This window comes from Talpa europaea (assembly GCF_964194135.1).
Source record: "Talpa europaea genome assembly, chromosome: 12".
Lineage (NCBI taxonomy): Eukaryota > Metazoa > Chordata > Mammalia > Eulipotyphla > Talpidae > Talpa > Talpa europaea.
In genome coordinates, this window is record NC_140079.1 from 101,013,466 (window position 1) to 101,286,557 (window position 273,092).

Below are 273,092 nucleotides of genomic sequence, written 5' to 3' on the forward strand. Positions count from 1 at the left end.
GCGCCCCCGCGCCCCCGCGCCCCCGCCGGGGCCCGCCCGCCCGCTCCGCGCCGTCCACCGGAAGCGGCGCGTGCGGGGCTGTAAACACGGCCCGCGACGCCCCGCCCCCGCCCGCCCGCCACGTGACGCGCCCCCGTCCACCCCGACCCAGCACCCGCCCCCGCCGCCGCCTCATTGGGCAGCCAGCTTTGTTTACCTTATATGGCCAGGTCCTAACACTCCGCGGCCACCCATTGGCCGAGGTGCGGCCTCACTCAGTTGACGTCACTCGGAACGGAACGATGCAAATAAACCGGGGCATTCTGGGACTGGGAGTTCGGGACCGCCCCGGAACTGGCTCCGCGCGGTCCTGGCGCCCGCACGTTGAGGCCGAGGCTTCCGGCAAGGCCCACGAGGTCTTGCGGGGAAAGTGGGGGCGCCGAGGCCGGCGGACCCCGGGCCGCGTGCGGGGCCGCCCTGGCCGCTCTGCCCGGGCGCCTGCCCTGTCCTTGACTCCCCCCCCCCGGGCCACCGTGTGCCTGCCCGAGCGCCAGGCCGCGGGGGAGCCGCTTCGCCGCGGGCGGCACGAGCCTGTGCTGAGGCGCTGGGGAGGCCGGGCGGCCCCGGGGCCGGGGCTGGCGGGCGCCCCGGGGCGGTCACCCATTCACGCGGGGGCGGGCCCGCGGCCGAGCGTGGCCGGCGTGCGCCACAGCCCCCAGGCCCTGTCCCCGGGCGCGCGCTCAGCGAGAAGGATGCCGGCCCGGCCGGGCCCGGGGGCGCGCGGGGTCCTCGGGCCGGGCCCGCGCCTCGCACCCCGGGAGGCCGCCGCCCGCCCCGCCGGCGCCGCCTCGCAGCCCCCTCCGCGCGCGGCGGAAGCGGCGGGACTACAAGTCCCAGACGCCCCCGCGGCAGCCAGGCGCGGCTGGTGAGTCAGAGCCGCACAGTAAATATTTGTATTAGCCGAGCCGGCTCGCTAATGGTGGACGCGTGAGGCGGAGGAGCGCGGCGGCGGGCGGCCGGGCGGCGGGCGGCGGCGCCATGTCCGTGAACATGGACGAGCTCAAGCACCAGGTCATGATCAACCAGTTCGTGCTGACGGCGGGCTGCGCGGCCGACCAGGCGAAGCAGCTGCTGCAGGCCGCCCACTGGCAGTTCGAGGTGCGCGGCCGGGCCGGGGGCGGGGGTCCGGCCCGCGTGGCGGCGCGGCCGGCGCGGACACGTGCGGTGCGCGCGCCCCCCGGGGCGGCCGGCCGGCCCGCGCGCTCGGCCCGGGGTCCGGCGCGTCGCGGCCCGGCTGCCCGGGCTCGGCGCGCGCACGCGGCGGCGGAAACGCGCGGGGCCCCGGGATCCCGCCCCAGCCCGCGGGCGGGGGGACGGGGGACCCCCCTCTTTTGTTCGGGTAACGGCCGGGGTGGGGCGGCGGCGCGGCCCGAACGGACCGGCGGCCGGAAGGAGCACGCCCAGGCCTGGGCCGAGCCGGGCCCGCGCCGCCCCCGCCTCCCGAGCCGCGGGCCGTGGGGGCCGGAGGGTCCGCGTGCCCGGTGGGCCGCGGGCGGCGCGCGTGCCCACGGACATGTGCGCTTGTGTTTACGCACGCGCCACGCTACGTGTGGGCATGTTGGCGTGTGTGTAAACACGCAGTCCACGCGGGGGTGGGGCGTGCGCCGTGTCCACGCTCGCCGCGCGTTCGCCGGGGGTGCCTGCGCGCACGCGAGGAGGCGTGCAGGACCCCGCGCCGCGCGCCCGCGTGCCGGCCGCGGGCCACAGGTGTATCTGGTGCGCTTCCGTGCGCGCGGGCCGTCTACCTGCGCGGGTCGCCGCGCGTCCGGGGCTCCGGGGCTTTCAGCCGGCGGGGCCCGAGGTGGGGCTGCCCGTTCTGGCCCCCACCCCTGCCTCCTCGACCCATACGTGCCAGGGCCGGTGGTCTGTGCTGCCAGGAGGCCGCTAGGCCTCCCTAACGCCAAAACCCGGAAACACCCCAGGGTGGGGATCGGGCCAGAGACCCTTGAGCTCCACCCCTTACGAATGTGAGGTCGCTCTTCTCACTGTGCGCACGCGCGCCCCCGGTATCTGGGCCCAGTTGGGACCCAAGAACCTTGTTTGTTGATGGGGAGCCTTCCCAGGAAGGGTGTTTGGGTCTGCAGGGCGTCCAGAAGTTCGGGGGCTCTGGGGCTCAGCTTCTTGGAGGTGGGATGGAGTTGGGGAGGCAGTGGCCTGTCCGCCCAGAGGGGCTTCCTACTCAAGTCTTATGGAGCACCCCTGACCCTGTGTGCTGCCCACTCCTGGAGAAGGGAGGCTGCTGTGACTCTGGGCAGGTCTTTCCCTCCCCCTTCAATCCTGGGGTATGTGAGGTGACCTCTAAACAGTGACACCCCCCCTTTCCCCAGGCCTGGCAGCCCCGCCCTGCAGGAAGCTCCCTAATCAGCCCGTTGGTCTCAAGGACTGGATGTGGCAAAACTTGCAAAACCACATTCATGGCCGCTTGCTTGAGCCTCCATCCCCATGCATGGCTCCCCCCTGCTGGGGCTGGGCAGACAGGTGTCTGGTGGGGAGCTGCCCTGCCTGCCCGCTGGGCCTGGCGTTGGCTGAGCGGTCACTCTGGCAGCAACGGTTGGCTGACTTGATCACAGGAATTGAATATGTAGCTATGAGGGTTGAAATACCTGGGGAGAAACTGTCCCTGGAGGGGCAGGAGCAAACTGCACACTGGGGGTTTTGGTGGCCCCAAAGATAGGAGCTCTATGCTCCCTGAGTCTGTTTTGTCATCCACAAAAAGAGGGATCCTAGAGAGGTTCTCTTAAGGTGAAAATGAATTGTGAACCCCCAAATCTTAGGTCTCTGCATGGGGGTGAGCGAGGGGTTCCTCTCAGCCAACTTGCCCCCATGTGCCCTCCACCGCGATGGGCAGCCTACATTGGCCGAGGGCTCACCCAGACAGAGGCCGTGTTTTTTGGTCAGATTCTCTGATCCGGGTGTTAATAGAGACAGAAGGCTGCAGGGGGAGGGGACCTGTGTGTTTTAGGGGGTGGGACTTCACCGTGATGGAGAATGACAGACAGAAGCACAATCACCTGTGTGGATCCCCCACAGGTAGCCTTTGGAATTGCAGTAGGCAGGAGAGGGATGGTTTGGGTATGTTCCTGGGGATCCAGAAGTGGAATTGGGTCATCAAGAGACCTTAAGAGACCAGCACCCCCAAGCCCCCCCCTTGTGTCCCCATCAGGAAATACCCAGAATGATTCATTTGAATTTCCTTTAAAAAAATAATAAACCCACCCCCCTGGGAGCCTGGCTGGGTTTTGGGGTGTGTTGAGGCAGGACATTGGTTTAAGCAGGCTGCAGTGTAGGAGATGAGCCTGAGGCTGGCGCTGGCTGAAGGACAAGGCCCTTCACACACTTGCCCCTCCCTCACCTAGCGCTGTGGCGAGAGCCTTGGGTGCCCTGACTTTCCTCAGAGTCCCTCCTGCAATGACCTGAGCCAGCATCTCCTTCAGGGGCTCCTGGTGACCCCTTTAGAGTTCCTCCCTTGAGGTCCCTCTCTCTCCTCGAATCCCCAAGACCCCCGCCTGCTCTGCCGCCGTGGGAACTTTCAGGGGGAAGTTTAGGCGAACAGAGTGTGAAACCCAGACCAACCTCCTCCACTCAGGGCTCTCCCCAGTAGGTGCCCGAGGACCCTGCTGTGCTGCCTGGAGTGGTCTCCTTGTGGAGACTGAGCCCCGGCTGGCAGGGCTCTTGATTAGCCGAGGAGAGGGGCAGGTGGTCACAGACAGGGACACTGAGGCTCCGAGGGGAGCGGGGACGCTTGCTCCCCAGCCAGTTGGTCAGCGCGGGGCTGGCATCTCCCAAAGTGGAGGCTGAGGTCTGTTGAAAGCCCTTCCCCGCCATGGTGACGGCTGGGGAGTGCTCGCAGAGCCTCGGGGCCGTCACTGCCTACCAGGCCCCCTCAACTCCCCCACCCCCACCGCCGAGTTTCCTCAAGGGTCCTGGTGACAGGCACGCCACCTTGACTCCCGTCCACGCCATTGGTCATCAGGCTCCAGGCCTCCCCAAGTCCCGAGGGGCCAGGCTGGGTCCTGAGGCTAAGCAGTGCCTTTTCCCCAGCAGACGGCCCTCAGCGCCTTTTTCCAAGAGACCAACATCCCCTACAGCCACCACCACCACCAGATGGTAAGTGCCCCCCGGAGTTCCTGCGGCAGAGGGTGGGGGTGGGTGCTGAGCCTGTGCCCCGCAGGTTTGGTGGGCTCCCCTGCTGCCTGGGGTCATCCGGGGGACCTGGGGAGCATGGACACTGGCTGCAGACAGTGCTCCCCACCCGGGGGCTGACGGAGGTGTGGGGGCTGTGGGGAGGCCGTGCACCTGCACCAGTGTGAGGACCCCACCTTTTTGGCACCAGACTTTTTCTCTGAGCCCAGTGGCTCTGCCCAGAGCACTGTGGAAGGGGGCACAGCCGCCCACCGCACCTGTCTCCTCTTAGGGGGCCCGACCCTCCCAGAAAGGGGTGCTCACCCTCCCTCTCTGTTCTTCCCCCAACAGATGTGCACTCCCGCCAACACCCCCGCCACACCCCCCAACTTCCCCGACGCCCTCACCATGTTCTCCCGTCTCAAGGCCTCTGAGAGCTTCCACAGCGGCAGCCCGATGGCGGCCACGGCCACGTCGCCCCCGCCGCACTTCCCTCACGCGGCCTCCGGCAGCTTCGCGGCGCCCGGCTGGCCCGCTGCGGCCTCGCCCCCAGGGGGCCCACAGCATCACCAGCCGCCGCAGCCGCCCCTGTGGACTCCGGCACCCCCTTCCCCGGCGTCAGACTGGCCGCCTCTGGCCCCCCAACAGGCCGCCTCAGAACCGAGGGCCCACCCGGCCATGGAGGCTGAGAGATAAGGGAGGCCCCTCCCCCTCCCGGAGGCCAGGACCCCTGGGGCGGGGGAGAGGACGTCTCTGCGGGCCCCTGCACCCCCCTCTGTCGCAGCCTCTTCCCCAGCCCTGGAGGAGAGCCCGGGCCCGAGCTCCCGCGCGACGCCGGGCTGCAGTCTGGGCGCCCAGCTTGCGTGGCCGCGGCCCGGTGGTCTGGGTGCTGGTGGACGAACTCCAGAGACCAGACGACCTTCCCCAGAGGACTCGCGCTCGGGCCACGGGGCGGCTGGGCCGGTCCTGTCTGGAGCGCCCGGGGCCTGGGCCGCGCCCTCAGGAGTGCAGAGCCTTGTCGCATGTGCGCGTCGCTGTGTCTGTGTATTTATACGTACGTCGCTCTTCGAGAAGCAACCTAGTTCATGGGCAGCTGGACTTTGCATGCTAGAGTGAACCCCCGCGCCCCTTGCCAGCCGCCCGGCTCCCCAGGGCCCTGCCCCTCTCCCTAGCGCCCCCTGTCGGCCGGCCTTGCTGTTCCCTGCAGAGAAAAAGATGGTGGGAGACTCCAGGACTCTCCCCTCCCCCGGCTCCTGCCTGCTGGGGCCGCCTGCATGCCTTCCCCGGTGCCCGGGGTGCCCCATGCCCATTTCTCCCCCCAACAAAGGAGAAGAAAGAGTCCCAAACCACCACCAGGCTCTGTGGTCTTGCCTCTGGTCCTGAGCTTTGCTGCTAGTTCTTCCCTGTGGAGGGCGAGGCCGCGCCTCTCCGCTCAGTCCTTGCAGCCACATCGGCTCTGGTCTCCCTGCCCGCTGGCGGCTTTTCCTGTGGAGTTAGTTTCTGGCCAGTGTCCCAGGGTCCCGGCCTCCACCTGCCCCCCTTCCCCCTTGCCAGGCTGGTCAGATTTTGGCCTCCTAGTGGGCCTTCCCACCATCGAGGCCTGAGGTGAGGCCAGTCTCCTCTGGAGGTCAAGGTAGTGTCAGGCTGGAAGGACTGAAGTGTCAACCTTCCCGTTTCAGGCCCTTGGGTGGGGCCGCTGGGGGGCAGGCACTCCCCTGGGGGGCTGGGTGCCAGCAGGTGTGGCTGCAGAGTCGGTGGGGCTAGCGGCCAGTCAGGACCAGGCCTGGGCAAAGGAGACAGGCCACAGGGACGGGATGGACTGGAGGTCCCAGGCTGCTTCCCAGCTGGCCAGGGCAGACATCTGCTGTAGCCCCAAGGGAGGAGTCCACCCGCCCACCTTGGGGGAGTGGTCCCTGGAGCAGCCTGCACCCCCAGCAGGGCAGGAGGGTGGTCAGGGCCTGTGCTGCCGCTTGGCTCAACCTCACTCCATGTAGGACAGCCTGACTGCTCATGGCCCAGAGAGCCGCTCCCTCTGGGAGGTGCGCTCAACACTGCACAGAATCCCTGGTGAGCCTGGGCTTTCTGAGCAGATGCCCGAGTCAGGCGGAGCTCCACCTCACCCCTACCGCGGAGCCTGGCAGAGTGCTCCCAGCCTGCCTGGGACAGCTGTTGATGCTGGTCACTGAGCTGCCATCTCTGGTCCTCACCTTGAAAACTAGCAGGGCCCAGAGAGGGTGGAGGACAAGATGAGAAAGGTGGGGTTTGGGCCTCCTGAATTGTCACGGAGCTTCGTTCTTCTGGAGGGGAAGGCATTCTCGGGAGTGCCACGCCCACTTGGGTGGTGGGAGGCTTTGCCGGGGGCCTGGGTTACCTGCTGTGGGGTGATGCACCTGAGCAGTGCCAGCGGGCAGGTGATGGGATTGGGGTCCAGCACCGCAGGGGATGGTGTGTGCTAATTTGCACTCCTAGAAGCCCCCAAATGAGCTATACCCAAGATAGTGTGGTCCCCAGGCCGGCAGCATCACCCCAACTGGCTAGAGAGGCAGTCCCGGGGACCCAGTGGAGAAATGCCCTGCACTGAGCACTGAGGTGAGGTTGGTTTCTCTTCTGGAGCTCGAGGTAATCTCAGGCTGGAAGGACTGAGGTTCCTGTAGAGCCTGGTTATCCAACAAAGGTGCTGCTGACCAGGTGGGGTGTCCCGCCATGGCCCTAACCTGTGAGGTGCGATAGCACCCTCAAGTTGTGATGAAATGTCTGGAAACCTGGCTAAATGTCCCTGGGCCCTTTCCAGGGGCCCTGGGCTCTGCACCCCAGGTTTCTCACAGTGGGCTCACCCCAGAGTTTCCTTTGAGATCTGTAAAGACTGGCCCTCAAGGCCCCAGAGCCCTGGGGGAGAAGCGCTGTGGTAGAATCCTAGACGCGTCCCAGGGTGTTGGTGACCCACCAGGTGAACTGAACACCCCTCAACTGCACGTGAAAGGGCAAGCTCACGGGCACGACAGGTCAGCTTCCGGGCAACCCCAGCACACGGCCTTCACTTTGGGGACACTAGACTTGGGGCCCCCAAAATTAGGGAGCAAAGGGTCCCCTGCGTACTTGAGGCACCTCTTCTAGAACGGGACCCAGGTATCGGTTTTTATTCACTCCCCAGGTAAGACGAGCCAGGAGCAGCCTAGAGGGAGGGTGCGCGAGCTGGGCCCAGGTTCCCAGTGCTTCCCCGGACCCCAGGCCCTTGAGCCTCAAGGGTGGGAGGAGCCCAGACAGCCTAGAGGGGAGCCTAAGCTTGCGTGAGACCAGGAAACAAGCAAACTGGGGGGGGGGGACGCAGCCAGTCACCTGCGGCCCCTGGGGCAGCCAGCCTCATGCTGCAGTCTGGCCTGACCACGGGACTTGGGCCCCGCTCCAGCATCCACGAGGTTGTGCCAGGCGGGTCTTGGGCCACACAAGTCTCACTTCTGAAGAGAGGGGTCATGCTGAGTCAGGTGGGGTGAAAGGCGGGCTCCCCAAGAAGAGGGTGTGTGCCCCTTGCAGTCTGCTGTTGAAAGGCCCGCTGGTCTCGGTTTGCCGCCGCTGGTGTGCTTGGGTGGCATTTGTGGCTCCGATTTGTCTGCAACATTTATGATCCAGGGGCTAAGAAAAGCTGCCCTTCTGGCTTATGTAGGGAGCATGTGATAGGAGGCCCAGGTTCCCCCAAGGCCACAACAAGCTGAAGGGGACATCAGGGTGGGGACACCCCCACCCCTGGCCACCACAGGTGCGTGGTCTACCTCCCCAGGAAACACAGGGCAGCACCGGAACACTGGGCCTGTTTGCCCACCAGGTGCTCCCTGGAAGAGGAGGGGCTGCTGCGGGCTGCCAAGCATCCCCAAGGCCTTCCCCGGGGTTCTCAGGAACGTGCTGTTCCTCAAGCCTGAGCAGGCGGGTGGGGCTTTTCACAGTCGCTGGCACCTGGAACAGATGAGCTTTGACTCAGGCTGCTCCTGGGAGTTGGGGAGACCTGGGTCGGCCAGGGAGATCGTTGAGGCCAGGCCATCTTTCATTCCGCATGAGGGAAGGTCATTGGTTGCTTGGCCACAGCTTACATCCGGGAATGTGTGTGTTTCAGGTGAGCCTGAAGAGAACTTAGCTCTTCTCAGGGAGGGTCTCCAGGGCGAGGGCCCACTGCCAGGGCAGCCAGGGCCTTGCCAGAGGCTTCTTCTTCTGGGGACAGCTCCCCCTTGGGGACACTGGCCGGTCCTCCTCTCCAGGCAGCGAGACCACCAGGGACAGGAGGGGGAGCAGAAAGAACCCACTGCTGGCTGTGTGCACCGAGATGGTCTCTGCTTAGAGCCCCCAGATTCGTGGGGAGTCACCAGGGGTCAGGCCAGCCATGGTGGTGGTGACGGGCCTGGCGTGCTGACCAGTGTCCTGAGGAGGGCCGCAGCAGTGCCTGAACGTCCCCTTTCCAGCTGGCGGCGCCTTCTGGAGCAGGTCTTACTGGCGCGATGTCTGCAGTCCTCGGTGGCCCTACCTACCGTTAATGAGCCAGTATCTTTGAAAGGGAAAAACGCTAAGTGACTCCTTGACAGGGGTTTAGGGGTGAAGGTGGTTACCACGTAGCATGTCCGCTCTAGCACCGCCTTGGCAAGAGGCAGCCCCATCCTGTCTGCCCAACTCGTACATGTGCTCACATAGCAGCCCAGGCCTCCTGCCTCCCTCCCTGCACGACACATGCATCTCGGCCTTAAACCTGCACGTTGCAGAGACCCCCTCACTCCCAGTGGGGGAGCCCCTCCCCCTCAAGGAGGCTGGACCTAGGCCCTTCTCAAGTTTGCACTCTGCCTGCTCCCCAAGGCCTTCCTGCTGGGGTCATGAGGCCACCCTTCTGGGGCAGCTCCGGGCCGGAGCAGGTATGCCTCCTGCCAGCCCACCTGCCACCATCCTGAGCCAGGATGCTGGCTACAGCCTGGCACCTTGGGGCCAGGCCAAAGGCGGGCTCCCCCCGGCCACCCCTCCCCCACAGAGACAGGATGACCCTCCCCAGTGTGAGCAGCACCATGGGGACCCACCTGCTCGAGCAGGGTCATTTCTAACCTGAGGAGTGGCCAGGGCAGCAGCTTTGGGCCCAGCGGGGACTGGTGTGGGGTGAAGGGTGGCCCAGGTGCCCGCGTATCTACGGGCAGGGGCAAGTCCAAGCACAGCCTGGCTCGGGTCCATCCCCCCTTCCCCAGAATGCCCAGTCTGGCCGCACCGCCCACCTGCAGGGAGAGGTACGGAGAAGCCCGCTACATGGGCAGCACCCGAGACCGGCCTGCCCACCAAGCCGGACCTGTCCCGCAGCCCGGGCAGCTCCAGCGAGCCTGGCCACGAGGCCAACGTGATGGAGGAGGGGAGTTTGCTGCTCCTCGGCCACAGTGGCTCTGGGAGGCTGATCCCGCGGGGCAGGCAAGGCCACCCTCTGCGGAGACACGGGGCCCAGCACCCGCATCCACAGAAAAGCAAAAGATTTTATTGTGGAGAAGTTGCCAAAAATATTCCTGAGGCTGCAGTCCGAGCGCTCGGCCCATGGTTGCGTGGACAGGTAAGTCCCCCCGATTACCTTGGAGAAAGGAGAGAAGCAGGGCTGCGGGCGTGGCGGGGAGGAGCTGGGGAGGGTGCTCCTCCAGGGCGGCGCCCCGGCTCCCTCCCAACAAACCCCTTATTCTGTCTTCCCAGGGGTCTCTGGCTGTTGGGGGTCACGCCTGAAAGCTGCACAGAGTGAAATGTTCTTTCAGTCTTTGTGAACTTTGATAGCTGTGCCAGGACGGCAGGCACCCCTGGACAGGCCGGGGGTGGGGCGGGAGGGGTGACTGGTCCAGGGGGAGAAGGAAGCTGGCATGCTGGGCTGGCAGCTCTGCCCAGAGCCTCACTGAATGGCCAGGTGGGAACCCTTCAAGCTTAGGTCTGTTTTGGGCCCCGCCAAGGCCTGGCAAGTGGCATGGCCGCCAGAAAGACTTCACGCGGGCGTGCGGGGCCCATCCTGGGCGACAGCGGTCCCCGCTCCCCGAGGACCAGCCTGGAAATAAACAATCAGACTTTTAAATAGCCGGTTCCTCACAGCCGTCCCTTGTGGAAACCGCTGGCCCGGAGAGCTGAGCGGGTGCACGCGGGCGGGCCCGCGAGCTCCCGTGAGGAAACTGGTCTTGGTGGAAATAATGGCCCCAAGGAAAATGGGCACCGGCCGCAGCCGGGGGGCGCGGGTCCTCGTGAAATCATTTCGGCAAAATAAAAAGGCAAGTGATTGCTTCCAAAACCACCCTAGCGGTGCTGTGCTGGGAGTCGGTCAAGGCATTAAATTGGCTCAGCAGAAAATTCAACCTGGGAAGCTGCCGTCTCGACGAGCTGGCGGGCGCGCTTGTGCTGTGCGTGTTTGGGGGCGGAGAGTTAAAAGGGCCACGGGTTCAAATGAGTCCCTGTGGAGACCCCCCATGTCCGGTGTCCAGGGCCCCACGTGTGCCCCAGGTTCAGGCCCAGCCTGGGGGTGGGGAGGGGAGGGGGCGCAGAGCTCACAGTTTAGTGGGTTCCTCGGTGGGCTGGATGTTGGTCCGGGTCTCAGAGCGCAGAGGCCTGGGGTGCCTGGCAGGGCCTGGGGCCAGGAGGGGGTCCCGCAGGTCCCGCAGGGAGGGCGGCAGCCGCGGCAGCAGTGTCAGGGGCGGCAGAGACGGAGGCCGAGCCGGCACGGTCTGGTGTAGGCCCGAGGTGGCTGAGCGGACACCGGTGTAGGGGTGCAGGGCTGGAGGGGCAGGAGAGACCAAGGAGGTGTCCCAAGAACATTCTGGGCAGAGGCTGGCCCGACAGCTCATCCTCCTAAGGAGAAGCCCAAGATCAGCAGTGCTTTGCTGCGGCTCCCCCGTCTCAGCCCCCTTGACCTTCCTGGGATGACCAAGTTGAAGGGCCCCAGAAGTGGATGCTCCGAGGGGACACAGGACTTGGAGCCTGGGACTCGGCTCTGGACCAGCTCTGGCTCCCCTCAAGGCCGTTTATCTGGGAGAAAGTGCGTGGGCCCGGAGATAGGGGGGTGCGCATCAGCTCAGTGCCGCCAGCCTGGCTCCCGGGGCCCCCTGGCAGACGGCCAGGAGGATGAATGGGCTCCCTTACCCCGCTGCAGCCAGCTCCTGGGCCAGGAAGCCCCCCTGCAGGGCCACACAGGCGCCTGGGACGGCTGGAGGTCCCGGCCAGGGAGCTGGGTGCCTGCCTGGGGCAGCGCAGGTGGGAGATAGACGAGGAGGCAAGGGAGCCTCGGGTGGGACAGGCAGGCCTGCCGGGAGCCAGCGGAGCCCGTGGCTGGAGGGATGGGCACTCACAGGAGGAGACGCCGAGGCGCGAGTGGTCGTCCAGGTTCCTCAGCGGAGGGCGCGGGAACTTCACGGCTTCGCGGCACAGGAGGGGGGAGTCAGGCAGGGACAGGCCCTTCCAGAGGGCCCCCCAGCCGCCGCCTACTTGACTCTGGGGAATCCTCGGGCTCAGGGCCCAGCCCTCCCAGCCTTCCTGAGTCTGGACCTTCCTGAAAGCTTGAGGCCAAGGGGGAGGCGGTCGCCCGGCGTCCCCGCAGGATGCAGGTGGGGGGCTGGGGACCGGTGACCGGTCAGCCGCGCGGCCACTCTCAGGGCACCACCATGCCCGCCCGCCGCCGTGCTTGGCGTGTGCGCAGGCGCATTGCTGAAGGTGGCATTCACTGCACCCGAAGCAGCCGAGCAGCGGGAACCATCCCGGCGTTCAGCTCACGCGCAGCAGGTGCGGGTCGCCGTCCAGCCCCCGCCCCTCGCGCGGCCCGCTCGGTCCCGCCAGCTGCCTGCTCGACGGTTCACAGAAATGGGACCCGACACGATGTGGCCATTTGCAGCTGACTCTGTCTTCGCTGCTGAACCTCTTTCCACGTCCAGCCAAGCGCCACCCCCCGCACCCGCCACACAGGCCACGGGCCGCTGCGGGCCAGAAGACGACGAGAGGAGGCGTAGGGGAGGGGGGCTTGCTGGCACCCCCGCAGGGCACCCAGGTCTGGAGTGGGGGGCCAGTTTCAGGGCCATGGAGCTCCCCTCACAGGCAGCACCTGAGCCCTTCCTTGGCTGTGCCCTCAGGCAGGCCCCTGCCTCTCAGGGGACCCTCCCGGGTCGCTGTCTGTCCCCGCGCGTGTCTGTTACTCACGGAGGTCACTCGTCATTACATTGCAGCTGACTGTCCCCCGGGGGCTGAGAGCGCTCCAGGGGCGGTGACAGTTGTGTTGGCCACGCAGGTCTCCCGTGGCGTCCCTCTGGCGCCAGTGGGGCTCAGGGGTTACTAGCGGAGTGACTCCTCCCCAGGAGGGGCAGTTGGGGGGTCTGCTTTAAGGGAAGAGCTCAGGAGCTCACGCTTCAGCTCGACCTCTTGCAGCTCAGGGCCCGTGAGCCCGTCCAGCCATGGACGACCAGGAGCCCGGTCCTGGTCCTGCCGCGGCCATGTGTGTTCAGAAGCTCCCCGCTGGGCTCGCTGGACCGGCCAGGTCTGCTGGCCGTGGCCCCAACTCCGCCTCAGGCTCTGCTTCCCAAAGGACCCAGGTGCCCGGCACCACCCTGGCGCCCATCAGCCCGACATGCCCCCTGAGCCTGAGCCGAGAACATCCCCTTTGTGTCCCGTGGGTTCTGGGGTTGGCAGGCGTGCTGTGCCCAGCCGGGAGCGCTCCCGGGCCCCCCGGATCCCTCCCCACGTCAGCAAGACTGTCCACTGCTTCCCCCAAGGTGAGGACAAGGCGCTCGGCGAGGCGGGGGGCCGGGGTGCAGCGGGGACCCAGCACTCCCTGCTGCAGAAGCCCCTGTTGGAGCTGCTCTAGGAACACAGGTGGCTCCTGCCCCGCCCACCCCGTCCTCCCTCCTCCTCCTCTTCCTCGGCCTCCTCCTGGTCCTTTGTTGCGGCAGCCCCAGGGGAGGGGAGCCCCGTGTCCAGCACCCCAGTGCAAGAGCCCTTCCCTTCCGGCGTCAGTTCCGCAGGGACACGGCAGGGTCGGGACGAACCAGCTGGCTCAACCCAGCCCTCTCTCCCGTGGCTCCCGGATTCCCGGCGTGCGGCTCCCGCCTGGGACAAAGCCGGCCGGAGCCCTCGCCAGCCTCCCTTCCTGCCAACAGCCTCATCCTTCGGGGCTCCGAACTTTGGCTGCCACTTACCCCAGGGCCTTGGCACCAGCTTGTCCCACCTGCCCCCACCCAGTTCACCGCTCCCGTCCGTCCCTCCTCCCGAGCAGCACTCACCCTTCCTCTCCCCAGCGCACCCAGCCTGCCTGCTTTAGGGAGGCCCCGCGGCACCCCTCCTTCAGCCAGCGTCCTCCCCAGCTGTCCTGGCCCCAGGGCGCTCCCCACAGGCCAGGTTTTCATCTCCATAATGCCAGGTCCTCGCCTCCCAGTGAGTGGCTTATGGTCTGCTTCTCCCACTAGAGTGGAGACCCGGGGGACAGACGTTTTGGCTCCCTGTCACCTCCCCAGCATACAGCAGGACCCCATTTTTGCAAGCAGCTGCGTGAGGACCCCCAGTCAGAGAGGTGGCGGCTCTGGGCCCTCCCGCAGCCTCCCACGCTGCCCAGTTATGCCAGGACACCAGGGCAGGGGTGCGGGAAGGCCTGGGCCCTCACCTGCCAGCTCCTTCTCTGTGCCAGCTGTGCCCTCCTGGTCACTCATTCGGCCCTTGTACAGGATCCCATCCACGCCCAGGAGGTCCACCTCGGCCTGTTGGACGGCCCAGCTGGGCTCAGGGAGCTCCGGCACACACGGAGCCCACCCAGTCGGCCCCCAATCGCCCACCACCAGGGCTGCAGCCAGACTCACGGTGTCATAATCCAACACTTCAGGGTCCCCATAGGGGTAAAGTGTGGTCAAGTCACGTGACCTGGTCTTGAGGTGGTTGTTGGCAGCAGGGCCGTCGCCCCAGTCCTGCAGGGGACCAGCAATTTGCAGATCCCCCTGCTGCATTCCTAGGTCCTGGAGCTGCTGCAGCTGCTGCTCCCTGGGAGGGAGGGGGGTCATCAGCCACCAGAGACCCTCCCTCCACCCCAGGGGAGCCTCAGGACAGGCGGAGGGCCGGGCCAGTGTGGAGGGAAGGCTGGAATTGCTTCCAGTGCCACTGAGCAGCCCTGGGCTGGAGCCGGAGGGGGACAGTTGGGGCTTCTGTCCCCCGGGGCCCCCGCCATGCCGGACCCTGGTCCCGCCGCCCACACACACTACTAACCCCCTCTTCTCCAGGGGTCCAGCAAGGGCAGGCGGGGCCTTGGGCACAGGCCGAGTCCCACCCCTCAATTGCTGTGGCTCCTGTTCGGCCCACCTGCCAGTGGTACCCCCAGACCTGGGCGCCGAAGCATCCGCGAGGTTGGGTTGTTGGGATGCTGGGAAGTCAGCTGGGGCCCAGTGAGCCAGCGTGGCTGCCAGGCCCGCCACATACTAGTGTAGCCTGGGACAGTGGGGAGCCTCGTTTCTCCAACCGTGAGAGGGGTGGTACCAGCACACCCCTCCGAGGGACGCACAAGGATCTGGCGTCCCTGACCGTCGGGGCCGTGCCTGCTCGGCCAAAGGCTCATGGAGGCCCCACGGCCATGGCCTCCTTCCTCGCAGAAACGAACCTAGCTCGTGGGGGTGTGAGTGTCCACGAGACTGTCCCCCACAGCACTGGCCCATGACCACCCCCACAGTGCTGGCCGGTACCAGAAGTCCAACAGATCCGTCGGTTCCTTTCGCCCCTCCCCCTTCCCCGCCACCCCCTCAAGGCCTCCCTTGCAGCTGGCCAGCAAGGCCTCAGGATAGGCTTTGGCTCTGCAGCTCCCAGGCACCCCGGAGACCGCCCTGGGGAGGCCCAGCCCGTGCACCTCATCTGCTGTCGCTGCAGGTACTCATAGCTGTCGGCGCTGGCCGGTCGCAGCCTGGACAGCAGCTGGGCTTTGCGGACGGTGATGAGTTGCCTGGTGGAGACACAAGCCAGGTGGGAGGCGCACGTGACCGCAACTGCCTCCTCCTCCAGGAAGCCCAGGCTCAAGCTTGTTCTCCCGGGAAAGTTCACATCAGGGCCCAACATGCACAGCTCAGGAGCCTGGGGAAGGGCCATGAGTCATAAAAGACAGTTGCGCTGACGGCAGTGGTGAAAGCCAAAATAGGGAAATTCTAGAAACAGGATGAAGACAGACTGGGGGCTCCCAGGGCCTGGGGGGAGGAGCTGGGGAGTGACGGCTGATGGGGCCTCCTCCTGGGGTGACAGACGCTCCAGTGCTGGAGGCGGGGATGGTTGTGCCGCGTGAATGCTCTAAGCCCGCCGAGCTGCTGGGTTTAAAATGGCTCACGTGTGTTACATGGACTTGACCTCAGTGACAAGCTACACAGCCTTCCGAGGGGCTGCTGCTCTCTGCACCTCGATGTGTGCAGAGGGGGCAGGGGTGGACACAGGGGAAGAGTCACATACTGCGAAGGACATACCTCCTCGGCTGCATGTGTTTAAGCCAGGACAAAAGCTTGAAGTAATAACACGCTGACAGGCAGCACTTTAGAAGGCACAGAAAACCACCCAGAAACCCAAATGCAGCTTTCTCCGTGTGACCAATGATCTCGCCTGTCCTCCCAGGGTTTCCCCGCATTTATGCATATTTCAACAGAAGCAGGGCCGGAGCTGACACCCTGCTTGCTCGCCTCACTCAAGTCGCTGCAGACTCCCCCTGGTCATCACGTTCCCCACGTGCCCCACGGGCACTGGCCCTGCGTGGCATTTAACAGGGCAATTTACATTTAAATGAACTGAATTAAAACAAAATTTAATCTGCATTGGCCAGAGTGCAGGTGCTGGGACCACAGTGAAGGCGGCTGCGGGACCAGACACGGCGTCACAGACCATCCCCACGGGAGGCTCCGTTCCCAGGAGTGACCTGTCCAGAGGAATGTACAACAACGTGTTTGCCACTTTGGGGTTGTTTCCTTTTATTTCTCCCCTAAACTATTTTTTTAAGATTTATTTTATTTATGCATACAAGAACTGGGGTGTAGGCCAGAGATGGGGTCTGTGTGAAAGGACTCACCAGAGACAGAGTGGGGAGCAGAACAGGCTCATCGACTGAAATCCACTGCTGAGGGGAGCAGCAGGCGAATCAGGAGAGGTCTGCTGCGCCCTGGGGGTCACCTCCCTAACCGGGGATTGAACTCGTGCCCGTGCCATGCTGCAGTGGCTGCAGATAGCTTCATAATGCGAGACTTAACCCCTGCGCTACCAGGGAGGCCCTCCCCTCAACTATTATAAATAACACTGCAACTAGATATCTGTGAGTTGAAGGAAAACTCTAGCTGTTGCTCCAAAGCCTCTGCTTGAAGGTGACCCTGCCTGGGGGGTGGGGGTGCAGGGGGGTGTCCCTTGGCTGGGCCGGGCTAGCACCGCAGAGGCCTGGTCACTGCAAGATCCCAGTTCTTAACCACAGCAGAGAACAGTCTGGGCAGCGCCTCACAAAGTTAGGCAGCATCACCCTACAATCCAGCACTCCACTGCTCGGTTGACACCCCCAAAGTCTGGACGCCGGTGGGTGACAACACAGACGTACACGCTCCCAGCTCCCAGCAGCTCCAAGACGGGAAGCAGATGCTAGTAAGGGGGGAGGCTGTCCCTGCCACGGGGTGTCCCGCAGCGGCCCCCTCACCCCGCCCCTGCAAGCCGCGTGCCGCACCCCCGAGGCCACACTCCCCTGGTGTGGAGCGCCCAGAACAGGCAGATGCGTGGAGAGGAGAGGCGCGGGGGTGGGGCGTGGGGACGCGCCGGTGGGCCGCGCGTGGACGGCGGCTTCAGATTGAGTCTCCCCCCGCAGCAGATGGAAGCTCGGGCTGTGACCTGCACGCACGTGCGCCCCCAGCTAGCCCCGGGGCCTCCTCTAGGAGGCGATTGCGACCCTGGACACACAGAGGGCAGCAGACAGCGCGGGGGGGAGGAGGGGAGGAGGAGGGGAGAGGAGGGGAGGGGGAGGGGCCCCCACGCAGGACAGGACCCGCGGGAGGGGCGGCGCAGGCAGCAGTGGGGCGCGCGCGCCCCCTGGCGGGCACTCACGGGCTGCTCATCATGTCCACCTGCCGGTCGCACGAGATGCATTTCACGCGCTCGAAGAGTTTCCTGCGGGACAGCGGCGCTCAGGGGAGGCTCCGCCTGCCTCAGGCCCGGCCTCCCCACACCGGCACCCGCAGGCCGGCCTAGCTCATGGGGCCGCAGGGCAGAGGGGGAGGATAAAAGTGTGTGTAGCTTATCTCCCGGCCCCAAACACAATGGAGGTCCCTAAGGCCAGGAGCTTTCTGGAAAGGTGGATATTCAGGGCCAGGAGGGTGATCTGAGGACCAGAGCCTCCCTGGTGCACCAGGCCCTCTCCCCGGGGTGCCTGTCCTGACCCGCCCAGGCTCCCCGTGTAGCCTTGCAGGGCCCCTTCCCACTCTGAGCTTCAGTTTCCTCATTTGTGGCCAAGGGGCTTTGGAGCAGATGTGTCTTCTCTCGCCAAGGCCAGAGCTGCCCCCCAAGCCCAAGAGTACACTCAGCCACACACCCCCACCCCTACACTCAGGCTGGGGTACCCTGTCGTCTCCCTGGAGGGAGGGTGTCCCCAGCCTCCAGGAGCAGTTCCCCTGCCCGGAAGGTGCTCACTTCCTAAAGCCGGCAGCGCTGTCGGGGTCAAATCGGATGCCGTCCATCAGCAGCTTCCGCATCACCATCCAGACCTCGTCCATCTCCACCCGCAGACTGTCCAAGTCGTGCTGGGGCAGCTGTGAGCAGCCAGGGGAGAGCGGTGAGTGCACGCACACCTGCCTCCTCCACAAAGGTTCTGCCCGGGGAGTCACAGAAGCACCACGAGGTAAACACAAAAGTGAGGTGGTCAGGGAGAGGGAACACGGCTGAGATGGAGGAAGGTTTGTGCCCCGCTGCTGGAAGGGGCCGGCACAGCTGCCAAGGTCAAGATCCCCCCAGTTACTGCCTCCCAGACATGAGGCAAAGCCCACTGCTCAACTGCAACCTGGAAAAGACATTTCTCCCGGGGGCGGGGCAGAGACCTGATAGTCACACCTTCAACACAGAGCTACTGAGCCGAACGTAAACAGTCGGTGGCTCTTGCAGATTCACAGAGCTGCGCAACAACTTAAAAACATTCCCATCACTCTCAAAGAAACCCCTTTCCCATAACCAGTCACCCCTCATTTCCCCCTAAACTCCTAGTCTTGGAAGCCACTCATCTATTTTCTGTCTAGAGAGTTGCCCATTCTGGACATTTCTAGAAAAGGGCTCCTATGTGATGTGGACTTCATGTCTGGCTTCTTTCCCTCAGAATCATGTTCTCCAGGTTTATCCAGGTTGTAGCAGGTGCCAGTGCTTCACTCCTTTTCATGGCTGAGTAATATTCCACGACGTGCCCAGACCACATTCTGTTTATCTGTTCATGTGTTGGTGGACAGTTGGATGGCCTCCACTTGGGGAGGTGGGTATTAATAATGTCGCTGTGGACATTCGTGTACAGGTTCTGTGAGGTCATCAAGTTTTCATTTCATTTCTCCTGAGCTGGGAGTGGGAGAGTTGGGTCAAAAGGTAATTCCATGTCTTGTTGTGAGAAAATGGCAGACTGAGTCCTCCCAGGTGGAACTTCCCAGTTGCAGGAGGGCTCCCTCCAGGACCCAGGTTTTCACCTCTAGCCACCATTTGCATTCACAGGAACCAAGCTGCTAAGGAGAAACGCCGGGCTCGGGTCTGAAGAAGGCAGTGGTGAAGAGGAGCCTGGACACCTTGTCATTTTCAAAAGCAAGCAAGTGATCCCAGACGGATGGACGAGCCAAAGGTCGCAGAAACCAGCTTGCAGACCAAAGATGACACCATGTGGGACAAAAGAAAGAGTAGCCGGGGCCTCCCCGGTGGCGCAGCGGTTGAGCGCTGGGTTGCGAATCTGCCCGCAGCCTCTGAAGCGCCGGTTCGATCCCCGGCTGCTCCCCGGCCACCAGAGGAGGGTCCCACATGGCGCGCAGACCTCTCCTGCCGCCCGCTGCTCCCCTCAGCAGTGTACGGTCCTTCTGCCTGCTCTGCTCCCTGCTCTGGCTCTGGTGAATTCTCTCGCCCTCCTGCGCTTCTGACTGTACCCGGTGCTTGTATAAGTAAATAAATAAATCTTAAAAAAAAAAAAAAAAAAAAAAGAAAGAGTAACCGAACCAACAGGATGAGTGAACATACAAAACTCCGGCGCTAACACTGACCCTGGGCAAAAGGAAAACAAAGAATAAAAACAGAAACAAGGAGTCACGGAAGGTGGGGCGTGCACCAGCATCTTGCCCCGAAGCTTGGTAGCTAAAGCTGCAATTCGCCATTGTTCCTGTCTTTCCTGAAAGAACCGCACTGCAGGCGGGGGCTCGGGCGTGAGGGAGAGAGCCTCTTCACAGCTCTCCGGCTGACACACATGGTTGGATGAGGACAGTCGCCCCTTTGCAAGCCTTAGTGAAATGGCTGACTCGGGCGCCAAGCCTCAGCACGGGAAGAAGCTGCCGGCCGGCCGGCGGGCCATGGGCATTGCTGGGGCGGAGAGTCCCCAGAGGCCCTGCTGCTCTTGGGGGGAGAGCCTCCCGTCTAGGTGTCATCGCTGGGGCCTGGATGCGTTTTCTTTACAAAGGTGCAGACATCAGGACATGCCACTCATAACTTCCTTAACACAGGAGGATGTTTTCCCGGGAGGCACAGTCTCGCGGCCGCACCATGAACAAGGACTCCTGGCGCAGGTGGAACCCGGGGCTGACGCGTTTGCGGCCAGGTCTCTGGATGCGGCCGGGTCTCTCGATGCTGCCAGGTCTCTGGCTGCTTCTGGCCATTCCCTCACAGGACCCTTAATCTAGAGGACCTCTCTGTGCTGCTTTTTGTCACCCTGCTGTTGCGTCAAGAAGTCTGACATCACCCCACAGTCACTGTGATGATGTGGGCGGCTTGGTGGCCACTTAATAAACGTGAGGCTTGGGCCTCCCCGGTGGCGCAGCAGTTGAGGGCTGGGTTGCGAAGCTGCCCGCAGCCTCCGCAGCACCGGTTCGATCCCCAGCTGCTCCCCGGCCACCGGAGGAGGGTCCCGCATGGCGCGCAGACCTCTCCTGCCGCCCGCTGCTCCCCTCAGCAGTGTCTTGGGTCCTTCTGCCTGCTCTGCTCCCCGCTCTGGCTCTGGTGAATTCTCTCACCCTCCCGCGCTGCTGACTGTACCCAGTGCTTATATAAATAAACAAACAAACAAACAAATAAATAAATAAATCTTTTTAAAAATAAAAAATAAAATAAACGTGAGGCTCGTTCTCCTGAGATGCGCCCCGGGCCTGCTCTGTGGGGCTGCTGTGGGGATGCAGATGAGCCGGCGGGACTGGGAGAGGCAACGGGGCAGGGCAGATCTGTTGAATGCTGTGACGTTGCCAGCTGCTCCCCTGGCCACGATCACGGGGTGCTGGGCTTCTCCCCCGGGTCTACCCATCGATCCTTCACAGTTCAAAGCAGGGCAGCTGTGACTGCATTCACTCAACACTGCCCCGGCGTCTGGCTTGTCCGGGGTCAGCAACACCCCCCCTCAGCCCCATGTCCCACTGCCAGGAGAGGTGGGTGGACTCCTCTAGGTCACCCCCTCACACTGGACAGGGTTGACCATGTCACCGCCAGGAGATTTCAGACCTGATGGAGGGTGACACCTGTTGCCACATCTGGTGGTTTTCTGGTGCCCCCAGGGCTCCCTCGCTCTGGGGGAGTCAGCTGCCCTGAGTGGTGGCCCCTGGCAGCAAGAGGGGTCCGCCTGGGGTAGAAGTGCGCCTCCGCCCCAGCCAGGCCTTCCAACAACGGCATCTGGACAGAGACCTCCTGAGCCGCTCCCCGGTGCATGACTCTCGGAAACTGTGAAACTTTGCTGCTTAGAGCTGCCGGGCCTGGGGCGAGGCTGGAGCAGGGTCCTCACCTTGGCCTGCAGGTCCTTCCTCAGCCGCTCCACAGCCTTCTTCCAGCCGTCCTCGTGGCCCATGACCTTGAGCAGCACGCTCTGGATCAGTTCGTTCAGCTCCACCGCCGCGGTCTCCAGGTCCACCCGGTTCGCCTTGCCTGCCAGGACGCCCCGGTCGGCTTTCTAGGGAAGAGGGGACACAGAAGACAGCTGGGGGTGGGGGGGAGGGGAGCGGGGGGGAGGAGTCAGGTCCCTGGGTCTGTATTTTGCAGCCTGGTCGGGACAGCCAGCCTGCCTTACATTCAGCCGCGGGGGCGCGGCGGCTCAAATGCAACATCAGGTCTAAGCCGAGGTGTTTTGTTTTTTTTAAAAGAGTTATTTATTTATACAGGAATTGAGGTACAGGCCAGATGTGCAGGAGGGTGAGAGGATTCACCAGAGACAGAGCGGGGAGCAGAACAGGCAGACTGACGAAATAGACTGCTGAGAGGAGCAGCGGGCGCGACAGGAGGTCGGCCACGCTATGTGGGATTCTCGCCCAGCCGGCCGGGATGGAACCGCGCTGCAGAGGCTGCGGACAGCTTCACAGTGTGGCGCTCAACCGCCTGCGCCACCAGGGAGGCCCTAAGCCGAGGTTTTCCTTGACAGAAGCTGGGTGGTGCATGGTTTTAAGTCCCCACAACAACTGTCACTCGCCCTGCGTCACAGAGAATGGGAGCGGTGGGGCAGCCTTGAGATGCTTTGTTGGGGGGCAACCTGGCCACGGATGCAGAGGCGGAAGGAAACCCTGGAAACCACCTGCTTCCCCGGTGGGACAGGGGCCCGGGGCGGGGTGGGCCGGGGCTCCTCACCTCACTTAGCTCCTTCTCCACCAGCTTCTTGTCCGCCTTGTTTATTTCTAATTTTCTTATTTGAGCCTTGATACTCTAAGAGCAGAAGCAGAGGGCAGTCAGTCCCCCTGGGAAGCCTCGAGGATGCTCTCTGCCCTGCCGGGGACCGGGCCTGGGGTGGGGTCTAGGGTGGGGGGCCAGGGGACGGGGGCCAGGTGAGTAGGGGAGTGGGGACACATTGCTCCCACCCCATGTCCCAATTCATCCTCCCGACGGCCACCTACTGAGGGGAGGAAACCATCTTCTGATGGTGGAAATGACCCCAGGGGTTCTGTTTGGGATTTTGTGTCTTTACACCCCAGGGAGGGAGATCTGCCCCTAGTGGGAGTGACCCCATGACCCCACTTCAAAGGTCTGGGACACCTCCGGGCCAGGCCCAGCCAGCATGGTCTCCAGGCTGTCCATCCTCACGTCCCCACGGCAGGGACTCTGCTGCCCAGCCAGGCCCGTGAACAGAGCGCTCAGAACAGGCTGTTTCGGGGCAATGCGGGGACGTAGGAAGCCCTCCCATTCACTCACTCACTCACTCAGCACCTTCTGCGCCTTCATCTGGGCCGGGTATCTTCCAGGGGCCAGCGACCTGGTGGTCAGCAAGACGCTGGCCAGGCCCTTCTGCTTTGGATTGTGGGGAGTGGGGCTCGCCTGTCTTCCATGGACGAGGAGCCACCCGGTTCCACATGAGAAACCACCGAGGGCCGCCAGGGCGAGCACGGGTGTCCAGATGGAGCGCACCCCCCCCCCCGCCTGCCCTGGCCCGCCCGGGCACCGGACCTTCAACTCATCCAGGCGGATCTGGACATTCTCCACTGCTTTGTTCAGCACGATGTAGTGATCCTTCATGACCTCGACCTGGTGGCCCCAAACCCTCTCCAGTTCTTCCTCCTAAAGGAGAGACACAGACACTTCCAAGGCCTCTGCTCCTGGGGTGCCCCAGCCCGAGGGAGCTCGGGGGACAGAGAAGACCACGTGCCTGCAGCCTGCCATCTTACAGCTGCCGTGGACACTGCCGGGGCCCCCGGCCACCTCGCCCCGCCCCGCCCCCTGCCCCAGCTGGGTCCACCTCTGCAGGTACAGCTGCCCCCAGGCCGCTCGCAAGCTGGCCGGGTCCCCCTTCACTACAGGGTCTGGGGGGGGCCCAGCTCGGGGCCGTGGACTCTGCATCTGCTCGCCTCAAGCTCTTGTACCAAGGACACTGACCTTCATCCTGGACTTGAAGAGGTTGTCAATCTTGTCCTGCAACATGTCCACTGTCTTCCCGAGCTTGGAGGAGGCGCTGATGTCAGCTGAAAGCAAAGGCAGACGAGGTGGGGGGCTGCTTCATCTCCGCCCCACCGAGGCACCCAGGGGGTGCTGACCCACAGAAAGGCCCGAGAGCCTGGGGCCTCCGCGTCAGGGACACTTCCACTAGTGACACTTTACACAAACATCGACGCAGAAGCAGGTGAGACTGACTCTGACAGAGTGTGTTAGCTGACCTGCTTCGCCCGCAGTAGCATCATTTTAATCTGTCACTGAGAAAACCACGGCCCTGCTTTGGTGCTGATTCAAAGCGCGATGTGTGTGCGGGGTCCACCTGGGCTTCCGCTCACCCCCTCCCGAACGCCCAAAGCACAGGGGACTCGGGCCACCAGCACGAGCCTTGGGGAGCCATCTGGAGCGCAATACCCCCGAGGAGTGGCCCTGAGCGAAGCCGTGGCGTGCCCTGCGCGTGAGCGTGCGTGCAGCCTGCCCAGGACAGGAAGGGGGCTCTGGAAAAAAGAAAAGGAGCTAAAAACAGGTGCCCCATATCCAGCTCGAAGGAGACACACAGGCACAGCCAGGAACCTCAGCGGGGACCCACCGCAAGCGCCTTTCGTTTTCTTAGTAAATGTGGCGGCTGGTCAGAGGGGAGCCGGTTATTAAAGCTTTAGGTTTCACATTGGGATGCATGACTGACTAGCTGCGCCCGGTATTCACAGCAGACGTGGGTCCCTGAGCTACGTGAAATTCCACTTCTCGAGGCCCTCAAGGCACTGCCAGTCCCGGCCGCGGCACATGTGGGTCTCACTGGGGTCGCGCATGGAGGGAGCGCACAGAGAGCAGGAGGGCGGCCCGTGGTGTCCCCGGGGGCAGGGGCAGCGGCAGCATCACCTGGGAGTGGCTGGGGGTCACCGGGAGAGGGTTAGGAGTTAGGGGTGAGGGTGAAGGTGAGGGTGACAGCCAGGGGTTAGGAGTGGGGGGTGAGGTTAGGGCTATAAGGGTTAGGACTAGGGCTCCATCCAGATCACCCGAGTACAAGACTCTGGGGTGCGCCCTGCAGCCTGCCCCATCAGGGGTGCTGAGGTGTGGCCAGGGCTGAGAGCTCTGTACCAGGCAGTCTCTGTCCCCGTGATTTAGTGCCTGTCATGGTGTGAAAAGGGAGCAAAAGTGTCCTGGTCCCAGTGACCCCCCAGACCATGCCTGGAGCCTGCAAGAGCCAGGTTTGCCCAGCGGTAGTTCCTAACCCCACATCAGCCCACAGCGGGGCTGGCTACGCGTCTCTCAGGGTGAGTCCCCACACGTGACTCCTCAAACTCCACTTTAGACTCAGCTTCCCCCTTCTCTTAGACATCATGACACTCATGATAAAAGAACAGGTCAGCAAGAGGCTAATATTTAAGTTAAACGAATGCATGGCTAGTGAGCGAATGCAGGTTTTGCTGGGGGGACAAGAGGAAGGGAAAGAGGCCTCCTGGGCGGCTGGGGGGCCCGGCCGGCCCCGGCCCGCCCCAGCTGGTGGCACCTACACAGGTGGTCCAGGCGCTGCTGCAGCTTGGACAACAGCTGCACCATCTCTTCCTTCAGGGAGTCGTGTCTGATGGGCATCTGGGCCATGTGGCTCAAGGACATCTTGATGGCATCCTTCTTCTCTTCCAGGGTCATGGCCTCGCTGGCAGACAGCATGGCCTGGGCCAGGACTGGGTCGGAAGGGGCGTGCATAGACATGTAGAGCAGGGATAAGTCCTCGTACCCCACATCTGACACGTCTTCCACCTGGACGGCCTTGTGGAGGTCCTTAGTGGCTCCGCGGGAGGACCCGGCACCCAGCTCATCTGCAAAGACCCCCAGGGGCCCGGACGCGGCCTTGGTGGTGGCCTTGGTGGCCAGCTTGGTGGCAGGGACATCCTCAACAAATTTGACAGCAGCCCTGACTGTCTGGGCTGCTGAGGCAGCGGCGGCAGCATAGGCGGCAGCAGCGGCTGCGGCCACAGAAGCAGAGGTTTTTATCCGCTTAAGGGTAGATGGAGAACGCTTAGGGGGTACATCGAGGGCCCCGTCCCTGGAGGCTCGAGACTGAGTGACTCTCGCAACCTCTGGGGGGAGACCTTGCTCATTTTCTGAGAGCGGGGGGAGGCCCTCTGCCTGGTAGGGGGGCGGCCACAGCTTAGGAGGCCCACGAAGCTCCCTGGAGCTCTGGGGCTGGCCAGGTAGGCCAGATGAATAGTCCATGCCCCAGGAAGGCAAACGGCTAGGGGCAGTGAAGCCTCTGGGAGGAGGCCAGCCTCCTGGTGGCATAGGCCAGAAGCCTGGTGGTGTGGGCTGAGTGTCCGGCGCAGACACAAGTCCAGGCACAGGCCCGGGACCAGGCACAGGCCCAGGTCCAGGCACAGGCCCGGGACCAGGCACAGGCCTGGGTCCTAAGGCCTGCCCTTGTCCAAAGGCTGGTCCCAGTTCTAAGGCCGGTCCTGGTCCTGAAGCTGGTCCCGGTCCAAAGGCTGATCCTGGTCTGAAGGCTGGTCCCTGTCCTGAAGCAGGTCCCGGTGCTAAGGCCGGCCCTGGTCCGAAAGCCTGCCCAGGTCCGAAGGCTGGTCCTGGTCCGAAGGCCTGCCCAGATCCGGTGGCCTGTCCCGGTCCAAAGGCTGAACCAGGCCCGGGGACAGGCCCAGGTCTGAAAGCAGGCCAAGGTCCTGCCATGAACCTAGGCGTCATGCCAGGCCCCAGCCCAGGCCCCGGTCCAGCTGTGGTGGCGGGCCCAGGTTTAGGTTCCGGCCCCTGGGGCTTGCCCGGCTCCTGGGGCTGGCCCGGCTCCTGGGGCTGACCCGGCTCCTGGGGCTCGCCTGGCACTTGGGCCTCGGGGAGGGGGACGGCCTGCGTGGACTCCTCTTCCTGCAGTTCCATCAAGGCCTCAGGACCGTACCAGACAGTGTGCAGGGGTTTGGGACCCTGGATGGCCTCTCGGATCTGGCTGTGACCAGCAGCTTCGGCTCCAACTGTCAGGCGTTCGGTGATCTGCTGAGGGCTTTCCTTCTGGATATCCTCAGCAACCGTCCACAGCTCCGAGTCCTGCAGGTTTTGTGACTTTCTCTGTAGAAAAGTCCCGAAGGGAAAAGGCGACTGGGTAAGCCAGGGTCACTCTGGGCTGCCTGGCCCTGCCTACCCCACCTTAGGCGCACTTACTCGGGGGAACATGGCTTCGTGCAGGCCACTCCAGAGCACCGTGTCCTCGGCTTTGGGGACGGAGACTACTTTATTCTGAAGCGTCAGCTGGGGGGTGTGGAGGGGGTCGGGAATGAAGGGGCGGACCCCAAGGGTGCCTGGGCCTTCCCAAGTTCTGTCCTCTGTACCCCTCCCTTCTCCCAGCACCCCTGAGCCTGGAGGGGGAGGGGAAGAGGGGCTGGGAGAGGGGACAGCAGGGCTCTCACCATCTCCCGCTGCAGGGCATTCATCTTCTGCTGCTGCGATTTCAAATCTTTGGAGATACTGTCCACTTTTTCCGGGGGCATCTGTGAAATGAGCCGAGCCCGTGAGCCAGGGTGGTGCCAGCCCTGCGTCTTCTCACAGCCACATACCAGGGCCTGGCCCAGAGGAACAAGCCGGACGACAGATTCCAAAGCTAGTATTTCCCAGTAAGTGGGAAAGGGCTGGAAAAAGGTTCCCTGGGCAAATAAGTTTGGGAAATGCTGGGCTAAGAAGCACTCAGCGACTCTGCTGCAGGGCCTCTTAACAGCCTGTCATGGGGCCTCCCCTGGTAGCGCAGGCGGTTGAGCGCAGCGCTGTGAAGCTGTCCGCAGCCTCTGCAATGTGGGTTCGATCCCAGCTGGCCGGCAAGAATCCCACATGGCGCGGCAGACCTCTCCTGTCATCGCCCGCTGCTCCCCTCAGCAGTGTATTTCGTCCGTCTGCCTGTTCTGTTCCCCGCTCTGGCTCTGGTGAATCCTCTCACCCTCCCGTGCCTCTGGCCTGTACCCCAGTTCTTGTATAAATAAATAGATGAATCTTTAAAAAAAGATGGTGGTGGCTGTGCCACCGGGGAGGCCCTGGGTTGAAGTCTTTGTAGGCCCAGAAGGAACTAGCATGCATGCCTGCCCAGGGTTCACAGTAGTATTCAGTAGGTACAGAGCTTTCCAAAAGAGGAAGAATTGTTTTCTTTCTGCTAAATTGGTGAACAAGAAGCCTGAAATCACCAAGACTTGGGGAGCACCTGATTATCCCCCAAAGGAGGCAGAGAGAAAGACAGGCTGGGTGTAGCACCCAGATCCCGCTGTGCCTGCAGGCATCTCTTGACATTTTAGTAATTGAGACGATAAATTCTCTCTTTTGCCAAAACCAGGTCTAAGTTTCTGCCACTCACAGATGACTCAGGCTCCTGCCCTGCCGCGTGGCTGTGATTTTTGACTAAGAACAGGTTTCCTAGATTTGCCTTGTCACTCCAGCCACCCGAGGTCCAAGCAGCAAGGCCAGCACGGAGGGTGCCAGGAGGCCTACCTTCTGGAATATGTCCTTCAGCATGTCCACGTCCTTCCTGAGGGCCCCAGCGGTGACCTTGAGTACATGAATGTCGGTGAGCAAGTCCTGCAGGGTCGTCATGGACTGAAGCGGGGAGAGGAAAGGAAAGCAGGAAGTTGGGCCTGGCTAGGGAAGGGACAAGTAAATACAGACCCGCTCCCAAGGCCTGGACTGAAACATACTCAGAGCAAAGGACACGGAGAGGTAACAGTCTGCTGGGCTCTCGGCTCTGGGTAGGAAGGGGCGACTCTACTGGTACGTGTCTGACAAACAGGGATCTCTCCACATAAAGCAACTCGGTGGAACCCACTGCCTGCCCAGTTCAGTCTCCAGAGGATGCTAACAGTGACTGCTGGCTGGGCGCTCCCCAGCTCCTGCGCCTTCATTCTCTCAACTGTCCTGGGAGGAGAAAGCTGGGATGCCTCCTGCCTTGGCTTGCAGGGGGTGCACTGGCCACCCCTCCCCGGGCGCACGGCTACCCGCTCCTATGCGGAGACCTCGGTGGGCCACTTCCCTCTCTGGGGAAATCGATGAGAACAGCACCCTAAGGAGCGAACAGGTGTAAGCCCCTGACCTACCTGGCAGGTGGGGAGAGTTGAGGGATGGCAGCTGGGGGTGGGGAGCTCCATGGAGAAGGGAGGGTTCAGGGGAGGGGCGGAGTGGGGTGGGGGAATGGCAGGAGAGGGAAGACCCTGGCCCTTTCCTCAGGGCCACCGTCTCCAGTTTCCACACCATCTGTGTTTGCCCATCACTTCTACAAACACCTGCACCTAGGTTTCCGCCCTCCTCTGCCCTCGTCAGACTTGAAACCTGTGTAACTGAGATCTTTCAGGGCACCTGTCTAGTCCCGGCCCCCTTCCGAGACTTGCTGGAGGGGGTAACTACAGTTCTTAGGCTGAGCCTGCCTGCCTGGCCATGTCCAAAGGGCCAGGAGTGGACATGTGCCCCAGGCGTGACGTCCTGTTCTCTTATCCCAAAATTACATTTGAGGGGCCTCCCTGGGGGTGCAGGGGTTAAAGACAGCGCTGTCAAACTGCTGCCAGCCACTGCAGCACAAGTTCCATCCCCGGCCAGGGAGCTGCCCACAGGGCGCAGCAGACCTCTCCTGTCTCCCCGCCGCTCCCCTCAGCAGTGGATTTCAGTAATCTGCCTGTTCTGCTCCCCAACCTGTCTCTGGTCAATCCTCTCACCCCTGGACCTCTGGACTGCACCCTGGTTCTTGTGTGCATAAATGAATAAAAAGAAATCTAAAAAAAAAAAAAAAGACAGCTGAAAGACATGGAGCCGGGCAGGGGGGAGCTAAGACGGGAAAGGGCCGTCTCTCCGAGAAGGCCTGGGGCTCTGGCGTGGCCTGGGGCTGTGGTGTGGCCTGGCTCCAAAGCCAAATTCCTCACCTGTCCCAAGGGGGCCAGGTAACAGGGCCTGGGGGCTTGGACTGACAGCTAGGGAGGCGTGTGGCTTACCTTGGCGAGGGCTTCTTCGTTGCCTTCCACCATCTTCCGGATCTTGATCAGGTGCCATAGCGCCTCGGCGGGCCTGCCGGCACCCTGGCTGCCCTCCAGCAGCTGGATGGTGGAGGGCAGGTCCTGCAGGGCAGCCAGCTGGCTCTCCATCCTGTCCATGCGGTCCACCACGTGGTCGAAGACATTGCTGAGCCTCTTCATGGGGTTGATGATGGGCTGGGCGTCCCCCTCCCGGGGCGTGAACACCGCCGAGGTCTGCAGGAAGTCCTCGTCGCCCGTGAGCACCTTCTTGAGCTCGGCTATGTGGATGTGGTCCAGGATGCCCTGCAGCAGGAGGTGCAGGGCCTTGAAGTTGATCACGCCACCCCGCGGGATGGCGATGTCGATCAGCTCGCTGTAGGTGACTGAGAAGCTCATTCTGTTGGTGGGGGCGCTGTGGTTCTGCGCATCCGGGGGAGAGGGGACAAGGGGTGGCTTGCAGTGGACCCTCAAGCCACACAGACAGGCCTGGGGTCAGGGGGAAATGGCCCTGTCTGGGCCAGAACTCAAACAAGGTTCTGGTTGCTAGGACACCAGAGAACGTGGACAAGCTGCTTCCAGAGCCGGCGCAGGCAGGTGCTCGCGGGAGCCGGTGGGTGTCTGGACAGCACGGCCAGCCATTCCGTTCAAGTCCTTTGTCTGTGTCAGAACCATGGTCCTTTCCAACCCATGTGTGGGGAAGCTGGTGGACAGGCAGCTTGCTCCTGGAAGCCTCCAGAGTCAGGGCAGAAAACAGAGTTCTTGGGGTTAAAAAAGCCCAGGTTTGAGAAACGAGAAGGTAGAGAAGAGCCCAAAGATTCCAGTTGAGTCTGGGCACCGGCCAAAAGACGCCAGGGCTCCCACTTCTGGGGGCAGGGGCATAGAGAGGGCCAAGGCCTCCAGCTCCCCCCTGGCTTCTGCCTGTCACGGGCATGGGCCAGGATGGCCTCCCCAAGTCTTGCTCTTCTCCTCTCCTGAGCTGGCTCGCCCAGCCCCCAAGCTCTACAGGCCCAGGCATGACCACTCCCACCCCCAGCCCTGCTCAGTGTGTCGGCTGGCCAGAGGCCAGACTCCCCCAGGCTCCCAGAGAAGGGCTGAGGAAGCTGACAAGGAGACACCGGCAGCTGAAAGACCTGCACACTTCGGGGCTATGGGTTTCTGCTTTTTCAGCCGCTGTGTGACCTTGTGCAAATGACTTAACCTCTCTGAGTTTTACCTTCCCTGCATGCTGGGTGGGAAATAGAACTTCCAAGTGGGGTTGCCGTGTGTGTGTGTGTGTATGTGTGTGTGTGTGTGTGTGTGTGTAGAAATGCTACAAGGACAGTGCCAGGACAGTCCTTCCCAGCTCTGGTCTGCTCTCCCACTTCCCCAGGGATAGGCATCAGGGGAAGAAAGAGCCCAGGGGCCTCCCTGGTGGCAAGGGGTTAAGTCTCAGCACTACGAAGCTATCATCCTGCTGGCTGGGGCACTGACCCTCAGGGCACAGCAGACCTCTGCTGTCTCCCCGCTGCTCCCCTCAGCAGTGCATCTGGGTGGATCCACCTGTTCTGCTCCCCACTCCGTCTCTGGTGAGTCCTCTCACACCTGCACCTCTGGCCTGCACCCCAGTTCTTGTATGCATACATAAATAAAATAAATCTTTAAAAAAAATAGTGCATGTCAGCAGCTGTTAGCAACTTTGTGTGAGCATGAACACAAGCTCCTTTAAAAAAAAAAAGATTTATTTATTTATACAAGCACTGGGTACAGTCAGAAGCGCGGGAGGGTGAGAGAATTCACCAGAGCGGGGAGCAGAGCAGGCAGAAGGACTGAAGTACACTGCTGAGGGGAGCAGCGGGCGGCAGGAGAGGTCTGCGCGCCATGCAGGACCCTCCTTCGGTGGCCGGGGAGCAGCTGGGGATCGAACCGGCGCCGCAGAGGCTGCGGGCAGCTTTGCAACCCAGCGCTCAACCGCTGCGCCACCGGGGAGGCCCTGAACACAAGCTCCTTTATACATCTCATCATCAGAGGGGAGCCCCCACTTCTGTGGCATGCAATGCCCCCCAACCCCCGTGCCCGCTAATCTGCCTCTCTGGACCTGCCTGTTGGGACATGGCACAGCTGTGACGTCATGCAGTAGGTGGCCTGCTGAGCTGGCTCCTTTCAAGATCATCGTGTCTTTAAGGTTTATCCAGAACCCCTCACCCCACACCCCAACGTGGACCTACTGGTGCAAGACCTTCCAACTGACCCTCTTGGAGCTGCCCAAGTGCCCATTGTGTAGGAAGCCGACAACTTCCAGTACTGGGTCCTTGTCGTCCATGCATGCTATGGGGCACCCCGCTCTTGCCAGATGCACTCCACCCAGCAGGAAAGCCCCTCACCTGCTAGCTCCCCCACCAGCCAGATCCGCCGCCCTCCACCCGCCCTCCACCCGAGGGGCTTCCAACTTCTGCCAGCCTGGAGACTATTCAAACGTTCTTCCATGAGAACTGCACCCCCCACCTCGTTATCAGAAGCCTGGTCCCCACAGCCCTGGGTTCATCTGCTCCCCAGTGGTCCCACCTGGCGGGCTGTGTCCTCCTCTAGTGGTCTCACCCGCCTTTGTCGGGCAGAGGGGGAGGACAGTGCAGGGTCGAGGCTGGAGAGAGCCAGAGCAGGGGCCTCCCACGCCTCACAAAGAAATGTGAATGGCAGGGCCTCCCCGGTGGCGCAGCGGTTGAGCGCTGGGTTGCAAAGCTGCCCGCGGCCTCTGCGGCGCCGGTTCAATCCCCGGCTACTCCCCGGCCACCGGAGGAGGGTCCCACGTGGCACACAGACCTCTCCTGCCACCCGCTGCTCCCCTCAGCAGTGTACTTCGGTCCTTCTGCCTGCTCTGCTCCCCGCTCTGGCTCTGGTGAATTCTCTCACCCTCCCGCGCTTCTGACTGTGCCCAGTGCTTGTATAAATAAATAAATAAATCTTAAAAAATAATAATAAAATTAAAAAAAAATGTGAATGGCAAAACTGGAATGAGTCTGGTCACCAGGGCCAGGCGCGCGTCCTGCGGGGGTGGTGGGGGCAGGGGCACCAGGGTGAGACCCCGGAGCCAGGACGCTGTTGTGGAGCCCCAAAGCCCAAATCTCCAGCCAAACTGCAGCTGTGCGGGGGCCCCAGGGCTGCCCCAAATCCTTTTGGTCGATTTCTTTTTTTTTTTTTTTTAAAGATTTATTTATTTGTGCATACAAGAGCTGGAGGACAGGCCAGAGGTGCGAGGAGTAAGGGGATTCACCAGAGACAGAGCAGGGAACAGGACAGGCAGAAGGACAGAAGGACCGAAGTACTCTGCTGAGGGGAGCAGCGGGGAGACAGGAGAGTCTGCTGCGCCATGTGGTTGCTCCCTGGTCGGGGATCGAACTCGTGCTGCAAAGGCTGCGGATTGCCTCATAGTGCGGTGTTTAACCCCTCGCACCACCAGGGAGGCCCACTTTTGGTCGATTTCTTTCCAGCAGTTTATGCCAATGGACTCCGGCGGGGACAAGGGCTGGCCACTGGGGACTCGGGTCATTGCAAATGGGGTGGCTGGGGCTCAGCACCCTGTCCGTACTGCAGTGGGCACAGGTGTTGGCAGGAACGGCTTCCTTCGTGCCTGCTTGGGCTGGCTCTGCCTTCTCGGGAGAGCAGCTGGGTGGTGGGGCCTCAGCCTAGATTCTCGGGACCGGTGTTTGCCGCCTCTGGCCCTGCTGCGTCACACTCCCGTTCAGCGTGGGTAAGTGTGCCAGGCTCCCGGGAGGGCGGCTGCATGCTCAGCCCGGGACCCCATACGAAATAGGGGGAGTTCGTTGTATCTGCCAAACAATCATAGAGTTTTTGCTTGAGGCTTTCAAGCCAGTGATGCCGCAGACCCACGGGGGTGGGGGTGCCCCGGTGGAGCTACATCCTGAGCGCCCTGGGGTCACCTGCGGAGTGCACGCCACAGGCCACACTTGTAGCTGGGTCCACTCGGAACCGAACTGTCGCGCGCAGTAAGCGAATCTCAGTCGGAGGTTGGTTCTCAAGAAGAGATTTGATTTATGCTGTCACTTGAACACTCAAATCAAACAGGGAAAACCAACCCTAAGCGCCCAAAGTACCTTCCGACTATAGTCGCTGCACAGCGTGTCTTAGCCGAGTCACCCCCGAAGCTGGGTGAAGAGCCGGGGGATGCGGCGAGGACTCGCGGAGCGACAGTCACAGAGTGCCAGCCTGGGGAGCGATGGTCACGCAGTGTGCCAGGCCAGTGCCGTTGTGACAAACCGGGAGCAAGAGGAAGTTGGGGAGCAGCGAAGCCCAATCCGGCAAGGTTCCTCCCACCCTCCCCAGGGCCAGTCTCTTGGAATTGCTCTCTCGGGCCAAAATACTGGTCCTTACACACCTTTGCGGGTCCCTATCGCTGGGGTGCAGGACAAGCTAGTGGCGCGCGCTCAGCCCCACCGGTCTTTATCGGGAGCTGCAGGCTCTCAAGGGCGCCTTGTCACGGTTACGCACATGAGCATGTCTGAGCGTTTTTTACTTTCGTTACAAGAACTTACAGGAAAGGGCAAAACGAACGTCGGGTTAGTGACTTCCTTATGGGGGACAGAGAGTGGAGGGGGGCAGAAGAGGCTGCTGGGACAGCTCTGGGGATCGTTACAGCCACCCAGCGGCTGAGAGGCTGGTGGAAAAGCATGGAGCTTGGCACGGAAGGCAGCACTTTCCTTACGGGGCTCAGAATGGACCTGGGCTCTGGCCTAAGACAGTGACACTTAAGAGGGAGGGATCTCTCTCTCTCTCTCTCTCTCTCTCACACACACACACACACACACACACACCCTCGGGAACCTGCCGTGTCCCCTGCCCATTTCGCCAGCAGATGGCACTGGCTGCGGGGACCGTGGAACTCCACTTTTTCCGCGCTGTTTTCTGCCAACTGGGAGGCGAAAGGTGGGACGCAAGTCTCAGGACCCCCTGGGAGGGCCCACTGACGGCCAGCAGGTGTTCGTCCAGGGCACAAGGCAAGGGGGCTGCCACCGACCGTGACAGGCCAAAGTGCTCCAACCACCCCGTTACAGTCAGAGCCCGGCCAGAAAGAGGGGGCGCTGCCTCACAGTACGGGGTGAGCTGGGAGCCACGAAGGCGGCGGTGGTGTGGAACGGGCCGTGTGCGCGTGGCCGTGTGGCGCGGAGGGGTCTGGATACACTGGTGGCTCCCCAGGGGAGCGAGACGGGCAGTGAGGCTGCAAGACCACCGGCAGCTCCTGGCACCTCCCACCCGAGACAGTGGGGGCTCCTGGTCTCAGACACACCCAGCAGGGGCCCCAGAGAAACAACACAGGCCACCACCCCGTGGCTGCACAGAGGCGCCTTCGCTTTTATTTCCACACGTGTCTGGATTCTTCCCAGCTGCTTTGCGTGTGGTCTCTGCCCCTACCTTGGTGACTGCTTTATGGAGCTCTAGCTCGCGGGCCACAAGCTCACTCACAGAAGCGACAAGTCAGTGGCTTCCAGCAGATTCACAGGTGCGAGGTCAGGTGACAAGCTGAGCACTCGTTCATCACCCCCTAAAGGAACTTTTGCCACTAACGGGCACCCCCCGTCCCCCTGAGCTCCCCAGCCTCTGATGACCACTCGTTTCTGTCTCCACGCCGAGGTTCTGAACACGTCATACAAACAGACCGCACACTCCGGCCCGCTTTCCGTCTCAAGGGTCTTTCCGCTGGATTCATTCTCAAGCCACCTCCCTTCCTAATGGGTCTTCCTGCCAGCTGGATCGATAGAGGCTTCTGCCCCCGTGCCCACCGCCAGGGTGTGCTCATTACCCTGGTCTCACCGCCCAGCAGGGGACGCTCAGCATTCCCCCACAACGCTCTGCAGTTGCAGAGCGCCAACTGCACTTTCCACTGGCTGGTCCACAAGACCCTCATCTCTCCCCACCCTCTGCCCTTCCTACCATCCAGCCTCAGCCCTGCTGGCCTTTCCCGAGAGGCTCTGGCTGTCCTCTCTCTGGGACTACGCACACGCAGTTCTCAGTGCTTGGGGTGGCCTCCGCCCTCTACCTGGGGAGTTCCTCCACATCCTTTTAAATGTCTCTCTCCTCTCGGAAGCTTTCTCATCAAGTGCTCGCTCATGGACTCTCAGAACACTTTTGCTAAAATATCTTTCTCGCAAGCTATAATACTCTCTCCCTAGCTGGACTGTGTCAGAAATTGGGCTTTCTTCCATTCTGTATATTTCCAGGCCTAAAACAAGAACTTGCTTGGATGCTAGCAACTGAACGAATGTCCTGTAGCTGTGCTGTCTGTCCAGTGCGGAACCACAAGCCACGTGTAGTTACTGAGTCCTTGAGCTGTAGCTGATCTGCTACGAGATGTGCTATATGTATAAAACACACACACTGCATCCCAAATACTGTGTGGGGAAAAAAATGAATGTAAAATATCTCATTGATAATATATTTTACTGACTAGACATTAAAACACTAATATTTTGCACGTGTTGGGTTGAATTATATTATTAAAATTAACTTCACCCTTTTTTGTATTTATTTATTTTTAAAGATTTATTTATACATACAAGAGCTGGGGTGCAGGGCAGAGGTGTGGGTGGTGAGAGGACCCACCAGAGACAGAGTGGGGGCCAGAACAGGCAGACTGAGTGAAATACACTGCTGAGGGGAACAGCGGGGAGACAGGAGAGGTCTGCTGTGCCATGTGGGTCAGCTCCCTGGCAGGGGATCGAACTCGTGCTGCAGTGGCTGGCAGCAGTTTGACAGTGCTGTGTCTTCAACCCCTGCACCAAGGGGGAGGCCCGTTGTATTTATTTTATTTTTAACATGGTGAATTAGGAAGTTAGGCTGAGCAGACAGGCAGTTAGGGTCAGGGTGCCCCAAGCCCATTTATCAAACTGAATGGAGGACAGCTGCTTGGAGTCAGGGTGCCCTAACATAGTAAAAACAATGTTCAGAAAAGCCACACAGTGCCAAAGCAACAGACCAGAGCTCCTTCCAGGGAAACAGACCAAGTAACCTGGGAGACCCAGCGGGTCTCAGCCAATCAGCAAGAGACAACACAGAGACACCCGCTGTCAGAACCCCCACCCTGTGCTCTCCATATTCATATAAATTCCTGCTTCTTGTCCCTCAGTGGCTGCACACACGGAACCTCTCTCTGTTCAGAGTTTTCCTTTCCATCTTCTTACATGGCAATAAATTTCTTGCTTTTCTGTCTAACTCCTTTCCTGACACTGAATTCGTCCCTCACCTAGACAAGAACTGAGAACCCTTGGGGTCTGGCTCCCGGACTCCAGGCTTGAGTCAATGGTTAGCAGGAAAAATTTTTTGATTACGTATGTGTTGGTTTTCCAACTTCTTAATTGCCTTTCCTTGGCTAAGCCATTCTCCACCGCACACTGGTTGTTTCTTTGAAGTGTCAATTGCACCCCATACAGCTGGCAGCTATGCTTTCTAAGTCCCCTCTGCAAACGCTGACTTAGCAAACAGAGACCCACTACTTCTGGGGGAAATTCAGGGTAAGGTCCCCGCGAGGCTCCAGGCACAACATTACATCCACTGGCCAGCACATGACCACGCCGTCCGCGTCTACTTGAAGACGAGGCGCCTCGTTCCACGCGCCCTGGAGCTTGGGCCACGAGTTCAAGGCCCACAGCACTGACTCGGCCTCGGCAGGTCGTCAGGGCGCGCGCTTTCTCTGGTAAGCCCGTCACAGCCTTCTTGGCCTCAGGGGCACACAGCGCCTCAGCGCCCTGCTGGGGCCCGGACAACCAGCAAAATCAACAAAAAGCACAAAAAATGCAAAAAGCACAAAAAATGCGAAAGCAGCAAAGGCCCCAGGCACTTGCACGAAGGACACGCGAGCGCTGGAGCAGGGCCCGGGCGCTCACAGCCGCCACGCCGTCTTCCCGCCCCGGCGAGCCCGCGGAGGGGCAGCAGCCGGGGGGCGGGACTCGGCCGGGGGGCCCCGACACCGCCCGCGCCCCGCCCCGCCGCGCCCCTCCGCGCCCCGCCGCCGCTCGCGCCCGGCGCCCGGCCTGACGTCACCGGGCGGCCCACGTGACCCGGCCCCGCCCCCGCCGTGACGCCACAGTCCTCGGCCGCGCTCCAGCGCCTACCCTCCTCCTTCTGACAGACGCGCCACGGCGAGCTGCGGAGGAGGCCCTCCTGCTGCTGCGGGCGCCGCGGGCGCCGCGGGCACGGTGAGTCGCCTCGGCCCGGCGGAGAGGGCGGCCCGCGGGACGCCCCGGGGCCGGGCCGGGCGCTGGCGGCCCTCGGGCAGGGCTGACCCGGGCTGCCTGGCCGCGGGGCCCGCCGAGCCCCTCCCCGCCCCCGCCCGCGGCGTCGCGCGGGGCACGCCGGGTGCTGTAGTCCTCCCGGCGCGCGCTGCGGGCCTCGGGCGCGCGGGCGGACTCCATCTCCCAGAGGCCCCTGGGCGGGCGGGGGGCGGTGTGTGCGCAGAGCCCCGCGGGGCTGAGGGGCTCGTCGCCGCGCTCGGGCCTCGGCGCTGGAGGTGAAGGGGCCGGGGGCGGCGCGGCGGTTCCCGCGCGCGGGCGAGCGCAGCGCGGCCCTGGGGGTTTTGACGTCCGGCCGCGGGGCGCGGAGACAGCCCGGGGGGCGGCCGGCCCGCGCTCGGCGCCCCGCGCTCGCACCTCAGGGCTCGCGGGGCGGCGGCTCGGGGCCCCCCTCTGCTCCCAGCGGGGCTGCGCGGGGACAGGCGGCGGCGGCGGGCCCCGGGGAGGGACTCGGGAGGGGCCCCGGCGACGAGGGCGCCCCCGCTGAGCGCCGTGGCGACCTTGGCCGGCCCGCCGCGGCCCGCGCGCGGCCGGTCCACACCGGCGAACCCCGCACCGCTCGCGCGCCCGGGGAAGGCAGTGCGGGCCTGGCGTCGGGCCAGCCTCTGCCACCGAGCCCGGTGTCGCCGAGCTCCTGCGAGGCGGCCTGGGCACTTGTTTGTGGGGGGGCGGGGTGTTCTGTTCTCCCCTGCATCTCCTCAGAGGCCTCTCAACAGGTGTCAGGTAAGGAGTGCGCGGCGCTGAGTGTCTCCAGGCTGGGCCCACGATCCTCTGCTTCGGAACCCCGCTGCCTGGGGCCCACCCGGAGCTGCTGATTCTGCAGTTGTAGATGTGGGCCCAGACGCCCCCCTGGCGCCCTTAGGGTTGAGAACCTTTGTCCTGGAGCGAGAAAATGGAGGGTCTGGGGCAAGGGTTGCTCCCAGAGGCGTATGCCGGGCCTGCTGCTGGACAGGGCAGTGTCTCTGCCAGCGTGACCTCGCTCCCTGGCACTTTGTTCTTTCCTCGGGGATGGCCTAGACTCGGGTGGTGTGCCAGCTCACCTCGCCCTCTGCCCTGCTCTGGAGAAGTTATTCTCAGTCACTTGCTATCTCAAAAGACTTCTTCCTCCAGCATCTCATTAGGAAACATTTCGAACGCACAGAAAAGTCCAAGAAATTTCTCAGTGGACGCCCCTAGACCACCAGCACTTTATTGTGCTTTATCACACATCTAACCAACAGGTCCCTTTTTTCTGTTCGTGTGTATCGAGCACGTTGCATGCGTGTCATTAAGTAGAGTATTTGAATTTCTCTTCCTTGTTTGTTTTTAATTAACAGAGGTCCTGGGTTAAACACTTTTCTCCTATCTCGAGAACCTGAAGCTAAGCCTCTGGAACCAGGAGAGAGCTTTACATGCGCCCTTACAAAGACTTGAAAACCCTAAGAGCAGCCCATGATTCTAGAACCACCCTAAGAGCAGAAACAGGGACTGTGTGCAGAGAATACTAACTCAGGGTCCATAATTGTTTTGTGTGGGAGCCAGTGCAGTGACCCGCCTCGCGCTGCACGGGCATCTCACTGGCAGGAACCGCGAGGAGTTGTGTGCTTTGCTTTCTGTGCACCCGGGCTGGCACTTCCACCTGCTTCTGGGGCGTTGCTCCGACTCTAGGGAGCTGGGCTGTGTGGCACAGCTGATGAGCTTTGAGGCCCTTAGGGGCAGGTGCTTTGTTATGTAGCCACAAACACTAAACTCCTAACCCTGTTTGGTTGCCTGAGCGGGAGAGAAGGGAGGATCCTGTGAAACTATGTCTCCACCTTCAGAAACACTGTTCAGAGGGTGCAGATGTGATGTGACCCTTCCCCCGGAGGAGGGCATGTTCTCTGTCCCGTTGTGAGCTAGGCCTTTTGCTGGCGAGGGCAGCCTGCAGTGGGCGCACTGCCGAGAGCGTCGCCCTTAGTGGAGGAGGGAGCGAGGGAGAGCCAGGCTGGCAGCTGTGCCGCCTGTGGAGGACTTGGAAACAGACTGCACAGAGAGGAGGTGTGTGTAAACGGACCAGCTCTGAACAGTCAGGCTTCTCCCTGACATGCCACCCTGAGGTGGCAGAGCTGCTTCGCAGCTAAGTGCCGCAGAGGTCAGGGGTCAGGACCACCCACCCAGGGAGACACAGGTCAGGTGGACTCCTGGTCTGCAGACACACCTCTGAGTCTTCAGGCTCGGGGCCCTGGGGTCAGTGCTGCCTGGACAGCGGACCACACCAGAGGTGCCGCTGTCCCTTGCACGATGCGTAACCAGGCATTGGCCCTCCCAGAGCCTCGCTTCATCTGGGGCAGGTGAAAAGCCTCTAATCACTGAAAGGGTCCCTGTGCTAGAGTAGACGCAGTAGTACCCACGCAGTGTGGGGAAGGGACGCCCGGTCACGTTCTGATTCTCTGCTTACGAGCAGTTGAGATGCACTTTTGGTGACATTGGATCATTTTTCAGAAAACATCTCTCATTGCCTTCTTGGGGCTGCTGCGCGGTTGCACTGTCTGCTGGCCGAGCCTGCACCAGCGGTTCTTACCACAAGGAGGTGTCACGAGGGTCCAGGAAAAGCTGTGAACGTGCCAGGCACGTCGTGTGTTCAATAGTGTTGATTCATTCTGAATTCAGATCTGTTCCAGGGATTGCGCTTTGCCTTCCAGGAGAAACAGACCGGGGAAGGTGAAAGGATTTCCTTGGTGAGGCCTGAGGCGAATTCTAACCCTTTAGTATTTGAAAGAAGTGGCTCAGCTGCCAACGATAAGACCAGTGGCTGGCAGGCGACAGGGGTGACCCCCAGTCTGCAGTATGTGCCCCTGTTTTGCTGTGCCCAGCCTGGCAGCCTCTCGCCTGTGTCTAGGTGGCAGCGGCCCTGGCTCAGGAGAGAGCGTGGGCAGCGGCTTGCCCAGGGAGGCCAGGTCTTGCAGAGCAGGGCGGCACAGCTCTGAACAGCAGCTATTAAATGAGGGAGCGAGGGGGACCCTCCTGGCCTTGAGCTGACCGTGACACCTGACACCATCAGCGGTTTCTTCCTGTCTGGCTTTTTGCCCACTCAGGCATTTTGGCCAGGTCGCCTGGCCTGTCCCAGCACTGCTGCCCGTGCCTCTGAAGTGCGTCCTCTGAAGTGCGTCCGCAGCCGGGGCCGCCGTGGTCTCGTGCAGGGTGCTCACTCACCGCACCCCGCGGGTGGCGGGGGTCTGCGTTGGACTGGAGCCCCCATGCTGGCGCGAGCAAGGTCACTGCAGCCGTGCTCTTCCCCAGAGGGGGTCTGGCAGCTTGAGAGACACCGCCCCACCCCGTTTCTGGGGACTCGGGGCTCTAGTATAGATCAGCCACGTGTGGGAGCTCCGCGCATGTGAAGGCAGGAGGCCGACCATCCTCCTGGCTGCTGGGCTTCCCCCGCGGCTGGGTGTGGGGGGCGCAGGGGAGCAGGGGGCAGGCATTGGTGTTGGGAAGACCAGCAGCCGGGGCCGGGCCTTGGTCGCACTTAACCAGGACTCGTGCTTTGTGCTGGGTCAGGCGGCGTCTCGGTCCCAGGCCCTGGCTCTTTCAGCCCGCCGGCCAGGAGACTGGCCACCTCGCGCCAGCTGCGTGAGGCAGAGGCGAGGGTTTTCTTTTCGGGGCTTCTTGTGGATTGTGCAAAGGGGTGGTTCTCACAGACTCGTCGACCTTCCATGCCAACGTCTGCCTGCCCAGCAGGTGCACGCGGCTTGTTTCTTCACTGGTGGTTGCAGCTGTAGCTGTTTCTCATGCTTTGCTCCTCTTTCCCCGGCGGTACGTCCTCTGCCTGCGCCGGCAGGAAAGCTCCTCTCCTGGGGCTGTCCTGCCTGGGCGCCACGCTTGGGCTCCAGGAGAGCCTGGCCGAGGGGGACGGCCTGGGCTGTGCTCCCGGTGCTGGCGCCGCCCGTGCTCTCCGCCTTATCACGCCGGGTGACCACCCGCCGGCTCTCCCGGGTCTCTGGGCCAGAAGTTCAGGCCCTCAAGCTCCTGCTTTGCAGGCCTGGACCCCCCGCTTGGCAGATCTCTGGGAGGCGAGCTGTCTAGAGCGCCGAGGACCACAGCCCAGGGTGCGAGGCTGGTCGGGAAGAACATCCTTCGGGCCAGCGCAGCGACGGTGCCGTCGGGAAGGGCCAGTCCCAGGAGCTGCCTGTCCCGGCAAAGCCGACGCGTCGTCTCTGGCTTGTCTCCACACAAGCAGGCCGTCCCGGGAGAACCATTCCGTCGCTGGGTGTGTGGCCCGCGTGTGGGCATGTGCTGTCAACACAGGGCACACGCTGCTTTCCCGGTCTCTGCGCGGGCCGCGTCGGGGCCGCCTTTCCGCGTTGGCACAAACAGCTCCGTGGCATCGGCTGGCAGGCGCGGGCGGCGCGACAGGGCCGTGGCTGCCGCCTCTCGCGACAAAGGCCTTGGAGCGGAGTGAGGCAGAAGAATGCCCAGGTAGCGGAGGTGCGCCCGAGCCCCAGCGCCACCCGCTCTGTCCCGTGCTGCCACGCGTCGCCCGGCGCCTGGGAACTGGGTGTGGCGGCAGCTGCACGACGTCCCGTCTCAGCCCCGAGCCTCGCTGCTTTCCAGCTCCAAACTGTTCTCCGGGTCCTCGCGCCTCGTGACCCTTGACGGAGCCAGCGCAGAACCCGCCTTCCGGGGCGCGCCCTCCTTGCACCCGGGCGCAGCGCAGCCACCTCCCGGTCCGCCAGCACGGCCGGCCAGGCCCCAAGCTGTGCGCGTGGGGACTCGGCCTCGTGCATGCCACCTCACAGCTCTGGCGCGGGGGCTGCTGCTATTTCACACAGGAGAAGACGGCCCTGGGTGGGGGCGGCCAGACTGCCGGCTGGGGCCTCGCGCCCAGGCCGGGGTAAGGGCCTGCCCTTCCGTGTGTGTCCCCCGTGAGCCAGGGCGCCGGTCAGGGGCAGCACGCAGGGCTGGCAGGAAGCGAGCCGGCAGGTGGGAAGCCAGATCTTCCCGGCCCCTGTCGTGTCCCGACGCAGCTCGTGAGTGTGAGCGCGCCCGGGGCATCCCCAGGTCGCCCTGCGAGCGGGTGAAATGAACGGCCGGCGGCCCCCACTGCTGCTCTCGTCTCTCCGGCCTCCCTTGGGAAGGCCACGGGACACGGCTGTGCCCCACGCGGGGTCACGCGGGATCCCGGCCCCACCGGCCAGGACTTGGCAGGCGCAGGGCCTGCTCGGGGGGCCCCCGCCTCCACGCTGGAGAGGCCCCGTGGGCCAGAGAGCGCCGGGTCACTGGGGGCCCCTGGGAGGCTTTCCCATCCCGGACCACCTGTTTCTGTGCCTTCGGCCCTGAGTAACTCCGCATATTTCTCATGATGCTGGTTTTCCTTCCTTGGCAATAATTCACTGGAAGTTCATTGTAAGTAACTTCCGGCCTCCGGTAGACTCGAGCGTTCGGATCGGGTCTGGCTGCACGTGCCGGGCAGCCCACGGAAGGCCGGCAGGAGGTCATCGGGGGACGGTCCGTGCCGGTCCCCAGGGCTGGGTGCCTTGGGCTGTCCTTAGCCCGGCTCCCATTCCCAAGGGCCCTGCACGCCAGCGTCTGTCACGTCCAGGCCGCGGCAGCAGCAGTCGGGAGGGCAGGTCCGTCTTCGGTGCCCTCCCGGAGCCCAGGCGCCTCTCTCTCGTCGGCCAGTGCGGTCACATGGCCGCAGGCGACTGCCGGGCCGGGGCATTCCGGCCCAGTGAAGACAGGCGCCCGGACTGGGGTGGAGCCGGCGCGGGGCCTTGCCGGGCCATTCTGCATGCTCTTTTCAGAGATGAGGTTTGTCTGCAGTAGCTGTTATTTTATTTTTTAAAATATTTATGTATACAAGAGCTGGGGTACAGGCCAGAGGCACGGGAGGGTGAGAGGATTCACCAGAGACAGAGCGGGGAGCAGAGCAGGCAGAAGGACCGAAGCACACTGCTGAGGGGAGCAGCGGGCGGCAGGAGAGGTCTGCGCGCCGTGTGGGTAGCTCCGAGGGTGGCCGGGATCGAACCGGGACTGCAGAGGCTGCGGACAGCTCCACAGCGCGGCGCTCAACCGCCTGCGCCACCAGGGAGGCCCCGCAGTAGCCGTTAAAGGCCTGTCCCGCAGAGCCTCCTGCTCAGTGCCGCCCCGGCTGGACGCTCACGTGTGAGGTCCTGTTAGCCGGTGCCACAACCTTCTTGCCGGCCCGGAAGCCGAAGCTCGGAGACCAAGGAACTTGTCCAGGCCCACGCAGTCCGCAGTGGGTGGGGTGCGGGGAGCCCTGTGCTCGCAGATCTGCTGCTGGCCTGCGGGGCAGTGAGGCCTCTGTCCCCCGGCTGATGTTGCTGGGGGGGGGGGGGTGGCCCAGGGAGACCCCGAAGCCCCCTGGGAGGGAGGAGAGGGGCCAGGGTGCTGTGTGGCTGCCGGGTCCTCGGGGCACCAGGCTCTGGGGGTTCTGCTAGCGCGCCTCAGGGCGGGGTCCCCCCCCCAGTGGCCTGCTGCTCACATGTGGGCTCCAGGCCGTTACCCGGCCTCCCTCCTGAAGCCCCAGACTCACCTACCGGTCACTACCGCGTCCCCCCTCCTTTGCCTGTGGTCGCACGAGCTCTGCCACCTCCTCCTCACCTGTCCGGGGCGGGGAGGTCCCCTGTCCCCGAGACAGGCCGTCCTCCCTTCAGCGGCCCTGGCCCGGCGCGCTGCCGACGCTCCGCGTTGGGGTTGGGTGTGCCCTTGAACGCTGTCCCTGCCGCTTGACTGCAAACTTCTGGAAGGCAGGGACTGCGCCTCTCGCTCCCTGCCGCTGCCTCCCAGCCCGCCCCAGGCACCGAGTAGCTGCCGCACAGCCATCCGCGCCAGCAGATGGCCGGTTATTCCTGGAGGACGCGCCGTCCCCCTTCCCTTCCGAGGGCCTGTTCCTGAGAACGGGCTGTCCCTGAGCCCACCCCCGGGGCGGGGGAGAGCAGGACAGCACGTGACGCCGTCCCAGGGATCCACGGCCGGCCCTGGCAGCTTGGTCCATGGCCAGGGACACCCCAGGCCGCCAGGACCTTCCGTGGCTTTTCCCACCCCGGCCTCCGTTCTCACACTCCCTCCTGGGGGCCGTCGGGGAGGCCGGAGGTCCCTGGCGGCCAGTCCTTCCTGCTGCACCAGGGGCCTGTCCTCTGCCGGGCCCTGGCCCCTGGGAGTGGGGGCGCTGTCCGCAGCAGAGCGTTTGGCCTGCCCCTCTGGAGCGGGGGGGCGCCTCTTTGTTCACGGAGGGGACGCTGCGGGCCCTGCTCAAGGCGACCTTTCAGTCTCCCGGCAGGGCGGGAAGCCCTCGCTGGCCAGAAGCCTGGCGCCGGCCTCCTGGGAACGGGCCCTCAGAAGCCAGCTGGCGTCCCGGCGCCGTGGTTCCTGGGGCGGAAAGTGCCTCGGGGAGGGCTCTGGGGAGCAGGGAACGTGACCCCGCAGCTGTCACCAGGGTCTGTGGGCGGCGCCTCCCCGGGGCCTCCCAGACTGGGGAACTCCAGGCAGGCCCTGGAAGGGAGGGGGCCCCGAGGAGGGCTGGCGGCCTGTCTTCCTTCCAGAAAGTCACCTGAGGAGGCCCAGAGCAAGCGGCTTCACCTTGGCTGCGCGTGACCGAGCTCTGCTGGGGCTGGGGGGGGGGAGCATACACAGGACCCCGCTGCTGCGGGGCCAGACCCTGCCAGAGGCTGTGGCGGCTGTTGTGTTCTCCCGCTGGGAGCTGGGTGAGCCCCGCAGGCCCGATCACTCGGGGTCCCCACGCGCCTCCGTCCCGTAGTGGCAGCGACATGTGCCCGCGAGTGCCTGAGCTGGAGCTTTACCGCCTCTGCTTGACTGACTGGGCGGCTGCTCACACGTCCGTCTGCGCGCGCGGGCGGCGGTAAACGCAGTCACGGGCCCAGGCAGCGCCCCCCCTGCAGCTCCCCGCGCCGCCACCATGGAGAACAAAAACCAAACATCTCGGGCTTCTAGAAAGAGGCCTGACCTTGGCGCCCGCCCCGGGGGCTGTGCTGGAGGAAAGCATGGACTGGCAGCCCCCAGACCCTCTCGGGGGGTGCCCCCCTGCTGTGCGGGGACAGCCTGCCGGGGCGCCTGCTGCAGCCCAGCGTGTGGTGGCGCCAGCCTCGGCTCCTCGCTGTCATGGGGGTCTCGCGTCCCCCCCACCCCCGGGGCCTGGCGCAGGGGAGCACCGAGCGGGCTTCTCCTGTCAGTCACCGCGTTACTCAGGCTTCGGGCCTTGGCCGTTTCTTGCGAAGGAACAGAGTCACCCACCTGCTGGCAGAGACGGAGCCGCTGCCTCGCCCACGGCTGGCAGCAACCCGGCCCTGCGCTGGTTGCTGGTGATAAAATTAAGCTTCAAGGGCCTCCCCGGGGGCGCAGCTGTTGAGCGCTGGGTTGCGAAGCTGCCCTCAGTCTCTGCGGCGCCGGTTCGATCCCCGGCTGCTCCCCGGCCACCGGAGGAGGATCCCACATGGCGCGCAGACCTCTCCTGCCGCCCGCTGCTCCCCTCAGCAGTGTCCTTCGGTCCTTCCGCCTGCTCTGCTCCCCGCTCTGGCTCTGGTGAATTCTCTCACCCTCCCGCGCTTCTGACTGTACCCAGTGCTTGTATAAATAAATAAATCTTTAAAAAAAAATTAAGCGTCAAAAGAAAATTAGCCCTTTGCACTCCGCTCTGCCCTCTCAGAGGGGACATTGCACTTTATTAGTGATTACGGGGAATTGAGGTTATTTCAACGCAACGTGCTGAGACATGCATGTTTCCCTGAAGCTTTATCTTGAAATGGCACAAGAAATTAAAATACCGTAAAATGGTTCGGAGTGCAAAGGGTTAACAATTTTGAAAACTCTTGGATCGGCCACTGCGCTGCACCTGCTCCTGCTCCTCGATGATGCGGGACCTCCCAAGGACGGCGGCGCGGGCTGCACACGGGGTGTCGGGGTGTCGGCGCTGCCGGTCTCCAGCGCCCCGCCGGCCTCCCCGCGCGGGCCGGTCGGGCTCAGGCCGGGGCGGCGCCGCGGCAGCTGTTGGGGCGCGCGGTGTGAGCAGGGGCGCTCGCGTGGCGGGAGGGCGGCGTCGCGTGAATAAATACTTGCAAAGTTCCTCCTTGCCTGAGTTCTCACGGGGTTCCGCGCGGCTGGGACCCACAGGGGCGGGCGCTGTCTGCACCCCCGCGGCTTTGCTTTTCTTTTTTGAGTTTACATCATTTTACTTTGTTTTTGAAAAGCAAACTGAGCCCCGCTTCAGAGCGTAACGGCTTTTCAGCCCCGCTCACGGCACCCCCTTCCCAAGCGCCACGGAGAGGGGGGCCGGCGGGGGCCTGGGGGGAGCAGACAGTCGGGGCGCGCCGGGACTCGCGGAGCAGGCGTGGGGTGGTTCTGAGTGGGCGCCTGGACGGGAGAGGGTGGGGTGGGGACGGGCGCCCAGGTTCCGCCCGCCCAGCTGAGGGCGCGGCCCGTCCACCCCCTCAGCTCCCGGGCGCTGGTGTCCCCCGGCAGTGCCAGGACCCTCCCCTGCCGCCTCCGGAGCACCTGGGGTTTGAGGTAAAGTTTCCCCCGGTCCCCGCACAAGTGGGTCACGCTGGCCCAGCTCCCACCGGGAGGGGAAGACAGGACCCGCACCCAGACTGGCCTGCGGGGTGTCCTTCCTCCCTCCCAGGGCTGCCCTCTGACAGGAAGTGGGGGCGCAGCTGCGGGGGTAGCTTTGCATGAGCTGCCCGCAGCCGGGGTGGGGCATCCCCGGACCACTCTGCCAGGACGCTGGCCACCGGCTTGGGGGCGGCACGGAGGGGACCGAGGCAGGGGGCCCTGTGTACACGGCGCCTGCAGTGCTGAGGCTGTCACCTGCCTTGTGCAGCCCCTCGGTGAGGGGGGGCTGGGGGCCGAGCTGACGTCTGGGCTTTCCTTCAGGTCCACGGAGACAGGGACCATGTCGTCGAATGAGCCTCCCCCTCCCTATCCTGGGGGCCCCACAGCCCCCCTTCTGGAGGAAAAAAGCGGAGCCCCATCCACCCCAGGTAGGCCTCGGTGTGAAGCGCCCTCCCTCCAGCCCTCCCGCTGCAGCTGGGCCCTGAGCCGCCTCTTCCTGCCTCTCTGTCCAGGCCGCTCCTCCCCAGCCGTGATGCAGCCCCCCCCGGGCATGTCTCTGCCTCCCGCAGACATCGGCCCCCCGCCCTACGAGCCGCCGGGTCACCCAGTGCCCCAGCCTGGCTTCATCCCCCCACATGTGAATGCAGATGGCACCTACGTGCCTCCAGGTGAGTGGGGCAGGGCCCCGGGGTGCGGGCTGATGGGGACGGGGCGGGAGGCCTGGGCAGATGTCTCCCTGCCAGGGGCCCATCCCTGGGGAGCCTGGGCTCCTGCTCACCCGGCAGCTCCCCGAGGGACAGCTCTGCCCAGAGAAGGGCTCACGCACAGCGCAGGTGGCGGCCCTGTGCGTCAGCGACCGACACAGCCCAGCCCTGGCATGTCCTCGACAGAGGGAGGGATGGCGCCCGGCTCTCGCCGCGCCCTGCTCTCGCCACACCCTCCAGGAGGGCAGGCGGGATGTGGACGGTCATCTAGGCCCAAGGCCCGGCTCCCACACCTCACCTGCAGCTTGGGGGTGGGGGCCATGGGGCTTCGTGCGGGGCGTTGGCCAGCCAGCGTGACCTGTCTGCTCTGTCTTTTGTGCTCCAGGTTTCTACCCTCCCCCAGGCCCCCACCCGCCCATGGGCTACTACCCGCCGGGGCCCTACCCGCCGGGGCCCTACCCAGGCCCTGGGGGCCACACGGCCACAGTCCTGGTCCCTTCAGGGGCTGCCACCACAGTGACAGTGCTGCAGGGAGAGATCTTCGAGGGTGCCCCCGTGCAGACCGTGTGCCCCCACTGCCAGCAGGCCATCACCACCAAAATCTCCTATGAGATCGGCCTGATGAACTTCGTGCTGGGCTTTTTCTGCTGCTTCATGGGGTAGGTGGCGGGCGCCCCTGGGGCAGGGAGTGGGGGACCGGGCCTCCCACACCAAGCTGGAGTGGGCCTGGGTGCCCGGCCCCTTCAGGCCTGCCCACCTCTCTCCGTCTGCTTCAGGTGTGACCTGGGCTGCTGCTTGATCCCCTGCCTCATCAACGACTTCAAGGACGTGACGCACACGTGCCCCAGCTGCAAAGCCTACATCTACACGTACAAGCGCCTGTGCTGACGGAGCTGGGACGGACTCCCGCTGTCCACCCGCCCCCCGTGCTTTGCTCCCCGCACTCAGTGGCGCCTCCCCACTCCCACTTGGGGGCGGAAGCTGTCCCACCAGCCCCCTGGACGTCTTGTCCTCTTCAACTCGCCCTACCCTGAGCATCTGACTCTTTCGGCAAAAGATTCTGTTGGATGGAAGGCCAGGGGCGCGCAGGTGGCGGGACGGCGCCAAGCACGTGTGGCTGCTGCGGGTGGCGTGGCCAGGAGGACAAGCTGGGAAGGGGCGCCTCGCACGGTGGCCTTCGTTTCCATACCAGGGGCAGGTTCGGTCCTGACTCCCTGGACCAAAAGCAGATGGAGCAGTAGTGGGTTCCCTAGGCCTGGGGCCTGTAGCCAGTCGTTTCTGATCTGCTGGACCGAGGGCAGGGAATGGACCCAAGCAGGACAGGGCCACGCGGCCTAGGTGTGTTTGCAGGGCACTAGTGGTGGGTCAGAAGGCATGGCTTTGGCCCTCAGAACTCTCAGGAACTCCACACCTTATGCCCAGGAGCCACCTGAGATAAGGTAGAGAGGGCAGCATACCCACAGGTCACTGGGTAAGGGATCGGGCCGCGCTTGCCACAAAGGAACTTGCCTCTCCCCCCGCCAGCGCCTGTTCCGGCCCACACCTCTGTGCACCCGTCCTCGTTGGGGCTGGAACTAATGCCCAGGAGCCTCGCCCTCTGCCACACTAGGTTCCTGCTGCCCGGTGGGGAAGGCCGGCTCCCGGTGCCGTGGGCTCGCCTTGGTCCCCTCCCGCTCAGCAGCAGGAGCAGCTGTGGCCAGGGGACCGGAAGATGTAGCCCCGAGCCATGGCAGCCCCCTAGGGGACACCAGCCCTGCCCGGGCCTGAGCCCACTGTCTCCTGAGGGTCTGTCTTGTGAACCTGCCCACGCGGCCCGCTGAACCCTGCTGCTGCCCCCTCCTGGTCTCGCACTGCCACTGCATGGCCTCCCTACACTGTGAATCGTGGCTGGTCTCCGTTTGTAGTTTCTCATTAAATTGGCCCTTTCACCCCCCTGCCTGGGCCTCCACTCACTTGCCTGGCTTCCTTCTTTGGGGGAGGGGGGTCTGCAGGTAGTCCAAGAGCAGTGGGGTACATCTTTAGGGTCTCGGTGCTCACGCAGTCCAGACTGCCCAGGGCCATGCTGACCTTTGAGAACCCAGTGAGAGCAAGTCAGCCCAGTGTGGACAGCCCCAGCCGTGACGTGGGCACGGGCAGTCGGCTCCACAGTGCTGGGGAGTGTCCTCGAGCGACACCCCCCACGCCAGAGCGGCCGCCCGCGGGATCTTCAAGCTGAAGCGCCCAGCGGGAGCCCAGGATCAGCCAGCCTGCAGGTGGGCACCCTTGCTCCCCTGAGAGAGGCAGAGCCACCCTCGCTCCCAAGGCTTCCGGTCTGAAGGTGACAGGGAAGGGGAACAGCAGCCTGGGCTCGCAGGTTCTGGGCTGGCTCGGCCCCCACCCCGGCAGCTGCTCCACCGGGCAGATCCCAGGATCCGGGACAGCTAACAGAGCCCTATTAATAAAAACAACTTGGGTTCACATTTCTCTCTCAGACTTTGCAGTGTTACGCGAGCATGTGCTTTTTATCCACACTGGGTGCAAAGCCCTTCCGAGAGTCAGGAAGCCACAGGGCGGATGAGCTGGGAGGGCAGGGCTGCGGCAAGGAGACCGCGGCCCGTGGGGCACGAGGACGGGCGAGGCTGCCAGGGCGGCGTGAAGGGGACACCACGCCGGGAAGGCGGTGGGCGGCCGCCAGAGTCCTCTTTATTGAACGCCGTAGCGTTTACACGGGTCAGAACAGATCCTTGGGGGCTTCTGGCTGCCAGGCCGGCGTTCCCAGGGCCTCTGAAGCAAGGCGCCCCGCCCCGCCCTCCCGCAGAGCCACCACAACCTGAGCTCGCAGGCTGCTCCGTGCCCGGGGAGGGGACAGACACGACACCACACGATTGCAGCAAGTGGGCCTGGGGGTGGAGGCGTGGGTGCTCCAGGAGCAGAGCCGGTGCCAGGGGTTCAGGCCAGCAGGCTGTCCCCAGTGCCACGGCTGGAGGCGGGGGGGGCTGCAGAGAGGCCGGGCTTGCGCCCAGCTCAGCATCTGCCCGCAGAGAGGACAGTGACAGGCAGAGACGTTAGCGTCTGGCTTTATTGGTTGCTGCTTGTGTCAGACCCCGCGTCTGAAAGTCCCCCGCGGTGGCCCTCGGTCCAGCGGAGGTGGGGCGGGCCCGTGTGGGGCGGCGAGTCCATCACATGTAGTACCAGGCCAGAAAGCCGGCGGCCAGGGCCACACTGGTGGCCAGAACAAACTGGAGACTGGACTTGCTCAGCATAGCCAGGGCCATTCCAAAGGGGCATCCGCTGCCCTCCAGGGCACCTGCACGGCAGCACCAACAGGACGCGGCCTCAGCGGGAGAGGCTGACGAGCCGGCCCCAGGCGGGAGCGTGGGACAGGCAAGACCTACCTTTGTCTTGTTTAGCGGTGTAGTAGGGGCATTTGCGCACATCTCCTTTCCCATCATGCACGGGGAGTCCATCCTCCACGGCCTCCTTGGCCAGCAAGGAGCCAGCCTGGTCCAGTTCATTGAAGATCTACAGAGAGCACCAGCAGCCATCACTGGGCGGCCCGTCAGAGAAACACTCCCCCCACGCAGAGGGGCCGAAGCCACTGGCCCGGGAGCACGAGCCGCACGGTGGCAGCCCGGGCCCGGGAGCCGTGGCAATGCCTGCGCTGAGCCTTCCGTGCAGACCAGACAGAGCCCACAACACACCAGCAGGGCACTGACAGGAGATGGCAAAACGCTGCCCCCAGCCCCCTGAGGCACTTCCAGCCGGAGGGGAAGGGCTGCGAGGGAGGTGGGGCCGGCCCACTGAGGGCCCTCGGCTCTGCTGCCACGAGCCAGGCCCGCGGGGAGCCAGGGCTTCACTCCCTGCGGCCACGGGTGCCGGGGGCAGGCGGGTCCTCCAGGCTCGGTCCCTCCAGAGGCGGCTTGTAAAGGACTCACTCCCGTCCTCATCCCTGAACCGAGCGAGCAGGACGTCACGGGGCAACCCTTGCTAGCGACCCGATCCCGAGGACCAGAAGCCCGCGGCGAGCACAGGGTCCATTCTCCCCGCCCCCGTCCCATGCCGGAGGCGCTGCCCTTCCCCAAGCCCTCAGACGAGCTGTCGGGCAGGGCAGAGCCCTCCTGGCGCCCATCTGAGGCGCCCGCGCTCTCCTAACCGCTCCCGGCCGCAGCCCCGCCTGTACCTGCATGTTGTGCTCAAAGGCCTTGTTGGCCTCCTCCACGATCTTCTCTCTGGTCTTCGGGCTCAGGTCCAGCGCGTTCATCCTGGCCCGGTAGAGCTGCTTGAACTGCTGGGCATTGTCTATGTTCTCAAACAGGTAGAACTGGGTCCCCTCCCCCGTGCTGGGGAGTTTCAGGGCCCGCTGGGCCACCTTCTTCAGCACCTGGCCCCCGGACAGGTCCCCCATGTAGCGGGTGTAGGCGTGGGCCACCAGCAGCTCCGGCGCGTTCTGCCCCACGTAGTGGATCCGCTCCACGTACTTGCGGGCAGCCTCGGAGCACTGCACGCGCGTCTCCCAGCCCTCGCCAAAGAAATACTCCATGTCCTTGACCAGCGCCTCCTTGCGGTGCAGCTCCAGGGGGAAGTACAAGGGGGCGAAGGCGGGGTGGTCTTTGTTGCGGCTCATTTCCTCCTCCAGGGCCGAGTAGGTGAAGTAAAGCGCGGCGGTGGCCAGCTGTCGGGGGGCGGGGGCGGGGAGACGGCGACAGCTGTGGGCCTGCAGCGCCCGGCTCGGGCCGCGCCGCCCTCCTACCCGCCGGCCCGTTTCTGCACAGGACGCGCGCGGCGAGACGAGGCGGGACGCGGGCGGCCGCTTCCCCACGTCACTGCTCTCCAGCCGGGAGACCCACGGCGTGACGTCGAGAAGGGGTTGCGGGGAGGCCCGACTTCTCCCCGGTGCAGCTCAAGAGAGACTTCCCCGTGGGACTCGGCCCCGACCCGACCCTGCTCACGACCACGGGCACAAACCTTAAACAGCTCCCTCCTGATGTTGCCTTTCAAGAAGTCCTTCACAAACTGGGTGTTTTCTGCCCGGTCGTGTGCTTCCTTGGTCCCCTCCTTCAGGAGCTCCGAGAGGTCAGCCATCCTGCGGGGACACGGACGTGTGAGAGAGAGAATCAGCCTTCCTGGCTCCGGGTGACGCTGGCTGAGCTGGAGGCAGAGGCTGCCAGAAGCCAGGCCCTCGTGGGCACAGGTCATCCGGGGGCGTGGGGAGGGCGGCCGAGTCTGCCTCAGGACGTGGGACACAGGCTGACCGGCCGACTCGCCACCCTGGCCGCGCGTCTCAACCACCCGAACGCCCGCCGCTTCACGCCCCTGGCCGCCCGGCGTCTGAGGAGACGGACACCTCTAACCCCCACAGCACCCACCGGCTGCCCCAAGGAAAGCCGGCCTAGGGACTCCGAGCAGTTGTTGAGGGACTGTGGGTCCCCAGGAGGGCCGCGCTGTCCCCTCCCACCTGGCCCCACAGCCCCTGGACCTGTGGGAGGCCCAGCAGGGGAGGGTGAGAATGAGACAGGGCCGGCCTGGTGGAGCCAGGGCCCGGGTCTGCGTGACGTGACGGCGTCCACGGGCCAGAGCGGGCCCAGGCCGAGACACCACCTGCAGGCAGACCCCGGGCTTTGGTGCTGTGTCCAGACCCACCCCTAGAGCCCCCCAGGCTTGCGGGCTTCTTCAGAAGGCCGGCTCCTGTCACCCTGGTGCTTAGGTTTACAATTAGCAATTATTTCAAGATATTACCAAAAAAAAAGCTCTGCAATGGCAGGACTTCCACAAGAGACGGAGCGTGGCAATGCAGAGGCCCTGGGAGCCTGAGAAGCCGGCCCCTCCCCGCAAAGAAAAGCCCCTTGGGTCAACATCCCAGGGGCAGGGACACGAGAAAAGGTGTCAGCTTTGGGGCCTCCCCGGTGGCGCAGCGGTTGAGCGCTGGGTTGCGAAGCTGCCCGCAGCCTCTGCGGCGCCGGTTCGATCCCCGGCTGCTCCCCGGCCCCCGGAGGAGGGTCCCACATGGCGCGCAGACCTCTCCTGCCGCCCGCTGCTCCCCTCAGCAGTGTCCTTCGGTCCTTCTGCCTGCTCTGCTCCCCGCTCTGGCTCTGGTGAATTCTCTCACCCTCCCGCGCTTCTGACTGTACCCAGTGCATGTATAAATAAATAAATAAATCTTTAAAAAAAAAAAGGTCTCAGCTTTGCCTCCTGCTGTCACTCACACCCACGCGCCCAAATCCTGAGGGTTTTAAGACGACAAAGATCAAGTCCTGGTGCTCAGCAGCCCCGCGCCTGCCTGCCCAGCTCCTGGGGCAAGACCTTGGGGGCAGCCCTGAGCAGGAGGGTGCGGGTGCTGTCCCTGCCACTGCAGCCGCTGCCCGGGGTCCTCCGGGACACGCTGACCGCACCCCGCGTCCTGGTCACGGCCCGGCCCCGGCGGACAGCGCGTCCCGATGGCTCACCTGGCGTGGTTTTCCTTTCCGGGGGTCCCAGGGCTCTTTCTCTCCGACTCGTCCACCCCATCCGGGGCCTCCAGTTCTGCCGACATGGCCGCCGGGTGCGACTCCTACAGCTCTCGCCTCTGGTCTGCGGAGACAGAGGACCCGGTGACGCGGTGGCCACGGCGGCCGCCTCATCAGTCACCAAGGGGACGTCGCCCACGTGCCTCGGGAGCGCTTTCCCTAGCGAAGCTCTGCCGCTGCGGCGACCGCGTCTGCTAGGACAAACGTTGGCAGGAGGACGGTGGAGGCACCCGCCAAGGCTGGTGGCGAGGGAGGGGAGAAGGCCGCTGCCCCCGGACACCCCTGAGGCACGGGAGGGGCGCGCGACCGGCTGCTGTGCGCGTGCAGAGCGTGCCGCGTGTGGAGAGACCCGGAGCAAAGGCACACGGGCGTCTCCTGTTCTGTAACTTTCCCACCTGAAATTCTCCTAAGACAGTGATCGGAAGCAAACGGCAACAGAACCATCATGAGTAAAGCTTAACGACGAACAGCGGCGCCGCAGGCCAGGCCCACTGTCTCGGGGGCACCTCACCCACGGCCCGCCGGGTGCTCCCCGAGTCCGCAGAGCCGGGCCTGGCCGCGCCAGCACACTGCCCCCCCCCACACTCCCGCAGGCCAGGGAGACGGCGCGTCGCCTCGTCAGTTCCTGCTGCCTGGGCTGAGCCGCCGCTGGGCGCTCCACAACTCCTGCAGGAACTCGCAGTGGCAGAGTGACGACGCGGGGCCCAAGCCAGCCCGGGTAGAGCCCCCCTCGACCTCCACCAGGGCCGCCCGGCTGCGTCTCCTACACGCAGCAGAAACGGGGGTGGAGCGGGACAGGAAGTCGAGGCGCGGTCTCCGAGCGCGATCAAGAAGAAAATAACCCCAACGGCCACTTTTCACGCCCCGTGGGGATAAACACGGCCCGTGTGTCGGGCCGGTGGTGGGTGCCTCTGGTCGGGCTGAGGACACGCGCCCAGCCGGCTCCCGGGACAGCTGCGGTGACGTGCTGCTGCCAACAGTGACTGGGCGCGAGGACACCCCAGCCCTGCCCTCTTGGGGTGCAGCGTTGCTCCAGCACGAGGCCTTCTGCTTCTCTCAGCAACGGGAGTGGACAGGGAGGCGCCTGCACAGGGCCACCGCGGCCTGGGCCTGGCTTGTCCCCACAGCACTCTGTGCCCGTCTCTCCTCGGGCGCGCCCCCACCCCCACCCGCCCTTCCTCCCTGTCCCGCGAGACCCCCCCGGGGGCTCCGAGCGCGCAGGGCCACAGTTGCTGGCCTCACTGCTGCCGCCCGGCACTTGGAATAAACAGGTTCTTAACACCTGTTGGGCAGAAAACTCTCGGAAGGAAAAAAGGCAGGAGGCCGGCCACGGTCTAGCGCGTAATGTCAACAACACGGTTAAAAAAAGCGCAGCGACAAGTACTTTCTGTCCTGCTGCTCCAACAGTTTCCTAAACTCGAAACAGAATTTACTGACGACGCACCGAAGGCCAGACACGCTGGCTTGTCGGCCTGGATCAGCAGGCCAGGGCGCGCCACGCGGAGGGCGGCCAGGTGGCGGGTGGGGACGGGTGGGGACGGGACGGGCAGTCCCGGGAGCACGTGCAGCCCTCGCAGCCCGGGCCGGGAAGCAGAGTCCACTCTTGCGGCCTGGTCACTGCCCCTCTAGATGCCGAGCCATGAGCAGCGGCGCTCACGAGGACAGGAAGAGTGCCCCTCGCCCTCTGAAAAGCTGCTCCTCCAGCGTGGGTCCCGGGGCACGATCTCAGGATCGAGACCCGGTGGGGGCGGGCTGAGCCCTGACTGGATTCTGTGTGATCGGACCAGGGTCCCCTGAGCACAGAGCCTACGCGTCACACGTCCCGCAAGGCCAGTTCAAAGAAAACATGCTGAGAAAGGCCCTGGATGCCACCCCAGGGGAGCATCAAGCAAAAGCCTTCCGAGTGCAGAGCCGCCTGCCCGCGAGCGCCACTCTCACCCCCGCTCGGGCACAGCCTCTCCCACGGCCACTGCTGCCGGGGGCCGAGAGCGGGTGACGGAGACGCTTCTGCTGAATCTTCGTTTGGGAAAACCCAGCCGTGCACTTGGCTGCCAGGGGCTTTCTTCCCTACAAACAGGCGCTCTGCGGGGCAGAGGCCCGCGGGTCCACCCACCTCAGCAGAACGAAGCACCCAGGCGGACGCCTGACAGGCCCGGCCCAGCAGGCTGATCGCCGTCTCGCCGACGGGGGAAAAGCCCGGGACGGAGGGCATTCAGGGCTAACAATCAACCTGGAACACCTGGGGACCCCTCCCGCAGCCCCCGCGGCACCGCGTCCCCGGCTTCGCCAGAGACCCGCACAGGCCGCGGCGCTCGGGGCGCAGGGGAGGGTGTCCAGACGGCGGACTCGCGCGTGAAGGCCGAGCAGGAAAGGCTCAGGCTCAGGATGCCGCTGCCCCCACACCGCTCACCTGCGTGCTCAGGCTGCCCAGCAACAGGGGGCGGCTCCCTGGGAGCACAGCTCTGCTGCCAGGCGAGGCAGGCCGAGGTCTGAGACAGATGGGCCGAGGAGAGGCCGCATCCCGCCCCGCCCCCACGAGGTGCGCGCAGGAAGGCTGCGCCCTGCGCCCGCCAGCCCCCACAGTGAGACAGGGGTCCAGGACTCTGCACCCAGGGCAGGTCACAATGGGACTCACACATCTCCACAGCCCCCTCTCCATAGCAACCACTAGAAACAGACCGCCCGGCGGGGCTCGCGCTGCTCGGCGGGTGGCAGGGCGGAGGGCAGCTCACTTCTGGTCCCGCGTCTACTCCCCTCACCCGGGGCTGCACTTGCTCCTGCACTGTCTTCTGGGGTGGCTTGCTCCCGTGCAACCTCGTCTTCTGGCACAGCCTCCCTCTGCTCCTGCTCAGTGGGGACCGCCGCGGCGGGCAGGAGAGTGCACCGCACGCTGAGATGCCTGGGAGGGGGGCGCTCTCTGCTCCCCTGGAGCTCAAGGGCCAAGGTCTGCAGCCCCGAGGTTCCGGATTTCTCTGCCCTTTAAGCGCATGCAGTAAAACTTCAGCTCTCTCCGGGCCACCGACACTGCATCAGGCCCCACTGTGGGCCTGGACGCCCCTACCAGCACCCCCACTGTGACGAGCGGACAAACTGCGGGCAGAGACTGCCTGCGGGGCCAGCGGCGCGCACGCCCGTGACGGCAGCTTCAGGAGTGTTCTCAAAATGCACACGAGGGCCTCCCCGGTGGCGCAGCGGTTGAGCGCTGGGTTGCGAAACTGCGCGCGGCCTCTGCGGCGCCGGTTCGATCCCCGGCTGCTCCCCGGCCACCAGAGGAGGGTCCCACATGGCGTGCAGACCTCTCCTGCCGCCCGCTGCTCCCCTCAGCAGTGTACTTCGGTCCTTCTGCCTGCTCTGCTCCCCGCTCTGGCTCTGGTGAATTCTCTCACCCTCCCGCGCTTCTGACTGTACCCAGTGCATGTATAAACAAAACAAACAAACAAACCAGCAAACAAATAAATAAAAGCATGCCTCTATAAAAAAAAAAAAAAAAAAAATTAAAAAAAAAAAATGCACATGAGACCTCTTGATTTGTGCGGACCTCCTGATTTGCACGATTCTACAGGGTTTTCCGGGTCAAAGTGCAAACCATTTTCAGAGATCACCAAAGGCTGCTGATGGCAAGAGGAAGAGAAAGGGCGCAACATAAATTTCTTGGGAGGTTAGCACCTCCACAGGCAGAGGCTTAGGTCTATCTACAGGGGTCTCCTATTTCTCATTTTGAAAATTCATTTATTTTTGCACAGAGGAACTGGGGTGCAGGCCAGAGGTGGGGGGTGGTGAGAGGATCCACCAGAGACAGGGTGGGGAGCAGAACAGGGAGATCTACTGAAATACATGGCTGAGGGGAGCAGCGGGGAGACAGGAGAGGTCTGCTGTGTCCTATGAGAGTCACTCCCTGGCTGGGGCTCAAACTCAAGCTGCAGGGGTGACAGCGCTGAGACTCAACCCCCAGACCCCAAGGAGGCCCCCAAATTGTATCCTATTTCTCACTTTGAATGTGTAAGAGTACACATGCTGTCTTTCCACAGACCCAGTCAAGCTAACAAAAGCTCGCCAGCACTCCTCCAAGGACACCAGCCACACCACTTCCTGACGGGAGGCGCTCTGAGGCCCTTTACTTAGAGAAGGTTTTGGAGCAGCTCGAACATTCTCTTCATGTTTGTTGCTCTAAGGAGAGGGTTGACCCCACGAGGGCAAGAGCCGGACAGTACTGTAACAAGCCACATCCGGCCTCCAAACACAATTCGGAGCAAATACACCAAAGCATTAGGTTATCATTATGCGGGGGGGGGGGGGGGGGCCTGGGCACAAAATGCTCCAGCGATCACAATTCACTGAAAAGAGAAAAACAGCTTGCCACTATAAACACTCCATGAGGCAGTCCCCACACACTACATGAATTAAAGATCCGAGAAGTGGGGACTCTACTTCCCAGGAGGGCAAACTGTTCAAACATCATGGTCTCTATTAATCACCATCAAAACCGAAATAGCCCAGAACATCGTGGCTAATGTGGCCTACCATGGCCAGGCAATAATGAATGAGTAACTTCAAGAAAAAAGGCAGGGGCCTCCCTGGTGGCACAAGGGGTTAAGACGCAACCTATGAAGCTATCTGTAGCCGCTGCAGCACGAGTTTGATCCCTGGCCAGGGAGCTACCCATATGGCGAGGCAGGCCCACTCCTGTTTCCCCGCGGCTCCCCTCAGCAGTGTATTTCAGTAGATCTGCCTGTTCTGCTTCCCACTCCGTCTCTGGTCAATCCTCTCATGTCCTGCATCTCTGGCCTGTACCCCAGCTCTTGTGTGCATAAATAAATCAATCTTTTAAAAAATAAATAAATAAAAGAGGGCCTCCCTGGTGGCACAGGCGGCTGGGCGCAGCGCTGTGAAGCTGTCTGCAGCCTCTGCAGCGCCGGTTCGATCCCCGCCAACCTTGGAGCAACCCACATGGCGCGCAGACCTCTCCTGTCTCACCCTCTGCTCCCCTCAGCAGAGTATTTCGTCAGTCTGCCTGTTCTGTTCCCTGCTCCGGCTCTGGTGAATCCTCTCACCCTCCCGCACATCTGGCCTATACCCCAGCTCTTGTATAAATAAAATAAATCTTTTAAAAAAAAAAAAAAAAAGGGCAGGAAAGGAAGACAAGATGGGGAGGGCGGCTGTCACCGTCCCCACGGGCTGAGGGAGGCATGGCACCCGTGCTCCAGGCGCCATGGGCAGGCGCAGTGCTTCTTCCAAAGCAACCCACATGGAAGCCACACACGAGGCAACACAGGGGCGTGGGGGCGGCAGGAGACGGGCTCAGCTCCTCCGGGCCCTCAGGAGCTCTGAGCTCAGCCTAGCTCGCTCAGCCGTGGTCAAGGGGAACTAGGACATGCACTTCCTGGCCTCCATTTCCCGCCGCGCGTGCTGTGCGCAGGGGCACAGCTCTGGAACAGTCAGACTCTTGGGCCTGGATGTCCAAAACAGCAGAGAGGAACTGGCCTTGGATTTGCCACTCGACCCGGACTGGCTGGAGGCCTGCTGGCGACTGGGTCAGAGCACCCTCTCCTCTTTGACACCTTGTCATGACCTTCCACACTGCCCGTGGTTTCTGTGTCTTCCCGCCTAGCTAGCTAACTCTGTATCAGCCACACTGGACTGAAAGGTCCCTGAGAGGGACCCTGAGAGCCTCACCCACTCGTCATAGAAGGTGTCGCGGCTGTCGGGTTCCTGGGAACCACATCAGGCCCTGGCACTGGGCCGGTGGCCCGCACAGCACTCACGCACGGACAGCGAGCGTGCGTGCTGACAAAGCAACCCTCCCTTCTGTCTCCAGTCTTCCGCCCAAACACCTCTTCAACTGAAATTAAAAATCAGAGACCTGCACTTCTGAAGATGGTAGAAAGAGCATCTGTCGGAACAATCCTTGGCCTTTGGGGGGTTAAAAATTCCTCTGAGAAACGGATGAATTCTTTGGACACACTGTCCAGGACAATCACATTAAAAAAAAAAAAAAGTTGCCTGGGCCTCCCCTGGTGGCGCAGCGGTTGAGCGCTGGGCGGCGAGGCTGCAGCGCCGGTTCGTTCCCGGTTGCTGGCGAGCGTCCCACCAAAAAAAAAAAAAAAAAAAAAGTTGCCTAAGCCCTTCCTGAGCCACCACAGGTCTGTCCCCAGCTCACCAGGGACACAGAATTCAGGCTAAGAACTCCCTCTCTCTGCGGGCACATGCTTCGGTGAGCCCCTGCGCTAGGGAAGGGGGCTTCCTCTTTGCTTGGCCTCCTTCCTGCCTCTCTTCCTACACCTGTCTTTTACCTCGCCAGGCGGTGCAGTGCCCATTCTCCTGCCTTCTGTTTCTCAGCTCTTCACTTCCCTGACCTCCCAGAATACTCCCTTCCAGAAAGACAATCACAGGAAGACAGCTGCTGAGGGATGTGACTGGCGTGCACCTTCCCCGTGACGACGAATGCCGAGTGAGCAGGGCAAGGCTGGGCCGGTTGTCCAGGCACCCTCAGCACCAATGCTCTGCCCACCAGAAGGGCAGCTCATATTTGCCCAATGGACAGACACCCCTGCGTCTCTGTCCTCCCTCAGGCACCTGCACTTGAACGTTGACTTTAAAATCATCGGGGGTGGGGGGTCTCCCGGGTGGCGCAAAGGGTTAAGCACCACACTATGAAGCAATCCGCATCCCCGGCCAGCCAGGGAGCTACCCACAGGGCACAGCAGACCTCTCCTGTGTCGCCCGCTGCTCCCCTCAGCAGTGTGTTTCAGTCGGTCTGCCTGTTGTGTTCCCCACTCTGTCTCTGGTGAGTCCTCTCACCCCCCACATCTCTGGCCTGTACCCCAGCTCTTGTATGCACAGATGGATGGATCTTAAAAAAAATAACAATAAAATCATCAGGGCACATGCCTGGAAAGGTCAACGCAAAAGCAAGAAGGCACAACCTACAGCAGCTAGTCACCCTACTTTTCCCCTTTTGGGTCTACTAGTATGACCTTCTGCAAAGATAACAAGTTGCAAAGCAGGACATTCATGACATTGACAAAGCGAGCTGGACATTTTGCTGAGGCTGACAAAAGCCAAGTGTGTGGTAAAGGAACCACTGTGTTGAAAGCTGTTTCCTAACCAATGGGATTCCTGCTATTACTAAGCAAGGAGAGGCCCGGCCCCTTGTCTTCCCGCAGAAAACCAAGGCAGCGAAGAAGTCTGAACCTATCTCCAAACACCACATCTAGACCCTGTTCGCAGCCCACACTCAGTCTGGCTCACCAATTCTCTCCCTTCGACGGCCTGCCCTCCTCCAGACTACCCTGGAGAAGTTCCATGTGACAAGTTTCTCTGCTGCAAGGCATCATGGTCTCACCATGATGGAGATCTGGAACCTAGGGAGAGCGATGGCTCCACGTGGGCCACAGACATGCCACATCGTCACCAGCAAACATTTGTGACGCATATGGGATGGGCTGTGACCACAAAGAGGCCCACCAAGCTCTGGACTTGGAATAACAGAGAGCACCAGCACAAGGCGGAGCCCCGCATAAACCCTAATTGTGCAGTAAAGACAACGGTCTAGCTAAAGAGTCTTTATAGCCTCTGCTGACAGCAGTTGCTGCCAGACAACAACCCCTACTTTCTTCCTCTGCCGCCCTGGCCGCATGTCGCCTGCTCGCTCACTGCTCTGCCTCCTTGCCCATCCAATCCCTCCCTCTGTGAGCCTGTGCTTCAGCAAGGGCGGCCCCCAACAAGCATCACCATGAAAACTTTTTTTTTCTTTAAAGATTTATTTATTTATACAAGCACTGGGTACAGTCAGAAGCGCGGGAGGGTGAGAGAATTCACCAGAGCCAAAGGGGAGAGCAGAGCAGGCAGACTGTCGAGGTACACTGCTGAGGGGAGCAGCAGGCGGCAGGAAAGGTCTGCGTGCCATGTGGGACCCTCGCCCAGCGGCCAGGGATCGAACCGGTGCTGCAGGGGCTGCAGGCAGCTTCTCAGCCCAGCACTCAACCGCTGTGCCACCAGGGGAGGCCCACCATGAAAACTTTAAAAACACAGATCTCGGCCTCCCTGGTGGTGCAAAGGATTAAGCACCACACTATAAAGCATCCCCGGCCAGCCAGAGAGAAACCCACATGGCGCAGCAGACCTCTCCTGACTCGCCCGCTGCTCCCCTCAGCAGCGGATTTCAGTCAGTCTGCCTGTTCTGCTCCCAGCTCTGTCTCTGGTGATCCTCTCACCACCACCACCCCCACCGCTTCTCTAGCCTGTACCCCAGCTCTTATATGCATAAATAAATAAATCTTAAAAAACAAAACAAAACACAGATCTCATGGCACAAAGCCAAACTTAGCAAAGCAGAAAGGTTTGGAAATCTGCCTTAGATCAATAAGCAGCATCCAAGGTACCAAAGATTCTAAAGTCCTCACATTTCAGATACAGAAACCGCAGCTCAAAGGGTTTAAATGTTTTTCTTAAAACATTTAAGAAACACATTAGTACACATCAGTACAGATTCCTTTTGGGGGAAACAAATCATTTTTCACTCTATTATAAATTAATCTGTATGTATTTGGATGATACATGTACAACAAAACTGTCTAGTGTTGAATAGCTATGGAGAAAAAAAATTATGATTAGCTTAATTCAATCCTCTTGAATTCAAACAGAGTCAGTGTCGCTGCAGACCTGAGAGTGAGATACTGAGGCGCACATCTGGAGAGCTCTCCTCCACATCTGTCACTAGCACAGGAGCATGGCGCCAGTGTAATTCCTACTCCAGTGTGGAACAGAGAGCCCTTAGGCCACTATTAAAATATCTGCTTAAGGGGTATAAAGCTACACCTCTAAATCATGTAGAATACTGTAAACCGTTATGCAACACAGTATTACACAACTTTAAAAACATTTGCTTAAAAGAAATTCACACTGAGAAATATGTTTGCTAAAAGCCTAATAAAATTCTATCAAAGCAACATTAAAACCTGTTCACTGAAAAGAGCTTCATGAACGCCCAGGTGGGGTTCAGAACACTGCCCTGTGAGGTCTGAGCACAGATGCAGGGCATCAGACACCCAAGAGAGTCGCGTCTCCATCTCAGGTGGCTCACAAGCGGGGTGCAGCCCCGACGGGCTGCTCGTGACTGGGCTCCCTTCACAAGAGCTGTACACCTTCCAGCTCTCTCCAGTGACGCTGTCATTTGGAAATGCAAAGACAATGTCATTATGAAAGGATTTCTTGCAAAATACTAAATAAACGAAACTGCGTATTTTGTAAATACAGATAAAGTGTTAGACCAGACCATCGGTTAGGGGCTGCTGTATTTCAGCACGGTGTGTCTAACTTATTTGGAATTTTAAAGAAAACCTCTGGTGAAATCAGCTATGTTCCTTAGCTCGAAAACATGTCATATAACGGGAGACTACCTTAGAGTCAATAAATGGCGTCAATGTGGAAAAGGAAGCCACACAGTGATCATTATCAGGGAACACCTGAGTGGCGACCACAGTGAAGTATCTTCCAGCTTTAAAAAGAGGCATCAGTGTCAGCAGCTAACTGCTCTGGTTCTCTCTCAGTGCTGGCAAGAATTAATCAGTAATGGCTCGGCTGCTCAGTAATGAAAAAATATTGTGAGAAATTTTTCAGATGACAGTAAAAGACAGTTTTCATTCTGTTTCCTCACAAACCTAACAGATAACAAGCTAAAAAGCAGAAAACTTTACTGTGTTGAATATGGACGACATGACCCAGACCTTCTAATGCTCTACCACCAGGAAGAAAGATTGCATTCAAAGTCCATCTGTAGGGCCTCCCAGGTGGCGCAGCGGTTGAGCCCTGGGTTGCGAAGCTGACCGCGGCCTCTGCTGCGCCGGATCGATCCCCGGCTGCTCCCCGGCCAGGAGAGTCCCACATGGCGCGCAGGCCTCTCCTGCCGCCCGCTGCTCCCCTCAGCAGTGTCCTTCGGTCCTTCTGCCTGCTCTGCTCCCCGCTCTGGCTCTGGTGAATTCTCTCACCCTCCCGCGCTTCTGACTGTACCCAGTGCATGTATAAACAAACAAACAAATAAATAAAACATGCCTCTAGAAAAATTAAAAAAAAAAATAACAAAGTCCGTCTGTAATGTCAACAACGATGCTGCCACATATACAACCTCTCATCTCTCTCCTCTCCAGGGAACTGCGACCTGAATTCTAACTTTTACCCAGACATGCACAACGATAATGCTCACGAGTCCTCCCTCCTGGGGGAATGATATTCTGGCTTTCGGTGCAATCCTGGCGGCCAGCCCAGCGCCCCATGTACAAGAGAGTCAGCTTTTATTTATTTATTTTATATAGAGGCATGTTTTGTTTGTTTGTTTTGTTTATATATGCACTGGGTACAGTCAGAAGCGCGGGAGGGTGAGAGAATTCACCAGAGCCAGAGCAGGGAGCAGAGCAGGCAGAAGGACCGAAGGACACTGCTGAGGGGAGCAGCGGGCGGCAGGAGAGGTCTGCGCGCCATGTGGGACCCTCCTCCGGTGGCCGGGGAGCAGCCGGGGATCGAACTGGCGCCGCAGACGCCGCGGACAGCTTCGCAACCCAGCGCTCAACCGCTGCACCACTGGGGAGGCCCGAGAGTCAGCTTTTAAAAGGAAATTAAAAAAAACAACAAGACAGCCGGGAGGCCCCTGTCCTGTTTCGCGTCTCCGCGCACAGGCCTGAGCCGAGGGAGTCGCGAGAGGCCGGGCACCTTGGGTCATTCACCTCCCGGGCGCTGGCATCCCCGGAGAGCAGAGCAGCTCACGCCGGCGCTCCCGGCATCTCACCGCACTGGCCAGACGAAGGCAGATCACGTCGGGCAGTGGAGACCCGCGGAACTCCCTCTTCACACGCTCCGCCGGCCGAGGGCACGCAATGGCCGCGCGCCCAGGGCCCCGGGGTCCCGCTCCCGCCGAGCCCCGCTCAGGGGCTGCCCTGCCAGCATCTCCCGGCTGCACCGAGGGACCCGCAGACGCCGGGCCGGGAGCGCCGGAGCTGGGGGCGGGGGGGGCTGATGACTAAACACGGACTCACCCGCCTTTCCCCTCCCTGCAAAACACCAAGTTGTGTGGGTCACATTTCTAGTCCACGCTCAGGTCCGAGCCGGCAGGAGGCCGCCCCGCAGGCGCCCCTCTGCGGCCGGGGAGCGGGGCGGGAGGCGCGGGAGCCGCGGGCTCCGGCTCCAATCTCCGCAGCGGCCCCGCGTCGGCGGCCGGATCTGACCTCGCGCCTTCCCCCGGCGGCGGCTGCGGGTCCGGCCGCCTCGCAGGGCCGCCTCCCGGGCCGGCGCGGGGCGAGCCCGGCACGGCCGGGGGTGGGGGCCGAGGCCCAGGCCGGACGCGCGGACGCCGGCGGGCGGCGACCCCGCCGGGCCCACGGCCGCCCCAAGGGCACGTCCGGGCGACGCGGGTCAGCGGGCCGGGCCGGCCCCGCCCGGCGGCCGCCCCCGCCCCGCCCCGCCCCGCCGCCCCCCGCCCGGCCCGCCGCCGCCGGCGCCGCCGCCCGGCCGCCCGCTCCCACAGGCCGGCGCCCCCCGCCGCGGAGGCCCCCGAGCACTCACCGGCCGCGGCGCGCTCGGCCCGCCCGTCAGCGCGCGTCAGCGCGCGTCAGCGCCCGTCAGCGCGCGCGTCCGTCCGCCAGCGGCTCCCCCGGCAACTCGGCCGCCGCAGCCGAGCGGGCTCCGGGGAGGCCCGACGTGCGCACGCAGCGCGGGGCGGGGCCTCTAGACCACGCCCCGGACACGCCCCTCGGAGGCCACGCCCCGCGCTGCACGGGGCCGCGCTCGTGTTCCGGGGCGGGCGGGGGGCGGGGGCCGGGGGGCCTGGGGTGGGGGCCGGCGCGGGGGCGCGGGGCTCGGAGGCAGGGTCGGCTCCCTCGCTCGAGCGAGAAAGCAGCGTGTTGTGGAAAAGCCGCGTACGCGCGGTGTGGGGCAGCCTAGCTGGAAAGCGACGCGGCCTCCGGCGCCGGTGCGGGGGGGGGGGGGGGGGGGAGGGCTGGGCGCACCTGTCCCGGCCCGCGTCGCGGCACCCGCAGGTGAGGGCGGCGGGCGGGCCGCGGGCCGCGGGGCCCGGGTGGCGCCGATGGCGCAAATGCTGGGAACCGTGGCGGCGGGGCTGAGGGTTCCCCGCGCAGCTCTTCGGCTTGGCCGCGTGTGGACACGTGTTCGCAGCGACCCCGGGAGGGACGCGTCTTCGCGGCGATGGTTTCCCTTTCACCGACCCGCTGTCCTCCTTTGCTCCCACCAGCCGGGGAGGTGTACAGGGCTGGGGTTTCTTCTGATTTCTCTGTGTCATTTAAAATTTTCATGAGAACGTCATAAAAAGCAAGTCATGACTTGGCAGGACTTTAAAGAGTGGATTTTCAGCACGGGGTGTTCACGGAATTGAAAGCCTCGGTGGTTATTCCGTGATGCTTATTCCGGGATGACAGTGACGATTCTAGTCCTGGTAGGTTTTCCTCTGGGAGTGTGATAGGGCAGCCCCGATATAAAATAAAACGGGTGGCTGGCTGTGGGTCCTCACCCGCGCGCTTACAAGGGACCCATTAATACTCCACTGCAGGCAACACAAAAGGTTCATAAAAGGTTTATTTCCAAGGGAAAAGGAAATAAGGAAAATGTACAACTCAGGGAGAAAATAGGGAAATAAAGTCTTTAACGCGTCCTAACCGATCCTCGGACCTGGAAACCCAAAGGCACTCTCAGAGCTGGCAGGACGCTGCGAGCTGGCGGGGAGCCAAAATGGGGGACCCCCTCCAAAGCCCACTGTCTGGCTTTATACCACACCTGCCTGCTGAACCCCACCCTCAGGTCCCAGCCACCTTCCCTTGGGTGGTGATGGGATGTGGAGTTCCCAGTGTCTTTGGCTTTGGCCTGGGTGGGGGTGGAGTCCACAAAGCCTGTATGGAATTAGCTTTAGGACAACCTTTTCCCCCTAACAGAAGGACTGCCCTGGCTAGCGCACGTTTGGATTCCCTTTAAATTTCCTTGCTATTCTGGTTACAGAAAAGCAAGCCTGCAGAGATAGGAAGTCGGGAATGTAATTGTTCTTTAGAAAAGTGTAATTGTCTCCACGGGGGCTTCTGGTTTTCTTCCATAGCTCTAGATCATCCCATACCCTAGGCTACCGTGATCTAAGGAAATGTTGATTTGCTCCTGGAGAAGGCACCTGCAGAGAGGAGCTTAGTCCCCTCTCTGGTTTACCATTTCCTCCATCTCCTTTAGCTGGCTACTTGTCCTTGGGGGGCAGGATGAAAGGCTGCTCTGTCTGCAGGCAGTGGGGCCCTGCCTGGCTGCCCCCAGGGCGGGACAGAGCCTGCTCCTACTTTAGCCCTCGCAAGTGGCTTCCGTCTCAGGCCCACTAGACCAGGGAGGGGAACTCCGAGCCTTTCCAACATGTTCACGGGTGATAGGCAGGGCTCTGCCCCACACACTCGTGAAGTTGAACAAAACCAAGTGGCTGCAGAGGCTCAAGTGAGTTGTGGGACTGAGCGCCCGCCTGGCGCACAGTGGGGACCCAGAGAGGCTTCCCACTGTAGCCATCATAATTATATGTGGCTGGACCGGCCGACTGGCAACGGCATTGCAAGAAGTCCTTCGTCAGATATAAAGGCCCACAGAAAGTGCTGAGTCACGCTGAGCCAGCAGCAATCCAGAGCGAATCTGCCCTCTCTCCTCAGGGCGGTAGGGGCAGGTCACCTGATTGTGGGCAGTGCAGCTTCCAGCTGCCAATCCACCCACCCACTTCCTGACAGCCCCATCACCAGCTCACCTGCCTTCCAGCTCTGGTGCTGGCCTCCAAGCTGTGAGCTCACCAGGGCTGCTTGGGCCCAGTGTGGCCCAGGGACGTGACTCTCATTGAAGCTGGACTCTGGGGCTGGCTGCCTGGACTTGTGACCAGAGCAACACACAGGCCCCATGCGCAGAAGGCCCCTGATTTGCTGTCCCTGACTTCAAATTCTTGATAGTTTTTGAATGTGAACCAGGAGCCCCATGTCTTCCTTTCGCACTGGGCCTTGCAAACTGTGCAGCAGACCTGCTGGGGCCCTTGTTCGGTTTTATTTCCTGAAAGTGGAACTCTCAGAACATTGGGTTTTGTGGTTTAACCCCATGCACTTAAAGAAAGATCTCATCTTACACCAGAATAATGTGCACTTGGGTTCCATTTAATAGGTATTTGTTGAGTTCTGGACATTGTGCCAGGAAGAGGACCCACAGTGACAAATAAAGTCTGGGGCCAGCTCTCTGGAAGCACTTGGTCTCATGTGGTTGAGACAATTCTGCCAGTCAGATAGAGATGGGTATGGGATAGGAGTAGTTAGCCTAGCTAGGAGTCAGGGAAGGTTTCCTGGAGGAGGTGATGGTTATGTGGAATCTTAAGGAATCAGTAGGATTCAACCCTATTGAAGGTGATAAGAGGAAGTTATTCCAGACAAACTTTACAGTCTGAACAGAGAGGCATAACGTAACAGGATGTGGAAGGGATTTATGTAAGATAAACACATGATGATAACCTCGTTTACAAATGTTTAAAAAAGGATCTATATTAAAACATATGCCTCTTATAATAAATAATGAGAAATATTATTATATTAGATAAATAAAATACACATGTGAGTATGTAGTCAATGCTCTGGGAAGCCCCACCCCTGTCCTAGCAGGCAAGAGAGCAAAGCTTAGAGTCAGAACTTGCTTCCTGTCCTTATTCTGGAAGCGGCTGTTGGAAAACCTGCTGCTCTCATTGTGAGCCAGTCTTTCAAGCCCCACTGTTGACCAAGGAGCTGGCTAAGGAAGATTTAGACAGTGGGTACCAGCCTGGCATCACCATGGTGCATTCTTTAGAAGTCAGGGAAGCAATTACCCCCCAGGATTTGCTGTCCTCTCCAGAAAGCAGCCACAGCTTTAGGGCAACACAATTTCGGAAATTAAACAATCTAAGCCTGTAGACAAAACCCAAAAGCCTCCAAGCTGCGAAAATAATTACAGTTTGACCTCAATGACTCTGCTCCTGCCTATATAAACTCAGCTCAAACGCATGATGGCTCTCACAGGGTCAAATCTGTCAGACTGTTGACTTCCCAGGTTCAAATCCTCACTTTGATTATCTAATAAACTCTTTAACTATCAGGGACAGTTTTATTTTATTTTATTTATTTATACATATAAGAACTGGGGTGTAGGTCAGAGGTACGGGGGTTGAGAGGACTCACCAGAGACAAAGTGGGGAGCAGAACAGGAGGATCTGCTGAAATACACTGCTGAGGGGAGCAGCTGGCAAGACAGGAGAGGTCTGCTGTGCTCCATTGGTCAGCTCCCTGGCCTGGGATCGAACTCATGTCGCAGTGACTGGCGATAGCTTGATAGTGCTGAGACTTAACCCCAGGGAGACTTGACATCAGGGAGGCCCTATCACGGACAGTTTTATTTCAGTCTCTACACATTACCTTGTGAGTTACCTCCACCGCTAGATTTCAAGGTCAGAAGAACAGCACCAGTTTTAGTTCGATTTCTGCTGTTATTCTAGTATCTGGTGAATGTTTAGACAGTTAATAAATATTTACTGAGCATGAAGAGGGAAAGCTCTTTTCCTTAACCTTTCTAATTTCCTGGCTGAGACACTCCCATAGTAAAGGATAGATTAACAGAGAAAAAGAAATTAAATTCCATAAGACCTCCCTGGTGGGCAAGGGGTTAAGATGCAGCACTATGAAGCTATCTGCAGCCAGGGGGGTGACCCACATGGCGCAGCAGACCGCTCCTGATTCAACCACTGCTCCCCTCAGCAGTGTATTTCAGTCAATCCGCCTGTTCTGCTCCCCACTCTATTTCTGGTGAATCCTCTCACTCCCATACCTCTGGCCTGCACCCCAGTTCTTACATGCATAAATAATCTTAAAAAAAAGAAATTAAATTTCATGTATACTAGACCCCCCCTCTCCCCTCCACAACAAAGACACAGAGGCTTCGAGACAGTCAGGTAAAGTGAGATTTAGCTGCTGGCCTCAGCTAGGGGGAGTAGGGTAGTGGTCTGGGACCCAGAAAAGGGGGTAAGACAATCCATAGGGAGGTGAAAGAGCAAATGTGTTTTTTTAAAAGATTTATTTATGCATACAAGAGCTGGGGTACAGGCTAGAGGTGGGGGGGGCCACAGGGTGAGAGGATTCGCCAGAGACAGAGTGGGGAACAGAACAGATGGATTGACCATAGTACACTGCTGAGGGGAGCAGCGGCAAGTGGAGAGGTCTGCGTGCCATGTGGGTTACCCTGGCCCTCTGGGGATTGAACTTGTGCTACAGAAGCTGTGAACAGCTTCATAGGTTGCGTCTTAACCCCTTGCGCCACCAGAGGCCCAGCAAATGTTCGACAAGCAAGTGCGTCAGGTCACAGAGACAAAGGAACTCGGGAAGGAATTTGAACAGGCCTTGCTGCGTTCCCACATGCACACACAGCCCACTTTGCAGGTAGGGCTCTCTGCCCCGTGCGGGCCTCCCACCTGGATTCCTTAGGGCAGTTAAGGGGAGGGGGGAGTTGGGGGGGTGTCAAGAAAAACTTCCAGTGTCTTCTGTTTCTTCAAAATTATGGGCCTAAAATAATCCTTATGCCCCCCAAAAAAGACCTATTTGGGGATATGAAATTTTGCACCCTGACAAGTGCCTACTCTGTGGCAAGTATTAACTTTGGGTGCTGGAGGGGCGCAGGGGTTGAGCGCAGCGCTGGGAAGCGGCCTCAGCCTCTGCAGTGCAGCACCAGTGCGATCCCTGGCCGGGCGGGGCCAGCAGGGGAGCTGCCCACAGGGCGCAGCCGACCCCTCCTGTCTCCCCGCTGCTCCCCTCAGCAGTGTTTCCGTCTGCCTGCCTGCTCTGCTCCCCACTCTGTCGCTGGTGAGTCCTCTCACCCCGCCCCCCACCTCTGGCCTGCACCCCAGCTCTTGTATGCATAAATAAATCAATCTTTACAAAAGATAAAATAAAAAGTCCAAATCTGTGCACGCAGCGAGCGCCCCCCGGTGTGCCAGGCACACACGCCCGCAGCCTGGTGGGGCCGGGACGCCGGGGTGCCACTGTCAGGTCTCTGCGCGCTCCCCCATATCTGAGAGTTCAGCTGCACACGCAGCATTAAAACGAGCAATTTTCGGGCCTCCACGGTGGCGCAGCCGGGGCTCCAGGGCCTGGAGCGCCTGGAACCGGCGGCTCTTCGCGGGCTGGTGGGGGGGGGTCGGGGGGGGCGCTGGGGCTGCGGGGGCGGGGTGGCCGGGGGCAGGGTCCCCCCGCGGCGGTGGACTCGGCTGCCCAATGGGGTCCTCCAGTCCCCGCGGCGCTTCCCGCCCGGCTGCGCGAGAGATGACGCGGCCTGGGGGAGCCGGTGAGGGCGAGGCCTGGGGGTGCCCGAGGGGCGCGACGGGGCGAGGGGTGGGGGTGCGGGGCCTGGGGGTGCCCGAGGGGCGCGACGGGGCGGGGGGTGCGGGGGCGGGGGGTGCGGGTGCGGGGGCCGAGGCCCGCGGTCGGGGCGGGAGGAGCTGAGGGGCGGGGCGGCGGCCCGGGGCGCGCGCCGGGTCGTGGGGGGCGGCGCGGAAACCCCGCCCTTCGCCCCTCCCGAGCCTCCGCCCTCCCAGGCTCCCGCGACCGCGCGGGGCCCGGCGCCCCCATGGCGGACCCGAAGCTCGTGGTGGTGTTTGGCGCCACAGGTGAGCGAACCCCCAAAGGGACAGCGGCGCCGGATCCCCTTGTGTGGCCGGCCCCCCGGAACCCGGCCCCCCGGAACCAGGACACCCCCTCCCCCGCGCGGGGGGACGTCGCGGGGGTGAGATGCCTCCGACCCCCATCCCGCAAGGGGGGGTGTGGGGGGCGGCCCTGGGGCCCGAGCAGGTTCCCTTTATCTGAGAGATTCCCCACAACATCCCCGGGCAGCCCCCGCCTCCGGCCCGGCGCCCCACCCGCCGCTGTTGGCGCCGTGCTCGAGTGTCCTGCGGAGGAGAGCTGCTCGCACGCGCGCGCACGGTTATATATATATATAAAAGATTTATTTATTTATGCAAGCACTGGGCACAGTCAGAAGCGCGGGAGGGTGAGAGAATCCACCAGAGCCAGAGCGGGGAGCAGAGCAGGCAGAAGGACCGAAGGACACTGCTGAGGGGAGCAGCGGGCGGCAGGAGAGGTCTGCGCGCCATGCGGGACCCTCGCCGGAGGCGGGGATCGAACCGGCGCTGCAGAGGCTGCGGGCAGCTTCGCAACCCAGCGCTCAACCGCTGCGCCACCAGGGGAGGCCCTATATATATATATATTTTTTTAAGATTTATTTATTTATACATACAAGAGCAGGGGTACAGGCCAGAGATGTGGGGAGGATGAGAGGATCCACCAGAGACAGCGTGGGGAGCAGCACAGGCAGACTGACGAAATACTCTGCTGAGGGGAGCAGAGGGTGAGACAGGAGAGGTCTGCGCGCCATGTGGGTTGCTCCAAGGTTGGCGGGGATCGAACCGGCGCTGCAGAGGCTGCAGACAGCTTCACAGCGCTGCGCCCAGCCGCCTGCACCACCAGGGAGGCCCTCTTTTATTTATTTATTTTTTAAAAGATTGATTTATTTATGCACACAAGAGCTGGGGTACAGGCCAGAGATGCAGGACATGAGAGGATTGACCAGAGACGGAGTGGGAAGCAGAACAGGCAGATCTACTGAAATCCACTGCTGAGGGGAGCAGCGGGGAGACAGGAGGGGTCTGCCTTCACCATGTGGGTTTCTCCCTGGCCGGTGTGGGTTCGAACTCAGTGCTGCAGAGGTTGCAGATTGCTTCATAGTGCAGTGCTTAGCCCCTTGCGCCACCAGGGAGGCCCCACACAGGTTTTTTTTTTTTTTTTAAGATTTATTTATTATTTATTTATACAAGCACCGGGTACAGTCAGAAGCGCGGGAGGGTGAGAGAATTCGCCAGAGCAGAGAGCAGAAGTCAGAGTGATGAAGCACACTGCTGAGGGGAGCAGCGGGAGGCAGGAGAGGTCTGCGTGCCATGTGGGACCCTCACCTAGGTGGCCGGGAATTGAGCCGGCGCTGCGGAGGCTACGGGCAGGTTGGCAGCCCAGCGCTCAACCGCTGCACCACCGGGGAGGCCCCCCCACCACAGGTTTATAATGCTAGCATTTTATTTTGCCCCCACCTGTTTTTTCCTTTCTATAATTAAAAAATAATATGTAACAGCTGTATTGACTGTTGACCTAGTATATGATTCATCCATTTAAAATACGGGTTTTATTGGGTTATTATGTATTCACAGAGCCCTGGGACCATCGCCAGCGCCAGCGTTAGGACATTTCATCACCCCAGACCCACTCGCAGCCACTCACAATTTTCCCCCAGCTTTGCCCCCCCCACCCCGCGCAGCCACGCGTCCGCTTCCTGCATAGATTTGCCTGTTCTGGGCCATTCATGTAAATGAAGTCATAAGCTATGCTCCGTTTTGTGTTCGGCTTCATTCAGCATGTTTTATTCGAGGTTCATCATGTTATGACAGGTGTCAGAGCTTTGTTGCTTTTCATGACTGAGTAATTCTCCGCTGTGTGATGATGGGCCAGGTGCTGTTTATCCCCTCACCCACTGATGGACATGTGCTTGTTTCACTTGTTGGCTGTTAGGAATAATGCTGTGAACAGTTTGTATGGGAGATTCCACGTGGAGTTTGTCTCACTTCTGGGTGCCCACCTAGGAGTGGACTTGCTGGATCACAGGGTTATTCTGGGCATAGTATTTGGAGGACCCGCAGGACTGTTTTCCAAGTGACTGCGCCATTTTACATCCCCACCAGCAATGTAGGAGGGTGGCTGTGGTTCTGTCACTTGCCTTTTCCACTCCAAGAGGTGCCGTAGTCACCCATCTGAGTCACAAAATAGATCTGCCACGGGCTCAAATCACTGTTGTGTGGATTTATCACTTATCCAACCAGATTCCCAGACCACTTAGGCTGTCTGTAAATTTACACTATTGTAGTGGTGCTGCAGCCAGTGTTCTTGTACATAGATGCGTGGCTTTTTATTTTCCTCTTTTTTTTTAAGATTTATTTATTTATGCATACAAGAGCTGGGGTACAGGCCAGAGATGCAGGGGGTGAGAGGATTCACCAGAGACAGTGGGGAACAGAGCAGGCAGATTGACCAAAGCACAATGCTGAAGGGAGCAGCGGGCGAGACAGGAGAGGTCTGCCTCCCCATGTGGTTTTCTCCCTGGCCAGGGATAGCTCTCCTGCTGCAGAGGATGCGGATTGCTTCATAGTGCAGTGGTTAACCCCTTGAGCCATCAGGGAGGCCCTTTATTTTCCTCTTTTGATGATTCTTATTTTTATAATTTTCTGGTCCCTTTTTTTTTTTTTTTTAGATTTATTTATTCATTTATACAAGCGCTGGGGCCTCCCCGGTGGCGCAGCGGTTGAGCGCTGGGTTGCGAAGCTGCCCGCGGCCTTGGCGGCGCCGGTTCGATCCCCGGCTGCTCCCCGGCCACCGGAGGAGGGTCCCACATGGCGCGCAGACCTCTCCTGCCACCCGCTGCTCCCCTCAGCAGTGTGCTTCGGTCCTTCTGCCTGTTCTGCTCCCCGCTCTGGCTCTGGTGAATTCTCTCACCCTCCCGCGCTTCTGACTGTACCCAGTGCATGTATAAACAAAACAAAACAAGCAAGCAAACAAATAAATAAATAAATAAAAACATGCCTCTATAAATAAATAAATAAATAAATAAATAAAAGAAAATGTTCATCTAAAAAAAAATTTATACAAGCGCTGGGTACAGTCAGAAGCGCGGGAGGGTGAGAGAATTCACCAGAGCCAGAGCAGGGAGCAGAGCAGGCAGAAGGACCAAAGTACACTGCTGAGGGGAGCAGCGGGCGGCAGGAGAGGTCTGCGCGCCATGTGGGACCCTCACCGGCGGTCAGGGGTCGAACCGGTGCTGCAGAGGCTGCGGGCAGCTTTGCAACCCAGCGCTCAACTGCTGCGCCACCGGGGAGGCCCTTCTGGTCCCTTTTTAAAGAAGATGTAGGTAGTAGTTGACTTCTGAAACTAAGAGGCGTGTCCACGGCTATTGGTATTTCTGTATTTTATGTGCTAAATAATTCAAAATACATTAAGAAACCTGTAGGAAAGGTGTGAGTGTGATACCTGCTTGAGCGTGGGGCCACGCTGGAGCCAAGATGCTGAGTGAGAGAAGCCAAACGCAAAGGCTCCACTTTGTGTGATGCTGTTTCTGTGACACGCCCAGAACAGGTGAACCCGCAGAGACAGCAGAGAGGGGACAGAAGCGGGGGTGAGGAGTGAGTGGGAGCACAGGGATACTTCTGGGGGCACTGTAAATGTTCTAAAGTTCACAATCTGAGTAGCAGCCTGAAGAGACGCAAAGCCACTGCACTGCACTTTCAAAGGGCGCGTGTCACTGGTGTGAATTCTCTCTCAGTGAAGCTATTATTTTTGAAAGGGTGTCCGGCAGGATGAACGGGAATTAATTGGTGGTTTCCCTGGCAGAGAGCCCCCGGGAGCTTCACCGGGTGACTCCCAGGCAGACGCACCCTCTGGGCCTTCTGGTTCTTCGCAGGTGCCCAGGGGGGCTCAGTGGCCCGGACGCTCCTGGAGGACGGGACATTCAGGGTTCGAGTGGTGACTCGGGACCCCGGACAGAGGGCAGCGAAGGAGCTGCAGCTGCAGGGTGCAGAGGTAGTGCGGGGTGACCAGGATGACGAGGCCAGCATGGAGCTGGCCCTGACCGGGGCTCACGCCACCTTCATCGTGACCAACTACTGGGAGAACTGCAGCCAGGAGCAGGAGGTCAAGCAGGTGAGGGCAGGCAGGAGGGGAGCCCCATTTCTAGCTTGCCAGAGGGGCTGACCCCTGCCAGGAACACTGCTGAGGGGAGCAGCGGGCGGGACAGGAGAGGTCTGCTATGCCACGTGGGTCAGCTCCCTGGCCAGGGATCAAACTTGCTGCAGAGGCTGCGGGTAGCTCCACAGTGCTGTGCTTAACCCCTTGTGCCACCAGGGAGGCCCTGCAGAGACCTTTCTTCCAAGTCAAGTCTCAGGTGCCCGGGGCGATGACGTGTCCGGGTCTTTTTGGAGGCTGCCCTCCACCTTCCTCACCCCTCTGCAGTGGTCGGTGAGGCTGGAGGCTTGGTGAGGTCTGGCATCCTGGGCCACACAGCTAGGTCACCGCAGAGCAGGGTCTGAGACCCAAGCCCGTGTGCCTGAGCGCTGAGCTCCACCACCCCCCGGCATGGTCCTCGGCTCTCCAACGAGGCGGCCTGGCACCCGGGACGAGGCCCACCGAACCCTCCCCGGGCAGCCCGCCGCTGAGTGCACGTGACCACATGTGTGATGTAGACCATAGGGGGCTTCGGCCCCACGGTCAAGGGTGTGTTCCCAGGGCGCGTGGCCTTTTCACGCCGAGTGGTGCCCGGCTCCGGGCCCCGTCCCGCGGCCGCTCTGCACTTGGAAAGCCCGGCCTCCCTCAGCCGCGGGTCCCCCTTCTGCCCCCCAGGGAAAGCTGCTGGCCGACGTGGCCAAGCGCCTGGGCCTGCGCTACGTGGTCTACAGCGGCCTGGAGAACATCAAGAAGCTGACGGCCGGGAAGCTGGCCGCGGGCCATTTCGACGGCAAAGGGGAGGTGGAGGAGTATTTCCGGGAGCTCGGCGTCCCCATGACCAGCGTGCGCCTGCCCTGCTATTTTGAGAACCTGCTCTCCTACTTCCTGCCCCAGAAAGCCCCAGACGGGAAGGGTTACTTGCTGAGTGAGTGTCTCCGTCCTCGGCCCTACGCCGCCGCGGGCTGTGGGGTGTGGAAGGCGGGCTGTGGCCAGGGGCTGCGGGTGGGAGGCCTGGCTTCCCCATGTTGAGCCTCGGCCTCCGTTCTGTGGACGTGGTGCTGACCCCGGAGGGGCGATGAGCTCCACCCCATGTGGCCACACGGGCTTCTGTCCCATGGAAAAGCTGCAGAGATCAGGCACTTGTCCTCCTTCAGAGACAAGGAGAGGGTTCGGGCAGCGTGCCGCGGGGCGGAGTTTGCCAAGCAGGAAGCTCGCGGGGCACCTCTGTGAAGTGGGCGCACAGCACCCCCGGCCTGGCGGCACCCTTTACAGTTTGCAAGGCTGTGCTTGGGCACCCGTGTTCACTCTCTGAGTGGCAGCTTCATCCTGCAAACCCCCGGGTGGCCTGAGTGGGCAGCTGCTGTGGCCTTTAGACAGGCGAGGACAGCGGCAGGACCCATGCCCTCCCGCGCAGGCAGACACTGCCCTCCCGTCCGGGGAGCCACCTGCGGCAGAGTCGCCGGGATCTGGACGTCTGCGCCAGGCCCTGTCCTCAGCCCTGGCCTTCCCCTCGAGGTGTCTGGGCCCACCTGGGTTCCCACCTTGGGAATTGAGGCTCAGATGCAGGGGTGCCTGGGGAGCAGCCGCTCCCTTCCTTCCCCTTGTTCCCACCTGAGCCCCAGAGGTGGATGGGCCTGGTCCTTGCCCTCCCCCCAAGAATGAGTCACAGACTCGGGCCCCAGGCAGAGCTGGAGCCCCCTGCCTCCTGCCTCACCCCTGCCTCTGCTCCACCACACACACCTTGAGGGGTTGGGTTGCAGGGGCGCCGTGTCCGGGCGGGAGAACCCCCCCTCCGGGAAGGGCGCTGTGCGTGCCGGACACCTGCCAGCACTTCGGTCTCCCTGTCCACCCCCAGGCTTGCCCATGGGTGAGGTGCCCATGGACGGCATGTCCGTGACCGACCTGGGGCCCGTGGTGCTCAGCCTGCTGAAGATGCCGGACGCACACGTCGGCCAGAACCTGGGGCTCAGCACCTGCAGGCACACGGCGGAGGAGTTCGCGCGGCTGCTCTCCAAGCACACGGGCCAGGCTGTGCGGGACGCCAAGGTGGGCCTGGTGACCGGGAAGGGGCCTCTGGCTGCCCAGCGCCCTGCGCAGGGGAAATCATGGGCTGGGCTTGGGAGCCACGTGTGGCCGCCCGGTGCGGTTCCTGGCTTACGGGGCTGGCCACGTGCAGAGGGTGTCCAGCGGGGAGGGACAGGAGGAAGCATAGAAACAGCTGCTGGACTCCTCTCGAGGGCAGGAAGGCTTGGCCCCACCCTGGACCCCCTTCGCCTGGCTGGGTGGCCAGGGCCCGTGGTCCCTCCTCTCCTCTGACCACCTTCCTGCCCAGAATCCCGCCCCACTTCACTACATCACGCTGCTTTGCTATTCTATTCTGAGTAAGAACTTCTCATTCAAGAAAGTTCGGGAATCTCCAAGCGATTCCAAGACAAAACCATCTAGAGCCCCAGCCCCAAGCAAAGCCATGGTGGAGAGGAGGCCAGGGGCTGCGTTTCAGGTGGAGCCTGGCCCCAGCCCCTCACACCCACCAGAGTGTGTCACCTCCAGGGCCTAGGCCCTGAGCCCACCCTGCCTCAGTTTCCTCACCGCTGGACGCAGCCTGTGACCAGTACCCGCCCCCTTGGGAGGTGAGGGCTCAATGGAAAGGTCTCGCCGATGCTTCCTTAGCCTAACCCCGCTGTGGCCATCTGTAAAGGCAGGCCCGAGGCAGGTCACGGAGGGTGTGAGCAGTTAAGGTTCAGCTCGGTCGGGAAAAGGGGAGCAAGAGATATAAGCTGTGCTCCCGTGGGAGAGGCTGAGATGTTTTCATCCCGACCTTGAAAGGACAGGATTTCAACTGACCTAGAACTGGGGTTTTCGGACTTCTCTTCGGGAGGGTGGTTTTTGGGGGAACACTCAGTGAGGGCGGGGGCAGGGCAAGGTGCCAGCGGCGGGTGGGGTGCAGGTCGCGGGGCTGGGTCACCCACCGCCCTCTGCTTCCAGACAACCCCTGAGGACTACGAGAAGCTGGGCTTCCCCGGCGCCCGGGACCTCGCCAACATGTTCCGTTTCTACGCCCTGCGACCCGAGCGGGACATCGAGCTGACCCTGCGGCTCAACCCCAAGGCCCGGACGCTGGAGCAGTGGCTGGAGCAGCACAAAGGGGACTTTGCCTGGCTGTGACCCTCCTTGTCCTCAGCCCGGCTGCCTGGCTGGGGGTGGGGCACAACCGCCATCCTTTCTTGTGTTACAATTTTCTTTTTTAATAAAGGCCATTGTTCTTACAGATGGCTTCCAGAAGAAAGGGGCTTTGTTCGCGGGGCTTGGGTTGGGGTGGCAGCTGCAGCGACTGGTGAGGCCCAGGCCTCCCCCCCTTCAAGGAAGTGGTGTGAGGGGCAGGAGAGCATTAGGCCACTGAAGATACTTCAGACACAAAACCATAGCTGGGCCTAGGCTGTTGCCACATTTGCGGTTCACTCACAGACCAGGGGGCCTTGACAGTGAGGGCCACCCCCCAACCCCGAGCCGGGAGGCCCTTCGAGTCCCTGCACGGCCCTCCATCCCCAGAAAGCTGGTCACTTGTTTTTCCTGAGCTCCTGGGCAGGGACCTTCTTGCTCTCCCCACACCCCTGGGGGCCTGCCCTCAGGTGTAGCCCTAGGAAGCCTGAGCTTCAAAACAGGCTGGAAGAAGTGCCAGGATCTCCGTGGTCGGACTTTAGTGATGTGTTGTGACAGCAAATGCTGGGAAGCGAAAGCAGGGGGTGGGGGGGGTCACAGCCACTACATCCTGGTCACTTAGGAGAAGTGGCCCTGAGAGCACAGGCCCCGCACCCCAGATTCGTGGCCGGCTTGCTTCTGCCTCGTGGGCCTGCCCGCTCAGTGATGAGATGAGGCCAGGAACCAGCAATGGCACCGTGAGCCATTCATGCCCCTCAGGCCGCTCCCAGCCTCTCTGCCCAACCTGGCGGGTGCGCGCCCACCCCCGCTCAGCCCAGACCCCACGGTGACTGAGCCCCGCGCCGGGCCCACCCACACGCATGGGGGCTCCTGCGCATGTGCCAGGAGGCCAGGCCTGTTAAACTGCCGTCAGCTGGACTGGTACATAAGGAACAAGCTTTACCCTTCCTCTGCAGATACAATGGAGTAAGAAAAATCTATGGAATGGAGACGGTGACGTGTGGGGACCGGGAGGCCGCACAGACTCTTCGGGGTGGGCCCCCAAGGAAAAGCTACACAACGCATTCTAAAACATTCATGCAAACCAGCACACGTGGCCTGGCCTAAGGAGGGCGTGTCGGAGCGCCCCATAAGTGGCCTGCGGTGGACAAACACCAGTGACACCCACCCAAGCCACCGCAGAAGCCGCCTGAGCTCTTTCAAAGAAGAAATGACCACAGTTTAGGATTTAAATATCTTTTTGCAGTAGATAATCTTATTTACATTGATACAGAACCATTTTACATTCTTAACTCAAACACTAGCCGATGCTTTATTTTAGTAAATGGTGAAGGAAACAAAAGGAAACTATTCAACAGTTGTCTTCATCGACCTGCCTCAGCACGCGGGGGCGGGGCGGACAGCCGGGGCCAGGACAGGCTCTGCCCTGGCTGCACAGCGAGAGCCTGCGCCACCACAGATGCTGCTTCCTCTTCCAGGCACCCCGCGGGAAAAGACCATGATTCTTAGCATGGAATAAATACACTGAGGACAGACGCCGGCAGCGGGAGTGGGGACCTGGCGATGCGGGAGGCAGCCCGCTCCAGGCGGCGCCACGGACGCCGTGGCCCAGGAGGGCCCACCAGATCTCAGCAGCAGGGCTCACAGGCCACTCGGCGTGGGGGGAGAGGGAGACCTGCTGTCCAGACAAAGATCATGGGGTCTCAGAGGCACCTCCAAGGTCTGCATCTGTGCCCCCGGGGGCCCCAAGGCACCCCGTTCCAGCTGCTTGTTATCTTTGGGGATTAAAACAGACTCCAAGAGGAGCAGGTGAAGTTCCTGCCGAGGGGTAGACAGTGCTGGCGGGGCCGCAGCGCCGGTCTCCCGAAGACCGCTTGTCTGAAAGACTTGTCCGGAGCCCCCCAAGGACTGACAGGGAAAGGAATCACTTCACGCCTGGAACAGCTTGAGGCAGCATTTTTAAGCTGTGAGCATGGCCTTTAATTCTTTAACTAAGATCTCCAGCACATTCGGTTTCAAATGAGTGTGTCAGCTCTGCAAGAATCCAGCGGCCTTACACTGCCTGAGCCAGAAGAGGTCAAGCTACCTACCCGGAAGGAACGTCTCAGAGCCCCCGACCTCCGCATCTCACTGCCCAAGGGCTGGCCTCTCCATGGGGAGGTGCGGTCACGTGACTGCTGTCCAGGGCGGGGCGGAGGGCCTGCAGGCCTGTGTGGTGCTGCTCATCTGGTTCCTCCTGTCTCTAGGTGCCCAGGCATGAGGAGGGGCCGCTGCTCCGGACTAGTTCCCAGTGGACCGTTTTCCTGAACCAAAAGACCGACAGTTACGTCCCCACCACCTCTCGGGGGAACATTCCTGTGTGAGCACCGTCATAGGGGGAATGAGCTGCGCCAGGAGCCTGGCCCCCAGGGAGCAGCACACGTACAGAGTGGGTCCCGAGATGCCCAGTGAGCAAGCACAGGTCCCGGCAGGCCCCCTGAGGCTCACAGTCCTGCATCTCCCAGGCAAGCCCTGGAGGCTGAGATCCGAGTTCTGGGCCTGGGCCTGTGGGGACCTGCCTTCTGTGACTGCGGATACCTGGGATGCAGAGCCTGCTGGGAGGCTGGGTGCAGGGCTGTCAGACAGCCTCCCAGGCTACCTCTCCAGGACATGGTCACAGCAAAAGGCTGCTGTGCCTGGGTCAGCCTGTCCTGGGGTGCTTCTGGCCTGTGAGGCTAATGATACTGATGCAGAGGCTGAGACAGGCCTCAGACAGGCACCTCTTCCAACTCTGAGGCAGGGTATGATTCCATTAAAGCAGGGAAAACAGGGATTAGTTCAGAGGAAAACAAGGAGAAGAAACCTCAAGGGTCATCCTACCTCGGCTGGGATATCAGGAGGTAAACATTTTCTTAAGTTTGGAAAGGAATCCCTCCTTGTCCTCCCCAGCCTCAGGCCTAGCCTTGCCTCCTGCGGAGCTATCCATGGTGCTGCCACCTGAGCACAAACAGCGGAAAGAACTGGGGTCAAGGGCACACACCTCCAAGAGTCACACGCCAGGCCCTGCCTACCCACCTCTGGCCACCCAGGGGCCAGCTGTCACCAAATGTCACTGCGAGAGAGGGTCCCTCCTAGCTGGCCAGTCAGATGGCTGATGGAAGTCATGTGATCTGCAACAGCGCACCCCAGCTGCCCTGTGAGTCACTGGTCCCCAAGACAAGACACAGAGCTGGATGGCCAGCCGCTGTCTCAAGCTGCACATTCATAACCAAAACAGAGCCAAGAGCCAGCACCTCAGGCCTGCCACACAGCTCCCACAGCGGCCCAGTCAGGTCTCGGGATGGCCTCACAGTAAACCTCACCAGACACAGGCACAAAGAGGTTCGCTGGGCCTCCCTGGTGGCACAAGGGGTTAAGCACTGCACTATGAAGCAATCTGCAGCCTCTGCATGAGTTCAATCCCTGGCCGGCCAGGGAGAAACCCACATGGCGCAGCAGACCTCTCCTGTCTTGCCCGCTGCTCGACTCAGCAGTGTATTTCAGTCAGTCTGCCTGTTCTGCTCCCCGCTCTGTCTCTGGTGAATCCTCTCACCCTCTGCATCTCTGGCCTGCACCCCAGCTCTTGTATGCATAAATAAATGAATCTTTGAAAAAAGAGGTTGGCCAGTTAGCTCAGGTCACTGAGCTGCTAAGTGGGAGGGAGACTGGGTTCCAACCCAAGTCGCTGCACCCCAAAGCCCAAGCTCCCAACCACCATGCCCCCGCTCTTGGGCAAGGACCTAGCTGACCAGCCACCAGACCCCACTCCACGCGCGAGCTTGTCTCTGGGACAGGCGGCAGGTGCTTGCAGCCCTTGCCCACGCACTTCTCATCTGAGGACGGCAGGGAGGCCTGTGTGTCACTGGCCAGCTCTTCCCTTCCAGAGGCTTTACCTGAAACGGTCAGGTAAAGGGGAGCTGCTCCGAGAGGGACTCTGCACAGAAACACACTCCCCTAAGCTCTGGTGCACACAGGCAGGTGCTGGGAGTCAACTGCAGAGCCTGCTCACTGTATAAAGTGCAGGGCACGTGTCTCCCCACCACTGCCAGCACCCCAAGAGGACCAGCAAGGAAATCAACAGCAGCAACAGCTCAGTGTTCCCCTGGTGATGCATTTAATGCCCCAGTAACTCAATGAGGTTGCCCCTTCCGGCTGCGCTCAGTCTGCAGAGGAGAACTCGGACAGGACACCCTCGGCTAGAGGCGCCTTCCTGTGCCCAGTGGAAGCGGAAGTGCCCGGTGGGCCCCTCCTGGAGCACATACTGTCTTACATGCCGGGGCAGCACTGGCCAGCACCGGGCATAGCATGAATGACATCACCACCCCCACACTGCCGTTTCCGAGGCCTTCGTGGGAGGGAGCCCCAGAGCTCTGGACAGCAGGCCCCGCGGGCGGAGGGGGGGGAGGGGAGGGCGTGTCACACAACATGAGCTCACTGCACCTGGCCTGCCTCAGAGCCAGCAGAGGTGCTGAGGCCCGAGCACGGGCACCCAGGCGGTGGCCCTGCACAAAAGCCATGGCAGGCTGCCCACTGCCGCAGGTTACCAGGTCAGGGGTGCCCGCTTGGTCCTTCATGTCCCTCTTCTTTAACATAAAGGCTTAATTACCCAAAAAGGACGCTCCCAGCACAGAGTAACCCACACACCAAACATTTCCCATCACTCCTGGGCCTCCCTTAAGAAGAAAGAGTATCGGATCTTGTTGGGTCTCCGGTAAGAGACAGCGGAGGTGGGGTGGAAATGGGGGGGGGGGGCGCTGCACTGACCCCCACTGGGAGGCCTCACACACTTGCCACTAGGCTGAACACTTTACCCATGACCTCACTTGATGAAACAAGAACCCTCTGAAGCAGCCCCTACTGGACAGCAACCTGCCCAGGCTGGCGGCCAACGCTGGCAGAGCTGGGCCAGAACCACCTCCGGGCCCTCGCTGCAGCGGGCCGGCCTCCCACGCCTGGGAGCTGCGCGGAGCCGCAAGGCCCGGACAAACACAGCACGAGGCCACAAGGCATGGATGAGCTGTGCAGTGAAGCCGACACCACACAGTACTGCCCGCCCAGACCCCGGTGGGGTTCCCTGCCCCCCGCCACGGACAGCCAGGGCGCTAATGTATAGCCACTCTCCGGACAGCGTGACCCGTGAACTGGCGTCAAGGACACATCCGCTCACCGTCAGGTCCGGCTGGGCCTGCCCTCTAGGGCAGCTGCAGGGACTCAGCACTGGTTCACGTGCTGGCCGCGCCTCCAGGTCGCCAGAGACTCGGGAGGCTCTGCTCAGACACCAAGGCGCCTCGCAGCGGCGGCCCGTGAGTGGCTGTGAGGGCTCGTGCAGGCATGTGCCCAGGGCCACCATGCAAGTGGCAGAACCAAGGATAGAAGTGGGAGGGCGGCCCTCTGGCCCCTGCTCTGGCCGGGCAGCCCTGGTCCCTCTAACCTCAGCCACTACACGCAGGCAAAGAGAGCGTCCCTGGCCTTGCTGGCCCTCGGCAACTCCAGCCCATGTGCCCCTCCCTCTGCTGTGCACCTGAGGGGCTCACAGAGCTCCCTGAGGGGAAACCCCAGCCTCCTAGCGGCCCATCTTCTGGGAGAATGGAAGGACGCGGGGCTGCTGTGCCACCTTACCAGTGCTCGTGCTGGTGACACCATTCACCGTCCCTTCCACGTCAGTCTCATCCTCGGCGTAGCTCAGGATCAGGCTCTGCTGCCGGCTCGTCAGTCTCCTGCGGACCAAGCACGCGTGGTGTCCCCACCCAGCAGGGCAGGCGGGCCGCACCTCCACCCGAGAGCCAGCCCTCCCAGCTCCTGCCTAGAAAATATCCTCAGCTACTAAACGCTATGTGAACAACTGTGCTAAGCAGATTACTGAGGGGGTGGGGTGAGGGCAAGGGGCTCTCCATGGAACTAAGGGTCGCCAGACAGCCAGATGTGCAGACTCCTCTGGGTGAGGCGTCAGGTGCCGTGACCAGTAGAGATCTGTCTCCCTACCACTGCCAGCACCCCGAGAGGACCAGCAAGGAAATCAACAGCAGCAACAGCTCAGTGTTCCCCTGGTGACGTATTTAATGCCCCAGTAACTCAATGAGGTTGCCCTTTCTGGCTGCGCTCAGTCTGCAGAGGAGAACTCGGACAGGACACCCTCGGCTAGAGGCGCCTTCCCGAGCCCAGCGGATGCGAGAGTGCCCTGGGCCCCTCCTAGAGCACGCACTTCGGAACTCGGATCTTGATGTGAATGTAGTGGTCGCCGTAACCGTAGCTGTTGATCCGCGGGATGCCTTTCCCGCTCATCCGTATCTTCTGGTCAGACTGAGTCCCAGGGGGGATCTATGATGACAGGAGATTTTGTTTTTCTGGGTCTCCAGGTGTGCAAATGAAAACCTCTCTCTACACAAAGACCACCTGACCCCTTGCAAAAAAAAAAAAAACCATTTTTGTTTCCAGGCCAAGTCCACGTGGAAACTGGCTAAACTGGAGTTGCCCCAACCCCACCCCAGGCAGAGCCTGCAACAGGGCCTTGGGGGAGGGGAGTGCAGAAAGCACAGGGAGCACGGGACACAAGACGCGGGTGGCACGCCAAGAGCAGAGTGTGTCCCCAGGAGCGGAAGCGACCCAGCAGGTGCCTGCCTGGAAATCACAGACAACAGCCAAGGAGAGACCTCCCACCCCTCCTGCCCCACCGCGCCCCTGAACCCCAGCAGGTGCAGGTCGCAGCCGTGCCCGCCGCCTCCCGTTTCAGGGGACGGGGCAGTGAGTGCAGGGGCGCGGACCATCTCGCCCTCTCACCGTCACATTGATGGTCTCGTACAGGCCCTGGGCTCGGGCCGTGCCCCCCAGGATGGCCTGAGCTATAGAAATAAAGAGGTCGGAGTGGATGTCTGCACCGTCCCTCCGGAACACCGGGCTCTTCTGCACCTAGGGCAGCAGAAGGAGGCATGTCAGCACCGGAGGGGCCCCCTGGTCTCCCCAGCCCCCGCCCTGCACTTGGGGCCCACAGCAAGGTAGCGGGGGAAGCCCACTTTCACCACAGCGACAAGCCCCCCAGCTCCGGGAGTTACACTTGGGACTCGCCCACACCCACAGGGCAGGAGGCCCTGTCCCCTCAGCTCTGATCAAGTCCACAGTCGTGAATGAAAACTGGCTTTTCAACATTAAAAAAAATCTTAGGAATTGAAAAATCTTGGAAGTATAGAGAAACAGACTCGAATACTCACAAAGGCAAGGCAGTTCATTTTCCAAAAGGTCATTTGGCACAAATTGCCTGGAGCTGGCGCCCACCCCCCCCACCTCCTGCTCTCTTACTGGACAGGGGAAAATGAATTCTCCCCAACTTTTCTCAGGACTGGCCTCCACTTCTGCCTCTGTCTTTGGATTTCTCAGTCTAGAAAGGTCACTCTATACACTGTTCTTGTCTTAGGCTTAAATCACGACACACTTCACACATATGTGAGGTGGAAAAACAAATGGCACGCTGGGTGTGCCCAGGCAGGTAGCGAGGTGCCAGCATGGTCTCAGCCGCCCTCGCCAAGAGCAGGACACGTACCCTGAAGGTGATGAAGATTTCTTTTTTTCCTACGGGCATCCTCACTGTCTGACCATCCTCGACGCCTACAAGGACAAGAGTTTGGAGAGAACAGTGATTTGGGGGCCACCTGAGGTTCATTCACCCCAGATGCACTCCACGCTCACGCCATTGAGGACGAGGTGACCAGCCACCAGCCGCCCACCTCCTGCCTCCCAGGAGCCGCCTCCCGCCAGGTCCCAGCATCCAGCGCAGAGCAGCTGGGCGGTCCCAGTAAGTGGGTGAGCAGAGGGAGACGTGAGCTTAGAAGGAAGACCCAAACAGGAGACCCCGGAGCTGGGAAGACTGCAAGGCAGGCAGTAGGCCGCCCTGTGGGAAGATGCCGGGGAGCAGGAGGGGGAGGCAGTCACGTGGGCGAGGACCCCACAAGACCCGTGCATGGAAGAGCCAGAACGAACCAGCCGGCACAGGGATCATCACTCTCTTCTTCTGCTTGGCCTGGCCGGCCCCGCGGCACACCACGCAGGGAGTCGTGATGATGGAGCCTCGGCCCCCACACCTCCGACACGTGGAGCGCATCACAAACGGGCCCGTGTTTATGGTTTCCTGGTAAAAGAAGAACGGGACACTAAGCAACAGGTAAAGGGACAGCCAAGGCGCTGGGACCACGGCACTGAGCACCGCGCCGCTGTGGCCTGTGTGTGGATGCGCACCCAGGATGCGGGAGGAGACGGGCGTGGAGGCTCAAACCCTCCTCTCTTTTAGAACCTGCCTCTCGATTACAATTCACCCTGCAGGTCACATGAGACTGAAAAGTGGGCGACTGCCTGGCTGCAGAGGCCCTAAAGCCCCGGGAGCCAAGCAAACCCATCTCCCTAGTCACGAAAGCAAAGCACCCCACTGCTTACTGAGCTCCCACAGGCCCCTCTGTCCCTCAGCGCACATGGGAAGAGCAGCAGGGCTAAGTCAACCAACTGCCCCCTAGGCTCCCCCTCCCCGACCCCACCCCCCTCAGCTCCCAGCCCCTCCCACACTGCAGGGCCTTTCCCTTTGCAGCACCTCCTAGGCACTGGAAAACGAGACCTTCTGGTTTAACCTAAGTCCCTGGGTGTAAACAGTCAACACAGGCTTGTGTGGCCAATCAGAGGACACAGGTGTGTAAAGAAAATGGCGCTGGTCTCCTCCTCACCTGGGCTCCCAAGGTGGCCAGCTCATGACAGTTCCCAGTGTGAGGCGTCCTTTCCACAATGCACTCCCTAAAAAGTCTCCATTGAAGTGAAGACTCTACAGTGGGAGTGGACCCCACGTGTCACCCCGCAGCCTGCTCTCTTCACTGACGTAGCGACAGTCACGAACACCCTGCCACACAGCCTCTCTGCTTTAGCATTCACCTCTCAGCACTAAACAAAGAGCCTCCACACCTACCCTTCTTCTCCGATGCCTGTCTCTGGCGAGACCGCTCCCCAAAGGCGGGCAGAGGGACAGCGGTGCGCATTACGCGGCCCTAAAGGTAACATGTGCTCCTGGCATCAAATTCGAAAGCAAAACATGGGGGACGATGACCTTGACCCAGTGCCTTCTACAGAGGCAGGCAGCTGTGCGTCCTGGGGCGCCACTGTGCACAGACATGAATCCCCATAACATCCAGGCAGCACCCCCTGTGCGTGGCTCTGCAGCCACCGTGGCTGTTTCTGACGATCCCCCAAGGTGCCCCAGCGTTTAGCCTACCCACTCCCGCAGGTCACTGAGGCTGTCCAGCCCCCCACCGTTAGCCACAGGCTGCAAAGGACAGCCCGGATGGGTGACTTCACATGCGGGATGTGTAGCTATAACTTGGCAGGGATGTTTTAGCAGCCGTTACAGCCTCTGCGCCAAGGCCATGCCGGCGCCTACCTCAGTGGGTGGGGACACGCCTGTCTGTGGGCGCTGAAGAGCATGACCCGCCGCGCTCCCTGCCTGCGGCTCTCCTCCACCAGCCCTTCCAGCGAGCTGCCTTTCTCAGCATTCCAAAGGAGCCCTTCACACATCACAGGAAGGGGGATCCCTTAGCAATGTGTTACAATTTTTTCCCCTTTTCAAAGAGAACTATCTCCCCAAAAAGAACAGTAATAACGATATGGGGCCTTGGAAAAAGGACCTTGGGAGTGAGAGAACTGGGAAAAATCAACAGAAAATACCTCTAACAAGGGCAGCAGCTCTGCTCCAAGCCACAGGATGCCTCACCCCCCCCTCCAAGAGCGCCCTCTAGAGGAACACAAGCTCCACTGCATTTTCTCAGACCAAGCTGAAATTGGTCCTTTAACAACCCAAGTGTTTGTAAGTAAACTGGGTACAACCACCAGCCGACTATTAATCATCATCAAAAGTAATGTTTCAAACTATCCAACATATGGGAAAATACTTATACGAAGACTGGGGAAAGTTGCATGTATGATTCTCTACTGTGCTGAAAATTACACACAGGAGCAGAAACAGTCAAAAGGCAGACAAATTACGAGAAAAAAACTCAGGCCAGAGCAGAGGACTAGCTCCCTGACTCACACAAAGCTCCTCCCCATGGACAAGAGAAAGACGAATCACTTCATAGATAAAAGAACCAAAGGTTGGGCCTCCCCTGGTGGCGCAGCGGTTGAGCGCTGGGCTGCCCGCAGCCTCTGCAGCACCAGTTAGATCCCCAGCCACCAGCGAGGGTCCCACATGGCGCGTAGACCTCTCCTGCTGTGCCCACTGCTCCCCTCAGCAGTGTGTTCTGTTCCCCACTCTGGCTCTGGTGAATTCTCTCACACTCCCGAGCTTCTGACTGTACCCAGTGCTTGTATTAATAAATAAATAAATCTTGAAAAAACAAAAAAAAAAGAACTAAAGGTTGAAGCAGATGCGAATGAAAAGGGCTGTCCCTGGGCTCGGCTTCAGCCACGCAAGCAGGGCGGGGCGTGCGCCTCGCAGGGGTCCTGTCTGGACAGCACAGGACAGCCACCTGAGCTTGTCCCCACAGCACTGGCCACGTAAATGGCAACATGAAGGAACACGCCATGAAGAGACCGAGGCACTGCAGCACACAGAGCGTTTCCAAAACACACTGAGCAGCAGAAACAAAGCAAAGCCCAAGTGCAAACATGCCCGCTGCCCGGGCGGTAGGAAACACACAGTGCGGTGCCCCAGAGAGAAACCAGGAGGACCAGGGGCTGCCTCCAGATGGGGCTCAAGGGCTAGTCAAGGTGGGATGGAGGCGTGCAATTTTGCAGCCACCTAATTTTTCATGATTTGCGTATATTATTACTTATTTAAAAACTAATATAAAACAAGAAACGACACTTCCCATTAACAAGTGCTAGTTAACTCTCTCAAATGCCACAGTGGGGATCAGCAGGAATGGCTCTGTGTAACCACCTATGTGAACAGGCGTGTGGGGACAAGGACGTGGGGTGGTCAGGGACAGAGAGGCAGACGGGGTGTGTGTCCACACCCACTCACCCCCCCCCCCATACACACACACACATGCACTTGCCCCGGCTCAGGCTGCCGGGACGGCCGAGAGGTGGCGACGCCACAGCACAAGGTGCGCCTGGACCTTGGGCCCTGGCCCCTACATCCCCGCAGGCACACACAGGAGAGAGGATGCATGGCCTGTTCTGGCTGTGGCAGGAAGCACACACTTGAGCATCTTGGGACAGAAAGGAAGCAAGTGCTGAGAGGCTGATGGGACGTGCCACAGGACATGGGAGACAGTGGAGGGGACTCCCACGGGCCAAGTCGGGGCGATCTGAGCATCACAGTAAGTGAATACTGGGGACAGCCTAGTGAGGAAAACCAGAATCCACAGGCTTCTACTCTACTGATATGAGAGAACCAATAAAGGAAGAGAATGTGCCGTCTCAGCAGAACACCAGCTCGTCGACGCAGAAGGGTACTAGAAAAAGGAACCCCATTCTGCAGTCATCACAGGGAGGGACTGAGGCGAGAATGAAGACTGGAAGTTGTGCCCACTGGGGGAAAGTGTGAACAGGAGCTCACTAGTTTCAAAGGGAAAAACAGTAACTTCACAGTGGAGACACCAGTTCACCCTGGCTGACTGCGGTCAGCATAGCATTACTGCTCATGGGACAGACACCTATGAGGTCTGGCTCGGCCCCTGAGGAGCTCAACTGCCTGCGCCCGCAAAAATGCATGAACTGAATTATGTCAAGAGAAAACTTCAGGGCCTCCCTGGTGGCGCAGTGGGTTGAGTGCCGCGCTGTGAAGCTGTCCGCAGCCTTAGCAGTGACGGTTCAATCCCGGCCGGCCGGCGAGGGTCCCACATGGCGAGCAGACCTGTCTCACCTACTGCTCCCCTCAGCACTGTATTTCGTCAGTCTGCCTGCTCTGTTCCCCGCTCTGTCTCCGGTAAATCTTCTCACCCTCCCACACATCTGGCCTGTACCCAGGATCTTGTGTAAATAAATAAATAAATAAATCTTTAAATAAAGAATTTCTTTTCTTTTTTGTAACCTCCCAGCATTTTAATGGCTTATACCAAGATATTTGAAATCTGGATTGTTCCAGAAAATCCAATTAACGTGATCAACAAAGTACAATAACCCTAACAGAGTTCTCACATGAATTCTACTAAGAACTGTGACTTTTTTCTCCTCCCTGCAGCATCTCTTTTAGGGAAGGGAGAAGAGATGGCGGGAGGGAGAGCAAACACCACCACGAGTTGCCCAGAGTCCTATGTACAGATGACTCGGCCACCTGAGAGAAAATTTCAGCAGACCCTAAAATGAGAGACATTAAAATGCTAAAAATGTCACACTCATAAAAGCAAAATCCTGATCATAGGAGACTAAAGCTGAGACGACCAAATACTACATGAAGCCACGAGACCGGGTCCTGAGGGAGAATAAAGGATCTCACAGACAGTGGAAAAACCTGATGACTAGAGAGGATGGCATCGAATCAACGTTCAATTTCGGATTTTGATAACTCTACTGAGGTTGTGCAACAGGTTCTCACTCTTAGAAAACATGTACTGAAGCTCTCAGCAGGAGCGAGGGGGTCCAGCACCAGGCCAACTCCCCAAGGCGAGGGGCTGCGCGCATGCGCCCATGTGCAACGAGCACTGAGCGGGGAGGCGGGGAGCATGGCACGAACGAGCGCAGACGGACCAGCTGCCCACAGCTGGGGAATCTGGGAATAAGGAACAGGAGCAATTGGTTTTTCGTACAGCCCTGAGCTTTGAATTACATCAAAAAGTTGCCAAACAGAAAGAATAAAATGATTACACTTGAAATAAATTTAAGGGGGTTTCAAGTGCCAAAATACCCCAAAGTGTTTCCAGAGGAGAGAGCCGTCTCCCTGCATTTTCTGTACAGGCCAAGACAATGCACTCCTGGAGAAATTTAGAAAGTTCTAGATAGACCAGCCCCACCCAGTTACAAGCACCCGGAGTCTCCGAGCAGGAGCGGGTTGGGGAGGGGGCTGCTCTCACCATGCCGGAGCCCCCGCAGTAGTGGCACTGCTGCACCTTGGTGCCCGGCTCGTTGCCCTTGCCGTCACACCGCTCGCAGGTGTCGGTGATGTTCACCGTGAACTCTTTGTTGACGCCCTTGGCAGCTTGATTGAAGGTCAACTCCATGATGTACTGGTGAAATCAAGGGAGAACCTGTCATTTTTCTTTTTGCCATCACCAAGGGACGGGGCGCTGGCCAGCAGCTCCCAGTTACTGGACGCCTTCCTCTAGGGCTTTACTCTCTAGAGCAGTTTTTAGTGTACAACAAACTCAAGAGGCAGGTAGAGAGTTCCTACCTGACCCCCGCCTTAGGCTCCCCACGACCAACATCAGCCACCAGAGAGACAAAGCTGCTCGGACACCCTGCCGTGAGGCCCAGGCTCTGAGGCTCACCCCAGTGTGGCCCACTCCGCTGTCTGGGCAGAGGCAGGCGACAGCCACAATGAGCACCTCCACGCCACACATGGCCTTGGTGCTCACCTACTCGCCCAACCCCCCACCAGTGCTTTACCTGCCCACCACTTCCCACCTGTTTGACCACAGATGGGCGGGCAGGGCTCCCTTCACTGGCTCTGCCCTACTCCTCAGGATTTTTAAGAGATAATATCTGTTTTAAATAAAGTAAAGGTCCTTCCTGGTGGCGCAAGGGGTTAAGACGCAACCTATGAAGCAATCCGCAGCCTCTGCAGCATGAGTTCAATCCCCAGCCGGCCAGGGAGCAACCTACATGGCGCTGCAGACCTCTCCTGACTCGCCCTCTGCTCCCCTCAGCAGAGTACTTTGATCAATCTGCCTGTTCTGTTCCCTGCTCTGCTTCTGGTGAATCCTCTCACCCCATGCACCTCTGGCCTATACCCCAGCTCTTATATGCATAAATAAATGTCTTTTAAAAACGAATAAATAAATAAAAGTGAACATATACTTTCACCAAGAGATGTTCACGGCACTGTCAGGACATGGTGCTGCCAACCACTCACACTTAGATGGTCCTGTCATAGACACACAGCATCCCCTCAGCCCTGACCATGTCACATGAGAGGTGAACGCAGGAGAGGAGGGCTGGCAGCGTCTGCGGGAGAGCTAAGGTCTCCTTGGCTATAACACAGCACCCCAGAGAAATGGTCACACCCAGACCGTGGCCCTGAGCACTTCAGGTGCTGACTCAGCCTGGTAAGGATGCAGATACTGTTTCCTACCAAGATGGCCGTATCCAGCCCTTATCTAATCTGCTTGGCTTCTTTCTTTGAGGAACAGAAGATGATAAAATGTTCACAGCACTCTTAAGGATAAGCGGCTCACCTCCTGAGGCTGATTGAACACACTCTGGAAATCTCCAAATGGGGATGAGGAGAACTCCCCGAAGATCTTCCTGAAGAGCTCCTCGGGGTCGACGGTGGGGCCCCCCCGCCAATAGGTTTGCCCCGAGCTGCCAGCCCCAGGGTCGAAGCCGGCCGAGCCGTAGGCATCATACTGCTTCCTCTTCACCTCGTCACTGAGTACCTGTGTGAGGGGCACACGTCAGGGCCATGCTGCCGGGCCCAGGGCTGGGGTGGGTGCAGGCCCTGTTCTGGACACCTGCACTGTGGCTGTGCAGAGTGTGCGCCTGGTTTAGAACACAACGAGGTGGGCAAGATGTAAGCATGAAGAGACAGAGCACGTGTGATGCCCCCTCAAATGGCAGGGTGAGGCGGGGCAGGGGCATCACACACCCACACACCCACACAGACCACAACGGCAGGCTGGGGAGTCAGGGCCCATGCCAGGGCCCGTGCCAATAAGTGGGGTGCTTGGCCAGTTTGTCCTGCCCTCTGGCTACAGTTTAAATCCCTCCAGGGCCGCGATGTCTCCTATGTCTACCACCCCTGCCCACCCCAACAGGGCAAGTGTATGTGGGGTGTGCGGTGTCTTCAAAAGCAGAAGTAATTAATGTAACCAAAGTTCCATGTGGACCCAACTACAGGTCCAGGCAACGTGGGGGCTCTGTCAATACGCAGATCCCAAGTCAGAAGTGCCGTGAGGCCCAGGGAGCTGTTCTCCCTTCCCCGAGGTCCTGATGCAGGCACAGCACCACGCTGGCCTGCGACATGCGCCCCGACCACCCTACCTCATAGGCTTCTGCCAGCTGGGAGAACTTCTCCTTGGCCTTGGGGTCGTCCTTATTCGTGTCTGGGTGGTATTTCTTCGCAAGCTGCGGGAGGTAACAGTAACAAGATAATTATTAATGCTGAACCCCAAGTGTTCGTCACACTCTCACCCCCTTTACAGCAGCTCTTTCTCTTGAAGTTGTGCAACCAGTAACAACTCTTTTGTTTTTTTAAAAAAAGATTTATTTATGCTTACAAGAAATGGAGTGCAGGCTACAGGTGCGAGGGGGAGAGAAGATTCACCAGAGACAGAGTGGGGAGCAGAATAGGCCCGAGCCCAGAAGCTGCTCCACAAAGGCCACTTTGAAAACTTCCAATTTGAAATTGCACCTGAGCATTGTGTTTCCATCCCTGAAATTTGACTGGGCCCGGCTCTCTTTTAAATCAGGTCTCAGAACTTGCAAAGGGCCCCTCCGACAGGCCCACCCCCAGCCCGTGCAGCAGATCCTGCTCAAAGAACTCTGTTTGCTGCCCCAGCCCCAGCCCTGACGCCGCAGTCTGGCTGCTCACAGACCTGGTAATAGGCTTTCTTGATGTCTTTCTGGCTGGCGTTTCGGGGCACTCCCAATATCTGGTAATAATCTTCTTTGGCCACAGGTGCACTCGTGTGGAAGGAGGCAGTACAAATAAAAGGGTAACTTTTTACTCCTAAAAACGAACAAAGGAAAGAAAATCACTCCGGACATGCGCTCAACACAAGGAAACCGAGTAAACTGCCAGCCAGAGACGCGGGACACCGCAGGCCTGCACCACCCCACAGCTCCAGAGCCCACCTCCCCGGCCGGAGACACAACTCCTGCCCTTCAAAGCTAGTTAGGGTGGCGGTGGACGCCGAGCCTGAAACAAGGTCAAAGCCTTGGGTGGGGGGGCTCTGTGGATCACAAAGTGGCTGCAGCCTCACTGTACCCCCAAAAGAACTGCATCCCACATGGGGCTGCACCTATACCTGCAGCAGGCACTCAGCGCCCTTTCACTGCCTGAGCACCCACCCTCCACATGCCAGCTATTTTCGCGTACTCCCTGCAGCACCCTGCCCGTTTTCAGTCCCTCTTCCATGCCACCTGGGGCGCTCTCAGAGCACAACAATATTATCAGCTTGTTGGAAACACAGTCCTCACACCCGGCCCCAGAGACTGGACACGGGCGGTGCTGTGTGGTTCCACCTCCAGGAGCGCACCTGTAGCTCCTGAGCTAAAGAAATGGCTTGGGGGTGGGGGGCCTCCCTGGTGGCGCAGGGGTTAAGTCTTAGCACTATGAAGCTATAGCCCGGGAGCTACCCACATGGTGCAGCAGACCTCTCCTGTCCCCCACTGCTCCCCTCAGGAGTCAATCCATCTGTTCTGCTCCCCACTCTGTCTCTGAAAGGTGAATCCTTTCACCTCCCTGCACCTCTGGCCTGCACCTCAGCTCTTGAATGCATAAATAAATAAATAAATAAATAAATAAATAAATCTTTAAAAAAAAAAAAAAAAAAAAAAAGAAATGGCTTAGTCTCGGGGAACCTGACACCCTCCCCTAAAAACAATACACACACTGGGCCTCCCCGGTGGCGCAGCGGTTGAGCGCTGGGTTGCAAAGCTGCCCGCGGCCTCTGCGGCGCCAGTTCGATCCCCGGCTGCTCCCCGGCCACCGGAGGAGGATCCCACATGGTGCACAGACCTCTCCTGCCGCCCGCTGCTCCCCTCAGCAGTGTACTTCAGTCCTTCTGCCTGCTCTGCTCCCCACTCTGGCTCTGGTGAATTCTCTCACCCTCCCGCGCTTCTGACTGTACCCAGTGCATGTATAAACAAAACAAACAAACAAACAAACATAATAAATAAAAACATGCCTCTATTAAAAAAAAATAATAAAAAAATAAAAACAATACACACAGACACACAAAGTTAACAGGACCGGGCCTCCCCGGTGGCGCAGCGGTTGAGCGCTGGGTTGCGAAGCTGCCCGCGGCCTCTGCGGCGCCGGTTCGATCCCCGGCTGCTCTCCGGCCATCGGAGGAGGGTCCCACATGGCGCGCAGACCTCTCCTGCCGCCCGCTGCTCCCCTCAGCAGTGTGCTTCGGTCCTTCTGCCTGCTCTGCTCCCCGCTCTGGCTCTGGTGAATTCTCTCACCCTCCCGCGCTTCTGACTGTACCCAGTGCATGTATAAACAAAACAAACAAACAAACCAGCAAACAAATAAATAAAGCATGCCTCTATAAAAAAAAAAAAAAAAAAAAAACAAAGTTAACAGGACCTGTGCCAGAAGTCACCACCCCGGGTAAGCTGGACTCCGGGCCTTCATTTCAGGCCTCTTGCATCAGCTGACCGGGAAAGGCCTCCACCCAGCTGCCTATGCACAGGGTGGCCGTCACAAAGTGAAGGGAGCAGCTGCTGAACCTCCAACCTAGGCTGTTACAACTGCAGTTGGGGACGAGAGGGGGCAAGTGAAGGCAGAGGGGGGGAGCAGGGCCCAGAGAGGCATGGGGAACATGAGGCAGCTCCAGGTTCCTAAGTCAAATGCTGGACAGCTTCCATGTTTCCCACTCGCTCCCCTCAGCACCACTCATTGAGCCTGCACCTCCAGCCAAGCCCTGGGCTCCACACTGGGAACATGGCAGCCAACCTTGACAGGCTCTGCCCTCCTGGAGTCTGCATGTGACCACAGAGACTCCCAACCCTGAGCCAGGCATGAGGGAAACAAGTGCATAAAGGCGCCAGGCCAGAGTGTGCCAGCAGCGTGGGCAGAGCAGCTCCCCGGGACAGGCCTCAGGAACACAGGGGCTCCCGGCCTCGGCTAGGCTGATGGTGGGAGCGGCTTCCTCGTGGAGGAGCTGTTCTGAGGTGGGCTGAAGTGTGTCCCCCTCATTCACATGCTGAAGCCCGAACCCTCAGCACCTCACTAAGCAAGTGTACTTGGAGACAGGCTCTCTAAAGACAATCCCACCAAAATAATGTTCTTGGACTTCCAGGCTCCAGCGCTGTGAAGAAATACACTTCTGCTGTGCAGGTACCCAGTGTGTGGGCATTGTCACAGCTACGTGACACCTGGGATAGCTACGTGACACCTGGGATAGCTACGTGCTGAGGGAGGCACTGAGGAGGCTCAGCAGCACCCCATCCCCACCCCTCAGGAGCTGCAACTGAAAAACATCTGCAGACAATGCCTGATGTCCCCTGGTAGGTAGAGTCCCTCCCAGTTGTGAGCCACGGGTGACTCAACCTAAGAAGGTGAAGGAAGGTCTTCTGAGGCCCTGCTGTTAGCTGTAGAAATGAGTTGGGCTAAAGAGAGGCTCAAGCCCTCCTCCTGCAGTCCTGGTGTTGCCTGCAAGAGCATTCCCTTTCACTTTCAAAAGTGCCCCTTTTGGAGACTAAATCACAATTCTCTTTGGTTTGCAAGACAGTCCCGTGCATTTAGGAGTGCAGGTAGTGTGATGTAACCAGAGACCAGTGTGTGCGTGTGTGTACGTGTGTGTGTTGATTAGAGATGATGATCCATGAAGCTTAGGAACCAGGAGAGCCTGTGAGTGGCCCTAAGGAGGCCAGATTTTATTCTGTGGGTAATTGGGGGCCACAGTAAGTATGAAACAGAAATCAGGCTACTTAAAATTAAATAGGAGCGCAAAAGACAACCAGGGGTATAAAGTGCATCTGAGAGGGAGCAAGACAAGGGATAACTGACAAGAAGGAGTAGGAATGGCCAGAAAGATTAAAATCAGAACCAGAAAGTAAATCTCTGCATTTAGTGTTCACAACACTTGTTTGCTGTCGCTGCAACCAGACTTCCCGGAATATGAGAAGCAGACAGTGTGGAAATTGGGTTTAGGAGACCACTGCTGTCTTTCTTGGGTCAGATTGAGAAAAACAATGAAAATTCCTTTCCGAGGGCTCCCCTGGCAGACCCTCTTCACACAGGAGTGTGGGTGAACCTGCAGAGCTCAGCCTCTCCCTCCCCACTCCCTCCAAACCGGAAGGCTGAAACAAAAGTGGCAAAGGTTCTGGCAGCTGCAGCATCAATATCATGAATGGGAGACAGTTGTATGAGAAACTGCATGTGTATACAGACGAATCACATCTAATTAATACAAGTCTGATGACCTGTAATGTTATCCAAAAGGCATCACTGACAGGAAACAGGGAATAGGGTTAATTTAATAGAAAACTTTTCCCTCAAGATATGGTTTCCTGGGCCTCCCTGGTGGCGCAGGCGGTTGAGCGCCGCATTGTGAAGCTGTCTGCAGCCTCTGCAGTGCGGGTTTGATCCCAGCTGGCCGGCGAGAATCCCACACGGTGAAGCAGACCTCTCCTGCCTTGCCTGCTGCTCCCCTCTTTGGTCCGTCTACCTGTTCTGTTCCCCGCTGTCGCTGGTGAATCCTCTCACCACCCCCATACCTCTGACCTGCACCCCAGCTCTTTATGCATAAATAAATAAATCTTAAAAAAAAATTTGCACAAATTCTAGGAGACACAAACTATGAGCACAAATGAAGCATATAGTTCCTTCTTCAATGCTTCCTCCTCCCTTCTCTTCACTAAAACAGAAGTCACCCAGCACACACTGCATGAGAAACCTTCACAGCTTAGTACTTAAAGGCTCAGTAAACATTGCTTCCATATCACCAGTGGCAATTAAGAAAGCCCCAGGTTTTGACCTAAGCTCTACCATTTTTTAATTTTGTTCCATTCTGAAAGTTGTTTAGGGGCCTCCCTGGTGGTGCAAGGGGTTGAGACGCAACCTATGAAGCTCACCACAGCCACTGCAGCACAAGTTCGATCCCCTGCCAGGGAGGTGACCCACATGGTGCAGTAGACCTCTCCTGTCTTGCCTGTTGCTCCCCTCAGCAGTGCATTTCAGTCAATCCGCCTGTTCTGCTCCCCATTCTGTCTCTGGTGAATCCTCTCACCCCCTGCACCTCTGGCCTGTACCCCAGTTCTTGTGTGCATAAATTAATAAATCTTTAAAAAAAAAACGTTGTTTAAACTCTGGCCTTCAGATTATCTATAAAACGGAATAGCGTCTGCCACATGGAAATCATCTGTGCCTGGTACATAGCAGAGTCTGTAAATGTTGGTTTGAATTTCTATTACGAACTTTCAGAACTTGTTAAAAAGACAGTACGTGTGCCCTTGGATTTATACACCGGGAGGTGGAAGAACCTAAGCCATAAAAGAGCCCACCCTGGGTCTGGGGCAACTCTTCTCATCTAATTTCATGACCTCGGGCAGGGCAGGGTCAATTCCTCGGTCAGAACCTCAGTTTCCCGTTCTCTGAAGCGGGGTAACGGCCCTGGCTGGCAGGGCTGTTAGCGCCGTGAGACGAGGCGCCACAGCAGGTGCGCACGGGACGGCGGTTACCTCTCCTTTCCGCTACAGGCGAGGAGACCAAGGGGTGCGAGAGGAACGCGGTGAGGGCGCGGCCGCAGGCCGACTAGCGGCTTCGGGGAATGTTGACAGAGGTGAAGGTTCACGGCCGGCCGAGGGGCGTTTCTCCACCGCCGCCGGGGGCTCCACGCAGCCTCCGTGTGGGCCTCCGCCTCCCGCGTGCCCGTCTCCCCCAGCAATTCCGCACACAGGTCGGACACACCCTCCACCTCGCCACCCCCGTAGCCGGCGAGGGAGTCGCGTCCCAAGTCCTGGAAACCCCGCTCGGGCGCTGGAGCCTGCCCTCACCTGTGAGGCTGACACCGGGCCTCAATGTCAGCAGCGCCCCCGGGCCGCGAGCTCCCAGGGAAGGCGTGAAGGCGGTGACACTCAACTTGCGGCCCAGCGATGCCCCCACCACGCCCGCCCTGGGCGGCCGGGCCCCTTTCCCCGCTGCGGCCGGCAGCCGGGGGGTCCCCACGGCCACCAGCAACCAGCGTGTGCAGCACCGCGCCGCCATCTTGGCCCGGGGACACTGCGCCTGCGCCAGCCGGCCGGTGGAGGCCCGGCGAGGACACCGCGCGCCTCACTTCCGGGGGCGGGGCCGCTGCGCGCGCCCGCTGACGCAATTTTGCGCACGCGCGGCCGCAACCTCGGCACCTTCCCGGAACCCACGCGGAAATGAGGTTTTCTCTGAAGAGTGCTACTAGGTGGGCTTGCCCCGGGGCTCCTCATCCTTCTGTGCTGGGCATTCAGGACTGCGCCTTGACCGTGTAAGGACCTGGCTGCGTAAAACCGAAAGTGACTGGTCCGAGGGTTACCGCAAGGGGCAGGACTACAAGTCCCAGCGGGCCCTGCGGCGCCGGTCCGCGGCTCCCGGCATGCTGTGCGCGGCCTCCCTTGCCTGACCCTGAGACTTGGGCCCAGCCGGCGTTTTGCTCCGCGAATGCCCCGGGGGCGCTGGCCTCGCCCCTGCTGCCAAGCCTGGCTGCTCCCCAGCTCGCCCCGGCTGGCTTGACTCCACTCTGGGCGGACCTCGGCCTCTAGGCGTGTTAGTTTTCTCCAAACCTGTAGTGTACTTGCCCTGGCGGAATGCGAGCCCAGCCACCCCAAAGCGAATTCAAGAAACGCTGCGGCGCCGCCTGCGCGTCCCGCCCTCCAGGGTGCGGGGAGACCGTGGCGAGTGACCACCGTCCCCGCCAGGCTCCTCAGCGACTAGCAGCCGCCGTCAGGGCTAGCATAGCCGCGGTGTCACGGGTTCGCCTTGAGGGGCTCCCCAGCCGAGGTGGGGGTGTCGGGGCAACATTCGAGGTGAACTTTGATGAAAGGTGCGTCAGGTAGGGATGAAGATTCCAAGACCGAAAGCACATGTCCAGAGATGTGAACGTGCTTGCGCCGCCGTCTGAGGAGGCCCCGACTTCAGGGTGGGCGGCTGGAGATGAGACCAGAAGGGCAAGCGTGGCCTGGCACGTCTAGCAGAGGAGTTTCTTACGTGCTGCCCCCACCACTGTGGCCACAAACGATGTGGATAGCAGATTCCATGCATGTTTTCCGACTGCTCCCACCACCAGCAGTTTCTGACTCTTAAATCCTCCATCAGCCTCCCTAGACTCGAAGACATTTTTTTTTTGAAATTAGGTCAATTAATAAGCCTAGGGTGGCCTCTAATTGTTCAAGTGAAATGAGAGTTACATGACTCTCATTTTAAATCAAAAGCTACAAAGTATTGCAGAAGGCATGTTGGAAACTGAAACAGGCAGAAAGCTAGGCTATTAAAAAAAAAAAGATTTATTGATGCATACAAGAACTGGGGTGCAAGCCAGAGGTGCTCGGGTGTGTGTTCACCACCCCCATATACAGAGACATTCACTAGAGACAGAGTGGGGAGCAGAGCAGGCGGATCTACTGAAATACATTGCTGAGGGGAGCAGCAGGGAGGCAGGAAAGGTCTGATGCGCCCTGTTGGTCACTCCCTGGTGGGGGATTGAACTGCTGCAGTGGCTGCAGATAGCTTCATAGTACTGCGTCTTACTTAACCCCTTGCACCACCAGGGAGGCCCAGAAAACTAGGCTTCTTGTACCAGTTATCCAACCAGAATGTGCACACAATGGAAAAGTTCTTGAAGGACATTACAAATGCTACTCCAGTGACCCAATAAATGGTAAGAAACAGCCTTATTGCTGACAGAAGATCAAACCAGCCATAACATTTTCTTGAGACAAAGCCTAATCCAGAGCACTGCCCTAACTCTTCAATCTCATGAAGGCTCAGAGAGATGAGGCAGCTGCAGAAGTTTGAAGTGAGCAGAGGCTGGCTCATGAAGTTGAAGGAGAGGTGTCTCCGTAATGTCAAAGCCCCAGACAAAGTACCCGCTGCTGAAGGAGAAGCTACAGTAGTTACCCAGAAGATCTAGCTGAGATCATGGACAAAGGTCACTGCACTAAACAGATCTTCAGTGTAGACTGAACAATCTAATATTAAAAGGTGCCATTGAGGGCCTCCCTGGTGGCGCAGCGGTTGAGCGCTGGGTTGTGAAGCTGCCCACAACCTCTGCAGTGCCGGTTCGGTCCCCGGCTGCTCCCCGGCCACCGGAGGAGGGTCCCACATGGCGCGCAGACCTCTCCTGCCGCCCGCTGCTCCCCTCAGCAGTGTGCTTCGGTCCTTCTGCCTGCTCTGCTCCCTGCTCTGGCTCTGGTGAATTCTCTCACTCTCCAGCGCTTCTGACTACCCCGTGCTTGTATAAATAAATAAATAAATCTTTAAAAAAAAAAAAAAGGTGCCATTGAAGACTTCAAAGGCAAGGAGGAGAAGGCAATGCTTGTCTTTGAAACTCACTCTTGTTAGGGGCTAATGCAGCTGGTGACTTGAAGATAAAGCTCATTTTGATATCACAGGGCCCTTAAGAATGATGCTAAATCTGCTGTGTGTTCTATAAATGGAACAAGAAAGCCACAGTGACAGCACATCTATTCACAACATGGTTTACTGAGTAGTTTATGCCCACCGTTGAGACCTACTGTTCAGGAGAAAAGCTTCCTTTCAAAATATTACTGGTCATTGACAATATACCTGGTTGCCCAGACCTATGATGTACAAAGAGATTCACGTTGTTTTCCACTGTATATGTGGCAGAAACAGAAAGAACTAGAATGAGAGGTAGAGTCTGGAGATACCACTGGACTATTGCAATCATAAATTTGAACAGGTGAAGAGTTGCCTCATATGAGTCAGCAAAGAAAGTGGATTCTTGATTTGGAAACTTAGTGGGAAGGCTGTGAGCATGGCTGACAGGACAACAGAGGACAATGTAGTTGATAGGGCAGCTGCAGGTTTTGAAAAGATTGTTTCCAATTTTGAAAGAAGTTCTACTCTGGGTAAATACTCTCCGACAGGGTCAGGTCACGTGCTACAGAGAGAGGAAGAATGTGCTTCTTGTGAAAGGAAGAAGGAGTTGATGTGCAAACTTCATTGTTACCTTATTTCAAGAATTGGCCACAGCTGCCCCACCCCCTGGCCAGCCAGTCAGCATTGAGGCAAGACCCTCCCCCTCCACCAGCAAAACGATCCGGATTCACAGAGGGCTCAGCTGAGGTTAGCAATTTTTAGTAATAAAGCATTTTTAATTAAGATGTGCATGTTGCTTTTTTTTTTTTTTTAAGACAATGCACCTATGGGAGGGTGTAAACATACCTTTTACATCCACTGGGAAACCCAAAAAATTCATGTGACTCACTTTATTGCCCTATTCACTTGATTGTGGTATCTGGACCCAAGCCCCTAGGGCCTCCAAGGCGTGCTCTCGCAGCTTTCAGGAGCACAAGCTGAGAACAAGCCCAGGGACTCGCCTCCCAGCAAGTCGGGAATGAGAGGGCTCAGTAATGTGAAGACCTCGTGACTTCCTTACTTTTTGGTATTTTCATCCCCTCCCACCCATTTCCCCATCGTGATTAAGTGAAAATCCTTCATAGTGAAAAGGGGTGTGTGCCCTTGTAGGGATTAGCAGGATAGCTGATTGTTGGGGATCCTGCATCCCTCTTAGGAAGCAGGGGACTGAGGACGTGGGTGATGGTGGCTACCCAAGGAGAGGAAAATCTGTCCTTGGGGAGAATACGGGGGTGGGAGGTGCAAAGGGACAGGAAACACTAAAAAAGCTGTGCTGACAGCAGTCTGGGCCTGTGTGTTTCACTGCTGGTCACCACGGAGGAGCTGGAGATGACCCAAGTGATGAACCTGTTAAAGTTTATGGAATCGTCACAATACTGCTCCTGGGTCTGAGGTTCCTGGATCACTGTGATTTGGTAGTTGTCGGGGGACAACACATGTAAACGGAAAATGTGATGTCAAGATGAAAAAAATCAGGGAAGGGCCTCCCTCGTGGTGCAAGGGGTTAAGATGCAATCTATGAAGCTCTCCACAGCTTACACTGTAGCACAAGTTCGATCCCCAGACAGGGAGCGACCCACATGGCATGGCAGACTTCTCCTGTCTCCCCGCTGCTCCCCTCAGCAGTATATTTTGGTCAATCTGCCTGTTGTGTTCCCCATCTGTCTCTGGTGAATCCTCTCACCCCCCACACCTCTGGCCTGTACCCCAGTTCTTGTATACATAAATAAATCTTAAAAAAACAAACAAACAGGGAAGGAGCAAGTTTGGGGAGAAAGTTCTCGGTATTTGAGATGTCTGTGGGGCCAACCTCAGGCTGCCGGTGGCTGCGGAGAGGTCTGCAGACCAGCGTGCTGGGATGTCCTCTCCAGCTCACCAGGGCCGTTGCGTGTTGCTGTCTGGATGGGGTTACAGCCCGGTGGGGCAGTAGGGCAAGGACCATTCTGTTTTGATAGACAGGCTTCCTTCCCCCCTCCACTGAGAACCACCACCACATGAGCTCTGGAAGACAAAATGATTTGGGCCTCCCTGGTGGCGCAGGGGATACAGTCTCAGCGCTATCAAGCTATCGCCAGCCACAGTAGCATGAGTTTGATCTGCACAAGTTCGATCCCCAGCCAGGGATGTGACCCACATGGCGCAGCAGACTTGTCCTGTCTCCCTGCTAGCCCCCTCAGCAGATCTGCCTGTTCTCTCCCCACTCTCTGGTGAATCCTCTCACCCCCACACCTCTGGCCTGCATCCCAGTTCTTGTATGCATCAATAAATAAAAATAAATCTTTTAAAAAAAGACAAAATGAGGGTCTCCCCAGTGGTGCAGCGGTTGAGCGCTGGGTTGCGAAGCTGCCCGCAGCCTCCGCGGTGCCGGTTCCATGCCCGGCTGCTCCCCGGCCCCCGGAGGAGGGTCCCACATGGCGCGCAGACCTCTCCTGCCGCCCGCTGCTCCCCTCAGCAGTGTGCTTCGGTCCTTCTGCCTGCTCTGCTCCCCGCTCTGGCTCTGGTGAATTCTCTCACCCTCCCTCGCTTCTGACTGTACCCGGTGCTTGTATAAATAAATAAATACATCTTTAAAAAAAAACAAGATTTGTCCAAGGTCACCAGCAAGTAAGGGAGCTGAGGCTGGAGTGCAGGTCTTTCACGGGGGCTCCCCGAGTCCTGGAGCTCGCCCGGTCACGTAGCCCTCGATGGTCGGCAGGGCACACTCTGGTGCTGGTTTTCACCAGCTCCTCGTGACTACAGGGAGGCAGGGTGCATGCAGCTCACCCTTGCCTACGCTGTGCCCGCCTTCCGAGGACCTCAGCTGCGCGGGACATGGGGACCTTTGTGGGCTTGGAGCCAAACACTGGGGCAAGCACGCAGGTGACACCTGCCCGCACTGCCAGGCCTTCTCCAGTCTAAGGTGGAGAACTTTGGCTTCACGGAGAAGCTGCGCTTCTGGCAATGGGCATCTGTCCCACTCGGCCCTTTGCTGCTCTCCTAGGGAAGTAAGACTTGTGCGAGGCGGTGGGGACTTTGAGGAGGGTCTATTCCGTGGTTCCCTGTCATCCAGGTCAGTCCAGACAGCAGACCGGCCAAGCCTACCACCACGCGAGGGGATGGCTGCTGAGTCAGGAGTCTTCCAGGGAGGGAGAAAGGCCTGAACCAGTCTCCAGCTCATAGTTCCTCCACTTGTAGTATGTCCTTTGCGCCCTAGGACAGTCCGGAAAGATTCCAAGGGGTGTGGAATGTGTGAGCCAGATGTTCCCAGGCATGACATCTGCAGAGGATGCAGTTCCTGCAGGAGGAGACCAGCTGTGTCCTGGCCTCGGCCCCCTGATTGTTCCCCAGTGGGACCTCCATGATAGCGGGCCCTTAAACAAACCACAGGTGTTTCGGCCTTGTGGCTACTAACTAGACTAAGGTTAAACTTAAGCAAAGCTTTGCAAACCTGAGACGTGAAAGGAGCCCTTTCAAAGGAAGAAGGTCACAGAAGCTGAGAGTAAGCTCTGGGTCCCCCGGAGACCAGCAGACTCCAACATAAAGCACATCACCTTGGAAAATGACACACTTTTCTACAAAATGCCCTTTAGTGGTAAATTGTCACCATAAAAGTGACATTTAGTGTTTCTCTTTTTTTTTTTTTTTAAGATTATTTATTTATTTATTTATTTATTTATTTATTTATTTATATATACAAGCACTGGGTACAGTCAGAAGCGCGGGAGGGTGAGAGAATTCACCAGAGCCAGAGCGGGGAGCAGAGCAGGCAGAAGGACCGAAGCACACTGCTGAGGGGAGCAGCGGGCGGCAGGAGAGGTCTGCGCGCCATGTGGGACCCTCCTCCGATGGCCGGGGAGCAGCCGGGGATCGAACCGGGGATCGAACCGGCGCCGCAGAGGCCGCGGGCAGCTTCGCAACCCAGCGCTCAACCGCTGCGCCACCGGGGAGGCCCCTAGTGTTTCTCTTTTTAAAAAAAAAAAAAAAAATTATTTATTTATGCATACAAGAGCTGGACTGTAAGCCAGAGGTGCGGGGGGTGAGAGGATTCACCAGAAAGAGTGGGGAACTGAACAAGCAAATCTGCAGAAACACACTGCTGAGGGGAACAGGGGGGTGAGGCAGGAGAGGTCAGCTGCACCATGTGGGTAACTCCCTGACTGCCGGGGATCGAACCCGTGCTGCGGTGGCTGGTAATAGCTTGATAGGGCTCTATTTAACCCCTGCACCACCATGGAGGCCCATAGTGTTTCTAACTCTTAAAATAGTTTGCAGGATATTATAAAAATTCAAAACAAATCATTAGGTGTTGTAAGGCTTCAGAGTCCTAAGAACAAACGCATCTATCGCCATTTGAGAGACAAAATAATAATGTGAGGGGCAACGATGATGGGGAAGGGGGAATAGGTTTCCCCAATTTTTTTAAAGATTTATTTATGCATACAAGAGCTGGGGTACAGGCCAGAGGTGTGGGGGGTAAGAGGACTCACCAGAGACAGAGTGGGGAACACAACAGGCAGACTGACTGAAATCCACTGCTGAGGGGAGCAGCGGGGAGACAGGAGAGGTCTGCTGCGCCGTGTGGGTCAGCTCCCTGGCCGGGGATAGAACTTGTGCTGCAGAGGGTGTAGATAGCTTCATAGTGCTGTGCTGAACCTCTTGCGCCACCAGGGAGGCCCTCCCCAATTTTTGAAATACGCTTTGTTTCCTGTATTGAGATAACTCAGGGATCTGCCTTCCCACACCAGCTCCTGAGATGCACAGGGGAGGGGTCACATACTAAAGCATTTTCTGTGCATCTTAATAGTCATTCAGGGGGGACTCCCTGGTGGTGCAGTGGTTGAGCGCTGGGTTGCGAAGCTGCCCGAAGCCTCTGTGGTGCCGGTTCGATCCCCAGCTGCTCTCTGGCCACCGGAGGAGAGTCCCGCCTGGCATGCAGACCTCTCCTGCCCCCCGCTGTTCCCCTCAGCAGTGTACTTCGGTCCTTCTGCCTGCTCTGCTCCCCGCTCTGGCTCTGAATTCTCTCACCCTCCCGCGCTTCTGACTGTACCCAGTGCTTGTATAAATAAATAAATAAATAAATCTTAAAAAAAAAAAAAAAGAGTAGTCATTCAGGGGCAGATACTAGGACGAAGGAATTAGTGGTTGGCGTTGAGCCGGCCTCATCCGTACCTCTCTGCACAGATTCTGATTTATGCAAACTCAGAAAATCAAGGGACCATGGGGCATCGGAAACTTCTTTTCTTCGGCACCAGGGTTGGAACTAAAGGAGCATCCTGAGGCTCTTGAACTCCCCCGTGTGGGTTTTTGCCCCGGTCTTTCTCACTGGTCCCTTTTCTTACTGCTGATGTCACTTCTGCAGTCACATGTCTTGAGTTTCATAGAATGAGAACTTCACTCCCATGGACTCCCATGTTCTTATTGTTACTATTTTTGGAAACGGGCTGTGGGGCTGAAGCCATTCTGCCAGCCACCAACCCCCAAGGCCTCCTCATCTTGCTGGACTGCCTTTCAGGGTAGAGAGGTATCTTGCAGTGTCCTTACAGATGAGTGGAGGGAGCTATGTGGCACATAAACATCAAAGCTGGTTATTCATCGACTCGTGGGATTGGGACGAATCTTGGAGGCTGCAGTTCAGCCTTGCAGGTCACCAAGTAACTCACGCTGCCCAGGTTGGCCACTGCCTGCAGGCTGGAACGTGTTGTTAGAGGGATTGGGACCACGGGAGATGGTCTAGGCCTAGATGTTCCTCTGGTCAGTCCTGGTCCCCTGCTGGGAACTCAGGCTGGTCTCCATGGGCACTGGGAAGCTGACATCCTACTGTGCTCCCACCAGCCCAGTTAGTTAGTGGAAAGCCAATCACCTGTCCCAGCACAGGCCCCCCCCCATCTCTGGCCTGCACTATGGTTCTTGTATGCATAAATACATAAAAATAAATCTTAAAAAAAGAGCAAATTCAGGCACAGAGGAATGGCGTGCATGATGATTCCACCTACAGAAGGCACCGGTGTGACAGGGGAAGGAGGCGGAGCTGTTATTTAATGGGTACAGAGTCTCAGTGTTGCATCTGGCTGGCTGTTGCACAATACCTTCCTTACCTCCTTACCGCTAGGGAACAGTGCACTTGAAAATGGTAAATTTTATGGTCCCCCCCCCCCAAATAAAAAAGCTCCATTAATTGCTTACCTATAAGCCCCTTTTCCGAAGCTGCTGGAATTCTTCCTCTGGAGTTTTCCTGCCCAGGGCAACTGTGCTGAGGGACGGGGGAGTGGGGGGGAGGCGTTCTGGGTGGGGGGTGGAGGGGGTTGGCCTCGGAGGGAGTGGGGGCAGGGGAGGGGCGGCAGGACGCTTAGAATCCCAACTCCCTCAGCTCTACTGACCTTTCGTTTCTGGCTCTTATCTGCCTTAGGGTAATACTGGGGAGTAGCCTTTGGGTCCTCACAGCTTATCTGTGAGAAGTGATGCAAGAACTTGCCTTTTGAGGTCCATTCGTGCCTGTACCCTGACCCGCCTTTGGTTCTGCCTCGGGTGACGCGGGCTGCATGAGGCTGTGAAAAAGGAATGCTCGCAGCAGCTGCCATTCCTCAGGTCAAAGTCGCTTTAGGAGACACGCCTGGGCAGGGGCTCCTTCTGTTTTCACGAGAAAGCGTGTTCCGCAGCCAGGGCGCCAGCTTCAGGCGGAGGAGGCCCGGGCAGGGCCTGCGGGGTGGAGGGCTCCAGGGGAGCGGCCCTGCCCGGCGCTCCCCCCGCCGAAGCCGCCCGGGGACCACGCAGGGCCCGTCGGGCGCACCTGCCCGCGAGGAGGTCCCGTCGCCCCGTCCGCGGCCCTTTCGTCCCACCTGCGCGCGCCCACGTTGACCCCCGCCCCGGCTGCCCCCGGGGCCTGCGGCCATGACGCGCCCTAACAAGGGGTGTCGAGGCTCCCCAGGCTCCCCACTGGGCGGGTGGGGCTCTCAGGGGCCCCGCCCGCGGATGGGGCTCCTGCCCCGCGGTCACTCGCGACCCGTGCGGCGCGACCGGCGGGCGGCTCGGGCTCCGGGAGCCGGTCCCCGTCCCCGCCACGGCGCCGGCGCATCTCCGCCTCGCCCTCCCCCGGAGCTGGGGTGCGGAAGGGCGCGCCCCGCTCCTCGCGGGCCCCCGGGGCACCGCCCCGCACACGAGGCCCGCGGGCGCCGGGGGCGGACAGCTGCGCGGCACGTGACCCACCCGCGCGGGGCCCTCTGGCCGCGGGGCGTGGCCTCGAGAGGCGGCCGCGCGGCGATTGGCCGGGGGCGGGGCCCGAGGCGGGGCCGGCGGGCCGGAGCAGGCGGCGATTGGCTGCGGCGGCGCGGGGCGTGGCGGCGGCGGCGGCGGCGGGCGGCGGGCCGCGGCGGGCGGGGGCCGGAGTCTTGGCGCGGCCGGTGCACCTGAGGCCGCCGCGGGTCCGCGAAGCCGCCGCCGCCATGAACCGCTTCAGGGCGTCCAAGTTCCGGCACGCCGAGGCCCGGCCGCCCCGCCGCGAGGTGAGCCCCGCCCGCCCGCGCCGCGCCCGCCCCTCCCCCTCCGCGCCCGGGGACCCCGGCCCGCCCGCCCGGGGCGCCCCCCGGCCCCGCCCGCGCCCGCCCGGCCGTCGCGCCCCGTCCGCGGGCGGAGCCGCAGCTCCGGCTCCGGCCGCCCGGGGCCGGGGGTAAGCGGGCCCGCCCCGGGGACCCCCGAGGGGCGCCGCCGGCCGCGGGGGGCCCGAGCCCCGGCTGCCGCCTTCCCGGCTTCCGGTCCGCCGGCGCGGGGCCGCGGGGCGGGCGCTGCCGGGACGCCCCCCCGGCCGCCGCCCCCCGCCCCCGCCCGGGCCGGGCCGGGCTTGGGGAGATGCCCTCCCCAGGCCGCTGCGAGTCGGGGTGTCGCGGGGAGCCCCTCGGCCGGGGCGCGCCCCTCCCTCGGGTTTCCGCTGGCGCTTCCTCCCGCGGCCGGCGCGAGCTCCTCGCCCACTCGGGGTGATGCTGCCGGGCTGGGTGGGGCCCGGCGGAGCCCGAGCAGGTGGAGCCCGGAGGGGGAGCCGAGCCGGTGCTGGGGACCCCCGCACCCCCGGAGAGGCAGCTGAGGAGGGGCGTGTCTCCGCGGAGGGCGGCCGTGCCGGCTCCTCCGCCCGTGTCCGGGGGCCGGCGGGAGTTCTCCGGCAACGGGGCCTAGAACCGCCCCCCAGGGACCCCGCGGAGAGCCGAGGAACAGCCGCAGCCCGGGGCGGAAACCCGGCGTCCAGCCTGGGACAGTTTCCCCCCGCCCCCGGGTTCGCTGGGTCAGCTGCTGGACTGCAGGGGTGAGCAGGCAGCTCCCCCGTGGGGCGTCCAGCCTGCTGCTGAGGGAGACGCCAGGCCCTCTGGGCACTGCGGGTTTTAATAAGTGTGCTGAGGGACACAGGAGGGGCGAGCCTGGAGGTGGAGGTGGATAGCATGTCCAGGCGGCTGTTAATCTCAATGGGGTGGTCAGGGCGGGCTGCCTGCAGGAGGTGACATTTAAGCTGAGACAAAAAGGGTGAGAAGCAGCCAGCTGTGGGCAGGCTGGGGTGGGAAAGAGCCTGGTGGAGGAAGGAAAAGGAGCTTAGGGCGCTGCCGGGTGGTGATGGGGCAGCATGGTGTTGATGAGTCTGGAGCAGTTCTGCAGAGCCCGAGGGCCACACGGAGAGTTTGGGTTTTATTCTGAGCGCAGGAGGGTGTCAGTGAAAGGTTGGAGGGGTCGGCAGAGAGTGGCTTAGGTTTGCTTTACGACAGTGACTCTGAGGGTGACAAGTACTGCGTGGAGAGTCTGGAGTGTTCCCCAGGGGTCCTGGGGCTTGTTCTTGGTGTGCCTCAAGCTAGCTAGGAACACAGATGGTCCTGGAACCCCAGATTTCAGGGAAGAGCTCAAACTGGTTTTTGTGAGGAGATGGGCCAAGCTGTGCCTGTCACTGTGTCTGCAGAGGAGACACGGATCAGGAGGGGGCAGAAACACAAACTAATATTCTACCCATGGCCGGTGAATATCGAAATAGAAACTCTGCAGTGGAGGTGGTTTCCGGGAGGCTGGGGGTGAGGGACGTCGACTAGGAAGTGAGGTTGTCGGTTTTGGGTGGCAGGAAGGAGTGTTGCGTGGGGCTCCGATACCAGGAGAGAAAACATTTGGATCTTGATGGCCTCAGTCTCAGGAAAGTTTCAGCGCTCCTTTGCTGCCCGTGGCGGGCTGTGGACTTTGCTCCTTATGGTGGGCCGTGCACCCACCTCTGGGCCCTTGATTTTCCCCCCTTTCTGAGCTTGGGCGCTCTTGGCCTGGGGCTCACGGAGGCCTCTGCGGTGGATCCCAGCAGTACGGTAAGGAAGTGGAGTCCGTGTCCTGCCTCAGGGACTTACTTCTCTTTTCTCTCCCTTTTAACAGAAACATGCAACCCCCACCCCCACCCCAGCACATACGTGTGTGTACACACTGCCCCGTTAGCCTCTCGGGTTGGCACGGCCTGAGCTTCCTTCTGAAAACCTTTCCCCACTTATTAAAGAGAACGAAATTAAAAGGCCCACTTGGGCGCGGCAGACCTCTCCTGCCTCGCCCGCTGCTCCCCTCAGCAGTGCCTTCAATCCATCTGCCTCTTCTGCTCCCCACTCTCTCTGGTGAATTCTCTCACCCTCCTGTGCCTCTGACCTGGACCCCAGTTCTTGTATAAATAAATAAATCTTTAAAAAAAAAAAAAGGCCCACTTGGCTCCTTAATGACTTAGGTTATCACTTCAAGAACATTCTGCATTTTCTAGGGAGCTGTGAGTAGGGGCAGGGAATGGTGCAGCTTTTAGGTAGAGTTAGTTCCCGGATTATGCCTCACCCCTGCTTTAGACGCTGCAGAGACCTGCCTGTCACGGCTTCTCATTCTTTATTTTCAGGCTTGGATCAGTGACATTCATGCAGGAACTGCCCCCTCCTGCGGGAACCAGATCAAGTCAAGTTGCAGCCTGATTGCGTTCAACTCTGACCGTGCAGGTAGGACGGCGATTCAGACGTTGTCACTTGGGTGGGTGGATGGACGGGCCGGCTCATCACAGGCTGGAGGCTTGGGGGTGGCCTGTTGGGGCTCAGGGGTCAGTACCACGCCGGTGCTTAAACCCCTGCTAGCTGGTCAAGGGGCAGCAATCAGGTCAGCTTCACTTTGGCTGTGGTCTTTGAGAGCATGCCCAGGAGGGTGGTGTGGGGCAGTTCCCTTTATTTCCAGTTGTCCCATGTGCTACCCATGCCTCCCTGGGGGTGTGGGGTGCCTGGGTCAGTGGGGTCACAAAGATTTGAAAGGTTCCCTGTGTTAATTGCGATTCTTGGTTGCTGGGCATAGCTCAGACTGGAACTGACTTCAGCAAAGATGAGACCTCTTTGGCTTGTGTGACAAAGTACAGGGGTTTTGGGCAACGCTGTATCCAGAGGCACCCGCCTAAAGCCAGCCCCGACCTCTCCTGTCCTTCAGCTCTTGGGTAATGTCTTCTTTCTCAGGGAAGCTGAGAAAAGTGGCAGGAGGTGGCCCATGCTGACCTCTTATGACCCCCAATGTCAGAAAGATACAACTTCTTAGCACGCCCCTAAGCCTGGGCCAGTCACTCTGCACAGAGGGACGATCTTACGCTCAGTGGGGGCTCTGGAAAGGTCCACGGTGGGGTTGGGTGGGTTCATCTCCCCTGGGAGACCTGGGTGGCAGATGGCCGCTCTTGGGTCTGAAACTAGAGCCCCCGTGTTTGTCTCACAGGTGTGCTGGGCATCGTGCCTCTGGACGGCCAGGGAGAGCACAAGGGACATGTGACCAGCCTAGGCTGCCATTCAGGTGAGTGGGGGCCGCAGCCAGGAAGCCTGGGACTCTCCCCTCTTCGGGGCTTTGTCATCCTCACCAGGCCCCGTTGAAAGGCTGGGTCCTGCTTAAGCGTGCTGGCCTGGGCAGGGAGAGGGAAGCTGGCGGCTCCAGGCCACCCCACTGGAAGGAGGGAGCTAGCCCAAGCCAGGCTCTGGGATGACGCTGGCCTCGCTGCCGGAGACCTCCACTGACGGGGTTCTTCCCCCGGGTCCTCTCCAGGGCGCCCAGGAGGGAGCTGGCTGGGCTGCAGGGCTAGAGACGGGGCCTTACAAAGAGAGCTTTTGTCCCCTGCAGCTGCTTCTTGGGGGCGCCGGGAGCCTGCCTGGCAGCCAGCCCACCGGGAGGAACCATTGGCTCTCTCTGGGCTGGGTAGTGCCAGCGTCAGCCAGGCTGCCTCCTTGCTCCCTGTCCAGTGGCGGCGGGCCCACCCCCCTGGCCTGCCCTCCCGGCTGCCCCTTGGGTCCCTGGCTGGGTATATGGCTCCTCGGGGGCCGCAGATGTCTGGTGACCATGGCGTGATGAGTAGCAGGAGTGAAGACTGAGCACAAACTCAGTATGTGCTCAGTGGTTGCCTGCGTCTTCTCTATCCTTTTTCAAAACTTTTTTTTTTTAATACTCTTTTTTTTTTTTAAAGATTTATTTATTCATGCATACAAGAACTGGGGAACAGGCCAGGTGCGCGGGAGGGTGAGAGGATTCATTAGAGACAGAGCAGGGAACAGAACAGGCAGATGGACGAAATACACTGCTGAGGGGAGCAGTGGGGAGACAGGAGAGGTCTGCCGCGCCATGTGGGTATCTCACCGGCTGGCTGGGATCAAACCTGCGCTGCAGAGGCTGCGAACTGTTTCATAGCACTCAACTACCTGTGCCACCAGGGAGGACCCCTTTTTCAAAACTCTTTACGGCACCCTTATTGAGCTGTTATTTCTATACCACTAAACTTCTGGTTTCAAGTGGAGGATGTGATGGCTTTTGCCCAAGTTCTGGGGTTGTGTGTTCCACCATCCAGCTGTAGAACATTTCCACTACCCCAAAAGACTCCCCAGAGGCCCTGGGTCCCTTTGTGGCTCATCCGTGTGCAGCTCCGGCCCTGCAGCCGCCTTTTTGCCCGGGAGCCGGGCTGTGAGCTGAGTGGCCAGGCCCGGCCTGCTGCCCGCTTGTCTTCAAAGGTAGTTTTCAAGGCACATGGCCACACCTCTCCACCGGCCCCCAGCCTTGTGGGGACAGAGAAGGGATGGTCATCAGGGCCCCGGCATTTCCCGCCTTGCCCTCACAGAGAACGTGTGCAGGTTCCTGCTGTGTAGACGGGCATTCTCTTGATCCCTCACCCATGTGACTGCACCATGGTCTCAAGTCCAGCGACTTCCATCAGAGCATTTCTTTCATCCTGTTTGTTGATCCCTCTATGTTGAAGTGTGGTCGGGGAGTCTGTCTCACCTGCTCCCATACCTTTAGAAAGTGGGTTTTAAAGGAACCAGTTTTTCAGCCAAAAAAGCCGAGGCTCGGATAATCAGGACCTCGTGGCATTGGCCCTGGGCCTGGAAGAGTGGCTCTAACGCCGCATCCTGCCACTGTGCTTGTGCCCTTGCTGCCTGATGCTCTTCACGGGAGGGGATGCTGCCCCATGCTGGTGATGTTTGCAAGGTGGGGGACCCTTGCTACTAGGGGGCTCCAAATAGAAGCTGGGCCAGGCTGCCTTGGCAGGTGGTAGCTTCCCGGGGGCTCCATCCACTCCCCAGAGCTTGGCACCCTCCTCCCTAGTAGGTGCTCTGTGGTCGGGAACAGTGGGCCAGGCTCTGGCTGCTGCCCTGTCTTGGGGGCTTCCTGCCTTTGGGGGCTCCTTTCACCTCTTGGCTCGGGGCCAAGCATCCTGGGTAGCAGAGGGCTATGCAGCCTTTAGAGAGCATTTCTGCATGTCTGGGCTGGGGTCACGGGACCTGCCCCACCTGGGGAAGGTCTTAAGGCCAGTCTGAACTGGACGGCCCGGGCTGGAGCCTCAGCCCAGCTCTGCTCAACTTTGCGGCTCTGGGCCATGGCTTTCCTTCTCCCTCCTCACGTTCTCATCCTCCAGTTGGGGTTGATAATGGGGCGCTGTCCTGAGGGGTGGTGGTGAGGATTTGGTGGGCAGATGCATGGAAAGGGCACAGCTGGGCACTCCGGTTGATCGACCACCTTGCTGCTGCGTCTGGCCTGGTCCCTGCCTGTCCAGTGAGGAGCCCGCAGGAGGGTGGTGGGGGTGGCCTCAAGGGTTCCGGTCCCTGACACCCCTTCTCCTGGTCTCCTCTAGTGGGGAACTCCCCTGACCCCACAGTGGCGTGGGGGGTGGAGACCGTCATTTGGGTGGTGCAGGCCTGGTGATCCTGCCCACCTCCCCTGCGCCCCCACACCTGAGCTTTGGACTTGTCTCCGCCCCTGGAGACCCCCGCTTCCCTGCTCCCAAGTCCTCCCGCGTTGAGCAGTTCGGGTTCTCTGGTCCGAAAGAACTGACTCCAACTTGCCTAAGCCAAAGAGGAACGTACTGGAGATTCTTGGGGCACTTCCAGAACTGAAGCAGCAGTTGGACATATGGGCTGAGGAGGGCGGGCCTGGGAGCTGCTGGCTCCCTCCCAGCTGGCCGCCCTCCACCCTGGCCAGCCCCTTGGCGCCCTGTCACTGGGCCTTTCCATCCCAGGTAGTGCTCTTCAGAGGGAACTGGCTATCCCGGTTTGGGTCAGTTGTGCTCCCGTAGACGGGTCTGCCCACCCTGGCTTTCGGGAGACTCTCTTTCTGGGTTGGGCCATTTCCACAGGAGGAGAAACACCTCCCACCCCCGGCCACTTAACTTTCCAGTCCTCCACAGCCCACCATGCCCCCCCCCCCATGAGGCCTACGCTGACCCCTGACCTTGTGGTCACCCCTGCAGGCACAACTGTCTCCCTGAGTCTGCATAGAGATGTCTCCCTGAGGAGGCTCTGGGGGTTCGTCAGGCCTGGGTGGTGTCTGTGAGTCCCTTTGGGCTCATAGTGGCTGGAGTCCATGTTCAGTCACACGTTTGAGGGTCAGGCCTGAGCTGGGCTCTGGATTTTGGGTGAATACAGGCGCCTAGATGTCAGCCTGCCCGTTGTCTTGCTGCCCCCTGACCACGGCCCTTGGCCGCCGAGTCTGACTTGCAGAGCTCAGGACGCAGGTGGGGCCTGTGGCCTTGGCCCGGGGCTTCAGAGGTGCCCCTGACTGTGGGGCTCAGCCCGTCCTGTGTAGGTGGATGCTGCCTCAGAAGCCCCGGGGCTTGGGGCAGAGGCCTTGGGGAGATCACGTGCCCGGCGGAAGCAGGGCATGCGGCGGGCTCTGATAGTCTTCCTCTCCCACAGACCTGGTCACGGACCTGGACTTCTCTCCCTTTGATGACTTCCTCCTGGCCACAGGCTCCGCCGACAGGACGGTGAGTGGGCGGGTGCTGAGCTGCCCAAGACCCTGCCTCCTCCAGGGCCAGCCTCGCCCTGAGTTCCTCAACCTGAAGGGTGCTGTGAGCTGCTGCTCGGCTGTGGGGCTGTGGGGTGGGGTGGTGTGGGGGTCCCGTGTCTCCCCCAGCCTCTACCTGCACCCCGTGACCCTGTGCTGGGTCCCCAACCCAGGACCCTCTGCTCCGTGCCTGAGGGCGATGCTGGGGGGGGGCAGCCCCCGGGCAGGGCTGGCTGGGAGGGTAGACAAGGCCCCGGCCCTGGGGTCACGGCCATTGCCTTTCTTACAGGTGAAACTGTGGCGGCTGCCGGCCCCTGGCCAGGCCCTCCCCACGCAGCCGGGCCTGGTGCTGGGCCCGGAGGCCGCGCAGGTGGAGGTGCTGCAGTTCCACCCCACTGCAGACGGCGTCCTGGTGAGCGCGGCCGGCCCGGCCGTGAAGGTGTGGGACTTGGCGAGGCGCCAGCCTCTCTCAGGTAGGCCTCACTGCCAGTGTTCAGGGGATGTGAATCCTAACGTGTGCATCCAGGAGTCACGTGTGGGCAGCATAAAAAGTGATGAGATTCTCCAAGGCTCGTTTGCTCCCCAGTACCTGCCCCCTCTGTGAATACCTGTTTCACCTCACTTCGCTGTCTTCCCTCCGTGCTTCTGAACCGTCGCCCCTACCGTTATACCTGCTACTGTGGCCGGGTCCCTGGGTCCTCCCCGCAGAGCCCTCCCTGACATGCTCACCCCTTTCTGGGGTAAAGTCAGGAGGCTCAGAGACTTGCTGCTCGGGGCTGGCCCAGGGGCCGTCAGTGGCCTGCCTGGGTGTCTCAGGGATTCCCACCTGGCGCAGCAGCTGCTGGGAGCTCAGCCAGTGCCCCCCACGTCCTGTGTCACAGGGTCACGAACTGCCCCAGGGAGCCCTGGTGCCTCCCAGCGGTTGCTGCCACCTCCACATGGCCTCGTGTGCCACGTGCCGGGCTTCACAGCTCAACGCTGGTCCTCTGTATGTGGCCATTTCTGCGACAGGAGGTAGAATAACATTGTGGATTGTGCAGTAGGTGGCGGTGTAAAGGTTCTCTACTCCCGAGGAACAAAGCGCCCCAAAATGTAGAGCTGGGAACCACTGTACACTCTTGTCCCCTCGCAGTTTCTGAGGTCAAGAGTCTGGTCCCCAGAAGGACCGTGTGTGGGGTGCCCTCTCCAAATGGCCACCCCTTCCCCTGGTGAGCAGTCTGGGGGGGCGGGGCTGGGGGGAGCACCACTCCACCAAGACCCAGCCTTGTTAGTCACGTGCCTCCGCTGCTGCCATGTTGTCTTGTGAGAGCCGGGGACGCATCCTGCTCCGCTCCAGTGGGCCCCAGGGTGAAGGCGGGATGTGCGCCCTCCCCACAGGTGCTGCGAGAAAATGGCACCAACGGTGGCTTAAAACAAGAAGCTTAAGTCAGGTGTCAGCCGGGGCGGTTCTTTCTGAGGCCCAGAGGGGGCCTCTCCCGCCGTCTGCCACCTGGGGCGCTCCGCTGCCTGCCGGCCTGGTGCCGTCGCCTCCTCATCTCAGTTGTCTTCCCTCTGCGTGGCGTCGCCTCCTCATCTCAGTTGTCTTCCCTCTGCGTGTCTGTATCCACCCTGTGTCGCTTCTGTTGGGACCCCGGTGCTTCCGGGTGGGGGGTCCACTCACCCTCACCGCTTCACCTAACGAGGTCGTCTGCAGAGAGCCTGCTTCCACCTGTTAACGGGGGCTGAGGGCCTGGACTTCATCGTCTTTGGGGTTGGGGCACGATTTGACCTGTAACGGGGTGTCAAAGAATTTGTGGGCACGTTTAAACATCTTCGGCACCCTAGGGGGTTGGCAGGACTGCAGAGCAGAGTCCCAGGCCGGGCATGGGAGGTGAGCCTGGGCTGGGGTGAAAGCTGGGCTGAAGAGGCTGCGGCTGAAGGGAGAGCCCTTCCTCCTCCCGCCCGAGGGAGACTTTCCTTCTGCCTCTGCCAGCGGCTGCCCCAAGGCTGCCCTGTCCCCCAGCGCGGGGTGGGGGTCCCTGAGCCCCCACCTGACCTTGCCTGTTCTCCGCAGAACTGGCAGCCCACAGAGACCTGGTGCAGGCTGCTGTCTGGAGCCGGGACGGAGCCCTTGTGGGCACGGCGTGCAAGGTAAGCAGGTGGGTGGTGAGCACGGGTGGCGAGCCCTGAATGCCTGTGGGGCCCGCGGCTTGTGAGCCCCCACCTCAGCTGCCCTCACCCCTTCTGGCTCACATCTGCACCTGGATGCCCCCCACCCCACCTTGGGACCAGGCCCGGGGGCTCATGTGAAGGCCGGCGTGTGCCCCACTGGCCCTGGGCACCTGGTCCGGGTTGGGGGGGGACCCACATCCCAGCTGAGGTGTCAGCTGTGGCTAGGGCTGGGGCAGCTTCTGGTGCCAGGTGGAAAGGTGGCATGGTCTCTGTGTCTGTGGGGCCTGCAGAGGGGTGGGGGGCTCCCAGGGGGAGGGAGAGGGGTGCTGAGGGGGGGTGGAGGAGCTGCGGGGAGGAAGGAGGCTGGCACAGGCCTGGGCATCTATACCCGAGAGCGCAGGTAAGAGGACCCCCAGGGAGGTGGTGGGGGCACAGGGAAGAGTCCATGAGAGACAGAAGACACTTCTGTTGGATTTAGGATATAGATGGTCTCCAGGACCTTTGGGGTACACGGGGGCCTGAAGCACCACATGACGGGCAGTGGAAAGCGAGGAAGCCACCTGTGGGGTTCTCCTGGGGCTGGGGGCTGGGGAGCCAGGTGGAGCTCATGTGTGTGTGTGTGTGTGTGTATGTGTGTGTGTGTGTGAGACAGCGTGTCCTCCCTGTTGTTGGTGTCGGGAGGGCGAGGTGTGTGACCAGGACACAGCTCGGGCGGGACTGTGTGCTCTGGACCCGGAGGGCCTCAGGTCACAGCGGCGGGGAGAAGTGCGGTTTCCTGGGTGGGTCTCGGCGCGGGTGAGCAGAGCCGCACTCCTGGCCCGGTCTCGGCCTGTGTGCTCAGGTGACCCCTGAGCATCGTCTCCACACTCACCTGTCAGTGTGTGCTGGTGGGCACCACGGTCCTGTGCCTGCTGCTGCTGCAAAGGGGAGGTTCTTGGATCCTGGGTGTGTCAAATGCCAGGGCCCTTGGAACGGTGTGGGAGGGTCTTGCCCCGTGACCAGGCCAGCTGGAGGTGCCCAAGATTTGTCTTGAACTGTTGGAGAGTCAGTGGGTGTCCCACTCTTAGCAGTGGAGAGCCTGACCCCTCATGGGCACTGGGCAGTGGGCAGGGTTTGCACACAGGGCTGCCTGATTCCTCCCCTCCCCGCAGCCTCTTCCTCCCCGCAGGGAAAACCTTGCTGCCTGCCTGGCTGTGACCCCAGACCTGCCTCACAGCAGCTCTGCTCCCAGGACCCTGGGCCCCCAGCCCCTTCCTGCTGGGCTCCAGCCGCTGGGCTGAGGCCGGGCGGGCGGCCACCAGGGGGCGCGCTGGCCTCACGGATGGCTGTGCTCGGTGCCGGGCGGTCCGTGGCGCTGGGGTCCAGGTGAGGACAGCGCCTCACAGTCCCGTGCCCTCCTCTTCCAGGGCTCTGTGGCCCCTCAGGGCCAGGCCAGCCTCCATGCCCAGTCTGAACCCTGCCCTGGACCCCACGTCCAGCTACTGCACTCAGTGCCCCGTGTGCCAGGAACTGACCTTGGGAGGTGGCCGCTCTCCTGCCAGGGCTGGGGTTGCCCAGGTCACCTGGCTGACCGTGTGGGCTGGTGCTCCCGCTCAGGCCACCTCGGTGGGCTGGGCAGAGTGGCCATGGCTGCCAGCTTCTTGGGCTCCCGCGTGCGTCATGGATCCTAGCTCTCGCTGGGGTACAGCCCAGAGCCGCTTCCAGCCCTTGGTCCAGCGGCTCCCCTGTTCCTTGCTGTGTCTCCTGTCTGTAGTTGTCCCCCGCCCCCTGCTGTCCCGTTTCTGTCCTTCTCTGTCCTTCCCCCTCCTCATCTGACTTATCCCTCAGCTGCCCTGAACCTGACGCCAGGAAGCTGAGTGGAACCCATAGCAGTGCTGGGCTGTGCCTGCTGCTGCCGTGAATATGTGCCCCGTGAACCCCCTGGGAAGGCACTGGCGGGGGGCCCCATGGAGCCTGGGGCCCCTCCAGGGGGTGTTGGGGAAACCTGGCTTTCAAGGTCCCTCCCTCGTGGGCCATGTGCTCGCCCACTGCCCCTGCGTTCCCACCGCCGCAGCCCCTCACACCACACACCAGCCTCTGTGCCTCACCATTTGCTCTTGCAGTTCCACCTGCCTCGAATGCCTTTCCCTTCCCGGCACTGGCGCCTCTTGTCCTTCGAGGCTCAGCTTGGGGTCCACTTTACTCCTGAAGCTTCCTGTGCCGCCTTGGGGGTGCAGCCCTCACTGGGGACTGTTGGCTGTGCCTGTATCCCAGACATCCCAGGGTGGGGTGGAAACATGAAGTGAGGACAGGGAGCACCCCCGGCCCTCGCCGTCCCTGTGATGGCCTCTGGCCCCAGCGTGGCAGGATCACGCTTGACGTCATGTCCCCTCTGGGCTGCACCTACACGTGGCGTCATGGACCCGTCTTTACTGCCCATGCAGAATGGGCTCCCTCCCAAAAGGCGCCCCACCCTCCACTCGCCCCCGCCACCCCAAAGCCTTGGCACTACCGGCCTGGCCACATGGCCCTCCCTTTCCTTGGAGTCCTTAGCTGCAGTCCACAGGGCCCCGCCTCTCCAGCCTGGCTCCTTTGCTTAACAGCCGGCACTTCCGCTCCCTCCAAATGTTTTTCTCTCTTATAAGAAACACTTACAAAATGGACCATCTTTTTTTTTTTTTTTTTTTTTAAGATTTATATTTATACAAGAACCGGGGTACAGGCCAGATGTACAGGAGGTTGAGAGGATTCACCAGAGACAGAGTGGGGAACAGAACAGGTAGATCTACCAAAATACACTGCTAAGAGGAGCAGCGGGTGAGACAGGAGAGGTCTGCTGCGCCATGTGGCATTCTCACCAGCTGGCTGTGATCGAACCCGCGCTGCAGAGGCTGTGGACAGCTTCACAGTGCGGCGCTCAACCGCCTGTGCCATCGGGGAGGCCCCACAAAATGGACCATTTTAACCATTTTTAGCATGCAGCTCAGCGAAGCTAACTAACTGCTAATATCGCCGTGAACTGGGCCTCCGGGACCCTTTTGTCCCCGGGGCTGAAACGGCCTCGTCCAGCAGCATCTTCCGCCTGCCCTGCCCGCCGCCCCGCCACCTCCTCCTGCCTGGGCATCACGTAGTGGAACCCACGCTGCTTGTCCTTTCTTGTCCGGCTGACTTCCTTGTCCTCATGCCCCCAGCATTCGTCCACCTGCAGCAAGTGTCAGAATTTCCCTCCTTTTTAAGGCTGAAGACTGTCCCGTGGGACACAGCACCTGTGGCCTGCCTGCCCAGGCCAGCGGGCATGGGTCGCTTCCCCGTCCTGGCCATTTCTAGTAACGCTGTGTGAACGTGGGCATGCAGGTGCGGCTCTCACAACCCCACTTTCCCTCTGGCTGTTCCTAGAGGGGAATCACAGCATCATATGATAATCCTGTTTTTTATTTTTAATTCTTTTCATGCTGTTTTCCACAGCGTTGCACATCCCCAGCCATGTGCAGACTCCTGCCTTCTCTACACCCTCCCAGCCTTGTCCTTGTCTGGTTTTTGCCAGTAGCCATTGGGGGTGAACAGGGTGACCCCTCACCGTGGTTTCAATTCATGTTTCTCTGACTGTTACAGATGCTGAACAACCTTCCTGTGCTTGTTGGCCATTTGTTTGTAATCTTTGGAGAAACATCTATCCAAGTTTTGTTTCTCTTTAATAATGTGTTAACCACTCTGAGCCTTTGCCTAAGGGCGAGGATCAGTTTGTCAATATCCACAGAATAGGGCCTCCCTGGTGGCGCAAGGGCTTAAGAAGCAACCTATGAAGCTAACCTCAGCCACTGCAGCACGAGTTTGATCCCCAGCTAGGGAGCTACCTACATGGCACGGCAGATCTCTCCTGTCTCCCTGCTGCTCCCCTCAGCAGTGGATTTCAGTAGATCTGCCTGTTCTGTTCCCCGCTCTGTCTCTGGTGAGTCCTCTCACCCGCTCACACCTCTGGCCTGTACCCCCATTCTTATATGCATAAATAAATCTTTAAAAAAAAAGAAAAGAAAAAATATCCACAGAAAAACTTGCTGGAATTTTCACCAGGATCACATCAAGTCAGGTTATTTGATTATTTCTGTTGCTGGAGGGTAGAGCTCTTTATGTATTCAAGGCATTAGCCCAAATGACCTTATTGGATATAGGAGTTGCAAATGTTTTATCCATTCTGTAAATGGCCTTTTTACTCTGATGCTTCTGGATTTTTTTGTTTTGTATTTTTTTTTTAAAGATTTTTATTTATTTATACAAGCACTGGGTACAGTCAGAAGCGCGGGAAGGTGAGAGAATTCACCAGAGCCAGAGCGGGGAGCAGAGCAGGCAGAGGACCGAAGGACACTGCTGAGGGGAGCAGCGGGTGGCAGGAGAGGTCTGCGCGCCATGTGGGACCCTCCTCTAGTGGCCGGGCAGCAGCCGGGGATCGAACCAGCGCTGCAGAGGCTGTGGGCAGCTTCGCAACCCAGCGCTCAACCGCTGCGCTACTAAGGAGGCCCACTTCTCTTTATTGATGACCAAATTTAAATGTGATTTTGTCCCATGGGTTCCTATGAGCTGGCCATTCACAGGCAACTGTGACCTATTTGCTATCTACAAATCCCTGGGATACCCAGGCCGCTGTTGACCTGATTACGTGACTGTCTCCACGGCAGTCTCGGGATAACTCTGCCTGCAATAGCATCATACTCTGCTCTCTTGACATCATACTTGTCTCTTGATGCATGGTCATAGTGTCCCCTTCCCTCTCCCTTGGAAAGCTTTGTCCCCCATTCCTGTCCCACCCTCCAGATCCTATTCCTCATGCCATTGTCGCACGTCAGTCAGCTTTTATTAGCCTGTAGGATTTCAATAAATGGCACAAGAACTTCTGCTCGACTGGCAGCATCTTGCCTTGCAAACCTGCTCCACAACTGCTGTGGCCCTCATTCTGGCAACAAAGCAGCAACATAGTTTCTGTCCCAACATTGCCCCCATCTGTCGATTTTGCTTTTTTTTTAAAAAAAGCTTTGTTTATTTATTTATTTATTTATGCATGCATGCAAGAACTGGGGAAGAGGGCAGAGGTGGGGGGTGGTGAGAGGATTCACCAGACACAGAGTTGGGAGCAGAACAGGTGAATTGACTGAAATACACTGCTGAGGGGAGCAGCAGGGAGAGGTCTGCTGTGCCATGTGGGTTCAGTTCCCTGGCTGGGGCTTGAACTCGTGCTGCAGTGGCTGCAGACAGCTTCATAGTGCTGATGCTTAACCCCTTGCGCCATCAGGGAGGCCCCGATTGTGCTTTTGTTGCCGTTGCTTTTTGTTGACATATCCAAGAAATCATTGCTGACTCTAGTGTTAAGGTTTCTCTCTGTGTTTTCTTCTAGAAGATTTGGAATCTAGCTAACCTTATCTCTGAACAATAGCCCATTGTATTTGTCTATTTGTATATTGAGGGGCGTTTTGGTTGCTTCTGTGTTTTTTTACAGTTATGAGTAAAGCTGTTGTAAACATTCATGTGGACATAAATTTGTGATTCATTTGGGTAAATACTTGAGGGCACAGGGACTGGATCATATGGTAAGATTACACTTAGTTTTGTAAGAACATGCCAAGTTGTTTTTCCAAAGTGGCTGTAATGTTTTGTCTTCCCATCAGCCACGAATGTGTCCCTATTGCTATGCTTCCTCATCAGCAGTTGGGTTTTGGATTTTTGCCATTCTAATAGGTGTGTAATGACATCTTGTTTTAATTTACAACATCCTAATGAGATGAGATTAAGTATCTTTTTAGATCTTCATTTTCCACCTGCCTGTCTTTCTTGCTGAGTTATTTGTGCAGGTATTTTGCCCATTTTTTAACTGGCTTTTTTTTAAGAGTTTATTTATTTTTTGTGTAGAAGGACTGGGGTGCAAGCCAGAGGTGCAGGGGTGAGAGTACTCACCAGAGACAGAGCAGGGAGCAGAACAGGCGAATCTACTGAAATACACAGCTGAAGGGAGCAGCGGGAGACAGGAGAGGTCTGCTGTGCCATGTGGGTCACCTCCCTGGCCGGGGATCGAACTCAGGCCCTAGCAGTGATAGCGCTGAGACTCAACCCCCAGGCCACCAGGGAGGCCTGGTGTTCTTATTTTTTGAGCTTCAAGTGTTTTGTTTGTTTTTGGTATGCTTTGAATACGAGTCCTTTCTCAGATGGGTGCTTTGCAGAGATTTTCTCCTGGTCTGTGGTCATCTTACTTCCTCAGCAGTGTCTTTTGCAGACACTGTACATGTTTTTCTTTTTTTTTTTTAAAGATTTATTTATTTATGCATACAAGAACTGGGGTACAGGCCAGAGGTGTGTGTGGGGGGGTGAGAGGATTCACCAAAGACAGAACGGGGAACAGAACAGGCAGACTGACGAAATACACTGCTAAGGGGAGCAGCGGGCGAGACAGGAGAGGTCTGCCGTGCCATGTGGGTTGCTCCCTGGCTGGGGATCGAACTTGTGCTGCAGTGGCTGCCGTGCTGCAGTGGCTGCCAATAGCTTCATAGGTTGCATCTTAACCCCTTGCACCACCAGGGAGGCCCTGTTTTTCATTTTAACGAAGCCCAACTCACCAACTTTTTCTTTATAGAGCATGCTTTTGGTGTCATGTCTGAAAACTCACTGCCAGACCCAAGGTCACTTGTGTTTTCTCCCGGGTTATCTTGTAGAGGTCAGCTTTGCATTCTACATTTAGGTCTGTCACTCATTGTGAGTTAATTTTTGTGAAAGATAGAAAGTCAGTGTTGGAGTCACTCCGGTTGACTAGAGTCTAGTCTATTCCTTTGATCCATATGTTTATCCTTTTGCCAGTATTGGGTTGTCTTGATTACTAGCCTTTTAGTACAGTTGGGTAGTCTTCCAACTTTGCACATCTTTAATTTTGTGTTGACCATTCTGAACCTTTACTTAAAGGCTAAAATCCGTTTGTCAACATTCACAGAATAACTTGCTGGAATTTTCCCTGGGATCACATTGCCTCTGTAAATATAGTTGGGAAGGGCTGGTATTTTGACGGTATAGCATCTTACTGTCCATGAATGTGGACTATTCCCCCGTTTATTTAGATCCTTTTTGACTTCTTTCATCACAGGTTTTTTTTTTTCCATCACAGTCTTGTAGTGTTCCTCACTCACGTCTCATACATAATCTTATTAGATTTACAGCTAAGTATTTCAATTTTGGGGGTACTGACTTCAATGTGTTTTTAATTTCAAATTCGAATTGTTCATTGCTAGTTCATTGTTTTCCAAAATATGAAAATATGAATTTGTGCTGATTGAACCAAAGTGGATCTGCGTTAAGATGTGAAAAGCTGACCATGCCCACCTTCCCCAAACCCTGGCACCCAGCAATAACACCACCTGCGCCGGTCAAAACCCTTCCCCTGGCTCAAAGAACTTACAAAACACACAGGGACGTTGTCCACAGTAGGGTTTACGTTTATTTTTACCATGCCTTGTTATTCCACAACTTCCTTCTAGCACTTAAAAATATATCTTTCCCAAACCTGTAAATAGTCTTGGGATGCAGACTGTGCCTTGTCTCTGCTGCAGTGCTTGATGCACATCTGCTTCCCTCTCACATACTGTTCCACAATAACGAAATCTTCAAACAGTATTTCCTATCTCTTTTGTCTGCCTGCGTACACCCCCTACCCCCCACGCCCCCGTTGGGTAACCTGAACAGAAACTACAGAAACTGTGTGCTGAGGGAGGGATGGGTGAATAAGCTCATTGGGTTGGGCACCCGGTGTAGAAATGATGGGACCCTGAGCCCTCGAGGCTGGGCTGAGAGCAGTGCTGGGCGCAGGTGTAGCGGCTGCTCACCTAGAGTGTGGTTCTGGGCCTGTTTCTCCCCCTGTGCAGAGGTCATGGTGATGAATGGTTAGAAATTTGGGGAAAGCACATAATAGGTGCTCTGGGAGTGTGGACTCTCATCGCTGAACCCTCTATAGTGGACTGGGGTGGGCGGGCCAGGGGGTCTTGAGACCCCTCCAGTGAGAAGCAGGAACCCAGCTGGGGAGGGCATCCCAGGGTGTGATGCCCAGGTCCCCCGGGGTGGGGAGGCAGGCCAACCCAGGACCCTGCCCACCTCCCATTGTGTTCTCATTTGCTCCTCTCTGCTCTTTCAGGACAAGCAGCTGCGGATCTTTGACCCCAGGGCACAGCCCATGGCCGCCCAGGTGAGTTACCGGCAGCAGGTTGGCTAAAAGCCTCCTTTCTGGCTGAGCCCTGTGGTGCCAGCTAGTGTGGGGGCTGCTGTGGCCTCTGCTCCGGGGGCCGAAGCACAGGGTGTGGGGGTCACCTGCACCGGCAGCTCTTTCTGGGAAGTGTGTTTAGGCTCCGGGAGATGGACTGATCACAGGGTGGGCACAGCCAGGCTGCCCACAGGCCTTCGGTGGAGGCGCCCTGTGGCTTCAGGAAGCTAATTTGAGACTCCAGCTTCCTCTTGAGACCCTCATCCCCCACTGGCTCTTCCCAGCAGACAGCCTTGGAGGGCACGGCCTGTGCCCTGTCCCCTCCTGGTCCCACAGCTGCAGGGTCTGCTCCTGGAGTCTGTGGGCTGTGCCCGGGCCTGGGGGTGGGGGAGCCTGCCAGGCCCTCAGGACCTGGGTCCTGGGCGTGTGGCCATGCGTTTCGAGTGGCGCTCCTGCCACAAGCCCCGAGCCCCGGGGAGCTGGTCCTTCTCACAATAGCAGCTCCCTGCCAGCGCAGGTCCCAGGGGACGGAGGAGGCACAGGCTGCTTGCCAGGGGGGTTTCTCGACATGGGGTGGTTTAGAGCTTCTCTGAAGACTGGCTGGAGCTGCGGCTAGCTGGCTGGGGAGTCTGGGCAGGGGGCACAGGCGGGGGAGGGGAGACCTGTGCTACGGGAAGGGCCCGTCACCGGGCTTGGGAAGCCATCAGAGGGTTTTAAGGGGGAAGTGAAATGAGCAGCTGTATGTTTTTAAAAAGAACTTTTAAAGCGAGGCGCTATCTTCGCTGAGGAAAGTGAAGTCCAGGGTCCTGTGCTAGCTCCCCAGCGAAGCCCCAGGCCTTTCACAGATTCGGGCTCCACCTCTGGGGCATGTTCCCTACCCGGATCAAGGGTGACCCTCCAGCTGCCCTGACTAGGGCTAGCGGGGTCTGTTCCTCGCACACACACAGGACCCCATTACGTGGCCAATGGCAGCTTCTTGCCTGAGCAGTCCAGTCAGTTCTCACTGGCTGCAGACCCAAACGGGCCTCAGCCTGGCAGGTGCCAGGTGAGCCGGGCCAGGCGGAAGTGGTCGCGGCCCCACCCAGGCCGTGGGGGCTGGCGGGGTGGGTGGGAGCGGTAGCTTTCTCTGGCTCACTCCCAGGCCTCTGCCCAGAAAGGGGTTCCCAGGTTCAGCTGGAAGAAGAGATACTGAGGCCTCCTCCCAGCTTTCTCGGGCTGCCCTCTCCTCTGCAGGGCCCTCAGGATACTGTGCGGGGCACCCCCACTCCTGCCCCAGCTGGTCCTGCATCGGGCCAGCTCCCTGGGCTGCCTCCTCCTCCAGCGAGGGGCCCGGTGGTGGTGCTGCGGCGGCGGAGGCGGATCGGCTGTCGTCCAAGGGGTGCTGAGTCCCTAAATGAGAGAGGATCTGGTTCTGGGGACCCCCTACGGGGCTTCTGGGGCAAGGAGACCTGGGAAGAGCGTGGGTGGCTCCCCCCTGCAGCTGCTGGGACGGTGCCTGGGCCCGGCCAGCGCGCGGGCGCGGGGGCAGCGGGGCCTGGAATGCCGCCCTCTGCGTGGCCCTGCCCCCACTTCCGCCCAGGGCATCTGGCCCACACCTGGCTTCTATTAGGAAAACCGCTGTTGGCGGCCAGGGTCGGTGTGAGCCGAGGGGCCGGCGGCGGGGAGGCCTTCAGGGAGCACCTTCTCCTGAGAGTCTCCTTCCCACTAGCGGGGGCTGTGCTGGGGGTGGAGGAAGGAGTCACGGCCCTGTGTCTGGCCTCTGCCCTCCTTGCTCCCGTGACCTTCCCCCAGAGCCAGGGGGGCTGAGCAGGGAACAAGGGGGTCAGTCCTCCCTCCACTGCCTGCCTTGGTTTTATCTCTGGAGTCCTGAGCTGGAAGCACCCCTCTTCTGTGTCCAGATGGCTCTTATGAGCAGTTACTATGGCCCAGGCCTTGGCAGACAGGACCCTCTCCACCCTCGCAGTCTGTCCTGGGGCATTTCTGCCCAGGGTGTCCAGCTGAGTGGCAGAGGCAGGCTGGACCTGTCTGGCTTCAGAGCCCCCGGCCCCGCTGCTGTCCCTTCTCTTGCCAGAGCCAAGGAGGGGGTTGTCGAGGTCCTGAAGCTATGGGGCCAGGGAGTAGCAGCCTGAGGCTGAGGAGGCACCCTTGTCAGGAGTAGAAGGGGCGCCAGGTCAAGCCCTCTGACCTCTGGTGTGTGCAGGCAGGCCGTGCCCTCTGATCACCCCCACACATCTGGTGGGCTCTGTGGGGACAGCCTCTGGAACCCCATAATCAGTTTGGCTGAGTAGGGGCTGGTCAGGTAGTGAAAGGAGCCCAGCTGCCCCGCCCCACACCGGAAGTGTTACCGTGGCGACAGGGAGATTTGGCTGCACCCCAGCTGGAATGCAGGGTATGCGCCTGTTCCTGCACCCCTGCACCTCTGTGCTGGGCAGGAGCTACCAGGCCTCACCCCTCCTGCTCTCTTTTTGAGTCAAGGTCTGGGGGGGGGACTGGGGAACTGAGCGCATGGCCTGCTGCCTGTCTGATGGCCCTCCCTTGTGAGAGAAACCCCGTGGTCTGGACTGCACACCCCAGGTTACCTCCACCAGCCCCCCAGGCTGCTCAGTGCCGGGGCTGGGGCTGCGTGACAGCAGGGTGCTGGGTTCTAGCTACAGCCCCCCTCCCCGCCCAGGAGATAGAGAATCTGGGCATCTGGAGAGTGCGCCCCTCCTCCCCAAGTTCTGCTGAGGTCAGCAAGAAGAACTTGCCAGTTTTGAAAATGAAAATCACTCCAGTGATCTGGGGCTAGGAAGGGAAGGGGCTTCCGGTGCCCCCCCCCCCCCCCCCCCCGGCTGACAGAGCAGGGTGTGCCCGCAGCAGGCGCCACTGGGCTCAACCTGAGCTCTTCCCTGTCCCAACTCCCCTGCCGCCCTCCTGCCCTCTGAGGCTGAGAGGCACGGCCAGGGCCTCCAGGGAGCAGGCCCCCAGCTCTGCAGCACTGCCCTGCCCAGAGGCCCGCCCCCCCCACCACCAGCAGCTTGTGCAGGGGTGTCTACTGGCAGCCGGAGGTCCCGGAGTGGCCAGGGCCCAGCACTCCACCGGGCCTGGCCTGTGGCTGTGGCTCTGTGGGGGTGTTCTTGCCTGTCACCCTCGTGGGTGGGGACCCTGACAGGAGGCTGAGCACTTCGCCAGTGTTGACACTTATGCCCCCAGGATCCTCCCCAGCGGGTCCTCCTGCCAGAGAACGCTACAGGGAGGGAAACCGAGGCAGGGAGCCCTTCACATGGCCGAGAGTGCCACCCTCCGTGTTCCTCCTGGCCCCTTCGCGGACATGTGACCAATTGTCACAGCCGAGTCCTTCCGTCCAGTCACCGCTGCTCCCCCAGCGTGTTTCGTGCGAGCCAGGGGCCACACAGTGTTGTGTGGGCAGCTGGGGCGCTCCTGTTGTGGAAGGAGAGATGAGGGGGCGTCCTGCCTCGTGGAGTCCGACGCCCACAATCCGCACGCCACCTGTTGGGGTGGCCTGGCAGGACCCGGCTGAACCGGGGTGTGCAGAGGCCTTGGGGGCCATCCGGTTTGCTGCCCGCACAGGGCCAGTTGCCCACCGGGCACTTCGGACTGACCAAATCAGGGTGCCAGGGCCGGGGCTGACCCTCGCCCTGACCCACAGTCCCTCTTGCCTGGCACGAGGGGTGCAGGGCCCTAGTTCTCAGGCTCCAGCCCGACTTCCTGTGCTGGCCTTGACTGGGTGGGAAGAGAGCAGTGAGAAAAGCCCCTTGAACGACACGGAGTGTTTCCAACCGTCTCCCACGCTGGGGTCAGCCTCCAAGGGCTGGGGAGGGGGCGCGGGGCCAGCTCCTCGCCGCGGCTCCCTCCCTCATTCACTCCCAAGGAGATCGTGGGAAGCTTGGAGGAAGCTGGCCACAGCTGGGGGGGGGGGGGAGCTATTTTTGGTAACCGGGTCTTTAGTCTCAGGCTCCAGGGGCGGGGGGTGACTGGGAGGGAGCCGTTCGCATTTCCTCCGGCCCCCTCGGTTCCCCCTGCCTGGGCCCAGGGGGACCAGGCCGCCCGCGGTGTGACCTCGCCTCTCCTCCCCAGCCCACGAGGCCTTCCTGCTGGCAGCCCCGGCACCACGGGAGAGCGGAGGGGTGGCTGCTCTGCCCTCTCCAGGGACTGTCCCCAGAGCTGGCCCAGGCCCTGGCTGGCCCCTGGCAGCGTCCGAGGAGGCAGAAATGCTCATAATCCCTCGATTTGCACAGGGCTTTGCGGGCGGCCTGTTGGGAAGTAGGCGGCCATCGTGTGCCCCACTCATAAGAGAGCAGTGAGCTTCCGGGAGCCCACAGGGTCCCCAGAGCCGGGGCGGTGGCTCGTGACTGAGCACCGCCTCCAGGACACCTGTGGGCGAGCAGGGCAGGTGGGTGGCGAGCAGGATGGGCCATGAGCCCAGCCTGGGGCGGGCGGCCCAGTGGGTTCAGGCCGCCCCTGTTGCCCTCAGGTGGCTCAGCACTTCTCTTGTGTCCCCCAGAGCACTCAGGCCCATGAGAACAACCGGGACGTCCGGCTGGTGTGGACAGGCACCCAGGAGCACCTCGTGTCCACTGGGTTCAACCAGGTAGGGAACTCTGGATGCACCACCCCAAGGGCGGGGACAAGGCCCACTGGTCAGCTCCATGCTGTCCATATACGGCTGTGTGTGCAGCCGGGTGTCAGGGCCCCAGGGGACAGGCCGCTGAGAACGGGCAGATTCCATTTGCAATAGCTAAGCCCGACCCTGGGAACTGTGGTGGCCCCACAGGGACCAGAGACCGCGGAGGGCCCGCCCCTGCCCCTTTTCCCCTCGGGTTCATGAAGGGGAGGGCATGACCCAAGCTCCCTCCCTGAAGTGACTTCCTGCCCCGCTCCCCGCACTGTGCTGCTGTGGGGCATGTGACTCGGTGCCAGGCTTTGCCCTTGGGCCCAGGGTTCCTAGGGAGGCCGGGGCTGGGCTGAAGAATGGCCGCCCCAGCCTCTCTGAGCCCTCCCCGCCCTCCCTGCAGATGCGTGAGCGCGAAGTGAGACTCTGGGACACCAGGCACTTCTCCAGCGCCCTCACCTCCCTGACCCTGGACACGGCGCCCGGGTAGGAGTGGCCGCGTGCTGGGATAGGCCGGGGTGGAGGGCCGGGAGGATGGGCCCTGCGGGGCACCTCCAGGTTCCGTTGGGAGGCCGCTCAGAGTGGGGGGGTGAAGCTGCGGGGGCGTGGCAGGGGTCGCCAGAGTGGTCAGAGGTGCCAGAGCTGGGCCGTGAGGTCCTTGCAGAAGCAGCTTGTGTCCAGGACCCTCGACTCCCCAGCAGGCGTGGCGAGGTGGCCCCACCGCCTGGCAGAAGCTGGCTACCCACCTGTCCCACGTGGCCAGAGCAGCCCCGGCGCAGGGCAGGGTCACGGCTGGGGCCGCACAGGTGCGGCTTGGTGTAAGGGGCTGGACCCGGAGAATGTGCGAATGTACTTGGTTTTGCTGGGCCTGGGGGCCGGTGAGTGGTGAGGTGGATGTGGGTGCTGGGGATAGATGGGCTGGCAGGCTGGAGTGCAGGTGGCTGAGGGGACAGACTTGGACAGGCACCCTCTGAGGCCCCAGGACGTGCGGCTCGGGAGGGTGAGTGCCCAGCTGGGGATGCACAGCTCTTGTCCAAGCTCCCTCCAAGCCGCATCCGAGGGTCAGAGCCGGGAGGGCCGCGGGCTTGGCTCTCACCATTCTCTCCCGTTTCGCCACGGCACAGGCATGGAGGGCATAGGGCCTACCCTGCTCGCGGGTCTGCGAGGGCAGGAGGCTGAATGCCGGGAGAGCTCCTGCCAGGCTGTTCCCTGGTGAGACTCTGGGACACCAGGGGAGCCCGCGATGGCAGTGGGGCTCCACTCTTAACCCCTTTCATGGCACAGGGACAGACTGGGGGCTGGCAAGGTCCATTTTGCAGATGGGAAAGGGGAGCCCGCGCGAGACCCAGTGCCCCTCTCAGAACATGGGCCCAGGCCCCCAGGTGTCGGTGCGATCAGAGCTCCGGGACATCCTGGCTCCGTGTCCAGTACCCACTCCTGGCCCTGATGCCTTTCTGGCATCTGGCCCTCGGCCCTCCCCAGGCCGCAGTCTCTTCTCCTCAGGCCCCCGGCAGAGGTGGCCTTGGAGGGAGCTGGCCCAACCTGACCAGGGACCAGAGCCAGCCATCAAGTGCTCCTCCGCCCACCACTTCCTGCCTTCCAGGCTTGCTCTGTCCCCTCCCCCAGGAGCCATCCGCAGCCCAGCCCTAGTGTGGCCCCGGGAGGAGTTAACGATGCCCAGACCCCACGGTGCCACCGGCCAAGGCTGACCCTGTAATTACAGCAGTTAAGAATAGCCTCCCAGGGCCAGCGAGGCCTGGAATGTCTCAGATCACTCCCAGATGGGCGGCCAGCCCGGTGTCCCGCCCCCTCCAGCCCTCAGCCCTGGTGCCACCGGCAGGCCTCCACCCTTGGCAGAGGGACCGGGACCCTCCAGCCCTCTGCAAAGCTGGTGGGCGCCAGGAATGTGTGCCAGCCTCTGGCCTCCTGGAGCCAAACCCCCCCTCCCCAGCCCCAGGGGTGTCGGGGCTGCCGAGTGAACTGGGCTGGAGCTGAAAAATGCGCAGGGTGTCCGCGGTGGGCACAGCCGGCGGGAGGAGGTGGGAGGAGGTGGCCGTCTCCACGGCACTCCTCAGAAGCGGCTCTGGCAGATCTCTGGCTCCATCCTGGGGAACGGGGCATGCTTTCAGAGGCCAGAGGGCTGGGGTCAGGCACAGGCACTTTCCACCTCTCCAAGGAGCCCTGGGACGTCCCTCCTGGGGCCTGTCGGGCTGCCCCCTCTGTTCTCCCTGCCACCCGTCTCTGTAAGGTCACCTCCTTTAAGAGGAGCTGGGCCCCTGTAGAAAGAGCAGGGCCTTGGGGTCCTGTCTGTAACACTGACCCAGGAGCGGGCCCCCTGGGGCTGCCAGGACCTACACTTGGCAGAGAGGAGGTGGGGTGCGAAGGAACACCAGGCCCGGCTGATACTGACACCCCCCTCCACCAGCCGTGGCGTTGTCAGGCACCTGGGGGGGGGTGTGTGTGCTGAGGGCCTGCCCTTGAGGCTGAGGGAAACCTGCTCGCTGAACGCTGAACGGTCAGCTGTGTCAGCGCTGCAGACAGACGGGCGTTTTCTCTCCTCCTTCCCCAAGGGGTGCTTGGTCACCCCAGCAGCAATACCATGCAGGGTGGCTAGGGTCCCCGTGTCTGCTTCACACCAAGGTATCTACCTCTGGCCAGACACCCACCCCGAGGCCTAGCCACTGGCCAGAGGCTCCACACCCCAGCACATTGCCTGGAGATTGGGGCTCCCCTCTGCTCCTGGTGGCTTTTGCTGCTCGTGACAGCCCAGCCCTCTGGTGGCTGGCCACCCCAGTCTGGCCCAGGGTGGGGTGTTGGGGTCCTGTCCCCATCTGCACAAGCTGGCCTTAAAGTCCCTTCTGCAGAGGGCAGTGGGGCCTGGCAACCTCATGGCTTAGGGCCTGCCGCCGGGAGGACGTGAGAGGAGCTGGCATCTCCCCACGTGGCCCCTGGGCCTGCAGGATCGCCCTGGCGGGGCTGCATATTGACTGGGCCCTCCTTTCGGTCCCTGGGCCTCCCTCCTCCGGCCCCTGATCCAATGGGACAACCAAACTTCTCTTCTGGGAGGGCTGGCGTGAGCAGCCAGCCCCATTTTGGGGTCCCTTCACCCCACTGCCGACCCACTAGGTTTGGCTTCGTAGTGAAAACATTTATGTAGCAGCGGCCGCAGGCCCACAATGGCCCCTTTGATGGGGCTGCAGAGGGGGAGGGCAGGCCTCACCATAGCTGCTCCCCTAATGGGCCCCAGGCCTGCAGGAAGCCCACCTGGGCCGCGGCCGCCACCTCAGGAAGACGGGGCCCCACCCAGGCCCGCTGCCCGCCCGACCCACGCCTGCCTCCTCCCTTCTCGTGCCAGAACCCTCAGCAGCCGCTAATTGATTCCAGAGCCTCGCGTGGCCAGGCCTGACTCGGCGCTGACACCAACGCCCCTATTCACAGCGCCTGCTCCCCAGACCTGGCTGGGATGCCTCCTTCCCCCAGTGGGGTGAGGCTGGGGCGGAGGGCCAGTGACCCCTGACCCACGGAGGAACCTGGGCCTGGGGCTCGGGCAGGCTGGCTCCAGGTTTGCAGGGCCTCTCCTTGGCCCCATGCCCACCTCCCCTCCACCCCCAGGAGCATAGGGAAAGCTGCTGTATTTGTCACTGTCCCCAAGTTCCCAGCCAGAGCTGAGCTCGGCCTCCCTCGCCCTGCCCCCATCACGGCCCTCGGCCTTCCTGGAAAACACTCCCACTTCCGGGGTTTCTGGAAAGCCCGGGCACATCCCACGTGCAGGGAGTGAAGGGACATCGCCAGGCCTCTGCCGGCCAAAGTCGACCTTTGGTCTTGTCCCTGGGCTGCCTGCCCCGACTCTGCCCCTCTGTCCTCACCCCAAGGAGGTTCCTGCCATTAGAGCTCCAGCCTGAGCCGCGGCGCCTGGGCGGGGTCCTCCAGGAGCTCCCCCGGAGGGAGGCAGGTGGCCCGAGGAGACCCTCCCAGCCTCTTACTGGGGGCCAGTGGCTCTTGCTGGTAGGAGTTGGGCCAGTGGGGAGAGGCTGCCCCCTGCTCCTGCCCGTGAGCCGGATGCCTGGGCCGGCCCCACTGCGGCAGCCCCGAGCCTGGGAGGCCGGTAGGGAGTGGGCTCATGCCGGTGTCCATACCCCCAAGTCTCCTCTCCACCTGCACCCAGGCACTCTGGGGCCGGGCCAGAGAAACCCCCGTCTCATTTTATCTTTTATTTTTCTTACAAAAGGCCTTCATATCATTGTTTGTCTTACAAAAACCAGTCCTTGTCTGAAATTGAAAAACACTTTCCCAGAAAAAATGGGAAGGGACCTCATAAATACAGTCTGAGAGCAAAGCAAGACGGCTTGTCCTAGAGTGTCTTTCTTTCCAGTTTCTTTTGTTCCTCGGTTTCCTTGGGCCGGGGCCGCACGGCCATGCCCAGCCCCACTCCCTCCGCTCTCCGGGTGCTTCCTTCACTGGCCCCGGAGTCTCCTTGGGGCTGGGGTGCCTGGCCGCCCAGGGCCTGTGTTACCGGCACACGGCCCCCGGTATTGCACGTGGCAGAGGACGGGCCAGCGCTGTCTTCATAGGCACTTGGGCCTGGGGGACCTGAGAGGTCATCGCCTGGGTGCCCAAGGTCCACCGTGGGCAGGCACACGCTTCGGTCACGCCCCCCAGTGCGTCCTCGTTGCGGGAACTGAGAACTTCCTTGGTCTGGCAGCAGGAGGGCGCTGGCCGGTCCAGCAGGGCTGAAAGCCCAGGCCTCAGCGGGCCCATCACTCGAGGGCTTAGATGTAGGGCTTAGCCGGAAGGGGCCCCTGGGGGCAGGACCCTGGGTAGCCCATGAGTGGCACTTCACATTCAGGCCCTCCGGGCAGGGCCTCCCCACAGCCCTCAGTCACCTTGGGGCCTGGCTCCAGGGGAGCCTTCACCCCCTCCAGCTCCAGGGGCCCAGCCCCCGGCCCTACCTGCCCTTTGCCTTGGGCTGCAGCCGCTGCGGCCCGCCCCCGCCGCACACAGTAGGCTGCCCCTACGGCAGCCAGTGCTGCCAGGAGCACCGCGGCCAGGGCAGGCGCGATGAGGAGTGGCAGGTTGCCCTCGCGGGCCTGGGTGACCGGGGCGTGGTTGGAACGAACAGCGGGGGGCGTGCGGCCCTCCCCGCAGGCCTCTTCGCCCTCAGGCTCCCTCCCGGCCCCCAGAGGCCTGACGCAAATGGAGTAGGTGGCGTTGGGCCGCAGCTGCGTGACCGTGTACTCCGCCAGCGAGGCAGGCAGCCGCAGCGTCACTGGCCGCTTGTCGGGGCCCGACAGGTTGCGGTACGTAAGGCGGAGGCCCCTGACCTGCACTGCGCTGTCCTGCAGGAAGCGCTGTAGCCCGACCCGCAGGGATGTGGGGCTGGCGGGCTCGATGCCGAGGGGCAAGGGCTGGGGTGGCCGCGGGGCAGCTGGGGCAGGGCTGGGCCTCGGGCCCTGCCTGACCAGGCTCTCGCAGTACAGGCCCACAAAGCCCTCAGGGCACAGGCACTCAGGGTGGTGCTGCGCCCCCAGGTGGCAGGTGCCCCCGTTGAGGCAGGTGGACATTGGGCAGTCCTGGGGCCGGGGGGCAGGCCCCACGGTGGGCGGGGCGATGGGCGGTAGGCTGGGGGCCTCGGTGGCAGGCTCAGTGGGGCTGAGCCAGGTGGGAGCCACGGTGGACGGCGGCGGCGTGGGCTCTCCCGTCACGGGCCTTGTGGTAGGCGCGGTGGCTGTGGTGGTGGTGGTGGCTGGGCAGCCGAAGTCGGCATAGTCGAGGTCCAGGAGCAGCCGACCGGCGTTCTTGGGTGGGAAGTGGCAGCGTGTCTCCTCAGGGCTGGCCAGGGCCACGTGGCTGTCCCGCACCCACGGGCCAAACCAGCTCAGGGGGCACACACAGTTGAAGGGGTTGCGGGCAGCCGCCAGGACCCGCAGGCGGGGGAAGAGGCCGGAGAGCTCATGTGGCAGGGCCTTCAGGCTCAGGTTGCTCAGGTCCAGCTCCTGCAGGGCGGCCAGGCCAGCCAGGTCCTCGGGCCGCAGCTGGGCAATGCGGGTGTTGCCGGCCAGCCACAGGCGCGTCAGGCCCCGCAGGCCCCGGATGGCAGGCGGCACGCGCTCCAGCTGATTGTCAGACACGTCCAGGTCATGGAGGTTGCGCAGGCGGCCCAAGAGCCCCTCGTCCAGCCCCCGCAGCCCCAGGCCGGCCAGCCGCAGTGCCTCCACGTTAGCTGTGTCCAGGGCGCCGGGCTCCAGGGCCAGGAGGGGGTTGTGGCTGAGGTCAAGTAGCAGCAGGTGCGGCAGGCGCAGCGGGGGCAGCGCTCGCAGCTCGTTGTCCTGCAGTTTGAGCTCCAGCAGGCGGCCCAGCGCATCAAAGGCGCCAGGCTGGATGTGGCGGATGCGGTTCTTGCCCAGGTAGAGGCGCTCCAGGCGGCCCAGGCCGCGGAAGGTCTCGTTGGTGATCTCACGCAGCCGGTTGGCCGTCAGGTCCAGGTTGCTTAGGTTGGCGAGTGGCTGGAACACCCCGCCGGGCAGGTTGGCGATCTGGTTCTGCGACAGGTCCAGGAACTGCAGGCCCGGTAGGCCGGCAAAGCTGCTGGAGTCTAGTGTGGTGATGCCGTTCTCGAAGACGTACAGCCTGGCCGTGTCGGGCAGCACGTCGTGGGGCACCGTGGTCGCCTGGCGGGCGGTGCAGAAGACCGTCTGAGGCTGGCTGCACTGGCAGCCGGATGGGCAGCCTTGCGCCCCAGGCCTTGGGGCCAGCAGCAGCGGCAGCAGCAGCAGCAGGGGTGGAGAGATCTTGGGGTGCATCTTTTGGCTCCTGGCAGCAGAGAGGACAGACAAGAGACTATGAGTCAGGGGGCCCAGGGACGTGGGGGGGGGGACAGCACACCAAGAGGGATGGAGAAGGGAATTCCCAGCCCTGTCCCAGCGGCTCACCCCACCAACAGCACAGATGAGTCAGCTCCCCAGCTGTCAGCACAGCCCCATCCCGCCGTCACACCCCCCCCACCCCACCCCCGCCAGCGTCAGTCTATATGTCGTGCGCTGTCAGGGTCCAGCGGGTGGAGGCATGCAGAGGGGCTGGGCCCCCCAACAGTGACCATGAAGAGCCCCCTCCGCCCTAACTGCGGGCCCCGGCCACTCTGTGCTCGGAGAGAGCATGTGGTCCAAAACACACGGCTCTGCGGCCCCTCTGCGAGGCGTCGGTTGCAGGAGGACGGCGGGTCTTGCAGCGGCCGCCCCTCCTGCCGCGTCTGGGAGATGGAGTGGGCAGTGGGCCCAGCGCGTAAGCAGAGAAGCTGGCTGCCCGGGCCGCCGGCCCTGCCGCCACGCTCCGCGTCCTCCGAGTGAGCAGAGACCGCGGCGGGAAGACTTCACATGGAAACTATGGGGTCGGTGTTTTTCCACTTGTGAAGTCAGACCTGCCCGGGAGGGAGCTGTGGGCCTGTGGGGCGCGGGCGGGGAAGTTCTTAGGGGAGCGGCAGAGAGGCTGGTGCCATTAGCAGGTGTCCCACCTGGGTCGGGGCGCGGGGGGGGGGGGGGGGGCTAGTATCCTGACCCCCACCTCTGAGTCATGTCACAGAACCCCAGGCTGGCCAGGGCTCTGGTGGCCGCAGGGCATTGTGAGGCCTGGAGACGCCACAGAGGTTCATTCACCCACTGATTCTTGGGGTCGGCTCCGGACACTGAGAAAGGGGACCCTCGCCCTCCCCACATGCCAGCACCACTAGGCCGTTAGCACCTCGCTTTGTCCTGTCCACCCATCCCACAGCTGCTCCCATCACTCCCAGATGCCGGAAGAAGGGGCTCCCCGAGGTGCAGGGAAATGTGAGCCGGAGCCAGGCCTTAACCACGTCCAGGTGGGGCTGGCCTGCGTGTGATGGGCCAGGTGGGGGCAGCTCCGTGCTGTAGCCAGACCTGCCCCGGGCAGAATGGGCCACAGCTCAGGCCTCCGTGGCCCCGGCCCTGGGGGCAGCCCAGGGGCCACCCCCGCAGCAGTCCTCAAGCTCTGGACCCCTAGAAGTCCCCAGGAGGATAGCACCCCGCCCCCTCCAGGCGCCACCGGCTCACACAAGGGCCTTTTGTGCTGAGCTCTGCCTCCCCTCCCCCTACACTGGCTGGCTGGCCAGGGAGCCATGCAGCCTGGGCAGGTAATACAGCACCCCCCAACCCCCACCCCAGCCTGCGCCTGCCCCTCCCCCGACAAGGGCTCCTGATGTGTGAGGCAGAGGAGGGTGGGTGGTCCCTCCAAGGACCGAGTCACAGGGGAGCCCACCGGTGTTGGGTGTGGGCCCACTAAAGGCCTGTCACCTAGGCTCTGTCCCTCCAGTGTCCCTGCTGCCACCAGCCTCTGCTTCCTCTCCAAAGCCCCCTCTAGTTGCCACAAAGCCTGCCCTTAAGGGGCCAGCTGGGGGCCTTCCCAGACCCCGAGCTGGTGTTCGGGCTGCCTGGCTGCTTCCTGAGGTGGAGACACTCATCTGTCTGCTCTCCCGTGTCCAGAGCCCACTTTGCTCCCCTCTGCAGGGTGGATGGCCTCCCGGGCCTCAGGTGGCTCTCCTACCAAAACCCTGAGGCCTTATGTGCCCCCAGCCCTGCCCACTCTGCCCCAAGGGGCTCCCTGCACCCCACCCTGGCCACCTCCCCCCCGCCACACACACACCCCCGCCCGCTCCGCCCTCACTGACTCAGAGACACGGTGCAGCCTGGCTTCCAGATGTGGACTGCGAGCGACCCCCGCCCCCCACGTGGACAGGGAGCCGCCTCCCCCTGAATCACCCCTCTGGGCGGGCAGGCGGGGTCAGGAAGGGAGCAGCCAGGCTCCGGGTGGGAGGGGCCCTCCACGTGGCCAGCCTGGCCACCCCTGCGGCTCCACTCCCCCGGGCCTCGTAGAAGGTCATGGTTAAGAGCTCCGCTCGGTCAGGCAGCCCCGGGCCAGGCATCGCACTGTGAGCACAGACAGGCTTTCTCTCAGCGCCTCCCTGTCATCCGTCACTCCTGCCTTTCAGATCCAGCACCTCGCAGGACCCTGAGCTCGGTGCCCTCGGCGGCCAGGGGCTCTCTCCCCATTCGGCACGGAGGAGGGGGACCCTGGGCTCTGGACTCCACATCCACTAACCCTTGAGCCAGCACAGCCCTTGCGGGGAAGGGGCTGGTGCTGTGGGTCTCGGGCACAGAGGGCAAGCTGGCTGGTTCCGTGGGGACAGGGTCAGAACCAGAGCCTATCGGGGTCCCGAAATGAAGGGTGAGCCCCTCAGCCTCAGCCCCATCCATGGCCGGCAGGGAGTCTGCACTGAAGCTTTGGAAACGCCACATGGGGGGCTGGCAGCTCTGAGCTCTGCGATCAGACGGCCCCCAGCGGGGCCCAGGGGCTAGGGCTGACAGGAGTGGACAGGCGTGGGGTACCAGGGGGCAGAGCCAAGCTCAGGTCCATGCCCTGCCCCTCAGCGGCCTCCCAAGCGCCCTCAACAGCAGGTCTTGGCCCCTCTACAGCCCTGCCTCACTCAGGAGCCGCTCTGGGCCCCCACGGGTGTGGTCCTGTGTTGTTGCTTTAAAATGGGAAGTTCTTTAACAAATTTGGGAGCAATTCAGCCTCTCTGGGTGCTTGTTGTGTGTGTGTGTGTGTGTGTGTGTGTGTGTGTGTACACGTGCATGCGCGCACATGTGTGCCTTGAGCATGGGGGTTCTTCTGGGGGGCACGGCTGCGCGGAACATCCCCAATGGCTACAGCAGCTCCACAGGACCTGGGGTTTGGCCTCTGACCTGCCGATGACAGGCAGGCAGGTGGGACCCATCCTCTGCAAAGGGTGCAGGGAGAGCCCTGGAGGCAGCTCTGGATTTGGGGGGGTGGACTCAGTGAGGGCCCGGGCCATCCCTCCTCTGCCTGTACTCATGCTGCCCCACAGTGGGGCGGAGGTAGAGGCTTGGGCTCTACTGCTGGCCTTGCTGCCCTCCGGGAGGCAGCTACTGGATGGGGCTCTGAGGTCCAGCCGCCGGCATCACACTCTGGCTGCACAATGGCCTGGCCACCAGCCCTTCACCTAGGCCCCAACTGTGGAGTGGGGGGCTGGTGACGGCCCCTGCTTCAGGGGCTATGCTTTGTGCCTGGAGTCTGAGTGGTCAGAGCCAGCAGGGGCGTCATGTGGAAAAAAACCTGAGGCCCTCCTGCTGCCTGGCTCAAGGGTGTCAGAGAGCAAGAGGACTCCGTGCTAGGTTCTGCATAGACAGGAGAGGACAGCAGGAGGGGCTGGAGAGGGTATCCTGGGGGCAGGGGAGCTTCCTTCTGGTTCTGTAAGGAGGCACAGGGAGCGAGCTGCCCTCTGGCTGCCGGCGCGTGACCTCTGGGTGAGGGAGCAGAGGGAGGGGCTCTGGGAGAAGTAGTCATCTTGGCTCTCAGGGGGCAGAGGGTGCCCCCACCCACTCCCAAGGGTGGGACACGCCTGGAGGCACCCACACAGGCCCCGGATCAGACAGGGCTGGTGGGTGATCCCTTGCACCTTGTGCCGGAGCACCTCACGGCTCCCCAGAAGGCCTCTTGCCCGGCTGGGAGGGGCAAACTGACTGGCACATCCCCTCCAGGGTCCGGGCTGCGTGCAGGGCAATCTCAGTCGCTGCAGGTCTCCCCCGAGGCTCTGGGCCTCTGGCTCCCGGGGCCCGCCCGGCTAAGCGCAGCCGGCCAGGCTTGGCCGTAGCCCAGCCCAGGAGGCTGCCAACCCCCCGGGCAGGCGGGACTGTGCCGGCGGCCAGGACGGCTGGCTCTGGTTTCGCTGACGTGTCGGAGGAGACTCAGGGCCTGGTTGGGTCCACCCGTCTCCCATCCCCCGACCCGGATACAGCAGCCCCTAGCCCAGCAGGGCAGAGGTAGGGGTCTCTGTCTTGCTCCCTCATGGAAGGGGTGGAGGCAGCTCCCTGGACCTGGGGTGGGGAGCAGCTCTGCCCTGTGATAATAGGGATCCTGCACCAGCCTCAGCTTCACCCCACACCGGCTCTGCACCTTTCACACACAGGACCTAGACACCCCCTTTTTGTCACTTTGTGACCCATCCAGCCCCCTTCCTGGGCTGCCACCTCCCAACTGTGACTATAGCTGCACATCAGACTCACCTGGGAAATCTGGGTGGTTCCTCCTGCCTGGCCCCACCTCTGGAGCAATCCAATTGGAATTTCTGGAGAGGCCGGGCAGGAGCCTCCCATGCGCAGCCCCTGGAGCAGAGGATGGCAAAGGGTCGCCCTAGGTGGCCCCTGTTGCCCTGTCCAGGCAGGGGTCTGCCTCCCTGAGCCAGTGTGGCCAGCGGCCCTCCCTCACCCACTTCTCTGCACCCGGCCCAGGTGGGTGCCTCCACGGCCCTGCGGGTGACTAGGAGCCACCACACCTGTTAGCCCAGAGCAGGAGACCAGTGACTCAGGCCAGTCCCGCTCCAGTGGGCCCTCAGGGCGGGCCCTCCATCAGGACAGTGCCGCCGCTGGGAGCACACCTGCCACCTGAGCACTGTGCCCAGCGAGAAGTGGGCCAGGCAGATGCCACCGTCGGCACGTGTGGTGTGATGCCAGGGGGCTGGGCTCAGACTCAGCCCTGTCCCCACCCAGGCCACCCACTCATCAGCTGCACTCTAACCATGCAATTAACCCTGAACCCGCCGGAGGAAGACCTTAGTCACCGGGGAGGCCGCCAGCCCCAAGCCGTCAGGCCCAGGTCTGGTCTGAGGAGGAAGTGGCTTCCTCCCTGCGCCCAGAGCCCCCGCCAGACGCCTAGCATTCTTGGCCACCCGGTGGGCGGCAGGAATGGCCCTTCCTGGGGTCTGTGAGTGCATCGGTGGGCAGGTGGGGTTGATGGGGGGAGCCACCCCCGCCACAGGCTGCTCACTTGTCACTGCTGCCCATCCGGGCCCAGGGCCAGTGGGCCCCCGTGACCGCCCCAGCCCCTTCTCCGTGCGAGCCAGCTCTCTCCTCCCTCCTTAATTAAATCTCTCGGGCAGCCTCTGAGGAATGTCAGAGCCTTATTGCATTCCCTGGGAGGGGCCTGGTGGGGGTTCGTCCCCAACCTTGGAGGAGAACTGGCCCCTCGCCTGCCCCCACCCCCAGACCTAAGGTGGCTCAAGGGCGCCTGCTCCAGCCTCCTCATACCCAGGGAGGCTGGAATGAGGAAAAGTGGGGGAGGCCCGTGGGTCTGGCAGGCCAAGGCGGGCCAGCCCGCGGAGGGAAAGCAATCCGGCTGACTCTGGAATGTGGAAACCGATAAAAGGAAGAGGCTGAGCCCCCGCCACCCCCCCACCCCCGCCCTCGGTGAGCTCAGACACCCCAGCACCCCTGCCGCCCCCAGACAGCCCTACGCCAGTCACGCGCGCAGACACACGCCCACGCCAGACACACGCCCACTGGGCCACACTGACACACACATAGCCCCCCCTTCTAGCAAATTCCACAGCAGTGAGGGGAGCTGGTTTTCTTGGCAGTGCAGAGCCTTGGGCTCCCCAGTCCAGGGAGGGGACTCTGAGGAGAGCCAATGGGGGTTCCAGGAGGGGTCACTCACCCATTGCTCAGGGCCAGTGGTCAAGATGTCTGTGTGCAGGGGGCTCACCTGGCTTCCCTCAGCCACCGAGGAGCACTGGCTGCTGCTGAGGTGGGCGCTGCCCCCTGGGCCCGGGGCCTGGCGGGGACCCTGCTCCCTCCAGTGCCCTGGGGTAGGGTCCATTCACAAGCCCCACGAGGGGGCTCAGCTCTCTTTACTGGGATTGGGCCCAGCCCTCACAGGCAGCAGGCTGGGGGTCAGCACCTGAGCTAGGTGCGAAGTGAAACTCGCTCTCCTGCCCTGGGGCTGCTGCAAGAGGGGGTTTCCTGGGGACAGCAGGTCTGGGCACTGGCTGAGGGGTTCCTTATATTGAGGCCCCCACCCTGGATGCCAGCCCCCACCCGGCCCCGCCTGACCCTGTGGCCCCTGGACAGGTCCCTGGACGCTGTTTCAATCTGCAGCGTGAGGCTGGGGGAGAAGGGGACAGGCAGTGCCCAGACCCCCAGCCTGGCATGCGTGTGCTCACCCTCCCTCCCTGGGCCCAGGAGCGGCCAGATAATGGTCTGGAGGGGATCCAGCTGGGCTGCTCATTACCAGAGCCCTCTTCCTGCCTCTGACACTCTGTTTACAGAAGCTCCAGGGGCCAACTCCCCGGGGAGAAGACAGCAACCTCGGGGGCTGCTCTCCCATCCCCCTGCCCGCCAGCCTGAGCGCTGTGGGGCCTCGCCAACAGCTGGGCCCATACTGGACTTCACTGCCCCTGGGCCAGCTCTGATGGACCCACTCGGAGGGCACTAGCCCAGTCACACCTCATGCCCTCAACACCCAGAGTCTTGCCTAGTGGGAAGGGACCTTTGAGATGTCGTTCAGTCCCCTCAGCCCAGAGGCTCCAGAGCTGAGCAGTGGGTCTCTGGGTCCCGAGGCCTCTCTCCAGGGCCTCCCGTGCCCTGGATGCACAAGGCAAGCAGGGGTCGCCGGGGCCCCCGGCGCCTCTTCCTCCTTCCCATCTTGAGCACGCCACCCGGACCCCAGGGGGAGAGGCGGTCAGCGACCCTGGTGAGCTAATCATTAACGGATGGGGCCAGGCAAAATGGTTGGCATCAATCAGCTGGCCTGCCAGTGACCACAGGGGACCGCGGCAGCCCTCAGGCCCAGTGCTGCCAGCCCCAGGACACAAAGGACTAGGCTGGCTCCAGGCCATTGGGTTCTTAGCCAGAGCAAAGCCCCTTCCCTGGCAGCGGCCGAGACCACCTCTGTCTAATACCTGTTACACCGGGGGATGTGGCATCGGGTACCTGCCAGCCGCCTCCACCCCTCCTCAGGCTGCCTGCCTGAGGCCCCAGCTCTGCCCTCAGTGCCGGGGGTGCTCAGGACCCCAGGAGGGGGTCTGCCCAGGAGCCAGGGGGTTCCAGGCCAGAGCCAGACGGGCCGACCCCCGCGGGGAAAGTCACCCAAGACTGCGGCCGGCCATCCCCTCCAAGGGGTTGATTCATAAAACTGGTCACGCCGGAGGCGCCGTGGGAGGAGGAAGCGAGGGAGGGGGTGTTTATTTTGTCTGCTCCGAGCCCCGCCGGCCAGTGACCCGTGTACACACGAGCGCCCCGACGCGGGGCTGCGGCGCCCCGAGGCTGCCGGAGCGGGGGCGCGGGGCCCCGCCGGGCGGGGGGCGCCGGGCGGCGGTGCGGGGCCGGTCCGCGTGCCCGCCCGAGCGCGAGCGCCGCGGCGAGGGGCGCGCGTGACGGCGCGTGTGCACAGCCCGCGGGGCGCCCCGTCCCCCCGCGCCCCGCGCCCCGCGCCCCGCGCACACTCACCGGGACGGGGCGGCCGCGGCCTCAGTCCTTCCCGGCCGGCGCGGCCGAAGGGGTCCTGGATCTCGGGTCCCCGAGGCCCGAGGCAGCCGCGTCCGCGTCTCCCGGCCCCGGGCTCGGGCTGCGGAGTCGCTCGCGGGAGGCGGGGCGCGCCTTAAGGGCCGGGGGCGGGGCCGGGGCGGGGCCGGGGCCGCTCCCCATTGGCGGGCGGGGCCGGCGGAGCCCCGCCCCCTCCGGGACGGTCCCCGGGCCCGCGGGGTCCCGGCCTCGGCCTGGGTGGGCGGAGCGGCCCGGCCCGGCCCGGCCCGGCCCGGTCGGGAGCCCGCGCTCCGGCCCGGGCCGCGCTGCTTGGCCGACTGATCCCTGTTTTGGGGTGAAACGGGCGAGTGTCGCGCTGACACCAAAAGTCCCAACCCGGTGCCAGAGCGCGGGCAGGTGCGGCCGCCCGCAGGAGCCCTGGCCGGGCGCGGGCGCGGGCTGGAGCCGGGGCTCCGGCCTGTGACTGCTCCAGCCCGCCGGAGCCCTGGAGTTCTCGAGAGAAATCTGGGTACTTTAGTGGACTCTGTTCTTGTGGTAGCTAATCCCATTGTCAGAACCCCCTGGCACCACACGGGCCCTCTGACGGCCTCCTAAGCGAGGGCTCTGGCGCCCCATCTGGGCTCCGGGGTCCTCAGAGCCTCGAGGGCCTTCCCGGCTGGAGCATCCCAAGGTTGAGGTGAAGGGCCCAAGACACAGGACCAGGACAGGACCGTCTGTCCACAGCCCCACATTTACTGGCAGCTTCAAGGCGTGGGTGTGCGCACGTGTGTGTGTGTGTGTGTGCGCGCGCGTGTGTGTGTGTATAGGGGGTGGGATGGGATGGTGGACTGGGCTTCTGTGTCAGCGGCTGGGCCCCGGGCTGCAGCTGACAGCTGCCCATGTTGGGGCAGGAAGGGCGGGTGCCAGGGGTTGGACTAGTCCAGAAAAATCCCCTGCCTTGGAGGATTCCAGGAAAGCTGCCCTGTCCTCCCCCCCCCTCTGTGTTTGTGGTCAGGGTCATGCCTCAGAGTCTCTGGGGACTCAGCTCAGCTCCCAGCTTCCAGAGGGACACCAGCCCCGCCTGTAGCCAAGACCTTTGGCTGGAACAACTCTGGAGGGGAGGGGTAGTCTCAGGGGATGGGGGCCAAAGGCTTGTCCGGGGAGGCTGGGCCAAACAAGCTGGGGGGTGGCGTGGTCCTGGGAGGACTGCATCGCCTCCAGAAGGGTGGACGACCTCCTGTCCAATCATTTAAGGCACTAAGCAGGGTCCTTCTGGGACAATTCTCCCCCATCCCCGACTTGTCTCAGCTCTTAGCCTCCTCAAGTCCTCTCCCTGACAGCACCCCTTTCTGGAACACGTTGGGGTCCACCTCCATCCCCCATACCTCATGCATTTCTCTGTACATAGGGATGGAGACCGTGGCTTTCAGACATCTGCCCTGGGTCTGAGCTATTTCATTTGGTTTAAATGGTACTTTTTAGAACTTTGGAGCCATTGCCAACATTGAAAAATCTGGTAGTTTCACATTGAAACGGGACTTCCCAGCTTGCCTTGAATAGGAGCTCCACTGCCCCCACTGACCAAGGCCTCGGGTTACAGGTTGCTGCAGTCCCCACCATTCCCTGGCGTCCCACACCAGGCTGCCACACTCACTTGCCTTCCCACTCAGCCCAGGAAGCATCTGCGCCTGCAGCCGGTCCTGTGTGTCTGATCAGACTGTCCCCGTGTCTCTGTCCTGGAACCCTGTGTCCCCCAAGGCTCTCAGGAGGGTCCACAGAGCTCCTTGGAGAATGCTCTGAGGACCTCTGGCCTGACTTTCCCCAAGGAACAGGACTTCCTGTCCTGAAGAAGTCATGTACCTCTGCACCTGGTATCCAGCACAAGAGATCCCAGCTGCCTAGAGGCTCCATCCCCCTCCCGATGCTGTGACCTGGACTCACACAGGCCAGGCCCCCATCCACCCAGAGCCTCCACTGGTGGCTTCCTCATCCTTTCCTCAGGTGGCTTCAGGGCACCACCCCCTTTAGAACCTGGGGACTGAGGAGCCTCCGTAGGGGAGGGGGCTAGGGAGTATGGGGCAGGTATTGGTCCAGGGGGATCCCCACTGCCCAGCCTGGGTGACCAAGACAAATGCAAGGGACCTGGCCTGCTCCGGACCCATGGCAGGGCCAAGATGTCCTGGTGAGTGGGTATGAGGGGAGAGTAGCTGAAGAGGGAGAACAGAGGACTCTTGCAACTGCCTTCCCAGCAGGCACAGGGGGGACTTCTGTTGCATGCTAATTGCAGACACACTCTGGAGCTGATGGGACTGCCTCAACTCGGGCCAGCCCTTCCCCCACCAGACCCCCTACCCCCACCATTGTCCTACATCTTCTGGAACCTGGACTGGGGGTAGGGACAGGTCTGGACTTTAGACTTCTGATGATCTTGGGTTTGGGGCCAACTCCTACCTCCTGGGGCAGGTCCAGATGTCCCCCTCGCCCTGCCGCCCCCAGCCATGGGCAATGGGTGGGGGCCTGTGCCAGCTCTCACCGCCCTGGTCCTCTGCCAGGCCCCGGCCCAGTTCTGCATTCCAGACCCAGACCCTGCTTGACTCTTTACAAGGCCTGGGGTCAGGCCCGTGCCAGCTGTTGGCCAATCCTTGGGGCTGGGTGCCATGACCCCATTTCCTGGCCCGTGCCGCGGTGTGCAGGCTGCTCTGGCCTGGTGGAGCTGCCCAGATGGCTCTGCCCCAGGCAAGGAAGACTGGCCTGACCTGTCAGGGGAGCCAGCCCTGCCCTCCATGACTTCCTGCCCCCGCGCCCCAGCACCTGAGTCAGTGGGCCAGCTGCTGGGGCGGGGTTGCACGAAGGCTGGTTGAGCCTCTTCGGGAGGCTGGTTTAGAGCATGGTGACCCATCACTGTCGTGGTGGAACCCACAGACCTGTCTCCCAGTTGTCCACAGGCAGGAGACCCTCCTGCACACCTCACATGGGTCTCTGCTCCGTGCACAACCTGCCCTGCCCTCATCACCGAGACTGTTCCATCAGCATTTCACTGTTTGTCCGATGGAGGGAGGCAGATTCCCTTCCTGGGGTTGCAGGTCCTGATCGGTCTGGCCTCCACCTGCCCTATCCCCAGCCTCACCCCTTACCCTCACCACCCAGGCCACCAGCCTTGTCACACTCCCTGTTCCCTGTGCAGCCTCTGGCCACAGGGCCTTTGCACATGCTCCTGCTGCCTGGAACTCTTTCCCCTTGATGTGGCTGATTTCTCTTTAAACTTTGGGTCCTCTGTGGCCAGTCACAGCTGGTGCCTCTGTCTCCTGCCCTATGTTCTCAGAGAACTTTTCTGCTAGTGTTTATCCCGAGGGACTGGGTCTGCCTCTCTCGCCGGCATCTGAGCTGCTTGAAGACAGAGGTGGGGTCCCTTGCCCATACCACCATTCACACCTGCAGGCCAAGCCAAGGGCCAGGTACAGACCACAAAGGAATGAATGATGCTGAGTGAGTGTGTACGTGAGCGGAAGCCCTGCTGGAGCTGCTCAGGGGCCTGCGTCCAGCCCACCAGGAACCGACATCCAGATCAGGTCCTGCGACCCCAGGAGGGGAATCTGCCTCCCTCCATCAGACAAACAGTGAAACACTCATGGCACATCCTCGATGCCGAGGGCAGCGACATCAGCCCCGGCCCCACAGCAGGCAGTGGTCAGACCGGGTCAAGGAGGGCAGTTCTGAGTGGCTCACCCTGCCGGCCCCAGATAATTAGAGACTGTGTTACTCACAGGTGACCGGCCCGGCCACTCCGGAAGCTGTGGAGACACTGGGCCCTCCCCAGCTTCCCGGCCCACTCTATGGCTCTGGCGGGGGAGGGGGCAGACAGCCGTGGCTCTAGGCAACTGGTCAGGGGGAGCTGGACGTTGGTTGCCTGGGTGAGGGATGGAGGCAGCTGCCACAGCTGGGCGACCTCTGACCACGAGGTCCACAGTGGGGCTGGGGTTCTGTTTGGAAGTGTCAGGGTGGGGGATCCAGACCTGTGGGTCCCCAGGGAGGTGAGACCAAGACCAGAGATGAAACAAATGATGGAGGACACCCTTGAGCTGAGAGCCAGGCTCCCAGGATGGCTGCAGCCCAGGGAGGTGAGCGGGGCTGCCCTGGCAGCGGCAGCCCAGAGGCTGTGGCTGAGCTGGGCGAAGTGGAGGGGGGCCCAGGGCTTCCAGCCTGCCCTTGACTTCCCCGCCCCGGCCCCTCCACAGCCCACTCATGCCGGGGGCAGAGAGCTCTGCCTTGGACACGGGCTCACTGTGGCTGCCGGGTGGGGGTGGGACCTGTGTCTACATTGTCACCAAGGCCCCAGGGGCGTGTGGTGACTGAGTATTGGCCCCCAGACTTGCGTGCAGCCCCAGAGTGCCAATAGGGGGCAGGTGCCCAGCTCCAGCACGCTCCTGCTGCTGGGGCCGTGCTCACTGGCATCTGGCCTGGCGGAGACACAACAGGTGTGGGGCCTTCCTAGACCTTGTGGACCCAGGGTGGAGTTCAGGGCTGAGGTGCAGAAAGGGGGCACGCTCCCCTGTCCCCTGGTGGGGGGAGCAGGCGGGCAGCTGGAGGCCTGGGCACGTGCTTGTGTGTTGGTGGCAGAGGACGGAGACGGGAAGGCCCAGAGGAGGCTGGATGCAGCGGGGGCTCCACATCGCTCTGGACACTGTGACTCTGGCCAGACCTTGTCTGGGGTCACGAGGCTCACAGCCTTCCTGCTGCCCTTGCCATGGGTGACTAGCCACATCCTGCTGACCGACCCTCTCTCCTCCAGGCCTCTGATGCCCCTGCTGGACCCCGACTCCGGGCTCCTGGTCCTCGCGGGAAAGGTGAGTGAGAAGCGGGAGCCCTACCGTGTCCGCCCAGCTCAGCACCTGGGGCTCCTGTCCATCCTGACCAGGCCCCGCCCAGCCTTTGACTTCAGAAGCCAGTGGGGAGAGTGGGAAGTGCAGGGTACCATCACCCCGCATGAGGGACCCAGAACAGGGTTGCCCAGGCTGCTTCAAACCAGACTGAGCAGCCTCTGCATGTCCAGTCTCACGTCTTCTTTAGTGGTCAGGGGAACCGTGAGGCCTGGCACACCAGCCGCCTGTGGACAGGGCATAGAGCAGTGTGAGCACACAGTGGGGGCTCATTAATGCCTAGCACACCCTTGTGCTCACACCCCGCACGGTGGTGATGAACAGGTGAGGGGCGGTCGTCCCTGGGCCCAGATCAGTGCCCAGTGCCTTCTGGCCACCCTCTGTGGCTCAGGTCCCCAGGAGGACGGGACGGACGCCTGCCCCAGGCCCAGGGCGCGCCCTCAGCTGAGACTCCTTTCAGGGCGAGAGTCAGCTCTCCTGCTATGAGGTGCTCCCGCTGCAGCCGGCCCTGAGCCCAGGTAAGCCCTCCCCCACCCCGCACCCCACCCCACCCTCACCCCCACCCCGCCCTGAGTATCGCCCTTGGTGTCCCTGACAGTGACTCAGTGTCTCCTGGAGAGCCCGCTTCGGGGGGCGGCCCTGGTCCCCCGGCGGGCACTGGCCGTGCTGGGCTGCGAGGTGCTGCGCGTCCTGCAGCTAAGCGACTCGGCCATCGTGCCCGTCAGCTTCCACGTGCCACGCAAGGTGAGGTGCTGGTGGGGCTGGGGGCACTGGCAGGGCCCGGGAGCCTGGGCCTCCCTGGCCACCTGTGTTTCTGCCTCCAGGCTGTGGAGTTCCACGAAGACCTGTTCCCAGACACTGCCGGCTGTGTGCCGGCCTCTGACCCGCACACCTGGTGGGCGGGCAGCAACCAGCAGGTAGGACCCAGGGCGCTGCCCACCCTTGGGACCTGCCCAGGACCCTGCAGCCCAGCTGCACGCTGACCCGCCTCGCCCACAGGTGCGGAAGGTCAGCCTCAACCCGGCCTGCCAGCCTCACCCCAGTTACACGTCACACCTGGTGCCCCCCGCGGAGCTCCCCCTCGCTGAGGCCCAGCCTGCAGAGACCCCAGTGGACGACACAGACCCAAGCGTGAGTGCCAGGTTGCCCGCCAGCCCCGCCAGCCCTGCCTGCGGGGCCGAGTCCAGGCTGCCGTGGGCCTCTGTCTTTGCTGACCATGGGGCCGAACGACACGGAGAAACACCCGAGGCAGAGAAAACTCCACAGCCTTCCCTGAATTGAGCAGACTGAAAAAGCAAGACTTTTGCCAAAAAAAGCTCAGTTTCTAGCTTCTCTTGAGATGCTGGCAGATCGTAACTAGCAGGGCCCCTTCCACAGAGCTGGGTGAGGAGGCTGCCGCCTGCCATCCGCCGCCCAACTCAGCTCGCCCTTGGTGGCCCTGTCAACACTGCCTTTGTGCCCACGCCCCACACCGGGTGTCTGCGGGCAGCCCGGGGCCCACGGCCGGGCGGGCGCCCAGAGTGATCAACCCGGTGGTCGGGCCCTCTCTTCAACCTTGCTGGGGGCCTGCAGCTGACCCAGGCTGCTTCTCCCCAGGAGGGCTTCTCCTCCGCCCCCAGCCTGCTGACCTCGCCCTCCACGCCGTCCAGCCTGGGGCCCTCGCTCTCCTGCACCAGCGGCTTCGGCACCAGCCCCAGCCAGAGGTCACTGCACAGCCTGCTGGGTGAGTGGCAGGCGCCACAGAAGCCTGACCCCTGCCTCCCTCCCCAGCCTTGTGGCCCTGAGGGACGCAGAGAGCCTGCTCCTGGAGCCCTGGGATCCCACCCAGAGGTCTCGAGTCGTTCCTGGACGTCTTTTCGGGGGGTGGTGGACACACTAGCCTCAGAGTCAGCCCGCCCCCCCCCACAGCCGGCCCAGGGCAGGGGGCGGGCAAGCTCACATGGCTCCTTGTCTTGCCCCCGCAGGCCCTAGTTCAAAGTTCCGCCACACTCAGGGCACCGTCCTGCACCGAGACAGCCACATCACCAACCTCAAGGGACTCAACCTCACCACGCCCGGCGAGAGCGACGGCTTCTGTGCCAACCGGCTGCGCGTGGCCGTGCCCCTGCTCAGCAGCGGCGGGCAGGTGGCCGTGCTGGAGGTGAGGCCCTGCGCTCGCCCGGGCGCCAGGTACCTGTCCGGCTCCTGATGTCTGAGCACACACCAGGTGCCAAGCACCACCCGACACCCCCTGGCCCTCCCGACTGCCCCATGTGGGGCGCCTTCTTATCCCCATTTACAGACGGGAGCCGTGAGGCCCAGAGAGGCCTGGTGACCTGCCGGGTCACTCAGCTGTGTAAGTGGCAGAGCCTGTGCCCCAGCCTGAGCTCCTTCCACCACTTCACGCTGCCCCTTCACTCTCCCGGCCTCACGGCTGGCATGAGGTGCTGAGCACGGAACTTGCACCACGGGCTGCAGAGGGCGGGGGCCTGGGCACGCTGCTCGCCCTGCGGCCCCTGAGGGGCTGGCTGTGCCACCTTGTCCTGATGGGCCTCGCTGGGGGCACCTCCCACAGCTGCGGAAACCCGGCCGCCTACCCGACACGGCGCTGCCCACACTGCAGAACGGGGCGGCCGTGACCGACCTGGCGTGGGATCCCTTCGACCCGCACCGCCTGGCCGTGGGTAAGGAGGCTGGGCCTGGAATGAGGGCGGCGGAGCTCGGGGGCCTTGAGCCCCATCGTGATAAGCTGCCTGCTCTTTGCAGCTGGAGAGGACGCCAGGATCCGACTGTGGCGGGTGCCCCCGGAGGGCCTGGCGGAGGTGCTCACCGAACCCGAGACCGTGCTCACAGGTCAGGTGGGCCCAGTGAGGGGGCTGGGGCCGGGCAGCGGCGCCCAGGGACTTGGCGGCACCCTCACCCCCACCCTCCCCAGGCCACACGGAGAAGATCTACTCTCTGCGCTTCCACCCGCTGGCGGCCGACGTGCTGGCCTCGTCTTCCTACGACCTCACCGTGCGCATCTGGGACCTGCAGGCAGGAGCTGAGCGGCTGAGGCTGGAGGGCCACCGGGACCAGGTAGGCTGCTTTTGGGGGCAGGTGCTCAGCCAACAGGCCAGAGTCCACCTCTGATGTTCCCACCTGCCCCCAGATCTTCAGCCTGGCCTGGAGTCCTGATGGGCAGCAGCTGGCCACTGTCTGCAAGGACGGGCGCCTCCGGGTCTACACGCCCCGCGCGGGCCCCGAGCCCCTGCAGGTGAGCCACACGGCTGGGGGTGGCCTTGGGACCTGGTCAGGAGGCCATGGCTGGGCCTCATGTGCTGTGTGCCCTGACAGGAAGGCCCAGGGCCTGAGGGGGCCCGCGGAGCCCGTGTTGTCTGGGTGTGCGGTGGTCACTGTCTGCTGGTGTCCGGCTTTGACAGGTGAGGACTCAGCAACCACTTCCCCCTGCCCCGGGCTTCCGCGGCCATCAGTGTCGCCTTCCCCAAACACTCAGCCCCTGTTGAGCATGCTGTTCCCCTGCTTCACTTTCTTGATGAGTGGAGGGTGGGTGGGTTGGCGGAGGCGGGGGGTGGTGGATGGAAGCGGAAAGGACATGGGCAGGGAGAATGAGTCAACCAGGGACCCAGAGGGATAAGATAGCCCTGATGCAGGAGCCCCGGCCTGACAGGGAGCAGGTGACGCTCAGAATCAGGACAAGCTCCTGGACCCATCCACGGGACAGGCATTTGGCACTTTGGAGGCTGGATCAGGGAGGCCTCTTATGGAAGGTGTCACCTGGACTGGGTCACACGGGCATTCAGGTCTGGGTGGACAGCCAGCTAGCCACCCATCCTGGTTGGAGCAGAGGGTGAGAAGCAGGATGTGGGGAGAAACGTCCAGGCTGAGTAGGCCACAGCAGCCACAGCACAGGTGCGGGGCCAGGGCGGGGTACACTTGGGAGGAGGTGGCAGGTTGAGTCCAGCGGGTTCTGGACCAGGAAGAGGCCGGGCAGGCCTCCCCTCTTACCCTGAGGGCCTCGGTCCTTCAGGCCATCAAGGCTGGGGTCTTTGTTGGAGCCTTGCTCTGCCCCAGGCCCCACCGGTTCTCAAGGTGTGCCTCTGCCCCCCTCATCTTGCAGCCGAAGTGAGCGCCAGCTGCTCCTCTACTCGGCGGGGGAGCTAGCAAGGGGCCCCTTGGCAGTTCTGGGCCTCGACGTGGCTCCCTCCACCCTGCTACCCAGCTACGACCCTGATACCGGCTTGGTGCTACTTACAGGCAAGGTGGGCTGGAGGTACAGGCTGGGGTGGCAGCAGGTGAGAGGTGGTGGGGAGGAGGCAGCTTTAGCTGGCACCTCACTCTCACCTCCACCCACCGGCCCCACCAGGGTGACACCCGTGTGTTCCTATACGAGCTGCTCCCCGAGACCCCTTTCTTCCTGGAGTGCAACAGCTTCACATCGCCAGAGCCCCACAAGGTGAGCGGGGTGCTCCCTGGTCCCCCTACCTGGGTACAACCACAGAGCTCCTCCGCCCTCTCGTGGCCACATGGGGAAATACAGTGGCCTGCAGGGTCAGCAGGTCAGTGGGGAGGAGGGGGCGTCCACAGCTTGCGGGAGCTGATGGTTAAACTCAGCCATTATTGAAAGTTAAACCCCGGAAGGCTAAATTATGTGAGCTGACTAATTAAATTAAAAACCCAGGGCCTCCCCTGGTGGCGCAGCAGTTGAGCGCTGGGCTGCGAAGCTGCCCGCAGACTCTGCAGCGCTGGTTCAATCCCCAGCCACCGGGCGAGGGTCCCACATGGCGCGCAGACCTCTCCCGCCGCCCGCTGCTCCCCTCAGCAGTGTGCTTCGGTCCTTCTGCCTGCTCTGCTCCCCGCTCTGGCTCTGGTTAATCCTCTCACCCTCCCGCGCTTCTGACTGTGCCCAGTGCTTGCATAAATAAGTAAATAAATCTTTAAAAAAAAAAAAAAAAGCCAGGGCCCTCCCTTGTGGTGCAGCGGGTTGAGTGCCGCGCTGTGAAGCTGTCTGCAGGCTCTTCAGCGCAGGTTCGATTCCCGGCCTGCCAGGGAGAAACCCACATGGCGTGGCAGACCTCTCCTGTCTCGCCTGCTGCTCCCCTCAGCAGTGTCTTCAGTCCGTCTTCCTGTTCTGTTCCCGACTCTGTCTCCGACGGATCCTCTCACCCTCCCATGCCTCTGACCTGTACCCCAGTTCTTGTATAAATAAAAATAAATCTTAAAAGAACAAAAAGCCAGGCCTCCCTGGTGGCGCAATGAGTTTAGCGCCACGCTGTGAAGCTGTCTGCAGCCTCTTCAGCACCGGTTCAATTCCCCGCCGGCCAGGGAGAACCCCACATGGCGCAGCAGACCTCTCCTGCCTTGCCCGCTGCTCCCCTCAGCAGTGTCTTCGCTCTGTCTGCCTGTTCTGCTCCCCGCTCTGGCTCTGGTGGATTCTCTCACCCTCCCGCGCTTCTGACCTGTACCCAGTTCTTGTATAAAATAAATAAATAAATAAATCTTTAAAAAAAAAAAAACTATAAAAAAAATTCCAGCCAGAACCAGCCACGGTGGGGGTCTCACACCCGGGCCGCAGGCCAACCTCAGCCAGCGCTCTCACCCGGGCCGGCTGGCCATGTCCAGAGGCGCCAAGTGAGGGCTGCTGGCCCCCAGCCCGTGCCCAGCGGAGAGCTCCGGCTATAGCCCTGGTGTGGACCCTCTTCCCTCAGGGCTTTGTCCTCCTGCCCAAGACGGAGTGTGACGTTGCGGAGGTGGAGTTCGCCCGGTGCCTGCGGCTGCGGCAGACCTCCCTGGAGCCCGTGGCTTTCCGGCTGCCCCGAGTCAGGGTGAGGGCCCCCAGCACCCGCCGCCCGGCTGCCCTCCCCAGCTGTCTGGGAGGCTTTGGGACCTGCCTGGCCCGGCCCCCTCACTGACCTACTTGTTGCCTTTGGGGACGCCTGCCCCTGCTTACTCTGCTGAGAGTCTGACACTGGGAAACCCCAGGCTGAGGGAGGGGTGCAGCCCTGTCACACCCTCCTAACTGCTGGCGGTGTGCCCAGTGCCCTGTCCTGCCTCAGCAGCCCCTCCTCCCCTCCGCAGAAAGAGTTCTTCCAGGACGACGTGTTCCCAGACACGGCGGTGAGCTGGGAGCCCGTGCTCAGTGCCCAGGCCTGGCTGGGGGGGGCTAACGGGCAGCCCCGACTTCTCAGCCTGCAGCCCACCGGCATGACCCCAGGTGTGACGAGGGGCTGACTAGGAGCGGGCGGGTGGGACAGGGCTGGGGAAAGGGCTGAGGCCCAAGTTTTGTGCTTTCCCTGCCGGCAGGCAGAGACCTCTGGGCTCCAGGGGCTGCATCTCCAGGCTCAGCCTCTGAGCCCCTGGAGGGAGGGCCCGAGGTCTGCATTTCCACACACAACTGCGCACGAGCATGCCAGGACACACACCTGCCCTGCACACACACCCACACACAGCCTGTGCCCCCGACGGCCTAGGAACAGGGTTGAGAAGATGTTAATGCCACTCTGGGGTCTCTGAGGGGCTGGTACTGCAGGGCGGGCTTCCTCTGAGAGGGGAATCTCTGATGCCTGCCCTTGCCCGGCCCAGTGAGCCAGGCCCCCCGTGAGGCCCCTGCCCGGCGGACCCCCTCCTCGGCAGTCTACCTGGAAGAGAAGTCAGACCAGCAAAAGAAGGAGGAGGTAGGCGTGGGGGAAGCTGGCTGTGGGGGTCGGGTCTTGGCTGCTCCAGGGACCTCCTTGCAGTTCCCGGGCTGACCCAGACTGGGACTGGAGCAGCGTCCCCCCCTCAGCTGGACAGCTCATGGGGGATACCTTCCAGAGCCCTGGAGCTGATCACTGCCGCCAGGGCAGGGGTTCTGGAAGCGGGGCAAGTGCAGAGGGGGCCCACGCTGGCCAGAGCCGGAGGCTCCTGACCCATAGCAGAGGGGACCTTGGTGCACATGGTGGGGTGAGGTGACACACACGGCTCCTGTGTGCATGGCGGTCTGTCCAGGTGTCGTCTGCAAGGACACGCCCACGTCAGGCTCTTCGCACCTCGATGCGGGGTTTAAACCGAGGGGTGCGGTTCTTGGCCCTCCGACTCTCATTCTCTTCCCACCTCTGCCCCCTCTCCCAGCTGCTGAATGCCATGGTGGCGAAGCTGGGGAACCGGGAGGACCCGCTCCCCCAGGACTCCTTTGAAGGCGTGGACGAGGACGAGTGGGTAAGGAGACCAGGGCCCCGGCATGCGCCCGCTGCCCCCACTCCCTGCTCCCATCCCCTGCCCCCTTGCACTTCTTGGTTTGTCTCCCCAGGACTAGCCTGCTCACCAGCCACCTGCTGCTGCCACCTCCAAGAGCCACCTGGTGCCCCTGCACACCTCACATCTCACCCCGAAATTGGAAGGTGTCCCCTAGCCCCGGCACCGTGACTGGAGCCCCAGCTCCCTCGGGGCCACTGCATTCTCCCGTGAATTGTCCGCACCTCTGCCTCGTCTGGGGCCGCTGAGTCTCGGCTGCTTGCTAGCATGTGGAGCCAAGGCCGGAGGGTGCCGTGGTGTGGGGGGTCAGTGCAGGTCCCTGGGCAGGCACCGTCTCCCCTCCTTGGACCTGGGCTGGTCCCAGCCTGGGCTGCTTTCACCCAGCACCTTCTGTTATCACCTGCCACCCTGTCTTGCCAGTCACCCCAGTTCTCGTCAAGGGCCTTGGGGGGCTGGCCCCCCACTAAGACAGCCCAGGGAGGTGGAGCCTTTCAAGGACTGGCTGGCAGGTGCCCTGTCTGGAGTTTTAGCAATTAAACATTCCTAAGCTGGCCACTGCTGTGAGGCTGTGGTCTCTGGGCCGGGGCGGGCGGGGTTGGAGGCAAGGACCATTTGGCCCTGGGCTGCTCCTCACCCCAGGCCTCACTTTGTGCCTGGGGTCTTGCCAGCTGCAGCCGCTGGGAGTACTATCCGTGTCCTGGGTAGAAGCCCTGTGGTGAGGAGGGGCAGGGCCTTTCCAGGTGTGCTTAGGGTCTTATGCAGGGATGTCCGGCTGTGTAAGTGACCAAAGGGAGCGTGAGGAGAGCTTGGGGAAGACTGGGGTCCTTAGGAACTGAGCAGCTGACGCTGAAGCTGAGAGCTCTGGCGGGAAGGCCCCTGAGCCAGGAGAGAGCGTGGGACCCCTGTTCCCACAGAAGGAAGGAGGGCTGGGCCCCAGGGAGGAGAGAAGGGCCAGGCCCTGACATCCGGGAGGGGAGGCAGGACAGGGCCTGCCCCCCCAGGGCTCCACCTTCTGTGGGAGGGGACATATCAGCAGGCTGGAAGAGAGGAAGAATTCCATGGGGAATTAAGAACCAAGGTTTCCCTCAGACAGGAGAGGCCACCTGCTGAAGGTCCAGGGGGGCAAGGCCAGCGTTGCCAGGAGCTGGGAGGGGGTGGGCGGCCACTACTAGTGGCTATGGGTTCCGTGGGCTGATGGAGCTGTTCTGGAACTAGATCGTGGTGATGGTTGACAACTCTGTACCAAAAAGCACCGAATGTTGCACTTTCAGAGGGTGACTTGCATGGTGTGTAAATTACATCCCAGTAAGACGGTTATTTAAATAAGCAGAGAGCCTGGTGGGTCACGGAGAGCCTCTGGAGAAGGTGACACATGAAGAAGACCTGAGGGAGGAAGGACCAGCCCCCGGGCTCTGAGGCGCTTCCCAGGCAGGAGGGACCTGGAATGAAAACTATTTTGAGGTTTCCTGATTTTTTAAATATTTATGAAACCTTGGCGTCCTAATCTTGTTATGCTCGTGGCAGTTGTAGGTTCACTGCATATCTCGTGGTGCCAAATATTCGGGCAACATCAAGAGAACAACCCACGTTCCGCAGGAGGACGAGCACGTGGGCCGAGAGGGCCGGCGACCGCCCCGCCCCCGTGTCCTCTGAGCCCACCGCAGGCCCCGCCCACGGCAACGTCACTGTGCTCCGCCTCCGGATGGCCGGGCCCCGCCCCGCGGCTATACGTCATTGTGTCCCGCCCCCAGGCGGAGACGGTGCGCATGCCCGGTGCTGCGTCGCGCACGCGCTCTCCGCTGCCTCCCTTGCCCTCTGACCCGCCGGCCGCCCTTGAGCCGGGGCCGCGGGGCTAGGAAGCGGGACCCGCGCCCCGCAGGCAGAGCGGCCGCCATGGTGAGGCCCCCTTTGGGCGCCGCCCGGGGAGGGGAGCCCGTTTCGGGGCCGGGGCGGGCCGGGGCCGGGGCGGGGGCGACGAGTCCGCGGGCTGCGGGCACCGCGAGCCCGCCGCGTGCCCGGCGGGAAGCGGGTGCGGGGCGTCGCTCCGGGGGTGCCGAGGCGGGCGGCCTTGGGGGCGAAGCGGCGCCTGGCTGGGAGGCAGGTGGGCCTGCCGCCCGGGAGACGCCCAACGGCAGCGGTCGCCGTGCGCGCCGGCCGCCGCGAGCCCCCGCTCTGCGCCCGAGCTCCTCGCCGCCGCGCCCGGTGCCGTCCCGGGACTCTGCCGAAACGGGCTCTGACGTGAACCAGACCCCGCGACACCGAAAACAGCGTTGCGGGGCCAGTGGCACCCAGAGCCATCCACAAACCGGGGCCCCCCAGGCCGCCTCAGGTCACCCGGGGACCCTTTGTAAACGCAGGGTCCTGAGCGCGAAACACACCCCCAGCCCCTGAAGTTCCCGGCGATTCTGGTTCAGCCTGTTGGTGATACCAGCTTCCGAGTGCCAGCCCCTGCTGAGGCTTCAGGCAGATGCTCGTTCAGGTCTAACAAGAGGGTTCTGCTCTTGCCCCCGTTTTATAGATAAGGAACCCGCAGCTCAGTTTGACTTCTCCAGGGTCCATCCTCCAGCAAGTGTGGCGATGGAGCCCAGCTCCTGCTGAGCTGCGAGGCCGCACGTTGACCATCACGGTGTCCTTCCTCCCTTGTAATGTCACTGTCCTTATCAAGGACATCAGCCCTCGCCTGAACCAGGTCCTTCACTTGTGCGCTGAGCCGCAGTTGAGTAAAAGCTGGAGGACTTTGTGTAATAAGACAGCGTGACAGCAGGCGGGAAGGAGAAGAGTGCCGGGGAAGGTGTAAACAGGATTTGGGAAGTTTCAGGGGTTGGGGTGGTTGGGATGGGTGGGGCTAAGTTTGAAGGATTGTGGGTGTTGACTGCCAGTCTGAGTCAACTCCCAGGTTGATTGGTACGGAGTTTTTTTTGGAGGGAGGGGTGATAAGACTATTCTGGAACTAGTGATGGTTGCATTGCTTTCCAAACATGTTACAAAGGGCTGGATTGTGCGGTTGACTAGAGCAGTGTGGTGTGGTGTGTGAATTCATTAATGTAGAGAAACAGGAAAGGTGATCTGGAAGTAGACATTATGGAGGGAGGGGAGAGGAGGAAAAACCAGGCCGAGCTGAGGAGTGGACTACACTTGCTGGCAGCAGTAGCAACTGTGTGTGTGTGTGTGGGGGGGGGTTTGTGAGGGGAGGATCAGAGCCCTTCAGAGGGCATGGGAGACATTTGTCCCTTGTCTGGGACACAGGCTGAGCGTCCCACTCAGATTCACACCAGGAACCCGCTGTGCTGGCCACAGGACGGTGCTGGCTGTAGTCATGGGCTCCCTCCTGCCCAGTTCTGATGCCAGCAGCTGTGTGCCGGGTCTCTGTGTGAACAGAGCACCCTCCTTTCTGGGAGCGTGCTTGAGAGCTGGGTGAATGTCAGTGAGCGTCCTGCCCCACCAGCCCCCAAACTTGGAATTGCCTTAAAGGGAATGTGGGTATTCGTGCTCACCTGACACCCGTCTTGGTGCATGTGCGTAGTCCACTCCTCAGCTCGGCCTGGTTTTTCCTCCTCTCCCCTCCCTCCATACAGTCTGCTTCCAGATCACCTTTCCTGTTTCTCTACATTTCAGCCACATTCCTGCGTGCTTGCCACCCCCACCTGCCTGTGAGCCTTTGCCCTGACTACAGGCCTCCAGGTGAGCGAGCACATGTGCCATCCACTGTGGCCCCTGGTCTTGGCGTCCTGGGGCCCTGACCTCTGTTTTCTGAGTCTTGGCCAGAGTCCGAGTGGTGTCAGCTGCTCGCACTTGCCTAGGGTTTTCAGGCCTGTTGGTGACTTAGGGGGGTCTTGGGCTTTCTAGGTGCCACCTCAGCCAGCGGCTTTCTCCATCACCAGTGGTAGCTGCAGCTGGCAGAGCTCAGCGCCCCCGTGAATACTTAGTTCTGAGCATGGCTGACCCGCAGTGGGCATCTGGGTGCTGAATGGGGGCGCGGGGGAGGCTTGGCTGCACACCCTGATCTCCAGACCACAGCACCAGCTGGTCCTAGAGGAGAGGCAGCTGTTGAGATCCCCCCAGTCCGCTGTCTGTCTACTTCTTTGTGCTTTGCCTCCTAAGGGCCTTATAACTCTCCTGGGAGGACAGCATCATGTCCCCCCATTTTACAGACAGGAAAACCGAGGTTCAGAGAGGTTGAGCAGTTTGCCTAGAGCCACGCAGCTAGAAGCATGGCTGTCAGCCAGATTCCAGAGTGCAGCCCTCTCTGCTGAGGCCTCAGCATGCGAACAGGGAGCGGCTGTGTTGGGAGACACTCTTTTAGTCCCAGTTGGAGCCTGGAGTGCTGGATCTGAGCCAAGGAACAGGCCATCTGCTGAGTCCCCAGGCTCTGCCCAGTCCCGTGCAAACAGGTGCTCATTCAACCCCGGGGACAGCAAGAGTTGGCTGCGTCTTGCAATGAGGGAGGTCCAGGACTGTGGTCCCACGCTGGGACTCCAAAGTGTCCCACACCACGCTGCCTCCCCAGGAGATGCTGCTCCCTCAGCCTCCTGGGTTGGCTGGGGACCTTGCGGGCCAGCCCACCTCCCCCAGCGTGGAGCAGTGGACACACGCGCCTTTGGGCCGCCACACCACCTGGCTTTGAAGTCTGAGGGGGTGACTGGGGGTTTGTCCCAGTTCTTAACGTTCATTACAGTCACAATGCTTGACGTCGGGGACAGGTGCAGAGAAAGGCGGCATTCGGGGTTGTGTGAACCTCATGGAGTGGCTGCACCCCTGGGGGGTGGAGCCGACACACCAGCCGTGGCCAGCTGCGGGGCCCTCCTCTGACTGACTGTATTTAGCACCGCTGCACCCTGGGCAGAAAAGTGAACTTGCTAGAGCAAGGGGGTGGCCTCTGCTAGGGGGTGTGGCTGCAGTGGGGAGGGGAACCATCTCGCAGACCTGGGGACCTGTGGGGCCACCTGCTGGCGCATCAGCACAGGCACCAACAGGGCCCTGGTTTCTCTGGCTGCGGAAGCCGGGGCAGCCTGGCGGGCTCAGCCCGCTCTCCCCTAGGTCACAGGAGCGTCTTCACGGAGCTTGGCTTCCTGGTGTGAAACGCAGCGCTTGTGAAAGCGAAGCCCACTTCCTTTTATTAGTTCCCACTAATGGCCCAAGTCACACCCTGCCTTAGGAGGCCAAACTAGGCCACTTCTGGCTCTGGGTTCCCTGGAAGCCGAGGCCAGCGGGTGGGGCTGTGGTCAGGTTGCCTGCCGACCCTGAGCTCCCGCAGGACGGCTTTGGGTTTCCCGCATCGCTGGTGAGCCCGCTGTGTGTCCTCGGGCGGTGCCTCCGTGTCCCAGGGGCTGTTGGGCACAATCAGGGCTCAGGCGATCTTGTGGGCCGCTAGGAGCGCCGGCTGCAGAAACACGGAGAAGGGAGCCCCGCAGAGGGGCCATGCCGGCAGCGCTGACCTGTGGGAGCTTCTGCAAGGTCCTCGGACCCCACCTTTGTGTTTTTTTTTTTTAAAGATTTATTTATTTATGCATACAAGAGCTGGGGTGCAGGCCAGAGATATGGGGGGTGAGAGGATCCACCAGAGACAGTGGGGAGCAGAACAGGCGGATCTACTGAAACACTGCTGAGGGGAGCAGCGGGGAGACAGGAGAGGTCTGCTGTGCCCTGTGGGTAGCTCCCTGCCCGGGGATCGAACTCGTGCTGCAGAGGCGGCGGACAGCTTCATCGTGTGGTGCTGAACCCCTTGCGCCACCCGGGAGGCCCTGGACCCTACCTTTGTACCACAGGCGGCCCGCACAGTGCTCTGTGCACTAGCTCATCTCTGCCTGGATGAGTCCCCTGGGTTCGTGGGTGCTCCCTCTGAAACGTGCTCCTGTCTGCGGCTCCCCCAGCACCTCTGCCAAATGCCGAGTGAGGGGGGGATGCTGGCCGGTCTCCCCTCCCCCCAGGGTGTGTTTAAGTGCCCACCCGGCGGACTTTTCACTCCTTGTCTAACTGGGACAGATTTGAAAGCCTGGGGGGAGTTGGGGAGAACCCCCAGCGTGAAAATGCTAGAATGAGGTTGGCCAGCCCCCTCAGGAGCCTGGGCGGTGGGTCTGAGGTCTGCTCTGGTCTAGGGCCAGAGGTTTTCTCTGAAGCCAGCAGCCTCTGTGCGCTACAGCCACTCTGCCTTGGCTCCTGGCCACCTCTGGTGATCCATCAGGTCACCCCCAGCCTGTGTCCACAAGTACCTGGAGCACCCAGAACTTTTCTTCAGGGTATTTGCAGGAAGTGGCCTGTGACTGCTGACCCACTTCCTACCTTGGATCTCCAGAAGTCTTGCCACTCGCAGCCACTTCCGGGCACCCTTCTCTGGGGCCGGAGAAGGCAGCCTGTAACCAGGTGCCTGCTTTTGCCCACAGGCCAAGTACCTGGCCCAGATCATCGTGATGGGGGTTCAGGTGGTGGGCAGAGCCTTTGCCCGGGCCCTTCAGCAGGAGTTTGCAGGTAAGCCCAGACGTTTCTGCTGTGGGCCCTCTGTGGGCTGTGCTGCTGGCATTTCCTGGGAGCAACATTGGACTTGGGCTCTTTCATGAAAGGGAGATCTGGGTGAGGTGAGCATCCAGGTAGGAGTGGCATACTGGCCTGTGTGACACCTGCCTCTATCAATAAAGTTTTATTGGCACAGTCACACCCTCTGGCTGCTTCCCAGGCAGGGTAACTGTCCTGCAAAGTCCCAAATATCCACCCTGATCCTTTAAGAAAAAGGGTGACTCCTGATTTTTGGGTCATTGAAAAGGATGAACCTGTTTGGGTGGCCCTGGTAGCTGATGGGCAGGAATTTCTGAATAGATCCGAGCTCCCCACTCCCACCAACCTGCTGCCTCACGCTGGTCTCCACAGTAGCACAGTAGCCTGAAGCTCCCCAGCTCTCTGTGTGCCTGGCATGAGGGGAGGGACAGGATCATTGCTTGGTGTCATTTGGGGACTAGACACCACATTGAGCAACCAGACCCTGCCCTGTCCCCCACTGGATCAAGTCTGTCCACCCCACCTCCCAAAACAACCATCCTTGGAGAAGTGATGCCCCTGTCCCTGTTTGTCTCTCCCACGGCACCTGGCTGGGACTCACTCGTGTGTCCACACAGCGAGCCGGGCGGCAGCTGATGCCCGAGGACGTGCAGGACACCAGTCTGCAGCTGCCTCCAACCTCTCCGGCCTCAGCCTCCAGGAGGCCCAGCAGATTCTCAATGTCTCCAGGCTGAGCCCCGAGGAGATCCAGAAGGTGAGGCTGCCACGCTGCTCCAAGAGAGGCCTGGCCTGGTCACCAGAGATGTGGGGGCAGCGTGGAGGGGGCCTGGGCGCAGTCAGACTGGGTTCCTGCTTGTAGGAGCCACTGCCACTCCCTGGTTTTTAGGCCCAGGGTAGGTGGGGGCAGCAGCCGAGCCCTCCCTCCATGGGCGCCTGTCCACTCCTCTGCCCAGAGTGGTAGCAGCGGCTTCTGGTATCACCAGGTGGGCACCAAGGGCAGAGGGTTGGAGCCTTTTCACTTCCTTCTGTCACCTGGAGGCCCTCCTGTGTGACCCAGAAGCTGCACACCTCTCCTGTCTTCCCTCCTGCAGAACTACGAACACCTATTCAAGGTGAACGACAAGGCCGTGGGCGGCTCCTTCTACCTGCAGTCCAAGGTGTGTGGTCTTTTGATTCTGGGCAGAGACCAAGCGGGGGCTATTCTCACTGGGGTCCCTGGTGTATGAGCCTCCATGGCACCCCAGCTTCAGGGAGGTCCCTAGACTGCCCTCTGCTGCCTCAGTGCCATGGGGCCCAGCCATCCCGCCTTGGACAGTGGCCCTCCTGGAAACCCCACAGGGGGAGCAGGACCTGGCTGGGGGAGTGCTCCAAAGGGCTCTTACCTCCCAGGTATCCCTAGGAAGAGCCACCCTGGCTGTCCCTTGTGTTCCTCAGGCCTGTGCGGTGCTGTCCCGGGACTCAAGGATAGAGCAGGCTGGAGTGAGGCCATCCCGACAGGCAGGAGCAGGGCGGAGGCTGGGTCCCATCTAACTCTGTCCCTGCTCCCCCAGGTGGTCCGAGCCAAGGAGCGCCTAGATGAGGAACTACGGATCCAGGCCCAGGAGAACAGAGAGAAAGACCCCAAAACGTGACCTCTGGGCTCCTCCCACCCACCCCGCCCCCTCTAATTTATAGCTCGGTAATAAATGCTTTTTCCACATTCTTGAGTTTGCACATCCAGATGCCAGCAGGCAGGCTGCTCTTCCTGCCAGCTGCAGGCAGTGCATGCCAGGGGGAGGCAGGAGCCCTTCCCTGAACATGCTCCTGGCATCCTTGTCCTGGGGCCTACCCACCCTGGGGTACCACCCAGCCCCCAGTTCAGGGCCCCAAGTTGGATTTGTGTCTAGCATCTAGCCTTCTGGGCCCTGTTCAGGGGTGTGGTCGGAGGCTTCTGTGGAGCCAGGCCGAGCAGCTGGCCTTGGCCCAGCCGCTCACCAACGTCACAGCAGGTGGTGGCAGGACAGGGCCCAACCTGGGACGTGGTCGAAAGCTTCTGACTCGGCCCTGGCTCGCCGGCTCCCCAGCACCAGGGCCTCTGGAGGCCTGACCCGGGCCCAGGCGGTGGTGGTCCCTCTAGGGGCGTGACCCCCCCCCAGCCAGACCCAGCAGTCGCAGGTCGCCCCCCCACTGGGGGCCCACAGCTGAGCTCCTCTGAGACAGAGCCGGCTTTCCAACTCAGTTTTATTGTTTCTTTATAAACTTCCTCTCACACGGAGGAATATTTGTTATAGTCATTAGCTTATCTCTTTTTTTAAACTCTATGCTAACAGCAATGGAGCCAAGAGGAGGAAAACAAGCTACATAGAAAGGCACTTAGAGTCCGTCACAATACTGATATCCTGGCCTGTGCAACACACACCCACGACCACACCACAATGTCGCCCCCGAGCCCTGCGGCCCACGCACGTGCTGGGCTGCCATGGCCCAGGGCCGTCCTCTGCTCCCTAGGCTTGGGGCGCAAACCTTCGTCCCCCCACTGGACCTAAGGCCTGTGGCCCTTCATGGGGGGGTACCTGGAACCTGGGGGGAGGCTGGAAAAGAGGCCAGCTCCCTCCTGCTTTGCTTACAGCCCCTTGGAGGGGCAGAGCCAGCACGGCCGGGCCCGGAGTGGGGGAGCCAGGGTGACCCCTCTGGGACAGAAGGGCAGTCCGGGGAAGGGCGGGGTCAGCAGTGCTGCTGGGAACAGCAGGGGAGTCCTGAAGGCGCTGGCTGCGGAGGACCTTCTGCGGCCCAGAGGCTCCCCCAGGCCCAGTGGTCAGGCCAGGCCGCTGGGGAGGGGAGTGTGTGCCCCTGGGGTGGGGATGAGGGCCATGGGCACCTGGCACAGGCAGGGCAGGCGTAAAGGGGGACACCTGGAGGGACACCGCTGGGGCCGGCTCACGAGGACTCTCGCCCAGCTGTTGTCCCAGCAGGAGGCAGGCCCTTGGCCATCCTTGGCCACTTTGGTGCCCCCAAGCCCGGGACCAGCCTGGAGCCCTCCCCTACCTGCCAGGTGGGACCTGGGCCCCAGGCTGGGATCTGCACCCCAGCCTGGAGTTGTCCCCAGCCTTCCTCCTGCAGGTCTCCCCAGAAGGTGGCGGGCAGGCAGAGGTGGTCAGCTGTCCCCCACTGGGGGTGGCTCCGGCCCCGCGGAGGGTCAGCCTTGGAGTGCGGGGTCGGGGCGGGCAGCCGGGGGAGCGGGCCTCCCGGAGCGGAGGCGCCTTGTCGGGGTGGGCGGCTTCTTCCTGTGGCTGTGCTGGGGCCTGCGTCTGTCTTGCTCTCCCTGAGGCGGGCGGGCCAGAGGGAAAGGGGTTCAAAGAGCCCCCAGAGCAGAGGCCGGTGAGGCGAGGCAGGGCTGAGGGGGGGGCTTGATCTGGGGGCTCCTTATCACAGCTCACTACGTGGAGGGGGTAGAGGTCCCCGAGCCAGCAGGGGGGCAGGCACCACCCCACCCGCCGCACTGCTGGGGTGTGGGCGGCAGGTGGGCCGGGCGGGGAGGGAGCGCACCCCGCTGGACACCCTGCTGGACGGGAGACGCGGAGGGCGTGGGGCTGCAGCCGGGAGGGCCAGGGCGAGGCCTCAGCACCCGAAAGCGTGGCTCTCCCTGCCGGCAGGTCCAGTTCCTCCCTGGGAGCCGGGGATGCCAGCGGTGACCTAGCACCATCCTTGCTGCCCGGTTCGTCTGGGGCGGGGGGCCCTGGGGACGCGGCCAGCCAGGCCCGGGGCAGGAGGGCATTATTGCTATTTCGCAGAGGAGTTTCTGGTCGTCGGGGCGGCCGGGAGCTGCAGCTGGTGCGGGCAGCAGTCCGCCCGGGGCTCAGTTCACCACTGCCGGTTTGAGCAGCACGGAGCCCGGTGGGATGACCACCCAGCCGGGGGCCAGTGCCTCCGGGCTGCTAGCCGCTGAGTTGACCCCCGTGGACAGGTCCAGCACGGTGCCCGGCAGCAGGGGGAGTCCGTCGGGGCTTGGCCGGGAGCGAGCGCTCTCAGTCCTCTCGAGGGGTGTCTTGCGGCCCTCTATGCCCAGGGCCCTGGCTGGCGCCGCCCCGCGCTTCTCCCCCTCGGCCTTGCCGCCAGCGGAACTAGCGAGGAGGGAGACCACAGGCAGGCCCAGTCCACCAGCCCCAAAGGGCGAGGGCAGCAGTGGGTTCTTGGCCAGGTTGAGGGGCAGCACGGGCCCCGGCAGCCCGGGTCCCAGGCCCCCCGCAGCCCCGCCACCCGCCCCGTTGCCGCAGGCCAGGGCACTGAGATCGAGGGGGCCAGGGGGCAGGGGCAGGGGCAGGCCGGGCAGGCCCGGGCCTCCGAAGAGGGCGGCGGGGTTGGGGATGATGATCTGGGCCCCGCTGACGTAGGGGCTGCCGTCCGGCGCAGGCAGGGGTGGCTTGGGGGGCGGGCGCAGCTGCAGGAGCTCCTGCTGCTCGTGGGACACAAAGTGGCCGTGCGCCTTGATGTGCTTGCGCAGCGAGCTGGGGTCCGTGTAGCGCTTGTGGCAGCCGGGCATCTTGCAGTAGTAGGGCTTGTCCACGTAGTGGGTGCGCGTGTGCTTGAAGCGGTCGCTGGAGTTGGAGTAGCGCTTGCTGCAGCCCTCGTAGGGGCACACGTAGGGCTTCTCACCTGCAGGCCAGGCTCGGTGAGGCTCTCCCCTCCCAGCACCCGCCCCCCGCCTCTCCCTCCACAAAGGGCCCCGAGAGCACGGGCTGGCACGAGATCTGACCCCACGGGGCGCGTGGGGATGGCCGCCCACTGTCACCCCAGCCCCACTGCAAGTCTCGCACGACAGCGACCACAACTGGCAGAAAATGAACCTAGAGGTGCTCCCTATAACGGCCCCTTGGGGGTGTCCTGCACTGAGCACCCCGTGGACGCCCCTTGGCCCTCACTCAGCAAAATAGCTCCCAGTTGGCCAAGGCCTCCCTGGGCCCGGGCGCCGGCTGCCCGGCTGAGACGGGCCGCGAGCCTGGGAGACGCGAGGTCCTGCAGGCCGAGGACTGTGGAGAATTTCAGTGCCGTCTTGAATTTACTTTGTAATACTGAAGGAACGTTTTGGCTGTAATGGGTTCCAGAAAATGCACCGCCACCACTCACTTCACCTCTTCCCTGTGCTTTTTGTAACACGAGCAGAAACTTCAAGGGAGGCGTGTGGCCTGCAGCGAGGAGCAGGCAGGACAGCGCCGCCCGCGGTCACGGAGCTGGCAGCGCCCGGCCACGCCGACCCGCGGTTCCCAGGGCCACGCCGGTAGTGGGCATGGAGGGGCTGCCCTCAGGAGAGGCTGCCCCCAGCAAGCGTCCCCAGGGTCCCGCCTCCCGCCTGGTGCCCGCCGGCCCTCACCTGTGTGCGAGCGGTTGTGGATCTTCAGGTTCTCCAGGCGGGAGAAGCTCTTGCTGCAGGTGGGGCAGCGGTGCGGCTTCTCGTTGGTGTGCGTGCGGATGTGGATGAGCATCTTGTACCTGCTCCGGGGGGCGGGCCGGCTCAGCGGCTGCACCCAGCGCCCCCCACCCTGGCCCCCACAGGTGCACCCTCACCCGGCGGCCCCTGCCCCGGCCCCCCACAGGTGCATCCCCACCGGCGGCCCCCACCCTGGACCCTCCGGTGGGGGTCACCCGGCGGCCCTCACCTGGCGTTGAAGCCTCGGCCGTGGCGGGCACAGCCCTCCCAGTGACAGCAGTAGCCGGCGTCCTTCTCGGGCTTGACGTGGTAGTCGTTGACGTGGTCCACCAGGTCTTGCAGGAGCTCAAAGAGCTGGTTACACTGGGGGGCCAGGCAGCGTTTAAAGCCCCCATGGAGCCGCGCCCCCCCAGCCCCTGGCCCTCTGCCTGGTCCCCACTCACCTTGGCCCAGCGACACACCAGCTGCTTAGGGAGGGGCAGCTCTGGCGAGAGGCACTTGTCCTTGGGGGCGGTGAGGAAGGAGGAAGCAGGCAGGTGCAGAGCCCCCCCGGAGCTGAAGGGCAGGAAGAACTGGAAGGAGCTGGGGACACCGTCCAGATAGCGCAGCGGCTGGAAGTCCTGGAGGCAGAGGGGGCCAGAGGGGTAAGTGTCCAGGCCAGACACTCTGTCGGCTTCTGCGGGGGCCCGAGCCGTGTCCCCACAAGACCAGCCCCAGCCCCGCGCCGGGCCTGACCTAACTGGGGAGCGGGGCCTTCGCCGACGGAGCTGCTACACGGAGGGCAGGCTGGACTGGGGGGCTACAGCCCGCGACCCGTGTGTTCGACAGGGAGAAAGCACCCGGAGACAGAGGGAAGTGGGGGCGCTGAGGCCCAGAAGCTGGAGAGCAGGAAGGAGCCCCCTGGCAGAACCAGGGACCTGCTGCTCCAGGGGACCAGTGCACCTCCTCTCTCCAGATGCTGCACCCACTCCTTACCGGGGCGGTGGGCACCGCAGGCAGGTCCCCGCTGCCCTGGCGCTCAGGGGAGAGCGAGTTGCTGCCGTTGGGGGAATCCAGCCCAGACGGCGGTGACAAGCTGAGGTCTACCAGCGGGGCGGCCGAAAAGCGTCCCTCTACCTTCTCGGGGAACTTGGGGTTCAGCAGGAAGCCTAAGGGAGAGGCACGAATCAGGGGAGTAGAGGGGATCCTCCCACCTCCGTCTCCCACGGTGACCCTGGAAGCAGAACCTGGCCGTACGCCCAAGCCACCGGGGCCAGGGGCGGAGCTGGGCCGCCCATCGAGGCAGCAAGTGGGAGCCTCGCAGGTGGGGCGCTGGCACACGGGAAGCCCAGGCCCCCGGCCCCACCGGCCCCAGCACTCCCTTCTGGACAATGAGCGGGGGCTGGGCTTCGTCCAGAGCCTCCCGCTCGGCTGTGGGGATTTGGTTTTCCAGACAAACCCAAGAGAGCACAAGGCCTGAGCCCCGCACCCTCAGAGAGGCTGGGCGGGTCCCCAGCCCGAAAGCCCAGGAGCCAGGCCTCTGCCTTCAGTCGCTACAGGTGACGCTGCCGCGCGCCGGTGCCCACTGCGCCAAGCCCTCCCAGGAGCCTTGATTCGAGGCCTGGCTGCTGCCGGGAGCAGGGCGGGCCGGTTCCCTCTTCCGCAGATAGCGCCACCTCCAAAGATGAACTGCCAGGGCGGGACGAGCGGCTCGGAGACCCGGGCTGCCTACCTGCGGGCGGGGAGCCCGGGGAACCGGGGGTGGGGCTGTCGTCCACCAGGCCCAGCTCCCTGTGCAGCGAGCGGTGCCGCGCAGCACTCAGCGTCCGCTCCCGCTGTTCTCTCGCCGCCCGGAGCTTGGTGATGCTCAGCTTCAGGTCGAGCGGCTCGTCCAGGGAGTGCATGGTGAGGGGGTGCGGCGGGAGGCGGCAGCAGGCAGTGGGGGCTCCCAAGCTGGAATTCAAGCAGGGACCTGGGGAGGACAGGCGCTGCACTGTGGCTTGGGCTGCGCGCACTGCAGCCCAGAGGAGCCCAGGGCAGCAGGGGGCATCTTGCCAAGGTGGTCTCCCTAGCGGGGGAGACCCTCGGGGGGGGCCCTGGCGGGCAGGTGCCACGAAGAGAACCACCTGCTCGTAGCTTCCGTGTCCACCCTACCAGGCTCTCGCGCTCGCAGTGCCCACTCCCCCACCAAGCTGAACGCCAGAGCCGCACAGGCCTGTGGGAAGCCGCAGGGCGACCAGATCAAGGCCCTGCAACTGAGCCACCCACCCCCAAAGGTCGAGAGGTAAGTTGTGCCTGGGTGCAGGCCTGCTCGGGCCATCAGCGTCCCCCCAGGGGACCACGAGCTGGCCCCGCTACTGACTGGCAGCCCCTATGGCAGCAGTGGTCCCTCTGAGGGACCCAGCCCCACGGGCTGGGGGTACAGACAGGGAGGTGGCAAGGAAAGGCACCAAGGGCACTGGAGGCTGAGGGCTCTGGGCCACCACGAGGGGGCGCTGGGGACCGAGGCCCGGCTGGCAGCTGCAGGGCTGAGGGAAGAGGGCCGCGCAGCCCGGGGCGAGCAGAATGCGTCCATGTGTTCAGCTTCTTACTGGTGGCAACATCCCTTTACTGTAAGTTCGCGGGCTGCACTGTCCTCCATTTTCTTAGGACTCCTCGGGGCGGTCATATTCTTTGCATGTCAAGGACCCAAGAACAATTCAAGTCTTCCTTCCAAACCCAAACCTTTTTAGAGAAGCAACCTTGCCGCAGGGGGTGGGGGACAGTCACGTGTTTCCTCGCCTTTGTTAATTTAGAGGATCACACCCGGAAAATCTGCTAAAGAAGACAATTCCTCCACCGCTTGCAGAATCTGGGGTTTCGAGATTTAGCAGAGCAGCCTGTACCTGCAGCAGGTAGAAGACTGCCGGTCCCGTGGGTGTGTCTCTGGGGGTGCACTTGCCAGGCCCCCTTGGGGCAAGGCGGGGCAGGGAGGGCAGGACACCATGCCCACTCAGCTTCCTTAGGCGGTCTTCCCCTGTTCAGACCCCAGGTCCATGAGCCCCCTCAAAGCCCTCAGGGGCAGGCGTTGGGGGGATCCTTCCCTCTGCGGGCACTGCCCAGAACCCCACCTGCACAGCTACCAGTAGTGGAGTCCCCAGGCACCAGGGGTGCCTTCTTGCCCCCTTGGAGGGCTTGTCCCTGCTAAACTTGGTCCGGAGAAATCTGCTTGGCTTTGCCCCGCAGGCCAGGCATGGCCAGTGGTTGCTGGGGGCTCGGGCAGACCCCCACGCTGTCCTGTAGGAACCCCAGGCCCAGGTGGGCAGGTAGCGGGTGACAGAGATGGATGGATCTGGCCCTTCCACACTTCCTGTGGCTGGGCAGGGAGCTGCCCTCCGCCTGACCCCCGCCCCCAGTTCAGTCTGTCTGTCTGTGTCTGCTGTCCCTCCACCTGTTTATTTTTAGACACAGGCCCGTCCAACCTCCCAGAAGCTGCTCTGTGCTGGGAGCCTGGAGGGGGGAAGGAAGTAAATATTTATGCTGATTAAGAATTCAGGAGCCAGGAAGGGCTGGTGGCGTGGACCTTCGGCTGGACCCGGGCCACAGGCCTCCCGGAGCCTCCGCCGGACACCCACCTCCCGGGGAGGGCATGCAGGCAGGATGGTTGGGGAACTGTGGCTCAAGCTGACACCAAATCTCACTGGTGATGCTACCCAGGCGGCACCCCTGGGCACCTGCCCCACTCGGCGCCCAGGCGAGAGGGGCGCCGGGAGGCGCGGGGTCACCTTGCTCTGCACACTGCTGAGCAGGGAGGGGCGGCCGGGGAGCCTCCCCCAGAGCACGGCGGGCGGCCCCAGGTGGAAGGTGGGGCTCCATCACCGCCCCGCCAGCAGACCCGTCCCCAGGGGCCCCCCTTCCTGTCCCCGGGGGTCATTCCGATGGAGCCAGGCTCAGCCCGCCCCGCCTCCCCCGCCCCGGGAAAGGAGGAAGGAGCCGCCGCCCGAGAGCCCACAGCTCCGGCAGCCCGGACCCCAGACAGGCCCCCCCGAAGGTCCCCCCGGGGGCGGCCCCACCCCAGGGGACGCCGCCCGTGGCCCCCCTCCTGCGCTGACCTTGGCCAACCTCGCGCGCCCTCGCGCCCCACCCGCGGCCGCTCTGGGCCCGGCTCTGCCTTTGTCCCCGCGGCGCGGGCGAGCCCGGCCCTGGGGGCCCCGGCGGGGGCGCGGCAGCCCGGACCCCGGGGCTGGCGCCGGCCTCCCGGGAGCCCTCCCCTGAGGAGCCCCGCGGGCGGCCGGGGACCCTCCTCCGGGGGCGGCCGGGGGCGCGGCGGGTCCCTCGGCCGCCTCCGTCCGCGCGGACCGGGCTCAGCTCCCCGCCGGCTCCGGGCGGCGCCAGCAGCGCCCCGCCCGCCCCGGGGTGCAGGCGGCCGCCAGGCGGGGCGCCCCCCAGTGCGTGCGCCCGGGGGTCGGGCTCGGCGGCGAAAGGAACTAATTAGAGCCGCGGGCGCGGAGGAAGCGCGGCCCGGGCGGGGCGCGGGGACCACCGGGGCGGCGGGGGCGGGAGCGGGAACCCGCCCGGCCCCCCCCGGGGCGGGGGTCACCCGCAGGGTGGGCCGCGCTGGCCCTCGGGGACCGGCCCCCGCCCCCGCGGCCGAGCGCACACAATGGCCGCTATTGTGCGCCCGCCGCCGCCGCGCCGCCCGCCCCAGCTGCAGCGCCCCCCGGCCGGCCGCCCCCGCCCGGCGCCCCGGCCTACCTGGCCGCCCCGCCCACCCCGGGGGCGGAGCCCGCGCGGAGCTTGCGGCTCCCCCGGCCCCGCCGGCCGAGGCTCGGGCCGCTCGGAGAAACCGAGGCCCAGGAGAGGCGCCAGCCCGGGCCCGTGGCGGCCGGAAGGCTCGGCACAGAGGCCAGCGGTGCCCCCCAGGCCGCTGCCGCGCCACGCGGCCAGGAATTCCCTGACCCCTCCTTGCCCCTCCTGATTAGCGCAGTCCTTTTCTCCGTCCTGCAGATGGGGACACTGAGGCTCAAGGGCCATCAGGCTAACAGGAAGGGCTGCCCTGGTAACCCCCTCCCCTGCTCGGCGCAGCGCCGCCGCGGTCCTGGGCGCGAGGGGGCCTGTGGGGGGGGGAGGTGGGCGAGAAGCTCCCAGGGTCTCCTGGACCGGGAGGACAGGGTCCACTGTAAGATGGGGCAGGCCCTGCCCGCCGCACAGCCGCATGGGCCGGTGAGGGCCCGCGGCTGCCAGCACAGTCCGGAGACTGCCCCTTGGTCAGCTGTGGCCCATTTGGCCTAGACCTGGGGACAGGGCCAAGACGCACCCCTCAAAAGTCACGTGGCTTTCCTGGTAGGAAAGAAGCAAAAACCACTCCTGGGCTCCCCTGGGCCAGCCCGCCCCGGTCCTGGGTACCCCCAGGGGTGCTGCCTGGCCATTGCTGTCAGCAGGCTGGTCTCACAGTAGATGGGTGCGCAAGAGGTGGCAGTGCCGGAAGCCACACTGACTCTCACAACTGCACCCACGCCAGCCTGGCGGCACCTCGGGGCAAGGCAGGGCTGCCTCCAACATGAGCCGCAGGGAGGGGGCGGGCACAGCCAGGCGCGGCAGAGCTGGGTTTCAAGCCCAGGTGAGTCCAGAATGAAGCTGTCTGGCGCCCATGGGTGCGGAGGGGCCAGCAAAGGGAGATCTGACACCTCCTTCCCACCGTGGCGCTGAGCTCGGCAGCAGCTGGCCAGTAGCCGGGCCCGCCGGGAGGCCTGGAGAGCCAGGGCAGATCCCCGCCAAAGCAAGCGGCCGCAGCCCCGCATTCCTGGGAACCATGAGGCTCTGGCTGGGGCGAGAGCTCCACCCTCCTCAGCTGCCCAGGCGGCGGGCGGGGGCTGCGGGGCAGGGCCTGGCCACCTCCTCTCTGGGCCCCTTCCTGACTGGGCAGCACAGCAGGGTCCATGGAGGGGTCACCTGGGTCTCCGGCTTGGCTGTGCCACGCCCTGCCATGTGACCTAGGGGACGTCGCCTCCACGCGGGGCCTGGCCATCCTCATCTCTAAAATGGGAGGGCGACAGCGGCGAGACATCCGTGCCCACCGGGTGTTGGGGAGAAAGCACTGCAACGAGGCTCAGCCAGTGGTGACTTAGCGCTTCCCGTTGGTACGGGCGCTCAGCACCGGCCAGGCTGCGGGCACAGGAGGTGCGCGACCACCGTGCTGATGGCGTGTGGCGCTGTGAGGACAGCTGCATGGGGACTGGCCCTCCCGCTGTCCCCACAGATATTACAGTCTCACCCTCAACTGGGGGTTCCTGAGCTTTAGCCTAGCATGTAACTTACAAGCTCATGACCCCCAAGAGCTTCAGTCTGATGTCCTGTGGAGGGACCACCACTGACCCCAGACTCCTACCAGCCCCAAATCATCACAGAAAGCAAGCTGGGAGGACCAGCAAGGCTCAGGGTACCCCAGGGAGGAGCAGCAGCCCTGGGGGGAGCAATAGGGGTGAGAGGGGTGGGAGGTAAGCGGCGGCCTCCCAGTGCTCAGGGAAGGGCCTGGCCAGCCTGGCCAGCAGGTCCCAGGAGAGGGGCCGAGGCGGCAGCACTTTCCGGAAGAGGGAGAGGTTCAGTCACCCTCCTCACCCACCCGAGATGGGTGCTCAGCCAGCACCGGGGACCTGTCAGGACCCCTGGGAGTCAGAGCCACACAGGTAGGAGTGCCAGGGCTCCAGCAGGGCTGAGCTCTCTGCGCTGGACCCTGGGGTAGTGCCTGAGCAGGCGCATGCCAGGTGCTTCCAGCAGTCCATGTTTACAGAGCCAGTCGGCTGTGCCCCTGGCCCTGGCAGCGGGGCTTCTGATGGGCTCTTGTCACCCGCTCTGAGCCTTGGTCCCCCCCCATAATGTAGGCACAGGGCAGTGTGGGACTCAGGGATCCCGCAGGGAGAATCTGGCCTGGCGCCTGTCACACAGGCAGTGCCAGCAGCTGGTAGCCCGGGGGATTCTTGCTCCAGGCCCCGGGCTAGGGTGCCCCTCGCAGTAAGTTGGGCCTGCCAAGGTCACCTGGATCGTTCAGACAGAGCAGTAGCTGGAAGGCATGCTGGTTGGCTCCCCACCCCCTAGCCAGCCCTGGCTTCCCAGGAGATGCCCTTCTGTCCCCAGCGCCAGCAGGGTGGCACCGGTTCGCATATGGGCCTGCGGTGGGCGCACGCACACGTACAGGAGCACGCCCGTCCCACTGCCGGGCAGGCCTGGCTAGAGACCTCCCCTCAGCCCGGTGGCTCTGGGCCCCCACTGTGGGGGGGCCCCACCCCCTGCTGCCTGCCCGCCTGCAGCCACCTTTGCACAACTATGTCTGGTATTTTCCTGTCTGCCCAGCTTTGTGGGGAGGTGGTTCGCGGGGCTATGAGCACTGCCTGCACCTGGGCCTCAGCCAGAGGCGAGCCCGCCAAGCAGCCCCCACACCCGCCCGCCCACCCGGGCTGGGAGGGGAGGGAAGGGCTGGGCTCGGGCCTCCCAAATCCTCAATCTCTGGGAGGGGCCGGCACCAGGGGAACCAGACAGGGACACACACCCAGCCAGGCCAAGGCGCAGGCCCTCCAGTAGGCCAGCCAGGCTGGGCACTCGGCCAGAGCTCTCTGGGGCCAGCACAGGCACTGGCCAGCGGCCCACAGGACGTGGACGGACACCGCGGTACTCCCTGACACACGGGCACAGGCGATGGCCACACCTGCAAGCAGACTCCGCGGGACAGGGCCCGCGGGTCACCAGCACCCAGGAGCAGGGCGGCTCAGCCTGCGCAGGCGAGCAGCACGAGGCCCGCGCCACGGGGAAGGGCTCGCAGGCTTCCCAAACCAGGGCTGACTGCGCAAGGGCCCCACGAGCACCTCCCGTGTCCTGTGGGCCCGGTCCTGCCCTGCTCGCCCTCCCGCTGCCCAGGGACAGGCACCAGGCCCACTGCGAAAGCGCCTGCCAGCTGGAGCCAGGCGGAGAGCCAGGCTCTGGACTTTGACCCTCCCGTCCGGCCTCGCTGACCGAGCCCCTCGCCTATGCAGGCCAACGCCAGGCCCTCCACTGGGTTCCGAGGGCCCTTGGGTGATGAGATAGAACCCCAGCATCAAGGGTGTCCAGATCTCCGGTGGGGGGGGAAACTCGGTCGGCGGAGAGACAGGGGTGGCGGGGCAGATCCGAGTTGGCCACATGGATGTGGCGTGGCATGCTGGGCAGAGGGAGACTCAAGGACCAGAGACAGAGAATGTCTGGGTTCATCCTCATGGCCCTGTTGTCCCCACCTTCCAGATGGGCACTCGAGGCTCAGCACAGTTGGGTCACCTGCCAAGGGCACAGAACTGTTAGGCAGCTAAGCTGGGATTCCCCCCCCCCCCACCTCCGCAAAGCCAACAGTGAACCTGCCTATCAGTCAGCAAAGGAGGGGTCCAGAGAGGGAGGCGGGGCCGGGACCAGGAGGGCACTGGGGAGCCATGGAGAGCGTACACAGAAGCATGACGTCTCCCAGGCCAGAGTCTGTTATCCCAGTATCTCTTCAGCACCTCCTTTCTCAGGACTCGCTGCCTCCCAGGAGTCTGAGGATCACCTGTGGGTGCCAGCTCCTGCTTTACCACCTTCCACTCTTCCATTTCCCCCTCCAGCTGCAATGCCCTTCCTCCCCCTCCTCCAGGAAGTCTTCCCAGATTCGCCCTTTCCAGCCTCAGCCTCTCACAGCTGTACCAGTGCAACAAGCAGACGCTGAGTGGACAAGACAGATGTGAAGGCTTTGAGGGGTGCTGTCCCCCGCTGCAGAGGCAGCATCCCTTGCCTGCCTTCCCCCACCCCACCCCACACACACACACACACAAGTGCAGCACCAATGCTGCAACATCACCAGCTCTGGGCACGCCTGGCCGCCCCTGCAGCTGTGGCCAGAGCCTCTTCCCAAGAAGGGAGGCCTAGAGCAAGCAGGAATCTCTGGGGCTCCAGGCAGCCCTGTGCCCTCCAGGGGCACTGAGAAGGTCTCATGGAGCAGACCACTGCCCCTTGCCCAGGGCGCCCACCCTGAGCCTACCCCTCCACCTGCGTGAACTGGGCAGTGGTGGGAAGTGCTGGGGCTCACAGCCACACACCAGGCCCGCCCTGACTCGATGTGGCCAGTGCTCTGGCCTCAGCTTCCTGTCCTCAAAGGGAGGGGCGGACCTAGAGTAGAAAGGGAGCTGGTCAGCCTCACCCCTTAACAGCCTTCACACCTGCCTTGTCTGCCCAATGTCTGCTTGTTGTGTGAATGAGTGTGTCTACGTGGTGCCCACCAGCTATGCCAGGCGGGCCGGTGGGCAGGGGGCTTAGGTGTGAGGGAAGGGGCTGCCCAAGGTCACAGAGGCAGTGGTCCCTGCCATGGAGCCTCCTTGCCCAGGGGCCCAGGCACACAGACCTGGCTGAGGAGGACGGGAAGGGCCAACTTCCCCAGTGTCAGCTCCTGCCACTGCCCCCAGCCCTGGCACAGAGCCCACCCAGAACAGCAGGCAAGACCAGGCCCAGCTGGGGCTCCGGCGGAGCTCTGGGCGCCACCAGCACACCCTTCTTCCTGGCCGTACTGCCCCTCCCCTGCTGGTCCAGGTCCAGAAACCAGGGCAGCCTCCCAACCCCAAAGGAAGCACCCTCTGGGTAGGGCGCCACCAGGCCTGGCCCGCCCGCAGGGCCATCAGGAGGTCCGGAGGGGGTACTGGGCCCCGCCTGGAGGAGGCAGACAGGCAGAGCCTGGGCACGGGGCTGGGAGGCTGGAGCAGGCAGGGCAGTGGAGGCCCGCGGCCTTGGTGGGAGGCAGACTTATGAAGCGGGGGTGGCCTGGAAGAACGGGATGGGGTTTGGGGGGGGCTCTGGGTGGCCCAGGGACAGCTGAGACACGCTGGGACTTGCAGTCAGACCCAGGTGGACAAAGGTGGGAAGGAAGGGAGGCTTTCTCCGGACACAGCTGCCCCCACATCATGCCCCCCACACAGTGTATGCGGTGGGTTCCCACGCTGGACTCTCCACTGGCTGTACAGGAGCCAGGGACTCACACCCTGGGCTCTGCCGTGTCCCTACCTGACCCCTAGTGACCTCAAGCCAACCCCTCACATATCCTAGCCTCAGTCCCCCCAGCCCCCCAGAGCAGTCTCCTTACACCCAGGCTCCCAGAGGAGCGATGCACTGTGCGCACTGGGGCATCCCCCCAGCCCTGGAGCGTCCAGGGCTGCCGAGCTGCCCAGCAGTCTCTGGGGGCCTCCGCGGACTCCCCACCGCCCTTGGCCATGACTGGAGGAGGGGAGCGGGGCTGCCTGAGGCCCCTAGACAGGCGGCCATCTGCCAGGCAGGAGTGCACACATGTCACGCTGCAGGGCGGGCCTCCCGGGTCCAGCGGGCTACCTGGCCTCTGGGCAGCGGAGACAAAGGGCCTGAGGAAGCCCCAGTCAGCCTGCAGCCCTGGCACTGGGGGTCTCAGCCAGCCCTGGCATGGAAGGGTCTCAGTCCCCGGTGCCCCTCCCCCACCCACAGCATCTGGAGCAGATGGAAACCCTGCCCCCAAAATCACTTCTCATCTCTGAGCCCCCCAGCCCGGTCACCACTTAACCAGAACGCTCCAGCCCGCTTAGAAGTGGGAAGGAAAGGCGAGGCTCCCCTGCAGCTCGGAGAGACGGGGGCTCTGGGCTTCCCGGGGATGGGTGTGCGGGAGTCCCCAGCTCCCCTGCCCGGTCCATGCAGACCTGTGCCAGGCCTGGCGCCCACCTCCCTTCCCCGCGGAGAGGCCCCAGGATGGAGAGGCCCAGGGAGAGGATGCAGGCCGGGGGCCCCGTGCTCACAGCTTCCCCCCCGAGAACAAGGTCCCTTCTCATTGCAGGCTGGGAAAACCAGCCCCCGCCCCCCAGCCACAGGGACCCCGGAAGTCGGGCCCAGAAGCCCACGGGCTCTTTTTCATCTTGGGCCTCAGTTTCCCCATCTGTCACAGAGGGGTGAACGGGGGACTCTCGCGAGGCTGGCGATGTGCACGTTCCCAGGGCCGCCGGGAGCCGCCCAAGCCCACCTCCCGGGCCCAAGCTGGGTGGGTCACGCTGGGGCGGGCAGCACAAGCGGGCCCACCCAGGCTGCCGCGCGAGACCCCCGTGGGCGGAAGTCCTTGGGGAGATGCTGAGTCCTGGCCACACTGGAATGCTCATGCACGGGGGTGGGGCCGCCTCACAAACCACGGGGACAGGTGTGTCCCCAGGCCCATGGGAGCCCCGCTCTGCACCCGGGGCCTCACCCCCTGGAGCCCTCAGAGGCCTCAGCCCATTCCTAGGGGCCCTTCAACCAGCCCGGGGCAGAGGGGGAGGCCACTGGGCAGGAGGGGGGGCCCACACCAACCAGGATGGGCCCCGCCTCTGAGAAGTGTGCTAATGGGGTGAAGGGAGGGCCACCCAGTACCTTCCAGGGGCCGTCTGGTCTCAGGCGTCCACGTGCAGCAGAAGATGCCAACAATGACTGAGTAAAGAAAGCCCCAGAGAGGGGAGTCCCAGGTGGCACTGGAATCCCGGCCCGCCCCACGCCCTCCCACGGGAGCCCTGCAGACCCCTCCCTGGAGGAGAGTGAAGGAGCCGAGCCTGCCCCTCACCCAGCGAGCCTCCCAGTGCCTGGGGCCCCACCCCAAGAGCCTCCCAAAGAGCTCAGCTGCAGGCCCAAGCCCCAACATCTGGTCCCCCAGCCACAGCTGTCGCCACCCTCACCCTCCTGCAGGCTGGGATCGCCCCAAACTGCAGGCGCCCGCCCCGCCCGAGTGGTGGGGTGGATGGAAGTGTCCTCGGGAAACACATTCTTCCCTCCACCCCAGATCAGACCCGGGGATTAGGTGGCAAGAAGACACGCCCACCGCCGGGGGCCAAGGCCAGGCCTGGAGGTGGAAGCCGGGCTGAGGGGTCCAGGCCTCCCCACCGCCACCTCATGGGGGCTGGCGCCAGAGCTTTGTCTCCCGGAGGCTCTGGCCTGCAGGTCTTGGGGAGCAGAGCTCCCAGGGAGGGGAGCCTGGGCCCAGGAGGACAGCACTGGGGCCACCGTTTGCAGCTGGGCTTCCAAAACAAAAGCTTTGGGGGGCCGGGGCTCTCACGATTGTTTAAAATGAGGTTTGGGCTGCCTGTGGCATCCTTATTCATACTGGCTCCACCCTCGGATAATTAAGAGTTGGCTCACCTCCTCTCAGCACCCCCCGCCCCCCAGCCCTGTCAGGGACCAGAGCTCTGGAAGTTTACCTTGTCTGACCTCTTGGTTTTACAGTTGAGGAAACTGAGACCCCAAAAGGGGTGGGGTCTGGCCCAGGACCCTGGGAATGGGTGGCCCAGCCAAGACTTGAACCCTGGACATCGGGCTCCGGCCAGGGACTTCTCCCACTGCTGCTCCAGGCTACGGCCTGGCTCCAGCTAATCCCCCAAAGCCACTGACCCCAAAAGCTGTGGTGCCTGGAAGTGGGGTGACTCACTGTCTGGCTTCCTGGGGCACCCCTTCTCCATCAGGGAGGGAGGGAGGGACTGGCAGGTGTCCCTGTGCAGAGAGCCAGGAACAGGGAGAGGCCCCCCAGGAGGCCTGTGCCAGGGTCACTCAGGGGCCGAAGAGCCCCAGCTGGAGGGATTTAACACCAAAGGTCAAAGGTCACAGACAGGGAAGGGCGGGCAGGCAGGGGGGGGTCAGAGGGTCAGCACTAATGGCAGCTCCGGAAAGGAGGAGGAGGGGAGAGAGCTAAGAAAAACAGGGCTGCTTCCAAGGGGTCCCCACCCCCCATGAACAGTGCCCTAACCAGTGGCCCGGCCGGCTGCTGACAGCGCCCGGCAGAGCTGGGGTGGGCGGTGAAATGGTGCGGGTTGGAGCTTGGAAAGGGGTGTCCAGGGAGGGGCCCCCAGGTGCAGCCCCTCCCCCAATGCAGGCCAGGCCAGCTGGGAGGCCCAGCCTGGACCCAGAGGGGAGGAGGAGGCGCAGGGGAGGCCCGAGGTCATGGGGAGGGATGTGTGGGTGGGCTGAACAGCTGTGCCACTGTGGCACCAGCGGGGCTGGAGGGGGCTGGGTGGGGGGCAGGCTCAAGGGGCCAGGTCCCTTCCCCAGCTGAGCCTGGGGCTGAGAAGGTCCCCGGGGCCCAGAGTGTCTCTCGGGCGCCTTCCCTCGCAGGGCCAGGCCTCACCCCCTCCAGGATGCCAGGACCAGGTGTGAAGGCCCCTGGGGATGGCCGCCTCAAGGACCACAGCTCGGGCGCTGGCCCTGACCCAGCCCGAGAACCCCGGTGCCCAGGCCGGGCCAGGTCCCCGGCTGGCGGAGCGGCCCCCTCAGTGTCGAGCGCTGCCTTCAGAGCCAAGATCCTGGGCCGTGATGGCCGGGGGCCCAGGGCTCCTCCCAGGATCCCCGCTCCCTTCCCAGGCCCCAGGACAGGGCCGGGCAGCTCCCTGCCACCCTGCTGCGGCCGCCCTGCCGGGGCGAGCAAGCCGAGCGGGCTCTCGGGACAGGAGGAGAGGCGGCATGCTGCCCCGCTGTGCCTGAGTACCCGGCTGGGCAGGGCAGAGTGCCAAGGCCTCCAGGTGCCAGCCTGGATTCCTGCCCCATCCCAGGGGGCCGGAGGGAAGCGGGCCGGCCTCTCCCTCCCTCGGGATGCACCTGCCTCGCCCCCTCCCCCGCCCTCCCGACCCTCCCTCGGGCTCGGGCACCGCTGCCCTCCCCGCCCGCCGCGCCGGCGGCTCCCCCGACAGCGGGGTCCAGCGCCGGCACCCCCGGCCCGCTCCTGACCCCGGGGCGCCTCCCTCTCCGGGCGAGGAAGGGACGCGGCTCGCGGGGGGCAGCCGGGGAGCCTCTCCCGGACGAGGGCGGGGACGCCTCCCGGGCCCGTCCCCGAACAGCCCGGCGCGGCCGAGGGAAGGGGCCGCGGGCCCGGCGGCGCCGGACAACTTCGCGCGGGGCCCCGGGGCCGCCTCTCGGCCCGCAGCGCGCCCCGGCCGCGGCCGCCCAACTTCCCCGCCGAAGTTTGCTGCGCCCGGGCCGGCCGCGGCCTGCGGACGAGGCGGGAGGCGGGAGGCGGGCGCCGGGCCGGGCCGGGGCCGGCGAGGGAGGCGCGCAGCCGGCGGGCGCGGGCGCGGGGCCCCGCGAGGGCGCACAATGGCCCGGGGCGAGGCGCGCGCGGGGGCGACCCCCGGGCCCCGCGCCCCGCGCCCGGCGCGCCCCCGCCCGGCCCGGCCCGGCCCGGCCCGCGGCGCGACGCCGGCTTCCTACCTCGGCGGCGGGCGGGGGCTCCGCGGCGGGCTCGGCGGTCGGGCTGCGGGGGCGCCGCGGGGCGGGGCCGGGCGGGCGGGGGCCGGGGCGCGGGGCTCACGGGGCGCGGGCTCCCCTGGCGCGGCCGCCCGGCGCCCGGCCGCTCCGCCACATCTGCAGCTCCGGGGGAAGCGGCCGCGGCGGCCGCCGTGCGGGGATGTCGTGCAGGGCGGGCGGCGGCGGAGGGAGGCGGCGGGAGGAGGGCCCGGCGGCGGCGGCGGAGGGAGGAGGAGGGGCGCGGGGGGCGCCTCCCCCCGCCTCCCTCCCCCGCGGCTCCCCGCCTCCCAGCAAACCCCTCTCGCCGCCGCGGCCCCAGGCCCGGGGCGCCAGCTGCCAGGCGGGGCGCGCGCCGGGGGGAGGGGGCGCCGCGCGGGGGGCGGGGGGCGGGGGCGCGCGGCGCGGCCGCGGGGGGCGGCACCGGCGGGGGGGGCGCCGCGCGCGGCCGCTGCGGCCGGGTCCGCGGGTCCCCCTCCCCCGGCCCCGCCCCGGGAGGGCAGCGCCAGGACGCGGCCGGGAGGTGCCGGGGCGGCCGGGAGGGGGTGTCCCGCCCTCGGGGAAGCCCGGGAGGGGGCGGCGCGCGCCCGGAGGAGAAGCCCCGAGGGCCGGGCAGCCGGGGGGGTCGCGGCGGCCGCGGGGCGGGGGCCCCTCGCCTCCCGCCCGCCGGTCACCTTGGCCGGGCCCCGCGCCCGGGCGGCGGCGGCAGCGATGCCCGATTCCCCGCCTCGCCCGATTCCGGGAAGGCGCGGGCAGCGCCCCGCGGGCAGAGGCCGGCGCGGGATTCCCGGCAGCGCCAGCCGGGGTTCGAGGCCAGGCTTGGCCGCTCCCGCCCCCTCGACCGCGGCTGGACCCCGCGGGGCCCTCCGCCTCCGCTTCCCTCGAGGACAGGCTAGGACCTGGGGCGCTGGGACCCCCTGCGCCCGCGGCCGGAGCGCCGCCGGGAGGGGCGCACCCCGCGTGGACGCGCGCGGAGCCTGCGCCGCGGGTTGTCCCCCGCCGCCCCGGCTGAGCCCGGCCTCGCGCTCCTGCGTGTGTTTGGGCCGGTCCCGAGCCCCCGCCCAGTTATCTCGCCGCTCCGCTCTCCCGTGGCCAATCCCGGTTCCAAAACAGCCCTCCTGCTGCCGCCCGCCCGCCGCTGGGCCCCGCGGAGTCAGGACGGGACAAGCATCCTCCTTAGGGGAGGCCTCCGACTCGGTGCACCCCGCCTTCGCGGGTGTCTGTGGTGCCCCGTGGCCGCCGGGGGCTGGAGCCTGTGGGTCTCGATCAGGCGGCATCGCCCGCGCTGGGTACATAGTGGGCGCTCCAGGCATGTTTGACGGTTGAACACAGAGTAGGTGCCCACAAATGGTCGCATAGCAGGTCCTTGGGTGCTGTTGTCTGAGTGCGCAGTAGGTGTTTATTATATTGGTGCCAGTGCACACATAGTAGGTGTGCATGATTGCATAGTAGGTGATTGCATGAGCAGACACCCAACAGGCGCTCAAAACCGCTGCCTGGTTGAACACAGAGTGGGTGCTCTGGTGCGTGACGCGTGAAGCGCCCCTGGGCCCAGCAGGCGATGATCTGGGGCGGTGACCTACCCCACCCCCACCCTACCTCACCCCCGTTTCCCTGCAGTGGATACCGTGGAGTGAGGCTGAGTTAAACATTAGCCGGCAGATGGGCCCAGGGGAAGTCCAGCTTCGGGACCTAGTGCCTTCCAGCAGGGGGCTGTTAAGGGCCGACTGCCTGGGCCCACGGACCGGCTGGGGCTTGGGGACAAACCCGGACTGCAGAGGGCTGCAGAGCGCCCCCTCCCGGCGCCCCGCAGCGCCGCCCTGCCAACGAGGTCCATCTCCGCCAGGCTGGACTCTAGACCCGGGAATCTTGTGCGTGGAGAAAAGGTCCACCGGGCTGGTTTTCTAACCGGCAGCACAAATGCTTATCGAGTGTTTGCAGGAGGCCAGCTCTGCGCAACGGTGAGATCAAAGGGTGAGCGGGGAACTCAGCTGGGGTTGCCCTCCTGGGTCTTACAGCCCAGCAAGAGGCGAGTCAAGTGACCCGGGGAGTCCAACCATCTCGATGCCACCAGGGCGCCGCGACCATAAAAAAATCTTCACCCTCGAGGGCTTTTCTCCTGGTTTGTTTTTCGACACGAGCTGTTTTCATGGACAAGCACTTTGCACCCAGCGAGGACTCTGGCTTGGGGTTCCCGCACTGAGAAGGGGCACAACAGTCTGTCCTTTCTACGGGAGTTATGAAGGTCACAGGAGACACCTGCAAGGCTGCTGGCGGCGCCTAGTGGGTGTCAAGCCCGACCCACAGCCTGTCAATCCCAGGCCCAGTTGGTGTGTCCTTAGCTGCAAATAAACCCCTACCTTTGGCGCCTGCAAATCCAAGAGGAGGGACGAACACTGTCATCTTGGTGGGGAGGACCTGGCCAGAGAGCCCCAGTTCTCAGCCAGACCAGCTCTTTTTCCGTTCTGGACACTTTGCTTTCATTATAATCACGCACCCTGCGTGGTGGGCTCTGTCATTATTCCTCTTTTACAGAGGGGGAAGCTGACGCCCAGAGAAGGTAAATAACGTGGCCAAGGTCTTAGAATCTAGTGTGAGGCAGACTGCAGGGTCATTCCAATTTCAGAGCTTCTGTCACCTCCCTGAGGCATCAGATATCTGGTGGGGTGGAGATGGGGGTGCAGGATTAATGGGCAGGCGAGGGAGTCAGGCTCAGGGTGAATTTTCCAGGGGTTGTGCTTTTCTTTTTTTTCCCTTTACATTTTAAAAGGACAGGTTTATTAGGAAACAGAGAAAAAGAAAGGCACCTGCATGGACACAGGTGGGAAGTCTTGGGATGAGACCTGCCAAGGTTGTGCTTTTCTAAGAAGTGGCACCTGCTAAGGCAGGCATCACGGGGCCTGGCTTCTTTAGGGAAAGGTGGGTGAGGAGGGATGATGCCGCCCCCCGCTATCCTGCTGGATTTCCTCCCTCCAAATCCTTACTGTGCACACATCCTCTGCTCTGTTCCCATGTGTCATGGGGGTGGGGTCTTTCCATTTCCCCCTAAATGCTCCCAAGGATAGAACACTAACTGCAGGGTCCTTCAAGGGACCTGGTGGACAGTAAAGGCTGCATAACGTTGTTATTATGGGCCAGATATTTGTGCCCCCAATGCAGTAGTAGTAACCCCCATGGAATGGTGTTTGGAGCCCTGGTTTAGATGATATCAAGAGGGAGAAGGTGGGGTCCTGAGGCTAGGATTAGGGCCTTGTGGCCTCCCTGGTGGCACAAGGGGTTAAGCACCGCACTATGAAGCAATCCACAGTCTCTGCAGCACGAGTTCAATCCCCGGCCAGGGAGCAACCCACATGGTGCAGCAGACCTCTCCTGTCTCGCCCGCTGCTCCCCTCAGCAGTGTATTTCAGTCAGTCTGCCTGTTCTGCTCTCCACTCTGTCTCTGGTGGATCCTCTCACCCTCCACACCTCTGGCCTGTACCCCAGCTCTTGTATGCATAAATAAATGAATCTTAAAAAGAAAAAGGATTAGGGCTTTGTAAGAAGGGAAGAGGGAGTGGAGCATTCTCTCTTTCTCTGCCATGCGAGGACACAGCAAGAAGGTGGCTGTCTGCAAGCAAGGAAGACAGCCCTCACCTGGCACTGAAGCTGCCAGCACTTCGATCTTGGACTTCTCAGCCTCCAGAACTGTAAGAAATGCCTGTTTGGGCCCCCAGGTCTGTGGTATTCTGTAGTATTAGCAGTTTGAACTAAGTTCATTTCTGATATAAGGGAACTGAATCTGATCCCCTAAACCTTCATTAGTGAACATTTATTGAGCATCCCCTAGGTCCCATTCATTCAACAGAGTCTTTTTTTTTTTTTAAAGATTTATTTATTTATGCATACAAGAGCTGCAGTACAGGCCAGAGGTGTCGGGGTTGGGGGTGAGAGGGGACAGAGTGGGGAACAGAACAGGCAGATTGACTGAAGTACACTGCTGAGGGGAGCAGTGGGCGAGCCAGGAGAGGTCTGCTGCACCATGTGGGTTGCTCTCTGGCCGGCGGGGAATCGAACTCGTGCTGCAGAGGCTGCGGATTGCTTCATAGTGTGGTGCTTAACCCCTTGCGTCACCAGGGATGCCCTCAATAGACTCTTATCAAGCTCTTAATGTATGTTCAATCAAGAATATTTATTGAGGGGCTACTGGGAGCACTGGGCTAGGCAACCCCATCTGTGTCTGCAAGGAGATCTCTCAGTCGATTGGGACCACTTGCCTGCAATGCCCGGAGGGGGCACAGCTCACCCATGCACACACGTGCACCTGCCCCCGACCAGGAGGGTGTCCTGGATCATGTAGGCATGCAGTGAAGTGCTCCTCAGTTAACATGCAAGACTAGGCCCAGCAGAAACCTGAAGGTGTGGACATGGTGCCTGTTTTCCAGAACCTTTCATCTATTTGAGGTGCTGGGAGTAAATAATATAGGACAACATAGAAAAGTGAGCCTTGGGCCTCCCCGGTGGCACAGCGGTTGAGCGCTGGGCTGCGAGTCTGCCCACAGCCTCTGCAGCGCCGGTTCGATCCCCGGCCACGGGGCGGGGGTCCCGAATGGTGCACAGACCTCTCCTGCTGCGCCCGCTGCTCCCCTCAGCAGTGTACTTCGCCAGTCTGCCTGTTCTGCTCCCTGCCCTGGCTCTGGTGAATTCTCTCACTGTCCCGTGCTTCTGACTGTACCCAGTGCTTGTATAAATAAATCAATCTTAAAGAAAAAAAAAAAGTGAGCCTTATGGCCTACATTGTGGGCAGAGGAGAGATGCTAGGAGCCAGGAGAGCCAGATTGCAGGAACGTTGGGCTTGACAACCCTATCCCTGACTTCATGGCCCCAAATGCCAGCCATTGGCCTTAGCCACTTGATCGCTCTGAGCCTTAGCTTCCCAATCTGCAAAATGGGAATCCTGTTAGGTGAGGTTCAGTGGGGCTCAGTGAAGAGGGCATAAATAGGGCTTCTGCCATCACCTGGTGGCAGAAGAAATAGCAGTTATTAGCATCATTTATGCAGCCTGCAGCCCATTGTGTGTGGCGCCCAGGCACCAGGATGGAGAGACAGGGAGATGGAAAGACAGCTCAGGATGACTTGTTAACCTTGAGTTGGCAGCAGGGTGAGCATCTCTCCTGGGCGCTGGCTTGCTCTGCCTGCAGGGCTGGGCTGAGGATGGATGGGGTATTTATTCTGGGTAGCGGCCCTGGCTGCTCCTCATACCCGGATCCAATGAAAAGAAAGGGCTTCGGGACCCATGCTGGGCCTGGCACGGACCACCCAGGCCACCTGTCTGCAGGGCCCAGGGCTAAAAATGTCCAGGAGCCACAGACAAGGCCTGCTGGTCACTTGGCTGTGCCATTTGGATTTGAGACATGGTCTCCCCATCAGAGTCATCTCACAGCCAGGACGCCAGTCCCAGAAAGCCTGAAGTGCTGGGCTTTCGGGGTTCAACAGGCCTGGTCCCGGATGCTAGTATGGAGGAGGGGCGGCGGGAGAGCAGGGGTGACATTAGAGGTAGGGATGTCCATCCTGGCTTCTCTGCCCTTGCCAGAGCCACTGAGCCCTGCAGGGGACTCCATGGACATGTGACCAGTGGGATTGTACCAGACTGGCCTTTTCAAGGGCTCATGCCTAGCTGATTGTCTACTGTCACCGTCTTGAAATTCATAATCATTTTTGCACACAGCTGGGCATATTGTGCAACCCGGCTTGCCTTCATAACCGTGGTTTCCCCCAGTAAGTTACTTCCCTCTGGCAAGAGGCAACCGCCCCGCCCAGGCACCCAGGAGCGCCTTAGAAGTAATCCTAGGGGCCTCCCCTGGTGGCGCAGCAGGTCGAGCGCCGCCCTGTGAAGCTGCCTGCAGCCTCTGCAGAACGGGTTCGATCCCCGGCTGCCGGCGAGGGTCCCACAAGGCGCACAGACCTCTCCTGCCGCCCGCTGCTCCCCTCAGCAGTGTGCTTCGGTCCTTCTGCCTGCTCTGCTCCCCGCTCTGGCTCTGGTGAATTCTCTCGCCCTCCCGCGCCTCTGGCCTGAACCCCGGTTCTTGTATAAATAAATAAATCTTAAAAATAAAAAAGAAGTGATCCTGTATGTGAACTGGGGAGCAAGCATCTGCCCCCAGATCCCACGGGCCAGGCCGGGGCGGGGCGCCCAGGTCGGCTGCGTGGCGGGGGGGTCGCCCCACTTCCCTGCGCGTCTGGGGCAGCTCTGTACCCCCGGCTGGGCCGCTGGCAGGGCTGGAAGAGGAATGCAGTCTGCGCCTGGCACAGAAGTAGCGCTCGATAAATCACAGCTACTCTGCTTTAAAAGCGGGGCTTCTTGGGGCGCTGACTAGGAGCGAGGGTGGGGTCAGCCGCGGCTCCCCAGGGACCCGCCCCAGGGAAGAGGGGCGGTCCCCCCGCCCCGCCCCCGGCCTTCCGAGGGAGGAGACCCCCCCAGGACCGGGGTGAGGGGGCGGAGGCGCGGGAGCGACACATTTTTGAGTCGTGACCAAGTGGAAACTCCCTCCCCAAGGCGGAAGCCGGGGGCGCCCCGCTGGGGCCGGAGCCTCCGCCGGGGCGGGGCCGGCGGCCTGGGGGCGGGGCGCCTCGGCGCCCCTCCCTCCCCGCCCACCTCATGAATATGAATGAGCCGGCTGCCGCGAGCGGAAGCGCGGGACGGCCCGGGCTCCGCTGGCTCCGCCCCCGCCGCCGGCCCGAGGGGGCGTGGCCCGGCCGCGGGCGCCCCGCGCGGGGCCTCTTTCCGGCCGGCGCGCCCCGGACGTGACCCCGCGGGCGCGCGCGGAGCCGCCCTGGGGGTGGTGCCCGCGCCCCCCGCGCAGGTAGGGCCGCCCTTTGTCCCCGGCGCCGCCCCCCGCCGAGCCCCGCCGCCGCCCGGGCCCCGCGGCTGCGGGGCGGCTCCTCCAGCCCGACCCCGGCCAGGCCCCCCGCGAGCGCGGCCGGGAGCCTGAGCGGGACCCCGCGGGCGCCGGGGGTGCGGCCAGGCCCTGCCCGCGGGGCCGGGGGAGTCGCCCCGCGGGTCAGCGTGGGGCACGCGGCGGGAAGGGGCCCCGCTGGGCCGCTGCTGGGGACCCGGGCACCCGCGGGCGCCGCCGCCGGCCCTCGGGCTCTGAGGAGCCCTGGGAGGTTGAGGCCGGCGTGGCGGGAGCGTTGGGGGGTGAGGAGGACGGACAGTGACCGCGGTGGCCCCGTCGTCGGCAGGTGCCAGGCGGGGCGCAGCCTCCTTCGTGCTCAGGGACCCCGGCCGGGCAGGCCCCGCGCAGCCCCAGGGAGGCCCAGGAACCCTCCCAAGGTCACACAGCCCGAGCCCAAGGACATGGCGTCGTTGCCCGAAGCACACCCCGAGACCCAGACGGGGCCTCCGGCCTCAGGCGACGGCTGAGCAGCCAGGCCCCTCTCTGCGGACCCGCTGCCCCCAGCCGCCTGCCCTCAGCCCGCCCAGCTCCTGGGGCCCTGAAACCTGCCCAGAAGGAGGGTGTAGGCTGACATCCGTTCTCCGGAGAGAGGCTTTTGTTGTCTGGAAACACTTGTCACCCCTCCAGGCGCTGGAGCAGGTACAAGTGGCTTCGGGGAGGGAAGGGCAGGAGGCGGGAGGAGGCTGCCTCGGGGAGTGGGCAGGACCTGGGTGAGACCGAGGAGTGCGCCGGGGCCTAACAAAGGCGATGTCGATGGGGGCTGCGTGTGCCCCGCCGCTGCTGACGCAGAACGAGCAGAATCCCCCAAATGCCCCTGAGCGCCCAGAGAGTTCACAGCACACCCGGGAAGCCCACCCCAGTCTGCGCAGGCTCTGCCCGCTGCCCCACCCGCGGAGGGGGCCTGAGGGCTGCTTCGGGCTCTGGGGGAGAAGGGGTGGGCAGGCTAGGCGCCTTGCTGTGTGAAGACGGCCCTGTGCCTGCCGCCCCACGGCCTGTGGGTTCCCACTCGGGGCAGGGCTGGCGACTCTTCTGCACTTGCCCTTCTCCAGCCTTTGGGCTGTGGTGTTGAAAAGCCTGACAGGGTTAGGGGTGTGTGAGCCCGCCCCCAGGCCCCCAGCCAGGTGAGGTCCTGGTGTTGCAGGTCCTTGGGACCTTCAGGCTGGTGCTGCAGAGGCGGGGGGGGGGGGGGGGGTTCAGAGAGGCTGAGTGGTTCCCGGGATGCACAGCTGGAAAGTAGCTGAGACGCAACCCGAGCCCAGCTGATGGGCTCAGTCCCACTCTCAGGGCGGGTGGCCCCAGCGCAGCTGGCTTCCCCTGCTGGCCACTCCGGTCAGAGGGAGTTCTCTGCATGATCCCGCACACAGGCTGGTGGAGGCGGGACAGCAGAGTGATGGAGACACTTCCTGCTCTTTCTTCGCAGCCCGTCCTTGGCACTGATGTCTGGCTGAGTCATGGGTGCCTTCTCTGGGTGGGGCTGCTGTGGGTGGGGCCAGATGCACCTTGGGGGGTCAGCCAGCTAGGGGCTTTTCCTCCAGGGGTCTGGGGCTTTGGTCTTGGAGCCCAACCCAGGGATGAAAGGATCTACTCAGCCCCGGCCCCCTCTGCACACCCTGACCATGAACTGGAATGGCTGCTGGAGCCACAGCCGCCCCCCGCCCCGTGCCCTCCTCCCATGATTGTGGGAGTGCTCCAGTGGAGAGAGTACTGAGGTAGCTGAGACTCCTGTGGACAGAATGCAGACCCAGGTGACAGCTGGGCCCCTCTCTTACCCCTGAGGCCGCTCTGAGTGTGGCTGTTGAGCTGCCCTCCAACCCCCAGATTCTCTGGCCACATTCAGAGTCTTAGGGGCCCAGGGGGTCTCAAACTCCTGCTGAGCCAGGAAGTTGGGGCAGGCCTGAGGGCTACATTTTCCATAGGCTCCCAAGCCCGGTGATTCCTGTGGGCTGTGGGCCTCTGGCTAAGCCTTGAACCCCACTCTCCTGGTCCTGCCAGCCACGTTGCCAGGAGCCTTCTAGCAGATTGGACCCTGAGTCTAAATGCATTCCAGTCCTTGTTAGGGTGCTGTCATCAGCTGGGTGTCTCCCCTGTTTAAAGTAGTTGAGTCTCCTTTTTTTTCTTTTCTTTAACACCCCCAAAGAGTCTCCTTGACAGGCCTTTCTCCACCCTTCCTCCTTGGACCCCAGAGCTGCTGCCCACATCACCCACTGACCTCTGAGCTGTGCCTCATCCTTAGCTGCCCATTCTAGCCCCTCAGCTGCTGCTTCTGTTGCAGGGCAGTGAGAGGGGCACCCCAGACCCCACAAACCTGCCTGCTCTAAAGAGGTTCTGCCATCCACCACATCAACACACAACATAGGAGGCTTAATGAAAAGGAACTTTAATACAATTAGGAAACAACACAGCAAAGGCAAAGAGTCTAGTTTCTAAATCAAGCACCAAAGTGACCCGTCCCCTCGTGGGTAAAAGTCCACCCAAGCAGGATTGGCCCAGAGCAAGGCCCCAAAGCCTGCCACAGTCTAAAGCAGCTTCCAGTGGGGACCCACAGGAAAGGGTCAGAAACAACCAGACAAGTCTGGGAGGAAAAGAGCAAAATCAACATCAAGATAAAAGCTGCCATTGTCTCCTCCCCACGGGTCTCACCCACATCTGTGTCACCCCGTCCACGACCAAAAGGCAAGCGCAATTTCTTCACGTGTCTCCCGGCTCCATGCGCCTCCTCCGGGGCTCCTGGATCTCCATCCTGCTGCCTGCCTTCCTCTGTCCCTTCTGCAGCCTCTTCTCTCCCTGCTCAGCTCCACCCTCCCTTGGTGGGGCAGGAAACCTGGAACCCCTCCCCCTTTCCTGGGGACCACCCTGTTACACTCCCACAGCCCTACTTACCCCCTAAAGCCCTCTAGAGACTATGCCCCCTAAATCCAACTGTCCCCTTAGGTCTGCCTTTGGACTCCTTTGATGTTTCCTCAGCTGAAGATACAGTGAGGGGAACCCCCATCCATACTCAGGAGTGTTCCCTAACATTAATCTCCAGCCTCGGTGCACCAGGGCTACCTTTTTGGGCCTAGTTTTGTGTCCCCCCTGCTTGGACATGCCTCTCCCCAGGGTGGGGTTAGCTTCCCTGCAGGACACATCCCACTTTTTTTTTCTTCCCCTGATGAGACTCGTGCCATCTCCTCCTCCCAGCTCCCCCCACCCGGTCCTCAGGGGTGCTGGTCCCTGGCCCATGATGGTGCTCCATCTGCTTCCTGGGACTTAGTCATCAGAGGCACTCGGTGGGGAGCCTCCTCAGGCTGGCTTCCTGGGTGAGGAGAGGGGAGCTGGAGAAGCCAAGTGACTGGCCCTGAGGGGCTGAGCATGGGTTCAGACTCTTGCACTTCAAAGCCCGTGCGCTAACCACTACCCTCCCCCACCCAGTCTGTCTTCACCAGCTGTTCATCCAGCAAATGCCAAGGCCTGCTGACTACCTCGGGCCCCAGGGGTGAACACAGACAAAGCTCTGCCCTGGGACCTTCCTTTGGTGGGGCAGGGGGAGGCACAGAGATGCCTGGGAATATGATCCAGGCCCTTCTTCCTGCTCTCTGCCCCGGAGGCAGAGACACCCCCCACCCCAATGTTCCCCGCTGTACTCACTTCTGGCCTCTGCAGTAGCCTGAACCGGCCTGGGTTGTGGTGTTGACCTTTATGAAGGAGAAAGTAGTCACAGAAGATCCTGTAGGGTTTGAGGGCACTGGGATGCCCAGGGGGCCGTGAGGGTCCAGAAGGACTGGGGTGCTGTCAGACCCATCCACCAGCTGATGATGAAGGAGCCATCTGTGTCATCCTGGGGTTGTGCCAGGCCCCCCAGCAGCACCCACCTGCCTGGATCCACCCAGTCATTCCCCATCACCCACAGTTGCCCCGCCCAGAGGGCAACCTGGTCATGTCCGGATGAGTCCTCCAGAGCAGTGCTGGGTCGTGGTTGTTGGACCCAGAGGATCCCAGGGTTATTCTGGCTACATGTAACCTCCTCACCACTACCGTCGCTGAGGTGTGCGGCCCTAAAATGGGTGTGTTTTATTAGAGAGCTTCACACCAAAACCACGTGCAATATCACCTCACACCCTCCTGGACGGCTGGAACAAAACAGGGACAATAAGAAGTACCGGGAAGACTCGGAGAACCCTCACACTGTTGGCAGCTCCTCAGAAGGCTGAACAGAGTGACCCTGTGACCAGCAATTCTACTCCTAGTACTTACCCAGGAGCAATAAGAACATGTGTCCACACATGAACTTGGACGTGATGTCTGAGCAGCATGGTTCATAACAGCCCAAAGGTGGAGACAACACAGATAAGTGGGTAGACAGTTGCCATCTGTCTATAGGGTGGAATATTACTCAGCCATAAAAAGGAGCAAAGCACTGACACACACTACAACCTCAGTGAACTATGAAAACATGATACTGAGCAAGAGCAGCCAGACTCGAAAGGTCAAATGGCATGTGGTTCCACTTGCATGCAATGTCCAGAATCAGCCAGACCATCGAGAGACAGCATGACAGCGGCTGCCAGGGCTGGGGAAGGCATTGGGGGAGTTTCTTTTTGGAGTGATGGAAATATATTAAAATGGACCGTGGTGATGGTTGTACCACCACATGAAAACACTGACACCTCTGAACGGTACACTTTGAAGTGGTGAGCTGTATAGTAGGTGGATTCTATCCCGGTAAAGCTCTTATTGGGAAAATAGCTGGACTTCGTGGCTACAGTGCTGGCAGCTGGCAGGAGGGAGAAGACCCGGGCCTGGCTGAGGGGAAAGGCCGCTCCATGGAGGGGGTTCCCGTTCATCCCGAGTCTCCTGCCCACTTCTCCCCCGAGTGAGGCCCCAGTCCAGCCCCCTATCACCCGCCCTCCCCTTCTTAATTTACTGCTTCTCGCACACTTGCAGCTGCTTTCTGCTATGGGCCAGATTTTGATCTTGTGGCCTCTTGCTGGGCTGAGTTCCCGTGTCTGGTCACCCCATAGTAGGTGCTCAGTCAATACCTGCTGAATGAATGAGCCCATGTGCAGTGATGACAGAGGGGGCTGGGGTCAGTACTCCCGCGGGGGCAGTGAGCAGGCGCTTGGTGCTCCCGGCCTGGTGGCTGTTTCGCTGTTCAGATCCAGGAGAAAGGCTTTGGAAATGAAAACCTGGTCTTGCTGGGAAGAAACAGAGGGGGGAGAGGTGGGTGGGGGCCCCCCCGGGGCTGGGGAGGAAGTCTGCAGCCCCCGGCTGGGCTGCTGAGGGCGTGGCGTCTGTGTTTGCACCTTTGGAATGTGGCTGATTCACTGGAGGGAGCCATGTGCAGCCACCGCTCTGCCTTGGATCCCACATCTGGAGGCTGAATTCCAGGGGGAGAGACAGATTCCTGCAAACAGATGCCAACTTTGAAGGTCAAATGGAGCCAAGGAGCTGCTGTAGGAGGAGGCTGAGAGGGTCCAACACCTCCCCCACCCCATCCGAAGGATTCTGGGAGGGGCGCTGCCCCACCCCAGCCTCCTGGAGGACCCTAAGCTCCCAGCATCTCTATGGGGACAGCTGGGCAGGAGAACAGCGGGAGCTCTGCCGGGGCCTGTGCTCCCAGACCTGTTATTTAACAACCCCTGGAGCCATGGAGGCCTCAAGCCTGCCTGGTCCAGCTTGGCACTTGCGCCTCCTCACCCAGGTCCCCTGTGCTGCTCACTTTATTCTCAGGCCTGCGCTCCCCAAGACTGTGACTCCCCCCACCAGGGCCAGACCATAGGGCTCTGGAATGCCCTGCTGCTGACAGGGCTGGGTCAGGGGCTCAGCTCACCCCAGCCCAGAGCTGACACCCCTACAGTACCAGAAAAAGTGGGAGTGGGGCGCCCCAAATTGCCAAGCAGCAGGCATCCCCACTCTGCTAAGCTGCCTCAGGACTGGCTTCTGGGGCTTGTGCCAGGTGCTGAGCGGGACTCCAGGGCTCTAACCTACCGGGTCTCCTGGCGAAGTTCCTTAAGCTGGTTTCCTCCATCTGTGGAATCTCCCAGATTCTCTGAAGGGCTGATGAGACAGTGCTCGCCATCCCCGGCACCTGCGGCCCGGAGGCGTGGTGGTGATTCGTCTGGTTCCCTCTCTCTTCCCTGTGTCTGGGTTCAGTATGAGCTGCCTTGTGGGCTCAGAGGACACGCGTGTGCGTGCGTGTATGTGCACATGTGTGATGCGCGAGCCGGAGCACACATGCTCTCCCGTGTGGCCGGCTCCTTTCTCTTCTCTGGGTGGTTTGTACTGTCCAGCTTTCCCGCAGGTGTAGAGACCTCGAGGGAGACGGAGGGTGGAGGCAGGAGGGACAGGGGAGGGGTGGAGGGAGAGGCACGTGGGGTGGGCTCAACTGCAGCCTGCGGGCTCAGGCCGGCCCTCCCTGTGCCCCGGAGGGGGCGGGGCTCCCCAGAGCTGCGGCCTCTGTCCCTGCCATGTGCCACTGCAGGTGTGTCTGCTGACCTGGCGCTGGTGGGGAGCCCGAACCAGGCTTGCCCATCTTGCATGTTCGCTCTTGGAACCTGGAGGGCGGGTGGGAGGACTCGGTACTAGCTTCCCCTTCGCAGTCCAATCACTGGGACCCTTGGGAGAAACCCAGAGCTTCGGGCCAGGCGAGGGCGGGCTTACTATAGCCCTGGGCAGCAGTTTATGAACCAAAGTCGGGCGCCTCCCAGATCTGCCCAGGAGTGGGGGTGGCCGCGCCCCCCTCCCCAGCAAGCAGAGGCCCTGGGTGCGGGTGGCCTCTGGGCTCAGCCCCTCCACTCCCACCAGCCCTCTGGGTGTCACACCTTCGAGCTGCAGCAGCTCCGGGACCTGCTGGTCCCATGAAGCCACCCAGGCCCCGCAGTCCTCAGCACAAACGCCCCTCTCTGCCTGGTGGCCCCCTCTCCTGGGTGGTTCCCTGGAAGGCTGAGCTCGGGGCCTCCCTGTGGGCCTTATTCAGAAGCTGCCTGGGCCAGCAGCGAGCTGGTCTCCAGCCCTGACCCCCCTGCATGCTGTGGGCCGTGTGTGGCTCTCAGGACACTCGTCCCAGCTGCCGGGACCATGACGCCTGGCTCACGTCTGGGGCCAAACGCGTCCTAGTGTGCTCTGGCCTCCATCACACCACGGCCTCTGGAGGCAAGGGACGGGTCACCGGAGCGCCTTCCGGGCGCTCACCAGGTGGTGCCTGGACTTGCGAGCTCATTCACAGGCCCTAACCCCTAGCCTCGAGAGTGACTCGCTCAGTGGGGTTCTTTCTTCACCGAACGGGACATCTGCTGCCGCCATCTAATTCCAGAACTTTCCATAACCCCCAACCCCAGAAACCCGGGGGTTCCTCCATTGGCACAAATGTATCCCTGTGGGGGGAGGCAAGACGTGGGGAAGGCGGTCCTGGGGGGGCTGGGCGCCTCGGGGAAATCTCTGTACCTTCTGCTCAATGATCCTGTGACCTTAAAACTACAGACAAAAATCCGTTCAAAACACAATCGAAGAAGAGACCCTGAACCCACTAGCGGTCGCTCCCGACCTCCCTGCCATCCACCCGAGCCGGGCAGTCTGCTCTGTCTCTCTGGATTTCCGTCCTGGACGTTTCACAGGCCCGGCCGTCTCCTGCGCCGGCGGCTTTCCCTGGGCAGCCTGGTTTCAAGATTCCCCCGCGCCGTACCAGGTGTCAGGCCTTCGTCCTTTTCCTCGGCCGAGTCCTATTCCCTCTAGTTGGCTGCTTGGCTTTGTGTGGACGTCAGTTTGCAATCTCAGTGCTTTTCGGCAATGGCCTCGTTCTGTCCTCACAGCCCCCTGGAGAAGTCAGTCAAGGGCTCACAGCTGGGAGGGCTGGGATCTCCGGCTCCTGGCCCGCAGGCCCCCAGGACACCTCTGAAGGCGCTCCCCTGGCCTGTAGCAGAGCCCCGCCCAGCGCGGCACAGGTGCCCGGGGCCACGCCAACGCTGGGCCCAGCTGTGCTCCATGGCCTGTCCAGGCCAGCACTCGTCCCTGGTTGGCAGTGACCCTGGGGTTCCCGGAGGTCCCTACCTCCTCAGAATTGTGCCCAGGGGGACTAGGTGCTCCCTCTTCCTCCGGGTACTGTTCTCAGCCTGCACCACCACGGGCAGGTCCCAAGCATTGCAAGCCCTTCGCTCCCCCGCAGCCGCTATCCCAGGGCCCCAGCCTGCCCGGTCCCTCGCCTCACACAGCCTGTGCTGGTTTGCTGGCGACTCTGCTGCTCCCACCTGCCCGAAGCGCGGGGCGGCGGGTGAGCACGAGGTGCCCGGCAGAGCAGCTGGGATCAAGCCGGCTGTGGCGCGTGGCCCTGGACACGTCTGCACTCGGCCTCGGTCTGCTCACCTGAAGCGGTTGTGATCCTAATGCCTGCTAAGACCAGGACATGAGGGAAGGGGCTGAGATGTAGGGGTTCATCCAAGTCCAGCACCAGCACCTGCACACATTGGGGGGGTCACCACCTCTGGTTGGTCCTCACTGCCAGGGCCGCCTGGCACAGGCCTAGGAGGCGGCGGGGCCCTGTGTCCTTGCCTCCCACGGCTCATCTGCCTGTGAAACGTCCAGGACGGAAATCCACGGCTCATCTGCCCTGCCCAGGCCTCTGAGGTTGGCCCTTTGGCCCTCTGCCCTCGGCTGGTCACCAGGGCACGGCCTCGGCCCTTCTCCAGATCCGCAGCGAGGCCTGAAGGATGCGGACCCTGGCCATGAGCGTGCACTGCCCTGGCCCATGGCCCGAGGCAGGCGGGCAGCCATGTGGAGGGGCCGTGAGCTGTGGGCCGTGGGTGGGAGGGCGCCGCTGGCCGCCAGGGCAGAGCAGGCTCCTGCCAGGGAAACCCTCTCCTCCTGCCATCGCAGCCAGCTGCAGCCACGCTGCTACTGCTGCTGCAAGGGGCCCCTCTCCTCCTACTTCTCACATTTCAGCTTCTGGGTTACTGGCTAGGCCGCCAAAGCTGCTGCTGCCCCGCCAGTGCACCAGACAGACGTTAACCCCCGGTGTGCTGGCGTGCTGGCGCAGCGTGGCTGCCAGGGAGCCGCAGGGGCTCAAGGAGGAGGGGGCGGCAAGGCCAGGCCTCTTGGGGGTGGAGAGAGCAATCCTGAAACCTGTCCCTTTGCTGACTCAGGCTGGGCCCCCTTCTGGAATGCTCCTCTCGCCTCCGCCTTCGTCCTCCCGGGTCTGACAAAACCTGAGTCAAGGCTTCCCTGACCCCTGAGAGTTGGCCCTTCTTGACTGACCACTGCCACTGACCGGGGACCACAGAATGCGGATCTGTGTCCCCGTGGACTTGACCTTACCCGGTCATGCAGACGTGCTTCTCCCTCCAGATTCCTCACCACACCCAGTCGGCCTGCTGCTTGCTGCTGGCCTCACGTGGCCAGGCCAGACCACCTGTCCCTCCACCAGCAGGCGAAGTCCTGAGGCCAGCCTGGGAGCCCTGGCTCTGGAGTCCCCTCAAAGGAAGGCTGGTGAGGGGTGGGGGTGGGGGCTGACCCTGGGTGAGCCACCGGGGCGTGATTGGGACTCTGGTGCCGCAGTGAGGATGAGCACTTGCCGGGTGCTGACCACAAGTGCTCCCCACAAATGTCCCCCTCACGCTCCGAACCCACCGATCCCAGGGAGAGCAAGTCCGTTTTCCTGGCCGCCTGCCCCCTCGCAGCCCCTAGCTGTGCTTCCTCATCCCCAGAGCAGGCCCACATCCCTGCCTGGTCTCAGCATGACCCTTCCCACCCTCGAGGGGCCTGGCCTTCCTGCTGTCTCTGCCCATGTCCATCCACTTCAGAGGAGAGCCTGCTGCCAGGAGGGACCCTGGCGGCCCCTCTCTCGAGCTCAGCAGCACCCCAGTCGTCTTCTTCCCATCTCCTCTGCTCCTGAGCCCCCAAATGCAGCCTCCTGGTTTTTTTTTAAAAAAAAGATTTATTATTTATGCATACAAGAACTGGGCCAGAGGTGTGGGGGGTGAGAAGATTCACCAGAGACAGAGTGGGGAGCAGAGCAGGTGGATCTACTGAAATCTACTGCCGAGGGGAGCAGCAGGGAGACAGGAGAGGTCTGCTGCACCGTGTGGGTAGCTCCCCGGCCAGGGATCGAACTCGTGCTGCAGAGGCTGCGGACAGCTTCACAGTGCTGTGTTTAACCCCCTGCACCACCAGGGAGGCCCCACCTCCTGGTTTCTTGTGGCACCTCTGCTGCCCCCCCCCTCTCTGGCCACAACCCTTGGCTGGCTTCTCTCCGTTGACATTAAGCAGGTCCCAGGCTAGGTCCTCTCCTCTCCCCTACACCCTGGCGGGACGGCCCAGGCTGGGTGTCAGGCCCCACCTTTGGGGTCCCCCCTCCCACCGTGCTGCAGGCACCCGCTGCCAGGTGGAATTGCTCAGTTGCCCTGCCCAGAGACTCATTTGAGGAAGTGGTCAGGCAGCCATTTCTGCCTAAACCGCAACAGACCAGCCGGGCGGAGGCCCTGTGCTGGCCTCTGCAGGGCCAGCGCCTCCTGCGGTGAAGGCAGTCCCCCAGGGAGAATCCCCACAGAGGAGGAGGGCGCTTTCCGTGGAGGGGGGGAGGGGAGGAGAGGGGAGGGAGGGCTGAGTGGGGCCAGAGCCGACCCCAGTGGGCTGCGGTGTCAGGCCTGGACCCCCGGAGTGGGAGGCACAGGGCACTCGTCGCAGGGAGACGCCAGCCCCTCTTTTAAGGGCTTGCTTTTGACCAAAGCGAATTGTCAGATTGGACCCAGGAAGTGGGCATGGGAGGTCAAGCCTACGGGCACCCCAGTGAGCCCAGCATCCCCTTCATATACAGGACCTTGGGGTCTAGGGAGGCTGGTGGCCGGCCTTGGGCTCCCCAAATGCGCTTCCCTCTGCCTGCCCGCAAAGCATCATGTGAACCGCACGCCCCCTAGTGGTGGCCCCCACTTTGTTGGCCCAGAGGGCTCCCTGCACAGGAGCCAGGAGAGGTGGGGTGAGCCCCTGGGGCTGTGGATCTTTGGGCCTGTTCCCCAGCCCCCATTCTGCTGCCCTGGGGGGCCCAGCAGCTTTTCCCAAGAAGGGCCTTTGTGCTTCTGTGGGGCCGGGTTCCTGCTCCAGAGGCTGGTGTCCTTGCCGCCCGCCCTTCCCCTAAGCAAGACTCGATCCTCACATGCGCCAGAGCACCCTGGGGCAGGAAAGGTCAGCAGGAGGGAGGCTCTCTGCTGCTCAGATCGAGGAGGCCACGGGACCAGGACCCAAAGCAGCCTCTGTGAGCCGAGGGCAGACCCCGCCGACTGCCGGTGAGGCATCCCGGCCCCACGCCCTGGGCAGAGCCCCAGGCCAGAGCCCTGGAGACACCTGGACGGAGCAGCCCACACCTGGGCACTGGCCTCCTGGCCTCTGCCAAGGTAAACGTGCCAGTTTCAGCCAATAAGTTTGTGAAAACTTGCTAGACGGCAGTAGGAAACGAACACATTGTCTGTCCCAGGAGATGCCATTCTAGACACACGCAGGGCAGGAGTTTAAAAACGAGAAAGCTCTGTTCCCGCCACGCACGGCCACACCTGCTGTAGCCCCGCCTTCCGGCCGCAGGTAAACTTTCCTGGGCTTTGCTGGCTTAGGGAGCCCCTGCACGGGGCTATCCCGAGGCGCCCCCAGAGCAGCAGGGCCCACTTGGACCCAAGAGAGGCGTCCCGGCACTCTCTGCTGTAGGGGAGCGCTAAGATTTCTGGGGCTCCCTGGACACCTGGCATCAAAAAAGCTGTTTTTTTTTTTTTATTGTTGTTGTTTGTATTTTTAAGATTTATTTATCCTTGGGCCTCCCCAGTGGCGCAGCAGGTTGAGCGCAGCGCTGTGAAGCTGTCCACAGCCTCTGCAGTGCATGGTTGATCCCGGCCGGCGAGAATCCCACATGGCGCGGCAGACCTCTCCTGCACTCCCGCGGCTCCCCTCAGCAGTGCTTTCAGTCTGTCTCCCTGTTCTGTTCCCCGCTCTGTCTCTGGTGAGTCCCCTCATCCTCCCGCGCCTCTGGCCTGTACCCCGGTTCTTGTTGGATGGATGAGAGGATTCACCAGAGACAGAGCGGGGAACAGAACAGGCAGACAGACCGAAAGCACTGCTGAGGGGAGCAGCGGGCGCGGCAGGAGAGGTTTGCCACCATATGGGTTGCTCCCTGGCTGGCTGGAAATCGAACCCACGCTGCAGAGCCTGCAGACAGCCTTACAGTGCTGTGCTCAACCTGCTGCTCCACCGGGGAGGCCCCCCAAAAGCTTTTTTTTTTTTAATCACGGCTTTGCTAGATAGTCGTACACTAGGGAATCTGCCCATCCAAGGCATGCACGCCACGCTTTTTGGTAGATTTACCACTGTTTAGCCTCCCCATGAGCAACTTTAGAACACTTTCACCACCCCCATAAGGAACCCCGTCCCCAGGGGCAGGTGCCCGCCCTTCCCCAGAACCTTGTCCCCCTGCAGCTGCTGTGTGTGCACCTCCCCGGCTGTGCGGCTTCTCCCCCTCAGCGTCGGGCTGGCTGGCCCGTCCAGGTTGTCGCAGGTGGCAGGACTTCACTCCCGGTTTTCTTGACTTCATCGAGACTCCTCCATGTGCTGTGAGACCCCTCCGGGTGCCGTGAGACGCCTCCGGGTGCCGTGAGACTCGCTGAAGGCAAGTGTGTCACTCAATGGCATTTAGTGCACGCACAGCAGTGATGCGACCGTCACCACCGTCAACGTTAGAACATTTCTTTTTTTTTTTTTTTATAAAACTTTTATGTTATTTTTAAAGAAGATTTATGTATTTATGCATGCAAGAGCTGGGGGACAGGCCAGAGGTGCAGGGGTGAGAGGATTCACCAGAGATAGAATTAGGAACAGAACAGGTGGATGTCCTGAAGCACACTGCTGAGGGGAGCAGCGGGCGTGGCAGGAGAGGTCTGCTGCGCCATGTGGGTAGCTCCCTGGCTGGCCGGGGATGGAACATGTGCTGCAGTGGTTGCGGACAACCTCATAGGTTGCATCTTAACCCCTTGTGCCACCAGGGAGGCCCAATGTTAGACATGTCACCATCCACAAAGAAACCCACTCGCGCTCACCACCCTCCCCCACTGCGCCCCAGCCCTGCCAACCATGAACTTGCGGTCTGTGTGTGGATGTGCCCATTCCGGGCATTTCCTATAAACAGAATCATGCGATCTGTGACTTTTCATGACTGGGCCCTTTCACCCAGCGTGTTTTCCAGGTTCAGCCGCATTGCAGCAGGTGCCAGCATTTTTCTTTTTCCTGGCTGAGTAATGTTCCTCGGTATGGCAAGACCACATTTGGGGATCCATTCATCCATAAGACCCATGAATGACACCCCTCCTACCTGGAATTTGGGGCTGGAGGAAGCAGAGTGAGGGGGAGGAGAGTCAGGGGAGATGTTCTGAGGTGTCCCTGTAGGCACCCCTCTTTCCCTCAGCTGGGCCAGAGTGGTGTCTGTCTGGGGTTGGCAGCCCCCGTTCAGCTGCAGGTGGCTCTCCACCAGCTCAGCAGATGATAAGCTGCATTTCCAACACAGATCCTTGGGGTATGATCTCTCCCTGCAGAGAACCCCCTTTATAAGGGCAGCCCTAGGTACAGCGCCTCGACAGTAAGGCAGGTGAGCACCAGGTTCAAAGGCAAAGAACCTTCCAATACACCTGCAGCAAGCTTAGCAAGAAAGGGGAAACTGCCCCTCGCTCCCCTGCACACCCTACACCCTGCCACTCTCTGGGTCAGCCCAGGTGCTTGTGGCCACGGCTGTCCTGGCGACACGGCCCCGGCACTGATGGCAGCCACCCACTCCTCCAGCAGCCCACGTACAAGGTGCTGTCTGTCCAGCCTCGTCTTGTGGACCAGGAAACTGAGTCAGGTGAAGAAACTCACCTAGGGTCACCCTAAGGCGGGGTCAGGTAGAGAGAGCCTGGATTCTGAGCCACAATGCACAGCTTCTAGTCCTTTCTGCAACGCTGTTGTCCAAAGAGCAGGGGATGTGTGTGGGCAGAGACAAGGCCCAAGGGTGCCCTGTCTGGGGTGGCCCAGAGGCCGAGCAGACCAGCTGCAATGAAGACAGAAGCAGCTCCTTGGAGGCGCCACTGCCTTCAGTGTCAGGGCCTCGGGCCTGATGGGCGGCAGGAAGACTGACAACAGGGGACGGCTTGCCCTGGTGATGGGGATGATCCAGTGGGGGCACACACTGGGGGTGCGGGCTGGGGGGTCGCTGCTGGGGAGACATCCCTGATGACATGCATGGGGGGGGCTCCAGACACAAGCTCGGACATGTGTGCGACACAAGCCGGATGGCCACTGACCGGGACGGGTGGGGAGGCAGAGGGGTGCTGGCTGCCCGGGGGAGTTTCTCTTCTGATTGCTTCTACTTTCTCGAGCAGCAGGAGTGAGGTCGCAACTGAGGGTGGGGCGGGGCAGGAGGTGTGGGGTCTTGGGGAGGAGGTGGGAGGGAGAAGGGCAATAAAGACATCAGCAGCCACCCAAAGAGCCCACTTGTGAGGATCTTGGTCTGGCATTTAAAAGTGAGATCAGTCAGTGAGGTTATGGGATTTCCTTTTCCCACCCACGCTCAGCTCTGGGGTAGGGGAGACAGGGGCAGGGAAGGGGTGTGACTTGCAGGGGAGCGCTGATGGGCTGCGAGATCCCAGCTGGGTAAGGAGGTGTGAGCAGCTAGAGGGTGAGGAAGGTGTGGGTAGGGCTGATGGGAGCCCCACCACGGTGGACAGGGGTCCAATCCAAGCCGCTGCCAATTTTCCCTTTTTTAATTGTAAAAAACACAGAACATGAAACTTGCCATTTGACAGTGTATAATTCAGTGGCGTTAGTTACATCATGGTGCGACCATCCCTGCTGTCCATTTGGAAAACTTGCCGTTGTTACCCCAACAGAAACCGCACACGCATAAGCAACGTCTCTCCCACCCCCCAGCCTCTCATGGACCTTGTGTCTCAGAGAACGAGCCCGCGCCACAGGGTCACACGCCGGTGGCCCTGTGAGCCTGGCTCCGTTCACTTAGAATGTCTCCAAGCTGCCTGCAGCGGGGGCGGGTGTCGGACTCCGGGGGCTCCTGTTCCATGGCAGGTGGGCCACCGCTGTCCCTCCACCCACACCTGCCAGCGCTTGATGGGCACACGTTTGCACACTTCGGCTGCTGTGAGTCATGCCCGCGAGCACGCGGCCGCGGTCCCGAGTCTCTGTGTTCGGTCTTTCGGATCCATTCCAAGTCAGAGGAGATGTTATGGCAGAGCGGAGGCTGGAGTGATGGACTTTGAAGGAGGAAGAGGCCAAGAGCCAAGAAAAGCGGGCAGACTCCAGAAGCTGGAAAGAGCAGGAAAAGACTCCCCGGGGGAGCTTTCAGGGAATGACCTCCAGAGAATAAAATTGTTTTAAGCCACTAAATTTGTTACAGTAGCAACAGGAAAGTAACCACTTACCAGCCCGCTGCAGAAACAGTTTGCTCCTCCCTACTTTAGAGCAAGAAGGGACTGGGGCGAGGACCTAAGGGGCTGCACTGAAGACCCACAGGGGTCCGGAGGGCGTGGCAGTCCAGTGCCCGCTGGGCAGAGGGCGATGGGCGCTTCCTTGCTGCTGCCCCTGAGATGGAGGAGGGCTGGAGCGAGCTGGGCTGGAGGCCTGGAGAGCCCGCTCAGGGGCTTTGGGTTTGTGCATCAAACAGCTGCGGGCTCTTCCGAGAGAGCCTTTGGCAGGAATGGGGGGGCCCGACGGGGAGAGCCGGCGGGAGGGCGGCAGGGTCGGTCAAGGGGAGCCCAAGGAGGCGAAGCCTCCAGGGCCCGCGCATTCATTCATTCATCCGATCGCTCATTCATTCATCCTTTGACCCGGGCCCGCAGACCCAGCGCGGCCGCCGCGGGGCCCGGAGGCGCCTCTCCCAGACGTGCTGCTGGGGGGGGGGGGCGCGCACCCCGACTGTGACCTTAGGGGGCCCGGGCCGCGCTGGAGAAGCTGCCTGACCGCTGGCTTTGGGGACTGCAGGGCGTGGGCACGACGGCTCGGCCTCAACCCCCACAGCGCTTCCTAACGGAGGGAGGACCCTTGTCGTCGGCGGGGCCTCTCCGTGGGGAGGCGGGTCTGCGCGGGCCCTGGGGGCGCCGGGGCTGGGCAGCGGAGGCCGTCCCCGGGGCAGGCGCGGGCTTCCTGGGCCGGCCAAGCCTCCCGGCCGGGGGCGGAAGATGGGTGCCCGGGAGGGGCCGGAAGCTCCCCCGCGGCGTCCCTCCCCCGCCCGGGGGGCCCCCCCGCCCCGAGAGCGCACCCTGGCGGGGGAGCAGGTCGCGCCCGGCCGCGCGGCCCGTGGGCGCTGCAGCCCCGCGGCGGGTCGGTGCGGCCGGGCGGGCACCCGCGGCGCCCCTCGTTGGGGCCGCCCCCGCGTCCGAGCGCCCCGCGCGCCCCCCCTGCGCTTCCCTCGCCGGCGCCGGGGTTCCCGGGAGCAGGCGGCGGCGGTGACGCAAGTTTCCAGGGGGCCCCGGGCCCGGGGCGCGCGCCAGGGCGGCTCTGCGCCTGCGGCCGCGAACAAGCCCCGAGCGGCTCCCCGGGCGCCCCCGCCCCGCGCGCCCCGCGCCCCGCGCCGGAGCCCGCGGACCCCGGCCCCGCGCCGGCCGGACTGGCCCTTTTTTTTCCCTGCGACGCTCGCCAACCTGTCAGCTGATGGGCCTCATCACCCGAGCGGCGCATGTAGCGCGCCCCGCGGCCCCACGCGCGCCGCGCCCCGCCGGCCCCGCGCCCCGCGCTCCGCGCCCCGCGCCGGGGGCAGGGCCGCGGGCCGGGCCGCCTGGGGGCCCCGGGGGCCCGCGCCCCCCTCGCCCGGGCCGCGCGGCGCGCGGGGGGGCGCTGCAAATAGTCCTTTGTTTACATGCAGTTCCCTGCTCCGCGGAAGGAGGCCGGGCGCGCTGGGCTCCACCAGCTGTTTCCCGCCTTGAGACAGACTCGGATCAGCTGCGAACACACACTCGCGCGCACACACGCGCACACGCGCCGGGGAGGCCGGCCGGAGAGACCTCCCCCCGCCCCCCCGCCCGCCCTCGCCGCCGCCAGCATCTGGGACCGGCCGAGCTGCTCCTCCGCCGGGCTGCGCGGACTCCATCTCCCCGGCGGACCGCGGACGGCGCGCGGAGGAGGGGCGGCGCCATGGAGTATTTCATGGTGCCCACGCAGAAGGTGCCCTCTTTGCAACATTTCAGGAAAACAGAGAAAGAAGTGATAGGAGGGCTCTGTAGGTGTGTACCGCTCCCCCCCCCTCCCCGGCCGCCCGGCGGGCGCGCGGGAGCGCAGCGTGGCCCGCCCCGGCCCCGCGCCTTTCTTCGCCCCCGGGGCGGCCGCGGCCCCGCGCGCCGCCGCGCGCCCCCGGGGCCCCCCTCCCCCGGCGCGCGGGGGCCCCGAGCGGCCCCGAGCGGCCCCGGCCACTTTTGTCCCCTGCAGGCGGGCGAGCCGCGACGTTTGTAAATTGCAAACAGACCCACGTGGTTCTGCAGCAGCCCCGGCCATGCTGGGCGCCGCGCTCCCCCGCCCGCGCGCCCTCCCCCGGCCCGCGGCGGCCTCCCCCCCGCGCCCGCCGGGCGCCCCCCGCGGGGCCGGGGCCGGGGCCGGGGCCGGGGCGCGCGTGGGGCGGGCGCGGGGCCCCACGGCGAGCGCGCCGCGGCGGGGCGGGGGCGGGCGGCGCGCGCGGGGGGCGCGCGGCGGGCCGGGCGCGCGCGGGGTGCGGGGTGGGCGGGCCGCGGGGCGCGGCGCGGCCGGGGGGCGCCGCGGACCCGGGCGCGCCGGCCGCCGGCCGCCGCCCGCGCCCGGCGTGTTTACTAGCGCGGCCTGGACGTGACTCTGCAGCCCTCTTGGAGTAGGCGGGCCCCGCGCCGCCTCGCGGGAGCTGTAGTTCCCCGCGCCCCGCCGGGCGGCATTGTGGGACTTGTAGGCGCGCGGGCCACGCGCTCCCCGCACAAAGCTCGGGCCCCGCGGGCGGCGCGGGCGAGGCCCCGGGGCTCGGGGGGCGGGGGCGCGGGGGCCGCCCCTCCCCGCGCGAGGCCGCGGGCGCGGGGTCTCCTCTGCAGACGCGCCCTCGCGCCGCCCCAGCCCCGAACCCAGGGCATCCGGCCGCCCGGCCCCGCGGGTGGGTGGTCCGAGGGGCGCAGCGCCCGTCGGGGGCCCCTGCCCACGTCGGGCCCGGGCGGCTGCAGAGCAGCCTTGAGCCGGCAGGTCGGGGTTCGCGCACACCTGCGCCGCCGCTCGGCCCGGACTCCGGTCGCGGGGGGAAGGGCCTGGGTGGCGCCACCTTGAGCACGAACCACCCCCCCCCCCCCCGGGCTGGGTGGGCGCCCCCCGCGATCGCCAAGTGTGGGACCTACGGTCTCTTTTCTGCGGGGCTGCTGTGGGAGCGAAATGGCTCCCTAGGGCTGGGGCCACGTGCTCCGCAGCCCGGGGCTGGCGGGGCGGGGACTGGGGAGGAGGAGCCCCTGGCCGTGTGGTCCAGGGTGGACACCCGGCTGCAGACACCGGGCTGGAGAAAGGTTGAAGGTTGTGCCGCGCTTATCCATCCCGCCCCAGGGCCGGCTCCCCACAAGTTCAGGGTCAGTACCTCGAGCTGGATGGCCTCCCGCTAGCAGGGCTGCCCTGCGTGTGTACTGGCCCTTCCAGAAGTGACCCTGGAGGACCCGGAGCGGTGCTTACAGAAAAGTCTGAAACTCTTGTATGTGCTGGGGATTCGCCATGCTCCTTTCTGCTTTCTTTCTTTTTCCCTTTTTTTAAAGATTTATTTATTCATATATACAAGAGCTGGGGTACTGGTCAGACGCGCAGGAGGGTGAGCGGATTCGCCAGAGACAGAGTGGGGAGCAGAACAGGCAGACAGACGAAGTGCACTGCTGAGGGGAGCAGCCGGGGGACAGGAGAGGTCTGCTGCGCCATGTGGGAATCTCACCAGCGGTCCAGGATCGAACCTGCGCCAGCTTCACAGGGCTGCGCTCAACCGCCTGCGCCACCAGGGGAGGCCCAGTGCTCCTTTTTTCTGTCTGAATTGTCAGTCAGCCTCTCCGGGGCTCGCTGCGGGGCGTGAGGACCCAGCCTTGGGAAGGGAGTAGCGACAGCACATGTCAGCTGGGCCTTGACCCGGATCCCAGGGCTCTGCCTTCACCTGGAGCTGCTGGTGCTCAGAGGAGGCCCGGCGTGGGCCACCCGGCGCCGCTGCTGCAGGTGCCGGAGAGGACATTCCCTGCCCTGACCCCGGCAGACACCATGCAGGGGGCCTCTGGCTGCCAGGCCTGGGCCTTGCTGCATCCTCTGGGATTTGAACCACACTGTCCCTGTCCCCAGCCTTCCTCGGGAGGAGATGGTGCCCCAGCATCCAAGCTCCTGGGTTAGGCGTGGAGATGTCCCCTGCCTGCCCCACGGCCGAACCTGTGTCCTGAGTGGGACCTGGGCCTCGGGGAGGTGTGGAGGGTTGAGGGTGTGGGGTGGGCGGGTCCCGGCCCCTGGGTTTGCTTCACGGTACCGCACAGCTGTGACCTGTGGCTTTCAGCCTCTGGACAGTGCGGCCCTGTGAGGACTGACTGTGTGGACGGGCCGTGCCTGGCAGCCCTGGATGTGCCACTCAGACTCTCAGAAGCAGCGGCTGGGTGGTCTCCCTGAGTTTATCTGCTTCTAGGGGGCTGGGGGAGAAGGAGCGACCAGGGGCTTTGGAGTGGCCTGGGGTCTCTGATCCCGCCCCAGAACCTGCTCTGTGCTGGGACTGTGGAGACCACAGCAACCAGAACCGACCCTTGGCCGGAGAGCTCTGTCTCCTGGTGCTAGAGGCTTAGCGCCCCAGGGACACCCTTGGGTGCTCCTGGGTAACCGCTGGGAAAACAGGCTATTCTTGGTCCTTCTCACCATTCCTCCGCTGTCTCTTTTAAACTTCACCGTGGTTCTGTGATCCAGCACCCCCCTCTTTACAGATGGGGACACTGAGGCCTCGAGAGATGGAATGACGAAATGGCTAAGCGTGGGGTTCCACAGCTAGACAGTGGCGGGTTCCACAGCTAGACAGTGACTGCAGGGTTCCTCTGAGCCACTGGAGGCTTGTGGGGGTGTGTTTCTGACCCGACCGGCCCGAATATGGTGTGTTCCGGGGTTGAGGTGGGCGCAGGGATGGCAGCAGGGCCCGGGCTGCTCCAGTGCCTGCTGCAGAGAGAAGTCGGGGACGCAGCCTCCCACGTGGGCTTCCCTCCCTGACTGTGAGCATGTTGAGTGAGGGGTGTGGGGGTGACTTGGAGGTGGTGTGAAATGAGCTCTCTGTGGCCGGTTTGATGCCGGGGTGGGCAGAGGTCAGGGCCTGAACTTGAAGCGTGTGCTCCTTGCGCCCAGCCTCTGACTGGGGTGCCGCGTATTCCCAGGGGGCTCTCTGGGGCTCTGCTCTTGGCACCGACGCTTGTGCCCACACTGTTCCCTGGCCACTTGCTGCCCAGGTCCCTGCCTTATTCCAGAAGCGGGCAGCCCCTGGGCAGCCCCAGGAGCCGGCAGGGGTGTTTCTGTGCCCCGTCTGTGCTGGGGGGCTCGGGAGGGAGAGAAGCAAGAGACAGTGGCCGTGGCCTCTGCCCCGCACCTGGCCGTGGCTGCGGCCGTGGACTCCGCAGTTCCTGTAAACGTGCTGCAGCTGAGAAAGGGCTGTCAGAGGCTTCCAGGCCTCTGCAGGAAACCCCACTTTCTCAGCATAGTGTCACCTGGAAATTCCAATTAGCCAGCCCTTGTCTGTGGGGGCCCCTGGTTGGCCAGCTCGCCCCCAATCAGAGCGCCTGGTTAGCTGTGATTCCACCAATCAGCAGCCCTGGGGAGGCAGGACCCCGCCATCAGCGCGGGGTCAGCCCTCAGCCTCGTGAGGAGCTGTCAGGGCGCTTCCAGGAATGTTGAGGTGGGTGGGTGGAGCCCAGGACCCACGAGGAGCGGGCTCGGGGCGGGGGGCCGCGAGGTCGCCCCTGGCCGCTGCACGAGGCGCCCAGCAGCGGCTCCCGCCCCGGACGCTGGGCCGATGGGCAGCGGCGCCGGGCGGCGCAGGGACACTGGGGCTAGCAGGGGTCTGCTGGGCAGGAGCAGCCGGCCCAGGCCCCAGTTCTGCCTGGGTCCCGGGACCTGGCCCTTCTGGGGCCTCTGGGCTGGGGCTTTTGGGGTTCTGTGGTCTCCTCTGTCTCCCTAATTTGGGGGCACTCAGAAGAACGGAGAGTTTAGGGTTCCATGACCAGAGGAGCTGCCTAGTGAGACCCAGGTGGACTCTGGCGGGGCGCGGGGCCCTCGGCTGTGGGCCCTGGGAGGAGCATGGCGGCGTCTGTCATGGTGTGGCCTCGGCAGGGCACCTAACTTCTGACTCCCGGGCCGTTTGTCAGGAGGGCCTGGAGCTCTGCCTCCTGGGGCCAGACCCAGGTGCCGCGGGCTGTGTGTGAGACGGTCAGTGGGGGTGCCGCGGCACGTGGGTAGGGGAGCCCCTGCTGCCCCCCGGTCTGGCGGCCCATCACGTCCCCCTCCCAGGACCCTGGGTTCCTCTTGGTGGCCCGAGGACGAGGCTGGCGTTCTGTGAGGGGGACAGGAAGAGTTCTGTGCGTGAAAATCCAAGCGGACCCCAGGGCGGTGGTCACTGCGCTCTTCTCCCCGCAGGCGACTGCGCCCTCTCTGGCGGGCGTCGGCTCTGAGCGGGCCTGGATCATGGTCAGCCCCAGCCGTCCTCTTCCTCCCGGGAGGACGGGGCAGTCCAGTGAGGAAGTCCCAGCAAAGCCGTCCTCAGCTCCATGGTGATGGACTCAGGGTGGTGCTCCCCGATGCTGGGCCTCCAGGGGCTCCGGACCCCAGCAGCACTCAGAGTGGCCCAGTGGCTCATGGGTGGACGTGGTCCCTTCTGAGCCCACACCGTCCTGGTCAGCTCTAGCCTTTTGGCGTCTGCAGGCTGTGTGTGAGACGCCCAGCCAGGGACCGGGGGAGGGAGGGTGTGTCCCCGGGTCTCTGCTGAGGTCACGGGGATGCTCCGGACCGGTCTCAGTCAGCTGGAGCGGTGGCATCCCGTCCATGTCTCCCCGCCTCTCGCTCCAGAGACTTGAATCCACAGGCCACAGAGGGACTGGAGGGCACTGCCAGGCCCGGGGCCTGGCCTTGGTTGTAATCCCCACCCTGCAAAGGGTCCTGACCTGCGTCCCCTCCAGCCCACCATGGCTGGTGTCACCGCAGGGGCGGGCCTGGCAGTAGCGAGGCGCCTGGGGCCCAGAAGTGGGAGAGCCTGGTGCCCGCTGTCTCACCCGAAGACTGTGTTCTCTGTAAAGTGGGGTTCCTGGTTTCCTTTCCAGTGTAGACATCCTAAATCCCTGGAGGTACCTGCGCCTGGGGGAGGAACCACTTCCAGCCCACCACCCTCTCTGTTGGGGAGGAGGCTGAGGCCCAGGAATGGGGAAGGCTCCTGGGGAGCTGAGGCGGACAGATGGGGCAGGTGGGGGCCAGGAGAGGCCTGCGTGTCTCCAGCTGTTGCAGATGTGGTCCTCTCCATTTCTGTGCAGATGCCTTTCCTCCTGGTGATGGCATGGGCCCTGGGCACCTCTCAGATCCCTGGCTCCCCCATCGATGGAAGCAGGGGTGTGAGCCCAGGCCTTGGCCAGGTCACCCCAGGAGGGCCCCTTAGGAAGAAGCCAGGACTGTGGCTTTGGGTGGGGCCAGTGGCCTCTTCTGGGAGCCCAGCATCTGGAAGCCATCAGGCCAGGGCGGGGGGAGTTGCAGGAGAGGGCTGGGAAGGGCGGCATGCTTCCTTCAGGCCACACACAGGCCCACCCTGGGGAGCAGTGGCATTGGGCCTGCAGACCCTGAGGCTGCCTCTGCCGCCTGCCAGTGCCTCTCGGCTTGCAGCCTCGCCCCCTCCCCGACCGCCTTCTCTCTTACCAGCCTCTGCAAGATGCAGTCACGTGTGCTGCAGTGACCTGGCCCACTGCCTGCTGGCACAGGGTGGTCAGCCTCTCAGGGTGGGCGGGCTTGGCGCGGGGGCTTGGCATCCCCTTCCTGGAGTGAAGGGGACCTGTCTGGTCTTTTTGGTCTTGGTGCAGGTGGCTGGGCCGGGCTGTGACATGGCTGTGCCACCCAGGAGGTGTCCCAGGAGCAGGTGTCTGATTGTCATCTGGGCCCCACCTGGACCTGCTAGCCAGAGACGGGGGCCTGGTTTTGACACCCAGCTGCACTGGATTGCTGCGTGCCCCCTCCCGAGCTTCCCGGGGTGGGGGTATCACATAGCTGGCATCTTTTGCCCCAGAGGGCTGCAAGTGACACTCAGGGCCTTCTGGCGATGAACTGTAAAGACAGGGGCCCTTTGGGCGCAGGGCACGAGGACACCAAGCCTGAGCATGCCCCTGTCCTCCCCCGACAGTCTTGCCAACATTCCACTGACCCCTGAGACGCAGCGAGACCAGGAGCGGCGGATTCGGCGGGAGATTGCCAACAGCAACGAGCGGAGGCGCATGCAGAGCATCAACGCTGGATTCCAGTCCCTCAAGACCCTCATCCCCCACACAGACGGAGAGAAGCTCAGCAAGGTGGGTGAGGGCTGGGAGGGCTTCCTGGAGGAGGTGTTGGCCACGAGCAGGGAGAAGGAAGTGGCCCCTGATGCATCCTTCCCGCCCTCAGGCAGCCATTCTTCAGCAGACGGCAGAATACATTTTCTCCCTGGAGCAGGAGAAGACCAGGCTCCTGCAGCAGAACACACAGCTCAAGCGCTTCATCCAGGTACCCAGCCAGGCCCCCCGCCCTCCGTGCCTGGCCCTCCTGGCAGGTCTGGGTCCACCCTGGCCCGGCTCTCACGTGTGGCTGCGGTTCCCATCTTCCCTGCTGGCCTGCCTACTTCAGGCACCTGCCTTCCCACCTAGACCTCAGTTTACCCATCTGAGTGGGCTCTGGAGGGGCCATGGTGATTGTTCTGGGAAGCAGGTCCACTGGGTGTTTGGCTGTCCATCAGACTTGGGGAACAGGTCCATAGCGCCGGGGCGCCTGGCTTTGACAGCTTTGGGGTCCACAGCGACGGAGCCCCGGCTTCCCAGTCGGGGTGGTGGTATATCCGGGGGTGTCAGGGCACACTCACCAACACCCTGGGGGTTTTCAGGAGTTGAGTGGCTCATCCCCCAAGCGGCGGCGGGCGGAGGACAAGGACGAGGGCATTGGCTCCCCGGACATCTGGGAGGACGAGAAGGCGGAGGACCTCCGGCGGGAGATGATCGAGCTGCGGCAGCAGCTGGACAAGGAGCGCTCGGTGCGCATGATGCTGGAGGAGCAGGTGAGGGTGGTGTGCGCGCGCGCTCGTGACCACCGTGTCTTCCTTTCCTCCATCGCTGCTGCTGTCGTTTGTGGCACCGGTTTGCAGGAGTGCTGCTCTGTGTCAGGCCTCGGAGTGAGGGGTCCAGTGGGGGGCAGCCAGACAGATCTCTGCCCTCAGGGCTTTTGTCTGTTAGGGGTGGGGGAGTTCAGTCCAGGGGACTCTCTGAAAATGGAGCTGCCGTCAGACCCGTGTGTCCACAGGGCATGGGGGTTCCCGAGGGCCCCCTCCCATTTCTCCAGGGAAATGACTTGGGCATGTGCCAAGAGTTAAGGGCGAGTACCACAGTTAAGCAGAGAGGGGAGAAGGCGCTCCAGGGAGCGGGCCCAGCTCGGGCAAAGGCGTGGTGGCTGGAGGGCGGGTGGAAGTGCTGTAGGAGGGAGGCCCCGGTGGGACCAGATGAGTCATGGCGGGTCTGCCGGGCTGTGGGGAGGACTTTGGTCGCCACCCCAGGGTGGCAGGTTCCTGCTTGGGTGGGTGCAGGGGCGAGGCCTGCTGTTTGAAGGTCAGAGCTGCCCTGCCCAGGATGGGGTGGGGTGGGGTGGGGTGAGGTGGGGTCGGGGCCCGGGGCCCGGCCTGTCCTGAGCCACGTCTGTGCCCCAGGTGCGCTCGCTGGAGGCCCACATGTACCCGGAGAAGCTCAAGGTGATCGCGCAGCAGGTGCAGCTGCAGCAGCAGCAGGAGCAAGTGCGGCTGCTGCACCAGGAAAAACTGGAGCGAGAACAGCAGCACCTGCGGACCCAGGTGAGCACCCAGGTGAGCAGGAGGCCCTGCAGGACCTTTAGGCCTGGCATGCCTCCCTTGGGTCCAACAGGGCACTGGGCGGGGCGAGGTGGTTTTGGAGACCATGCCCTGCCCTCTGAGGAGGAAAGGGGCAGCTCCCAGAACCTTCGGAGAGAGACTGGGCCTCTGTCTTGCAGCTCCTGCCCCCTCCCGCCCCCACCCACCACCCCACGGTGATTGTGCCAGCGCCACCTCCCCCTCCCTCCCATCACATCAATGTCGTCACTATGGGCCCCGCCTCGGTCATCAACTCTGTTTCCACGTCCCGGCAAAATCTGGACACCATCGTGCAGGTACCTGGGCTGCATGTGGGAAGATTCTCTGGCTTTTCTGGGGTTGGTCTAGAACTTTCTCTCACCTCGGTCCCCCAGGACCTGGGATGGGGGTGAAGGTGGTTGTGGCCAGGAGGGTGAGGAAGAGGAAGAGAGCAGATTGTTAGCTCTGTGGGTCAGACCTGGGATCGCTGCTGCGCTCAGACCCTCTCGGGGACCCCATGAGAAACAACCAAGCCAAAAAAGGCCAAATGGGGAAAAACACCCCGTCAATCCCCCAGAATTTGAGTTGTACACAAATTTAACAAATAGAGTAATAAAATTAATAGCAAAAACCTCCACTCCATATGGGAGTGGACGGACTGGTATCCAGAAATGGATGACAGACACAGTGACCTCCGGTGGCCACCCAGCAGGGTGTCACTGCCCCTCCGGGGGGCTGCTCAGCTCAGCAGAAGCCTCCAGAGTGGGTTTCCTCCAGACTGGCAGGCACCTAGTGCTTTGCCAGGCTGGGCTTTCTGGGATGTATGTTTGCGGTGCGGGCACGGTGGCTCCGCGGGCCTCATCCTCACGGCAGCCTGTCCCCCAGGCGATCCAGCACATCGAGGGCACCCAGGACCGGCAGGAGCAGGAGGAGGAGCAGCGAAGAGCCGTCATCGTGAAGCCGGTGCGCAGCTGCCCCGAGGCCCACGCCTCGGACACAGCCTCCGACTCGGAGGCCTCGGACAGCGACGCCATGGACCAGAGCCGGGAGGAGCTGGCGGGGAGCGGGGGGCTTCCCTGACCACCCCCAGCCCTCCTCTCCCTTCTGGGGGCTGGAGGGGGCCGGGGCAGCACCAGGGAGAAACGCGGGTGAATGAGTGAGGAATTTTTACAAAATGACGTTGACATTTGGGTCTCTTTTATGACCTCCTTTTCAATACTGTAAATCGACCTTTGACGGATGCCCCTGACGAGGCCCGGGGCGCTGGGGTGGCACAGAGTGCGCAGGGCACCGGACACCTGGGGCTGGGCCTTGGACCCTGGACTGGGGGGAGCCGACACAGAGGTGCCTGGCTTCTCTCTGCCAAAAATCATTATTTTCATTGAGACGTGTTTTTAAGAACAGGGAGAGTTCAAACAAAACCCCGAGGTCATTCCGCCACCCCAAGTCAGCCCTGTGACCTGCAGTTTTAACTCCTCCCCTCTTTTGGGTTTCTTCCTTTCTCCTGCAAGCACTTACATGGGTTGAGGGTCTGGCTGGGTGGGGGCTCTCTGGGGGTCCAGGGATCTCCGTTGCTTCTCGGTTGGGGTTTGCTGCTGCCCATCTCCCCTCCCCGCCCGGTGTCAGCGCCAGGGCCTGCCAGGATCCACCCCTGCTCGGCCCCCAGCTCGCCCTCCAGGTTTCCCAACTTCGACCCCAAAAACTGTCTTTGTCTCTCTCTTGTTTTGTTGTTGGTTGTTTTTTTTTTTTTCTGGTTTTGGTTTTGTTACTTTGGTTTTTTTTTACAATTTTGAGGTCTTTGTGTTCAAGGAGATGCTATTATATTTTGTTAAGAAAGTGGGGGAAAAAACCAAGAGGCCACTGTGCCTTTATAAAGAAACAAAATAAAGTTTGTACTTTGTTTTTTAGATTCCATGTGTCCTGGGCGTGTGCTGTCCTGAGGTGCTGGGAGGGCTTCCTGGGCTGGAGGAGGGGGTGTTATTTGTGCCCACCAAAGGGGACTGGATGTGGGTTCGCGGTGACTCTCCCAATCTGTGTGGTATTGCGGTGAGGAATCGGGGTCTCCAGATTCCCTGGGATTAGTTGGTGTTCTGCAAAGATGGGCAATGGTGTTGCAGGTTGTGGGGGGTGGGGGGGTTCTATGTCCTCGGGCCAGGGGACTGCGGTGGGTGGCAGGAGTGAATGGCCCAGTCACAGGTTCTGTTCCTGGAAAGGACACAGGATGGGCTTTGCCACTTCCTTGGCTGGGCAACCTCCCTGGACCGTAGTCCCCTCCCTCATGTTGGCTCAAGTTCTGGTAGTGCTGGCGGTCAGTTTACTGTGGGCAAGCCCCTTGACCTCAGAGCCTGTTCCCTTTGGTGAGAGCTGGGAATAATAACAGACAAGTGCCCCACATCTGGGATGGGGACGTCCTTTGAGTCCTGCAACCCCCACGACCCAGGCTGCCCTGCAGGTCCTCCAGGCCTGCTTTTCCTCGTGCTCACACACAGGTCGGAGCTGAATAGCTGATTCACATCCTTATAAGGGCTGTCTCTGGACATGAACTTGGACATTCTAAAGGTGAAAGCTATATCCACATAATCAACCACTTTATTTTAAAATTTGTTTATGCAACAAGAACTGGGGTACAGGGGCCTCCTTGGTGGTGCAAGGGGTTAAGATGCAACCTATGAAGCTATCCGCAGCCACTGCAGCATGAGTTCGATCCCTGGCCGGGGAGATGCCCACATGGTGCAGCAGACCTCTCCTGATTTGCCCGCTGCTCCCCTCAGCAGTGTGTTTCAGTCAGTCTGCCTGTTCTGCTCCCCACTCTGTCTCTGGTGAATCCTCTCACCTCCCACACCTCTGGCATATACCCTAATTCTTGTAAGCACCACACTATGAAGCAATCTGCTGCCTCTGTAGCGCGAGTTTGATCCCTGGCCGGCCAGGGCACAACCCACATGGCGCAGCAGACCTCTCCTGACTTGCCTGCTGCACCCCTCAACAGTGTACTTGGGTCAATCTGTTCTGTTCCCCACTGTTTCTGGTGAATCCTCTCATTCCCAGTCTCTGGCCTGTACCCCAGCTCTTGTATGCATAAATAAATAAATCTTAAAAGAGAACTGGGGTACAGGCCAGAGGTATGGGGGGTGAGAGGATTCTCCAAAGACAGTGGGGAACAGAACAGGCAGACCGGCTGAAATACACTGCTGAGGGGAGCAGCGAGCGAGTCAGGAGAGGTCTGCTGGGCCTTATAGGTCACCTCTGTGGCTGGGGAGGTGCTGCAGTGGCTGCAAATTCCTTCACAGTGCTGCATCTTAACTCCTTGCACCACCAGGGATGCCCAATCAACCATTTTAAAAGGAACAATTCAGTGGCATTTAGTACATTCACGGTGTGCAGCAGTCATCTCTGTCTAGTTCCACAGCCTTTCCGTGCCCTCCCCCACGCCCCTTACCCATCACTCAGCCTCTGTTCTCCCCGCTCCTTGCCCTCCTCACTCCTTGGCAATCACAATCTGCTTTCTGTTTCTGTATTTTATTTATTTATTTAAAGATTTATTAATCTGTGCATACAAGACCTGGGGTACAGGCCAGAGGTGTGGGGGGGTGAGAGGATCCGCCAGAGACAGAGTGAGGAACAGAACAGGCAGACTGACAAAGTACACTGCTGAGGGGAGCAGCGGGGAGACGGGAGAGGTCTGCTGTGCCATGTGGGCATCTCCCTGGCCGGGGATCCAACTTGTGCTGCAGTGGCTGCAGATAGCTTCATAGGTTGCGTCCTAACCCCTTGCGCCACCAGGGAAGCCCTGTTTCCGTATTTTATTTTTTTTAAAGACTTACTTATTTTTATACAAGAACTGGGGTATAGGCCAGAAGCACAGGAGGGTGAGAGGATTCACCAGAGACAAAGCAGGGAGCAGAGCAGGCAGAAGGACCGAAGTACACTGCTGAGGGGAGCAGCAGGCGAGACAGGAGGTCTGCGGCGCCTGCGGGTTCCTCCCTGGCCAGCCGGGATCGAACCCACGCTGCAGAGGCTGCGGACAGCTTCACAGTGCGGTGCTCAACCGCCTGCGGCACCAGGGAGGCCCAGTGTTTCCGTGTTTTAAAAGATGAAAGCATAATTGCTATCGGTGAGATTCCGGCTTCAGATGCTGTTTGCAGCGTCCAGTCCCCTCATCAGTCAGCCCGAGCCCCTTGGAGGTCGGTCCACATCCAGCCCCTGACCCTGCACTCCTGCCTTTTCCAAAATGTCACAGACATGGAATAAGATCTTTAGCTCCTTGAGCCAGCCTTCTCTCGCTTAGCATTGTAACTAGTTTTCTCCTTTTCAGCAAATATATGCGCCTCTGAGAGGGAGGTCTGGGCCAGGCCCTGGCAGGGACAGGCCTTCCCAAGGTCAGCGGGGCGACCCCTCCAGTCCAAGAGCCAGGAGCGCCCAGGACCCGTGCAGCTCCCGAGAGTGTCCATAGAGGGCGCTGCGGGCCCAGAGACCACGGGGGCTCCGCCCCCTCGCGGTCCCCCGGGGCAGCTCAGTTCCTATAGGCCAGAGGCCGTGCTTGGGGCGGGGCCAGGAGACGGTCCCTCCCGACTTGCGGCGGCGCCCCGCCGCGGTGGGCGGTCTCAGCAGCCGGCGGCGGAAGTCAGGGGCGCGGTCGCGGCCCCGCCCCTTCCCGGACTTGCCCCGCCTCGCCCCGTGGGTGCGCATGCTCCTTGGCGCCTCAGGCCGTCTAGCGCGCGCTTCCGCCAGCACACTCTTCTGGCCCCGCCCCCGCGCCCCTCACGCACGCCCCGCACGCCGACGCGGCCACCGTGCGGCTCCCGCGCGCCCCCCGCGCGGCGGCGCTCGCCGACCGGTTGCCGCCGGCTGCCGCCCGTCGCCGCCCGCTGGGGCGGCGTGCGGGTGCGGCGGGGGTGGGCCCGCGCCTTGGCGGAAGTCGCGACTAGGGTGGCCTGGAGGCCGCGGGAAGGAGGGACGGTGACCCGGCCTTGACCTCTGATGTCAACCCGGTGCCCTGGTCGTCGTCGAGGGCGAGGAGCCCGGAAGCCGCGTGCGGCTGGCCTGGCGGCACCCCGCGGGGTCACCGGGGTCCACGGCCAGTGGCCACGGCTGCGCGCGGTCGCCGGGGTCCAGGGTCAGGGGCCAGGACCGAGGGATGATGGTCCAGGGCCGGTGGCCGTGGCTCCGCGGGGGCACCGGGGCCAGGGTCAGCGGCCACCAGTGGGCCTGCGTGGTGGCCAGAATGACCTCGGGGCAGTGCGGACACTGGCGCGGCAGGAGGGACCGGAGAGGAGGGGAGGGAGAGGACTCCCCCTTGCCCCAAGCTTGCGCACACGCTGCAGGGAGGAGCTGGACAGATGGGAACAGCCATTTCCTTCCGACGTTTTCACGGATGTTCTGTGGGAGGCCCCTGGGAGCAGGGCGCCTGCCCGCAGTGTTTAGCTCTGAATTGTCGTGAGTGTAACGGGCCTGTGCAGCCATTTAAATGTTTGTGGAGAAGCACAGGGAGGTCAGCGCCTTTCACCAGCAATAGGAGAAAAGAGTTGCTCTGCGTCCTTGTCAGCACTTGGTCGTGTCGGACTTTCACGGTCCCTTTTTCTGTGCCCTCCTGGCAGGTGTGCAGTGGTGTCATCAGTGGTTTTCATTCCTATTGCCGCGATTAATTCTACTTCAGACCTCATCCAGTTCTTTTTGTCTGGCTTCTTGTGCTCAACGTAACTTCTCTGAGATTCATGCATGTTTCTTTGGGTCCACAGTGGGTTTATTTTTTTTTAATATTTATTTTTAAAAAAGATTTATTTATTTATACAAGAACCAGGCTATAGGCCAGAGGTGCAGGAGGGTGTGAGAGAATTCACCAAACACAGAGTGGGGAACAGGACAGGCAGACTGACAAAATACAGTGCTGAGGGGAGCAGTGGGCGAGACAGGAGAGGTCTACTGTGCCCTGTGGGTTCCTCCCTGGCTGTCCGGGAGTTGAACCCGCGCTGCAGAGGCTGCCGACACTTCACAGGGCGGCACTCAACCTGCTGCGCCACCAGGGAGGCCCCTAAGATTTAATTTTATGTATGCATACAGTAACTGGGGTGTAGGTCAGAGGTGCAGTGGTGAGAGGACTCACCAGAGACAGCATGGGGAGCAGAACAGGCAGATCCACTGAAATCCACTGCTGAGGGGAGCAGCGGGGAGACAGGAGAGGTCTGCTGTGCCCTGTGGGTCAGCTCCTTGGCCAGGGATCAAACTCAGGCTGCAGTGGCTGGAGATAGCTTGATAGCTCTGAGGCTTTAACCCCTGGGCCACCAGGGAGGCCCAGTGTGTTCATTTTTATCATCATGGAGATTCCATTATTTGAAGGAATAGAGGTTTGCTGATCCATCCAACGGTTGATAACTTTTAGATTGCTTCCCACTGAGAGCCATTATGACACGTGTTGGTGGCCTCTGTCCCTTCCCAGATTGTGTCTCCAACGTGTGCGATGGTGAAGTGGCAGCTGAGTGGCCCATGCCTTTGACCTTTGCTGGTTGTTCTTTCCGGGGCTGCTGGGCATTCTTGATGTTTTGACGCCACTCATTTTAAGAGTCTCATCAGGGATAAACCTCATGGGAAATGTCTCTGGAGTGTTATCCAGGGTGGTCACATTACACTGTGTCTTCTTTATGAAGAGCCTCAGGGGACATTCTTGTCGTGTCTCAGTAGCAGAAATAATCTCACTTCTGAGTGGTGGGTTTGTTCTTATTTTAAGGACACTGAGTTGGGCAAGCGATCAGGGCATCAAGTGCAGGACGTATACATATGGTATCACCGACTTTCATGTCCCCCTGAGTTCCCCAGCCTGTGCTGCTTTGCTACAGCAGCCCCAGGCCCTTGCTTTCTTGCTCTGTTTTGAGGGGACTTGAGAGCCATCTTGATGCTTTTCTGGGCAGGTCATAAGAAATAAGTGCCCATGTGCCCTGGCTTGGGCATCTTGGCAGCAGAGCAGCTCTGTGAGATGTTTAAAGGGCCATCTAGCAAAGAGGGGGACTTCCTGTGACCTTGGCCTCCTTAGCAGCTGGTTAACTGGCCTTGCCCCAGGATGCAAAGCACACGCAAATCCTCTGGCTGCCTCTGGAGCCGCCTCTGGAGCCGAGGGCCGGCCTGTCCTGAGCATCAGGTTTTGTTGGCCATGGCTCTGCCTGTCCCCACTGGGCTGGTCCTACTGTCCCTCCTGTCTCCAGCTGCCTCTCAGTGCCCCCTCAATGTAAGCTCTCAAGTTCTGCTTGCCCGCCCCGGTCCTCCAAGTCCTGGGCCACTGGTGGGGTTGCTGTTCCCTCTGCCTGCCTCGCCCTCTTCTCTTGCCCCGCTGAGTTGCAGGTTTCCTCTGTTGATTGACAAGAACGAGTGCTGAGCGAGAGAAGGGGGTAGGACTGGGGGCTGCAGGGCAGGAGCGGCTCTAATCCTGCAGCTGTAGAAACCCTTTCTCCCCACTACACCCCCACTGTTGAAAAAGGAGCTAAGAGTGACAGCTGCAAAGTTTCCTGAATTAGGGGGCCTGAGTCAAAGGTTTCCCCTGGGGCGAGGCCAGCCTTGGTGGCTGGACAGCATCAGGGTTAAGTGAAGGGAAGAACAGGAGGGTAAGTGGAGAATTTGCAAGTGTTGCTCACCCAGCAGAGGTGGGCTTGCTGACCCTTGTCTCATGTGGCCTCTTACCCAGAGGGACATAAAGAGCTCTTTGGAAGTTCAGTGGCTGAGGAGCGGGGATGACCTCCTGTCCCCTTGTAGGGAGAAGGCAGTGTCAGTGGCTGGGCAGGCACTGGACAGGCAGTGGGGGCTGCTTGTTTGATGTCGCGTTGTCAACACCACACTGACAAATGGGAGTCGTGAGCAGACTGCAGTGAGGGGTGCTGCTGAACAAGCAAGATCCTGGCCTTTTTATTGATAATAATACAGCATCAGTTACGTGGGGTAGGAGGACGAGGAGAAGAAGATGGGGGACACCAAAGAATGTTTGTTGCCTAGGGCTTCAGGGGGCCATGCATCTGCTGACCAGGTAATTTTTTTTTTTTTCTGAAGATTTTTTTATTTATGCATACAAGAACTGGGGTACAGGCCAGAGGTGTGGGAGGGTGAGAGGACTCACCAGAGACAGAGTGGGGAACAGAACAGGCAGATTGACTGAAGTACACTGCTGAGGGGAGCAGCGGGCAAGGCAGGAGAGGTCTGCTGTGCCATGTGGGTTGCTCCCTGGCCAGCTGGGGATCGAACTCATGCTGCAGTGGCTGCGTATTGCCTCATTGGTTGTGTCTTAACCCCTTGTGCCACCAGGGAGGCCCATACCAGATAGTTCTTATCTGCTTGACAACCAAGCATAGCATTGGAATTGAAACCAGACCCCAGACCCCCCCCCCCCATGGTTCTAATCTTATCAACAAGGCATTTATTTCATCAGTCAGCTTCTGGGGTCCCTTGTCATACATCCGTCCTTGGCCCCCGGGCATTCCCAGTCACTCCTTGTGATGCGCCCTTCCCGGGGGAATTGAGATTTCTGCTCTTGGTTGATTTGAAAGGTGCCTTGTAAGGTTTGGTTCTGACTGACTGACTGGGCAGTTCTGGCCTTGTGTAGGAACACAGAACCGCAGGTAACAAAGAATGGTGGCCGAACACGCCACTAGCAGATCCACAGTTTGAGATCAGAGGAGAGGGCTCTCTGTTCCCCGGGGGGCTGGGGGTCACTTCCCTGACTTGTGGCAGAGACAGGGTCCTCGTGGAGTCTGCTAAGGCAGAACGAGGTCCTTGGGGAGGGCCCTCAGCCAGCAGGATTGGTGTGCAGGTAAGAGAGACAGGTGGGACAGAAAGAACAGTGACAGAGAGAGAGAGAGACAGAGGGAGGGGGCACGTGAAGATGTGGTGAGGAAGTGTCCACCTGCGGATTGAGGCGAGGCCCCTGGTGTCCTGTGGTGGCCGCCCTGGCTGGCAAACCAGCATGTCATTGGCTGGCCCCGACTGCCGCTCCCAGCACCGTTCCCAAGCTTCTCCGGCACTGTGCTGGGGCTCACTCTCCTGACTGAGGGCCGTCCTGTCGGGTGAGTAGAGCACGTGCAGCTCACCTGTTCATCTGCAGATGGGCACTGGGTACCTCCTGCTCTTGTCTGTCGTGAGCACTGTGCTGAGGATGCGGGTGGGTGTGCCATGTCTGAGTCCAGGCAGCGTGTCTCCAGTCCAGGGCAGTAGCCCTCAGTCAGCCCTGGGCCTTGCCCTGCCCACCTGGGCAGCTGCCTGTGCTGTCTCTGATCTTCACATGGGCCATTTCCAGGTGAAAGTCTGAGCAGAATCCTTCCTCCTCGGGGATCTCACTCTGAAGGCCTTCTACTGATTGGACAAGACCCACCCACTATGAGGGGGATCTACTTAACTCAAGTCCACTGACTTACATGTTCATCACACCTCTGAAATAACCTGCACAGCAACAGCTGAGGTTTGACCAAACAGCTGACACTAGAGATGGCCCATCTGACACATAAAATGAACACTCACTAAGAGTCTGAGATCAGGTCTTGAAAATTAATCATCGCAACTTGTAACTCGTCAGCTTTTTTTTTTTTAAAGATTTATTTTATTTATTTATGCATACAAGAACTGGGACGTAGACCAGAGGTGTGGCGGTGAGAGGGTTCACGAGAGACAGAGTGGGGAGCAGAACAGGCAGACTGACTGAAATACACTGCTGAGGGGGCAGCAGGGAGACAGGAGAGGTCTGCTGCGCCATGTGGGTCCCTCCCTGGCTGGGGGTCGAACTTGTGCTGCAGGGGCCATAGATAGCTTCATTGTGCTGAGACTTAACCTCCTGGGCCACCAAGGAGGCCCACTTGTCAGTTCTTGCCAAACTGAAATTAGATTCATTGTCTCCCCAATTAAAACCCAAGAACACTTGGGCTTCCCCTGGTGGTGCAGGTGGTTGAGCCGCTCACTGTGAAGCTGTCTGCAGCAACTGCAGCACCAGTTAGATCCCAGCCCTCCAGCGAGGGTCCAACATGGGACGGCAGACCTCTCCTGTCACACCAGCTGCTCCCCTCAGCTGTGTATTTCGTCAGTCTGCCTGTTCTGTTGCCCACTCTGTCTTTGGTGAATCCTCTCACCCTCCCACACATCTGGCCTGTACCCCAGTTCTTGTGTAAAATAAATCAATAAATCTTTTTTTTTAAAAGATTTATTTATTTATGCATATAAGAGCTGGGGTACAGGTCAGAGATGTGGGGGTGAGAGGATTCACCAGAGGGGAACAGACAGTGGGGAACAGAACAGGCAGACTGACCGGAGTACACTGCTGAGGGGAGCAGCGGGTGAGGCAGGAGAGGTCTGCTGCGCCATCTGGGTTGCTCCCCGGTGGGCTGGGGATTGAACTCGTGCTGCAGAGGCTGCAGATTGCTCCATAGTGCGGTGCCCAACTCCTTGCGCCACCAGGGAGGCCCAAATAAATAAATATTTAAAAAAAACCCCAAAACCCAAGAACACTTAAAAAAAATTGAGTCTGATAAAATTTGTATGGAAATGCAAGGGGGCTAGAAAGATCAACAGTTTGAAAAAGGTCAAGTTGGAGAACTCACACTACAGTAGCCCTCACACTACAGGCTCTCCCAACTTCTAGGAGGTCTTTTGGCGTGGCATTGGCAAAGAGGGAGGCACACTAGGCCTCCTCGGTAGTGCAGCGGGTTGAGCGCAGTGCTGTGAAGCTGTCCGCAGCCTCTGCAGCATGCGTTCGATTCACTGCCAGCCTTGGAGATACCCACACTGGTGGCAGACCTTTCCTGTCTCGCCCGCTGCTCCCCTCAGCAGTGTATTTTGGTCAATCTGCCTGTTCTGTTCCCCGCTCTGTCTCTGGTGCATCCTCTCACCCTTCTGCACCTCTGGCCTATACCCTGATTCTTGGATAAAATAAATAAATCTTAAAAAAAAAAAGCAGAGCAGTGGGGTAGACTATCTAGAAATAGTTTCACATGTGGAGGTCAATTGATTTAAAAAAAAAAAAAAAAAAGCGCACCAGCAGGTCAGTGGGGAAAGGGCAGCCCTTGAGCGGACCGTGCTGGAACAACTGGATCTCCAGATGTAACAATCTAAACTTTGGCCCCTGTCTTGCCATATATTAAAAAATATCCCCCAAAAATATAAATGTGAAAGTTCATATTACTGCATTTCTAGAAGGAAACAGGAAAAAACTTTGTGACCATGGTTTAGGCAGAATTCTTAGATATAACACCAAACCACAGACTGAAAAGTTGGACTTGACAAAGATGAATAATTTCTGTTATTTGGAAGACACTTCAATGAATGAAAAGATAAACCACAGGTGGGGAGAAAACACTGATCAGATGTCTGATAAAGGGGTCACATCCATCATATGTAAAGAGCACTCAAAACTCAACTGAATTTGAATAGGTGGGTGAGAGGATTTGCATGGGTGGGTCTCCAAAGACATACCCTGCAAGCCGAAGAAAAATGTGCATGAAAACATGCTTCATGTCTTCAGAACCTTAGCAAAGTGCAAATTAAAGCTATGATGATACATCTCTACTCACAAGAAGGACTAAAACGAGAGACTGACTATAACAAGTGTTGCCAGGACATGGAAGAACTGGGGGTGGGAAGGCAAAAATGATACAGTGGTCTCAGAAATGTATAAATAAACACCACTGTATACCCGGCCAATCTGCTCCGAGGTGTATACCCAAGAGGAGGGAAATTGTACGTCCATAAATGAAATTGTGGCCTGACTGGCAATAACTGAGCTCTAGGTGAACCAATAATGTTGTGGTCCATCCACAGATGGACTTGCTCTTGGAATAAGAAGGAAGGAATTAAACTCATCCTGAGAAATCTCAAAATAATTGTGCTGAGAGAAGGAAGCTAAATGCAGTGGAGCACCTGTGGTGTGACTCCCTTTATATCAAAATCCAAAAACTCCAAGTAATGTGTCCTCACAGAGCTGACCAGTGGTTCTCCAGGGTAGGGTAGGAGGGGGTACTAGAAAGGGACTTGAGGAAAATTTGGGGTGAGGGATCTGTTCATTATCTTGATGGCTTTTCCATGCATGTGTCAAATCCTATCAAATGTGCACTTTGAGTGTGTGTTATTTGTGGCATGTCCATGGCAGTTTAGTGCAAGCACGAGAGGGGGGTCTTAGGAGCTTCTTCCAGTGACTCCTTCCGGGTCCTCCGGCCCGCCTGGCCCGCTCAGCCTGACTTGGCCTCAGGGACCAGCTCTTGGCTCTCGCAGGCCCTTGGGACACCTGCGTTAAGTGACGTGTTGCAGAGGCGGTGGAGGTTCTGGGCCCCTGTGCTCTGTCCTCCACCCCTACTGCCCCTCCCAGCATGGTGGGGAACCCCCAGCACCCCCCTTGCCCCTCCTGTCAGCATTCCGTCTCCTTCAGAGGCCCGGGCCCTTCGACACCCATCTCGAGGTCACCCTTGTGGCTTTACCCTTGACCTCGGGGAGGTCAGTGACTGTCACAGGATCGCTTCCTCTTTGCCCTCCAACTCCCTGGTTCCAAAAACCCTGGCAGGCGTGTCAAGGTCATTGACTTTAGATCAAGTTAGTGCAAATTCTGCAAACACTTGGGTCCTGACTCCTAGACTTGCCGCCAGGGTCTCCCCCCAACTCCTGCCGGGTGACCCGTGTCACATGACCCCTGGGCTGCCGGCGGGCATGTCTGTCAGAGCCCTGCCCCCCGCCCCCTGGCAGCTGGCACCGCCGGGCTGAGCCTGAGCGAGCCTCCGCGCAGCCGCCCAGGGTCTCCTGCTTCCCCATCAAGTCCGCCCAGTTGCCCCAGTGACTGGTGACCCCGCCCCCGCCCCGCGCCTGTCGCCCTATAAATAGAGGCGAGGAGCAGCTGGGCTCCCTTGGCAGTCACCATGAGGGCACTGGTCCTGCTCTGCTGCTTCGTGGCGTCGCTCCTGCTCCCGGCACAAGCAGGTACGACCCGCGCCCGGGGCGGGCCGTGGGCCGGTCGGGGTGGGCGCCGGCGGCGGGTGCAGGACGAGACCCCCGTGGCTGCTGGGGCCGGCGGCAAGGCCAGCCTTCGCTCCCGCCGGGGCTCGCCGGCTCTCCATCCTCCTGTGCTCTGGGCCCGGGCAAAAGAAGGAGCTGTGGAGCGAGCCCGAGAGCCGCCGGGCCCGGGAGTGGGAGCAGTGAGCCGGGATGAGTGGGTGGGCGGGCGCGGGGCCTGCGCCGGCCGGGGTCTGGAGGGAAGGCCCGGCGTAGATGCGGGCAGAGGCCCCGCGGCACGACGACGGGCAAGAGACCCCGGTCCCGGAGCGGAGGGCCCCAAGGTCCTTCAGCTGACCTCCCCCGGGAGGCTCTAATGGAGACCGGGGCGTGGGTGACCGAGGACAGGGGGATGCAGCGGGCACAGCTGGGGTCTTGGGGGAGCGGTGGGGTAGACTCGGGCTCTCCCGGGCACGGCATTGGAGCCGGAGTTGGGGATCGGGCTGGAAAGCCAACGGAGCGGGGCGTCCAGAGGAGGAAGGGGCGGCGCGGGCGTGGCCAGGCCTCCGGGCGCCTCGGTCTTCCTCGGGCACCTGCACTTGGTTGGCCGGGCGGCCGCTCGGGTTACAGCCGCGGGTTATTTATAGGCCGGGGAGGGGACCCAGAGTTTTTGCCACCTCTCTTTTTCCTGACACTCCTGAGGCTGGTTCCCCTTGGAGATGCTTCGGGGGTGTTCTGGGGGCCCCCAGGAATCTGGGGCTCCCCCTTGTCTCTTCATGACTCGTCAGTCTTTGTCTGCACAGGAGGCCACGGGGGCTGGTCCCGGCCTCTCGGAGCTTTGAGGTTCCGCCTCTGGAGAAGAAGGGGCTGCGGCCGCACCCTGGCCGAGAGTGGGCGGCGGCAGGTGCAGCTGGTGCGCCCCAAGGGCCCAGGGGCCAGGCAGGGCTCAGCCTCCCACTGCCGCTGGGCCCTGCCCTTGTCTGCCCTTGAGTTAATTTGGGCTCCGCGGGGCCTCAGCGGCTGGAGCGGCGAGGATTCCAAGCGGCTGTCAGGTGGCTAAGTATGGAAACAGCGAGTAACTGGATCCTGAGCCCCGCTGGTCGCCCTCTCCCCTCACGCCCCTCCCCTGCTCCTGCCCAGCCCCAGCTGCCTCCTCACTGCTTCCACACCGCGTGGCCCAGGGCCTGGGCGCTGCCGGCCTTTTAGGGACATCCCTTATCTTTTCTCCCCACAAGGGGACTGGATATCTGGAATGTTCCACGGGCCTCGCTGGGGGATACCGCCTCGGGCAGCAGGCGGCGGGCGCTGGGTGCAGCTCTTGCCCTCCTGGACTCCTGCGAGGCCCCTGGCTTCCAAGGAGGGGGGAGTGTGGGCATCGGGAGAGGCTCCTCCCTCCTGGCCCCTGCTGGGCAGGCTCGGCCGGGGGGCTGGTAGCCACTCAGCGGCGGCCTCGAGGACCGCTTCCGCCCGCTCTGCTCGCTGCCCGGGTCAGCCACGGCGGCCCCCGGTGATGGCCCTTCCCGGGGGTTGGCTTTCCCTTTGCTCAGCCTCCTTGTCGTCCAGGCGAGGGCGTGAGAGCCAGAGGAGTGGACAGCCGGGTTCAAGGTCCGCGGTGCCGGATGGCCAACGTGCCCAGCCCACCTGGGCGCTCCTGCCCTGCCGCAGCCCCTCTGACAGGGCCCCGCACCTGAGACTGCTCTTCGGCCGGGCGTGGCGGGGGGCAGCTCCCCCCGGGACGCAGGGCTTTGATTCTTTGACCCCTCGGAGAGTCAAGGGGGGTGAGAAAATGCCTCTTTGGGTTTGAGCTGCAGGTATCTGTTAGGCAGAATGGACATGGTTGCCGCCGTCGCTTTTTCACGCAGAGATGAGGTCATGGGGCTTCTGCGCCCCCAGACCCGCAGGCCTCTCTGTCCCCCGCTCTGGTGCCTGCTGGGGCTAGCCTGCCCTTCTGTGGAAGATGACTTGGTGACCCCAGAAGCTGCTCCCCTGCAGCCCCCTCCTCACCCACCCAGACAGCTTCATTCCAGAAAGAGGCCAGGGGCCATCCTCCACCCCAGGGAGGCTGTGAGCTCAGGGGTGGTGGGGCGAGAACACACTCCAGCCTCCTGCCACGGCTGTGTCCCCAGCACGCTACCCTCTCCCTTACGTGTCGCTGGAGGAACCGCGGGGAGCCCCACCGAGCGCCGTGTGGGATCTTCGAGGGGCTAACCCCACTTTGTTCTTGGAGCCCCCCCAACGCATTGCTTGGCAGCACTGGAAACTGGTTGTGCCCATGTCGGTGTGACACAGAGGGCGTGCTGGCCATGCAGGTCAGGGCTGGAATTCAGGGTCTCTGGGAGGCACACACTGTCCCTCAGGAGGTCCAGCTGCGGCCAGGGGCACCCACCAGCTGCCGGGCTCACCTGGGTGTGGCGGGAAGGCGTGGGCTTGGGAGGGGGACACTGTCTTTCCTCTTGAGCTGGTGTGGGGCCAGGCCCCAAAGGGGTGGGGCATGGGCCTCTGCAGGGGGTGGGGGGCTGGCACACCCCCAGTCCAGATCCAGAGCCAGCCATTCAAACATGCCGGGGGCACAGGCGCCTTGAACACCTCCCCGCGTTCCGCCCTTCAGTAAGCACCTGGCTGGGGTGCTGGGGGCTTGTGGTGGGCAGCCGGTTCTAGAGCTGGGCCCCACCTGGGGCAGGCGACCGCACACCAGTGTCCTCAGGGAGGTGCGAGAGAGGAGGCTGGGCAGCCAGGGGACAGGGCAAGAGACCCAAGGACTGGTGAGCGCAGGGCCCTCAGGAGGACGAGGGTGCGCAGAGCCCCGGGGGGCCTTCGGGATGACCTGGAAGGCTGGCTCGGTTTGGGTCCTGTGGATGTGAGTGTCAGTGGGGCGTTTGGGTGGAGGTGTTCTGTGAGAGGGGCTGGAACTGTGGATGGGTCAGGTCTGGGGACCCGGCCACGAGGGTCCTTGGGGCGAGGTTCGAGAGGGCTGGGAGAGAGGCGGGACTGGAGGGGGTCCTTGAGGACTCTGGATTGGGGCAGGAGAAGATGGCGGCGACCCAGAGGCCCGGAGCAGGTGCTGCCTCCGAGGCGGCCCGGCGTGTGCTGGGAGATGCTGAGGCAGCTGAGCTTGGCCCAGGAGCTCCGCGGCCTCCTCGGACGGCAGGCCCCCGAGATGCGCGTCTGGGAGGGACGACGCCCAGTGACAGGGGGCACTTTGCAGAGAGAGTTTAACACCAGAGACTCTGTTTGGGGGGCTGTGGGGGGGAGGGGTTCGTGTGGGGCGGGAAAGAGTGAGAGACACAAGGCGCCAGAAAGTGGCTGAGACGCCAGATACTCGAGGCCTTGGGAACAGGGCTGGGGGTGTCTGGGGGCGGGCACTGGGGAGGGAAGGGCCCAGGCTGGTTCCCCGAGGAGCCTGTGAGCCGCCTGAGCCTGGACGGGGCTGGGGCAAACCCCAGGCTGGGAGCCCAGGCTGAGAGCTGCGCCCCTTGCTATTGGCGAGCAGCCCCCACCAGCCCCCCACTGCAGGGAGGCTGACCCCCCCTCAGGAAGGGCTGGCTCAGCAGGCCTCTGGGTCCGCTTGGGGGGCATGTGGCCGAGTGTCCCGCTGGATACCCCGTTCTCCTTCCTAGTGGGTGGGGGTCAGCCCGGCTCAGGTCTCCCACCCGGCTTTTCCTGGCTGTGAGGCTTCCGCCCTTCTGATGCCCATTGATGGGGTTCCTTGTGGGTGAGGGGGATAAACAAGAGAAGCCAGTGGATTGGCTGGCTTCGTGTTCCCTGGGGCCCCCCTCTGGGAGGCCCGTCCCTCAAGACCCTTCACCGGCCCTCTCAGGGGCCTTGTAGACTTGGGGGCCACGGGTCTGTTTTCAGAGGCACCCGCCCCAATGGGCTCCTATATACTTCCTCCTGGGGGTCCCCTCCTGCTGGTCCTGTCTCCCTCTTGGGCAGCTCATTCCAGTGGAGGGTCATAGGTCAGGCTGTCGCTCTCCCAAGTCACCTTTTGTTTAAAAAGCGTCCATTTTTAGCTAAAAGAATGGATCCCCAATGTGGAATGTCCCTTCGCTTGGGCGGGCAAGGTCTCGCCCGGGGTTCTTAGTCGCAGCGTCGAGGCCTAAGTCGGCCCCTGGTGCTGCAGACCATGGGCAGAGCTGGGCAGGAGGCTTCTCAGCCTGGGCCTGAGCGGGTGAGTGGGGGCGGGAGAGCGGGGGGCGGGCGGGCTGGGGCCAGGCCCCAGCCCCTCTGCTGGCCCCCAGCCTGCTGTCCTCAGCAGGAGGTTAATAGGACAGGTCGGACCAGGCTGCGCTTCTGGAGGCAGCTGTCTGGGAGTCCCGGCCTTCCAGGCTCCGGCCTCGTCCCTCTCCGGTCTCTGCTTCTGTTTGGAGTCAAGGTCCCAGCGCCCCTCCGCCTGCCCTGTGTCACCTCGTCCTCCCTGAGAGAGGGTGCCGGCCCAAGCTTTCTGCAGTGGGGGCGGCCCCGTCTCAGGGCAGGGGTGTGGGGGGCAGTCGCAGCGCCTGCCTCTTCAAATGCCTGCCTCGTGAGGTCAGCCATCCACGCCCCCAGCCAGGGCGGAGGGGAGGGGGCCGCTGGCACCACCCGAGGGTGTGCCCGGGGCCAGTTCTGAGGCCTGATGTCCCCGGGCAGCTGCTCCCGGTGCTATCCCCCGCCTGTCTTTCTGGGGTCATGTGATGGAGACTGCAGCGGGGTACACCGTGGTGCTGTCCAGCTCCAAATCAGGGCCTGGAGGGTTGGGGGGCTGTGCCGGCCAGCAGGCCCCTCATTGCTGGGGTGTCGGAGATGAGAAGAGGCTCCTCCGGCCCTTGGGGGGCCTGTCCCTTTCCACCCGGTCCTCTCACCTCCGGGGGCTGGAGGGCAGGGTTGCGGCTGAGCAGCCCCCAGGCGAGGGGAGGACTCGGCACTGGGTCCTGACTGGGAGACCTGTCTGCCCTGCCTGGGAGCCCACCCTCTGCTGGGGAGGGCAGGGTGGGCCGCGGGCGGGAGGGGAGCGTCTGATCCGCGCCCCCACGAGGCTGCCACCAGATGTGGACGTGGCGGGACCTGGGGGAGGGCAGACCAGCTCCTGTGGCGGGGCCTCTCTGGAGGCCCGGCCCCCAGCCTCGCCACACCGGTTGGGCCCTTCTGAGCTGGGGTGAGGTCCAGGCAGGAAGGGGCCGTGGCTCTGCCCGGGGAGCCGACCTTCTCTGGAGGGACGACATACCTTGAAAAAAATGTCCCCAGCACCCCAGGTGGCGGCCCTGGTTGGAGTTCAGAGGAGAGCTGGGAAGGTCGCCTCACGGCTTGGGGGGCGGGCGTGGAGTAGGGGTCCTTCCTGGAATGGGCTCCAGGCTCAGGGCTGCGGGCTGTTTTGCTGGCTGACCGTCCACCACCTGTGCTTGGCTCGTGCTGAACTCAAGAGCAAGCAGGTGGGGGTAGAAGGGGGGAGTCCAGAGCCTGGTGGGGAGGCTCAGGGCGTCGTGCAGGCAGCAGCAGGATGAGACCGGCTCTGGCTGGAAGGTGGGCCTCTCATTTGGGGGTGGTTAGGCCCCCCGATGGGTGGGGTCTTCGCAGAGGGCCTTGGTCTTGGAGCCAAGTGACTCCTCCTAGGCCCAGGCAGGCAGCAGCCTGTTCCTGACTCCGGCCCCTCCCCCCTCCTCCCTCGCAGATATTTTTGGATCCTTCTGCAGCGGGGACTTCATTCTGGGCTCAAACAGGTGCAGGCAAAGTCTGGCCTGGAGTTCTGAGCCCGCAGGAAGTGGGTTGCTCCCGGAGCCTGGCCCAGAGCTGAGCCAGGGGAGAGCCCTGGGGTTTGGGAGCCCCTCCCTCCCTCCCTGCCCTGTGGGTCGCTGCCAGAACAGCGGCCCCTGGTCTTCCTCCAACTGGCCATTCGGTTAGGACCTCGGCCAGCCCAGTTGTCTCCCCTAGAATTTTCCCTAGATGGCAATAGGTGAAGACTTGACCACGCTGGTGCTTGATCACCCCCCCAACCTAGCTCCGGGCTTCCCCCCGGGCCCCCCACCCCTTGCACACCTGGCTCTAGACTGCCCCCCTCGTCCCCCCCACGCACACCTGGCTCCAGGCTGCCCCTGGTCCTGTCCCCCCATGCACACTTGGCTCTAGGCTGGCCCCTCTCACCCCTTGCACACCTGGCTCCAGGCTGCCCCCCCCACCTCTCCAAGGTCACCAGGGAGCCACCCCCTGTGGTCCTGCGGTTTTTCTGTTTCCTCCTGCCTGTGCTCAGGAGATGAAGGCGCCAGGAACGGCAGCTGGGCCGGGGAGGGGTCTGGGTGAGCTTGGGGACAGGCGGGGACAGCAGTGGACTTCGGCGGCCCGTCCCCCTCTCCCTCCTGTCTTCCTGCCTCACCGTCCTCCCTGAGTCCGCAGTTGGGCTGCGGCCTCTCCTCCCAGGCCCACTGCCTGCACCCCCATCTCCCGAGGGCTCCTGGAGCGGAGCGGAGCACCGGGGAGTCCAGGACAGCAAGCTCTGCCGCTGGCATCGGCTTGTCACCAAGCCCCTGCGGGGTCCGCGCCTGTCCCTTTGCCCGGGAAAGGGTTGTCCTTCCTGCCCCGTGGCCAGCGCGGGCTGTGCGCGCCGGAGACAAAGCCGTGGCTTTCGGAGGCTCGAAATGTGTTTTGCCGTCAGATGCTCTTTAACAGGAAAGGCTCCGCCGCCCGGGGTCCTGTGCCTGGCCGGCGGCCACCGGCGGCCTCTGGCGTCCCGAGACTCGCCAGGAGGGCTCGGGCCGCAGATCCGCCCTGCTCTGGACTCCGGCCGCCTTGGGGTTCTCTGTCCTGGGAGAGCTCACAGGCCCGGAGGGCGCCCTGCTCGGGACGCTGGGGAGCCCTATGAGGCCGACATCATCAGGGGCTAAGTCAGTCGCTGGGTGGTGCAGGGCAGGGGGAGGCCCCGGGGCTCCCAGAGGGTGTGGGGGCAGGACAGGGCCCAGCTGGCGGGCGCGCCCCCAGCAGGGAGGGGGTGGTGGGGAGATTGCTAGCTCCATGTGGGTTCCTGCCTGAGTTTTTGTGGCGGCCGTAACCGAGGACCCTGAACGCAGGGCTTAAAACAGGAGACACCCTCGCTCCCGGGTCAGCAGGGGCCCAGGGTGACGTCAAGGAGGGTCACGCTCCTCTGGAGGCCCTGGGGATGGCCCTTCCTGGCCCTCGCCCCTTGCGGCTTCTGGAGGCTCTGTGGCCGATAGAGGCCCCCCTCCGGTCTCTGCGTCCTTTGTGAGGAGGCCGGCCCTGGACGGCCTCCCCTGAACTAGGTATATTGGCTAACACCTTGTGTCCAAAGCTCCGGGAGGATGAGTTTTGGGGGGACCCTGTGCAGCCATCTGGGCCCAGACTGAAACAGTTGCTAAGCCTGACAGCGTGGCCCCTGCCCCTTCCCTGGGGTGGTCTTCTGCTGGGCACCTGCTTCCTTGGCTGCCCTCCAGCCCCATGCCTGGGGTTGCCCCAAGAGGGAGCTCGGCTCACAGCCCTTGGCAGGTGCGGAGCTGACTGGGTGATGTTGGGGACGGGGTCAGGTGTTGCACGAACAGTGGCCGTGAACGTGGGAGGTGAGGCCCAGCCAGCGGTGGACCTTGGGCCTGGCCTCTGGGCCTGCGCCCAGCAGAACGGGAGGCGAGCAGCTAGGGGAGCACGACCCACCCCCACGAGCCTTCCTGAGCTTGGGGTAGACCCTCTCCGCTGGCACGGCAGGCGGCGTCTTGGCATGGCTGCCTGCACCCTCCTCACTGCAGCAGGCATCCCCACACCAGGGGGTGTCTCCTGGTGGAACTAGAGGCCCCCAGCCCAGAGGTGGGGGTGTCAGGCAGCTCTGGAAGCTGGGCCAGGGGCTCTCTCGCACGCCATGGTTTGTTGGGTTCTGGAGGAAAGCGGGGCTGGGGGAAGCCAGGGTCTGCTGGCCTTTCCAGAAATGCTCTCCCAGCCCTGTGGGGTGTGCACAGAGGGGTCCCAGAGGCCCGGCCTGCAGGGGGCAGGACCCGCTGCTCACCGAGAAGGCCTGACCCTGTGTCTAGGCCACTGGGGATAAAGACCGGAGCAAGTCGCTCCTGGGGGAGACATGAGATTTCTGGAATGTTCCACCATCAAGTGGCCCGGGGCGTCCAGCTGCTCCAGCAAGTCACGCTGGCTGCTTCCGGCGGGGAGGGGGAGAAAGAGCCCCAAGCAGACAGGCCTCCCTTGCCAGCGCGGCTCTGTGCGGAGCTGGTTCCGTGGCACTTAGGACCTTGGCCCTTGCACAGCAGCTTTGCTCTTCCAGGAAACTGCCAGGAGTCTAGCTGACTCTGGAAGCTTTCGAATCTCATCTGGGGGCGTGGGGGCAGGAATTCACATCTGTGTTTTGCGGTGGCGTGTGAGGAACAGCCCACGCCACTCTGGGGACCGAGATGCCCACGGCGGAGCTCAGCTCTCCTGACGGCAGGCAGGGCCCCCTGACCCGGGCCATGTGGCGAGGGAAGCCCAGAGCCGTGGTCCTGGCCCAGGCTGGGGAAGGGGCCCGCTCCCCAAGCTTGAGAATCAGGCTTCCTCCGCCTCCCTGGGTCAGGGGTGAGCTGGGTCTGGGCTCCGCGTCCCCTCCACCTGCCAAGCCGCGACGGCCCCACCTGGACCCATCTCGGGGACCATGGTGGGGCTGTCCCTGCCTGGTGCCCCAGAGTTAAACCTTTGCTCCCCAGTGGGCACCTCCAGATCCCAGGGAGCTTGCATTTCCTTGTGGGGGCCGTGGGGGCGGCGAGCCAGCTGCCTCCGTCTGTCTCAGGGCGGGCTCGCCTCCCCTCCCCTCCCTTCAGCAACTGAGCCATGCGGAGGGTTGGGGTTTCTGTTCTGCTGCTCAGGGGCATCTGAGTCCCCCTCCCGCGCCCTCGGGGAGCTGTGGGCTGTGGGGCTGTGGCCTTTTCCTCTGCCCCTCCCATGCTGAGACTTCATGGGGGGGTGGGCTTGTTTGGTGAATTCTCTGGACTTTATTTATTTATTTATTTATTTATTTATTTTATAGAGGCATGTTTTATTTATTTATTTGTTTGTTTGTTTTGTTTATACATGCACTGGGTACAGTCAGAAGCGCGGGAGGGTGAGAGAATTCACCAGAGCCAGAGGGGAGAGCAGAGCAGACAAACTGATGAAGGACACTGCTGAGGGGAGCAGCGGGCGGCAGGAGAGGTCTGCGCGCCAGGCGGGACCCTCCTCCGGTGGCTGGGGAGCAGCCGGGGATCGAACCGGCGCCGCAGAGGCCGCGGGCAGCTTCGCAACCCAGCGCTCAACCGCTGCGCCACCGGGGAGGCCCTTCTCTGGACTTTATAAAAATAATTGTCTTGAAGTCTTGAACTGTCCTTTTTAAGGGAGGAGGAAGAGGGTTGGTTAAGAAGTCGCGGTCCTTCTGAGGCCAACTCACCCCCTCAGTCACGGGTGTGGTGTGTGTGGTGGGGTGTGTGTGTGGTGGGGGGTTTGTGTGTGTGGTGTCTGTAGTGTGTGTGGGGGTCTCGTGTGTGGGGTGTGTGTGTGGGGGTGTGTTTGGTGTGTGTGTAGTGTGTGGTGGGGTGTGTGTGTGGGGTGTGTTTGGTGTGTGTGTAGTGTGTGGTGGGGTGTGTGTGTGTGGGGTGTGTTTGGTGTGTGTGTAGTGTGTGTGTGGGGGGTGTGTGGGGTCTCGTGAGATCGTGGGGTGTGTGGGGTGGTGAGAGGCTGGGCTGGGGAGCTCTCCAGCCGGGAGCCGTGGAGAGCCGGGATCCAGAACTGTTGTAGAGCAACCCCGATACAAAACGGGGTGCCTGACTGTGGGTCCTCACCCGCGCGCTTAAAAGGACTTATCAATGCTCTACTGCAGGCACACGTGAAAGGTTAATAAAAGGTTTATTTACAAGGGAAGGGGAAATGAGGAAATATACAGCTCTGGGAGAAAAGCGGGAGACAAAGTTTTAAATGAGTCCTACCCGATCCGCCGATCTGGAACCCCAAAATGGCGCTCTGAGAGCTGGCCGCCAGCCAGGAGCGGTGAAGCCGGGAGGCGAGCGATCGCGAGCCAGAGAGCCCTAGGCCCACGTGTTTGGTTTTTTATATCCAACCTGGCTGCCCAACTCCACCCTCAGGTCCCAGCCACCCTCCCCTTGGTGGTGATGGGATTTGTCTTCCCCAATGTCCTGATGGTTTTAGTCTGGAGTGGGGGTGGAGTCCACAAAGCCTGTATGGGATTAACTCAGGACATCACTTCCCCCTAACAGAACCAGTGGCTGCTGACTGGCTTAAAGCGCCTGCGGCCTTAGGACAGTCACTTGTGGGCATTTTGGGATCCTGATCCGCAAACTCAAACTGGCTGGTCTGTGAGGAGGACCCTGGAGCCCCAGGTCCCTGGCTGTCTGAGAGGCACGGCTGTCATCGTATCCTGTGCCCTGGGTGAACCACTTGGGCCTAGAGTCCAGCCAGGGACAAGCTGTCCTGGTGGGATTAGCCTCGACTTTAGGTGCCTGGTCAGGAGGCCAAGAACCTTCCGAGAATGGCTCCCTCGTTCCCTACCCCGCCCCCCGGCCCCCTTGTCTGAGGGGATGAGGGAAAGACCCACAGAGGGTGAGCGAGCGCGTCTGGGGTCCTGGGAGGGCGGGCAGCCCCCTGCTCTGGCTGCCACCTCCCTTCTAGGGCGCCGTGGGCACCGGCATCTGCAAAGCTGTGGGGAGGCTTCCTTCCAGGAATGAAGAGACAAGCAGTAAACATGCACCCCGCGGCAGAAGAGGCCCTGGCTGCGTGCCCCTTGGGAGTGCTCAGGCAAGCTCTCGAACTGGGGGTCAGTCTGCCCGCTCAGGCGCCTTGAACCCTGAGATCTGATGGTCTGGGCTGGTGCGGCTGGGACCTGGCAGGGTGGCTCTGGTTCTGAGCCACGTTCTCGAGAGCTGGTGTTGGTTACAGTCACCAGTGGAACCCCCACTTCACCCCGAGCCACCCCGGCACTGGGGCCTCTGTGCTGGGCCAGCGTGGCGTGTGTCGGGGCGCCCTCCGGGGAGCAGGGCTTTGCTGCAGGTTGAGTTCTAGCCAGTCTGGAACGGCTTGTCGAGAAGACGACTCTGCTCCCTCGTTTCAAGAGAGGCTCAGGACCCTCGCCCCCCGCCGTGGAGGACTGCCCCAGGAGGACAGCAAGGGTGGCGCCAGCCTGGAGGGCGCCGCGTGTGCGTGAGGCCACCAGCAGGGCCACAGAGGCTGCGAGAGGGCACAGGTCACCGGAGGAAGCAGTTGAGAGGCCAGAGGAGTTGCTGGGAAGGGGCTGGTCGTGCCCCTCCCTGCTCAGGCGCTGGGCCGGCCAGAGGGTGCAGGGCCTCGTCCCTCCTCTCCCCAGGCCTTCCATGGGCCCCAGCACTCAGTGGGCCGTGGTTTGCAAACTGCGAGGGCGGAGCAGAACTCTAGGCGGAGGCCAGGGGCTCTGTCCAACCCGCCTCTGACCTTGGGCTGCCTCCAGAGCTCCTGGCCGAGCCGCCTCTGGACTCCCTGAGGCCCCTGGCAACGCCAGGGTCTGAGTCCATGCAGAAAGTGCTTTGGGATGAGTCAGGAGCTGGGAGAGAAAGCGGGTGTTTGCCAGTGGTTGGTTGAGGAGGGAGAGGCCGACACCTGAAGACAGACGAGGGAGGGCATGTGGAGAGACCGGAGCTGGCCTAGGCCATGTCCTGCCTGGCCTGGGAGTGGGGCTGGAGCAGGGACCTTCCCACAGCCTCCAGCTGAATGGGGCTGCGGCTCATCTCCCTGCTGTGAGGACCGGGCCAGCACAGGCAGGAAGGAGCTCCTGCCAGGGGTAGGCCAAGATTCCTCTCAGGGGGCTCAGCTGCCCGGTGTCCTGGGTCCTCTGGGCTGTGCCTCATCCTCCAGGGGCCGCCAGGGGGCTTCAGCAACATGCTGGGGAGGGCGAGGGAGGGAGAGGCCTGGATGTGACCACAGAATTGAACTGAGGCTCTAGAAGCCTCTGACTCCCCCGGCGGAGGCCGGGGCCAGGGGCACAGCTGCTTCCTGGGACCCAATAACACAGTTTGTTTTACTGAGAGACTTTCTAACAGAGAAGTTATTTTTAGCTCAGAAAGGAAGGTCACAGGGCAGAAACCATGATCCTTGATCTTTTCCTCCAAATCGCTGAGCAGGAGGCCAGAAGCCAGAAAAACCAGAGGAGGGTCTGGACGTACATGCAGCTACACACAGGAACACACTTATTTCCTGCCAGGGCCCAGGAGTGGGAATCCCCCATCTACTAGATCCCCAGCTCCTCATCCCCGGCTCCTGATTCCCCCTCACCCCCACCAGCTACAGAGGGGGTCTCGTGAATGTCAGAGATACGTCAAGTTCAGACCAGAGTGTGGCCTGATGGTCATCATCTTCACCATCACCGCCACCGCATCACCACCCCATCACCCCCACCCCATCCCCCCACCACCCCATCACCACCACTACCCCCTTCACCACCACCCCCATCACCCCCACCCCATCACCACTATCAACAGCAGTGGAAGGGTCTGGAAAGGCTGGAATCCCGAGGAGAAGCGGAGACCACGGCTGTCCCAAGGTCAAATGACCAGCCCTGGGTGATCCTTCCAACTTGGGAGCCCGGCAGGCACAGAAGGGGGAGGGATGTGGTGGAAGTTTGCAGGTCGGATTTATTTGCCTTCACAGAGGCTTTGGCTGGACCTTAGAATCCCCCCAAATGTTCACTGTTGAGGTCCTGATGCCGGGGCTACACCCTGGGGAGAATCGAGCAGCACCTCTGAGCGGGGGAGGGGAGCAAGACCAGGTGAGCCCCAGAGGCTGGAGGCGGTTTGATGAGGGGTGCAGGCAGCGCCTCTCCAACAGGGCATCTTGTTAAAGTGCAGATTCCGGCTGAGAGGGCCTGGCTGGCCCCGGCTTGCTCCTTTATCAAGCTCCCGGGACACACCAGGGCTGCCACCGGCCCGAGTACACTGCGTGGCGTGGGTGTAGATGCTGCAGGGGCCAGCGCTGCCCCGGCAGCTCCGAGGCCAGCAGCCCCAGCCTGTTGCTGGGGGATGTTGAATGAGGCTCCGTCCCGAGGCCAGTCCCCGTCTCAGCAGTGGGGGTAAGAGCAAGCCTTGGCTTCTAGAAGCAAGTGTGCCGGAGCAGGCTCCGCCCGGTCGTCGGCCGGCGGTTCGTGTGCCCGGCACTGGAGCGGGAGGCGGGACTGAAGGAAAGTGACCTGTCGGCCCTGCTGGCAGCGCACACGTCTCTAAAGCTGCCCAGGGGTGCCCGGCTCCTCCGCCGAACTTCGGGATGAGTTTTCTCCAGAGGCTGGAAGGTATCGGGACGCAGGCAAAGGAATCGGGGCTCTGGGAGGACAGCTGGAAAGCGTAGCCCCCAGCTGCCATGAGGGTCCAGGCCCCTGTGTACCCGGGTCTCCTGTGACTCGGGCGGGTTGCCCAGCCCTGGGGACACGGAGGACTACGTCTCATGACAGGACGCGTTCTTATAACACAGGAGCCAGGACCTGCCCAGAGGGAGGGTACAGGCAGGGAAGCGAGAGGGGACTGTGAGAAGGGGTTCCCGGCGCTCCCCTAAACACACTGGCCTGGAAGTTCAGGCCAGGAGTGGGTTGTCATGGGTTCCGGTCACCACCAGCCCCCTGGCATCCGGGACAGGTCAGAGGCCCCGAGACTGTGATGTGGGAGGTCAGGGGCAGGGGAAGGGCTGGGGTGTCCTGGCAGCAGATGCGCAAGCACCTGCACTCCCGGCCTCCTGAGTGGGCTGGCAGGTGGCCTCTGCGGGGGCTAAAGAGAACGTATTTGCTGCTGGTCCCTGGAGGCCTCCCCAGCTTCCAGGTGGTGAGGAGAGTGGGCGCCCCAGGCAGGAGCGGCAGCCCAAGGTGTCGCCGCTCTTGGGGGAGGCAGAGCTGGGACCAGGCGGTGGCCTGAGAGTCGGGGCTGCTGCCTGCCAGAGAGAGGCGGGTCAAGCGGGTCCCGGACTGTCTCTGCCACCCCAGAGCAGGGCACCTACGGCCCCCTTGACCCCACGAGCCTGCAGGGTGCCCCCCGGCCTCCTCTGCCTGCCGACCCCAGCCTTGGAGTGGGCAAGGATAGGCCCAGTCCTCTCTCTCTCTCTCTTTTTTTTTAAGGATTTATTTATTTATTTGTACAAGCACTGGGCACAGTCAGAAGCGCGGGAGGGTGAGAGAATTCACCAGAGCCAGAGCGGGGAGCAGAGCAGGCAGAAGGACCGAAGGACACTGCTGAGGGGAGCAGCGGGCGGCAGGAGAGGTCCGCGCGCCATGTGGGACCCTCCTCCGGTGGCCGGGGAGCAGCCGGGGATCGAACCGGCGCCGCTGAGGCCGCGGGCAGCTTCGCAACCCAGCGCTCAACCGCTGCGCCACCGAGGAGGCCCCCCAGTCCTCTCTCTTGACCCCATATTCCAACTAAATGAACCCCTTGGCAGAGTCCAGGCCCCCGCCCCGTGCTCCTGCTCTGCCCTCCTGGTGCCCTCAGCTCTTCTGGTAAAGCTCTCGGCCCTTAGAAGGGGATCCCCGGGAAGGGGTTGGCTAAGGCCACCGGGAAGCCCAGGCCCCGCCCGCTCCGGGTGTCTCCGCCCCCTCAGCCGTGTCCCTTCTAATCCAAGGCAGCGAGGCCAGCAAATGCCTGCCCATTCGGGGACGGAATTGGATGTGACTTAATAAGGTTGAGAGCCGCCAGTAATCCCCTAAGTACTTTGCCGTGCAACCCAAGCCTATCTGGCCCGCAGACACCTGTTTTCGCCCCTGCGCTGATAGCCGCACACGAGCCCGCTGGTGATGACTCTAGGAACTGACAAGGGCTGGAGCGGGCCCGCGTCTGTGCTGGCTTGGCAGGACCGCCTGGCGCGCCTGGCTGCACGTGCCCGGCCCCAAGGTGGAGGAAGGACTCGGGGCCCTCGGCCAAGTTTCCAGCCCTCCGCCGCCGGCAGGACCCGGGGAGCTGTGCGGGGCCCGGGTCTCCCTCAGGGATGCGCGCGGGGCCTAGCTGCCCAGCCCCGCCGTCGCGCCGGGTGCCCAGAAGACGGGCGTAGGCGGCCCACTCCCAGGACGGGAGCTGGGTTGAGTTAGACTCTTTTGAGAAGCACAGCCGGTGCCAGCCCCGTGAACTGACCACTCGTGTTCTGACCATTTAGAACTGCAAGTTGCTGCTGCGGGTGGCACAGAAGATGTTGGCAATTTGCTGGAGAGTCATTTCTCCGCTGGAGACGCCAGTCTAGAGGAGAAGGAGCGGGGACTCTATGCAGAGGCCACCCCTCGAGACCAGCCCCTGCCCCTCCACTACCCGGATGGCAGGGAGGCCGAGAGCCTGGCGGAGACCACCCCGGGGGCCCCTGCCGCCCCCGCCGCCCCTGGCGCGGACCCCGAAGCCAGCCTCGCCAATGCCTCGGCCTCGGAGTCGGGTGTCCCCGGGAGCCCCGCGGGGTCCGGGGCGGAAGAGGAGGGACCGCCGGGGGTGAGCACCCTTCCTCCAGAAGGAGAGGGGGGCGCCCGGGAAGAGCGGAGGTCAGAACTCAGTGCTGGGGCGGCCCCCTTGGAAGAAGGGCCTGGGCTTGGGCTGCCCACGGAGGGCACTGCCAGCGGAGCGGCCGCAGAGGCTGAAGGACCGGCTGGGAGCGGCGTGGCGCCTGCAGAAGGTGAGGCGACCCTAGGCCGGGGGCCTGAGCAGGAAGCAGCAGCGGCGAGCGCGGAGCCTGGAGCCGAGGGGGCTTCTGCCGGCGTGGCGGTGGAGGGGGCCCGTGCCCCCAAGACAGGGGCCGGCGAGGGCAGCCCGGGGCCTGGTCAGGAGCCAGAAGTGACTGTCGGGGTCGGAGACGTGGACACAGAAGCCAGGGGGCAGGCTGAGGCCCCGGGGGAGCCCAGCTCTAGCGCAGCCCCGGAGGCCAGCGTGGAGACAGAGACGGGGGGCACCCAGGAGGACCCCGCCACAGAGGGCCCAACACCAGGGACGCCTGGGGAGGATCGGGACGCAGACTCCTCTGAAGAAGAGGGTGGCGGCCGCAGCGGAAGCGAGGAAGGAGTTCCGTCCCAAGAGGACTCCGAAGAGGACAGTGGGGGCGGGGCGAGTTCAGAGGAAGCAGTGGGGGAGCCCTCTCAGGAGGCTGGGGAGCTCTCACTGGATGCCAAGGAAACTGGGGAACCCTCACTGGACGTGGGGGAGCTCTCTCAGGAAGCTGGGGAGCCCTCACCGGAAGCCAAGGAAACTGGGGAACCCTCACCGGAAGTGGGAGAACCCTCACTGGAGGCCTTGGAGCCCCAGGAAACAGCAGGAAGTGTGAGCGCCAGGAACCAGGGGGCCCAGCCGAGCTCAGAGGAGCAGAAGCCAGGCCCCGGGGCGGACGGGCCTGCGGCGGGGCCTCGGGGTAGGGCATCCCGAGTTTCCCCTGTGCCGAGCTGAGAAGCAGGCACAGCACCAAAGTCTCTCTGTGGGGGACGGGCAGGGCCAGGGTGGGGCAGGGAGCCCCAGCTGGCCCGGGTTTGGGATGGCGGCCCTGACCCAGGAGCCTGGCCCATGGGGCACCCCGGCTGCTCACCAGCCGCCATCTGAAGGACAAGGGCCGCAGGCCTTGAGGCCCTGCAGGCGGGGGGGATGGTGGGGTGGGGGTGGGGAACCCCCCAGGCGGGATGGGCTGCGACCCGGTCAGAGGGTGATAGAAGACCTCTGGGGGCAGGGGCAGGGAAGTGGGTGGGGGACAGTGGAGGAGGGGGTCCTGCTAGGCCCCGCCACCCCACCCCGGCCGTGGCTTAGACCAGGGCTGGGGGGACTGGGGTTAATGTTCACTCTCCCGCTGGCCAACCGCAGGCGTCCCGCAGATTTAGTTTCCATCCTTGGCATCAGGTACTTGCGGCCTCCACGAAGGGGAGGGACCAAGTCCTTCCCCAGCCCTGCCCACCCCCTCCAGCTCACAGGTGGCCCCTTGGGAGTTTCTGTCACCCCCACGCCCCCTCATCCCCGCTAAGACTTCACAGGGAGTTTCCTTGGCTCTCATAGCTTCTGGAACGTTCCTCCTGTGCCCCCATCACCATCTGTGATCATTACACTCCTTGCAAGACTGTTTCCCCTCGAGACTAGGGAAGCGAGGGCGGGGCTGGGTCTGCTTTGGGCACGCAGAGTCCTGCCAGGCGACGCGTTTGTCGGGGATCCAAGGGGCCACGTGTGGCACTTAAGAGCAGCGAGTTGGGCCTTCAGGGCCCGTCCTGGAGCCAGAGCTCTCCCTCCCGGCTGGTCTTCCGAGGGGCTCCTGGCCCTGCGCTGACCCTGCTGCCTGCTTCTCTCCCCAGAAGAGGCGGAGGATGTGAGCGAGGAGGCCCCGCTGCGGGACCGCTCCCACATCGAGACGACGCTGATGCTGACCGAGGACAAGCCGGCCGACGACTACTCGGGTGAGCGGGGCTGGCGCGGGAGGGCAGCAGGGCCTCCGGAGCAGGTGCAGGCGGGCTCGGGAGCGGGGTGGGGGGCCGGCCCCTGGGAGGGGAGTCTTGCAGATGGGGCGCGGCTGGGGGCTCTGGGTTGGCAGGGAGGCAGAGGGTAGCGAGAGGAGGGCAGAGGCGGTGGCCCGGGGCCGTGCAGCCCAGGGTGGCCCCCGCTGGGGGCAGCAGGGCGGCGCAAGGGCCGCCCACACTGCCAGGAGATCCGCAGAGGCCGTTCTCGGCCCCTGCGACCCCATCCTGGATCATGGCAGCCCACGGCTCTCGGGGAGGCTTCCCGTTTCCTCCCAGTCAAGGAACTAGCGAAGCTGGGATCCTGGGGTCCCAGTGCAGGGGTCGGGGAGGCATCTGGTGGCCCGAGCCCCTTGTGCCTGATGCCCTGTGGGCTCCCTGCCTGACCCCGGTGTCAGGCTCTTCCAGAAAGACACTTGGGGTGTTGGGACCGGCAGGTGGAGTTGGGGGGCAGAGAAGGGGAGAGGGGCGCTCATCTGCTCTCAGAGAACCCCAGTTCGCGGCCCTCTGAAAGGCTCCAAGAGAAGCTGCAGGGGGATTTTGGGTTTAGACACGTCTGGGGGTGGGGTGTGAAGCGACAGCACAGCCCCAGGCAGGCCGAGCGGCCCGGGAGGGTGGGCGCACCCGCGAGGCACCCTGGCCGCCTGACCTGTCCCCGGCCCCCCAGCGGTGCTGCAGCGGCTCCGGAAGATCTACCACTCGTCCATCAAGCCCCTGGAGCAGTCGTACAAGTACAACGAGCTGCGGCAGCACGAGATCACAGGTACGGCTCGCGGGGGGCTGCACCCCCGTCCTGCCAGCCCCCGCTGCCCCCAGGGTCCCGGGGCTCCGAGCTGGTGGGCACCAGGCCCGTGCAGCTGGGCTCTCAGAGGGTGAGGCCTGCCACGCCACCCGCCGGGCCGTGCGGAGAGGCCCGTTTCCAGGCGGGGCCGCGCAGGGGTTGCGGGGCGCGTGTCCTTCGAGAGCGTTTCTGTGTGCGGGAGCCTCTGGCTGCCACGGCGCTGCCCCCGACCCTGGGGCTGGAGCCCGCTCCCGGCGGCGCCTCGGGTCGTGGCCAAGGCCTCAGAGGCCCGATTCCTCCCTCCTCCTCATCGCTGCCCCCGCCCCGGCTTCTCTCGGGTCTGGATTCTCTCCAACTTTGACTTTCAAAATAATGCAAACAAGGCCCGCTGGCTGCGCGGGCGGAGGCCCCACCAGACACCGGAGAGGAAAACTCCTTCTTGGTTTCTGCTGCTCTGACTTCCCGCTGCCGGGGCGCCGTGTTTCTCGGCCTCTGCGGGGACCCCCAGGCACGTCTGGGGCTGCATTCACGGGTGCGTGCCGCCCCCCACCCCCCACCCCCGGCAAGTCTGTCTGTGGAAGCCAGACCCGGCACTGCGCGCTCTGCGGGTGCTGGCCGAGCGGAGGGCTCCCGCTCCCGCAGCTGCTGGTTTGGAACGTCCTTGGTCTTCGGAACCTTCACAGGGATCTTCCTGTTGCTTGTTGATCTCGAGAGGCCCTGGCTGGCCGTGGGGGCGAGGCGCGGTGGGGCCCGTGTTATTCCTGCCTGACAGACAGGACCCGGTGCCCCAGAAAGGCTGGGCTGCAGGCGCAGGGCTGGGAGCGGGCCCTGCTGGGTCACTGCCGTGCTGCTGTTCCCCCGCCCCCCCCAAGCCTCCAGCACTGGAGCCTCTCCCGCTTCACAGGGGTGCCAGACATTGGGGTGAGGCCTTTGTCTCCCCATCCTCCACCTCTCCTTCCTCACAGGTGCCCCCCCAGAGTGGTGCTCTGGAGAGAGGTCTTCCGGGTGCTGCTCCCCCTTTTGGGCCTGGCTCCCGGGACCGCATGTCCCCAGTGCCCCGGATGCCTGTCCCTTGGGGAAGCTGCCCCTGTCCCCTCTGTCCTGCGTCCCTTCATGGCTCTCGATTTTGAACCAAGAAATTAAGGAAACTACAAACTACTTTTAAACATGAAGGAAAAGACAGGAGTGTCCACTGTTTGGAGACCCCTGCCAGGCCAGGGACACAAGTGCTCCAGTCTCGAGGTGCAGGTGACACTGTGTTCGGGGAGTGACTGCAGCCCATGGTCCAGTCCGCTTGCCCTCCCCTCCCACCTGCTTTTCTCTTCTGCACCCCAAGTGGAGTGGCCCGGGACAGGGTGTCTCCCCGATGTTGCACAGAGGGCCAGGAATTGCTGGGTCCATGCTTGGCCTTGAATGTGAGCCAATTTGCCATGGACTTTAGAGGCTAATATTGGAGACTGGCCCTGGAGCCCAGGGCTGGATGGAGCCCGAGGCAGGCATGTGGGAGACACCGCTGAGGGGGAGGAGCTGGGGCTGCCAGGCCTGGGTGTAGACTGTCCAAGGTTGAAGAAGCCTCTCGTGTGTCCTTTTTTCTGGCTTCAAGCCAGAGAGCAGAGCTTTAACCTCTCCCCACATGGCAGCTCTCTCCTTTTCTTTTTCTAAGATTTATTTATTTTTTAAGATTAATTAATTAATTAATTTATGCATACAAGAGCTGGGGTACAGGCCAGAGGTACAGGGGATGAAAGGATTCACCAGAGACAGAGTGGGGAGCAGAACAGGCAGATCTACTGAAATCCACTGCTGAGGGGAGCAGTGGGGAGACAGGAGAGGTCGGCTGCTCTGTGTTGGTCACCTCCCTGGCCGGGGATGGAACTTGTGAGGCAGAGGCTAGGGTAGCTTGATAGGTCGTATCTTAACCCCTTGTGCCACCAGGGAGGCCCCCTCCTCCCTTTCTTTATGAACTATTCTCCCCTAGATCTAACCTGAGTTGCTGGTGTTGCCTTCACTTACTCCCTCCTCTAGTGCTGCTACCAAGGGCCTGGGCAGAGCCAGAGTGGCGTCTCCTGGTGCTCAGACATGGCACCAACTTGTAGCTGATGGCACCTGCTTTCCCGGCCCCTGGGGGTTCCACGACCCCGTTAGTGGGACCTTCTGGGGTGCAGCGTGAAGGGTGCTGTCCTCCCACAGTAAGACTCCAACGAGTTCACTTCCGTTTCTAATTCCTGCTGCCCACAGATGGGGAGATCACTTCCAAGCCAATGGTGCTGTTCTTGGGACCGTGGAGTGTCGGCAAATCCACCATGATCAACTACCTCCTCGGGCTGGAAAACACGCGCTACCAGCTCTACACAGGTAACCAGGTTTCCTTGTGTGCCTGTTGGTGTTTCAGTGTCTCGCGGGCAGCACTCCGGATCAGAACACGCCTGTGCTCCCCTCTAATCGTCAACACTCCGTGCCAGACGACAGGCTGCACCCGGCTCGTGCCCCGTTGTCCACAACCGCCAGGCGCCGGGGCCAGCTCTGCTGGTGGGTGGGTAAGCCAAGTCTGGCCCAGCCGCACAGGGGATTATCATTCAGCCTTGAAGAAGAAGGGGGTTCTGATCCAGGCTACGGCAAGGACCCACGTCAAAGGCAGGATGCTCCTGGGATCAGCCAGGGTCAGGACAAACACTGTCTGGCTGCACCCTGCGAGGACTCCGGGCTTGGCGAGTTCATAGAGGCAGAGTAGACGGTGGGTGCTGGGGCGGGGGGATCAAGCTACGATGAGGACAGATGAGGAAGATGAAAATGTTCTGGGGATGGCCACGCAGTAACGTGACGTTCGTTCACGCCAATGTCCACTTGAATTCGGTCCATCTTATGTTATGTGTATTTTGGCACAATCAAAAAAAAAAAAGCCATCAGCTCAGCCATCACGGTGTCCTCTGGTCCCTGCTATGCCCCCTACCCAACACCCTGCTTGCCTCGACCCTGCGGCCAGTCTCTTCCCAGAGACAGCCATGTGCCCACCGAGCTGTCCCGCAGGTGCCGAGCCCACCACGTCCGAGTTCACGGTGCTCATGCACGGGCCCAAGCTCAAGACCATTGAGGGCATCGTCATGGCCGCGGACAGCGCCCGCTCCTTCTCGCCCCTTGAGAAGTTCGGCCAGAATTTCCTGGAGAAGCTGATTGGCATTGAGGTTCCCCACAAGCTCCTGGAGCGGGTCACCTTCGTGGACACTCCGGGTATCATCGAGAACCGCAAGCAGCAGGAGAGGGGTGAGTGGGCATCCTGAGCAGCCTGAGCTGGCTGCTCCACCGCGGGCGTAGGCGGGGCCGAGGAGACGAGGCCAGCCTCATCCAAGGTGCTTCTTTCCTTCCAGCACCTTCTCTGGTCACTGGGGTGCCACTTAGGTGTGGAGTTCCTGCCTTTTACCTCTGCCAGGACATTGTGGGGTGATCAGTGTTCTCCCCGGGAGCAGTTCCTCTAGGTGCAAGCTGGGGCTGAGCTTTCTGGGGCAGCACCGGCTCTCCCCTGAGATCGAGCCCCTCATCGCACTGACCCCAGGGCAGGTGACCTTGACTTCACCTGACCTTCAGCCCTTCCTAGCCTCAGTGCCCTCTGTAGTCGCCTCCATCAGGCTTTCTGAAGCCCCCCTCCACCACCGGCCTTTAGGCACCCAGGGAGTGGCACTGGGCCTGCAGGCGCGAGGGGATGCCCCAGGCCAGGGGTCTCCCCAGACACAGGGCTGTCTGCAGAGACGGGTCCCCAGGGACCTTCTGCAGGGAGATGTGACCAGATGTGGGCCTCAGTCTAGGGCTGTGACTCCCATTTTGTTTTTGTGGTTTTTTTTTTAGATTTATTTATTTATGCATACAAGAGCTGGGGTACAGGTCAGAGGTGTGGGGAGGTGAGAGCATTCACCAGAGACAGAGTGGGGAAGAGAACAGGCAGACTGACCCAAGTACACTGCTGAGGGGAGCAGCGGGGAGACAGGAGGAGTCTACTGCGCCATGTGGGTCACCTCCCTTGCCGGGGATGGAACTCGTGCTGCAGAGGCTGCGGACAGCCTCATAGGTTGCACCTTAACCCCTTGTGCCACCAGGGCGTGACTCCCATTTTGGCTATAACCAGACCCTGTTTTATCACTAGTGGCAATATTGTCACGCATCTCTATAACAGTGAATTCACCTTAATTGCACTCCTGCTATGCATTGGATATTTTTTGCATTCTTGGTTGATGGTTGTAAGAGATTTTCAAGACAGGCAGGCAGAGTCTCCCCATTTCGGAAATAAAAAGCTAAGGAATTAAAACACATGGAGCCGGGACTCAGGGACTGGCAGTTTTACTTAGATACTTTCCTGCTCATAGCAACAGAGTAATCTTTATACAAACCCAAGTGCTATTGTTCTCCTCAGCCTGGAAAAAGATAAAGCATAAGAACATGTCACATCCAGCCTTAGCGGGGAGCTCCGGCGCTGGCCAGGGCTCCCCGCAGGCTCCCACCCTTTCCCTCCATGATGCCTCTTCTCTCTCACGTCTGTCCACGCTCCGCTTTCTTGCCTTGACCTGCTTCAGATCTTTCCGGCCAGTAGGAAAATCCCCCTTCAAAAAAAGAATTGGACTTTCCCTGGAAGTCAGATCCCAGGGTAGAATCAAATTCGGGGCCCGGATTCCACTGCAGACGCGAGCTGGGTTGGGAAGTTCCCGTGCAGGGTCGGGAGCAGGAGCCTCACCCCTGCGGCCCTGGCGTGGTTGGCTCCAGAAGGCGCGCCAGGGGCCTGGGCAGGGCACGGCCTGACCTCACGCCCCTTCTCTCCCTCCCCAGGCTACCCCTTCAACGACGTGTGCCAGTGGTTCATTGACAGAGCCGACCTCATCTTTGTGGTCTTCGATCCCACCAAGCTGGACGTGGGGCTGGAGCTGGAGACGCTCTTCCGCCAGCTGAAGGGACGGGAGTCCCAGATCCGGATCATCCTGAACAAGGCGGACAACCTGGCCACACAGATGCTCATGCGCGTCTACGGCGCCCTCTTCTGGAGCCTGGCCCCCCTCATCAACGTCACGGAGCCCCCCAGGGTGTATGTCAGCTCCTTCTGGCCCCAAGACTACAGGGCCGACACCCACCGCGACCTTTTCCTCAAGGAGGAGATCTCGCTGCTGGAAGACCTGAACCAGGTGATCGAGAACCGGCTGGAGAACAAGATCGCCTTCATCCGCCAGCACGCCATCCGCGTGCGCATCCACGCCCTGCTGGTGGACCGCTACCTGCAGACCTACAAGGACAAGATGACCTTCTTCAGCGACGGCGAGATGGTCTTCAAGGACATCGTGGAAGACCCCGACAAGTTCTACATCTTCAAGACCATCCTGGCCAAGACCAACGTCAGCAAGTTCGACCTCCCCAACCGCGAGGCCTACAAGGACTTCTTCGGCATCAACCCCATCTCCAGCTTCAAGCTGCTGTCCCAGCAGTGCTCCTACATGGGCGGCTGCTTCCTGGAGAAGATCGAGCGGGCCATCACGCAGGAGCTCCCCGGCCTCCTGGGCAGCCTCGGGCTGGGCAAGAACCCCGGGGCCCCCAACTGTGACAAAACAGGGTGCGGGGAGACCCCAAAGAACCGCTACAAGAAACACTAGGAGGTGCGTGGCCGTTCCCGGTTCCTCGTGGTGAACGAGCTCGCGTCCGACCGTCTGAGAAGTCCTGGTGTGTTAACCCTCTGAGCCACGCTGGCGCCACGAGCGCTGGAGACTCGGGGTCCCTGGAGGCCGGGTGGGGGGGTGCGTGGTGCAGGGGCGTGGCAACTGTGAATCGCCGCGGGCCTGTCCTGCCTCTCCAGTGAGGGGCCTGGGCGAGTGGGGCGACCCGCTCTTCCCGGGTCCCCTCCGAGGGGCAGAGCGCAGCAGAGTTCTAGCGTCTGCTGGATTAGCCGCGTCGGGGCAGCTGGAACCCCGCCTCCCCTGGGAGCCGGGAGCAGAGCGGACCTGAGCGCCCAGGCCTCTCGGGCCTGGCGGCCTCCTCCTCCGCCCACCCCCTGCTGCCCGCCCGCGCCTCTCCTCATCTCCAGGGCCACCAACTTGGGTGTGAATCCGTCTGGCTGGCGAGCCCCTCCCCAGGCCCTCTTCCCGCGCTCCTGGAGAGGCAGGGGCGGTTTAGGGTGCCGAACCCTGCAGAGCGCCCGCGTCTGCCTCTGCGGGCCGCTTCTCTGACTCGTCTTCCAGGCTCCGCTCTTGCTGGCCGGAGGGGCTGTTGGGCGTCTTCAGGTCCCGGCTTCTTGGAAGCGACTCAGAGGCGGCCGGGGGCCCAGAGGGTTGACTGGTGTGCAGTGTGTCTTTGTTGCATGTCTTGGAAAACTCGGCCCCAGAGGCCTGGGCTTGCGGGAGGATGGCGGAGACCCCGCTCTTTCCCTCTGGGACTTGTCTGGGCAGCCCCCTCGCCCCCGTTGGAGGAGGCTGTCCCGCCCTTCTCTGGGGGGCTCGGCGCCAGGGTGCTCCTCCCGGCGGCCATCACCTCCCGCCCTCCCTCTCCATTCTGAGGCGCCGGCAGAACCGAGGGGCTTCTCTGGCGTCAGCACCAGGGGTGGCGCCACGACTTACCCCTCAGTGTCACGTGTGATGGGATAGTGATGCCCACAGCCATCCCGCGGGGACGCTGGGCCCCCCCACCACGAGTGGGGCCTGTGGTCTGCGTGGCCTATGATAGGCCAGGGAGGGCGGGGGAGGTGGCGGAGAAAGGATCCCGCCCGCTGGCGTGCCCCCGCGTGGGCTGGAGGGGCCGTGGGGGCCGGGCACAAGGGGCGGAGAGCGGGTGGGCGAAGGGTGGTGCAGGTGGGGGGCAGCTGCCGGGGGACTTAACCCGAGGCGTGTCCGGGATCTGCCAGCACCAGGAAGTTCTCTGGTCTGGAAGGAAAGTGAACCTGAAGGCAGGGGCAGAGGCCGAGGCGCTGGGGCGGGAAGGAAACGGGTCCCCAGGCCAGGGCGCCGCGCAATTCCACTTGTCTGGATTCTTTGCACTCTGGTGGTGCCGGCTGCGATGGCGGCTGCTGCTCTGGCTTCGTGGGATGTCCCGCAGGGGGCTCAGAGGCTCCAAAGCCTCCAGAGCCGACCGGGAAGGAAAAGGATGTGCTGGGGCACCCAAGGAGCCTGGTGGCCCGGGCCAGACAGCTGCAGGCTCCCCTGGGCTTTCCTGCTCATTGAAACCCACTGTCCACCCCCTCACCCAGCCCCTGAGCGCCTGCCCCCGCCTCGCTCCTGCGCGCCCCCGGACCCAGGCGCTCTCACTGCGGCTGCTCTCCCCTGAGCAGCAGGGCCACCGAAGACAAACTGTCCTGCTTGCCGGCACCGCGGCTCTGGGGAGGCGTGTGGGAGGCGCTGATACATTCTCACAGTATTTTCATTTCCAGGGGGTGCATATGGCCAGTGTGGTCTTCCCTGCCCCCTTTGGGCTCTCCTGGTCTCCGCCCACTTCCCCGGCCCCTTCCTTCTGCCCTCTGTGCAGGCCTTGGCAGCGCATCCCTGGTGGCCTGCTGGCTTGTCGGGCGGGGCTCGCCGGCCTTGCTCCCAGCTGCGGGGAGGGGGGCTTCAAGCACAATATGGGCTCTTTGGGGGGGCGGGGTGGGGGGCAGGGAGCAGGGAGCATCTGGAGATCCCCCAGACGAGGCGCTAAGTATTTGTGCCCAGGCAGCGGCTGTTTCTCTCCAGGGCGTGGCGGGCTCGGTCCAAGCTGATGTCACCAGGGCGGAAGCTCAATAAAGTCGCCATCTCTCCACCGCTGTGCGCGCCGCTGGTCTCCGAGCTGCTCTGACTTCGCCTTTTTAGGGCAGTTTTAGGTTCACGGCAAGATGGAGAAGAGGCGCCCCCGCCCCCACGCCGCCTCTCCATCGGCAACACCCCCCAACCTGCGTGGGACGTTTTCATGAGTGACAAAACCACTTTGTCACGTCTCAGGTGCCCGGAGTCCGGAGCACGTTAGGGTTCGCGCCTAGTGGGGTCCGTTCTGTGGGTCTAGGCGAGTATCAGGGCGTCAGACCCTCATCCACAGGATCGTGCAGAGACTTCACTGCCCCGAAAGCCGCCTGCTCTGCTTACTCACCCCTGCGCCCTCCCAGGTGCTGACTTCAAGTCTCTTGGGGGAGCTTGCTTGCCTTTGCTTGCCCCGGCCCCAGCCCCCACCCCCCACCTCCGCCCTTCTCCACACGAGCCCTCTGTCTCTAGCCTCCTGCCTCCTGCAACGGGCCTGTCCCCTCAGCTGTGGGGAAGCCAGGACTTCCTGCTGTGTAGCCTGGAACTTGGCAAGGACTGTCTGCTCAGCTCCTGGACTTGCCATTTTCCCCTCCAGCTGCCCTGTAGCAGGGTCCCCAAGCCTCCCCTCGAGGCCGCGGGGCCGGGCATAAGGTGCTGCTGCCCCTGTCCCTGTGGCGCTGGCAGAGGGGCTGAAGGGTCGGGGTGCGTCCTGGGGCTTCTGCAGGAAGCAGCGTCCCCGCCCCGCCCTGACTTGGGTCTCCCGTCTTTGGAGACACCCGAAGGCGTCCTGGACTCTGGTGTCCCCTTCGAGCAGAGCTCCTCTAATCTTGGGGTTCCCCTGAGGGTTTCACACCCTGCTTGACAGCATATTTCCAAAGGGGAGAACTTCGGGGCTGGAGAGGAGGAGAAGGGCTGGAACGGGGGCCCCACAGTGGACAGTGAGACCAAGAAACAACGCAGCCACCGGTGGAGCCACCCCACGGGGTGCAGGGGTCCGGGTGCAGGTGCGGATACATGTGGGCCTTGCTCTGGGCTTGCCTTGTCAGGAGGGGGGCGAGGGGAGCGGGGCAGTTCATCTCCTCCTTCACTCCCTCCTCCTCACACGGGGTCTGCGGTCCACAGCCTGAGCACCCTGACCTAACCTGGGCCACCCCCCACCCCAGGCCACCCCTCAGGCCGGTATGTTCCCACCCCTGGGGAAACTGGGCTTTTCCTGGAGAAGGGAGGTAGACGAGGTGCATCTGGAAGATCAACATAGTCTGCCAGAGCCAGCTGGCATGCCTCACACCTACCACCTTCACACTAAGAGGCCCGCGGCAAGTCCATGAACGTGGCAGCCGTAGAAGAGTGTCCCGAACACAGCGGGGCGTGCAGACCTGAGTGGGGAGTGTCCGTGCAGGGAGGTGCCTGTGCCAATCGGGCAGGTGGCGGGACAGGTCGAGAGGGGTGCAAGTCTGTAAGGCTGGGCGTGTGAAAAGTGGATGTGGGTGTGTCAGTGGCCAAACAAAGCCCGAGGACCCAGCAGAGCGCCAGTTCACCACCGCAGAGCTGCCGGGATGGACAACAGGTGGACGGCGGCTGCGTGGAACAGGCTCTGCGCTGTACCGTGGGCTCCAGCACGTCTGGGGGACAGGCGGGTGTGGCTGCGGAGAGGCCAAGTGTGAACGACGTGGATGTGGATCACAGGAGCATGTGTGCACACAGAGGGGTCTATGGGAAGCACCCAGGGGTCCGCCAGGGTGCCGCCTTAGGGTGCCGCCTGCCCCGGTGTGCATCTGAGCTTGTGGAAGTGCCCTCTGGCAGATGTTATGCCAGTTCCCTCATCGTCGTGATGTTAGGCTCCAACTTTTAACAATCCAGGGAAACCTTCATTTTTCTTTAGGAGACCATAAAAACTATCAAAGAGAGCACCAGAAAAGTGGAGAATGAGGGCAGCGAGGTGAGGTTGCCGGCAGCTGGTGTGGCAGCAGGTGTGGCCGGCAGGTTCTGAGCCTCTCCTCTCGCCCGAAGGCTAAGTCTCCACAGGCAGCCTGCCCTGTCCCGAGCCCTGCGGGGAGCTGCTGCCTTCCCATGATGTCAGCCAGGCGGGAACAACTTCTAGAGGCCTCCTTTGTGCCAGAACTGGGCTCCTGCCCCAGAGGCATTACCGCACTCTCACCTTATGGTAATGGACGATTCTGACAAGGGATTTATGTGCACCATGTTGCTTAATCCCCAGCCACCTTCCCATGGTCGTCGTCCAGCACGTGCACACACACCCTGGAGTCACGGTGCTTGGGACTCACCACGGGCTCCAGCGCTCGCTAGCTGGGCAGATTTAGGCAAATCACTTAACCTCTCTGTGCGTGTTTTCTCACCTGTCACAGGGAAATATTAACATCTCTTTCGTGGGGTCATGAGGATTGAAGGACTTGATACATGCAATGTTGTTCAAATAGTACACAGCTCACCGTAGCACCCAGTGGTTTGGTATTTGTCGTTGTTGGTCAGCACCTGAGGTTTCTAAGTAACAAAACATAAAACATTTAAAAGGAATTATGTCCTCAACAGCAACAATAAAACCCCCAAAACTATACCCTTAACTCGATTACACATCTGACCGTCACCATTATCATTTTATAAAGTAGACGGGGCAGGTCTTATTTTTTATCTCTAAATCAAAATCAGCCTGCATCTCCAGAGAAGTCAAGTTCAAGTTCAATGAGCAAATTTGACAAATCAAAGGAAAATGCCTATTTTCTGCTCCTGCAGCTGTTCTCACTAATGCAGACGATCGCACTGATCTGTGTTCGTCTGGAGCCTAGGCCCAGCTGCGTGCAGCACATTTGTCCTACTCGATAGAAAGAGTGATTTTGCACCTGCAAAATGTGTTAAAAAAATTGTTGGTTATATTTCCATTTTCTCCAAACTTTTGGATTTTTTCCTACCACGACTCATGGGATTTGGGAGCTGTATTTATTGGGACACAGTCTCTGCCCTAGGGGAACTAACAATAGGACACGGGGTACAAGGCACAGAACGGGGTGCTAAGAGAAGTCCTCAGGGAAGGGGGAGGACCCCGGTTCTGGCAGGGGGCTTCTTCCTGGTTTGCAAATGTAGTTATTAGAAAAGTCTGACCAAGTCACAAGAGCTGCACGGATCTAGATGCCCAGGACTGCATTGTGAGTGCACGGAGCACACTCACACAGCTCGGGACTCCCCAGGAACACTGAGGCGTGCGGTTGCTCTTTGGGAAGGGAGGGGTGGGCCTGGGAGGTCAGAGAAGGGGGACCCTGGACCCCCAAGGGAAGGCATCTGTGTGTGGAGGGTGAGGAAGAAGGTGAGCCAGTTAAGGAAGAGCACGCCTTCAACAGAAACCCAGAGGCTGGGGCCTGGCTGCTTGGGGTCCCGAGCAGAGCAGGGGGTGAAATCAAGGAAGATGAGGCTCAGTACCGGGGCTGAGGGGAGAGGTGAGGGCTTGGCAAGCTTATCCTGGCCACCCAGATAGTGACCCTTGGACAGTGCCCCCTCAGACCCGGTGATCCCCACCTGCCTCTGGCCTGCTGGGTGGGACGCACTGCATCTGGTCCTCTCCTTGCTCTGTCCCCCACCTAGGAGCTGCGAACCGGCTGCTGGAGCCCCATAAGGAGGCGGCTGGACGAAGCCCACCCCATCGGTCAGCCTGGCTACTCTGGAGCCCCGGCTGGGTCCTGACCCCAGTCAGCTCAGGGAAGGCCCACTCTGGGTCCAGGGGACCAGGCCCTATAGGCTGGTGTGTCAGGCAGCGAGGACTGGCTGCTTCTTCCTGCGGGTGGGGGGGCGGGTCTGCGATGGCGTGAGGGGGCGCAGCTAGAGCTGGGGCAGGGTCAGCAGCCACATCCTGTGCTTCCGGCTGGATAGAGGGGGCCTCATGCCGCCCGGTGTACCCCTCGCCTAGGAGGGGGACCAAAGGCCAGAGCAGTGACACCATAATGTCAGGTCTTCAGGCCTCGCCTCCTGGGCAGGAACGGACCCCAGGCTGCAGGGGCAGGGCTGAGCCCAGCCACGGGGCCACACCAGGGGGGTCTCCCGAGGCTGCAGCAGGAACTTTGCAGGCGCTCAGGCTCGCAGGCGAGAAGAGGCAGGTTTGTTTAGAGAAAGAAAAAGTTATTAAGGAGAAAAGGAACAGATATAAAGTGGGACTCGCAGGCGGGTGGGGCCGGCCAGGGAGGGGCGAGGGAGCCGAGCGGCGCCTGGCAGGGAACCGCCACCCTCTGACCAGCCTCAGCCCGCGGCCCCGGGACGGTCACTGCCCGCGGCCTCACTCCGGCCGATGTCTCGGAGCCCAGCGCGCAGCCTGCCCAGCCCGGGCCTCGGCGCGGTCCGTTACCATCCTTGCTGCAGAGCGTCCTGCGGCCCCTGTCCCGGGGAGCCTGATGCGCCCCCTCCGGAATCCGGGGCCCTTACCTCTGGGGCTTCCTTAGCTCCCCTGCGGCCCCCGCCTGCCCTGCGCTGCGCGCCTGGTCGCCCCGCCCTGCGCGGGACTCGCCGGACAGCCCGGGCCAGGGCCCCCGCGTGGGGCGCCGGGCAGCACCGGGCAGCACCGGCCGTCCAGGCCCCGAGCCCCGGGTCCCCGCGCCCCCCGCCCCCCCGCGCGCTCCCCCGCCCGCGCGCGCCCGCGCGTTCCCCGGGCTCAGGCGGGCGCGGGCGCGCGAGCCGCGGGCGGGGTGACTCAGCGCCCGGCGGGGCGGCGGCGGGGTCCCCTCCCGGCGCGCGCGCTCGGCCCTGCGGCCGCCCGTTCCCTCCGGCCGGCGGGTCTGGGCAGGGGCGCGGGGTCCGGGGCCGGGAGCCGCCGTGCGCATGGCGGGGCGCGGCAGGAGTCGGCTGCCCGTGTGTGCCCCCCGACCCCCCCACCCCCGAGCTGGAGCGCCGCCCCCCAGAAGCCGTGGCAGGGGGCGACGGCTCACTGGGTCGCCCTTAGGGCCCCCCGGGCTTCTGAACCACTGATATCCGGAGCGCAAAAGGGCTCAAAGCTTCTGTCCACTGATATCCGGAGCGCAAATGGGCTCAAAGCTTCTGTGCGGTCTCAGGGGGCCCTGGCCTCAGGAACAGGCCTGGGACCTCGGTCTTCCCACGGGGTGCAGTTTTAGGGCGCTCCCTGTCTCCCCAGAGTTCCCCAGGCAGGGTTTCCCAGGCCCCTGTCCCTGTGCAGGAGCCCTGCCCCGTGTTCCCCGTTCCCTGCGTGGGCCCCTCCCCCCAAGACAAGCCGGGGCGCAGCCTCGGGCTAAGCCCGGGCCGGCAGCCACTGCGGGGAGAGGAAATTCTCTCAGCTGCCCGACCTGGCTGTGGGCAGGAGGGGGTTGGCTCAGCTGCCCCGCTGGCCTGAGAGGGGGACCGAGCTGGGAGCGTGAGGGTCCCTGGAAAGAGGTGCTGGTGCATGGGCTTCTCTGGCTCCCCCGCCCGAGTGAGCAGCCCTTCTGGGTTTAACTTCACGGAACATGGCAGAGGCAGGGAACTAGCGCCCAAGGGCCCTGCGGTCCGCCCCCGTCTTCTACAGATGAGGGGCTGTGTGTAGAGCCGGAGAAGCCAGGGCCATCGGGAGACCGGACTTGCGTTCAGGTTCCAACTCCCAGGCCCGCCTCGCCCCACGCCAGGCTGGTTAGGGCCAGCAGAGAGTGGACGGCACATTTCAACTGGGCAGTTTGAGGCAAGGTGTGGGGAAGCCACCGTGACAGTGCCCGGTTCTGGGGGCCAGTAGCAGTGGGGGTCAGTTCTAGGGGCCAGGAAGGAAACTGAAGGCATCAAACCCCATGTTCACCCTCTCCTACCCTGTGCTCTGCCCCAGCGTGGCAGAGGGGCGTCCCAGGGGCCAGGGCACAGCAGGTGACGAGGGTGCAGGATGGAGGGGCTGCACTTGCTGCTCCCCAGCTCCCCCTTTCTTGAGCTCTCACCGGTGGCCTACGGCTGCCTCTGCCACCAGCCTGCTCTTTTCTCTTTGGGGATAAAGAAACTGGCTGGGAAACCAGCTGCGGGGGGAGGGGCGGGCAGCCGGCTTGCCACTCGCCCCCGGTCTTGTCTTGTACACGGCAGCAACTCCGTGGACTCTCCCTGGAGACCCAGGCCCCGGCTGTTCTCCCGGGGGAGCACAGCAGCCCGGAGCTCTCTGCAGAGGCGAGTCCCACCTGAGGTAACTCCTAAGGCTGAAGGAACAGGTGTGGGCCTTCCCTCCTGCCAGCGGAGGAGGCTTTGGGAATGAAAACATCTCCTGTCTCTGAAGCCATCTCTGCCCACCCCCAATTCCTGACACCCAGCGTCTGGCCGGGCCCAGCGTGCTCCCTCCCTTCCCTGCTCAACTCCTCCTCAGCGCTCCACCCACCCGCTCAGTCCTGCCGATGGCGGCTGGTGCTGTGCCGGGAACACCACGTGCTGGGGAGTGTTGTGCCAGCACCCCCAAAACCGTGGGGCAGAGCGAAACCTCAGCCAAGCCGCTTCGGGCCCTCTCCTCCATGCTCTCCCCCACCTTTGTCCCAGTCCCTGGGCTTGGCCTCTCCCTCTGGTGCTCGTCCATGCACAAGGGCCCGGTGCACTTTGGGCTGTCTGCACCTGCTGTGCCGGAGGCTTCGGGCACAGCTCACGCTATTTCACAGTGAAGCGTTCGGTCGGGGCCTCGCAGAGGGGCAAGCCCAAGATCACACAGCAGTCGGGGTGGAGCTGGCCCTTGAACTCCAGTCCCCTTCCAAGGTCCATCGGCACAGCCTCACCCCGGGTGCACCCTGCTGCCGCCCGGTGTGCGGCCACTGTGCTCTTGGCCATCTGGAGCCCTTCCCTGTGCCTCCTGCGGCCTGGCTCGGGCCTGCAGAATAGTCTCTGTCCCGATGTGGGTGTTCGGGGAGTGGTTCAGTCTTTGCTCCCCTCCATGGTCTCAATCTCCCTTGGTTCTTTGCAGGTGAGGTCTCTGCCCCGGGAAGCCCAGCTCCCCTGAAGTCCCTCCCACTCATGTGCCTCCAGAGTCCCACAGTCCCCTTCCTGAGCCTCCCTGGAGGACAGAGAACGTTGTCTGTGTTGACAGTCACTGGCTATGCAGATGGCTTTCTGTGGGGCGCAGGCTATGGGGTCCTCCCAGCTCCCACTGGGGGACCTTATACCTAGCCAGCCAGTGGCTGAGGCCCAGGGCAGCTGTTGGAGGTGAAAAGGCTTTGTCCAGCAGATGGACACTCTGACTTGGTTGCAACAGGCCGGCTGTGCGGCACAAGTCCTGGCTGTCTGGAGCTGGAGCTGAAGGGCTCCTTGCGTTTTTCTAGAGTTCGATTGGGATGCAGGCCAGAGGTGTGGGAGGTGAGAGGATTCACTAGGGACAGAGTGGGGAGCAGAACAGGGTAGAGACATTGCTGAGGGGAGCAGCGGGGAGACAGGGGGGGTCTGCTGCGCCATGTGGGTCACCTCTCTGGCCCGGGATCAAACTCAGGCCACAGCAGTGATAGCCTGAGACTAACCCCTAGGCCACCAGGGAGGCCCCTGAATTGGGGAAATTAAGAGATACCAGCAAGGACAGGCAGGGTGGGGGTAGGCTGCTGGAGGGGCCCACATGGGACCCAGCCCGAGAGAGCTGTGGCCTCAGACCTTTATCTCAGTTGCAGCTCTGAGGCCACCCCGCTCCCGCCGAGTCCCCTTCTGTTTGCGCTGATAGAAAAAGGTCTTTGCTTCTGCGGCCGCCCAGCGTAGGGGAGGCCTGGACCGGGGCAGCCTGCCCTCCCTGGGACTAGTCGCCCGGGCACCCCAGTGCCTGACACATACGGGCTGGCCCCGTGGCGAGGAGGGAGCGGGTGGGCTGGGATGTCACCTGCTCTGTGCTGCTCGCAGCTTCGAGGGAAGTCCTGCTGGGTGGAAACACTTTCCAAGGAGGGGCACAGGAGGCCCTGCCTATGATGGCCACCAGGGCTCCTGCTTCTGCCGAAGTCTGTCCCGGTCCCTGTGGCCAGTGAGGGGTGTCCGGGGGGCAGCCACGGAAGGTAGACAAGGAGCATGCTGGGAAGGAGGCCTGGCCGGGCAGCCACCACCTCAGTTTTCACTGTGAGCCTATATAGGAAAGGGGTCACTCTTTCACCATTCTTGACCACCTCCTCCTGCTGTGTGCTCCCCCGGCCGTGCGCTCGTGCAGGGCCAGGAGGGTTCTGAGAAGTCAGAAGTGATTCCGACCTCGGATGACTTCTCAGTGTCTGCCAATCAGTATGAGTCAGGGTGGTGGGGCTGGGCTGAGGTGGTCTTGCGCATGGAAGAGAACGTCCACTGGGGCGTCGGGGCCGCTCTGCAGTCAGCGTGGAGAGGACGTGAGCTGTGACCGTCCATCTGGCAGCGAGGTGCCCTCGTGGGCTGAGCCAGCCCTGGGCCCTACCTGAAGGCGTAGGGGGGCCGTGGAGCCACGTCCACATTCAAGGGCGCCATGAGGTCAGATCCGGCTTGCAGGACGGTCACCTGGCAGCAGCGGGGACGGACACCTACTTAGAAGAGGGTTAGACGCCGCCAGGGAAGTGCTCGCGAGGACTCTGCCACGCCGAGGCTTGGGTCAGATCACCCCCGAAACACGCTCTGTGCCTTGGACCCGGCCTTTGTGCCTGCCCTGCCCACCCTGCTCCTAGTTGAACAATTTGAGTTCAGGCTCTATCCTGGGGTGGGGGGCATCGCCTGTTTGGATTTTGACAGCCCCCCAAGTTCTGTGCTGTCGGTTCTGTGCACCCAATGCTTTCGAGGGAACAGCCGGTGGGAAGCTGCTCTCCGCCTGGGGTCCTCCCCGCCCCCGGCCTGCGCTGGCCTCTGGCGCTGACCTTGGGCCTGCAGATGGCAGAGGCGGTGGCTCTTCTTCCAGCAAGTCTTTCCAGGAGCAGGCGGAGACTCCGTCTCATTGGACGAGGCTGACAAACAGGACTAGAAAAGTGAATTAAAGGGGCGTTGTGACCTAGAGCTAAGAAGGAGCAGGAGGTGAAATACAGGGCAGCCCCACATGACAGCCCTTCATTTAAATTTAGATCAGTTCTATAAAATGTAATCCTAAAACCAGAAGTACGTGCCTCCTCCTTATCCCGTCGCTGGGGCGACAGTGCTGCCCCTTCTGGCTCTACTCGTTTGTGGAGCTGTCATCCTGGGGCCTCCGGCCTGTGGACTTCAGCCACCCGTCAGCAGCTACATGGCCGCCCTGCCCTGCGTCCGCCCAGTGCTGGCAGGAGGGGATCCAGAGACCCCAACCGCAAGCTTAGTCTGGCTGGGATCCCCCTCAGCCCTTCTGCAGATGGAGCCGGGATCCTGACCCAGCTCGAGAGAGCCCAGGAGCCTAGACCTCAGCACCCCCTGTCAGGTCCTGGGGCCCTGAGTGTGTGCCCCCACCACGACCCACTCATCGCCCAGCTGTCCAGCTGGGTCTCATGTACGCTGTGCTTTCCTGCTAGACTGAACCCCAGCCTCCTGAGCCCTCATGGGGGGCTCTGTTCCCGTACCCGTGTGTTCCTGCTGGGCCAGGATTCTCCACCCAGCCTTCAGCACAAATGCCTCTTCTTGCACCGAGACTCGCCTTGCCTGAAGGACCCTTTGCCGCTACCTGGCCGGGCCCGGCACCAGAGGTGTCCCCGCCAGCTCCGCCAGGCATGAGCGTCTCGTGAGCAGGGGATGCATCTGACTCTCACTCCCTGCCATGGCCAGTCTAGTCCTCCGCCTGGGAAACGTGTGTGATGTGGATAAACAATGGCTCCCAACTCTGGCCAGCTGTGCGTCAGGTCTTCTGAGTGGCCCTGGACCTGGATGGGGGAGGTGCCTGCTTTCTGGGACCAGGTTCTGGCAGGGGCACAGCAGGGGGAAAGGCCGGTGTGGGGAGGACACATGTGGGGAAGGGCATCGGGCCTCTCCTGCTCGATCCTGTGGCTCACAGGGCCAGCAGCAGGTGTGCAGTGATTGAGTCCCAGAGGTCCCTTAGACCCCTTGGAGCTTTTCTCTCCCCTGCCCCCCCCCAAAAAAAAAGCTTGGTCTGGTCACCAGTTTCTGGTAGTTTCTAATTGTTCTGCCTTTTCACTTCATCTGCTGTGTCCCTCTGCTTCGGGCGAATGAAAACGTCCCGTGTCTGTCGCTGTCTCCCTGGCTCTCCCGGCTTTACTCGAGCCGGTGTGTTCCTTCTGCTCCGCGGTAACGGCGACACTTGGTCTTCCCTGGAGCTGGGGACCCCTCCGCGGCCCGCGCCACGCACATGTCCCTGCCTGCCCTGCGCCTGCGGCCATGGAGGCGGTCTCCACGCCGTGGCCAGTGACGTTGCCATAAGCACCGCGGAGCTTGGTCGTGGTCAGGGAGCTGTCCGAGCGAGGGTCGCTGGGTCCTGTGGTGTTTCCATGTTTCATTTCTTTCTTTCTCTCTTTTTTTAAAGATTTATTTATTTATTTATTTATTCATTCATTCATTCATTCATTTATTTATCTATCTATTTATCTATTTATTTATTTATACAAGCACTGGGTACAGTCAGAAGCGCGGGAGGGTGAGAGAATTCACCAGAGCCAGAGCGGGGAACAGAACAGGCAGACTAATGAAACAGTGCTGAGGGCAGCAGCGGGTGTGGCAGGAGAGGTCTGTGCACCATGTGGGACCCTCGTTGGCCGCTGGGGATTGAAACGGTGCTGCAGAGGCTGCAGGCAGCCTCGCAGCCCAGCACTCAACTGCTGCGCCACCAGGGGAGGCCCCATGTTTCATTACTTAAGGCAAATTCAGACTGCTTTCCAAAATGGCCGTACCTTACGGCCCCCGGCAGCGGGCGGCCTTCCCCTGTAGCCGCATCTTCTCGGCCTGGTGGCAGGAAGTCTCTTCGACTCAGCCTCAGCATGCTCACGGTGCCAGGTGACATCTTTCTGTGGTTTGGGTTTGCGTCTCCCTTGTCAGTAGTGATGATGAGCATTTTTCACGTGTCTGTTGGCCTCCCGTCTGTCCTCCTTGGAAAACCGGACACAGATCTGCCTCTTCAGCCCTCCGGGGCATCCTGCGAGCCGGGTGAGTACAGGCTGTGAGCTCTTCGAAGAGGCTGACATGATGGTTGGGTTCGCTTTCTCCCCCGCCGTCCTCGTCTCTCCCTCTCTTTCGCTCTTCCGTGGAGAAGGCCCTCATGCCACCAGCCCCAAGGGCCGGCAGGAGGTGGCGGCTGACCCTTGGGTGCCACGGAGCCCCATGGTCTGGAAGCAGGTTGTGGAGAAGAAGGAATGTGGTTTTTTGACTTCCAGCCATGTGGCCTTGGTACCTTGGGAAAGTTCCTTCCACTGTCCCAGCCTCAGTTTCCTCATCTGCAGAGTCTCCATGCCACGCACCCCTGGGCTGCTGGAGGGTCACACGTGGACGCTGGTGGCCGTGGCTTGTGACCTGCAGAGGTCTGTTCACATGCCATGGGCTTACTCTTCAGTCTGTGCTTGAGGGCTCTGGGTGAAATGTGCCAAGACTGCAACGGTGATGTCACATGCATGTTTTGGAGTCCAGGGTGGGGCCCAGAGGACAGGCTCCGATTCGGGGGGGCAGGGCAGCGTCCAACGGGAGCCCCACCCTCTGCGGGCCTGCAGGAGATCTGTCCTGCGTCACTCAGTTCCGACCTGGAGACGTTCCTGCCTTCCCTACTCAGGGGGCCCCTGGGTGGCAGCTCCAGGCCAGGGCCCCCACCAGCTTCTGCCGCCAGGCGTTAGCCTGGTGTCTGGACAGAGCTGGCCGGCAGGTGGCTGCTGTTGAACCAGATACAGGTAGTGCGTTTTGTGAGTCCCCTCGCCAGCCTTATTCTCACTTCCTGGTGTTTGCAAATTCCAGCTGTAGATAAACATTGAAAACACCAGAGCGTGAGTCAGAGAAAGGGCAGGTAGCCGCGCCGGTGTGGGTGATGGGCGGGCTTCATCCCCACTGGCAGCTCCGTGGGTCCGAGGAGGCCGACAGGTGTGTCAGGCCCTTGGTGCTGGGGTGAGCGGAGGCCCGGGTGGAATCCCTTCACTGGCCGGTTGGTCACGTGAGCTGAAAGAAAATGGCTTAATCACCAACTATTTGGGAGTATCTGTGGTGTGCTTGGCCCCGCACAGGCACTATGGCGAAGCTGTGGCTTCTGCGTTGGCGGCACCGGACGAGTGTGGAGAAGGTGCATGGCTGCGGGGAGCAGAGGGTGCCCGCTGGAGAGCCCGCAGCGGGGTGGGTGCCGAGACACCCCTGGGACTAGGGTGGGGAAGGCTTGTGAGAGGTGGGAACGGCCAGGATGACAGCCATGCTGCTCCCGCCCCAGAGCCTTCCTGCTCTTCCCGGCCCCAGTGTGGAGATTGCCTTGGTTTTCTAGGCAACATAACAGACGGCCACAAATCCAGCTGCTCCAAGCCACCTTCTTTGTTTCCCTTGCGGTGCTGGGGCCAGACATGCTGCGAGTCCCCTCCGAGGCCAGCTCGACCTCGCCGTGCGGTACCCCCATCTTCAGGCCTGCTGTGCGTCTCAAACACCCCCTAGTATTTTGAATCTCTGGTTTCCTCTTGGTTTGCAGCTGGAGGAAAAAACCCTTTGCTTTGAAGCTCTCGTGCGGCGAGCCGGGCGCTGGGGTGGGGAGTTCAAAGTCAGCTGATGAGTGACTCAGTTGCCCCTGCCCATACTGTGGCCGTGTGCTGACACCATCCTGGTCCTGGGGTGAAGGTGGGAAATCTTGGGGAGCGGTTTAAGATTCTGCCCAGTGCAGATGCATGGGTACACGGAAGTGAGGGGTGGTGGCCGTCGGGATGCGGGAGAAGAAGGACGTCCTGGCTGGAAGCATCCATGAAAACAGCCAGTCCAGGGCACAGAAGCAGCGGGGAAGCGCGAGCGTCCCCAGACCATGAGCCTGCTGGTCTGAACCTTAATCTGAGCAAGTGCCTCTGCCCCTTCCTCTGCTGGGTCAGAGGGGTTTCCCAGCCTCCCCTGCCCCCTGCTGGGGGTGCCCTGGGCCAAGATGGTGCCATCCGTTCCCGCCCGGCCCAAGGCAGGCCTGTGGCGCAGGCCCTCACTTCACATCTTGGTTCTTGTTAACGAGGCTTTGAGCAAAGTCACATAGAAAGAAATGGGCCCTGGAAGGTGGGTCCACCACTCATGGTCAGCTGGTTCTTCTGTCCTCGTGGGTGTCATGTCGCAAAACGTTGAATGAAATGGCCTCCTTGGGGGGAGTTGCTGCGCCAGTTTCCCTGTCCTCGTCCTCCCCCGGCCCAGCCTGGCTGCTTTCTCGAGACTGTCCTCTTTTAAGCAAGACTCTCGACTTGCCTCCTATTTGCTTTTGCAACCGATGCGTACCTGGTGCATGTGTGTGTGTGTGGGGGGGCAGCGAAACATCCTTCTGTGGCTCACCCAACGCTCTCGCTCTGCCAGCCCCTCTTGCCCGTCTCTCACTATGGCACCTGCTCCGGGCCTGCCTTGGTTAATCGTCCAGAGAACTTTTCCTCCTCAGGCAGGTGGGAACCACTGTGCTGGAGATTCCTTTCTCTTGTTTGACTCCGTCACCCTTCCACCGGTGAGGCAGGTGGTCCTGAGAGGGCCCGCGGGCCCATGCGTCAGCTGTGGGGGGTTAATCCCAAGAGGAGACTTGACTTAGGGCATCTGGAGACTTCACTAGGGGCTGCGTGGGTCTCAGACGTGGTGTCAGCGGGGTCGCCATCAGGAGGGAGCCCCGAGTCTTGCTGTGCTGGTTTCGAGGTGAGCTCTAGGCCTGGCCGTCTCTCCCTGCGGCGCGAGCCCCCACGCTAAGAAAGGGTCAGAAACAGACAAGCTTGCAGGCAAACTTGCAACAGGGGAGGGAGGAGAGGGGCCAAAACAGGGGCGGGAAGAGCACAAGGGACTGGGGTGGTGATCATGATGATGTGGGAGATTTATGGGGACCCACCTGAGGGGAAATCAAATATTGTACAAAAATGTACAATGATGTAAGAAAACAAAAAATTTAATTAAAAAAAAAAGACTCCCTGTTCAGGAATCCAGCCAAGCCTCAGTGGGGTCTGTCAGACCCGATGCCCGTGTTCTCAAAAACCCCCTGGGCGCGGTCATCTCACGATTGCGAGTGTACATGGTGGCCGGTCCCCGAAGGCTGGCGGTAGGTGTCCCTCCTGCCAAGCCTCACAGACGGGCAGCGGTTTGACCGGGATGGTTCTCATGTTCCAGTGAGCTGGGGCGTCCCGTGGCAGCGGCGGGGCCTGCGGGAGCCCTGTGAGGACCGATGCTGACTTACTCTTGGTCCCCAGCGTGTCGCAGGCTGCGCAGCTTCCCAGCAGAGGCCTCGGGAGATGCAGGACTTGGCCGAGAAAGCATCATGTGCGGCTGCTCCCGAGCCACGTGCTGTTTTTAAAAAGCACTTAAGTAAATTTTCGTGTCGTTAAGGGATTATTCTTGGAAGGCGGTGGGTAAGCTATTGGTAGCTAATTGCCAAGAAAAAGTTTTCTGGGTGGATTTGTTGAGACAGGCCCCTGACGGATGGGAGGATGGATGTTTTCTGTTTCTGGAGAACTACTGTCCTTTAATAGAAACAGCGCCAGCGCAGCCCGAGACGGCGGGGGGCCGGGTCTCCTTACACCTGCAGCCGCCCAGGAGGAGCAGGTGAGTGGGAGCAGGAGGTGAGCCGTGTCCCCTAGGGGGTGCTTGGCCCATGTGTCCTGGGGTTCGCTGAATGCCGCAGGAGCCGGCTGCGGCTGGTTGGGGATGAGCGAGGAAGAGCAAATGGCGCTGGCCTGTTTATTTTTAACGCAAGTCTCAAAAGTGTTTCTTTGTGAAAAAGAAAGGTTGGCTGAACCTGTGTTTAGTCCCAGTGCTTACACTTTGTTTTTCCTCTGTGTGAGGATCGGGGCAGGGGCCTGAGCCTGTGGCTTCCTCTGGGGTCTTCTAAAAAAAGTTATGTTATTTATTTATGCACACAAGGGCTGGGGTGCGGCCGGAGGTGTGGGGGGTGAGAGGATTCCCCCGAGACAGAGCGGGGAGCAGAACAGGCGGATCCACTGAAATCCACTGCTGAGGGGAGCCGCGGGGGGGCGGGCAGGAGAGGTCTGCTGCGCCCTTCGGGGATCCAGCTCGAGCTGCAGGGGCTGCCCACAGCCTCGCGGCGCTGAGACTGAACCCCTGCGCCTCCAGGGAGGCCCGTCTTTCTGCTCTTAATGGTAAAACACGCAGAACCCACACTTGGGTCTGGCCGCCCGGTGCGCGCAGCCCCCGGCGGCCCTCGGCGCCCGTGTCCAGGCCCGGGCCGTCCCCACCCAAGGCCGGGCCGGCGGCTCCTCCACGCGCGGGTCGTGGGGGCCGCGTGACGCGGGGGGTGAGGCCGCCTCCCGGGCTCCCTCCGGGGCGCGGACGGGTGTCCTGCCGGCACCGGCACCGCGGCTCGGGCCAGACCCGGTGTGAGGTGCCGGGCGACGCCGCCCGCCGTCCCATCCGCCCGCCAGGCCCCCCGCCCCACCCCCCCCCGGCCCCCCGGCCCCCTCCGCCCCCTTGGGGGCGCGCGCACGCTGCGCTTCGGCTCCTAAGGGCCAGAGGCCGCGTCTCCCTGGGCTCGGCCATTGGGGTGCGTCCTGAGACCCTGAGGAAGGCACCCCTCGTCTGATGGGGTGTCCCTGGGGGCGCCTCCCTGGGCGGGGCAAGGCCGTTGGGGCATCTCTGAGGCTCCCCCACGCCTTGGCAGAGGCTGCCCGCGCTCGTCCTCCGCGGCCTCCTCTTCTGAGGCCTCTGGCGCCGCCGCCCCAGGCGCCCGGAGGGAGGCGCTCTGCTCCCCTGCGCCCCTCAGGGGCCCGCGCGGCTCCTCCGGCCTCAGCGCGGCGGTGGGAGAACCACGGGGACCGCCCGGCCCCTCCCCGCCCCCCCCGCCCCCCACCCCCCCCCCGCGGCCGGCGCCCGTTTCGGCCTCGGCGGCTGGGGCCAGGGGCGCCCCAGGTCGGGGTGCGGGGAGTCTGGCCTGCTCGGCCGCCTCCCGCCCCCCAGTGTCCGCCCGGGCGGCCGGGCCCCTCCGCCCTCCCTGCCGGTGTTTCCCGGCGGGTGGTGGCGCCTCTGGCCCGCCGAGAGGGCCCCGCGGCCCGGCCCGGTCAGGTGTCAGGTGCCGGGGCGGCCTCTCCTCGCCGGCGCTGGACGCCGCGGGCCGCGGGGTGCGCGGGGAGCCCCTCCGCAGGCCTGGGGGCTGGCCCTGGGCCCTGAGCGCCGGCCACCACCGCACCGCAGGCCGCCGGCCGCCTCGGGAGCCGGACTTCGGGCGCGCCTTGCGCCAGGAGGGGCCCTGGAAACCCCGGGACTTCGCTAAGAAGGTCCCGTCACCGGCGCGTCCATCTGCGGAGGCGGGCCCAGCAGGCGGCCGTGGGGGTGTTTCCACCTCGTGGCGGGAGTGGGCTGGCCCGGCCCTGGTCTGGGCTCTGCGCTCCCCTAGTCTCCTTTGCTGCCCCCCAAGGGTGGTCCCCGCCTGCCCGGTCCTGGTAAAAGCGGACCCCACCTGCCTGAACTCCCGCCCCCCTGCCCAGCCCCAGCCACACTCTGGGGCCACCCCTTGCCCCGTGTCCTCCTGGGCCCGCCTCCTCTGTGGCCGAGTCACCGGAGTCGCTGTGTGTGACTTGCTGTCTTGCTGGGACATCATTCAGCCCCCCCCAGGCAGCATGCGGGGAGCCCCCCCAGGCAGCATGCAGGGAGTCCCCACAGGCAGCATGCGGGGAGCCCTCTTCTGCTTGCTCGTGTCTAAATTCTTCCCATCACCCAGGCCCTCGAGCTGCCTCCTCCAGGGTTTGTCCTGTCAGCTCCTTCCCCCAGCTGGATGTTCCTCAGGCTTGGTGCCTGCTGTTGGGGGGACCACGAGCCCTTCCTTAGTCTGTGCCCCCTTCCTTCCCTCTGGGACATCCCCCTTTTGACCCAGTCTAACTTCCCTCTTCCACTGAGTCCTCCAGGACACCTTTGTAAGGACGGCCACGGTGGGCAGGGTTGTCTGCCCCCTGCGGACCTGTGAGCCCCGAGCCAGCGGCCCTTGGCTTCCACAGCAGGGGCAGTGGCAGGGGTGGGCGGTGCAGCGCCTCCTGCTCTTTGACCTTGCTCGGTGTCCTTGTGGCTGGTGCCTGTTGCCTCATGCTACTATTTTTTTCTGCATATGCCCAGCTGCCCCGAACACAATTAGGAGGGTCTCCAGGCTGCACACAGGCTCTTCAGATCACTAGACCGCCTGCTGGCCGAGCGGCTGGCCACTGCTAATAGGGGAGGGCCAGGCGCCTTTGACCCAGAGGCGGCGGTCCCTGCTGGGCGGGTCCCCAGGCCTCCGTCCCCTCCTGTCGCCCCTCCGAGAGCTGGGGGCTCGGCCCTCCTCCTTCCTCACCAGGCCTCCTCGCATGGGGTGAAAAAAACCCTCTGGAATGGCAAGCCTGATGTCAGTTTATCGACTCGCACTGAAAGAGCTCCCTGTTGTGGCCGGGAAATCTCTGCATGAGCTGGCATCTCCAGGATGCGGGTGAGCTGAGAGCTCAGAGCTCAAGGGGGTGTGCACTCGGACTTGGGGAGTGTGCCCAGCCTGGGGGGCCGCCTGTCCAAGCAGCCCCTCGGCCCAGTGAGCAGACAGGGGAAGGACAGATGTTCTCTGCCGGACAGACGCACCTGGTAGGGCGTGAGACTCTAGGGCGCTGGGACATGGGGTCACCCCTAGACCTTGTGCGGCAGCCCATCGGGATGGGGGTGGGGTTTGGGCGATTCCCCACCCCTCAAGCAATCCCGGACCACGAGCAAGCCTTGATGCACGAGGAGGCGTCCCCCCGCCCGGCCTTCTCCCTTTCTCGCTCTGTGCCGTTCCTCATTTCTTCCTTGGTGGCGCTTCTGTCTTTGAATGCTGGTTTACTCACAAGGAAATGCACGTATTTTAACATGTGACAAACCTGCACGCTCCTGGAACTGCTGTGTCAATCGCCCCAAAAAGTCCCTTGTGCTTTTTCCAGACAGCCCCCTCCCCGGATGCCCGTGACTCCAGTGACAAATGAACGGGCCCACACGGTGTGTCTGTCCGTGCCGCCGGCCGGGAAAGGAAGGACGGACAGCCTAGGCTGCAGGCTGGGCG

General features: G+C 62.2%; 12 protein-coding genes across 21 annotated transcripts; 7 read left to right on the top strand and 5 right to left on the bottom strand.

The window, feature by feature from the left end:
* Window positions 1–957: 957 nt before the first annotated feature.
* Window positions 958–4,857, top strand: UBALD1 (UBA like domain containing 1; the record flags this gene model as incomplete). Of its 2 annotated transcripts, none has more annotated exons than XM_084251605.1 (3): window positions 958–1,137; window positions 4,084–4,146; window positions 4,513–4,857. In XM_084251605.1, exons 1-3 carry the CDS (start codon window positions 1,018–1,020, stop codon window positions 4,855–4,857), a joined length of 528 nt encoding a protein of 175 aa, XP_084107731.1. In that variant the 5' UTR covers window positions 958–1,017. The 2 variants fall into 2 exon arrangements, with proteins under 2 accessions (XP_084107731.1, XP_084107732.1); XM_084251606.1 differs by having other exon boundaries at window positions 4,588–4,857.
* Window positions 4,858–10,685: 5,828 nt separating this feature from the next.
* LOC311181813 (uncharacterized protein C16orf96) lies at window positions 10,686–29,588 on the bottom strand (the record flags this gene model as incomplete). The annotated part of the gene is made up of 17 exons (XM_084250254.1): window positions 10,686–10,912; window positions 11,484–11,549; window positions 13,778–13,871; window positions 13,971–14,148; window positions 15,002–15,094; window positions 17,206–17,268; window positions 17,788–17,906; window positions 21,092–21,256; window positions 21,925–21,999; window positions 22,309–22,434; window positions 22,735–22,845; window positions 23,161–23,246; window positions 24,729–26,286; window positions 26,380–26,466; window positions 26,625–26,705; window positions 27,688–27,792; window positions 29,172–29,588. 17 exons carry the CDS (start codon window positions 29,586–29,588, stop codon window positions 10,686–10,688), a joined length of 3,651 nt encoding a protein of 1,216 aa, XP_084106380.1.
* A 17,940-nt stretch (window positions 29,589–47,528) lies between these two features.
* CDIP1 (cell death inducing p53 target 1) lies at window positions 47,529–49,667 on the top strand. Of its 3 annotated transcripts, none has more exons than XM_084250668.1 (3): window positions 47,529–47,679; window positions 48,101–48,374; window positions 48,492–49,667. In XM_084250668.1, exons 1-3 carry the CDS (start codon window positions 47,544–47,546, stop codon window positions 48,601–48,603), a joined length of 522 nt encoding a protein of 173 aa, XP_084106794.1. In that variant the 5' UTR covers window positions 47,529–47,543; the 3' UTR covers window positions 48,604–49,667. The 3 variants fall into 3 exon arrangements, with proteins under 3 accessions (XP_084106794.1, XP_084106796.1, XP_084106795.1); XM_084250670.1 differs by having other exon boundaries at window positions 48,218–48,374; XM_084250669.1 differs by having other exon boundaries at window positions 47,529–47,669; window positions 48,142–48,374.
* An 836-nt stretch (window positions 49,668–50,503) lies between these two features.
* Window positions 50,504–65,784, bottom strand: HMOX2 (heme oxygenase 2). The gene is made up of 6 exons (XM_084249512.1): window positions 65,751–65,784; window positions 54,138–54,261; window positions 52,660–52,777; window positions 51,875–52,366; window positions 51,090–51,216; window positions 50,504–51,001 (listed from the first exon to the last, which is right to left on the bottom strand). The coding sequence occupies exons 2-6, from the start codon at window positions 54,221–54,223 to the stop codon at window positions 50,874–50,876; spliced, it is 951 nt and encodes a 316-aa protein (XP_084105638.1). The 5' UTR covers window positions 54,224–54,261; window positions 65,751–65,784; the 3' UTR covers window positions 50,504–50,873.
* A 6,047-nt stretch (window positions 65,785–71,831) lies between these two features.
* NMRAL1 (NmrA like redox sensor 1) lies at window positions 71,832–79,264 on the top strand (the record flags this gene model as incomplete). Its single annotated transcript, XM_084251607.1, has 5 exons — window positions 71,832–71,871; window positions 75,756–75,994; window positions 76,691–76,940; window positions 77,871–78,061; window positions 79,001–79,264. The coding sequence occupies 5 exons, from the start codon at window positions 71,832–71,834 to the stop codon at window positions 79,178–79,180; spliced, it is 900 nt and encodes a 299-aa protein (XP_084107733.1). The 3' UTR covers window positions 79,181–79,264.
* Window positions 79,265–82,046: 2,782 nt separating this feature from the next.
* Window positions 82,047–100,238, bottom strand: DNAJA3 (DnaJ heat shock protein family (Hsp40) member A3; the record flags this gene model as incomplete). The annotated part of the gene is made up of 11 exons (XM_084249634.1): window positions 99,983–100,238; window positions 94,852–94,985; window positions 94,298–94,381; window positions 93,493–93,693; window positions 92,173–92,325; window positions 87,164–87,311; window positions 86,727–86,791; window positions 85,970–86,098; window positions 85,395–85,510; window positions 84,812–84,909; window positions 82,047–82,150 (listed from the first exon to the last, which is right to left on the bottom strand). The coding sequence occupies exons 1-11, from the start codon at window positions 100,191–100,193 to the stop codon at window positions 82,047–82,049; spliced, it is 1,443 nt and encodes a 480-aa protein (XP_084105760.1). The 5' UTR covers window positions 100,194–100,238.
* A 9,737-nt stretch (window positions 100,239–109,975) lies between these two features.
* On the top strand, window positions 109,976–158,348 carry LOC311181205 (coronin-7; the record flags this gene model as incomplete). The annotated part of the gene is made up of 28 exons (XM_084249513.1): window positions 109,976–110,035; window positions 112,414–112,510; window positions 113,259–113,333; window positions 116,711–116,781; window positions 117,091–117,274; window positions 118,855–118,931; window positions 127,090–127,140; window positions 131,660–131,746; window positions 132,171–132,253; window positions 150,881–150,935; window positions 151,429–151,486; window positions 151,567–151,712; window positions 151,793–151,885; window positions 151,968–152,099; window positions 152,565–152,691; window positions 152,933–153,108; window positions 153,523–153,631; window positions 153,714–153,800; window positions 153,883–154,025; window positions 154,099–154,203; window positions 154,284–154,369; window positions 155,068–155,209; window positions 155,314–155,403; window positions 156,656–156,772; window positions 157,026–157,161; window positions 157,530–157,621; window positions 158,058–158,144; window positions 158,236–158,348. 28 exons carry the CDS (start codon window positions 109,976–109,978, stop codon window positions 158,239–158,241), a joined length of 2,772 nt encoding a protein of 923 aa, XP_084105639.1. The 3' UTR covers window positions 158,242–158,348.
* Window positions 136,537–138,576, bottom strand: VASN (vasorin; the record flags this gene model as incomplete). Its single annotated transcript, XM_084249514.1, has 1 exon — window positions 136,537–138,576. Exon 1 carries the CDS (start codon window positions 138,565–138,567, stop codon window positions 136,537–136,539), a length of 2,031 nt encoding a protein of 676 aa, XP_084105640.1. The 5' UTR covers window positions 138,568–138,576.
* A 1,669-nt stretch (window positions 158,349–160,017) lies between the features above and the next one.
* Window positions 160,018–166,328, top strand: PAM16 (presequence translocase associated motor 16). Its single transcript, XM_084249515.1, has 5 exons — window positions 160,018–160,076; window positions 164,561–164,645; window positions 165,287–165,423; window positions 165,761–165,826; window positions 166,220–166,328. The coding sequence occupies exons 1-5, from the start codon at window positions 160,074–160,076 to the stop codon at window positions 166,298–166,300; spliced, it is 372 nt and encodes a 123-aa protein (XP_084105641.1). The 5' UTR covers window positions 160,018–160,073; the 3' UTR covers window positions 166,301–166,328.
* Window positions 166,329–168,504: 2,176 nt separating this feature from the next.
* On the bottom strand, window positions 168,505–171,956 carry GLIS2 (GLIS family zinc finger 2; the record flags this gene model as incomplete). The annotated part of the gene is made up of 6 exons (XM_084249806.1): window positions 168,505–169,301; window positions 170,017–170,135; window positions 170,303–170,436; window positions 170,517–170,693; window positions 171,049–171,221; window positions 171,785–171,956. The coding sequence occupies 6 exons, from the start codon at window positions 171,954–171,956 to the stop codon at window positions 168,505–168,507; spliced, it is 1,572 nt and encodes a 523-aa protein (XP_084105932.1).
* A 19,078-nt stretch (window positions 171,957–191,034) lies between these two features.
* SRL (sarcalumenin) lies at window positions 191,035–252,982 on the top strand (the record flags this gene model as incomplete). 3 transcript variants are annotated; one of them, XM_084250673.1, is made up of 6 exons in its annotated part: window positions 191,035–191,120; window positions 246,419–246,520; window positions 247,245–247,340; window positions 249,597–249,713; window positions 250,386–250,619; window positions 252,171–252,982. In XM_084250673.1, 5 exons carry the CDS (start codon window positions 246,484–246,486, stop codon window positions 252,980–252,982), a joined length of 1,296 nt encoding a protein of 431 aa, XP_084106799.1. The 3 variants fall into 3 exon arrangements, with proteins under 3 accessions (XP_084106799.1, XP_084106797.1, XP_084106798.1); XM_084250671.1 differs by lacking the exon at window positions 191,035–191,120 and adding an exon at window positions 229,113–229,173; XM_084250672.1 differs by lacking the exon at window positions 191,035–191,120 and adding an exon at window positions 229,113–229,173 and having other exon boundaries at window positions 246,422–246,520.
* On the top strand, window positions 208,329–217,329 carry TFAP4 (transcription factor AP-4; the record flags this gene model as incomplete). Of its 5 annotated transcripts, none has more annotated exons than XM_084250388.1 (7): window positions 208,329–208,417; window positions 214,552–214,717; window positions 214,809–214,907; window positions 215,281–215,451; window positions 216,094–216,234; window positions 216,411–216,566; window positions 217,135–217,329. In XM_084250388.1, 7 exons carry the CDS (start codon window positions 208,329–208,331, stop codon window positions 217,327–217,329), a joined length of 1,017 nt encoding a protein of 338 aa, XP_084106514.1. The 5 variants fall into 5 exon arrangements, with proteins under 5 accessions (XP_084106514.1, XP_084106515.1, XP_084106516.1 ...); XM_084250389.1 differs by having other exon boundaries at window positions 216,148–216,234; XM_084250390.1 differs by having other exon boundaries at window positions 216,151–216,234.
* Window positions 252,983–273,092: the final 20,110 nt, after the last annotated feature.

Excerpts from the sequence above, each read along its gene's own strand:
- CDIP1 (XM_084250668.1), top strand. The coding sequence starts at position 47,544 with ATGCAGCCCCCCCCGGGCATGTCTCTGCCTCCCGCAGACATCGGCCCC. Across the intron at positions 47,680-48,100 it reads TGGCACCTACGTGCCTCCAG|GTTTCTACCCTCCCCCAGGC; the intron begins GTGAGTGGGGCA and ends TTTGTGCTCCAG. Across the intron at positions 48,375-48,491 it reads TTTTTCTGCTGCTTCATGGG|GTGTGACCTGGGCTGCTGCT; the intron begins GTAGGTGGCGGG and ends CGTCTGCTTCAG.
- HMOX2 (XM_084249512.1), bottom strand. The coding sequence starts at position 54,223 with ATGTCGGCAGAACTGGAGGCCCCGGATGGGGTGGACGAGTCGGAGAGA. Across the intron at positions 52,367-52,659 it reads TCAGGAGGGAGCTGTTTAAG|CTGGCCACCGCCGCGCTTTA; the intron begins GTTTGTGCCCGT and ends GCCCCCCGACAG. Across the intron at positions 51,217-51,874 it reads CCTTTGAGCACAACATGCAG|ATCTTCAATGAACTGGACCA; the intron begins GTACAGGCGGGG and ends TGCTCTCTGTAG.
- PAM16 (XM_084249515.1), top strand. Across the intron at positions 164,646-165,286 it reads CCTTCAGCAGGAGTTTGCAG|CGAGCCGGGCGGCAGCTGAT; the intron begins GTAAGCCCAGAC and ends GTGTCCACACAG. Across the intron at positions 165,827-166,219 it reads CCTTCTACCTGCAGTCCAAG|GTGGTCCGAGCCAAGGAGCG; the intron begins GTGTGTGGTCTT and ends CTGCTCCCCCAG.